Here is a 220,416-nt window from a genome sequence, read left to right as displayed (position 1 = left end):
GTCGAGGTAAGAAGATAATCTGATTCATTCTCATTATTCCAGAGTCGAATTCCAACTTCTTCAAAAAGCGAAACCAACTTCAAAAAGAAGAAAAATTAGTCCGTTCAGAATCTAATTTGTAGAGTCGTTTGCTACCGGTTTGGGGAACTGGCAGTGAGAATGACGACCAAATTATCTTTGTTTGTCGAACCGTTACTACGTGATGATGACGTTTATGTTTTCCAAAATGAATCGGGAGAAACGAACTCGTAGAATCGCCACTAGTAGAAACGGGATTGTCGAACCGCTATTATACTAATTGTAAAAGTGGATCTTTCAAGTGAATTTGTAGAACTGTTCACTTGTAGGACTGATCCGTGTAGAACCGGTCCGCTCCCGGAAACGATCATGTATTTGCTATGTATGTAGATATATAGATGTGTGCCGTCCGGTAATCCCTCACGGACAAAAACCTCCAACTTGGGTGTCAATTCGTACCTTCAACTTTTTTCTTCATGGAAATTTAACGTTATTTGTAAATTGGGGATACGAATTTTTTAAATCGAAGGTTTTTTCCGTGAGGAATGGCATGCCAGAATCGTAGATAATCATGTCAATGGCATGGGTTGTGAGATTAAGTATCATACACGATTTATTGATGCATGAAACGCCAATGGGATAATACATTCCGGTGTTGTAAACTTATATACTTATGATTATCCATTTCCATTAGTTTCTTTCCATCCCATGTCTAATACAACGTTTGTCATTTCTCACGATATCCACTACCACTTACGTCCAACCAAATGATGTTCAAATCGGTCTTTCCCTTAGGTCAATTTCAATTATGCTAATACAAGAACAACGACAACAATAATGTAACTGATATATTTTCCTTTAAAAAAACAATGGAAATGTGTGGCAATTTCAAATTCTACTTCAACGTAATCCTGAAGTGACAACTGATAATATATATATATATATTACATCGAAATAACTTATACGTAAGAATAAATCTATGCTGTTATAACACAGTCTCCTCTATGCTCTGTACCACGAGAGAACGACTTCGAGCTACGGGTAAGCTGTGAAAAATCGGGGTTACCTGACATGCTACGCCCTGCTTGGCATTAATAAGGGAGCATTCCGTGGGTGGAGATCTGATCAATGCGAACACGGAGCCTAGGTATAATCAATACGATCGACACGGGCGTTTTGCCTTTATTTGCGGTGAGGAAATAGGAGAAAGATCATTCTCTCACAATGTCTACCATGGTAGCGCTGGTGACGTAATGTCAGGCTCATGGCTTCCGTTTGTTATTGTTTGTATCGCGTGATCACGATATTTCCCGTCTTAAATTAAAGAATCCTGACATTAGCAATGCCAGCGCCTCTAGTGTAGAAAGATCTTGCTGCAAATTTTCGGCCGTTTCTTATACATCACGATCGTTCTCCTTATACCTAGGCTCCGTGAATGCGAGGGAAATACTCGTCCATCACGATGTTGTTTTCTCGTGGGGTAGAGTACCTAGCGGTATCGAGCAATAACAATTTCTCAATGTTTCACTTATGTTGTCTACTTATAATTTCTACGACATTGACAGTTAACTTAATGCTATTAATTATTGATTAACTGTGTATAGTCTAATTCTGAGCCCGATTATCTCGATTGTACGCTATCGCTTTTGGACTTTTATACCTTGACTAATTAATTAGGGGAAGAGGTCTGTATATGTATATATATACACACATATATATACACACACATACACATATATATATATATCGTACAAATTTGAGATTTTATCCAATGATATATATATATAGACATATACATATACATATATACTATTGGATATTATATATATTAATATAGGTGAACAGTTAATTACCGAACACTTTCACATCTAAGATATAGTATACTAGTCTACTGATGGTTATAGTAAGTATTTGCAAGCGGGCTGTTACCAAGTCATAGACGAGGGATGATACATTTATACGGATTGAAAACTTTCAACGTACTCTCAGACAGCTTCGCTAATTGGCACGTATTAACGGCCTCGAAACTGGCGAGAAGCTGGACGAATGTTGATTTGAAGTTAGATGTGGGTGAATTGATTGAGTGCGTAGCTGAATCCAAACGAAAATCTGCGTACCGTCAACGATTTGACGTGCATCCTGCGTCTAGATTCGATGCGTGCGGCAAACGAGGTAAGGCGTGCGATTTACCTCCATCAGTTTTGTCACGAAGGGTATGTAAATTGTTACATCGTTACAATGTGCTCAGCTCCACCCCTGGCTGGCCCATTTTGACGCGCAAGCTCCCAACGTCGTCTTCTATTCGAACGAGAAGCTTGAATTTCTGAAAGGTACAATAAAGAACGTAGAATTGTCAGTAACGCTGACTGATTCATATCATAAAATTGAAACATTCATGGAAATCTGACAGTACAATCTAGTGAAATACAATGTAATACACCAATTACAACGAGCGAGCACAAGAGTTGCACGATGTCCATTTTATTTTACAGAAGGCGGTGAAAGCTTATTCTGCGTTAAAGCTAATCTGAGACGTTGAAAGTTTTCAAGTTACATTCTCAAGCTAAAAAGTGGATCCCCTATTTCCTTTAAAGTGCCCATCTTTTTTTCTTTCACAAGCAGTCAATTTTCCTCTAAATCCCCCCTATTTTTGCCAGTCGGTTACTTTTTATTCATAAACTAAAATAGAATGTAGAAATCTATTTGATACTTGTCAGAATCATGTTTGTACTTCCAATTTAACATACGAAAAAAAATACATTAAATCTCAAAAATCTCTTATGTTTCAGTAAACCATAATTTTTACGGATTAATTGAGTGTCGTTATCCACGGAATACGTGCGCTCATTCTAAATTATTTTGTTCTTTTGAAATATCGAAAATTTCAATTGTCCCCCGGCACGCGTCAATATTATCGGAAAATTTTTATGCTCACAGGGGATTTAATTAATCGAAAAAATTTCAAAACGACCACAATAACGAACACTCTAGACACTGCGTATCTAATTTTCATTCATTTGGTTTGTACTATAAAAATGATGAAACCCTAATACGCCCCTATTTCCACAAAGCTTTTCTCTATTTGCCCTAAAATTGCCTGGCTTGAACGCTGGGACGCCTGCATTCATAGTCATCTAAAAATCTGAGGAATGTCCAATTCGCCTCGTTTCAATGCGCCTCAGGCCACTTTGCATACAAACATATCGCACACGATTATTTGCCTCAGCTACTATTCTACAAAGGTGTTATTTGACACAGCGTTCTTGTACCGGGACGTCCTAGTAGACGCCGTTGCACGTAAGTATATTTTCATTGCCAATATTCCGCAGTACGATGTCCTAATGGAAGAACGCTATTTCAAACAACGCCCGTATTATAAAAGAAGTCTGTGTCGAATAATACTGGTACACAATAAGTCCGTGTTGAATGAATTCCGTGTAAAATAATTTCCGAGGCGAATAATGTCGTGTACAATATGTTTGTGTGGAAAGTCGACTAACAATAAGTCAAATCGGGATGAAACAAAAAGACATCGTTGCTATAAAATCCGTAATATTTCAAAAAAAGTGAATATCCAAAGTCAGAAGGGTGATCGTTCGAAAGTGATGCGTGAATTAGAAGTGCGGAAAACCTGAGGATAGTATAGGTAGTGTAGGACGGTTAAATCGCATTCGAGTAACTTACCGTGTTGTAATCTCCAGGTGTCGTCACCCACGCGTAAATCATGTACCCGGGTATACACAGCATTGATGACAAGGCCGTTATCCAGCCGAGGACGTGAGACCACCATGGATATTCGTATTCCAGATACTTTACCGGTGTCCATTGCACGAGATTGAAGATGAATACACCCTAGTGATGAAACGAGAGAAAAGTTGCGTATACACATCCAAATTGTATCTAAACAAATTCGTTGCAGCGTTGACCTGTCGAAAAGTCTTTCCCAAGTTGGTTATATTACTCACGATGCAGATCATTGGCGTTGTGACAGTCCAGCATAGTTTCCACCAGGCAAGTGGGTAGTAGCCGATCATGTCACGCAATCCATCGTAAAAGCGGTTTACACCAAATGCCCAGCTGATTGAGATGCACTCGAAGAATATCAGAAAAAGCAGACAAAAACCGGATACGGCATAAGAGTCGAGGATTTGGAAAACGTACATGCCACCTTGCGAGATGCATGACAAACCAACCAAATATGACAACCCGCATACAACAGCAATGAAGATTTCCTTGCGTCGCCTCAACAGCTGTGGCCACTCATCAACCTGCAATATTTTAACGGTGCAGCAGTTCATAAGCCCTAAAATTTTTGTTCCTGGACATAAAGACAATTGATTAACGTGAGTCGTGTAAACATGTTCGAATTACCATCGCCGTTATGAAACCTTCCATCGTACAAAACTGCGAGTCGAGGCCAATGAGAAGAAGCATGAAGAAGAAGAGGCAAGACCACAGTGGGGCTCCTGGCAGCTGAAGAACTGCCGAGGGATATGCCAAAAAGGCGAGTCCGGGTCCGGATGCTGCAACTTCGGCAACTGGTTTCTGCTGTTCGTGTGCCATGAATCCAACCACAGAGAAGATTACGAAGCCGGCAAACATGCTCGTTGAAGAATTCACCGAGCAGACTATCAAAGCATCCTTATACACATCGTTCGTAAACTTATTGTAGCTGCCCAAGGCAACCAGGGTACCCAGGCCGAGACCGTAAGAGAAGAATATTTGTGTTACAGCGTCGATCCATACCTGCGGAGAGAGATATAGTATTCGTGAAGGATTAATTGAACAATCGATAGCAGTCGTGAGTAATCAACTGCATGTTTTCTTTCATTTACTTCGGATTCCCGGAGCTTGGAAAGATTTGGGCTGATGTAGAATCGGATTCCTTCCATGGCACCGGGCAGAGTGATCCCACGAATTAGAAGAATAGTTAAAAGAACATAAGGGAACAAGGAGGTGAAGTATACAACTTTTCCAGTCCACTTTACACCCTTCCAAATGCAAAAGTAACAGAGAATCCAAACCAATAGAAGAGTTCCCGCCAATTCCCAGCGTATGCTTCCCATGTGTTCTACTCCGTCACTGATCTGAAGTGCCCGTCGCCTGAAAAGAACAGTTTATGTAATTGATCTCGGTGATTTTTCGCCTGCAATGACTTTTGTTTTGTGTTACGCAAAAAATCCTCTACTAACTCCCAAAATTCTTTCACGGGGTCGGTGAGATCTGTCGCGCTGACGTTGAACTGGTTCAGAGAGCAGACCTTGATAACACCTTTGCTGGTATGTTGATTCCAGCAAAGAATCCCACTTCTATCGTAAGGGTTAACGCAGTTTTTCGTGTTCCAGTAATTGTTGCAGGTTCGCCATGGAACATCTAGAACAGATCATTTGCAGATCATCGTTAAATTTGCAAACCTTATTTACCTATATCTGTACCTATGTGTAATGCCCTGGGAGGTATTGAAAGGAGTTTGATGTTATATTCAAAGTAGTATAAGATGCTAACCGCTTCTCATTGACATGAAGAAGTAGAAGATGGCCCATGCCAGAATGACAATGTAGTAGACGTTCATCCAGCAGGACATTACCGCCGCAGCGTAGCCGATTCCCTTGAAGAGGGGAGCGATTTTAAAGACCCCAAGACCACCTATGGTCAGCATCTGCCCAAGGGCCAGCTCCATAAAGAACATCGGGATACCAGCAAGAATCAGCGTCAAAAAGTACGGTATGAGGAAAGCACCACCCCCATTTTTGTAACACAAATACGGAAATCTCCACACATTACCGAGTCCAATGGCAAGTCCGACCTTGAGGGGAAAAAAGATTTTACAGCCCGCTGGTGGCCTTCAGGGCGGTAGATTGGAAAAGCAAAAATGGATACCACGCTCAGGATGAAGTCCAGTTTCGTACTCCAGGTACCTCTCTCGGGGAGTGCTTTGTCTTTCGACTTTGATTGACAAGCCACGTTCAGTGATGCTCTGGCATCCTCGGCGCTCACCGAGTCTGCAGCCAACTCTGGATCTCTCAAGGCATCAGTCATTTTGACAACGCCGTTGAACGGCGTTTTCAATTTCCACGTTCTTGGTCGCTACACGTCCCCGTTTTCCGTCTTCTTGCGTTGCTTGAATTTTGCGACCGTCAGCCAGCCTCTTTGTTCTCCCAGGGCACCTGCAACGACTAGATGACCCCTACCCAGGAAGCGGCTGCCAGCGCATAACACGTCAATACCTCTGCAAAGTACAAAGGACGCGCTCTCGAAGTGTTATAATTTTTTGAGATCTTTTCAAATTAAGGAATATCGAGAAAGTCGATGATATGAAAAATGTGTTCGTATGTCGAAGGATATATATATAAAATGATCGAATTGCCACTAATCATGCGTACCTAATACTTGATCGTAAAATCGCTAACTCTATAGATATCGCGAGGTGACTTTCATACACGTTATGGAACTCACAATTTTATCACGGTGGGTGCTTTCCTCTCAAACACGGAGTACACGATTCTGAACTGAAAGGACATGTCATTTTGTAATCGGAAATCTTTAGAGAACGATTAGTGTGAAAACAATAGGTTGCGCTTTAGTGACGAATCATTTACTGCCACCGTTCCCTTAACATCCCTGCTACAGGGTGGACTTGCGAGAGAAGCAAAAGCATGGAAGAACTGAGACAGTGGAAAAAATGGATTCAAAGTTTCTGATAAAGCTAATCGGAAGTCCACAATTAAATTATTCCATCATTCATCACTGTAGTTTGTCCATCAATCAATCCTAACAGCAAATGTTACTCATCGTTGATTACCCTGCGACAGTGTCAGGATTTCATTGTAATCTGAAGACCTTGGCAACCAACACAAAATGGACTCATGTCCACAAGATGTCGAAAATATTGACCAATGTAACGAAATCGGATAACTTTTACGCCTAAGAGAACTCGAAATAATCATTTTCCAGCACAGTGTAGTTCAAATACACTGCCTTTGTCTTTTTCTTTGGCATCCTTCTGACGTGCTTGGAATGTGGTCTTACAAAGGTTGCATACATCGGAGAATAAAAAGAAGTCGAAGATTCGGAGGACAAAGCAAAAAAGAAAAAATGATCCATGACGAGAATATCACGACTTTGCCAAGTTGTGCGAATCCGGGGCAGTGATCGTTCCTGGGGTGCCAGCAAACCTAACACTGTGAGCGTTAATTGTACGTGTCCGGTCTGGGGGAGAACCGCGTGTAATAAATATCACGATATTTTCCCCTCTCCCGATTACAATATCGCTAAAAACTTGTTCCCACTTCTCATTCATCAGTTTCACCATCCTCAGCTCCTACCACGACAACAAAAACTAGTTATATCCGAATTGGTAACAAACTGTAACACAGAGGAAAACGAGATGTAGAATACGGTACAAAACTGACACTATTATCCAACATGATCGATCAAAGTATCGGCAATGTGATGATGTTATACCTATACCTGTGTGCCTTGAAAACTCCCAAGCTCCACTGTTACATTAAGTGGACGTCACACACTCACTTGATCTTGGTACGATAGGTATATCGCTTTGCGACTTCAATGAGATTTGATTTTTAGGTTTTATTTTCAAAATTGGGCATGACTCGACACTGTAGAAGCGGTGTGCGGTATAAATGGTAAATGGAAAAAGGCAAGAACCAAGTCGACCCTCGATGTGCTGTGGAGCGGAAAGGCCGAAGTGTGACACGCACGTTGACGTGCGCTTTTCGAAAAGCGTGTAACTGACCCCCGAAGATGCAACTTAAATCCAACAAGCTGTTCGCCAGCTCACAGAAGACTGACATCTACTTCGGGTGCCTTCAAATATTCCGATGACGTTCGTTATAGCGTGGTAACCAGCAACGAGCCCCCACTCCATCATTTTCGAACCCTTTCGTTCCTTTGCAGCGCCGCGTAATCGCATGACTGCGATTGTAGGCTGCAGAGGGAGAGACAGGAGAAGTGGCGAAATATATGATGGCCGCGAATGATTCTGGTTGGACTCCCCTCAAGATCACATCAGTATATCATCATCAACTTGACATCACTGCGAAGCCCGATACCTCCTAATTCCCAATAGCAAGCGATATCAGCGTATCACAGAGAGCTATCATGCCATCAGCATCACTGCAGACTCCATCAACAGCCATAACCGGACGTCGTACCTACTTTTTCGTACCTCTTATGCACTATCTGGACCAGCTATTTTTACCGGTAGACACATTTCCGCAGAGCGTGCGCGGGGAAATCTATGCCACCATCGTTGTGCCTAACTGTTACGCGGCTTCCGCCAGCGGAAGGAATTGCTTCGTATTGGTATAATGTATCGATGTGTACTGAGACCTCACCCTCCTCACCCCCCTACCCCCCTTCCTTCGCCATCCTCGAATGTACATAACATGCTTGTCAAGCAGATGTTGATTTTAATGTTTATATGGATAGACATTATGCAGTTTGTACGTACAGGTACCCCTTATGATACCGTCTAATTTCTCATCCCTTCACGAACATTCCATTCCAGCAAGGTTTGGGAAAAAGCTCGTTATCATGTAATAATCTGGATCGCATCCTTGCGGAAGTTTGAAAAAAAAATTTCTGATTGATAGAGGAAATAATATGTTCCGATAGTTATTGAATCGGGATTTTCTCCACAGTTTTGATATGACCGAGATCCAAACGTACGCACGAGCAAATATAAATGTAAACATGTAGAAGAAGAAGACGGAGTAGGTCTGCCGTTCAACCTATTAAGAATTGTTTCGAATTAAGAGTATAATGAGCTTGTTTATATTTTCTCATCAAATTTGCGAACATCTGTCAGAATCCGGCCACGGACGCGGCACGTAATTAGAATAGGTGAGCAAAACTAGGAAGCTGGTATTTCCGGAGGGTCCCACGTGACATCGATCTATCCCCAGCATCCGCTCTGTCGTGAGTCTCGGGCAGGGGCTGGACTAGCGGACCTGACCACACAGCGTGTACACCGATACGCGTTGAGGTACATCTATTTGTTTATGATTACACGCACAAGTCGTTACTGCTTCACGATGCACTGCGAGAGCTCTATTTTGAGCAAATTTTATTCACAATCCATCCAAGAAAAAAACAAAAATGTCGAGTATAATAGTTTATAGAAGCTGGTAGGTACCTTATAGTTACAAACGTAAACTAACTGTTCTTGGCAATATTCGATTAAAAATAATAGACAGCAATCCATTTTACGATGCGGCTGAATTCTCCGCAAAATGTTCAAATTCCAAAAAGAATTATTTTCTCTTCCATTCGATTGGCAATCTCAATTACCAATTGATTTTCCTTCACTCGGACAGCTTCTAGTGCTTCTGTCGCGGGCGTATATTATTCCATCCAGTCTCGCTGGCGTTAGCGATGTTGAATGCGTCTTTTCTTTTTAATTGTTTCTTTCATTATTCAACGATTCAAGTACAATACTATCATCTCACTAGCATAGTTCAAACTACTTTGTTATATATATATATAATGAATCCATGGAGGCGAATTCGATTCTGTACAACCATACGTATGTACAATGTACATACATAGGACGTGCAAATATGTACATATAGATGTATGCGTATGGCTGTGCTTGGCACTCACTTTGTGAGCTGATGCGACGTTCCGCGGCGAAGGGACAGAGAGGTGGCCCAAATGACAAGAGGATGTTGCTGGAATAGGCGCGGGAACCATGCGTGAACACCGCCTTGCCCCGGTCAGCCAGCTGACGCTTAAGTCTGACAATGAATCGGTAAGAAATTATCTTCTAGTTTTATAGAACTCGGGATATAATTACCGGTATTTCCTGCGAATCTACAATTAGTAAATTAATTATATTTACCAATATCATGTCATTAATACGGTATAACAATCGAGGTATAGGTACAGTAAAACGATAGAACGAATACAAAAAGTATTAGCTATTTTTTCAATACCGCGCAGTACAACCATAAGTAAAAAAGAGCTAATAACTTTTGGTGCTGTATGGAAACAATTAGATCCATTCAAATAGTTGTATGCGGACTATGACGGAGCATAGCCCTGATTAAAGACGAAGACTAATCGCACCGGCTTCAAAGGCCGTTACGGAGCGCGCAGTCCGCCTCCTTTACGTTTATGCATAATTCTAATTGTAAGTAGAATCAGGCCAGCCGTGGCTGCTATTAGTCATTCATCTGTTGAATACGACTTGCTGACTAAAGTGGGTGATGTGCAATTCCGACGATTAGAGTACAGGTATCTGTCGTCCCTCGCTACCAGACATGCATTTCTGTAATACAAGTTGCCTGTGCAGCAGGCGCTGTGTAATTCTGATTGGTCACCCGCGTACACCTGCGTATTGCGAACTGCCTGTTGAGCAGACAGGTTGTAACTGTCTCGCTCTACCCAATTGTCCCGACGTTTTTACGTCACAATCAGCAGTCGTGGAGTCTTGTAATTGTCGCGTGGTTAACCATTGCGTATTGGAACCAAGGCTTAGTTTCGAGATCTCCGAACGAACAAGTCTGCTGATAGCTAAGCCACTAATTTTTACAGAATACAAACCAACTACCGGATAATACGTAGATAGAATCTCTGTGTCTTTATTGCGTACAAATAGGGAGGTATGTTTGGTCGTCGCGGTTATGTAGGTGACAGCTCGCGTTGAAGGTTAAGAAACGCCCATCTTGGTTAATACATCTCCAGTTCCCATCGTGGTGGTTGAGTAGATTTTCTAGAATGAGGGGTGGAGGAATGTTCGATACCCACGACTTTGCCAAACGTATAAGGCGATTCATTGATGGCAATCACTCATATCGCAAGCTCCTCATATTGTTGGTCATTTGCGGAGCGCTGCTGCTCTACCTTGGACCTTCCGTTGCTCAGTGGTTGTTTGCCAGTAGCCAAAGACCGATCGAAGGTGATTCTTTGGAGTGGAAACAAATAATTGTTCAATCAGCTGTCAATGTCCGAAAATGACTCTTGGTTTTTATTATTCCATAGCATTTGAAGATCAATGCATCAACGAAAGACTCGCTAGTGCATTTTTTGATGCCGCTGAATACAATGCTATCATCTCACCTTCTTCCGACGATCATTCTTATTTGCCTTACGTTGGAAATGGAGTTTTCGGTATTCCCGTGACTCCTGAAGCTTGGCTCTATATAAAAAATGGAAGAACGCTATCTCTGAGGGTTCCTTGGCAGCCGATATTAACACATCCAAATTCCGACAACACTCCTTCTCGGGAAGCCACTGTTACGCATTTAACCACCGGGATAGTTCATAGATATCAATGTTTTCGTGAAGGGTATCACGTTGAATTTCAGTATTATGCTCACAGAAGCCTCGATAGGATTTTTGTTCAAGAAATCAAGATAGCCAATCCCCTCGCAGTTTCTCAAGAAGTTCCGCTCAAGCCTCAAACATCAATGCATTGGAGGGACTCAGGCACCGAGGCAGTACAGTAGGTACTTTGCAAGTTTTTCCTCCAAGCTTACTTTATTTCGATCAGGCTGGAAAATTGTATGGCTTTCTGTAAATTTCTTCAAAGTTTCCAATGTAAGATATGCTCCTGCGGGACGCATATTTGCTTCATTAAATTTGAAATTTTATTTAACAGAGTTCAAGTTGAAGGACTCCCCAACTACGAGTACACTTCAACCTCAGGATTCGTTTCTTTGCCAGGTTCTGACAAGATTGTGGCCGTCGCTGTGGTGTATCGTTCACCGCCAAAAACATTCCATGTTACAGCGCGAAGTTTTATGAAGCTGCAATTTCTTACTAGCGTCCATTACAGTGAACCTGTATCATCAGATTCATATATCGCAAGGAAACAATTGTTGCAAGTGTCACAAAAAAAGGCATTGGAGGTATGACTTATTGTTTTAGTAACAAAATTTTTAAGAGAAAGCTACATTAGATTGTTCATTTTCTAATTATTTTAATTTCAATGAATGAACCTTAGCGCATTGTTGCAGGATATGAAAAGAGCTCTTGTGCAACAACAACAAGGATTAAAGGAGGAACATACGTTAGTTTGGCAGAGTTACTGGCATACAGGCATCAGAATCAGCAATTCGAAAGCTAAAGGTGCGATAAACGGGCACAAAATCAACTCCACAATGTACTACGTATTGTCTCAAGTTCCCGCGGGTATACCAGATGTCGAAAAAGATGTCGCGAACAACGAGGGTTGCTACCGAGGTCATCACACTCTGTAGGGCCTACATCCCTCACTGGCTTACTGTTCAATCCTAATCATTAACCATTGTAATGTGAATATACGCATTTTAGAGACGCTCCACGACTCTGGCAAGACACATCAACAATTGAGGGTGTTAATGACATTGTTGGAGCATGGCTGGTTACCTTGGAAAAGCAGGGATGTCACCATCTGATGGTTGGTGGACCGGCAGCTGTTCAACAAGCGATTGTTCTCAGTTTAGGATCCTTGAGGTTCAGCAACCAGCACTTGGAGTTTAATATAGATCCACAGTACTTGCATCGCGACTACTTCTTCAGGTCAATTAAGTTTGAAATATGTTATTATCTAATCAAAGCATCATCTAAAGCGGTTGGCTTGCCATCGTCGAATGCTATATGTAGTATCCTTTTGATGAATTTGCTGGTAAATAAAAAAAACCAACAACGTTCAACTTTCTCTTTCAGGCGCATAAGTTATGGCAACGTAACTCACTTAAACATCTCAGTAATGGTGGGCGAAGATAATCGCGCGGTTCTGGGTGTTGCACTTGATCGCAGCGATACTGTTTATTATGGATGCGATGCTGGCTGCTTAGACTCTCCAGTACCACTGAGTCAATCCTGGACTAACTTCCCAGTGAAGCTAACGAAACCGTTGACAGCAATATTGTACATAACGTCCGATCAACAGCACATGCAAGACTTGCGTAAAGCTCTGCACGTCCACGAGGTTGATGAGGGTAAGGAACATTATACTATAATTGCTTTTATGCATTTCATTATTCATACCTCCTACGATGTTTTTGGTAATTCTTTGTCTCGTATCAGCACCGGCGCACGATCATCACGTGATGGCGTTGCACAAGCACGGCCATCGTTTGGGGGGTCTGCCAACTTTATTTTGGATCAGTATTTGCTTCCTGATTGTCGTGTTCCACTTATTTTTATGCAAACTTATCCTCAGCGAGTACTGCGACCATCAGGACCGTCAAAGAACACGTTACGGCAAACCCTGATAGTTCTTCGAGTCATAGTTATACTCTGTATAAAATACGTGTATATACCATATGTATTTTTTTACTACCTTCGAATAAACTGTGCTTAAGCTTCATACAGTTTTGAATATTTTGGAGTCTATTTCTCTTCCACCCATATCGATAGTTCCATGGCTGAAGGGGTAATGAAGCAAACGTGGAACAGTTAATTTTATTGACAACATTTATTATAGAATATATTAAACACGTAATAAATTCAACGTTGAATGAGTACGAAAATTTTCATTCCTAGACAATCGACATAGTCAATTTCAAGTGTATGTATGTAATACGTACATGGAGGCCCATTTCAAAAGTTGGTTTTTCTTTTTTTTCTCCTGAATGATAAGCTCTATCGCGCTCGTCATCGGGCCCGTTGGATATGTATCCGCAAATGTCAGTATATTCCCTGGCTATTCACAGGGTTGCTTCCCGATCAAACTGTCAAAATATTGTCAGCAAGCCACAATACGATGTACATGCTTAATGAGCCCGGCAGAGATTGTCACTTGGGAGAAAACACAGGAAAACTTTTAACCTGAACCTTATATTTTCAATCTTAGACCATATGTATACCCCTGACTGGACAGCGCATTGCCACCTTGATCAGCACTCGAGTAGAGCGACAAGAATTTTATTGGTCGCACACTAATCTGGCAAAGTTGGAACCCTTAAGGGTTCCTTATTCTACTTTACTCCAAGGCCTCGTGCCACCTGTCTTTGTATGACCACACGACTTCAATCTTCACAATGTTAACAGATAGGTAGTGCGCTGGCCAGTAGTATATGGTCTAAGTTATCGATTTGCAAGAATGAGATGTAAGGTTTCAATAAAATTATTGTTAATTAAGAATGTTCACATCGCGGTTCAGGATTCGGTGTCTCAGTTTAGTGTAGCTGGCAATGGCAGAATTTTGTATGAATCCCGTTATTTCAACTGTTTCATGAAAAATTTGCATTTCAATACTAGTGGTGTATAACATTATGTATAATTTACATCTATAAGTATGCACCCGAGAACCTGACTTTGGAAAAAATATTGACATTTTAAAATCAGCTAGTGATTGAGATCTTTTTGTTCATGACGCCTTAACGTTTCATAGATTTGCATACTTTACACACTAAATTATCAGTGTGTGTATGCGTATTTACGTCTACTATCATTTTTAGCAATAATACTATCACATATTGTTACTCCTACGTCAATTGTTATTTCAATATTATACGTACTGATCTCTATACTAGCTAGATATCAGTGATTATATGATTACGATTGTTGCAACAAAAGTCTTCTGTCAAGTGATCGTCAAAATTGATAGATAATGTTTGCGTGAGACTTCAATTGTGTTTTATCAGTTCTTTGTCACATATCGAAAAATAGAAAAATGACATGCGCTTAAGATTGATTATGAGACGAATTATTCAGAATTCTAATCGGGTTCATAATGTCCACAATTACTGCGATATTCAAAATTGAAAAACACTCCACTGATAAATGTGGATGAGATCTTTTGGATTACGCAAAAAAAAGTATCCACCATAAATATTGTTTTTATCACTTTTTATCGACAATAATACTGTTCAGATGTATATACCTATCGCGGTAAAAATACATTGTTTCAATATTACGTACGATTAAATCTATCACTTTTGAATGTGTAGAAGATAGAGAGACGTAGGACGAACTCAGCCTTCGCGCGTGGTGTTAAAATCTCGAAATATAGCAACTACCTAGAACTCCGATAAGTAGCGCATCGGATGAACTTTCCCGAAGTAGATGTAATGTGTATACATTATAGCCATGGCGTGTCCTTTACACCGCAATCACAATTCGCAAAGATTGGAAAACAACTACACCTAATCGAAGTTGGTAGTTGTCAAATTCAGAACTGCGAAGCATCAAATTTCGCCCGCAGCCGTTATCATGTATCTAGAAAGAGAGTTCGCCCTCCTTCTCTTCAACCCTTTATAATTGTAGAATTGCCCCGGTGATAGTTTACGATACCGATATACGACGAATTTCTAGTGAAATCGGAACCATTCGTACATAATCGTTCATGTGCGCCTAGTTTCTCATAAAGTTATGCGTATATACATTTGTGTACGAAATATACGTGGTGTTCCGATTTCGGTAACAATTTGTAGTATAAGCGGCAATTAATTTTCACCAAGGGTGCTGTACATATGTGGACAGTGATTCTGGCGCGACTAATTCGTCGGCCGAGTCGATAACGTTGGCAATGAAGAATCCGCCCGCAGCGGCACGGCCAGCTTGTCGCGAAACGGCTCAATCTTCGTAAATATAACAGCAGAACCCAACAACACAAAATTTAAATGGGTTTGCGGTTGGCCGATGATGGTGTTGCGAGCTGACTCCATTTCCCAACGTAATCGACTGTACAGATAAATTAGCTGTGCCAGAATGACTGTCTACGTGTGTACAATGTCGTGTGCTATTCGTTGGTTTCTTTCCATTAGTCATTCAGAAAATTGTACCGTAAGGCGCACTATCCTATAGAACTTTGGAATTCTAATCTCAATTTTAATATCTAGTTACATCGTCTGCTAATTAAAATGCAGGCAATTTATTTTCACGAATAATCCCACCAGCACTGAGCGTCTCACCGCGGTTATCCCTCAAGACTCTGGGATGTCACGATATTCATATGGAACAGTAACATCCATTGGATATTTTCCAGGCATTTATACATTTACAATTAGCTGGGATTTTAGGATACGCGTGGGACATTATAGGCGGTATATTGCGCTATACATACACTAAATTTTGTGTATGCATATACATACACAAGTTGTACATTAATATTTATCATTTTTCTATATTTAATTACATCCCTAGGTGATCGTATCTTTGGCTTTGTTTATCTAATTTGTTCACACTGCATTAATGGAAAGGAAGTAAAGAATTATTCTCAAAACTCTCCATGTACCACCATTTTAACCGGTTCACATCGATGCGGTGTAAACATGGCCAATATATGGTATATTTACATTTAGTGTATCTATCATTTATACTTAACGTATATTCTTAGTATGCAATACTGTTTGTCTGTTCGGTTTGGGCTACATCACAGAAAGTGACATCGCACCAAAAATAATTCAGGAGCAAAACATGAACGGCCAGAATGATGGTAGCCGATCAACAGGGGCGACGAGATCAGTTTTTTATATCCATATTTCGAATAAATAATTTTTCGCACTCGTATCGTAATGTACTATATCCGTGACATTTCGCAATTCTAACGTCCACCCCGTACATAAACAGAATAGGAAAACTGTAAAAATGTAGAGCAGTTCTGCCATTCAGAGGCGGGATTCGACAACTCAGTGGAACGGAATTAGCATACTAGTTATAGATCTGCATACAAACGGCATTTTTATAAACATGGCGCAAACTATGCCATGATTTTAGTGTATGCGCATCAAAAACCTGCTATAATTCATTTTCAAAACAAAATTCGTCAAGTATCATATACGTATATATAGTGCACCTATTAAAGATATTTATCTTTTCAATGAATGTTTTTCACTCTGAATTGTCTCTGTACAAACGGGCCATCGTGTATATACAATGTTTAAATTATTCAGGCTACTATACTATAGTATACATATCATTATAAGGATAGATATTATATTTCTTCGGCGATAGCGATCTGCGGTTCAAAAATGGCTAAAACTAAAATTATGGCTAAACGTATAACTATTAATCCCAGTTTGAAACACATCGTTGCCACTATACATGAAAGGTATGTAAGATAATGTAAGTTTGCTATAATTGTCTCGAGTTGACACTTCGTATTTACTTCCACATATACCTATACCTATATATTATAACATTCTTACGGCTGTTTCCAAGACGTCAAATTAAGTATATAGTTACGTATTAATAACTAATATATATGTATATATATATATATATATATGTATATATATATACATGTGTGTATGTATAATTACTTATAAATATACTATATATAAGTCAACAGTGATTAGTTCGACTCGAAGTTTCTTTTTACGTTTATCTAATAATAGATCTCTGTTGCCGAACTTTATAGCTGCATGCTATAATCAACTCTTACCTAACAATTCTTATCGTGCCGCAAGTTCAATTTTTTCAGCTACTTTACTTTTTATCTAGTGCGCAAACCTCTGAATAACGAATTTTTTTGCCATCAGTCGAACGCTACAGGTGTTGACTAAGGATATGTAAACACTGCTAACCCTGCGGGGAAACTCCGCGATGTAACTATGGGTTCATAAGTACCGCACCGATTCTGATTTATTTTACATCTATGAATATTAACCGTTTCGATAAATATTGCCATTTTTTCCTCGTCAAAAGTTGGCAACTATAGCGGATCCGATTTCGCACACTAACGGTAGTATTAGCAGTAGAGTATTAGTATTGGTATTCCCTGTACACGGAAAAAGATTGAATTGCATTGAAATAAATTTATTTTGATTCTTGATGGGAAACGAATCTGAACTAACCCGCGAAAATATTTGGATTATTTCGTCCCGCGTTGAACTAATTTCAAAACGAAAGAAGCCAATGGAAAACGATAAGAGCGTTAATGTTCGAGACGTAGTAAACTTTATTCAAGGTAAATTCGAATTTGTATAACAGTGTCGAATAAAAATGGACGGAAGAAAATGGTGTATTACAGATTTGGTCGAGTTGAAATTGCGTTACGATTCAAACAACCAAAAGGGAATGCAACCGAATTCTTAGATACACATGCAAAGTAATAGAACGATTAATTGGGAGTGATTCTCGCATCGTGCAGTACATTTCCTCGAGAAATTGGGATTTGTTGTCATCATAATTAATCTGTTTGAATGCAATTCAATATTTTTTATCCTTTACTGGATTAGTAGACGTAGTATTGTATAAATACTGATAGGGGTTGTAATACGTGTAATACGTATTAGTGGTAACAGTAGCCGTGACAGCAGTAGTTTAAATAGTAGTAGTGTTGTACGAGATATCTATTGATCAAGGAATGTGGATCGGTGTATTGGAAAACTGATTTATACGTAAGATTTGAGACTACCACATAAACCTAAATTGATGTGGATCTAAGACTACGCATGTATGTGTGTATGTACATTTATATTACAAATCAACTGTACAAAATTTCGACAAGTATCGAACGCGCATAACTTTATACCCTAACTATTTATAGTACATACCTATAACTACAACGTGACTAGTCTGATTTCATGAAAATATTTCGTATATTATCGCGGTTCAGTATTGGCTAACGTCATTTAGCGAATAAGATGAAATACTTTTCCTCATTACATCTATTAGCTAAACGTCTAGTAACAGTAACAAATAGAACGTCCAAATATAAATGATGAGCTTGAACATTCGAATCACCTAATTGAAAGGGGACTCGCACATTCTAGGCCATATTTACACATTTTCTGAAATCTGCTCATACATATAATACTGGTATGTACTATTATATACATATAATTTTGTAATATTAGTTCAGTCTTAATCCTAAGTATCTACTCTAGTTCGTCTCACCGTTAAAAAAATTACCGCAGATTTAGGGTCAAAATGAGATATTTTTTATAGTGACAGCCGTACTCTTACTGCTACGACGTATAACCAGTTCTTACTAACTATACATCACAGCATTTGGATACGGTTTCTACCAGGAGAAAGAAAAATCACTAATTCGGTATATCCAAGTTGTTGAAATATACAAAAGTACTTGACGCAAGAGTAGCTCATCCACTGCAGAGTTTCCCACTCGTGGTGCCGTAAAAGAGAGCATGAATCTCGAGAAAAGGATGCGAGCCTCAAGCGGCCCGGAAAATTGTGAAGTCTATCTCTAGAACAGTATATGGAATCATACAAACGGGGGCAGTGATTCTGAATTTTTAGGCCATGTCGGTTAATTCGGCGATGCGGATTCAGTCTGCAGTGTCACTGTCGACCGGCCGCTACTGGCTGAATTTGCAATTACCAATGTAAGCGACTTATGTCAAAAAGATTAGCCGTACCGGAACACTGTCTCTGTCTGTACAGTATCGACGATAGTGTCTGATTTTATGCATCGAAGTACGCCTGCTCTGCCGATAATTCAGATCTATCGAGTAATGATCACTTTAAGATGACTCCGGAACGCAATCACTGAATACTACGGCGATTACTGGAAAACACCCTGTATTATATTGATGCATGGTATAAAGGTAAATTTATATTATCCATGGTATAAAGGTACCATGGATATACGGAATATGGTTAAATTGGCGGTGGTTAAACAGAGAATTATTCTGTCAGAGAATCTATCTTCGTTTAATCAGCTAAATGGTAGGGAGAAATTCATCAGTACGGGCGGTCAGATGCGCACTCGCACTAGGTAATACATCTAAACCCTTACAGTTATCAAGCCCTCACCCTTTACGCTGTTCTCCTTTCCACCGTATCCTCAGAGGGCGTCGTTGAACTTCGAAACTGTGTTACTTATTGTGAAACTATTGTACGGTTGTGACGTGTTCATTGTTATCGCATCTTTTGTATATTTCATTCTCGGTTGCATGCCGGATTCAGATTCATTGCTCCAGATAAGTAAGCTACTCTTTCGTCACGACTTCTCTGCCGAGAGTTTTCCCACCACTGCATTTTAGTGTATTACCGTAAAATTCGGTATATAACTTATACAAGTTGACCCACAGGCTATTCACTCCCGAATATACTAAAAATAAGAATGGTTTTTTTAATAAAAACTATCGGCTGAACAGGGCAAACGAGGCTTGTCGCCTTTGCGACGGGAAGCATACAAGTTGCGGAATAATCCCTCTGATGCCCGAGGATTATTCAGCGATTCGTTTCGAACCTTACCTTAGCGCAGTGGAGCTGTTCTATTTTTATAAAGCGTTCGCACATACAGAGCCTACTGCAGTATAAAAATGAATTTAATGGTCGAAAAAACTTAAGATTCGGCCAGATTGAACGACGGTATCGAAAAGAGAGTTTGTACGATTATATACATTATCGAACCTTGCGTTCAATCGTCTGACTCACAGCTCTGATCAGAGGAATGTGCAGAAAGCAGGGCCAGCGACTTAAGGAATCTTAGGGTGTAGAGTTCTTTCAGAAGATTGTAGGGGAGGGGGGACTTGACAAACACCGAGTTTTTGTCTTGACTATAAGAGGGTGAAATGAAAAGGTATGTTTAAAATTTTTCAGATTACGTGTATCAAGAAAAAAATGTAATCCTTTTGCGATGAAAATGTACGCACAAGAAACTTTTCGCAGGGACCTCAATCTTCCGAGGAAGGTCCGTTGAATGTTCACATTTTACTCAGTACATGCACTACCAGAATCTGAAAACCTGCGGAAACATTTTTTTTACTTGATTTTTTGTCAGTCATTACAAAAGTTTGATTTACGTTAAAATTTTACCGCTCTCCTGTTGAAATTTTATGCTGTAAGAGCGAAATTAGAATGACAAGTATATTATCAGTCAGCATAGGGTTATTCAACAATTGATGTAAATCTAGCTTCAAAATTCTGAATTTGAAACAAGCCTTTCACGATGTGAAATTTCCACACCCTTCACGCAAAAGTCGCTAGCGCTGGTGGAAAGTATAGAGCTTATAGAAATGGAGAGAACAAGCCTATCTCCGTACAATGGACGAGCATTCAGACATGTGAGAGAAAGAGAGAGAGAGAGAGAGAGCGAGAGAGAGAGAGAGAGAGAGAGAGAGAGAGAGAGAGAGAGAGAGAGAGAGAGAGAGAGAGAGAGAGAGAGAGAGAGAGAGAGAGAGAGGGGAACATGGATTGTCTATCGCTCTGGAGGTAAGCATGCGCAGTCGAGACAATCTACCACCGCAGTCCGTGAGGACTGATCGTAATTTAGGCTAGTTTAAAAAGATATGGTTCGAAATGGATCATTACTTAAATAGTAAAACTAAATCGTAATGATCAATAAGTGTATTGTTTGTAAAAGGCACGAGATCAAAGGACAACAACTATCGTTTCACAGATAAGTCAAATAAAATAATTTTCTGCACAAGCACGTCATGGCAACTGATTATAAATAAATAGAATATGTACTTCTCCTTCGCACTTAGGATTCCGAAAGTTCCGGTTCTTAGAGGTAGTATATTTGCCAATGTGTAGAACGTGTAGTCCGCAATACGATAGAAGTATCTTTCTAAAAAATCTTGAACAACTCATCCATAACAAAGTTTAAGAAATTGTCTACAACAGAGTATTTCTGAATTTACGAAATCATGATAATGATATTAACTTGCAAAAGCCTCATCGTGATCAAATGATGAATTTCACTACACATTATTGCATTAACATACGTTTTTATCACATCGGCCGCATTGTGGTAGTTGCAGATAAAAAATTGTGAAACAAACATATTAAACTTCTTATTTTTGCCAACCAGTAGCCACGTCGCTATATGTACACGCGATGTATGTATAATTAAACGTCACATCATCGATCGTTATAAAGATTATTTTTCATCTTCTACCTTATTATGCAAAGGATTAATATTTTTTAATACGATTACTGTATAAAGATTTACTACGATTGTCGTTTTTTCTATTTGTATAGAATTACATTCTAGCCGAAAAAATGAAGAGTTATTAATACTATGTGAAAAAAATTAAGCTATGTCACCTTGAATTTTGTGTCAGAATTTTTGTTAAAAATTCCAAAATTACTTTGTATTCTCCAGTCAACGTTTCTGTGTTCGAATGACGTTCATAAATTGTTAATCTTAATTCCGCCGTAATGCGCGTGCGCTACCTCCAAGGAAACAGATGATTTTGCTGTCACGGTCACTTTCACGGATGAGCAGCAACGCGAAGCATGTCCTCTCCATTTCTATAAGCTTTATGTTGTTAAGAATTCGACTGGAGACGATTCCTGCAACGTCCATGTAGGATATCCCTATGCGGTTGAATTGTCGATCTCGTCCAATTTCTTGACTTCGTACTCCAGATTAGATTGCATAGAAACCATCGCGGAGATGCTCGGCACGTTTGTCGATTTTTCATTTTCCACGGAATCGTTTGACTTGCATAGAGAAAAAAAACAAACAAATTATTCAGCCACCTGTACTCGCAGCGTTTCGACAGTCACGGATTTTTGAGGCGCAACGACCTTTACAGACTACACATATTGTTATCGTACTATGTAATATGAATTGCTTGAATTTTAAGTATCTGGCAATGGACGATGAAGGCTAATTGTATGTAATGGTTACCTGCACAGAGCCAGATGCGGATTCATCGCGACATCTGTTCGACCTGTTGTGGGTGGGTGGCGTAGGAGTATCCGTTAGCTCGGACAACTCAGCCACGGTTGATAATATGTTGTCATCTTGTTCATACACCTCCTCATTCATCTGCAACATCGCCAGATCATCTTCGCTTGATGAGCGATGTTCCCGACTCTGATGAAGGTGTATTAGAGCTACCTAGCTGACGGACGATTCTTCTACCGACGGGCTTGCCAAGGCTTGCGATTCGCCGTTCTCGTGTTTCAACTCACCGCGAGCCTGTCTGGTCGGGCTACTTCTAGAACCGGATGTTACACTTTGCATCGTTTGACTTCTCGCTCCAGAAAATCTCATGCTGTAGGCAGGCCTGTTCGCTCCTTGAGCCTGAGCAGCCTGTAAAATAATTAGAAATATTTGCTTGACTTCAAGCGACATCCAGGCATGTGAGACAAGTACATGCACTACGAAGAAGTCTGGATAACTGACTTACGTTCGTCTGTCCAGGTCTGACATTCTTGTATGGCTGGAACAGGACTATATACACCTTTGGCGTGAACAGACAGCCCAGAGCAACGGTTGCTGAGATGTTGATGCACATGCACATACTAGCGATCTGGATCTGTTGGATAAAGTTTGATTTGTCTTTTCACAGCGGGATAATTTTATACCTGAACGCGTTTGATCCGCCTACAACGTAAAATACTACTTTTCATCGAGTACAAGTGAGATATGTTTACCTTACAAGTCTTACCTTGTAATCGTTGTTGGTGCCGAAGTAAATCGGAATGAAGGCAAGCCATACTATACATGTGGAGTACATGGTGAATCCAATGTATTTGGCCTCGTTGAAGTTTTCAGGTATCTTGCGTGTTTTGAACGCGTACAACGTACACATGAGGATCAGTATCATGTTGTACACGAGAGACATCATGAGGGAGAAGGTTGAAACGCGGCAAGTTAGAACAGCGGTCAACGGGTACGGATAGATTTCCTTGGTGTCTGGAGGCTCGATGATTAACCATACTATCGCTCCGATTAGCTGGACTGCCGTAATCCCTAGGGATATACAGAGGGAGATTCATAATGTAGGTTTTCACAGAATATAATTCATTGCGACTCAACCGCATTAGGTGTCGCATCGTAATAATGCCGCCGGGATAGCGCATAGACTGCGGTTCACTGCAAAGTGGACGGTTACGGATACATTTGTATATCGCTTGGACCGAGGGGTTAATCACTCGTGTAATCTGGTGTATATTTTTTTCGGAAAACTTGTGAAATCTCCTGAAATCTTTTGAAATATTTTGAAATCACTGTAAAAATGTTTTGAAATCTTTGAAAAAATTCTGTGAAATCCCATGAAGTCTTCTTTAATCTTTTGAAATCTCTGAATTCTTTTGAAGTATTCTGAAAACATCTGAAATCTTCTGAAATCTTTGTAATTTTCAAATCAGGTGTACATGAAATCGGTCAGTGATTAACCGCTCAGCCTGGACTAGCTATAGGACCCGTTTCCGATTTCGGATAAATTACGTCGATACTGGTGGTCTGAGCTACTTGTTTCCCGGTGACTAACCACAGTTCAGGTTCGAGGATCCGGATTTTTTTTTAACATTGATAAGATGATGATAGAATGAAGAAGAAAAAATACAAAAACGAACGTGTTACAATATTTAGTAATTATGGTAAAATCTGAAATGGAGCTAGGCAAACTTATTGTTATTCCAGGTCCACATTTCCATAAGTCATTGCGTCAATCGTCATAACTTTGAAAGCCGAGTGCTTGCTTCGGAACTCACCAATAGCAATGGCAACTTGGCTTTTCGGCGATGTGTACGATGGTCGTTTAATGCTTTTAATCCCCTGATTAAAAATCCGGGAAATCCGATTGGTTTTGGTGAGTATGGCGCTGTAGCAAATACTCAGACACAGGCCTAGTCCTATCCGAAGGTAGGTGCAATTCCAAGTGGTCGGTCTGCTCAGTATGATGAAACTCATTCCGTAACAAGAGAGAATACCAACGAGAAGAACGTAGCAGAGCTCTCGCCCGGAGGCCATGATCACCGGGGTGCGATTGAATCTGTCGTTGAAAGGATTTCGCTCTTTAGATTTAGATGAAAGTAGTGCAGAACACTATAATCACAATGCCGTGGTCGTTGCTGTATTGGATAGTTTCAATGAAACCGACCTGATGAAGACAGCTGTAGTGAAGAGGGTGCTGAGAATCCCCACCGCAGCAAATGCTAGAGGAACGACTGCCCAGGGGCTCGTCCAAGGTATAACTTCAGCCGCTAACTTTATGCACCGGGTTTTCGTCTTGTCAGGAGCGTATCCCGGATCACAGCTGCGGCAAGTGTCGTTAAACACGTAGGCGTCTTCCCGACAAGCAACGCAACTCCAGCAACAAGCTTCCTGAAATAATTTTACTCACTGATTCGGACGACTGTAATAACCGTGGTGGATAAACAACTCGTGCGGACGAGTAGAGTCGCCCGAAGCGACGTGCACTTTTACTTTGGTATTTTTTGATCTACTTAAAAGAACCTCACGGTAAGAACTGCGTAGGTAAACGTGATTCACTTGAGTTCATAAAATCGAGCACCTTGGCAGGGAAACGTGTGATTATATCCGAAAAATTTTCAATAATTTGCACCTCATTTTATTTGGAAAAGTCACAAGTACACGGAACAGGGTCAGACCGCGGAGGAATGAGATGTGAAAAAAATGTAGAAGATTCGGTTGAAATTCCGCGTTGGGCTTTTCTTATATTCCCATCTGGAAATTCCCCACGTGACGTGAAATGCCTACGCAAGAGCCCTTTAAAGTATGTCTGCATTACACATACGTAATATTTTGCTTACATAGGTAGGTATATACCTATGTATAAATACATAATGTACATTCGTTGGTATAGATTTTTGCGGCACCTCTATGCGAGAGAACATCAATTTCCTCCGTGTCAATGAAGATATATAGATGTACTCTCGATATTACTTCGATTCGCGGTGATAACTTTGTATCTCCACTCTCACATGTTGCATACGATAGCATTCAGTGGCATTCTATTCCTAGATCTTTACTAGTTACTCAAGATCTTTTTCCTTGCGACAAACCATGTTTATCTTACGTTTACCATGTTAAACTAACTGGGGAACATTTCTCTAGGTAGTAGCTATATAGCTCTTTCATCCTTCCGTATACCATTGCGATAATTGAAACGTTTTTATAGTACAATATAATGGAAAGAGATTGACGTGCGATCTAGAAAATGACGCAATCACCTGAAAATTTCTGACGTGACCAAGAGGACAGTTTTCGCTACACGTACTCCGTGGGATGTTTTCTTCGCCGGGACCCGTCGCCCATCGTGTCATGTTGACATCAAGCTCGAGGCTAGAATAATGCATGGCTACCTTAAAGAAGTTCACCAGTTTCATCTATTACATTGGAAATAATTGAAAATTAAATGGGATGTTTGTACAGTACATTATCATCTTACCCTTAAATTCTGAAGAATTTACCTACTTGGTTCGTGAGAAACCAAGTTCCCTGATATATGGGCTCTTGCAGGAGGCACAGGTTTATAAAGTCAATAGCAATAGTAAAAATCATTGGAATGTTCTCCTACTTTCGTCTCACACGCTTGCTATTAATGTGTCACCTATGGAACTATCCAGGGAATCGAAACTTACATTTCTTTCCAAGTGCCAATTGGAGTGTAATCGAATCGTCCTTCTTCGCTATGTTGGTACTGATAAATATTGTAGAAGCCAAAAGCATCTCCGTCAGAATTGAACTTTATCTCAGTTCCTTGGCGCCCTGAAAGTGAAAAATCTATCGAAACTAGATTCAGACAAGTAATTGTAATAACTTTGGAAAGTGGTCCAACACTTAGCCATTATACCGATAAAGGTGGTATACCTTGGTGTTACAAGTTGCCTTAAGACGAACAATAAGTGTGCTGAATTGATGTAACGTTGCAATAATAGAATAGCAGAACCATGCTAAAAGGTGACCCCAAACTCGAGAATCTGAGTGAGTGCTTGATCAAAATTGAAGATGGTCCTTAATCATTCCCTGACAATTGGTGGGAATTGCACCAATTTTAGTTGAAGGAAAACGGAAAAAGTGGAGATGTTTTCATAAAAATATGTATAATCATGTATGTACAATTATTCGTATAATTTTTTCATCGCAGACCTGTGTTATCATCGGTGTGGATTCAAATACTTTCCTACCAATAGCTAGGTGTACCTTTACCCAATCGACGCAAAGAGCAGTCGACGCCACCTCGATTTTCGTCAAGTTTTTTAGTATTGGGGCATGCAATGATTCTCTGCCGCATTCGGAAAGAGCTTGGAAATATATTTTTTCCAAAGCTACTATAGAATCGCTATTTATAAGCATGTGTGTTTGTGTGTAAGGTGACTTATACGACGTCACCTATTCGTCCAATTGATGTTGACGCAGGTTTGTGGATATCGATATGAGTTTCCAGCTGCCACTCTCACGTTAATCTATCGTCGATTGCATGTATCCTACCCCCGTAATGCCTAGGCATATTTCCTGAATATCATGCATGAACTGCGTTGAATATTGCGGTAAGGCTACCCATATCGATTATGGTAACTGCAGCTACTTGCCACTCATGATTTGGATGTTGAGAGAGTGCCAAATTGCTAGTGAATCCTTAGGCGAGGTCTTGCTAAACATGGACAATGACTTTGTTGTTTATTGAAAGTATCTATCTTAAAAGTCAGTTAGTTCAAAGCGTCGAATCTGAGTAGTTTCGTTACGGCGCGTATAATACAATTTAGGTATATTCGCGTTCTTCAGTAACGTCATATGAATCGGGAAAGTGGCGTGAGAGCGAGTAATATTTTTTGCACCGTTCATAAATTGAACAACCCAAGATTTTTACTTTTGCGAGATTCGAAATTACGTTCGCGTAATGATACGCTTGACAAATGAAATATAAACTCTTTGATATGCAACGCATTTAGACAAAGAAATGAGACAGTATTATATCTTTCTGGGGAAAATTTGGAACAATAACCAGAAGAAAGAAAATAGAAAAGAAATATATAACATTACAAAAGGTAGGAGGAAGAAAATATTCCTAAATGAGCGAATTGAGCTTGTCTGCTGTAGGTGACAAGGGTTTACAATATTGAAAAAAACTACCCTTTTCTTACAATGAAAAGTATAAATAACTGCAAAACAGATGCCCGATGTAACCGACACAACGACAGGCTGGGCCGTATATTCTTTTGCTACACCGTGGAGGGACGTGTTTACTTCTTACTTATTTTTCGGCGCTCTTCCGTTACAAGATCAGACGTTTGTTACTGTTGCATCAGAAATTCACGAGATAGCTCACGAAAAATTGGCCGAACACCATACTCATGAAAATAAACTTGACCAAATATATCGCAGCTCAGATAAACTTATTTAAGTTCGGGAAGCTCAACCGTTTGTGCTACGATTTTTGGACTGTTTTGGAGCCTGTGTTGGTTTTCTTCTATTTACTGTTTCCATGCACAAGCACCACCGCCCACATTCGTCCTAGTCACTGATCTCTGTACTATAATAGATATCAGTGGTCCTGGTCCTCATACGCTACCGTTGTGGATTGTGAAGATCTGGAGGCGTGAATTCCTGCCAAAATTGTATAATTATACTCACCGACGAAAGTCACGTTGTGGATATAGTGCAGAAGGTGTTGTCCTTGCGGAGCCGGCCTAAGGACGTCGCAGAGATAGTGAGCCGTACCGCGACCGCGGACGCACTCGTCCTCGATGATGTTATGAACTGCGTAGGCCATGGCGTAGACAGCGTCAACTGGAAGCATAAAATGAATGTATGAAAATTTATATTGCCGATCTAACTGATAATGGTTATACTCTTGTAGTCGTCATTGAGGAGGAAACTGCAGTTCAAGGAGTTACGTAATTGAAGTAAATTATCTTGGTATGATTTGCATATAATCAATTAAAACCGAATGCAAAACACCCGGTTTCATAAATATCGTTATTGACCCAAATATCATATTTTTTTAAACAATCGCTAGTTCCAAAGTTCTAGTGAGCGTGGAACTTAGTTTGCTGTAGTCATAAAAGTGATTTGTGACCGTTGTCGGATGTATGGCGTCTTTGGTCGAATAACGAGAAAAGTTTCAAATCTTTTCGTTCGACTGATTGATTGACGAACTGCTCTCGATACGAAGAGTTGGTCACCTCCGTGGTCAGTACAACATTGGTGGATTTGGACATAACGGATTCCGCAACCAAGGATCTCGGGAATCTTGATTGCTCTGCAGGAGAATGAGAAATACAACTTTCGGGAAAAGTTATTGGAAGGAGAGGTTCCGAGAATAAGGAATCGTTCCGCAGTACCAATACGGAGAACTAACCATCCAGATTCCCGTCAGCGTTGATATAACTAACCGATGATCAGCCAAATTTTGCCCACCCTGCACGAATTAGGTACTCGTCAAAAGGCTGACTAATCGAGGTTTGTCTACCAGTGGATTCATGGGACAATAGATGCGACTAAGCAATCATTATTCACGCTCATGACCATTATTATATTGAATTAGGAATAAAAAATTAAAAATGTATTTTTAATACCTGAAATATTTATATTATATTTTAACAGGGCATTACATTTTTGCTATAACCTGATGTTGATCATTTTTTTAGGGTGCTAGGTTCGATAAGGCACTACACGTGTACTTGAATAGTTGGAGTAGTAGGTAAATGGGACTGTTGTTTTGAACCAAGAACAATTTTTTCCAACAGATCTTTGCAAGGTTAGATTTTCGAAGTCTGTGGGGCGTGCGTAAAGTGCGCCATTTCTGAAGAGTTCAGTAAAATGACACTGGTGCATGCGTTCAATTGAAATCATAAATTTTAAACGTCATGGCTTTCTTGGCGCACGCGCCAACTAAATGTTGCGCACTGACTACGCACCGCCAGAGATATCATTGTGTTGTGCTTCACCTGAAGTTTGCGCGTTAAGGGTATGTTTCGTGTAGCCGAACCCATGCCTCTGAACCTACGACTGCCTGTGATCTACTTCTTTCGAATTATTATGTTACATTCGTCCGCTTCTCAAATCAAACTTTCCTTTACGGTTGTTGAAAAAATATCGTGTGTCTCACGTGCTATATCTGACTTCACACGTCAGGCTGCGGGCTCGTTAGAAATCACCCATGTTCCGCACTTGTAACGCAATATAAGTTCCAAGCTCTACGAAGTTGCGATAATGGATATTGTAGATCGTTTTCAGACGCGAACCACATGTTGAAACAAAGCCAAAGCTACGAGTTGAAACACCATTCGTAGATCGGGCGAATCGAGGCAATTCTCTTAGCAGTAAAAAAGCAATTTACGAAACCTTCTGCGGAATTTCCGCAACTCGAACCTTGTCATATGCGTCAAATATTCAGTAGAGCCACGTTCGCTTCTGGCACGCTGGCACTGCGTCTATTATAACTACGTGTATAAAGAAAATTCGAATCGTCCGAAACACACTTTGGGTATATTAAGTGTATCAAGTGATTCATTTTTATTTGCTAAAGGTTCACGATCTCTCGACATTTATAATTGAGGGTAACGACCTGTTGTGAGCTCATCACCAAAATGACTTCAAACAATTCGCGACGCCTCCTCTGTGATTTCGTTTTGTCGGCTTCTCTCGCTGCCTCCTTGTCAGCTGAGATTTTAAATTACGTAAACCAGGATTTATTCGATGCCAGGTGGGTTGGTGGATGGGGTTCGGTCCGTCGTAATTACAGAGGGGGACGACTGCGTTTTATGATTATAATAACTAAAGTAATAACGGCAGTAGGATTTTTCTAAAACAGGTGCCGCGTTTTCTCTTTTCGTGGAATTCACCCCGTAGTAAAAGCTCTCGGCGTAATAATAATAAAACCTCGACTTCTTTGCACGAAATTGGGTTGGTAGTGATGGGGGGGGGGGGGATATCACCCGGAAGGGAACTCACGGCTAAAAGAATGACAAAAAGACAGACCGTAAAGGGAGGAGAAAGAGAGAAAAAGTGACAGGAAGCATTGAAAAACCAGGAGTGAAACGGTAAGCCGAAAAAGCTTCATGTAAATATTATGTCTGGTACTTCTTACAATTAACTGAAATCAGAGTGACTTGAGGTGCGCAGCTAGCTTCATACTCCGTTTAATGCCTATTTTGTCTTATTTCTTTTCTCTTGTGTGTATAAATGTAATTGCGTCGAGATAGTTCTATTATTGGGGAATCTTGTTTATTAGTGGGTCTGTATAAATAAATAAATTGATAAGGCGATTTTTCGAGTCTAGTGATGTTCGTTCGACTCATTGTCATATAAATTTTCCGAAACAGAAAAAAACAGAGTCGGGATAATCACTTGCACAGTCGGCAAGGTCGGTATTAGTCTGATTCAATTGAAAAACATTTTATCCAGGTGAATGATTTCTTTCTTATCAAGATTAAATGGTACATTGGATAAAACTGTTCCCTGCATATCCGATTGTTTTTACTCGATGGAATGTGAAGGAGTACCTACACTTTATTATAGCATCTTACAAAAAAAAATTTAACGGTTCAGCCGTAACTGTGAGTCTCATGCATTCTCTGTAGTTATGGTGATCGACTTGAATTAAGATTAGATTAGAATGGACCATGACTTTTACCCCTGTGCAATACAACCAATGGAAGAAAATTAATAACTAAAGAAAGAAAATAGAAAATAGAAAAAAAGATTATCTCTTAAAATTGATTACTGTGCCCTCAATTGGACTGATTCCATACCTATACTCTTAGAGTTGTTAAATCAGCCAGCGAACGCTGCTGGGTTATAATAAATATACCTAAGTATCTGAGTAAAGTACAATGAAAAAAATTATTATAATTTATAGACAAAGACGTGAAAAGAGAACAATATTTTCCTGACCGTTCAGGTGATTATCGAGAGCATTACCGTTCCTTAATTCATTTGCTGTATTGTTCGATAAATTTGTTCTGCTCCCTAAATATTTTATTCCCATTATTCAACTCCACAGCCTATTTATTCTCATTATTTTTTCGCCTCCAGTTAGTCTTGGGGGAAATCGAATCGGGGTACACCACGGTCGTATACACAGGTCCGGAAACTCTCGTGGTGTGGGTGGGTCTCTTATTGAAGCTCAAGTTTCAAAAATTCGCCGCTAAAGTTACAGCGCTGCAATCTCGTAGTAGTCGAACGTAAATAAACCCTGGTAACCTAAGAGCACGCTCATCTGATTGCTGGTCATTATAATTTATCGTCTTGAACATCACAACGGTCAAAGATGCCGTGGAGTTTCTTTGTGCAAAATTGCACAGTAAATCGACCTGCCTTTGTTGAAATATGTTTCGCAATTTTGTTTGTTTTGCACGTTTCGATAGTAAAATGTGAAACTGATTTCAGAGACAAGTACTGAATCTTGATCGATAACATGTGTTTTGAATTTCAAGGTTATATTTAATTTATACTTATTTTAATCTATCCAAGTAACATATTCACTTACTGAAATTATTAATGGACAAAGTTGGGGCACTGGTATACATTGAACGAATCTAAAAGAAGTAGGTTAGGTGCCACCTTCTACGAGATTGCAGCGCCTCGGCCGTAATGGTAGGTTTCCGAAATACACCCCGCCTCAATAAGAGACCCGCCCCCACCACGGGAGTTTCCGGACCTGTGTATACGACTAATGCGACCGAGGGGTACACATGCGATGATTAATTTTGAAACGGAAGCGATGTCTAGGGTACTGATCTAGGTTGGTGTATTGCAGTACAAGCCAATAGTGCATCTACTTACCGGCTGTTACCGGGGCGTACGGCGATATCAATCTGAATTAGTGGCTACCCTGAAAACCACTTCAGTTTCAGAATCAACCTCCGTATGTGTACATCAACCTTTCAGTCAAATGAATTTTCCATAGAGCGCATACGAATACGATTAATTAATCCCCCGAGGACAGGAATTCTCTCGCGCGATATGGTCGCGTGCGAATACGGAAAGGAGAGCACAATCGAGCTATCAAGTGTCGTATTGTACGAATGGAGGTGTAGGTTCCAATTATTTATTCCAATCAAGTGAGAGCTAATTCAGTGAAGAGAAAATTCTCTGTACTGCTTTCACAAAAATGTTTGCCTAGAAAATTGTCCAGTACATAGGAAGCGATTCGTAAGTTAATTGTAAGAACGTCGCGGGAAATGACGCATCACTTTATGGACCAAAACTCGCAATTGCCGCCACCCGCGTTACAGTCGAGGAATCATTCTTGACTTTCATGACGGAGGTTTCACCGTATCACGTTTTATTTCGCACGACCTCGCATATGCCTACAAGGTAACATATGTATGTAGGAATCTTCCCGGCGGTGTATGACATTTTTATAACAATAACAAACTCTGTTAAAGCAAGAGTAACAAGAGGTTCGCTTCCATCTCAGCTGGGGAATGTAAACCGTGTATAATATTGTCGCGTGACTTTGCCGAATCCCAGCAGGATTCACCTTGGGAGCCTCGAGCATCGAAAAATTCATTTTAAATCCGGTCTGCAGGAGCGTTCCCAAATATTACATTATCAACCGATACAAGATTGATCGAATTCCCCTTGCTGTCTGAGATGATTGGCTCTACGATTTTCGCGAGCGACGTTGTTATCGGACCCGGCACGATACCTGAAGGGGAAGTGAGAAAAATAATTCTTAAACATTTCTTTCGACGAATTCAAAACAAGGGAGAATTGCTTCTGTACACAGATGTTGAGATAATTGTTATAGCGATGCTTCCGACTTACCGACGAAAGGTACGAGCCCTTCTTGCTCGTAGTCGATCAGCTCCTCGTCGCCTGTGCACCTCTTAGATCCGGGGGGAATCGTGGGTCCGAAGCTACACTTGTGATGCTGGGACCAGAATTCTCGGTACCAAACATTACGGCAGTTGATCACTCTCCCCGGTAAGACTGGATGTGGTAGGTTTCTCTCCGATTGCTTGGAACAATCATCCTCGCCTATTCGCGGCCTCAGGCTTCTGTAGTATCTGTCAAAACCTGTGACAAGAGACGTCAAGTAATACACTTATACTGATTCCCATCCACCCCCCAGCGATCGTTAGGCAGGGCGTATACTGGTTGGTTTGTATGGAACCGATAATGAATAGCCAGTGAATTAAGTTTTCAACCAGACCGATGCTACGTCAGGTTCGAGAACATCTTGTTTTGGTTTACCCGACGTTTTCAACTTTCAAAATTCTTGTATTCAGCGATCTTGAGCAACTGCAGTGCACGAAATATGGGTCTATGCGGAGAGGTTTTCTCCAAAGAAGCCGCTTGAACTAGCTTAATTTTGATTCGCCGACGTCCATGCTTGCAGTCCGGTTGACAAGTACACTGAGAAAAATTTCATTTGTCATAGTAACTAGAAAAATTCAGTGAAACAGGTATCGTTAAAAGAACTGTTGAAATTACGAAAAACTAGGTACATGTAACCATTTTGCGCTATTGTCGATCCTTTTTTGATAATTGCAACGAAAAATCAGTTTGTTCGGTTTACTTTACTTTTTCAGTTAAATAAGGCTTTAACTTTAATTTATTGTTGCACGAACATAAAATTTTCGTATCAGTTATAAGAAAATATAGTAAGAACGATCGTAATGAAAAAGAACAGTAACGGATACTAGACTTTGTGGTAAAGGCTAAAAAACTAATTTTCATTTCGTACCTAGAACTATATTTTTCGATTGTGGTGAAAAATGAAAATAGTTATGGACTGAGCGTAACCGGAACTAAAAATTTCTCTCAGTGTGACAGTTAACCATAACCTCTTGCCTATCAAAAAGGGTCGGCTCACGCTGCAGTCACGATCATCCACATACGCATTCCCTCACAAAATCCATGATATCTCCAATGAAGATCTATGTGGGTATCTAGTAGAACTCTAAATATAATAGATTTCTAATATTTATAAGATCTCATAAGATTGAAGTGCAGATGAATAATAGATAGACAGGACGACCATTGGAGGTTCAAATTCCTTCTTCACAAAATCCACAAGACCTCTAATGGAGATCTGTGTGGATATCTAGTAGAGTTCTACTAGATGTATAACAAGTGGATATTTGAATCTCTTATGAAGCTCTAATGTACTTCATTTCGGTTGAAACGGACGTCTTACAGAGGCATTGTATATCCATTATGGATGTCCGTGGTACGTCCATAACAGGTAAATGTTCGGTGCGGGTATTACGTATATTCCGTTGACACTGCTTGACGAAATAAGTTGGATGAATAACCAGCGTGCAGACGAACAATTTTTTACCGGGTATTGGTCCATGAAAATGATCTACCACATAAAACTCTGACGAATTATATCGACACCAACAGCTAAATTCCACGGATATCAACGTTGAAATTATCCCGAGCGTGATGGTCAATGTAGCGCAAAGATGTAGGAACCAGTTTGTCCCTTGGAGCTTAATATTAACAACGTTACAGCGGGCTCTGAGAGAGTGCTCTAGAAGCGTACGAAGTAAGCTGTAATTTGTGTCATATTATCAGTAAGGAGAATTTATTTTAAAACATTCGAGTGAAGAGGCGCTTTGGGTCCTGATCCCTCTCCCTGGATTCCGAGCTAAGGCAAATGAAATCGGACTAGCGGCTGGCAATTCATTGCGTAAAAGCCAAAGCACGGTTTTCCGCTCCTCTTCTGCCAGCTAAAAGGGGCATGTGGTGTGTACGGGGGTCACGTCAGGTGGCCACCTTGCTTAAGTGGTAAGCTCCCTCATTCCCTCGCATCTCTGCATCGCGAAGTAGCCAACGTCGTTTTTTCCAACTACAGTCATCCCCTGACGTAGGTAAAAAAAGACCCCCGAACCTGTTGTTGTATAAAATATTTGGCAAGCCAGGGTCTAACAAGGAAGGTATCCCAGTTCGATCTCTCCGATTTTATTTCTTTTGTGATATGATTTCAAATATGGTCTAACAAGGAGGGTATCCCGGGTCCATCTCCCCGATTTCATTTCTTTTGGTTTAATGGCAGATAAAAAAAAAAAAAAAATAAAAAAAAAATAAACAAACAATATACGTATCGCTTAGTTTTTAGTCTGCTATAACATAATGCAAAAGAAATCAAATTGGAGAGTTCGACTTGGGATACCTTGTGAGAATTACTCCAAGTGACTGAGCTTTTTATTTATACAATGCACGGATAAATCCAGTTGACGGATCGCGTCAAGTTTGCCGAAATACCGCCTCCGTGCATCTTATAACCTACCACCATGGCTCCATTTTCAACAATGAGCGAGATATTATTAGGCTATTTCTCACGGCGAAGATAAAATCTGGCGCCAACTCCCACGTCCTGCACGGTTGCGTCCGAAGGCCGGATGAAATTTATTATCTCTGTATAGAGTTGCAACGGGGCTCGTAAATTTCTAACTTTTCATGCAAAAAACACCTCGAACACTTCACATCCGCGTAAACGCGTCGAGTGCAAACGAACAACTGATGCGTGTTCGTTGAATATCAAGGAATGTTCGGGTTCGTTGAGCTTCTTTTACGGTTTTACTTTTCCCCGAGGGCTGAAAGGAGCCTAGGTTTGTAGGTCGCCATCTCTCCGCGTAGTTGAATAAATCACTCGCCCTCCCTCCCTGCTATCGGCTCCGCTATTGTCGTTCCTAGATTTATGAACTTTCCAGCGTGAAAGGAAAATTGAGCTTTCACTGACACCTTATGAAATTAGCTCACCGTCCACCAGCTACTTCTCGATCTCGCACCTTCACCCTTCGGTTTACCTGCCCTAATTCCCTTCTGTTTACCCAATCAACATTTCTATTTCACGCTCGCCAAGATGTTTTCTTTTGTAATTTTTCTTTTCACGAATCACGAATGCTGAAACTTAACTTCTGCTCATTTTGTTTCATTACTTCAATAAAGGTTATATTTAAGAGTCGTGCCGTCGTATATAGTTTCATTTGATTTCTCGATAGGCGTATGTATCAGATCCGATCAACGTATTCCCGTTATGGGACCGATAATTGAGTACAACGATACTGTTGAGCGTATACATTTTTTCTTCACCATCTTAGTCGTACTTCGAGAAACTGTACAATAAACGAATACATTTGATGTTATATGAAACCCCGAAGGCTCTCTGCGTTAATTCTGCACCCCAAGTCCTCCACGTTGTTCGGTTACGCCAATCTGTCTAGAACTCGAGGTTCGTATTTCCGTATGTGTACATCGGATTTGAGTTGGATTTACCGCGCGTGAATCTAGAACCACCGGCTTAGAATAACCGCAAATAACGCTTCCGTTCTCGGCATGAGTATCCATAATACCTACACGGCGTATCCATAATACCCGTAAAGGGCAGGCACCTACCCGGCTTTTGTGGACCGCACATCGACTCCCATCTCCGCATGAGTTCATCCTTTTTCTACCATCCCCTGATCCCGATAGTGTGTGAGGAGGATATTATCCTCTCTGTATCCGTGAGGACTTGTGCATCCAGAGGCACACGTGCGGGTTTTCGCAGACTCGCCTCGCTCCGATAAATTATACTCAGATGCTTTATATATTATACACTTATGTATATATGTATGTGGAAGGACGGCGGAGTGAAGTGAATTTTTTCAAAACATTTCCCTAATCACCGCGTGCGAGAGTAAAATTTTTCTCCCCAATTTTCCAGTTCACTTTAGCCTATAGAGCCTAGCGATAGCAGATATAAACAAAGTTTCTTCGGGTCGATGTTTTTGTAACGAACCAGTTATGCATGCACGTATCACAGTTGTAATGTCGATGAAAATAGCAACCATAATAAATAATAACAAGAGATTCGAGTTAATTGTAAAATGGATAGAATCGGTAGAGTTTAAGGTGTTATGGGACTTTTTTTCAACCAAAAGTGAGTCTTGGTGAGAATATTGAACAGTTAGCGATGAGATAAAATTTGAAAGGGAATGAATCGTAACCAAGTTGATAGGATAGTTCGTTTTGAATAATAATAATGCCAAAAAGTTGTTAGTAAATTGTTTAAACAAAAATTTGTATAATAAATCTCTAGTGAAATGTTTTGTATTTCATTAAAATGGATTCAAACTGAAAGCAGATCCCAATCAGTTTGAATTATGTTTTTTGCAACTAAAGCACGGAGTTGTGGCTAATAGATGCTGGGAAACAATTGCAATTGAAAACAATAATGGCTATAATATTTTAATAATACCGAAAGATCCCAAATGCAGCTTGATAAAACGATCGGAATATAAACATACGATACCTATGCGACAAGTTGTACCCAAGGCAGGTATTCTGGGAGCATATTATAGCAGTAAATCTATCGCGAATCAGTTGGCATCGTATCAATGCAAATGGGCTTTTGTGCGTTATCGACGAGTTTCCAATGAAGTGCACCGCAGCCACCAGGCGACGATCTTTTTTTTATCGTTTATGCACGATTCAACCATTTCTACGTTCGCCCCCTTCTGAATATTAATTTTTATCAACCGCATGATTATACACTTGGACGAAATTCTGGATTTGCTTCAAACAAAATGAAATAATTTGAATATGAACCTATTGAATAATTTACTTGATGTGAGCGAGAATATTTCAATTCATTCGATCGAAATCTGTTTCAGCCCAATAAATTTTCATTTCGAGTAATCAAATTTTCTAATGGGTTCGCATCGACAGAGATTTTATTTCTGGGTGTCGACCATAATTGAGTTCCTGAAGTTAATTATCTTAGAGACGCTCTTATAAGCAAACACATACTTGATGTAACTATTGTCGTGATGAATGCAGCGCAGCATTATTAGGGTCATGTAGTACTCCTATTTTTACCGACCGAGAAATCTCACCCTTTTCCTTCTTATATTGAATAAACAAACTAACGAAAAGGGTTTCAATTTCGACGGTGCATCGCTCTTTCTTCGGGGAGTTCGGGAAAGTTACTCATATCTCGAAAATCGTCAAAAAAAAAGTGTCGTTCATTGACATGTGTTATTATTACCACATTTCCCGCATTTCTGCAGGGACCAAAAAGTGTATAGCTGAGATACTTTCCGCCATTTCGAAAATAATGAGGAGCAAAATGAAAATAATGAGGAGCAAAATGAGCCATCGTGAGGGTGTTCTCCTATTATAATATTCAGGTCGTCAGACGAGAACTAGGAATTACAATAATTTCGTAAATAAAAGATGCTCTCACGGGCGCACGGCCGAGCGTTTGAACGGTTTGCTCGGTTGGTAATGGTAGGAGTACTACATGACCTTAAGATATCGGTTCTAGCATACAGCATCGTTTATTGAATACCTTCCAGGGAGTTTCGGCGGGGTAGAATAGTGATGGCTCCTTCAGCTGCGAATTCTTGATCCCTGACGGGGTAAACCTTGGCTCCCCAGGAGTCACTGCCGATCCAGAGGAAGTGACCAGTGCGGTTGGCCCTGACCGTTGCTTGGAGAAGTTTCCTGGAATAAGTAGACCATTTGGCGTGAATGCATTGATTGTGAAAGAAAAACATGACGTTGTTTCCTTTGTTGTTCGCGAATCGGTGTCCGCGGAAATTCTATGCTTCTTCCAAAGAACTAATGGACTGTATACACGTGCAGTTGGAACGTTGTAATAGCAAACGGAACGCTCAAATCTGACGCATCACGACCCAATTCCGACGATCCTGACTTTCGGAATGCTTCTTGACTTGCTTTGAATAAAATCAACGTCAACGTCTGACGCTGTATTGGAAATGGAGTGACGGTATTTCGTGGGTATGGAGGGTTACGAAAATTCACCGGGGCGTGACTAATAGCAAGAGTTCAAAAGGCCCGAAAGTGTATTTCCGAACTCAAAATTGACTCCGGCGTTGCTACTTTCCTCTCACGTTTGCTCTCAAGGTATATAACTCAAAACACGAAGAATATATACTAAATTACCCATAACGCTGTTGAAATCACTCAATTACGAAATTTCTTATAACAGTATAACATATCCATGGTATTTCCTTTCACCGATCGAGAATAAGTGAAAACACGATGTCAAGTTGTAACAGCCAATGTTTGCAGAGCATCGATCATTTTACCTCGTCTTTTGATCGCATCGAGTTTGAAAAGAGATTGAAAAAAGTTGAGCATCTTTCTACAAGCGCGAAGGAACGCTATCAGTTTCTCGCTGCCTGTGCTGACTTCGCAGTAAAATTTTCGGATGCGAGGGAGGCGGAAGAATTGATCCAAAGCTAGCGGGGCGAAGAAAAATTCTGGCCAAGTCTCATATTTTTCTCCTTTTTTTTCTCTTCTCTTATCCCATCCCGCGGACTCTTGCGAATAACAGCATCAAATGAAGAGCTTCGATTTCATTTGCATAACGTCCCGGATTACGGTCAGTCCGCGTATCATCATCGGAGAAAAAACTGGTAAGAGAATTTCACATAGCGTGTAATATCTGCTCCAATGAAAACATGTCAGAATACATTCCGATAGACGTCTCTTCGTTTCTGTCACGGGTTCCAGCCATCGATTATCAGTTCAATTTTATAGGGTTCAGGCTGAATTCACTAAATTATAGTTTCAAAACTGAGGTCAAAGTTTGTGTGTCAACTCCGATATCGGACGTCAAATTCCAATTTAATTTTACATCAAAAGAATTACGAGTCAGAACGTCGAGGTTCAAGCTCATCGTTTTTCACTCTATTGTGATAACTTTCACGAGACCGAAGCACTTTACCTTGACTATCGGTGGTAATATTGTTGTTGGAGTACCTAAAGAAAAGTCCAATTACTTTATTTCGAAAGCTATATGTTCCACTAGGTTGAAAAAAATACAATGAAACACTTGTAAAATCTGCAATTTCATACCGCGTATCACGTTGTAATTATGGTATGCCCGTACCGACTGTACTGCTAACGAAATCCCCCTATCGATAAGAAGAGCGTGGTAATTTCAAGTTTCGCAAGGCCATGTCAGTTATCGATCGATACGAATCGAGAATGTGGGAGGAGGGATGCGGCTCTGGTGTAGGTAGGTACTTTACCTCTGTGTACCCTGAGAATCCTGTCGAGGCTGTACGTTGTCTGAAATTACCTGGATATAGACGCGTGGTTCCGCGTTAAACGACGGCTTTGGCAAGAAGGGCAGACACCCTTCCTTCATCGCCTCGATCCTTGCCCCATTCCTTCCGAACGATTCGGTATTATTTCGCTTGCAACCAAGTCTTCATCGAACAAAATTAGGTGATGGTGGTAAGCTGAGTTTGTCTAATAAACGAGATTGGTTAAGCTTATTGATACCGGAAGAATGGTGGCGGTCAATTTTTCTCTTCGGTCACGGAATCGATAGATTGCTTGACGATCTCTAGTTTTCGAGGCAACAACAACAGTAGGTCTCCGACCAAAAAACTGCACAGGTTTTTTATACTGTTTATTGCAGATTTTCACTCACTGAAACCGGGAAAAATACTCAAAAAGTTCCATCACGTCAGGTGTTTTCCTGAACTCGTGGTTGTAGTTTCGTTTAAAGTGAAGCTCCCGTTTCATTCGGAATCTGGTGTGCTATTCTTGATTCTAAAAATCCTATGGAAAACTGATGTCTTACTTTCTTTTAATATGTATTAGAGTGAGACTCAAGAAAGCTGAAGCGTCTTCGGAGGTGTATCAAAGAGAAGAAGAAAGGGTTCCATTTGTGAAAAGAATGAACACGGAATATTAAGTAAATTTCACGAAGAAATTGATTGTTCAATTCTAAAAGAAATATTTTTTAGTTCATTGTAATAAAATGGTGGTTTTTTCATTATTGTTACGCGTTTGTTATACAAACATCTTGTATTTTGCAAGAATACTGTATGTGATGGAGGGAAATGGAAGTCATTTTTGGATTCGGCACGATATTTACCAAAAATATCTCATGCAGTTGAAATAAAATATCTTTTTGCAGACCCGTGCGATCGGTACTACACGACTCTTCTCTGACAAGAAGACTTTACATGTATTCGATTCACCTTTTACGATATTTCAATTACTGAACGCTTATTTGCGAAGGGCAAAGCTTGTGTAGAATTAACGTCCACTAAATTGCAGTTACTGTAAATTAGTTGTCATTGCAGTTATTGGTGACGTTGTGGTTGAAATACCACTAATTTTTCTGTCCTCCTTCTCTCTTCCTTACCATGCAAACATCCTTCGAACGGACGTACGTCGTACATTCTGAGCGGCAATCATAACGAGCGAGAATAACAAGAAAGAATCTCTTTAATGTGAAATGGGTTATCGTGTTTCGATAGCGGGTTGATAATGGAAAATTGGCTTGGTTTGCACAAGAAAGACAAAAAGTGCAATAAGGCAGACAAGGCTAAGTCTTCTGTAATATAAAAGAAGATATCTAATATCACTTTCGCGCTAAATTGCGTAATAGGTTTCGCCCGAGATATTTCAACGAATATTGTAGGTACATACTCACATTTATATTATAGTTGCTGTAGGTACTTGACACGTTATATAACATGGGGAAACGGGAGACGTACCCGTACATATGTACATACTCGCGTCTGATCTACTGTCGTCTACAATTTATTAACGGTATGTTTCGTCGGGCAAAAAAAAATATCTACCACGCGGCCACGATGCAGTTCGGCCCTGAGAATTTCCCTGATTAATTAACTGCCAGCTAATGACCAGCCTTGGTCATACAGCTCCGACCATCTGGAGCGCCATGGGCGTCCGACCATAGTTCACCCCTCGTACAATGCGCGGCCGCCGGCTAAGCTAAGACGTTTATTGTTCCCCTTGACGCTTGACATCCGCAAGGTTTTGCCATAGGAAAATGAATCATTGCGATGCAATGATCCGACGTTTCAATCTTTGATGTCTGGCAGACGTGCCGTACTCTTTGACCTTTTGAGTTACAGATTATTGTGCTAACTCAACTTTTATAAAGATCACGAATCTGAAATCAGATTTCAAAAATTCAAGGTGGCAGATTCGATATGGCGGACAAAGATTTCGTATTTAATCAAATCCGATCAAAAAACTATATGCAGGGGTTTTCGAGGTCGCTGATTAGATCTGCTGTATTGAATTTTTAAATCCGACTTCAGATTTGTAATCTGCGACCAAAAAAAACTTGTGACTCATGTGAAACATGTATACATGTGGAAAGGTAACTTTCTTGGAAATGAATTATTCCTTCAATTTTCACTACTTGTTTCAATCAATTTGTTTCTAACGATAATAATTTACATCATAACGCAGCAGTTACTTTCGAGTATTGAAAACCCATCAGTATACTATGAGAAATAGCAACAACCGCAAAGAAATACGTAGAAAAGTTCTTTAAATACGCAGGAAATGGATATAAAATAGGTGGTAAGAATATTTACCACTATGACTCAAAGGATTAAATCCACCGTGTATAAGGATGGGACGGTTCGGAGTATATCAGCCACCGCTCACCCGCGAACGGTGAGCTGAAGGATGTGAGAGAAGTTTCGATCTCCGACGAATAAATTAAAGCGCCTAGACAAGGAATTGTCGCTTTGTATGATGCTTAAACGAATGCAAAGGGAAAGACAAGTCAATCCATAAACAAGAATTTAATATTAGCAGTGCAAAAGCAACTATTACGCTGTTGCCGAGTGTCGACTGCATGGTGGTGAAATAGGTCAAGAGGATAGTCAGTCGCAAGATTGAAGTGATGCCGTAAGAAAGCGTGGGTAATGTGACTCTCTGTCAACCGGAGCGAGTCAACTATCATCCAAGCTCATCTTTCGGCCTCTTATCCTCTTAAATCTTCCGTACCCGGTTTATCAGTGTTTCGCACTTGGGTCTGTAGAGGGTCCAGGTATGCGTGATATATGGAACGTGAAACGAAAATATACTGCTTAACCCTTTCAGTCACGCAATTCGGTTTTTTTTTTTTGGCACGGTAGTGCAATTACATATTTCCTTGGTATTTTTCGATGCTGAATGCGAAACAGATGTCAAAAATCTATTAAACCTAAAAACAAATCCTAAGATGGGGTGAAAACGAGGTCAAATATCAACATTGATTTAGACTGTGTTCTTGAATGAAATTTATATGAGTATTTATTTTGACACGGTACGATCTTAGGCCGGGAATATGTGCAACCCCCAATTACTATCTTTATGCACCCCTAAGAAGGGTGCCCCTATGCATTGAATTTTGTAAATCTAATGGCCATTTTGAGATCTCTGTCAACCAATGAATTCCAAGTGTTTTCAGTACACGTTTATCATCAAATTCCTCTGTTAACGCATTACATTCGCGAAAAGTCCCTTCTTTGCCATACGCTTGTTTATAACAATTTTCAACAATTATGGATTCACAGTAAATCATAATCATTCCAATGCTTAAGTATTGTTTTTACCTGTAAATGAGGAAAAAAATCAGGATTTCGCGTGGAATATAAAAAAAAATGAGAAAAATAAGAAAAAGATAATGGGTGCCACTATCGCGGCTTCTGTGACTGAAAGGGTTAAATTCGTAATATTCCGGCACTAGCTAATTGTAAACTTAACGCTACTGCCTGTGGGGAATATCGGTGAGCGTAGGTATTCTACATGCTCCTTGTCGAGGCAATAAAATTAACCGGTTCGCTCCGCGTTTGCGAAGCCCGTTCGTGACAAGTCGAACGGGGGAGGTCCTTTGCATTATTAAGCAACACGGAAAGGGAAGGGAACTGAAATCAAGTTTCGCTGCACGCAGGCTAAATATCATTTTACCCAATTTACTGGAGCCTCTCATCCCTTGTAACTACTTGTTTATCTTCCATTTAGTTACTCTACTTTTAGTTCAAGGCTTACACGGGATATTTTCCTATTCTAAACTTGAACGTGAGTTGGCTCATTAATGCATGCTGCTGAATTGACTGGAAATAAATTTTTCATCAGAAAATGAAAAATTCAGAAACGGCCAACGATGTAACTGAAATTCCTTTGTTCTTTTTTTCGACACGAAGCCGTTTAAACGTAGTTACGGCATTATTAAAAATTCCACAGGTACAGCGGTTTTAATTCAAGAGCTATTCTGCTATAAGGCTGACCTGCCTCCGAGTATAAAACAGCAGACAGTAGACACATCAAAGAAGCCATTATAAGGTGCGTTCGCGCACGTTGTATTTTTGCTAACTTCTGCCAGACCCGTGGTGGTAAAAATTCGCGCTTTCAGCGAATCCTCTTTAACAACGACAAACGTATATGAAACATTGCATGGAAAGAGCAGAGAAATCCAGCCAAGCATAGCTTACCTCGCTGATGGGATTCATTACATGCAGTTCGAGCAACTTACTTTCCAGTGTGATCCGTATGTATCAGTGATGTAATGAATATAAATTTTTAAGTATTCGCGAATGCGAATGCGAATATACATTTTCAAATCTAGCGCCATTTCTCTATGGCTAAAAGTTGACAATTGATTGACTGACAGGTAGACGTTAGCGCCGTTTGCACCTTATTCCGGAAATTGCCGGGCTGATCAGAACGAAGCCGATTGTTTTATTTCATTTCTTAACAACAAATTGATAACAAAAATTAATTAATTTCGAGGTTAGAGTATGATTTCAACGTCAAGAGAAAGTTGATTATTAAAAGTTTATTATCGAACTAATGTTTTTTATATTAAGCGAAATATGAAATATTTGTGATAATCACATTCGCAAAATATACGCACAATTCTCGCAAATGCGGATACGAATGCGAATGTAAAAAAATATTCGAATATTCGCGAATGCGAATGCGAATTTTTGTTATAAATTACTAATAGGTATAGAAAAATGAAGCCTTTGTCCGCATACAAGAAAACAGAGCTGACTCATTGTCAATCCATTTCCATTCGACGTGTGGCGGTGACAAGAAATAGACAGAATTACACATTCGGAGCGTAGAAATTTAAGTCGTTAGCTGGAAATGAAGCAGAAAGCTCGGATGATCCAATGTTCTACGAAGATTTGCGCGGCGTAAGGCCAACCACCGCTCAATACTCGACTGTAAGAGTAGAACTCGTTCTTTCGATATTAAGGTTTAAGTGGTGCGCCTAATGGATGTGGAATCCAATTTCATTCACAGACACCGAATGAAGAATGTAGGTACGCAAACGGAATGAGAACGTATCTACGTAACGGAAGCAGCAGCAGTAGCGGCAATTTTATCCCGCTGTGACGCATGAATTTTTATTCCTCCTTCTTTTGCCTTATCCATTAACGTACCCACCCGTTTTTTTCCTTTCCTCTTTTCTCGGGGAAACTTGATTTATCGACTACTGCTGAATTCGTTTAGCACAATTCAGTAATACACCTAGGCTGCTAATGAATTTGACCGTCAACGTGATTGGAATGGACCGACGAGGCCGCTTGGATTGAGAAAACGCAGAGCTCGCTAGTTCTTCACGCACGAGAGCCCGTGAACCCGGACCGAGTTTGTAGGTACCATTTATTAGGTGGGATAGGTTGATGATGTAGCCTCAGCTGTTCGAGTAAAAACGGCTCTTGCTTGTAGGGCATCTCCATCTATCGTAATGGAGGGTCCGTAAAGCGCGAACACTTCCTAAAAGCTTGACTGTGGTTTTTACGGGCGGAAAATCTGGCGTCTGGTTGCCTGCAGGATGAAGTTTCGCCGTTACCTTCTAAGCTTAAGTTTTCACCAGTCTATACACTTCTGCCGTTAAGAAGTAACTCGGAACTGCCAGCGTGCATTTTGTATACAGGAGACTGCATAATCAAGTAATAATTATTAGGTACCTTGGAGAATTTCCCCTCTCTGCAGTCTTTCTTTCTCTTCTCTCCCCCCCTGCATTCGTTCATTAAGGGAGGGGGGATGCAGCTTGGAGGGGCAAGATCATACCTATTTTTAGGAGTTTTTTTTTTTATGAAAACACATAGACCATATTGAGTTTGAGGACTTGCCGTCATTTTGTTACTAATTTCAATGAAAAATTCTAAACGTTCTTGAAACTGTAAATAATAAAGCCCTAAAACTGAAATTGCTCTATGTGTTTTCATTTAAAAAAAAAAAAAACTCGTGAAAACAGGTATGATCTTAGTCCCTCCAAGCTGTATCCCCCCCTTAATTTACGAATAAGGGATTATAGTCTTTATACTAAATTTCATCTTACCGCGTGTTGTCTTCGTCGACGAAGAGCACAACACCGCGAGCGTTGTGCTTCCCCACCAGACGCTCGATAATCCGGTCAAAATCTTCGGGTTTGGAATTTCTCAAGATTTTTTCGCTCACTGCTATGCAGATGTTGTACTCTACCGAGAGTGATATGAAGCTGGCGATACCCTGAAAAAAGTTGGAATGTATTTTGTGTTTAATAATTTAAAATTCAGCCTTCTTTTTAATGTATTCATACTTTGCGCCGGCGAAAAAATGGCTAAATGAAAAATGTATACCGACGATTCTGTCCCTTTTAGTTTTACCAGGTCAGAAGGGACAGAATCGACCGCACTCAGGTGTACAACGAACTCAGAAATATTTAATGTTGCATGATGCTAAAATTTCAAAATGTATGGTTAAACTTATGGTTCGCTCTCGCATTAGTAGATATACAAGGCGGGTTCTGAGGTCATCTGCTTTACCGTCCGAATACGGCCTCGAGAATCCTTACTTCATTGGGCCGTACTCGCTCGGTAAAGCAGATTGAAACGGAACCGCCCCCTGATATGTCTACTCGCGTTCAAGCAAACCTTTTTTTATGGTTTGTTGTTATTCTGTGATTACGTATTATGATACGAGTTCGGAGTTGCGAATAGCTCGATTTTCTGTTTCATTATCTAACAAGGATAGTGAACCTTGCAAAAAAAAAGAACGTACAGTTTGTGTTGCTTCTTATTACTAGGTGAGAGGAAATGTTTACTCTAGAAATCCTTTTCAATTCGGCATTCCCTCGGTGGGTGCGTAAAAGTAGTTATTGCCGTTTGTTAACTTCAACACACGTCCTCCTGTATTCTTCGTATCAAAGGATATCACGGGATAACCGAACGTCCCATAGGCACATGCGAGTAGGAAAATAAAGATATACTGGATTACAGAAAACCGCTCCTATTTATTCACCTTAGATATCTCCCGGGATAAAACCGTCACAGTGGAACTCCATTTTACCCGGGGGACCACCGACGATCCCGTCGGAACCTGGTCCCAATTTACATGCAACGAAAATTGAATCTCTCTCTTAACTTACTCCACCAGCTCGTGCCTCTCAGCTCTCGGCTCACGACTTTCCAGGCTCTGGTCTTGTGGAAATCAAACAACTTCTTCGTATCCGCAATTTCTAACGTCACTCATTTTCGCATTTCCCTGGGCATAATCGAATACTTCGATTTATCAGTGCGCATTGCAATATGATTTTTATACATTTTCGGAATAGTGAATCTTCCATACGTTCTCGGGAAGATTTAACCTCGTGAAACTCGTACAAAGCAACATTCATCGCATGAGTCAGTAAGGGCAAAATCTCGATACAAGTTCAAGAATATAGAACGGATTACCTACTTTGTCAGAACGCAAGTAAATACCGCATCAACGTTGCTCCGGTGGACGAGCTGAGAATACGAGATGTTTTGAAGGTTTGTCGAATCAGGCCTCTTCGCACGAATCGTATTTTTCCGCTGCATTTCTTTTGTCAAAGTTGCTAACGGTAGTAGTAGAGGGTGTACAGTAGGTATAGCGTTGATAATTTGACTGTGATCTCGGGCTCATCAAATCGAGAAAGTGCAGAATCGCTCAGTCTTCCTTTATAGCTAACTAGCAGCCCGTTGCGGCTTCTCCCGCATCTAAATTTAATGTGATCAAATAAAAATTCTACTCAGATAAAAAAAATTTGTTAACAGTTCAGAATATTTCGATCAAGACTGATAATATCTGACCTTATTTAGAATCGAACCTAATCTAACTTCTATCTATGAGAGTTTATTCTGCGTTCGCATAATTGTGTGATTCCGTTCTGACTTGGCTTACAAATATTGTTACTTTTTCCAAACTATCAATTTTGTGGTAACAAAATATAACCTAAAACCTGGTCAGACGTTGTAAATATTCACTGAAAAAAATAATATCAAAATCGGAAATACGCTCATCTGTTGCAACGACTCGCGCGCCAACTATTGTAGATAGGTTGTACTGATTCAACAGAAAAAAAAATTCCAAGAACCTTATGAGTCGGCTGCAACATCAGACTAAAGAATTATCAAAATCGAAGGGAGTGAGGTACATGAGTTGCAAATTTAACGTGGAACGCCCCATATATAGATAAGTCGAGGGAATTGATTCCAAATTCCGTCGCCTACCTTACTGTAGTGCCAGGGGGCAACGGTGGGAAAATTTTCGAGGTGGCAATATATAGGCTCATATTCGGGTGTTTTTGTCTAGGTTATTGATCGCTGTTTTCTCTAAACAGTAACGATTCAGAGCTATAACCCTTGATGAGTACTTGGATCTTATCCTAGTCTGACGGAGTAGTTACAGTAACCAACAGGTACGGATAATTTCAAGGAAGTAGGGTTTTCGCAATCAAAAACGGAAATACCGACTTTGTCATACGGAGGCTTGGGATTGAGCACGCCACGCTAATTTGAACAAATCAGGTAGTGAAAACTGTATCTGTATACGCATTCGTTGTTCTTTTCAAGGACGTATCTGCAATGTGCCAACAGATCTATGCGTTAGAATTAATTAGGGTTATCGTACGAAAGGAGGTGCAACTATCGAACAACAAAATGAATGAAGAGACGAGATAACTCTGATTCCTATTCGGTTTCTTGGACCGTAAACAATCGTCCAGTCATCCTTGTCCGAACCGTTTATCTTCCTAGTGGAAACTCTTAATCAGCATTTTACGACGATATAAACTTGTTGAGATTTACGATCGTTCACGCATCTAATCGCATCAAGCAGCTTCTCCGGCCTTCCTAATTACCAAATCTAAGTGCGTAAATTAACTCTGGCTGTCTGCAGGGTCAATTGGGCAGCCAGCCTGAGAAGGATGACCAACACTCGCCTGTAATTATACCTACGTGGGTGAAGACGGTAGAACCTTGACGGGCCTCGGGAGCGGCCTTTTGAATAGGTTGAAGAAGGTAGAGGGCACCGGAAAAGTGCAGTTTTATAAATTATCCGCAAGGTTCATTGAAAACCTTCGGATCCGTCGCGAAGATTTGCCCAGGACGGTCCGTTATTATCCTGCATGTATCTTCAGTCAACGTAGTAGTTAAACTCGGCCGCTATCCCAAAGTCTCCGGGGACTGCGAGGGATTCTGATTTCATTAAAGTTTCGCAATATCTTGGGGATTTGTTTCGATCGTCAGCTAGTCCTTGGGGGCTGCTTGGTCATAGTTAGAGTCACTGCAGCTACGGTGGTTATACGTAATGTATGCATATCACATATGCATACTTATTATTGGGATCGTCATTTTGCAATATGTTATCTGGTGGAGAAAAATCAAACTAATGTAACCCGGCATGACAGCTGACCGTCGACCGTATTTTTTTGCACGTGGTTGGTAGAACAGGTACATTATTGATTATGTTTAATTAATTTATGTGACATGAGTAATTTGAAATCCCAATAATTACGATTTGCCTTCATCAGAATTAAAAACTTAGGTTATGTGGTGGTAAATGGCACCGACAACCAGGCTCTGACGTATGGTCTTATATATATATATATACATATATATATACATAGGTCTGGGCATATGTGGGTAAAAGACATGCCGTTACAGGGGCTAGTTAATACGAGACTTTGCCGCATAAGCGTTAGTATCCGGCAAGCCTAGTATTACGCGTGCGTAATGTTATCACGCTATATCCCACATTTCGGCTTTTGACATAACCTCCTTCAGTTGAAAATTGCTTCTTTTTACTGTCATACCGAACATTATATAATACAAATCAAGACCAGTGGTTGTGTCCTTGTCGCACCCGGCTTTCCCGATGTCGGCGCTTGCGGACAAAAATGACATCAACCGGCCACGCAAATGGTTATAGACTCTAGGGGAAGTGCCAAGACTTGTATATGTATAAGACCGTACACTGACGTCATGAGAACATTTTCCAATACCAATGCCACTTGCTTACGTGCATACGTATGGACCAAGTTATGAGAAAATAGGGATCGACTCGCTCCAAAATGCCGTCAAGACAAACAGCTCTATCCCTTTATCGGTACATACGTCTAGGGTGTCAGACTCTAAGCGGCCAAGTTTTCCCGACTGTTACTGTACGGATGAAGGAGATACAACGCGTGCGACAAGTTACAAGTTCAAGTCACGTCCGCAGGTATCTGGGAAGTTACCGAATTATTCGGTCTTTTTACGATTCACTCGCTGGCTAAAGAAATGCACCGGCTGCTGGAGGGATACCTAAATATTTGACTGTTGGGCCGACAGTTGACCGATATCCCAAATTAGGTATAACTTGAGGATACACGCGTTGCGTCTACATCCTGGGAATTTATTCAATCGTGGATACGTACTAGCTTAGCAATCGAATCGTATGCATAGCTTATGCTGGCTACCGGGCTGTACCCACGACGACAGACGGAGGGGCGGATTTCTACGGAGAGTGAGCTACGCTTCATTGTATGCATAATGGAATTTTTCTACCACAACCGAGTGACGAGCGCTTGAAATAATACTTCCACTTCCGTATATGTGGGGCCAACACGAATACATATATGCATTATCTCTTCGTCGTGTCGGGCTCCGAAAGCGAAATTTTTCATATTTTTAAAACCCGCGCGCATTTGACAATGGTGGAAAGTGTCGATCCATTTTACGTCACTGTTGGGAATGTAGTAGATGCACATAAACATCTATCCGACACATGGATACTTACTACATAGGGAAGAACAGGGATTGATGGAGTGATGTCGGATTCAAGTCTATTTTCACGTACTCGTTTTACGTTTCAGAACTGAATAGTCTTCGCATGTCATCACGAAGCAATCGTAATCTTTACGCGTTGGTGAATAGGGTAGAAAACGCGTTTATTTTTGCCGTATCTTCGCAAGCACGATTATGCTCTATTAACCCTTTGAGTCACGCAATTTAATTTTTGAAATGCAAAAAAATGTAGGATTTTGCATGGAATTTAAAAAAAATTACAAGAAAAGGGTGCTATTACACCGGCTCTGTGACTGAAAGGATCGATGATTTGTAACGACACTGACTACCGGGTGTCGCGGAATAATCCCAGAACGTCAGGGTTGATCACCGACAAGGTCAAACAGCAGCTTGCGTTGATGCTGGGCTATCTGGCGATGTGGCCGAGGCGAACGCTAATTACGGCCACTCTTGCCAACGAAGCATATCCCTGAGTTTTTCGCCTCTTACGCCTCAAGACTACTTTCTCAGACAGAGTTCACTTTATGAATTCGGTGTAGCTGCTTTGTTACGGCATTGGGATGTGAAAAGCATGCTACGATCTGTAGATTCTCTTTGGTAAAGTTACAAATTCCAGGATCCTGGAGTGCCTGCTTTGTTACGATATAAACAGTGAAAGCAAGTTAGCGAGTGCTCGAGTGTCCAGCCGTGGCATAAAGAGGTGCAGGTGGAAAGAATTGTAAGTATCCTTCAGTAAGAAGTAGATATCTGTGCAAAGTTTCAAAATCTTATATGCAATACGCGGCAATCACTGGCATAGCATAGCTATCTACAAAATACATTTCGTTTTGAATCTTCTTCCGGAAGGAATAATATCTCGTATTGCCACATGCAGAAGTTGGTCATACAAGTTTTCCTCTGTAAACCAAGATCAGAGGAAATAGCGGAGCTCCTATGCGACGACGGATCAATGAATCGAATCTCCTTCTCTTTGGACTAGACTTCCTCACAAAAAATAGCTCCGTGTCGGGATTAGTTGTAGATCACGGTTCAAGGTCTTTCAACTCGGATTCAATTCTATCTGCATCCACGTTATAATAAAAATTAATCTGTATACGGTTTTAAATCGGAACCAATCGAATTTGAACGTTGATCGATTGAATGCTGAGAAAAAACTACTATTGGATTCATATACGCGATGAAGATAAAATACTGATCTCGATGGTAATGCTACGGTGAGCGAACGCCGTGTTAGACTTGGCGTGGAATACACTTTGTGCAGTTTTTCGGTTTCGGTATACGTAGACTGTGTAAATCATTAACCTCGAGGTACACCAACACAAACCTTTCGTTATTTTTTGTCCACTTTCTTATTGAAGAACAATAGCGGCATATAACGATACCGCTTGAAACGTTTCTATAAAGAAATCGTAATAACTAGCAGACGGAGATGGGAAAAGCTTCAATGCTTGTAACGATTCTCAGCAATCGACATCAATTTCCATTGGTTTTTCTCTCGGATTGTCATATATACTGATCCTCGAACGGTACGTCATTATTTCGCGGGTGAAGACATCTAAGATTTCCCTATCTACCCTCATCGTTGGTGAAAGCCTGACAGACGACGGCATAATTCGCCAGTTTGTGTCGAGGGATTCCCATTTTTATATTATTCGTCATTGAATCGAATCTGCAATCGATGGAACAGAAGAGGAAAATAACTGCATGGTACCTTATTCCCAAAATTCTTGTACGATCTGCGAATTCATGGTTTTAAACTGACATGTGAAACAGCTCAGCAAATGTAACAAGTACCGACCTACGCGGAAGGTGAAAATGTATTCTTGACTGTAGCTTCAAGGTGAAAAAATTACTGCTATAAAAATGTAGTGGACGGTAGATTGCCGTAAGGAATTCGGCAATGCTCGAAGCAGAATTCATGCGTCTTTGGATGGCGCTGTTTATAGTCTGGAGAGTAAAATGAGCCAATGAAATTGTATGAGATACAAATGTAAACGTTCTTGGTGTTGGAGTGGGAAATGGCATGATCATTGCATGGTCGTATCGAGACGTGGGTTCAGGATTGAGACACGTTAAAGGTAAGTGCGGTGCATATCTTACCTTTTCCCCGTAATCACCCTCAACGGCGACGGTGGATACGTATTTCCAGCCCAGTCGACGCACGACTTCGACCATCGCTTGAGCCTGGAAATTGTCGGGCGGGACGACTCGACTAAAGTATTCGAATCGGCTCTTATCGGAAAGTTCGGTACTCGTAGAGGCGTAGCTCAGCTGAGGGATCTAGAAACAATTACGGATGATAAACAAGTGAAACAGAGTGCAGCGCGTCATGAGCGGTCGACAACCAATTGGGGCGGGGCTGGATTTGCGAATTTGAAAAGTTTCGAGAGCGCTAAATTTCGAATTTGTTCCTGGCGAAACTTACAGTAGAGAAATCAATTTTTGACGAAATATCAAAGTATCGAATGATCCGAAACCCAATGCTCAAAGTTCCGTAAGTGCGCAGTTCTGAAAGGGGAAAATTCCAAAAGGTATAAATGCCGAAAGGGCATAATTTCGAAAAGCGAAAGTTCCGAAAGTGCGAAAATGAGAAAATATTTACATCCGAAACATCGAAATTCCGAATGATCGAAGAATTTCAGTTCTGCTAATTTTTGGGTCGGTGAAATTTCCCCGCTTTGATCTTTCTTTGTTTTGGATTTTCGATATTTTAACGTTCGGAATTCTGGTTATTGTGATTTCCGGTTTTCGAATTTCTTACATCCACTCGTCGAGTGAACTACGCTGCGTGAGTATATTTAAATTTTCGGAATTTTACCCTATCGAAGCTTTATTTTTCGGAACTTTGCTCTATCGGATCTTTACTTTTCGGAACCTTGCTCTATCATAACTTGAATTTTTGGAATCTTACATTTTGGGACTTTGAGCCGGCGGGTTTCTGAGCATATGAAATTTTGTTGTTTCAATAAAAGTTTGATTTCCTTACATCAAGTTTCACCATCAAATAATTTGAATTTAGGCGGAATTTCGGAATTTCAACCCTGGCCCAACCGCTGCGAGAGCCGGTTTTTCAAAGAGCTTAAAGAAAGCAGCTTTTGATCATTAGTCATTGCACGCTCGGGTTGATCAGATAATGGTTAATTGTAGTTTTGGGGTAGCAATGATTAGCGTTGGTTTCGCACGGTCGGTTCCGAACCTATCCATATTTTGTTAACATGATTAAGCTACAATCTCAAAAGAGGCTTGTGCGTTTGTGAATGTCGACACACATCTGTGACCGAGGATTCAATGCGTTACCTATAACTTATCAGTGACCGATCGACCGCGCCTCGCGCTACCATTTGTGCGAGATCTCCCCGGTATCCTAATTCTTAGTGAAAAAAAAAAAAAACGAAAAACTTGCGAGATCAGCATCCTGATAGATTTATTCTTGGCTCAACCCCGTTTGATGCGTACGTGATAAGCAATCGACTTTGTGTATAATTGGGCCGAACCGTAGAGCCTCAAGTGATGGCCTCAAGGTTCTCTTAGCTCTTTCATCCAGACATTTTCCATGCATGCGGTTCACGAGAAATTTTGCATACACGGACATTTGAGGCCGCTGATTACAATTCTGAACTCGAAATTTGAAAATTCACAATGGCGCAGCCAATATGGCAAATAAACAACAATTGCTAGGAAAAAAATGTTCAAAAAATTCCGTAAAATTCTGAGCGTCCCAGCGTGAATTGAAGTGTTAATAGGCATATGATGTTGGTATCGAAAGTGATGAACGATTTTCTTTTATATCGATTTAGTTCCAGCGCTTCACCAATCTTATTGTAAGCACTCAGTAGCCTTGTGAATCACCTTATTTCCAGCTTTCTCGACATCACTTATACGAGGTTGTAGAAATAGCGCGCGTTTCTTGCATTGTACATTTAACGGAATTCAAGCATTGCACTATTCCGACGGAAATCCTCTGTATTCACATTTACTCGAGACCGTTGGAGATGCTCTTAGAAGCTCGAGTTCAGCTCTAATTGCGATTAAATATTAATAATTCTTTTTCATACACTCGGTGAACTGTTGCACTAGAGTCTCGACTTGAAAAGCACATTATGAGAATCTTAATGCAAATGATCTCTTGTCTCGGAATGTTGGAAGATGACCATTCCGCAGCTTGAAACATTTCGCGTACGTAATGCCGTCCTACTTCCGATTCAATAAATTTTTCATTTTTAAGCTAGCAGTGGGACAGAGCAGCTGCTCCATATTAACAAAAAACCTGTCAGTTCACCCGAAAAATCTTTGCATTATTCAGTATTTACGGGTAGGTATGTATTCATACATGATAAATAAATCTCTCAAAGGAAAATCGAAGTATTTACGGTTTCGGCAGCGGCAGCGGCTGCAACAAATCCAATTCATCCAAACTTGTTTTCCCGACAAGATCCTCACCGCTTGTAATATTTTCCTCTCCATCCCGACAACCGAGCTATGACAATAAAAAGCGCCACTCGGCCGTGGCGTCTCCGAGCTTTGTTTGACGCAGCCTTTCCTGAATGGGATGATATCATCAACGTCCAACCTCTGCTTCACCATTTTCTTGAAACCTGGTCATCGCTGCTCCTAACAATAAGTATGGGCACTACGCGTTCTCCGCCAGCGTTGCCAAGTCAGAGACTTTCGCACTAGATTTAACAACTTTCAACACTCTTCCGGTGATATTTTTTCTCATTTGTGACCAGTACCTAATCAGGTGACTATATGAACCCGTTGCATTAATTTTTAGTCACGTTATTCAAATTTTTTATTTTTTTATTTTTGTTTATTACTGGTTTTTTCGAGCGCATTCAGCATTCGGTCGTTCTAGGGATTCTAGGGATTATCGACCTATTCTTCAAATCTTCAGTCTACATTTTAAATTGCAAAAACATGTGCCGACGCTGAAATAATGGGAAAAACGTGCTCCAAAACATAATCAAACTCAGTATGTGCAATTGTCATTGCTCAATAAAATAACACATAATGTAAATATGTAATAAAAATATAAAAATCAAGCATGCTGAATGCCTAAAATATATTCTTATGAACTTTGTTTTTGTAGAAAATATGGTACGACTCATCGTCATCAATACTCTATATACATTTATTGCGATGAATATAAAATATATGTAAATTCAGAAGTGTGAACGTGCAAATATTAAAAACATTTGTAATACCGTTTTAATAAATAAAAAGGCACTATAAAAAAATCTGGTGACCTTTCGTCCCAAAGCATGAATCTTTCAACTCGAGCTAGTGAAACGCCTAGATTTTGAGTTGGCAACGCTGAGACTCTCCGCTTTCAGGGTGACCAAGGGTGGACCGTGGTTCAGGAGACGAGACTTTGCCCTTCTTTCGGAATAAAAACCTCCGTTGATTTGTCTCACAACTAATTCCAGCGCCTCGAAGCCCTCATCCGGCATCAAATTTGCATCTTTTGGATCCAGCCGCTATCCTCCGCGTTGCAAAGTTGAATCCCACATCACCCTAAGCCCCTCGGAGCAACTGATTCGTGAAAGGCTGCACGGGCGGACGCGTTTTCATTCAGCCGAGGGATGATTCGGGACAAATATGCGAGCTAATACGCCTTTCAGTCGAGGCCAAGTGCTGCCGGGACACGTGAGGAAAGTTATGGGTATAACTTTTTTCACCAGAAAGAGGGGAAATTTTTGTCACCCGACGGCAGCGACGTCGTAATCAGATCTAAATAAAAATTTGCTCCCAGCGTTGTCACTCGATTTATTCTGCAAGAGCGGAATAACCCTGATCACTGTCTTAGCGTCGAGGAAAAATTACAAGTTGTAGCAATAACCGTTCAGCCGAGTCGAGGGAATTTTCTTTTTTTATTTTGTTTTTTTGTTTTTATTATTCATTAGTACTTGCGACAGTTTGGCGACAGTAATCGATTTCCAAACTTTTACGCACCGCTCCACTTTTCAAGAACTTGCCTAACTCCGCCTAGTAGTTCAGGAGGTCGGGGAGTTGGATGCTGAGAATTGACAAACTCGAGGGTGTTTTGAAAGTTTGAAGTCAGGTAGGTACGTAAAAAGCAAACAAAGGTTGGCCAAGTTTTAAATACCCCATCAACCAGATGAAACGTGTTGAGCAAATGTCGGCGCATATTTTACAAAATTCGCCCCTATCGAGGAAGCGGATAACACTGGAACGTCCCAGAACTTATCTTAAAAACAAATTACTCACCTTGAACAGCCGGAGAATGTTGGCTACCATGATGGAAACTACGCTGAAAGAGGCTCCGATGACTCCGGTTACTGGCTTGTGCGGAACGTATACCGGTGGTTTTCCGCTCTCGCACTTGTACTCGGACATATCCTGAAACAAAAGAAGCCAGATAGTCGCTAGGTGACAGTCCTCAGTCTTTTGATGCCCATATAGAGGGCGATAAAAGCAATTTTTCAAGGATTTTCCATCAAGAGTCGTTACAATTTATTAATGTATATTCATAAAGTTTGTACAAAAATTTGAGACTGATCGGTTCAGCAGTTTCCGAGAAATCTTGCTCGCCGACTTTGAAAGCATAGTTTTGAGAAAAATGCGTTGAAAGTTTGAAAAGCACTTTATACGCTTCGGGGGGCGACTTTGCAAACGTGCCCGTAACTTCGAGAATATTTGTCGGGTCGACATGAGATTTGCAGTGTATATACTTCAATGTATGTACATTACGAAAATGAAATTTAAGAAAAGAATCGATTTTTGAAAAATTCTAACTAGGTATAACCTCTTAAGAAGATTCAGGTACAAATCTCTTGGGTCACATAGTCACTGTTAGAAATATAACGTTTGGATTTAACCCGTTCGCTTTAAACTGAAAATATTTTCTTGAAATGTCTTTATTTGAGCGAAGAAACATTTTTTGTAAGGTTTTAAGATGTTTGGCATTTGCTTCAGAAATTAAGTTTTTTTTTTTAAACTGCGATTTTCTTGTAATGCGAGACTAATTGTATAAAATAAATAGAAAATTTTACCCCTACTTCATATACTTGAAAATTATTTTATATGCAGTATATCTCGAGAAAATCGTAAGAAATACGAAAATCAAGATTGTACGCTATAGTGTACAAAAAATCGAATGGTTTAACCCCATTGATGAATGTTATTTGTTCTCTATTTTGTTCATTTTACTTTACCTATTTTACGTCCAAATTATTATTTTAATACTTATATAGCACTATCTTTCGTTTAAATTTACCTTGACTTGTTATAAGACCTAGTTTTACGATTATTCACATTTTATTAAAATATAATGACGTTATAATTTAATAATATACTTCCTTGTTTTATGACACCAGAATTAAAATGTGTAAAAAAAATAAAAAATTAGCAGAGCCTCACATCCTCGATACCTGGGTATCGTATACGTTTTCAATTTACGTAATTTTAACTCAGAGTAAGTTAATTACGACAGGCGTATAATGAAATAAAGGATAATACTGCATTGTTGTCACAGTTCCTTTAGGTGTCAAACGAACGTTAGTCGAAGTTAATTTGTTCTGGGCGTGATTTGACCTTTGGATAAAGCCATGAAAAAACGGAGACTAGACTGGAATGTATCATTTTTCGAGGCCTGTACTAGACGAAAGTTGAACAATTTTTCGAAACTAAACAAAACTGAGTCGCGATTGAAATTGTTGCGGCAACCACAATACGGGAATGAAAATGTATATTACGGATGTGAAGAGTTGGAAATGCGAGAAATGGTGCTGAGGTAACTTGATTCGGATTTTAAAAATCAGTGAAGGTATGACAGTCTACTCAAAAACAGCAGCATAGAATTATTTGATGCGAGGCGGAGACTCGGTTTGTACATTGTATACTTGAGAGTATTAATTGAGAGTATTCACGATATTGAACAAAGTGTTTCGCGATGCTGCTCGTAATTGGAATGTAGACGGCAGCCATGCGAGGCCTCCAGAGTTTCGTCTAAATATGACGCGATAGCAAACATCGCCGACTACTACTCCGTGGGGCTGGTTAATGTATCTAACTCGATATTGACATTCACCAAAATGCACTACTGCAGCGTAATACCGAGAAGCCGACGTGATACAGGGCGCCCCATGCCTAGAATTAATGAACTCACGACAGTCACGACGCCTACCTTCCAAACGACATGGTTTTCGTCGATGTATTCACGAGGTGTCCACGCGGTGAGTAAAGAGCTTTTGACGGGCGCGTGTCTTACTAGGAGGATATCCCAGGTCGATCTCTCCGATTTCATTTCTTTTGTAATATTTTATAGCAGCCTAAAAACTAAGTGACGCGTATTTTTTTGTTATCTGCCATTAAACACTTTAGGGGGGTGAAACCACCCTCCGAAGTAAGAAATGTCAAGGGACGATTCGACAATTTTTTATTTTTTTTTTTCTTAATTGATAAAATTGCATTTTTCATTTCTCGTTATGAGAAATCGTTTCCAGTTGGATTGGTCAAGAAATATTACGTTCTTGTGGGTCAAACTGCCATTTCGCCGTTCACAAGCATTATTTTGGCGGGTGGTTTTACCCCCTTAAAGTATTTAGTGGCAGATGAAAAAAAAAAAAAAAAAAATACGTGTCGCTTAGGTTTTACTCTACTATAATAAAGTAGAAAAGAAATCAAATCGGAAAGATAGACTTGGGATACCTTCTTTGTTAGCGAATAAACCGGATGTTAAGGGTCGTCCCTCCACGACAAATTTTTCATGGATCTTACACTGGAGTATAAGGGTTATCCTCGATAGGGCAAATTAGTTTTTCATCGTCGTTGTAACAAGATTTGATCGATTAAGTGATTAGCGATTCAACAATATGCATGGAAAAATGAGAAATTTACCGTTCAATCTAAATGATCTTTTAATCGTCTCTCCTCATCTACATAGTTGTAGAGAAAAATGTAGAAACTTCTTCTAACCGCATAGTATAAATTCTGCAATTTTCACCTTGAGGAAATTCTGTGAAAAGGTTGAAACGAATTCCAACTAAATGAAGCAGGCACTAAAAAGAATAAGCGAGTTGTTAGGTAATACTCGAGGTATTTTGGTGTGTTGATAGGTAATTGAGATTCATTATTTTCCGTCTCGTGTCTCAAGTTTTCACTTATACACGTGTAGAGCAATAGTAGACGCAAAATATTATGTCAATTGGTTGGCAGTCTGATTTTCCCAGGAAAACACAGCTTCGCTTACGGTAACGCGTATCTTCAAGTTTTTCGGAATTAGTCATTTTTGCGACAGTGCAAAAAAGCGCGTAAAATATTCTAGTCCTTTAAAGTGGTCAAATTCATACTCCGTGCACGCGCATTCGTTTTTGGAACGCAAGACTGTGAAACAAGAAACTGTAAGCCTTACTTTTGTCAGCCAAATAGCATCGTGTACCCGATAAAATTAAAGTTTTTTACGTCTTACGCATTTGCAATATTCGGCTCCGGCTGACATATGTTGCAAACTCTAGACTGTCGACGCGAAAATACCTACTTTGCATCCCAGATACGTAATCTACTACTTCTTTTAAATTATAATTGAAAGTGACAGGGTAAGGGTGAGGGTAAGGGTAAGGGCCTTTATTTACTAATTTTCCGAGGGTGAAGAAGGTTGCGCCGTTCTACCGCGTCCACAGAAGCAGAAGGTACTCGCACCCTGGAATCCCTTAGACCTATAATGGTCGAGGGATTTCGACTCAAACCTATCGTCGTGATCCCACTTGACACGCTCCCTCCGGTGTTTATGTGCAAGTGGAAGTTGCCCCAGTCAAGAGTCAAAAGCCAATACCCGGGGTTTGTGTGCTATGTAATACATGTAAGTAGGCAGATAGGCCTATAATGTGGGTGCATGTTGTGAGATCCTTTGGCGAAGAAGCTAATTGTAAGCTGAGCCCGTTGATACAGTTCCACCGGCACGAGGCAGACGAGTCTTGATCGCTGCTTAATTTCTCTCAACGTAATTTACATTCGCGATGTTAACGTTAGTTAGCATTGGATGAGCTGCTCGTTTTACACCGTCTGCTTGAATTCCGACGCGTTTTCAGAACGACCGATACATAGACTGTGAGAACCCCGGATGAAATCTGACTCCGTTCCTGTAGCTTCGAAAATAGCCCACCTCGTTTGGTGCTAAATCCGGCGACGCTGAACGTGATGTTTATGAAAAAGAATTAATAAGAGATCCCGCGTAGTAATTGACGGTGGCTTGGTCACCCGCTTGTGTGAAATCGGACCCCGAGTGGAATCAAATTTGACACTGGATTTCCGACGATGTAGGCGTGTACGAGTTACATGTTATACACAGTCAGGGTGCTTTGTAGAAAAATTTATTAACGTATTATTAACGTGTGCGGGGAGAGAAGTGTTGTATCGAATTTCGGTCACCTTTTTAAATCTGTATGCGTAGAATGTGTGAACACATACTTCGTGAGAAATTACGGTCGAACTATGCGAGTTCTAAGGCATGATCCTACGTTCAGAGAAAAAACATTACCCCAACCGCGGAATCATATATTGGAGGTATTGCGATGTTTGTACCTTTAAATGTCAAGTAAATTTCCACCGCTCGTTGGTCACTTCAACCTTCTAATATCGCGGAAAATAGCCTTCCGAAAGCTGAAATCACACAAGCCGTATGTATGCTTTTATTTCGTTTAAGAAATTAAGTGGCCATCCCAAGTTTTGCAATCACAGTTTGGAGACCTTGCCCCAATGTGGCTATGTATTTGCCACTTTCATTTCGGTTCACGTGTTTTACATTACACTACACGTTAACACATACAGAAATTAAACAGTTACGAAGCGATAGATTTTCAAGCTCGTGGAGTAAGCCTGTCATTAAGAATAGAAGAGGATTGATTAATTAGCTCAGAAAATTTCGAGGCCGGGTTGCAGGTAATTGAATTTTCCGAACTTGACTTAGGGCCGGGGTTACGCTGGGGTTTTCAAAATGAAATGATTAATTTCCTGTGTTTATTCGCTCTGCGGAACACAACGGGATTGTGTCTCTAAATTCAAACAACCGATCTGAAACAAACAAATCGTGCCAATTGAAGGCTTATGGGGAGCCATTCCTTTCGCTTGGTTTCCGCATCAGTCAGCGAAAGCGACAGGTGAATAGGCACGTATTTCATCAAAGTCGCCGAATGAATGACAAGACCTCAAGTCCCCCGTCATTCCGTTTCTAGCTCAGCTACATTCTGCCGATGGCAAACCGAAAATTATGAAACGTGCCAGCATCGATACGCGAAATAAAGGTTTGAATCAGTGATCGAGAGGTACGAACATAACCTTCGCATTCTGTCGGATAATCAATTGATGTAAGAGAATTCATAATTCTAGAAAAAAATGCCGATGATCTAGAACAGATTCCCCCGTCAAAAACCGTTTTCGAATCCTTACAGTCTGCGCCTTTTTACTTTTCATCATAAAAACTATTTCTCATGGTATGGATGACATAATATTTGCACGTGTAACATTACCTTCCATGCAGCTTAACGCCATCCTTAGACCTCGACAGCTCTTTTTTCTTTGACAAGTAACGCGTCTGTGAGAGTAAAAATTTCTGAAGCGTGGAAATCAATTGAATTTCTATAAACTGTGGGAAGCTACAAGCAGGTGCGATGGAAAGTTTCTCCGAGGGTGAAATTCGTAGCTGCCCGACAGCTGAAGGAGAGGTATGGTACAATTAGTTGAAATCCGCAGGCAAGTTAAATATGTACCACGCAAATGCGGTGTGGTAAACCGTCAAGTAGGTATAGCTGGTCAAACATCGACTGGAAAACAAAAACTAATTAACAGGTAAATAAAAAAGTTGAAGCAAAGTTGTTGCGCAAAAAATTCATATAACGTCGTGAACTTTTCATCAATCAGAACGAATTACCAAATGGATTCGTTCCGTCGAAATTTCTTCCAGCCATTGGGATATATTGAAAAATAGATTTACTCTACTTTTACTTGGCACAGCTACTCGATCGTGGCGAACCTCTTCGTCGTTAGAGCGTCGGGCCAACCGTCGATGGGTTGATAATAACTGTAATCTAATACAGCAAGCTGAGGTATAGAACGGAGGGAAAACTCGTGGATCTCGCGTGTGAAAATTTCGCTCTCCATATTTGCGAATTTTCCGTGAATAGTACAGCCATTGCTCTGAAAATTGCCTCGAGCAGTAATTATGGCTCCGGAAGAGTGTTAATTGTCCACAGTAAATTGCTTGCGCGACGCACAGCGAGTCAAGTTGCACCCAGAAGCGCATTGGTAAATAAACATTGTAAACGGCAAATTCCAATCGAGTACCGTACACGAAAAGTCAACTAATCTGAATAATATATGGTATTGGCTTTGTTTTCGATTGTTCACGTTCTTACCTGATTGGAAAAATACAAGGGCTAGCAAAATAAAAGAAAAAATAAATATAGCCTAGAAGTTCTGCCGCGAGAAGCAGCCCCGTGTTGACCGTTGCAATTTCAAAACGAACAGAATGAGTTGCCACAGTGAAACGCGATCATAAGGAAGAATTAACCTTTTGAGTCATAGTCATACATGTCTTACATAAATTATACATTTTGGCGTTCCTGACTCTGAATCTGAAAACGGATTTATAAAATTTAAGTTGGCGGATCCAATCACCACCTAATCCCTGAAAATCCCTGCATAGAGTTTTTTTGACCGTATTCGATGATAATTTGAAATTTTCGTCCGCCATATTGGATTTCTGAAATCTGATCTCATGTTTGTAATCAGTGACCCCAAAACCAAAAGAATAGTGTCTTGTTATAAAAGTCGGCTCAGTACAATAATGTGTAATTCAAAGGGTTAAATCATGAATTTCACCACCCGTAGCTTTAATTTGATAAAGTTGTCTAGTCATTACGACAGCTGACCAGAAGTTATTTTCGCGCTAATTTTAATTGGCTCGCCGCAAGCCACCAGAATCAATCAGACTGCCTTAGATTCACGTCAGACAATTCTTCCAGTTCTGATCAAATAAAGCCCGGCAATGATTTGGTGGAGTTGAGGCCACAGTCGTTTGACCGAAAATGAAACATTATACCGGAACGATTGTACGTACGAAGTTAGCCAGGTCGGAGGAATACTATCTAATTAACGGTGTTAAAATCGTGAAAATCTTTACGATGATGGGACAAGCTTGGAGAGTCTCTGTTATTAACGCTTATTGCATTACCAGCAACTTCGTAATTATCGTCAGTCGGTATTTCTAAGATAAGATGGTAAATGCAATCAGGGCACAGATAGGTCTTGTACTTCCACCATCATCCGATAGTTATTTCAGCGATGGTTGATACCTTTATTGATATTTCACTGATAAACTATAATTTAAACCTTAACACAGTTACTGTAAGAGAACACGGTTTTCCATATAGACTTGGTCATTAGTAAATTTTGTTAAGACTAAAACTGGCGGTTCAGTGACGGCGAGAATTGCGACATGGAAATTCCCTACTGGACAAAATATTCGAAGTCCAGCCGATTGAGGATCAGTCCGAATCTCATGTTTTCACGCTCTGGTGATTCGGATTCTATGCCCGTTTCTTTGCGGCTCTTTTGCTGGGTCGAGGGTTTGAAGGTATCCTAACGTTTTAGGGTCCGGGAACTGGTCCTGAGGGTAACATTAGGGCAATGGTGAATTGAATATCATTACTCGGACGGAAGATTTGTCAACTTCAAAACCTCTACGGAATTTCAAAGGATTTGCATTATAATCACCGTGGGGTAGCCGCAATTATCATGTTCAAAATGTATAAAATTGTTTCACAATTTACGTAACTGAGTTAGGAAAAGGGTAGCCAACACTCGTACGTATACGTCGCAGCGAGCGGAAGTGAAAACATGATCCTATATAGTTGGTGGAAAGAGCTAGAAGCCTCGTTTCTGGTAAGCTCATTGTTTTGCCGACTCACTCTCACCCTTTCAAGGGCCATAGATTGATGCCGCACGCTTTCGTCGAGAGTAGGCACTTGTAATCGCCGGGACCTTCTTCAACCGCCAGCAGAGTACCTAACATACGTCCGCCGTTGCAGCCACTTTTCAGATTTAATTCTGAAATATCTGCTTACAGTGTGAATACGCGCGGCGGAATCTCAGGCCAAAGCTGCAGGCGATACGTGATGCGCAGGGCGCAGGTCATTCAGGGATTAGGGAGGGGGGAGCCGAGAAAGCTCGGTGCATCTGGCCCGGCGTTTTGCCTGTATTTGTGTATCCATTTTCTGGGTAGCAGGTGTGGAGGAGGATTTTCAAGTGGGTAGAAGATGCCGGGTCAATAGGAAGGAGTACAGGGCGGGAAGAATGACCGCCTCACGTCCGTCGTAACGGTTCGCAGGCTAAATAAACAGCCGTAGGAGGGTGTTTGTTTGGTAATAAAATTCGTGTTCTACGAGGGTTCGGTCTGCAGCGGTATATCAGTACACGAGCGAAACAAGAGGCGTGCAAGAGAGCTAGATGATCAATGCTGTATGTCCGAACTAGAGTGTTTACCCCTTTGATTCACGCTGGGACTTTCAGCGTTCCAACTTTTTTTTTTATCGATTTTTGCTTGTCAAACTACTTTTTTGGTAACAGCTGCTGAGTTTTTGGTTTCACACGTCCATGAAATATTTCCAAACCTAAAAAAACATAAAATTAATTTATTTATTTATTTATTGTGAAGATATCCCGGGTAAATAAATGATTGAAATTCGGATTTTTCCACGAAAAAAAAAAACACTATCTGCTAAGCTACCATAAAAATCCGAATTCCAATTTTAACACAAACTTGATACATACCAAAAAGTTTTATAGAATATTTTCAAAACTATTCGTCTTATTGTTTTTTGTCCGCCATATTGGATCCACCATTATGAATTTTCGGATTTCAAGTTTTAGATCCGTAATCAGCTACCCCTTAAGCCCATATATGAAAAATTTCAAGTGAATCGCGTGTAAAAAAAAAGTATACAATTATGCATGAAAAGGTTAAAAGTAATCGGAGGTTAGGTTAGGTTAGGTTAGGTTAGGTTGGGTTAGGACTCGCCTTTTGCAACTGGAGACACTACTTCCCTTTCTCTTCAAGCGCAGCAGGCATGAAAACATACCGATGAGTATTGGTTGGAGTCAAGAGATTCGGCAACTGTAGAACTTCTACATACATACGTCTTACCTTTCGGAAATATATAGATGAGGTTCTATGCTCGAGGGTCGACCCGTATGCTACATGTGCCACGAGAAATGTCTGTAAAGCGTTGAATTCATGGCTACCGTTGCAAGATATACAGGGAGAATATTTTACTCTTCATCCTTAGCTAGATCCCGGCTAAAAGTGACGTTGAGTTATGGCGAGGCTCACTTTGCCGCGATGTAACCTGGCAGCCAATGTTATTTTAAAAAATGATGATGAGAAAGTCTAGCTATCGAGCCTAACTCAGTGTTGTTCAACGTTGAACCGCCGCGATCGTGGTACATTCAGATCGAGTAAAAACAATTAATGGGGTACGAAGTTCGGGCGATTGTGAGTTCATGGTCTTAAGGTTTGGTGGTGACAACTACGCATCATCCGCTTGGGATTTCTGTTTTTCATTCAGAATAATCCTCTTCAGAGGGATAAAGGAGCATAACGTCTTCCTTCAATGCTCACTTAAACACATCCCCGACTGTATGTTGTAGGGACGAGCAAAACAAAAGATAAGATCAATATTAATTTATTGCTTCAAAGGTATTTCCGCAAGGCTCCCTGTCAGCTACAAGCTCGTCTCATTTTTCTTCTTGTTTCGAGCATGTATCCCCGAGCTTTATTTTCTTGAAAATACGAGGAAATCAATCCTGCGCCTCGTCCCCCGAGAACGTGAAGAAGTTTCTGCCTAAAAGCCAATATTAAGCGAGGCATAAACATCCTATAATATTAGCTCAAAGGCCCATTACTCGTCAAGGGTTGTGCTAAATTGAGAAATCTTCATTAGCGAATCCTCAGGAATGGGACGAAAAACACGGTCTTTCACTCAAAGTTCTTCCACCCCGCGGGAATGAATTCTGTTCGTAGAATTAAGGACATGGCGTGCAGGCGGATTTGCTCCTACGAGCAAAGATGGTTAGAAAAAGCTGCCAAGGTTCGGAAGAGAAAATAAACTCGTCAACTAACCTGGTTCATGTAGGATCGGACAAACTCCATGCTCTGGTCGAGGGCATACGTGTCGCTGCTGCAGGAGTCGAGAATCAACCCGCCCAGGGTGGTATTGGGCAGAATGCTCGAGTCGGTGTTCAGCTCGTCCAAGGCGTAGAGCATCGCCTCGAGCCGTTGAACACCTTTCTCTTCCTTGACTGCTCCGCAGGGAGATTGGCCCATGGTTCCCGGCACCTGAAGTCGAATAAAGTCAACCTTGACTAGTGGCTCGGAAGGTATACTCCAAGACTTTGACGGGGAATATTCACTTCCCCGAATATGTATCCCGTTGTAAAAGGGAATGTACGAAAAAGGGCGAATACATCGGCCGCGTGGTGGAATCTCGGATCTGTTCGCTTAAAAAGTTTCCCAACCACCAGCGAAATCGCTAGAGTGAAAAGGCGGATAACAAACACGTCCATAAAATCTGACGGGGTAAAGCTTGCTCAAGTTTTCTAAAGGTAAAAAAAAGGGCTGCGTAAGAATTTCATCTGCAGAAATTAACGACCGCGTAAGACGCGGCCTATTCGCCCCCTAAATCTGCGTTCGCCCATCGATTATTTCATGAGCTTGTGCGTGAAAAACATATCCGCTCAACTCGCCAACTTTCTCTATACATACATGTACACTAGGGCGGTCCTTGAAAAGGTCATTTTTTAATTTCAACCGGTCACCCATGGCACCAAATCAGTTCCAAGTAATTCAAAAATATTGCGTTAATTTTTTCAAATTTCTATCTCAACTCTAACCCGTGTCCTTAAGAGGGTGGCTTTTCCCATTTGACCCTTTCAGGATCACGTTAAATTTACCGAACGATTTTGATGAAATTTTAGTATACGGGTATTTCTTGGGTCGCTGATTACGAATCCGAATTCGAAATCACAAAATTCAAAGTGGTGGGTCCAATATGGCAACATCAAGTGACTTTTGGGATTTTGGTCCACCATATTGGATCCGCTATTTTTAGATCATCCTAATGTACACCTATGCGTTTCGATAGCTATTTGATTTTACAGACAAGCAATATCCTATTAGAGCAGCGTTTGACACGAACAAAGCCCGTCGCTGCTCTGTCTGCAGCTTATCTCGTGAAAGTTGAGCTTTTACGGAGTTCCTAACGAGAGGAAAGGTATACGAGCCGTGAGATTCTCTTTGAGATAAGCCTCCGACTGGATCAGATTTGAATCGAGTTAATACCGACCCTTTCAGCGCAAGCACATGGCTATCAGCCCTGCGGGACGTGATCCACTTTCGTTTCTGAACTTGAACTGCAATGCGATCTGAATTCGATAAATAGCAAGAATCGCCTCACCTGTTCGTGCATAGGAAATATCCCCCCCAGGATTATGTCTCCGGTGATGCGAATCAACTTCGAGCTCTCGTCGTCCTCGTCGTTGTTTTTCGGCTCGTCGTAACACTCGATAAGAACGAGGAACCAGCACATCCATAGCAGCACTCGGTAGAGGCTCGTCATATTGATGAAACGCTTGGACTTTGAATCAGCCGACGTTCCAGACCAACGACGAGGCACCGCGCCACCACTGAAACACCGAACAAACATCCCGTTGTTTTTATCGGATAAGAAAGTAAACATTATTTTTCACTGGCAAACGACAGCGGTAGATATTTAACACCGAGGGAGAGAATAGTCATACATTAACTCGTTGTACAATTGCCCGAGTTTGGGGCGGAGAAATTAAGTTTAGAGTTTTATATCCCAAGCTTGCCAACTGGTTAAAGCTTTCTCACTCCTCGCATTTCTCAGGATATTTTTATATCTTTGGGGATAGACGTAGTATATTACCAAAGAGATTTTCGAAGGGATAAATGTCTGCGCTGGAAAAGGTACAATGGCCTAGCGGGACGTAATTCAATGTTTAGATCTGAAGTCGAGGACCAATTAAGGAGACTTTTCTTTTTTCGGCTGGGAATGGTTATGGAGTTTTCTGGGGTTAAATTTCTTGCCAATCGGCAACGTAAGTCGTACGTCGATGTATCTCGGACGCACGAATACATATCAATATTTTATTTCTGTCAGTATTATAATATCGGATTTTTCAAGTTACAGAATAGATTTATTCAATTTACCTTCCGACCTGTTTTACGTCTGTGAAGCTTTTCGTCACGTTGATTGGAAATAAATTGGTAAACCTGCGTCAAAGAATTCATCTATCTTGCCTCCCTGATGCCTTTCAATGACGCAATTTAAATTCCCACAAAAATCAAAAGGGATCGAAGGGTAATTTTGTTGTTTTCTTTTTCTGATGTTTGAAAATGACTCTTATGCCATTGAGGTTCATTGAACAAGTTCATACGGTTTAATAGATTTTTCGCAAGGTACCACAGCGACAGGAGGCAACAGACGGTACAAAAAGAGTTTCTGCCGCCCTAACGAAAACGTCCACAGATATATGTACAAGACTGGGCCGGTTTTTTGACTCTTGTTAAGCTTGTTTGAGTAGAGCTTGTTAAATTAGTTACACAGTCGACGGTCGAAATTGCACTGCGCAGAAAAGTGCGCCAATCTCAAGGATATTAGGCGAAAGCTGCTTACAAGTGGTATTGAAAGATAAATTTAACAATAAAGCGCACAATACGATGTGACCTCATCGCGAGACATCGTATAACATCGGGGACTCTTTGAATGATACGTTACAAAAAAGGGACATTATTCTGATACAAAAAGTTTCCTTCCCGAGAATTCAGTCGTGACTTTTAGGGTCGAGAATCGCGTCGTAACCAACCTTCCACGTCCGCGAAGGTTTAGTAATTTGTTCTTGAGGGCAGTATTGCCACTCTGGTAATTAAGAATGTAGCAGCTCTATGAAAAAATAAAAATGTACTAGATAGGTGGTAGAATGTACTGAGTGGAATTCAACTATTGTGAGGTTATGTCTTTTGCCGCCAGGTAGTGCTTTCATTGTTTTCGCACTTGTTAGTGAGGCAACACACGGAAAGGTCTCTTTCAGCGTACCAATGCGCATGCGTAGCCTGCAAAAAAGTGTACGAAATTTTCGAAGTTTTAAATTTTAACGCAAAAACTGTACAAAAAAACCAGTTTTACGGAATTCGTCTTCGCATAAATACATTTTCAAAACTTAAATCTGTTCCATACTGGATATTCTTGATCATGGAGTAGTATTTTTGATCGTTGTTCGGGTAAAATTCGCAATCCACATTAACAAATGTTAATTCACTAGAATATCTCTAACACCCGTATTCATAGTCATTCCTTGAGGAACAAGGATTCCTTGTTCATGAAACGTGAAATGAGAACAAGGAATCCTTGTTCCTCAAGGAAGGACTACGAATACGGGTGTAAATGTACTAAAAAATTATAAAGTATGCCGGCCTACTAAAAATGGTGGAAAAGTACAATTGTACTAGAAACGGCAACACCGCTTGAGGGTCGAATGGTCGCTGATTTTTCTCTCTCGGTAAGATCACGATCGATTGCCGCTGATATCTATGGCTAAGTCGGTAATAATTCGTGATGACTAATAATGCACATCGAAATAAGGTTAGCCTTGAAACTAAAGTTCGTAGTTGAATCTTTTGCAGAAGATGAAGGTGATAATATATCCAACACAACTGACATGGTGTAATTCACCGAAAATTCGAAAGGTTGAAACAAAAGCTGGGCTGCAAGATCTTCAACAGTCTTTACACCCGTAATACTCACTGCCAACGTGGGTACATTCAAAAAACATTTTGTTTTCTTCATATTCAATTGAACGAAATATATTATCGCTTACAAGAATTTGTTATTTGAAGATAACAATTGTTTCCGTGGCGAACTTTACACACGCTACAAAGTTTCAAAACCATTAAACATTTGAATGCTCGCGTCACTTGTTAAATAACTTATTTCTGCCACGTAAGTTCACCAGCGGGAACATTTCAACTCGAAATTGTACGTGAAGGTGAAAGTCAATGTCCATAATCCATGAATAAATTTAATGAATCAAAGGTAAGCTCGATCAGAAAGAAGAAGCAGTTTGAAATTGACTTGCCGTTAGCCAACATCGAGATTTGCTGACCCTTGAACTGATTTTCCAGAAGTTTCTCTTTTACGACGTATTCTAGGTGTACCTATCGAACTCGAAGTTAACTTCTGACTCCCTGGTGGGCGGAATGACTTCACATACGTGTGTTGACACAGGATTGAGCCTTCACCATAGACGCTTATCCCTACGATTTATGGCGAATTTATAGTTTTCCACATGAGTTCTAGAAACTGCAATTAACGTCACCTCCGTATTTCGCGCTTCACGATCCGAGAATTAATGATTACCAGTACGGTTATGAAACACCTTCCCCTTCTCCTCCGACAAGCTCGTGATTTCATATTTTTTCAATTCTTTCCACATGCTTTCTTTACACTACCTGAGAAAAAATCAATCCAAATCTTGTCTTTATCTAATCTTATCCAACTGTACGTAAAATTATTTATAGACCGAAATAATAGATCTAGTTCAATTGTATGCATTCAAATCAAATCAAATTTATTTGCATCTCTGAGTTATAATTTACACGCGATCAAAATTTTGATCTAATCAGATCTATTCATTTATTTCTGGGTACATCGGCGCTACACCCGCCGCGTATGGAGCAGACGGTAAACAGACCTTGTTATGACCTAAAGCAAGACCTAGAGGTGCGAAGTTAACTGCTTTGCGAACTAATTATCTGCTCTAGAACCACCTGCGCGGAATGAGCGCTGAGAAATTGTACTGCTTTGACTTTGACCTGACCTATTGTGACGCCAGAATTTTTTTAAACCTTCGTTATCCTTCTCCTATGATCTTCTACATCTGCAATGTACACTAGGATGATCCATAAAAAGGTCATAATTGAATTTCGACCGTCCAGTCCCACAAATCAGCTTCAAATAATTCAAAAATAATTCCTTAGTTTTTCAGATTTTTACCTTAAATCTAACCCCTCCCGCCAGCAGGATTTATTTCCCCATTTAAAATGGACGCGTTTCGAACACATTCTCAGCATATATTTTATTGTAAGAGTAATATGGCTCACAGAAATCTGTAACCGGGAGGTTTTGGTGAGCATTAGTGCTAATATCTGCGGAAAAAATTTACATCATCATACCGGGCAATCAAGACGAATTATTTTTGAACTATTTGGAGCCGATTTGGGGGTTATGACAGTCGAAATTCAAAAATGACCTTGTCATGGACCACCCTAATGTACAAAGATAATATATCGCACACATTTTGCTACTACAATGAATTTGGATAGTTGAAGCTTGCGACTAAAGAACGATTCCCTCAAGACCAAGGCAGTCTGTTTAAGGTGCAATGGCACTTGGCAAACGCAGAAACAATGGATAAGCATATAATAACAATTCTATTATCACTCCGCAAAATTAGCCACAGGTATATGCGTGTGATCCGTTTTACACAAAAGCGTTATACCGCATAGATCAACTGCTTCGGAGCTGATTCCAGCTTTCTGATCGGTCGTAAATATTAATCTTGATTCACTCAAGTTCAAGATAACCGGCAAATCGATTTTACCATTCTACTTGAGAACTTCATTATGTTTGGTTGTATCGATCTGGTGTATCACCGCTGATGATGAGTCGAGGTGCCAGTCTGGAGGATTCTCGCTTTTTTCTCCCCCCTTCTTTGCGCGGTCCATTAGTTTTAACGTTGAAAAAATTGCTTTGTTTCATTTTCTCGAGATACGGTTCAGTCACACCTATGAAAAAACTTATTGAAGCTTTGCCTTGATATTATCGATACTTACACTCTGCAGTACCTCTGAATGTTGGAAGTGTGGATATTATTTTTTCTCGTTCAACTAAAAGTGAACGCATTCAACCGTGGTGGCAGAATATTTACCCCAGCTGCGTTAATTTCCTGCCTTTGGAGTGGAATAAATTGAAGCAATGTTTACCGGTGATAATAAAATTTCGAATCTCTGTATGCTCGAAGAAAATTTACAGCTGCAAACAAAAACTTTTCCATTCACGTCTCTGTCAATCAGATTGAATACATTATTTCAGCATTATATGAAATTACGTGGCGGTCTGTGGATGATGCAGAGGTTTGCTGTGACGGTTGTTATTTCCAATTTGAATCATCCGGATGCTCATTTCTATTCAGTGTAATGCATGAGAGAGAAAGTTGTCTTCCGCAAAGATCTTTAGCTTCAAGGTACCTCGCTAATCACCGTTCAAGAAAACTGTTCATTTTTATGAACGAAAGATGTAAGAATTTGTAATTGAAAACAACTACGGTTCGAGGAATCTCTTACAACAAGAAAACTTTAAAATCAGTCCATTCTCCGTTAAGGCATTTGAACAATGCAGGTACGTCGATTACTGTACGGTACGTGCCATCGTCTCTGCGAGGAGAGGATAGGTCTTTGAAACATTTTCCTGTGCCATTGAAAGACTCCCTTGAATAACGTTACGCGATGTTGGATACTTGAACTCCATACCGTCGAGGGTGTCAAATTTATTCCGTAGACAAATATACAGAATTACAGATACGGTGTATTTTTTTCCCCACAAAAAAGGTATCCCAAGTCGATCTCTTCGACTTAATTTCTTTTTTAATGTGTCATAGTAGACGAAAAACTAAGTGACACGTATTTTTTTCTTATCAGCCACTAAAGACTTTAAGGAGTTGAAGCCACCCTCCAAAGTAAGGCACCTCAAGGGGCGATTTAGCGGCTTTTTTTTTCAATGATAAAATAACATTTTTTATTTCTTGTTATGAGAAAACTTTTCCAGTAAGATTGGTTAAAAAATATCATGTTCTTGTGAGTGAAACTGCCAAATCGCCCCTCGACATGCCTTACTTTGGAGGGTGGTTTTACCCTCTTAAGGTGGTGATGGTAGATAAAAAAAAATACGTGTCACTTAGTTTTTCGCCTACTATGACATATTAGAAAAGAAATCAAATTGGCGAGATCGACCTGGGATACCTTTCTTGTCAGTTGCAATCGCAGGACAAGGCCGATACTGAAAGCTGGAGTGCGACCACGCAAAAACGAGATCTGAAAAGTTTCGTCTCGCTTTCTTCTTACCGCGGTGTTCTGTCCCAGTCGTAGAATGTTCGCAGCAAATTGCGCTAGCCGCCGCTATAGGCAGCTTACAGTGTGTATTATAGGCACGTGTGCCGCCGCGTTGAACGTATTAATCGATACAGCTCGAAGCTATCTCGCTTCGAATAATATTTGGTTAAATGTCGGACGTCCCTTGACGCAAGAGGATGCTTGTCACTTCATTCCACGAGTAAATTGATTCGAGTGTGTATTTTCATTTCTCAGACCACTCGACAGAGCGATACTTCTCGCTTCGCACGTTCGTATAACCAGTTCCTATCCTGCCACCGTGAAACTGCCCCATTTTGTAGTCCATGCTGCTGGAGCATGCAGGACAAAGGTCATACCGTCCCTGCGAGTCCGAAGTTTAATCTTTGTTAAGCTCGTCGGTGGCTAATGCTGGTTTGAAATGGGTGTGTGGAAAAGTTTGTTTATCCAAAGTTTGACTAACAATAAGTAGATGTCAGCCAGTTACCAGCCGGGTTTTCACTGCCCTGTCTGCACCTTTTGAATCTCGTTAATACTCACACGATGTGTGTGACAACCCCAGTTGTCATGAACCTCCAGGAATCATCTTCTCCTCGTTAGTTATCAAGAAATCGGAACTATGCTTTGGGTATTAAGGGGAAGGAGGGTGGGGGGTACAGCATGGAGGGTGTAAAATCATACCTATTTTTACGATTTTTTTTATTTTGAAGAACGTGAAAGCACTTGGAGCAATTGTAGTTTGTGGGATTTATTACTTATAGTTTCAAGACCATGTTAGAATTTTTTCATTGAAATTGAAAACAAAATGGCGGCATGGCGCATGTAAGCAGCGGACGAGAGGTAGGTGCATATATAACAAACTTGGTTACCTCTGCAACGGTGAAGCAGCTACCGCTTTTAACTATAAACGAGAGATATATGAGAAATAAAGTACGTCATCCGATGCGTAAACGATGGCTGCTCGTGCGTTTCACGCTGCTTTCCTCGACTGCAACCTTGCAAGGAAGGATTGATAAAGCATCAGCGCGAACGGACAGGTGGACTATTAGGTCGCAAGGACGAGCACCTGACGTTATAAATAACAACCCTGACGAGCTGCGGGTCAGAGACTCGTATTTCTGATCGTAAGCGAGGATCGAAATACCACGAAAGCGCGATGCTCGACAAAATCGGAAGGCACATTTCGCGAACGAGTCTACGGCCCGAAATTCTTGGTAGAGCTTAAACAGACGCTACACGGTATACGTATACGTATATACGGACCGGTGAACAGCACACCTTGGGCGAATCCGCTAATTGGTTTTCGCTGTAGTACTAGAACGCTGCGTCCTCCACCGTTTGCCGTGGCACTCGACGAAGCGACGACCTTACAGGTCAACGTAGTGGTGGGCCCGTCGATAACTCAGTCAACACTTATTAGCAGACAGGTGATAGTAGGTAGGTAGGTGCAAGTCTACGCCAACCCCGTACGTAGGGCCTGGGTAAATATGTATTCAAAATTCAGAGAGGCGTAAAAAATGGGCCCGCTTAAGGGATGAATAACGTTAGACCGACTTCGACAACGCCATGTTTTTCGTCTATGGCATAAAAATACATTTCAAGCGTTATTGAAATTTGTTGAAATTCCATTTGATTGTACAGGGGGCCCATTTTGACCGCTTCTTCCCTACATATGATATAGAGTTGAAAAACTAAAGCATGGAAACAAAAACAACGGAAAATAAAAACTGCATTTACTGGCTTCAAACATCATACTCTATTCAGAGAACCAAATAAGGAATGAAAATGATTTAAATAAAAAATATACATTTACAAATCAATCCGGGCCCTATAGCCCGGGCTCTACGATAGAGCAGATTCATCCATATAAATTCATCGATGGTCCATATGAGTCATTTAGTGTACAATAGATGAATTTGCTCTATCCTGCAGTTACGCAATAAACACGCACGTCGTGATAGAACACAAACGGATCCGCAAAATATTTCCCTCTGCTATTCATCGCCGGCGTAACTAACGGCAAGCGTCTAACTAGATTACAACAAAGGGCGATTCCTGCAAACGAGGGTACGAATACTCTCCCTATCTCCCTCACACACACACACTCTCTTTTTCTCTCTCCCTCTTTCGGTGGTTAACGTTGAAGCGGTGCAACGATTACCAGCAGGATGTCCGTGGGAAACAAACTGGTGAACGAGGGCCGTACCAAAGACGCGTTAAGATAATTCTACGAAATATTGAGTATATCGTCCCTAATCATCTTCTTCAGTTTTTCGTCACATAACTTTTGTCTCATTTCTCCTACGAACTTATTAACGAATCCGGGATGCGACCTCAACAGAAACAGATTTAAGTACACGAAGTATCTCCTAGCTATCATTTCTCACGGTGAAAGATTGTTCCAACTGAAATGATATTTTTTTTTCGTGATGGAGAAAAAAAGATGTTTTCACGATGCAAGACTATTATTTATTTAACACAGTGAGGTTTACGTGTATTTTTTTGACGGGGTTCCGTACGTAAAGGTGATTGTTTTAGCGACAATACAAAAAAAAAGAGCCACGGAGTACGTAAAAGTGCACTTTTACATCCTGATATTGATTGCTCTTTTTCGTACTCCGCTATAAAAAAGAAACTAGCATACCACACTTTTGTTACATAAAGCCGGTATCGCGTGCAACATGAAGGCAAAGTCTTTTTCACCTCGCGTACTTGCAATATCCGACGTAATAAGACCTACTCTGCCTCCTTGGTACACAATCTAATATTTTTTTCAGTCCACAAAGCGTGTGGAGTCAGTTTTAGAAAAATAAATTTCATTACAAGAACCAATAAGTTAAGATATCTTCAATGGGAACAGAGTTGGATGAATTTACCAGTTCCCATTTGTACATTACGGTAGTCCTTATATGAGGTTGAAAGAAACTTCATGGTGGAACCTGTCAAATCAGTTCCAAATGGTAAAATTAAAAAATCCTCCAATTTTTTCAGATTTTTATTTCATTTTATAACCTTAAAACAAAATAAAGTACAAGATATAGCAAATGAGAATATTTTTGCATAATTCGTAACTTCCCGCTGAAATAGGGAGAGTGGGAATGAAATGAGAATCTGGAAAAGTAGCGAATTTTTTTTGTTCTCCATCTGGAAGCGATTTGACAGGCTTCGTCATGAAATTTTTTTCTAACTCTATACAAGGACCATACTAGTGTACACACTTTAGTTCACAGATTACCATCGATTTTCACGAATTTGATGTAGTCTTTTTCGAATCAGCAACGGCACGGAGACGGAAGAAAGACGACAGTAGTGTGCCTGAGCAATACGCATCATCGTAAAAACGTTTTTTACCCCACAGTGCAGTGATAAAGCAGCCCCATTGCAACGACGCTCTATCTCACGTGGTGAAGGTTGAATAAAGAAAAACAGCAAAAAGAAGGAATGGAGTATATAAATTCAGACAAGTTAGCGCCGTAGTTCCCAGGACACTTCGAGGAGGAGATAGTTTGTCCTTTTTTCCGCACTAAACCATCACGGGACGTGGAGTCTCTTTCGACTGCATGCCATACTTTATCGATGTCACGGCTTGACCCGGAGAGTCAGGTCCGAACCTCAAGGAAACTTGCACAAATATTTGAAAAACTTCGGATTCGAATCCAGCCTCAAAGTCATAATAAATGTACGTGCTGTAACATGTATATTTCCGAGAAAACATGCCTTCGCATGGTGTCCAGTAAAAAATCCGTAACAAATTCAAGGACATTTTCAGGTTATTCAAGGACATCAGAAATAGAATATTGACAGGACACAATAAAAATTCAAGGATAGTTTCTAGGACTTTTGATGGACAAGCAAGATTCAAGGACATTTCCAGGACGACGGGACACCATGCTACAGCGACGCTGCAATAACTAAAGGACCTACCAGAGTCACGCTGTGGATTTGACCTTTGACCTTCGCGCTTGTCAATGGAAGAATGGTTCTGATTGGCTAAACGATAGAGATAATTTGAAAACTTTAGTTTTGTTGTAGACCGCCTGAGGGTTTGTAACAGGAAGTGAATACTCTTCTAGTCCCCTGAACTAGATGCAGCTGAAAATTGGAATTTCATTCAGCAGCTACCACGATTGATGTGAAAAATTACTTTTAGCTGCGATCCATTTTTTTCCAGGGTAAAAACCGATTCACTCAATTCTGTCACGGCATGGCAGCGTGTATCTCGATATTTTTCCGAGTGCTTTTCCACCTTCTATTCGAAGGATTAATTACTTGCTTGATTGACATACAATTCCAATTCATGTACAGACTTTCAGTGTAAAAGTGACGTAACACTGTTTCAATTTTGTTTACCACGTTTGAGCAATTTATGCTCACTCCCCGGCGATCTATTTTCTTTTTTTGTCCGCAAGTTATTGATTTAATCCAGTACAGCTGGTCATTGAGATATAGGAAATTGTTTTTCCGCATATTTCCCGGTTGTTTTGGTTAGGTAAAATGGATACTAAAATAGAATATTGTTTATCACAGTAGTACTATAAATTTCAGACTACTGGTCTATCTTAAGGTTACTAATTAATGTACGCCACTACTAAATAATACCAAACTAGCCAATTGATTTGACAACGCGGTGTTCCAGATCTGTTTTCAGCGAGCCTTAGCCAATCATCGTGTTTCTCAATATCGAAACGTTTTCATTGCACTCTTGGGGCTTTCGGGTACTGGATTCCATTTCGCGGCTACAGATTCGAGTCATATCAGGATCGACCAGACCGTTGGCAATCTTCGTAAAGTGACGTGAAGGAGACGGTTTTATTCGTTTCTAACATTGACTGGCTAGATTGCATCAGCTAAACACATTTCGCACTTATTGTAGAAGCACTATCGTATCGGCAGTTTGGCAGCATGTCTTGACATTTTTTGCAATTCAGCGTATATTACAGCCTCATAGGAGAAAAAAATTTCAAAACCCACTTGAAAACAAATTCTTCTTAACCCTTAAGAGATTTTCGTGAGGAGGAATAATTAGTTGGATTTTGGCTGGAGGTATGAATTATACGGGGTCCTTTGCACAAGTTTCTGGTGGATCGATAAACCGATTCTCTTCGTACTTGTACTAAGATAAAGAAGAATACGATTAGAATCAGACGATCTGCTCACGGGCAAACTTGCAGCAAAGATAATACAATGACGATAAGACTGGAAATGTTGGTATCGATAAACGTCCGTAAAGCTGACTATGGCATAACTTTTCACAGTTCTGTGAACACGTGAACATCCAAGAAATTCTTATAGCCACGAAGCTCATCCTTCCAGAATCATTTTCTTTCCCCATATTTTCTGTTGCTAGCTGATGTGGAAATCGAAATGGACCAATGATTAAGGGTTGATAAAAAGAGCTAACCAAAGGCATACCGTTTATTCAATTGTACTACTATCTTGTACAACATCCAGCATCATCTCAATATATCCATTCACGTACCTTATTGTATCACAACGAAACCGTTAGTCAATGGAAACACCTATATTCTTCGAGAATAAGCAGAGTATACTTTGTTTTAAAATTTTTTGAACTTCTAGTGAAATCAAATGCAGCCCTCGAGGGATCGTGGATTCAATTTTAAACGCTGACAAACGTTAAATGTATTTTACAGTGAACGATTAATGCAAGCGAAAATTTTTACAAACAAAAGTGAAACAACATGTCCAGCGAACGGATAGGCATAATGAATGATTGGCAAAAAGTGTGTGTTTGTACTTTGGTAGAAAACCAGTTGCAGTTGTAGAAGGATCAATATTGAAACACATTTGTTCGGTGCCTTTATACCCGGGTGTGTAAACTAAACTTATTTGCTACCGAATTTCACATTCAGCTCCAGCTTGACCGAACTCCAGAGCGAAATCGATAGACAACCCTTGGCTAGCCTAACGATGTGTAAAAAGGGTTCTCTTTGGTCAACGATATAGAAAGCGGGAAAGACAATCTGTACAGAATATCCACATTCCGCCTACAGCTGGTTCCTGATTGGTTCATGCGCGATGGGTCGTAAGAGTTACAGAATAAGGGCCTCAGCGTGAATTGCGATTTAAACGCACCGGAATGGACGGAACAGGGTGAAACGGTTACAGCGTTACGAAGACTTTTCACTAGGTCACACTACGTTATCATAGACGGGAGACGTTTCATGCTAGAACGGTGAGCTTTGGGACCAGTCAGTTTCTCTTTCCTCTCCTCTTCTCTCCTTTTGGCTCTCCTCACCTCGCCCTTCTCTTGAGTCTGCACTAATGAATCGATTATTGAACATCAATCTATTGCGAACGTGTCGCCAAATTGACGAGATGGATTCAGCCCCCCAAACCCGCCACCCTCAATTTCAACCTTCTGCAAAAAGTGAATCATCCCCAAGGAGCAATTAATCCCTTCTCCGATCCTGCTGTACAGCAGAAAGCAGCTGTCTCCGGAAGATGATGGTTGCCGCAAGACAAGCGAGATGAAAAGTTTTCTCATTAAATTGACGTCTTCCGAAGCTGGCCGACAAGGAAATTGTATTACCTAAAGCATGAAATATTTCTGATTATGACAGAATCTTGATTTTATTGCCAACGGACGGACGCAGTTTCGTTCCCCAAATGTTTAAATTTATGTTGTAAATGGTCGCACATGCATATGATCGTTTTTCGATAGACAGACCAGCTGAACTTCTGTTTAGAAATTTTGACATTTTTTGGTTATAGGTACTCAACAAATTTGAGTACACATTTTTTTTAGTAGAATCTCTGGAAGAAATCTCAACTGTGCTGCCACGCCTTGTTGAAAAGCATGGCCTCTTTAGCATCGCGCAAGAAAGCAAAGATGAAAGAGGCTTGGCATTAGACAAACCGACGGAAAAGAAGCGGGGATCTCGCGAAAAAAATTCCCCTGCTCATGGAATCCAGGGAGACGTAATAAACAGCTAATGGTATTTTTCTGTACAAGAACCCCTAGTGACGATTCGCGCAGAACGAGTGTAACTGCCGCATGAGCCATAGGGCGAGTGCAGCTCCGTCACACGAGTTACACCCATTTCAACATTTGACAGGCATGTAATTTTTTGTCACACTCGTATAATGGAGGGGCTTCTCTGGTGTGCTATCGAAAAATATCCTCGCACGGTGTTAACGAAGGGCTATATTTTCGCCTGCCTGTATGGCTTAAGGATGGAGCGCTAAAGAGGTTTTTCGTTGCGAGTGTTACGAAAAATATATTTTATACAACGCGAGCATAATTCACGAGTTTTTCCATGCGTGTTTTCCGTACACAAAGTACCCGTTTCTATGACGGTCGAGTGAGTCTGCGAATGCGTATGCGCGAAATACCGAAAAGACCACTTTTAAGTCCTAGGAGTTAAAAAGGGTCTTTTCTGCACCACGCGCATGCGCTGTTGCGAACAAATCTGATATTACGTTACACTAACCTCAGTTTCGTGCTTGGTGAAAGAACGTGTAACACATTTTTGTTATGCAATGAATTGTGTGCAAAAAGGAGGTAACGGTTTTTTCGCCTCGCGTATTTGCAATACCTGTCTTCGGCTCACCTACAACTCATATTGCAAGCTTAAATTCGGCCCGAAAAGACCGAGTTATACAATATACCGTTAGTACTCTCTGAAAGTGCTGATATATTTTTTCATACGTTTCGTTCATCCATTTTAAAATGGGCTATATTCAGCAGAGTGGGACAAACAGAGATCCCGATTCCCGGGATGATGGGAATTGGGTGGAATTATGAAATCCATCAATTTTGAGGGTAATAAAGCAAATGGCTCATAACGGTTAACCCGGGATGACGTCGTAGTGGAATGTGATGGCATCGCTATATTATAGAGTTATGATCCCTTTCGAAAATGAACGGTTATTTAATTTCCCATGTCTCTGTTTTCAGAGAAAAAAGGAAGTTATTGTGATCACTCAGAAAATAAAAAGTTGAGTTTTCACTAGATTTTGAAGTTTCGAGATCTAGAAAATCACTTTCGACCATTTTCGGATAGACGTCTATGTGTACGTATGTACGTATGTATGAGAAATTGTAATACATTGAGCACGGATGAATGGATTCGAATGAAAATTGGTACTGATGTAAGATGTTTTGGGTCGTCGATCATGAATCTGAGGTTAGATTTGCAAAATCCAAAATGGCAAATCCAATATGGTGGAATTTTTTTTTATATATACGGTTTTTAGTAGAAATCAGCATTCGGAGGTTTTTTGGGTCACCAATAACGAACCCAAGATTAGAATTCCAAAATTTGTAATGGCGGGAAAATATAAATAATGGTCATATTTTCATATAATATCTTCGATTAATTTCATATAATCGTTAAACACGATTCTGAATTTGCAGTTTGAAATTCGAATTGGATATTAATATTTACTTTTTCTGTGAAATTGGAACCTGCAGTGTGAAAACGGGCAGGTCGAGGGCTGGCTCACGGCCAAGCTAAAGCCGCTTGTTTTATTTCTATGCGGCTATAATTTGCGATTTCAGGGCCTCATGATTGTCGTTGATCAAGTGAAGTTAGGACTCTGTAGAAGATTGGGAAAAATTGATCAGAACAATGTCTGGAATGAAATCAGCTGCATCTCTTCGCTGACGACATGCCTGCAGGAATTGGGTACACTTGAGTGGATTAACGCCAAAGCTAATTTAATTTATATCGTCGAAAGTTTTGACCGCAAGATAATTCAACGTCGACCTTCGGTAAGCATTTGATCGCAATGATGACGCTACTACGACAAACTCCAAGCCTTGAGGAGACCGACGAACCTTACGATTGGATTACGGTGCTGTGCGGGAATGTGAAAATACGAGTGTATAGAGTGACCACCGAATTTTAGTCGTACCTATTTTTGGAATTTAAGGTATAACGTAGATTTATTGAGGCAGCATGGAAATATGTTCCCAGTCACCTTATAATCGTTAAACTTTTTCATTGCGTAATGTTGTAAGATTCTTCGAGCAGAAGTAACATGTTGACATTCCGTCGATGTATTACGTATCGAGGGCTAAGAGTTGCAGATATCGTGTACCTCTGAGCAAATGTGAAGGCAAGGACACCTGAATATTGCGAAAATCTTACTTATAAAAGACTCCAGGAACGAGATTGTATCGGCAACTTTGGTGGCACGAGGTTAGTTCGGTTGGATATCATCAACTCCGAGTAACCAATCAAAGTTTCATCCATTCGTCCTTGTCAGGGTGGTACATCAGTGAGGATGCCCCACTTTGGTCTTTATCCAGAGCTTCACAGATGCGACAGGAACAGGGGACGGCTGGTCTAATGGAATTTTTTCATCGATTTTGGGAGGTTAGGCAATGTGCGACTCACTTCAAGGTCCCCCTGGAGAAACGGGTCTGCGAAATTAGTCAGGTGGGGGGATCTTGACAACCCAGGTGAAAAAACTGCCCAGATTTATAGCTTCGATCATGCGCAATTTAGAACTGGATTTTCGCTTCTAGTTTTTCGGAATCTTCAAACTCTGCGATCGATTTCGCGTCCACTATTCAGGGCCGGCTTCAGACAGTAGGCAAGTGTGGCGATCGCCTCAGGGCGCAATATCTTCGGGGCGGCCCCTGGCCTATCGTTATGTTTTCGATTCACTAAACTGCCAACCAGTTGATTTGTACAGTCGATGAAAGAACAAAGGTGAAGGTTGATAAAAAAACTATCGGGTTCCCTGGAAAATTGTTTGAAGCCCTGCAATCCCAATCAAATAGAAATTGATTACGAGACGTCTATGGATGACATAGAATTCTCAAAGTTATTAAAAGTAGACGGAACAAGTGACGTAGGTTCAGCAGAACCAGTTGAAAATAAACAAAAAACTAGGTTAAATCAAAGCCTTGAAGAGTTTGCTGCTGCCAGTAATATTGAACTGAATTATGTAGAAGAAGAAGGCGATGTTAATGAGAGTGATCAACAACAAAATGTGGATCTCAAGTTAATTGATGACGACTCTGCCGTTTGGCCTAATATTATTACGCACGACATTCGTCAGCGCATCATTGAGAAAGGTCCAGTTCAAGTCAGAGATTTCGTATTTCCGAAAAAATGAGTTTTTGTAGGGGTTTCACGGTGTCAAATTACAAGCGGCCTCTACCAAACGATGAGCAACTCAATCGCAATTGGCTGGTTTAGTCTAAAAAAGATCACTCGATAATTTCTTTTTGTTGTAAATTATTTAACAATTCGGATAGTAGTCTAGTTTTTGGATTGGAAAAATTTATCAAGGGTTCTTTTTCAGCACAATACTAGCAGGAAACATTTGATAAAGCATCAAGAATGGGTGGAACTCGGTCAACAGTTGGATAAAAACGTTACAATTGATACGACACTGGATTAAGGCTTTGGACCAACCATATCTATTTACTAATTACTTCGGCTTCCTATATGATTTTCAAAAAATGAAAGAAATTGGTAGAGAAACAGCGTTGAAGTATTGTAAAGACTTACGAATCATACTGAGTTACCAAGGCGACTGCGACATCGATGGTATCAACATGAGTGACGAGCCTAGTTTGTCTTGCTACAAAATTTAGACTTAGGATCGATCGTTTCACCATTCGACGTGCTAAATTACATACACAAAAATGGTATGGCTACCGGTTATTCAAATGTTTTCATAGCTTTGTGCATATTTCTTACTTTACCAGTCACAATAGCATCGGCAGGAAGATCTTTTTCCAAATTAAAATTAATAAAAAACTACCTGCGGTCATCGATGGGTAATAATTGTCTCTCTGGACTTTCAGTAATGTCGAGAAGACGACGAAATAATGGACTCACTGTCATAAAACGATTTGATCAATAATTTTGCTTCATCAAAGTGTCGATAGTGGAAGACGTAAGCATTAGGGGTTAAGAGAAAGAAAAATCCTCTTTTATTTCACCATATTTGATGTTTTATGTTAAGTTATCAAACCCAATACATGTCGTATTGATTAAAGGATGTAAATTATTATCATTTTCCACATCCTTTGAAAATCTCAACTGTTTGGCTTTCGTGTTAAGATCTTAGAGACTGATTGTGACCAGTAGGGGCGGCTACAGCGGACTTTGCCTAGGACAGCGAAACGTCTGAAGTCGGCACTGTCTTTCAACGATTGATTCCGTGTCGTGGGGTTATGGAAGTGAATTCACGGTGCACAATACAGTGCAGTCTCGCAATCATGTGCTACGAAATCAGATTTTCTCACATCGTGAGCATGATGAAAAAGACCAGTATTCACTATCCTGTGTCCTCGAAGTTGTTTGCAGTCTAACCAACCTTATAAATACCGATGTCGGAGTAGTGTTTTGCGCTGACCTACCCACTTGAACCCCTGCGGCGCGATGATGTCTGTATTCACTCAGCGAAAGTGACACGTAAATTTGTCTTCCGTGTCTCATACTTCTGACACATCTTTAATTCACAATTTTGCATCGACTGAGCGCGGGGTGGTTCCCTTCACAGCGGCGGTATTTTCGTGGAACATGAAAAAGCCTAATATTCAAATGAACCGTAACTTGTCAAGTTGAGAAGGATGCTCTTATCACGCTGAGTTTTCTCAGTAACGTCTTGCGTTACAGGTGAATTATCAAAATAAACTTTTCTCTCCTTTTTATTACTATGTGTAATTATAATAGACTTGATGCTCTTGAATCGAAATATAATAATAAATAATATGTACCACGTATACTTTTCATTTATTTTTTTTTTTTTAATAAAACGCCACCTTTGCTTAGAAATTATAATCAAACATGATAGCAACAATATATATAAAAAAAATAGTTATCAAGTTAGAAAGTCGAAACATTGAAATCGTTATAACATCTATTTGCTAGTATAGTTCGTTATTCTTTAGTTTTCTTTCGTTTCACATCATGGATTAGAGTTTCACGGCGATTCACATCTCCTTTTAATTTCTTCCTTCTAATTTCTCCTTTAAATTCTCTTCCTATGAATTCGAACTGGTTTTGTATGTACGGATACTGTTTAAATAAATTAAAGTAGTGTAAACGTAAAAATAAAACACAACAAATTATGAAATTCGAAAAAAAACCAAACAAATTATTTATCTATATCTATCTATACTAATACTATAAAGAGGAAAGATTTGATTTTTTGTTTGTTTGTTTGTTTGTTTGTTTGAAATGAATAGGCTCCGAAACTACTGGACCGATTAAAAAAATTCTTTCACCGTTGGCAAGCTACACTATTCCCGAGTGACATAGGCTATATTTCATTTTCAAAAAAATTAGGGATGCTTACTAAAACTTGAATAATATAACCCAAGTTGTAAAAAAATAAACAAAAAACTTCCTTCAATCGCGTGCGCCGCGAAAACTATTAATGATAGAACAAAATGATGTATTGCAATTTTTCAGGACACATCACTATTTGTAAAAATTGTCGCGACAGCATGTCTCTATCTTTTATAGTTACGTCACAATAAGCGTCCTTTTATTAAAAACTAGCAGCCCATCCCGGCTTCGCACGGGCATATAATAATATTATGTAATAATATAAATGTTATTTTTTTAGAAACTCACTGTAAACATTGTGTATTTTCTTTTATTATATTATTATATGCCCGTGCGAAGCCGGGATGGGCTGCTAGTGTAATATATACGTGATAGCAAAAAATGAAAAGCAGATATAGATTCGGCACGTTAAAAGATTCATATCTATAATATTTTATTTTTTGAAAGCGGATCTCGTTGTAGATCTGTGTTCTTTATACTTCCTTTGATCCCTAATCCAATCGACTGTCGATGTTGATCCGACAGGAAACGACAAATACATACCTACATGAGACCTAATGGCCAGCTTGCGACCGGTCGTCCGTGTTACATAAGTAAAAGAAAAGAATTCATCAAAGCTTAACCAACCATTGAGATAGGTGAAATAAGAGTTTCTGCCACAGGCCGAGTCTGACCGGATTTTGGTATGTGCACGACGATTCTTCGGTGTATACATATACAAGTATGCCAGTGGAGTGTGCGGGAAACCGAAGTCACGTATTTGGATGGAAGCACATGGGGGTTTCGGATCGCAGCAGAATATCTTCTGGGTGTTAAGTCGGACGTGACTGGAACAATATTTACGAGAAAGTACAACAGCTGTATTTATGGGCTTGTTTGCCACCGAAGAAATCCGCTCGAAACTCGACTGATTGTGCCTTTGCGTTGGTATTGTCGCTTCGCAGTGATGTTAAGCGGATGGTCGATGACTTCCATTCTATAAAAGTACAGAATGAGAGAGGTTCTGTACTCGCTGAAATTTTTCCGTCAAGTTTTCGCAATTGCGTTTTGACGATGTGACGGCCTATCAATGCATGCAGCTATTTTCAACGCCTCATGCATGTGCGGGAATCGTTTTATCGATCAGCTGGGCTGATTTTGCGAGCTTAACTTGCCTCGTAGTTCGCGACGAGTGACGACTCATTGACAACTAATTACCTCGAATGCCCTATTTCGTCAATGGCGAGAGGCTAACGTGCGGATATTTTACAGCACGGATTCCAACAAACTGCCAAAGCAATCGAGTGTTCAAAACGAGGAGCTGCACATCACAGCCTCGGCCCTCCATTGACAGTTCAATGTTTCACCGATTTGGTTTATGCAAATGCGAAATGTTAGAAATTTGAAGCTTCGGGCCACCGGCGAACGTTGAATCTATATGTCGTCAGCCTGTGATCAAGATTGATGAGTATCCATTTTCCGAGAAAAACGGTATTGATTATTCAGATGAAACCGAGTCTCATGAGTGTAAAAAGTTGAAAAGGATCTTTCCAGGTGTTGGAGGTCGACGAGAAATGAATTTTCGATGCCTACAACGCAGGCAGGTAATCCTTCACTTATACGTGACAGGCGCGGCTTCGCATGAATCGGAATATGGTACTTTCCTAGGTACGGCTTATAGATTCATGCCGGATAGAGCTAAAGTTCCGAAGTAAGGTCATCGTAATGCCGTTATAAAACCTGTTGACAGTATCGTTACTAATTGAACTTTACGAATAGCATCCCTTATCTACTACATACTTCGAGCCCAAGACATTCGACCTTGTTCAACGTAAATAATCACCTGGCTGTCTTAAAAACCTGTCAACTTGTACAGTATCAAGCTACAACTTTAAATGTAAAATGTAGTTTCATGTAACATATATGTTTACGCTAGTTAACTTTGTTGAGTAAGGAACCCTCCTTCAACAGCACAAAATTGGACAACGAAGAACTATCAAAGCCATGCAAGGTTCTTTGCTGCGTTATAGTAACTGTTTTATCATGTGAAACAATTTGTATCGGCTGAGAACTTTGGGATTGAATCAATTTTATCAAATCTACATCACATGAGCCACTAACATCTCTACTTAAGGGTATGGGGTCGGGGAAAAGATGGAAAAGATCAGGAAAGTTTGAATGAAAGTTTTTCGATCGGCGCATGAACGCAGCCGCTGCAGGGATCGGGGGTGGTAGGTATGATTTCGAAGATGTATAATTAAACTCCACGAAGAGCTTGGGGTTATGGGAAATTGTAGGAAATATCGCAAATATTGATATAAGGGTCTTAAAGCGTGCCACCTGCTGAACTGTTCCTTATATTTCAGCAATGATAATATATGCGAATAGTCAGTACAGGTATACGAACTCGTGGCGAATTAATACCGAATCAATGGGATATCACGCTTAATGCTCAAAACTCGGGTGGTGCAATCATTCAAGGCATAAATGGTAATCAATCGAATTATGAAATCCAACGTGTAACTGAAGCACCCAAAGCACTGTCGATAATAATAACCGACCAGTTGGGTGGCCAACGCCGACGCGAAATTTGTATTCAGGCAGTTGCGACGAATGACATCGGAGTTATAAACGACCACAATTTTCAATTCACTTTGTCCGAGAGTCTAATTGAAAGTGCAAATAGAATCACCTTTCTACGAAGCCCATTGCAACCAACAGGACCACTTTTACGTGTGTGGTTCTCGAGTCACGAGAATGTTCGCTTGCTTAAATTATGACATTGCAACGCCGTGTTACAATTACATGGGTCTGCTACCGTAATACTTCACTTCTATTGTGTTGCCGGGTATCCTTTGTTTTGTGTCGCAAAAGAATTCAAATCCTCAGTTGCAGTCCATAGAATTACGCGAATATAAGCCAGCCGAAAATTTCTCTCATGAGCCACGACTGCTTTTCAACAGCTTATGAGGATGCGAGCTATTGTATTGTACAAGATCTATGTGACACAGTCACGAAACAGAATTTGAACTTTCATTAATGCATCACTCTAGATATTGCTTCACAAACAGACTGTAATCCGATCATTTTCTTTCCCGTGCGCCACTTTAAGGCTGTTGTTTTATCTTGTTTTTTTTTTTCATCCACACTTCTCTTTCTTTCAAATCGTTTTATTTGCGATAATAATCCTCGTGAGATGCAAGTCAATAAGTCAAAGAGATTTGATTCAGGTCCCTTTTTTCCTGTCAACATGAGTTTCTTGTAATTGACGACGAGTGGAAACTTTTCAACCGGAGAGTAGATTACTTTTTTAATAATGCCAAAACGGAAAAGTTGCTGCAGAGCTCCTCAGCGGAAAACAATTGGACTTTGCGAGAACTCGGCATGGGGGGTGAGGACTTGTGTCGGAGTGCGGCGCGGGAGGGTAGAAAACGAAACGAACATCATGCACGAACGAGAGTATGTATCTTAAAATGCGGGGATGGCGAGACTACGTAGCGAAACTGAAATACATATAGTACACAATCTAAAAGGTTCAACGAATGAACTTGTTAATAAAAATCGACCGTGCAACGGGGAACGTACAGAAGTTTGGTGGGCCCGAGGGGCCGAGAACTAGCTGATGGCGTTCTTCAGGAGGGGCGAGCCTTTTAAATTTAGGAACCAGAAAGCATCGTTATCACGACGCGCTGGAGGAGGGATGTCCGCGTGTTGGCGATATCGCGGTACCGGTACCGCGGTTTGACTGGCGCGACCCGCGAGCCCTCCGACCTTTTATACCTCGTCAGGCGCTTGCGCTTCCTGGGTCTCTTCGCTTCCTTGCCTCATCGCCATTGCGCCTTCACCCGCCGCTTGAGTGCCAGACAGTCGCCACCCAGATTCTCCCATAGCTCATTCAGCATAGCATTTTTGAGCGAAGTGGACGAACGCTTAGCAATCAATGCCCTCGCTAGGTTCATTCAAGTTTTTGCAGCCTCGACCGTAGTGAATTACAAGCCTTCTTCCAACTTCGAATTAACCTTTCATCGACAAAGAACCTGAAGGGCGGTATGTCTCCTTATCGTGAGAAGGCGTCTCATAGTCTCCCACTGAGTACACAGTGCGGAAACCGTGGCGGCTCGTGCGGCAAAAGACAATGACGTCACAAGAATCGGACGTCCACGGCCGTTTCAACGCGCGTGACGTCAATATGTAACGTACCCTCATTGCCACATTCTGACTTATCGGTCTGAGCGAGGGAACTTTCCTTGACTATGTAACAACACCGTTCGCATTACGGTTCTTTTTACAAATAAACAATAGTGTTTAAATCGATCGTTATTGCGGATTTTGCACTTTAGATACGTACTACAGCATTTTTTCATTCGTTGCTTCAATCAAACTTTAGACGACGTACCCTCGTACCACAAAAACCGTAATGTTTCAGTTAGCATGTCAACACAAAAACATCAGACAATAAAGGGTTACAAGAGGATTGGTTTCTTGTGAGACTTCTGTTCGGAGTGACAACCCCAATCTTTTTGCTACTTTCACTGTTAATTAAGGGCGCATCCACGCTGTGCATTATTTGCCTATCTTTCCCTAATTTTTAGTTTCGCATAAGTTCAATTTCTGGTTTCGACGCATATATATGTAATACTACTGTTTCAAATTATCAGTTAATTTTTCGTCAAGTTCAGAAGTATTGACACTATTCGCAGTTTTAATGCCCCTAATTCTTTCGTGAGTAATCGATGAACGACGAAAACGAGCAGTAATACTATCGGAACACGACTTTCAACGAATAGTTACCACAGGATACTGAAACTTGTACCATTTTTACGAAATCCACCCTCAATCTTTGTATATTATCAAAATCAGCTTCAAGTATTACCAGCTAGGCAACTTATGAAAATACCACCTCATATATTAGTTTTATACACAAATATTCGTGTGCCGTGCCAACTGGCTTAAATTGGGTTTAAATTCGTACCCCCAGCGCATAAATAATGATAAATTCCCATTGGAAGAAAATTGGAGGGACGAAGTGACACCCAAGTTGAAGGTTTTTTCCGTGAGGGATATACCTTATTAAAATAGATTAATTCGATCACACAAATCGATGCATTGATTTTATGCACGTATGACACATAATGCATCTGAGTCGAACAACGCTGTCATATGTTTAAAAATATCCAGAAAGATTCATTGAAATATACTGTCTCGAACTGCGTGTTCCAAATAATTATGTCCCTCTTTTCTTTCTTAGACTTCGAAGAAATATAGTAACTCAACATTACCGACTGAAACTCCACCGTCATTGCTTTTACCAGCCAACACTTGCAAATCGCCAGAGTTACAAACTACGTACGTTTCACCCATTTCGACGTTTTTCCACAGGTGGTGCTACCGCCTGTGCTCTGTATTAGAATCCGCCGCACTAGTACGTGCTCAGCTAATCACGACGTAGAGCGAGAAAAATACTAAATTTGACTCTAGTGCACGGAATCTGGTTACTTTGAGAATTTCGTTCCGTACACTATTTTACCTTATGTCTCACGTGGCGAATTTCGAACAAAATGACTGAATACAATGATCGCAAACTTGCACTATTCCACTTCATTCCTCAAATAATTTACATGTTTTCACATAGAAAATCTCTATTTTGTAATAACCTTACGTATGAAATTGTCATGAAATATTGTAGATCAACAATTTTTTATCTTTTTTACGCTGCCGAGTTTGTGAGCAGTTGTGAGTAGCTCTGCTTCTGTCCTAGGGAGTTCTTAGCGCTGCCAACCAATATCGGAATGCACCTTCAGTGTCGATTGTTGTTAGAAAGTCGATGTAAAGCAAAGTGCCTAGTCGGTTACCCCTACTTCAATTTTCGTGAAGATTACTCGACGGGTAAATGGGACTAGGGTCATAAGAAGCCGTGTTAGGGATCCGGTAGCTTCTTTATCGGCGGGAGTCGTACACATACAACACGCAGTCCCGTAAGCACACAAAATGGCATTAGAGTGACCGTCTTTAAAAATCTACAGTCAAGGACCGTGATAATACTGATAACAGGCTTACACTAGGCGTGCCAGCGAAATGTGCCACCATCGCTAGGTTTTGCTGGGTTCACAGGAAGGTTAGAAGCTTGACAGTGCTTGAGAGGGGCTTGCAATCGTCGTGCTTATGTATTCGTGTTTTGTTTACATTGATCTGTACGTGAAAACTAATGGTGGATGAAAAGTTTCGAGCGTAAAACCTGGATCAGAGGAAGGAAATAATGAGTTTGGTGACGAGTCTCGATATGTGTCGCGCTTGTATGCGAGCCGATGTAGCCTTGATGCCCATGTATGACGGGCAGTTGGGGAGTAAAAATTTGCCCGTCAAACTAGCTGAGTTAGCCTCGATTCAGGTTAGGATTTGTTTCGTCAAACTGCTCCTTCTTCTTTTCAATCACTACTGCTAACTTATCATCGATTCTGTTTCTCATACCTCCCAGTCTCTTTTTCTCTCCATATACCACTTCATAATGATATGGTTGTTTTTAGGTAGACAAATCTGATGGACTTCCTGCCAAACTATGTGCCAAGTGTGCATACCGAACGGATGCTTTTTACGATTTCAAAATGCAAGTTCAAGCTACGGATAAAAAACTACGCAATATCTTTCAAGTGGAAGATTATTCTGCGAACAAGGTATCGCTCAAGTTGACTATTCATGGCTTAATATAAATATTAGGTGCCATTCACCTTGGCGATAAACAATCTCTAAAAGTCAAGTACAGTAGAGCGTTGATTATCCAAACGTCAATTATCTAAAAGATTATTTAGTTCCTGATTTTTCGAATAACAGGCTGAGCTTCCGTTGTAAAACAGAGCAAAATTGTGGACTTTTTTCCAAAGAAGTAAACCAAATATGTATATACACCTGTCACTTATAAAATATCAATATTAGTACAGACACTTGTTTTTCAATACATATATTTTATACACTATATACTGTTAACCAAAAGTACTATGTTTTGAATAAGAAGATAGTTTATCTGTTTCAAATACATACGTATGTATGTACATTGAACGAATCAACATTTTTTTTCACACTGTTCGGTTAACGGAATTTTCAATTATGCGAATGGTTCTCGGCCCCAATTAGTTCGGATAATTGACACTCTACTGCAAAATGATAATGAAACACAATATCTTCCTCCTTTGATTTCACCTTGCAAAATTGAACATTTAAATATTAACCTTCTGTAACATGAGATTAGTAAGTAAACAATCTGCTAGTTCATTGAAGTGTATTTTATTCCAAAAAACTAGTTGATCAAAATCTTAGAATTATCCAATAGTCATATACAACATGAACTGCAGTAATTTTGGTTGAATTCATAGATAGATGAACCAGTAATGCGTGACAATGGCTCGTATGTTGACATTGAATCTCAATACCGGCAGCTTTGTTTTTTGTGCCTTCAAGAATATTTTCTTCGTTCAGGTTCAGGCACCTTGGACAGACGAAGTCGAATTCATCAAGGTTGAACAAGTCGATATCACACGAAATACGGCAGATGAAGCGGAATTCATTGATGTTGGTTATGTGCAGGAATTGAGAGGGCACAATGAATTAACAGAGAATGAAAAACTTTTGGTAAAGGTTGAACCACATGGGATCTTTCAACCAGAGGTACAAACAGATGGATTAATCGAAGAAGCAGCTGATTGTGAGGAGGGAATGAGGAACGATATAGAAAGTGCTTCTAAATCGGAGATTTCTGAATATGCTTTAGTTCATATGTCCGATGAGGGGGTAATTCCATCACCCTCTGCGTCCCTGAGTTACATGCTGTTTAATCCTGACGACGCCGGAGAAAACACAAGCTCGTCTGATTCTTGGGGGTTTGAAAACAAGATCAATGGCGACAAGAATTCAACAATCTATCGAACAACATCAACGCCAATGACGTTTTACACTGGAGAAATTATTGAGGGAGAAGATTCGGAGACTGATGACAGGTGCAAATCTGGCGAGGCAACTACGCATGTTGTAGTAGGAAGTGACGGTGAAGATTCCGACTACTTTATCGATCCGAAAGACCATGTTTTGGGTAGTTTGAATGATACAATAGTTAAAATCAAAGAAATTAGGAATGCAGAGAATGGGATGAATTATCAGTGTAGTCTATGCATGCAAAATTATGACGAATTGACCGGTGCCTTAGCCCATATTGTGGATAATCACGTACCAGCGGGCGGCCCATATTTTTGTACAGTTTGTGAAAAGGACTGTGACAATCTGAGGGAACTTCGGTCTCACATCAAGTTGCACACAGGCGCGTTGCCTTATGTTTGTTTCATATGTCATAAAGCGTATGCATTGAGAAGATATCTGAAGAGGCACATGATTAGTCATGCAGAGTTTTATCGACATCGTTGCCCAAAGTGCGGACAAAGGTTTAAAATGAAGAATGAACTGGAAACTCATATCACAAGTCATATTCACGGATCTCCTTATGCCTGCAGTCAATGCTCCAGAGTTTTTAATCACAAAGGCAATTACAAACGGCATTTGATCAGTCACCTTGATCCTCAAGGTCTTCATTTACCCAAATTTCCTTGCAAGATCTGTAACAAGAGATTCTTGAATAATCGCACACTGGAAGTACATATGCGGGTCCACACAGGCGAGAAACCATTCAGATGTGAGATTTGCATGAAAACGTTCTCTCAGCAAGGGAACCTGCTCAACCATATTAGAATTCACTCCAACCCCAGAAGTTACACGTGCGAAGTGTGCGGAAAACAATTTAATCAGAGATCTACGCTAAAAGATCACAGTCTTCTTCATACGGGTGAAAAGCCATACGTTTGTACCGTGTGCGGAGTTGCATTCACATTCAGTGCAGCACTAAGGAGACACATGTGGATTCATACTGGCGGTAAACCATACGGTTGTGAAATTTGCAATGCCCGTTTTGTCGGAAAATATGACTTGAGGAGACACATGGCTATTCACAGCGATCGACCAAGGACGAGAAGAAGACGTAACCAAACTAAAGTGGAAATTCCGGATTCTCATGAACCTAGAGAAGACATTAGCGCGAGTGATGAAGCTGTGGCGAATACCGAAACTATACTAATTGAGCAAGTCCTGCTGAATCAAGATGTGACTCATGTGGTCACTCAAGAAGAATCAGAGAAAGAAAATGTGGATGCTTTGTTTACACTGATCCAATATGGAGAATAGAACAATGGAATTTTAGACTCATTCCATTCACGGTCTTAGTCAGTTTCCGAAACATATTCTGTTCAATCATTGCAGGTTCTTTTGCGCACATTCAGCAATTTGTAGATTAATCAACGAATCCCATCAATTTTGTAAGATTTTTACAAACTGCGCATCGTGTCTGTTCAAACGATTGGCTGGTAAAATCTTCGAATAGACTTCAAAGGTTATGAGGTGATACAGTTTAACTGTATCGCGCGGCAGTAATAGTTTGAGTAAAAGCTTAGAAACACCTATCCCTGATTCAATGTACTAGCACAGTTTCGATTCTGATGTTATCAAATTAGGATAAAATATCTAACGATGCACTTTTTTCTAATAAATTCGGCTATTATTGTACATACATGTCATGACAAATAAAATTAAAATAAATAATTTAAAATAAGAAACCAAAAAATATCTTACCGTTGGTAACTTGCCTAGCTTTTGGTGGAGTTCGAGGATCAGAACAGAAACCCGCAGAGATGAATAAGCTGCTGGCGCATTCCGCAAGATGGTGCCACCTATCCCCGTTCATTTACCGTTGAACTGCACTTCCTTCAAGTCGCACATATTTTGTCTTAATTTTTGTTTTCTTCAACAATAGGTGTCTAGAATTCGTACTCTGATGTTCTTTCAAGTCGTAACTTCGTAAGTCAAACTTTACAAATGTGACGCAATTCCAAAAACCATGCAGTTTCGAATTGTTCGTCCGTAACAATAATCTGACAACCAAAGGTGCGTTACAATTTACGGCTTTCGAGTATGACAGGGTTGAACGAAGCGCGTTTCTGTGACTAATTAGTCGATAACTGGCAGTTGATCGAAGATGAAGATGGCGATCATCAATCATCGAGGGATGGCGAAGATAACGCATCGTGAGGAAAGTAAAAGAGAGCACACCGCGGAGTGAGGATTTCGGGCGATTTGTGAATTGGACGTCTCCGTGCGCGAAAAGGTTGCAGGCCAATGGTTGTCGCGTGTGCGTCGGTCGCGCATGCGTGTCGAGGTCGGTGGGGGCACCCGCCATGTCGTGCCCACGCACGCAGCCCGCACGCGAAAGGCCGTAGGAGGCAGGAGGGAGCCGCCGTTTCGTTTCTCCTGGGTAAGTTCGTTTACTTGAATCAGTCTGCACTGGCATGGCCACGAGGTAGCTCATCGTAGCTGCAACCACCTCCACCACCGGCACTTTCTCACACGCACACATACACATAACCCTACATTCCCATCCCATACCTGGCTCGCAACCCGCGGAGGGCTCATGATACAGCCGATAACAACGTAGCCAAGGTAGCCGGACAGCGCGTCTCAATTTCGAGGTTATGTACGCTGAAGCGCGCGCGGTTCTAAAGCGGCGCCACTGCGACTCGACACGTTATTCGCCGGTTCCCGCGTGTGCTTTGTTTATTCACCTTGTGACAACTGTGTTATACTCTTGTGACATCTTCGATTTATTTATTGCTAAGCTATTTCAAATTGAGCGCGTCATAATTTACCATATTTTTACGATCGTTCGCTCCTGTCGGCCAGTATTTTGAACAACGTAGTTTTCCACCCTTTCGAACGTTACATCCTTTCACTTGGTTTAATATTTAATTCTATACCATTTATACCTACGTCGTAGATTTCAATTCAATTGCTTCGATTCTTCTACTTATAGTTGGATGTCGAACGTCGTCGATCAGGTAACCGACAGTTTTGCGTCACGCGTAGGAAGCGATCAGTAACGTTCGAAATTTGAATTAAATTTCACCGCGGCTCGGAGCGCGGGAATCGTTTGTACGGATTCTCCGTACGTCTAGGCGTTTTATTCACGTTCGCGGTATCTACTTTCTCGAAAACTTTTCTCGGGCTGAGACAATAAGCGGGGAATCCTATTTTTTAGATGGACAACTCTGCTTACGTGCCGAATCATCTCACACCACCTTCTCTGGTCGTTTTTTCACAAGGCGGGGGCCTCCCAGAGGCTCCGAGAATGCAAAGACCCTTCAACCCACAAGTTAGTGGTTTTTTCCGTAAAGCTTACCTTGCCTAACTTAGCCTAGTGCTTAGCTTAGTCTCACAGATATACTAAAAAGAATACCAAACAATCCAACTACTCACTGGTCCTGCTATCATTATTTACTTAAATCCTGCACGATGTTTCTTACGCTAATTTCTGTGTATGATTTTATCCAAACTAAGCCCATTTTCTGGTGTTAATTCGTTTTGGCTGAGTTTCTGGTCGTGTGTTTGTATCGTTTTATACAACGTAGTCGAGATTTTTCTCTTTACAATAAGTGAAAAACGAAACTATCGACAAAGCTTACACATTTGCACGGTTCTTTCCGTACTTGTTGCGACGGTCCAGCAAGACGTATTGAATATAAACGAAAGTCTTTCATTTCAATCGGATGACAACATATTTGTTCGGATTTTTTGTTAAACGCCATTGCTGATGACAAAATAGCTGGTTTTCACATCGAGAGGGCTAGGTTCACGTAGTTAATAACTAACCAAATCGGTGAAATTATTTGATAACACCGCATAGTTTTCCAAGCTGCAAAAACGCATGTGAAAAAGAGTGCCATGACTATTACGTTAGTGTTGCCTTTGGTGAAACTTAAATACGTTTATTGCTCGACGTATTGAAAAGTCATATAACAAAATTGAAAATCAAGAGTAGAATAAAATCTAATAGATAGAGACAAAGTCAAAGTCAGAGCAGAGAAGGCAAGAAATGTTCGTTGATAATATCTTACGGCTCAAATCGTCGAAGGAAAATATCAATACATAAACTATTGTACCACAGAGGAACCAGTAGAAAAGAACATTTTGCACTTGATCAAAATTTTTTTCTCTCGTATGTACATTTGATTCTTTCAAAATCATTTAAAACCGTGCAGTAGGGTTGATCAACTATTATGATATAGAGGTTACACGCAAATGGAAAAAAGTGTTGTGAAACTCAGTGCTTGCAGAAATGCTGCAGAGTGTCGGTACATAGTCAGTGACGAAGTCTAGTGGGTTTGAAAAAAGAGATGGAAAAATTAACTTCACTCTTGTGTGATGATGAGTTTCGTTTTGGTCATAGGAATGTTTTTTCATTCAAGTTTTCATCAATTCTCCACCAGTTGTTAAGTAACAGTTCATCAATCTGTAGGCACCACGTGGAGATTGAAAGACAAAAATGTTTGATCCTGTGCATTCACGGATTCCCGCAATATTTCAAAACCTTATAATTATTATTTAAATACGATCTTTGTCAAGTGCCTGACAGACGGCTCGAGGGCACCAGTACGGTTAAACCAGATTTTGCTACGAACACGAGACACAATCAGTGAAGTAGATCAAGGTTCGCAAGATTCAAGATGGTAATAACATGGATTGTTTTTCGGATGACCAAGTTTTCTAAACAAGAATAAACCAAACGTGACCGAAGTTTTATGCCGTTGAAGAAATAAATTCTCCAGCTCGATTGGTGGCCTCGAGTCAAACGAAATTCGAAACGATAAATTTCTTCGTTCGAATACGCGGTAGCATAAATAAAATGAAATACCATTGAAAGAAAAACGCAAGCCAATCAAATAACCTAGAGTAACGACGCGCGGACAGATAAGCAAACGAAACAAAGGAATGGTATCGTTTCGAAAATTCAAACACATAGTGTAATAATCGACGATTTCGGAAAGAAAATAATATACTGAGAGAGGTTGTGGGTGGCAATGAACAGTGGGGTTCGTTTTTCGAATCTAAGGTTTCAGATTCCAAAGATCTTCAAGTGCCGTTCAGCACCGCGGCGTCCTTGGGTTACGGTCTGCATCACATGCTTCATTTCCCGGCGCAGTTTCTCCACCCTTTGGACCCAAGGTCACCTTTCGGGGCCTTCCGGCCCCTCGGCCCGTCGGCATTCGCGCCCCCCAGCAAATGTCTGAAAGTTGAAACTGGGAACACGACCGTGTCATCGGGATTGGCGTCGATAGGCTCGCTCTCCAGTATGTCGAACATGTTCTCACCGACGCTGCCGTCGAGCGGCGTCGCCGGCGGTGCCGGCGGAGTCTCGACGGCCGGGGTCGGCGAAGTCGCCCCCCAAAGTCCAGCCGGGTCTGCGAGCCGATCACCGCCGGGAAGCGGAATCGGAGTCGGGCAGGGTCAAAACCGGGGCGCGACGCCCGACGACGAGGACAGGGACGCCAACGCGACACCCGGCTCCGAGAACACCGAGAGGTCGACCCCGGAGGAAGGCAGACCCTACAGACGTGAGTGCAGCACACCTTTATCTTCTTTCTCCGTACGTAGTTCGCGATGTGGAAGGGTGAATGGTGCCGGATATCGGTGAGGGCTTATTTGGGAATTACCTCTGATTGTGTAAGGTCGCGATGTGGAGGAACTACCGGGGAATGCGCAGAGAGCGTGGGCTTGACGCGGTCGCGCTTGCAGGAAATGGGCTTTGAACGGATTTCTCCCAAGCAAAAAGATCCCGCAAATTCATTATGGCAATTGGCTAGCGATCGAATTGGCTGGATTTGCAGTATGTGGTAGTACATATCCACCCAATCAAAAGTTGCCACGGTCACAAATCGGAAAAATCAGTAGTTTCCGAGATACAGGCTTCGGGATAGAGGTGTACAGATTGTTTGATATCTATGGATTTCCTGATTTTCATGAGTTATAAAAGCCTCAAGGGGACTTGAAATCAAACAAGTCACTCCGAGAAACTGCACGGTTGATTCTCAAAGATTGGCAGGAAGCTGTGATTGATTCCATCGATGCATTGATTCCATCCATGAACTCGCTGGTTTACCGGAAGTATCTGCAACGGCACAGTTCTCACGAAGAACGAGACCCTGCGACTCTTGCAATAATCGACTTGTCCTGTGTTTCTGCGGAGTCTGTGCGAATCGGCTGTGCAGTTTTTGAGTGATATATTTGATTTCAAGTCTCTCTTGAAGCTTTATAATTCGTAAAAATCGCTTAACTCATAGATATCAAAAAATCCGTACATCCCCTTTCGAAGCCTATATCTCGGAAACCACCTATTTGTGGGACCTGTGTCCGTGAGAACTTTTTATCGGAAGGATAGTACTTGAACATACTGAAAATCCAGCCAATTCGACTAGAAGTCAATGTCCATAAGGATTTTGCGGGATCCTTTGCAATCCAAATTTTTTTCTGTTATTTCAGGGTTCGCACGCACAAGGAAAACCTGTAACACGGGTAAAATTCAGTGAATTTCTTACAGCAAAAGTAAAATTGGAATTTTTAGTCTGTTGAAGAAATAAACTCATCCTTATGCGTACAAAGTACTATCGATCTTAAGAAAAAAAAAAATTGCACCCGAAATTTTGTTGCGTCGCTCAACTTCATACATTCTGTGAACATATTACCTAATACCAAACCTTCTTCCATTTTTTTCTGACGCAAAATCCCAGACTATTGTTTGTAAATTGATAGGCAGACAGTAAGACAATTACTAGATAATATTAAAAGTATTAGTAATAACGTGTAAAAAAAATTGTCATCAATCAGGGTCATATTTCTTGAAAGATTATTGGAAAAATCCTATTTTCAGGTTGAAATACTTGGAAAAGTCAGTGAATTTTAGATTCGAAAAAGCGTACGAACCCTGTATTAGTTTCTTGTCATATAATATAAACGAATCTCGGTACTTGTATCGGTTATATTTGATTTTTTTCACTCGATGAGAATTCAAAATTGAAGGGAAGACTTTGATTGGCCGAACCGAAAAAGACCTACCAGAAATGCTCGACAAAAAATGTCTTTTTTTTCCAAATCGCAATAAAAATTTGAAGGAAAATTTCTAACTTGAAGAATCGTCACAAATGAGCCCTTGAATATTGTTGTGTAATTGTTCGTTAGCAAATGGATAAACATCCGCAGGTTAAATTATGTCTGAAATTCAGGAACACTTTCAGAGTAGGCAATTTATTGTAAGGCGTTGATTTAAAATCCGTAAAAAATTTATCTGCGGTACGGATCGGTACGGATTGACGAAAGAAAAGGAGACTAGGACTTTGGTCGGAAGGAAAGATGAAAAATGAAAGGTCGGTTGAGCAGCCTGCACAATTACATTTTTCCTGTTACTCAGTCAATAAGGATAGTGTCACGGGTGGTAACTCAGATGTTTGCTTGACTTTCAAACAATGTAACCACGTCGTGTGATAATAAACAATCAAACTAGACAGCGAGAGACGTAGATATGTATATATATATATATATATATATATATATATATATACAATATATACAATATCATGTACACGATATATATATATATGCTCAGAGTGTTGTGTGCTTTTAAATCTATCCAGTCGTTTATTTGGCCGTCCCGACGACCCGCAGCTGTGTCAGTAAGTAGGGAAGTGATAGCGAATGGGATAAAACGGCCTGTTTATTTTTCGGCTCATCTTAATTACCGAAAGATCAAGCCCCATTTATCTCGGACGCGCGCGTTCCAGAATTTCCCTTTTTAATTCAACACAAAAAAGGAAGCAAAATAAATTCACACATTTGTGAAAAGAAAGCAAGAAACATTTTTAGCATTAACTAGCTGCTGTGTTGGCCATTCGAAACCGTTTATTAACGTTCCTTACTAAAAAATTTGTCTGCTGTACTTTTTGTCTTTCGCTAGACTGATTTTCGTTTAATTGTCCCCGGGAAGAAAAAACAATTCGTTCAGATCTGCATGAGCTGACGAAAAATAGGATAAAAGCGAGTAACATACAGGGAATGAAATAGAACATAGGGGGATAAGCAGTGTAAAAATGGCTTTTGCGAACATCGTAGATATTTTATGAATAAGCAGGTATTATTAAAATATTAATATCCTGAAACTGTCCGAATTGGTTTTCGAAAAAAATAAAGAAAACTAAAAAATATGATATCATTTTCACCCTAGATCTGACTTCATTGATTTTTCTAAAAATTCAATATGTTACTAAGGGAGTCAACAGCTTTTACAAATGCAATGGATTGATTTTATGCTCGATAAATTCGTGATACAAAAATTATTGTTTCTCAAATTTTTGTTTATCGCTAAGGTACTCTTCTAGCAAAATTATGAAACTATTATTTTCACATTCCTTATAGATTCCACAACATGTCGTCTTTTTTAATACTATCTGCTTATTCATAAAATATCATAAAGATGTTCGTAAAAGGCATTTCACCCTCCTTATCCCCGATGTCCCTTTTGAAAGAAATATTCACGTACGAATACCGTTGCACTGTAATAAATAGTCCCGAATGTTTCATCACGCTATTTTCGTCCACGTCAAATTTTTGACGTGCTTGGGGCATTCGATACATGCAGGTATATCGTAGTTTGTAATTATGTGCTGTTTGTCAAACACGCGTGTATGTACGTTCGTTTGAAATCCGGCATGGTAGCAATATTTAAATGCATTCGATACCTCGACAAACCGGATACAGGGACACTCGAATACGACATAGAGTAGTGGAAGTGTTTGCGATATTTGTGAGGAAATTGGTAACTCGAATAACCTCGTTCCAAAATATTCAAAAGAGCTCTGAAACGTTCCCTGTCATACTACAGCTGCCGCAGCAAATATTTCAATTCTAGTTTTCTTTGTTGCGATATTTGTGTCGTATCCGTTATACGATACGGATGGATGTACCATTGTACGTGCAATGCGCGGCGTATTTCGTATTTACGTTCTATTCATTTGTCCATTAAAAGAAAAGGATTTCTATCATTTTTATTTGTACGGAAAAAGTCGGTGGGGTGGGGGGATGAAGGAAAATTTAACGCTCGGAAAAATGGTGCTTCGGGGACGCAGACAACAGGGTGGCTAAACGGTTTCTCACGCCGCTGTCGTAAAATAGAGAAATCATCGTAAAAGTGGTTGTTACTCGCTGCCCTCCTTTCCCAGCTCTGCCCGGAGGTTTGGATGGGGCGAAGAGGAGGACGAGGATGGGGGAAAAGGAGGGGGAGGATGACGATGATGGGGAGGATGGATGGGGGGGAAAAAAAGAGGAAGAGAATCAAAGGGAACGGGTGAGAGAGAAAGAGGTGTCTGTAGGGGTGGAAAATTTGATTACTAAATAATTTGTACGACGTGCTAGTAAATCCAGGCCGCAGTTGGCGTGCTCTAAGAATATCAATGAGGACTAAGCGATTTTCCGCTCGCTCGGCTTCGGCCCGGTCGCCGAGGGCTGCGCGGACGGCCGTCATACGTGCTTATTGTAAACCCCGTTGTATTTACGTCGATTTTATAACGAATACTACCTTTTCTTTTTTTTTCACACCCGCATGCCGTGCACTCTACGGATAGATCATCTATGTCATATTTTTTGGTCATATTATTCGGAGAAATCACGCCTCCTAATGTCGCATCCTCGTGTGGATCATTCAGGAGTCTTGCAAAACGATGCCTCCTGGAATCGCGGTGAAAAAACCTACGTGGTTGCGAATGGGTGATGAATTCGAGCATAATTGCAGAGGATTCGTGAGAAATTAACCTTTAGCCGGTATCTTGGAGTCGTTAGTGATCTACGAATTTTTAAACTTTAGCTAGCACCTTGGGATCCATTAAAATTGTTGTTGTGGCCTTTTTTATATATTGTAAAATACACTTGAGTGAATACCCGAAAAAAAAGCAATTTTCGGTCGGGGTATTTAACGACCCCGAGGTGCCAGCATCGTTATACCAGGTAAAGGTGCCAGCTGAAAGTTAAAATTGGATAATATAAGATATATAGAGAAGCGAGTGTACCTACCGCTAGTCATAGATCGAAGTGCGGATCGTTTAAACTAACTTGGGACGTCAATACGTCCGTCGTCACAATTTGTCCGGTACAATTTATTTAGAGAGTGGCAGACGTCGGACACGCGTGAATGTCGATCACCCTGTGGTTGGGTGCATCGCACACCGGCTGTATCAGCTGAAAACATACCTACATACGTATACCTCCATGGTATCTCGGCAGGACGCAGGTACAGTCGGCGTATAATGTTTGATGTTTTAACGAGTATTTTTCAACAATTCTGTTCCACTGTCATACGTCAGTGCTGCCGGCGGTTCTGCCGTTTCGCATCAAACGGTCATCGTACCCATATACGTATGTACATAACTTCAGATCCTTTTCCGGAAGATCGCGTTGCGATGGGTATAATGACGGGCGAATAGACGTCACACGATTGCGAATATATAGAAACCATGGAGGGTAGTGGTAACGAGAAGCATCTTATAATACGGATTTTCGACTAGAAAAGTGTTCACCAAAAAGCGATAAATAGTGCATGGAGACTACTCAAGGCGCAGGAACTCAAATGGGCAAATTGACAAAAGTTGTTACAGTAATCGTACACATTAGGCTTATTTTTAGTACCTACTACTAGCGTTGCTAGTGTTCGTTTTGCACCGGAGTGTCATTGGTTGCAGGAATGCCCAAGATCGACTAATCGATGACCTTGCAATGTGATTCGTAGAAAGTTTTCACTGCCACCTTATATTTCCTCCACTGTTTTCGGTGCATACGGAACACCAGTGCCATCTTATTTCAGGCAGCTATTCGTATAGGTACATGGAATTCCTGCTCCTTACGTAGTCTCCGTGAAATAGTGGTTCAATAAGTCACCAGAATGGCGTTAATAAGCAACAAGGCTTCAGTATGATTGGCGCTTTGTGGAACTTTTGCTACAGCAACCTCATCTCAATTGTACTCTATTTTATGGACACGTTCTGTACACGGAGACAGTCCTCCTTACCTCTATCCTCTATAACATACGGAAATAAAAATATTGTAGATGTTAAATCTCCTGTGGTGAACATGTGGATAGCACTTTTTTGGAGTTCAATCTACAGCAATTGTGGCAAGATTTACAAATCCGATTACGAGAGTTACAGCACGCTTAGGTAGGTCTACCACAATCGATGCAGATTTGACTGCAAAAAAGTGCTGTCCATATATTCACCACAGGAGATGTAAAGCTACATAAAATTTTTTTCGGTGTAGGAACCCAATTATAACTCCGCCGTCTCTCTTCGCGTATCCCTGCAAAGGCTGGATACTCATCCGGCATACTTATACTAATGACCGACCGAGATTCGGTTTCGGTTTCAGTTTCGGCCAGTTTCGGCCAAAAAATCTAGTTTCGGTCTTAGTTTCGGTTTCGGCCAAAGTATAGCCGAAACTCGAGTGTTCGTGAATTTTCGTGCGTCGTTCGGTAAACTTCGCAGCTAACTCGTGCTTGCTCGCCACTGTCCATTTAATCGTGAGTTGAGGTTATGTTTTGCGAATGAGTGATTTGGTAAGTATTTATTTTGTTTTTATTAGTACTTCGTTTTATTTTCATTAAATTATCTAAACTTCTTGTTATTGAACATTATTTTGTTGAGTTTTATTTCTAAACGACAAATGAAAGTGGTTATATTGGATTTCGTTTTACTTGGATTCGCAGGTTTATTTAATATATGTAACTGTTGGTGAATTACGTGCTATATCCTTATCTTAACAATGTTTCCCAAACAAACGATTAAGTAAATGCTATGATTAATTTATTATATTGTGTGATCTTTATTTACTTAATAATTTTGGTTGGCTATGACGGAATAGGAGAATATAGCTCGCAAGAATTATCTAGTCAATCATCTCGACTCATTCTTTTCCTTTTACCGCTCTTTTTTTTTTTATATGAAAATATCGTACGATTTAATCGGACTTGGGAGAACCAATAATAGTAAAAAAAAAAACAATTTTCCCATATTCATCAAATGGGAAAAGTTCAATGCCGTTGAGCTACCTCTAAATATTTTTTGACAGCGCTTCCCTTGCGCGAGGATTTGTTTTTAGATGCGAGCTAAAGACTTTTCGGGTGATGAGCAAAAAAAAAAAAAATATCGCCCTAAAATGACACACCCTAATATATATAACACTTTTTCTTATGTGTTAATAAATGTTAAAAAAACAATAAATTTCAGTAAATAATCGTAATTTTAAATGTTTTAATATGTTTCGGTTTCGGTTTCGGTTTCGGGTGAAAAATCAGTTTCGGTCGGACATGAACTTATACATCCTCCGAGTGTGAACCGAATTGAACCGCATCAAAACGCCTGCGCAGTATAGTCATACTATGGCAAGCAATACAACTCCACCCGTGTACGACAACCTGCCACACGGTATACAGTAACCGAAAGACTGGGAACATTTTTATCGCAACTTGGTAAAGGTCGAGAAAAGCCGGGACCAACTCGGGCTGCAAAGGCGGAGTCTCCGTGCTGAGCAATCTCGCGGTTACGTACCTACCTCTCCGTCGAGACTTGAGAGGCGCCGCGACGCCCGAATACAACAGACTAGAAATAGATCCACCGAAGCTCCGCCTCCGACTAGACGCGTCTTCTCCTCTGAGGAACTTGGAGGAACCTCGGAGGAGGGCGTGGTGCTGTTTCCACCTCGAAGGGAGGAGTCCTTCTCGGCAATCCTCTGAACTCGTCGAACTCTCGGATATTTAGCCGAAAAAAAAGACGCGATTGCACCGCTCCTAGATTCTGTCATTACAGTTGCCAGCTATTTCTGCAATTCAAGCTGCACGAGCTATGCGGAAACTTATTTTTCTTGCCACGATCGACTGGCATACCGTTTAGCCGTGCATCGTTCAACCATATTACATTTATCGATTCATTTGGGGTTGCGTTGACGTTAGATTCAAAAGTTTCACTCACTTTTACCAATTGACGAAGAACACTGTAGGTATGTATGCACTTTTAACCCTACCACAGGTAGACGCGTATGGCAATAGGTATGTGAACGCGTTACCGCCATGTGAGACGACGCTGCGAGAGATTCTGATTCGTGACAGAAATCACTAAATGGTCGTTCGGATGACGGGCTTCGAGGGATGTAGAGGCTGCGGTGTTGTCCAGCTCGCATATTAATATCCGCCGAATCAAACGTCAGGCAAGCATTGTCCCTCGCCTGTCACTGTATCGTGCAGTCCCAGCAACGCTTCAAACCCGTTCATCAAAGTCCTTCCTTACAAAGTTGCAGTTTTTCCGAATCTTCATCTATTCGTTCTCTCCTTTGGAACGTTGATTCGTGAGTTCAACAGCCGCTGCATGGCGTGTCTTCTCTAACGCAGGGACGTGCTCTAAGCTCTCCCTGATTTCCTGCTACTAATGAAGAGGTTTCCACCATGGTCTGATCGTTTCGCAAGGGTTGCTCTTTGGTCGGTTTAACTCGTGAAAGGACCCCGCAGAATCCTTATGGCAATTGGGCTTCCGGTCGAATCGGATGGATCTTCAGTATGTGTAGTACATATCCTCCCGATCAAAAGTTCTCATGGACACAAGTCCCAATAATCAGTAGTTTCCGAGATTAGAGGCTTCGGAAGGGGGGTGGATGGATTTTTTTATATCTATGGATTACGCGATTTTTACGAATTACAAAACTTCAAGGGGGGCTAAAATCAAATATATCACTCAAAAACTGCGCAGCCAATTCGCAGAGACTCTGCAGACGCGTGAAAAACAAGACAAATCGATTATTGCAAGAGCCGGAGGGTCTCATTCTTCGCCCGAAATCTGACGTTGCACATACTTCCGGTATACCAGCGAGTTCATGGATGGAATCAATGCATCGATGGAATCAATCACAGCCTTCTGCCTATCTTTGAGGATCCACCGTGCAATTTTTTGGAGTGACTCGTTTGATTTCAAGTCCCCGTGAAGCTTTATAATTCATGAAAATCAGGAAATCCATAGATATCAAACAATCTGTACACCTCTATTCCGAAGCCTGTATCTCGGAAACTACTGATTTTTCCGATTTGTGACCGTGGCAACTTTTGATCGGGAGGATATGCACTGTAACATACTGAAAATCCAGCCAATTCGACCGGGAGCCTATTTCCATAAGCATTCCATCTGGTCCTTCGTAAAATCTGTCGCCGTTGTCACATTCCGATGGCATGAAATGATCTATAAATTTCGACAATACCGATCACACGTTGCGCGAAACTGAAATGTTCGGGGATGATGAGGGATCGCAGATGGTCAGCGAGTTTGTTATATAAAATTGTCACTCGCCGATCGTAGAGCATGGATACCGTAGCCCTGTGGTTAGGTGGCTAATATTTCTGACCGCAAAACGGCAAAGTTTGAATTGAACTGTCAACATCAGAGAGGTCCAAACCGGGATTCTCGACGGCCAAGCAGCGTTTCGCGGTCGCGAATTTGTAGGTACTTCAGCTGGCTACATCAGTTCTGTATATGTATACGCTGTGGTTCGTGGTTTATTGGCGCGAAAGGAAACACGCGCTCGTCGCCCATGACACGCGTGTACGGCAAGTAGGCACCTTCAACGCACGCGGCAATTTTGTCAGACTCTTCCTGCTGTTTTCTTTCTTCCAATTTTGACGTTGAAAAAACCTTGCCAATGTCAAGTCCTGAACGTATACGGATTCGCGCCCGTGGTGACCGATTCTCCGAACTTCCTCGTCCTCGGCTCCTCGACATCTCATTTCACCCTTGACCCGTTATTACGCCAAATGCATTTCTCGCCCGGGTCGTAAGCGTCGGCAGAAAGATTGTAAATCAACTCGGAGCTTAAGCTTTATCATTACCATGAGTTACGCGATATTGTCCCGCAGGACTAAAGGACATCTTTGACACTCAACGTGAAGTAAGTCTCTGACGTTGAAGCTAAGGAGACGTCGTTCATCTCAACCATCCCTCTTGCCCACCACACGTACCGCCGTTTATACGTTGATAATAAAAAAAACTGTCCATGCAGTGCTTGAGTTCAAACATTGAGATACATCTTTCTTCTATACCAATTCTCATCCTTCGTGAGAATTGGTTTCCATGAACTGCGCAAATACGATACTCCGGTATTAGGTCAAACTACGCAAGACGTAGAATATACATAACGTTGGGGGCGTGTTCGCTTTAACGACGTAGATATTTGACAATATTCCGTGAGTCGTTCCGTGGCTCCCGTTCGTTTGCCCACGTTTCTTGCCCATGGAAATGTATGTACATACGTATACCGGGATATATAGCGCGCATATTCGTACGTCCATTCGGTGTGTAATATGTTATATACATGTATACCAAGGTATAAACATACAGAGCGATTTGCCGTAAAAACATCGCTGAGCCTATGGCCCTGCGAAGGTATTATTAGAGGCTCAAAATAAGATTGCTCGGTTGACTCCCCTCGGACCCTACGCGGTTTTATCAGACACTCGCGCTTACGACTCTGCAGTGCCACGTTGAATGAGACTACGAGAGACGAGTAGATAGGTGGATAGGTGGATGGAGTGTAAGAGGGCGAGGAAAGACCCTCATCCTGTGCAGAGTTATGCCGGACAAACCACGACATCTTTGAAAAAGATTCCTCTGCTTCAAGTATCATCCGAGGTTCACTGCAGATGCCTTTAGTGGAAGAATTTCGCCGTTTAATGCACCATCGAAAAACCATTCTACACGTGTCATTACACCGATCAAGACGAATTTTGACTCTGGGTTCTCGATGTCTAATTTTGATTTCTTTTACGTAATTGATAGATGAAAAATATTTTTATCAGATAAAGTTTGTTTTTGTAGAAACCAGAACGATATTTCGGATTTAAGGAAAACTGACTCATTTTCTCAAACGTTTATTGTAAATAGAAACAAAACAAACTTCAGTTTTGCATTCAAATGACTTTTATTCGAAAATAGTAATTAATAATAAACGACAAATGTAAAATAATAGATAAAGAAAGTTTAAAAATGAATATTTTTCGTACTTCTTCTATTTTCGTAAGGGCATTCTTGTATCAAACCCCAAACGTAATCTCCCATCACGCTCTCATTGCACTGTCCCTGATAGCGTTAATAACTGTAAAGTCCGTCACATCTTGGTGAAAACGTGTTCCTTTTCCTTACGAATAGGCATCCATATTAGCTATGAATCAAAAACCTTCAAGACTTATTCATCAACGTAAGAAAGACAAAAATAAACTTTATAACTAATAAAGAAAAGTTTTGTTTATTACTCGATGTAGGGAATCAAAATTCATTCATGTCAATCGAAACTCGGAAAAAAACACCATTTTTTTGTTCAATTGTGTTATCAAGGAATGAAATATTTTTTCCGGATTTTTAATTCCATCGGTCGAATCAGTTATTGCGTCAACGATCAATTTTGTCGCAGCAATAATTTTATTTTCGTCATTACTCGGGGTGAAATATTCCGCACCGTTGGTTAAACTACGCACCTATAATCGAGACGTGAAATGACGGACGAGCGTCGCTTTCTCCCTTCGCGTTAGGTACCCACTCCGAACGAAAAGCTAAAAACAAAATACACTCGAGTAAATTCCGTTGGCCCTATGACACGACGTCGTAACAGGCGCCCATAGAGATATTTACAACACCGCAACGTCGACTGACTACGATTCCCCTGTTCGAGGAGTGAGAAATGGCTCTGACGACAATTAACTGAAATCACAGCCAGCCGAAGGTGTTTGTCACTGTCTAACCTTTTATCTCTTTCTATCAGCCTCGGCTTCGGCTTCGCGCTTCGTGGAATACTCCGCGATTTGCGTTGTAGTCGCAACTCGACTACCGTCCCTTCTCTTCGAGATACTTTGCCAGAAGTTCAAATACGCCAAGCTTCGGTTTAATTCTAATCGGTTTAAATCAGCGCCGAATGACGCGATCCTCGTCCTCCAGGGCGATCGTGTGATGCCAGTGGCATTTTGAAATCAAAGCGAAAGAGTTCATCGGTTCTCTCAACCTTGTCGGCACGTCCCTCGGCAGCACTCCACCTTCCCGGCTATTCCCCCCTACCGAGTTAACCCGATTAAGTAATTAGAGGATTTTTAATCTTGTCGCCCTGACCGTTTTCGCGCCGGTCACGATTCCGTTTCAGGGGTTGGGGGGGAGAAAAAAGCATACACTTGTATTACGCTGTGTGAAATTCAATTGCTGATTAAAGAGTTTAGTGCTTTAGGTGCGAGGCCGGCTATGTTAAAGGCGGCAAAAAGAAAGAAAAAAGTTTCGCCTCCCTACCGCCGTCACCGAGCCTGCAGCCGCCTGTCTGGATCAATTAGTTGGGCGAACGTTTCTATCTCAAAATTCCTCGTGCTTCTCGCACCTTTTGACTGCCAACACCGTCGTCTCATCGTCCATTTTCTTTTCTCTTCCGCCTCTACACCTATCCTTTTCTAATTCTAAGCGCGCTTTTCAGGAATTTATCGTCACTTATCACGGCTCATCGCTTTCCGACAATAATCTCCCCGCGTTTCACCGTCGGATTCATTCGTTGCTCGCTTACAAAAAACTGCTACCGCTGCTAAATTAAAAGGTTAAATAGTTTCCTCGTGTCACGAGATTTTGTTGACTTTCCATACGGTTTTCCCCCATATATTGTGTGTCTCGTATCCTCTGGTCTCGATTAGTCTAGGGTTTCGAATGTAACTTGATAGCCTCGATCAGGCTCGCGTAATCTAGCCAAGCGACAAATTAAATTCAGATTTGTCACGAGCGAACAAGTTGCGTTGAGTGACTCGTGCGAATGGAAGATTTTCACAATAAGCCAGTTGACGTTGTCCGCACACCGGTGCCGCAGAGATCAACCTGTAATTGGGCTTGACAAAACTGAATATGGACTTTGCACGTAGGTAAAGTTATATCCATGAAAGAGATATATTACTGCTCAAGTATCTCGATTTGTGTAACCCAACCCACTCTCTCTGGTGAGTTCCATCTGGTTTCCCGCTTCTTAAGCGGTAACCCAACAGTCCCAGTGGCGTAAACCACTTCCAAAAGGGCTCAAAGAGCATCGGGTAACATTCGTACGATGGGAGGCTGCTCCTGTAGACTAAGCGATGCTACGCGGATGACGATGACGATGACGATGACGAGGGTTGTAAGCGCGGCGGTGATTCGAATTGTTGTGACGGCAATTAACTCCTTCCACGGACAATTTTGTACCCACCTTCGTTATACAAACGGGATCCCCTCCCTCTCGGTCTAACTGTAGTTTTCGTCACCGGGTGTTTTTGTTTCATCGTATTTGACAATTATTCGATAATTTATCAATGCGGTCCCGCACAATGGACCGGCTCGAGCCGGGACCTGCGGAGAGAGAGCAAGAAGCTGCAGGATGGCTGCAATATCAAAGTCGTTTTGCCTTGAATCCGCGCGCCTGGTAAACGTTGTTTTAAATCTCAAGATCAGATCTCGCCGTTCCTAAACGCCCTTTGCTATCTTTGGATTCAATCACATCGGCGTACTATGTAACCTCCCTTGGGGGGGGGGGTTCCCAAATCATACCTATTTTTAGGACGTTTTTTTTAAAAAACACTATCACACTTGGAGCAATTTGAATTTGAGGGCTATATTATTTGTAATTTTAAGAGTATGTTAGAATTTATTCATTGAATTCAATAACAAAATGGCGGCATAGCGTATATAAGTATCGAACGACTCCCATCTTGAGGGCTTCTGCGGTGGCTCCTGATATCAGTGTCCAACTTGTACCAGATAGAAACCTTTTTTCGAGTTCAAAATACCTTTTCGGGTTCGAGCACGTAGTTCATATGTTGAAAACATTTTTTTTCAAATATGTACGATTTCGACCAAAAAATTTTGGGATTGCAATTCAAAAATCTAGCCACGGGTTCGAATCGATAGACAAGTTTTACAGATTGTGTCAAAATTTCAAGTCAATCGGATAAAAATTGACCGAGAAATCTGCGCCACCGGATTGAAAACGGGGTCGTTTGCTATTTATACGTGCCATGAAAAATCTAAAATGTGCTTGAAACAATAGGTAATAAAGCCCTCAAACTCAAATTGCTCCAAGTGTTTTTACTTTCTTTAAGAAAAAACTCCTGAAAATAGGTACGATCTTAGACCATTCAAGCTGTAGGCCCCACCCCCCTTAGCTCATTATCGCGAAACTGTTGACAAGGATTCCTGTTTATTGATCATCATCGGTATCGCCAATGTTTATTAATCGGACAAGGATTAATAGTTTTCTGTGCCACAATATCAGAATTCCCCGAACGCCCAGTGTCGGAGCTTCGCATAATACTGGATCTGTTTGCGGTGTGAAAGTGTGGTTATTTCGTAGCACGGGGAGTCGTCGGTGTTTGGCGGGGTAGCATAGCTTCCAGGAGTTGAAACTGATTCAGCGAATAACCAAGCGATTGTACGAACAAAACTATCTCATTGTGTGTTAATTCCTTCGACTGGTCGTCGGCTGTTGGGCCTTCTAGAACCTTGCACGATGGGACTCACTATCTGTCTCGCGAAGACTCTCGGGGGAAGAAGAAGCCTCTCATGCTATACTCTCGTTTGAAAGTCTGCACACAGCGCACCTCCTCTTATGGGAAGTTAGTCTTATACCCCCCCCCCCCACACACACACACACACATGCACACGTGCGCGCACTTTTATTCCGCCCGCAGCGGCGGCATCATAATATATTACTTACCCGAGTTACATTGTGTTCCACACTCCACAAAGACGCGAATCTGTCTTGAAATGTAAATTCAAGATCACTCGATTGTACCTGTCCTGCAATAGGCGCTCTGAAATTGTAGATGGGGTATTCTTTATTCGCTCGTTCACCGCGATTAAACGTCCTGGAGCAATTCTAGACAAAATGCATGTCAAGTAGAACACGTGTAAGTTTCTGCGAATATACCTGGATTCAGCAAACTCCCGTTAATACGCCGAGCCGTAGTTGCGACGTATGGTTTACGAGGAATCGCGATGATAATGATGGGTTATGAAAATTGTTCGAAATTACAAAAAAATTTGAGACGCAATTTTCAGCAGCTTAGCGCTAGAAAAAGTATCCCGAGTTTCCCCCGTGCCAATTCCCTGGCAGGCGAGGCGAGGTGGAAGAGGGCACATATTGGATCATATCGTATCTTCTCACACCCCATGAATTATGCATCTCAGATCCCGAATACCCTCTTTACTCCCCCTTACCGCGATTTGCTCTCGCCGACAACGAGCATCGGAACGAACACCGTGCTATATAGACACTGAGTAATACTCTGGCCAGTCTCGTTCAAAATCTCTTCGTAATTAAAGGTGCCATATATTTTACTTTAAGCAAGGTTGTCGGCTGTGCAGGGTTCCTATCAAGACCTGATCGTTTATCACGTCGCTAAGGATTATAAAATACACGTTTAAATTACTTTGGCTATAACCGAAGAGCGACTTTTGAACGTATAAGCGTAAACCGAACGTCTCAGTTGATATACATATAAATAAAAGAAAACATGAATAGGATTGAATAATCTTTGCATTGTTAGCGACTGGGATTATTTTTTAAATTTCAACCGCCGTTTCATCGTCAACGATGATTTTGTACTCGTGCTGCGTGCCGTGAGAAAATAAAAACAATCCGAAAATCCGATAGGGTCCGAAACGTTTGCTGCAGCGTAAGTGAGAAAAGTAAATATACGCGAGTACTTTTTCATCCCATACCTACCCAACGCTTCGGGGGACCAGGCTTCAAGCCGACGAGATAAATCTTGGATTACCCGAGCAGGGTTCGCTCCTTCTTAGCAACACGCGCTTAGCACCGTCTTACAATACCTACTATAATACTACGACACTTTCGAACTTCCCTCTGTCCGCTCTCGAATACCGACTGTGCAAACTCACCCGGATAGTCTTGTGCAGCTTGTCGCCGAAAGCTGCTCATCGGTAGAAACCCCCACCCCCCAACACAGGCGGACTAAAACTGTCAGAGATTCTTAATTTCTAAAGTCGGTGGGTCAATTGGTCCCGCAGGTGAGAATGACGAGAATAACGGCGTAGAATTTGAAAAAAGGAATAAACGTCGTCGCGAGACGGTTGGCAGGTAGGGGGATCCGACGTAGCGGAGCGGAACCATGGAAGGGCCCTCTTAAATTAATTACAGGGAAAATATCCTGGTATCAAGGATCCCTCCTCGCAGCGAAGGTCCTTGAGGAGGCGGCTACACCGGGCTCAGCGAAGTGTTTAACAGGCGGGATTCCTCGTTAGGTAAAAATTCGCTGAGAAAAATTCCTTCGCGTATCCAGCTGAGGGTGAGATTTAAGCAGTCTGGATCCTCGAATTCGTGGTCCACGGGTAGCAGCTAGGAGGCGTAATCTCGGCCTGTCTCGTTCCGGCATCATTCCTTCTCCGCAATATACCCCGGACCACTTCCAGTCACCCTAAATCTCCCCGACGACCTGGAATAAAAATCTGTTTCTTTATAAATGATTTCCCCGAGCGTCAAGCGGATACGGTGTTCCAACTTTGGTCCGGTTCGACAAACCGACAGGAACGATACTCGTGGCTTATCGTAGATACACCGAAGGAACCAACGTCCCTACACGTCACCTAGCACCAACGAGCCGGGCTTTGAACGTAATGCCCATTGTAATCCCATAAGTAGCATAAGTCCCAATGACTCGATGGAATAATTCTGATAGCTTTTACCTTTCTCGGTTTACTCACTCTTCTCGCGTATTATAACCTAGAGCTGTAAGTCCTACTACGTAGGTAGATATGGTAATAGCTAAGGTACCTTTCGTTTCGCAAGGAATGTTAATATCCTCACCGTGGTATCTACCAGGGAAACTCATTTGACTAGGGTGTATGAACAATCTATCCGACAATCCTCCTTCGATTTTCGTTGCTGCGTCTGTGTGAGATGAACATGATTTCAGGACACGCGGTTTACCCTGAACACTGATTAAATGTAGAGTACAGATGGTATCGCTTACTTAATTGCATCGAATTTACGCCAAGGCACGCGACTCTGATGTTCTCACGATGGAACAATGAAGACATTCATTCTTGAATCCACATCGAATCTGGAACGTTGTAGTCTCAGATATTTCGCCCCGTTCCCGCGACCAATGGTCAAGGAATGTACATTTTATGCAAAGAGGGAAACAGAAATTGCCTCATTTCTACTCTGGAATTGGCTTTGAGAACTCTTGAAACATTCGAATTAACTGGATCTAATATAATCGAGCAAACTTTCACCCATGCGCCCGAAATCGGTTGCAGCTTTCCAACGCGTTTTGTCATCGAACTTGTCATTCTGTGTATAGTTCACATCGAAATACCAGTCAGCAGATTGGGTTGCAGTCAAACTGCGCGCGTCGTAGTGGGAAGCCTTGTAAAATCTTTGCAAATTCAGGATGCCCGGGCCGCTAAACCACACGTGACGTTCAAGGGCACCCCGACCAATAATGCACGAACAATACCTGGAGGCGATATTTGGTGTAGATGGCTACTCTGTATGAAATATCAACCACCGTGAAACATGAACGGCCTGAGAAACTTCAACTTCTTCGTACCATCATGTTGTATCCGATATTGCTAATAGCGTCGTTTCTTCTTTTTTTTTCTTCATTGTCATTGTTTCCTTCGTATGCCATGACGATTCTGTTTTTGATAGCTGTTTCTTCATTATTCATATCCCGTGTTATATTTGTTTTTAACATTTCTGTAGCGACACTAGAGCTTCTATCAATTAAGGATGTATTGGCGGCTATGCATTCTGAATCAAGAGTGAGTCTCGTCGACGATATTGAATAGTTCACGATAAGATAAATATCTGAAATACATAGCCACTACATTAAGCGACGGTCACTACCAAGTTGGTGGAGATTTTACTTTGGTGTCTGCAGATTTTTTTTTTCACCCCGCCCAGGATTCTTCTGTTTTACAAAGCGTAACATGCAAATGATACATAAAATACAGGTAACGCGTAGACTGACTTTTATAGATTGAAAAATTAAAGTCTGTCTTCTGGCGAAATTTAACTTACGTTTCTACTTCAAATATTTGAGTGGCAGTAATGCAGCTGGTCAAATTTCACCGCAATCTTCTACACGAATTCTTCCGTACGATTATTATACCTCGTACACACAAGAAAGTTTGACCCGTAAATTCTCATGTAGGTGTAGGATGGCAGAATCTCACGCTGAGTATCGATGCGGCTAACTCGATGCAATCCAACCCACTCGCCCGAAGATCTCCCTCCCTCCCTCCCTCCCTCGCCATCTCTTCAAGCCTTTCTTTACTTCCCTCCTGCCGCACTTCAAGTATGCCCACAAGATTCTCTCACGAGGGACACAAGTGGCCTGCCCGCCGCGCCGTGTCCTTATACCTCGGATTACTTACGAACGTTATAAGGTGTAAACAAAACCGCGGAGCGATATTGGGAATTTAATTTCGTACCGGCATCGTACAAATCCCAAAGTTTTTGTCAAAATACCGCGAAGAATATCATCGCAGACCGAAAGCCAAAGGGGAAAAGATCATGCGGAAGGGCAGGGGAAGGGGAAAGGGGGGGGGGGGGGGAGCTAAGAGGCTCGCCAGTAGCAGCGGAACTTCCATCATGAATTATTCAGAGTGTCGCGATCTGGTCGGCTTGGTTGACTGTGGATCGTTTCCATGGACGGATGGTCTGACGGTTTTCTCTTTCCACTCAATCGATGGAGTTGGATTTTTATATTATTTCTATTTTTTGTTACCCTTCTATACCCGCTGTTCTTATTCGCTCGCCTCGACGGAGAACTGAACTTCAGATTAAGATCACAGCGGCAACTGTCAAGCAACGCGGACGCTGCCTTTTAGGGGTGCCTACCGGTTCTTTTTTCCTTTATTTTCTTCTTCAAATTCTTATCTCGTTCATTCATGCATTGATGCGACGTATTGCGAGAATGCGATTAAATTCTTTGACGCTTGGTGAATCGGACGGGGGTTAGGAGAGAAAAGGCGAATGTTCTCAACGAGAAATTTGTCAGAATGAAAGAATATTTGCAGTTTTCTGCAGTGCCATTTTTTTTTTTTTCGCAACTATCGGGCAGTTTGGCCGATATCCCGATTGAATAATCTCGATGAAGAGCGAAAGCGCGTAACGCATGTAAGAAATATGCCGGAAAATATTTTGGCGAGAATTTTAAAATTCCACTTTGACGACGGTGGCGTATTTGCAGCTCCCTTATAAGTCGGCAATGAAACGCCTTCCCATCTTCCTCAGCACCTTTTGAGGTTCTTTTCTTCTCCCCAAAGACCTAATTGTATCGGACGTCTTAATCAGCGTGTAAGCTTAAGCTAGTAAACGAAAGCGCCTTATGCTCTGCATTTCAAAGGGCACAATTTAAAAGTATGTTAAACCTCCGTGCCTCTGGCATCCTCCGACATCCTCCGCTGCATCCACCTACCGTAATATCCGCATCCTGGAACTAGGATCTATACGAAGTTATACGTATATTTATTCGTTTCATCTCTACACGCCGCGTTTTTGAATTGGAATATTGTAGCAGCGTGGCCATTTTGTTTTTTCGTAAAGCGATATTGAAGACAAGTCGATTCCCATATTGGAATAAACCGGTGCATAAGGCACGTGCGCTTATTCGATGAAAAGTAATATTCAACAAGCGATTACAGGCCAGGAAAATCAAGGGCCACGGTAAGGGCGAACTTCTGTAGTTACCCAGCGAATATGAGTCGTGATATGTGAGCGAGATTAGAATCTAACCCGGCAGGGTGGTACGTTGGAACGCGTGTGGGGTGAGTAGCTCAGTCTCGGCCCATTAAACCGTCGATTATTCCTGGATAAAGGTTTATCTTTGTACCTACTGCTGTTCAAAATTAAAGGGTGGGGGGTACGGCTTGGACGATCTAAAATCGTACGTATTTTTACGAGTTTTTTCTTTTAAAGAAAATGAAAACACTTGGAGCAATTTGAGTTTGAGGGCTTTATTATCTATAGTTTCAAGCACATTTTAGATTTTTCTCATCGAAAGTAATAATAAAATGGCGGCATGGCGCGTATAAGTAACGAACGACCACGTTTTCGATCCGGTGGCGCAGATTCCACGATCAATTTTTATCCGCGATCGACTTGAAATTTTGTCACAATCTTTGAAACTTGTTGATAGTTTCGAGCTAGTGGCCATATTTGTAAAAAAATTTATTTCAACATTCGAGCCACGAGCTCGAACTTGAAAAGATGTTTTTAATTCAACAAATTTTATCTATCTATTATATACAAGTTGGACAGTGATGTCGGGAGATGCGCCACCGCAGAAGCCCTCGACTTCGGAGCCGTTCGTTACTTATGTGCGCCATGCCGCCATTTTGTTGTTAATTTAAATGAAAAAATTCTAAAAAGTTCTTGAAACTATAAATAACGAAGCCCTCAGACTCAAGTTGCTCCAAGTGTTTTCATTTTCTTCAAAAAAAGGTCCCAAAAATAAGTATGATTTTACACCACCCGAGCTATACCCCCCCCCCCTTAAATGAAAGAGTTTTTGAATTTCGAGTCTGAAAACGCGTCCCGTACTCGGTACGCCTACCAGTGAACACAACGCGCAACAATATCTAAGAAAACAGGACAGCTACCCGTACCTGGCCCTGTTTATATATTTGTTTTTCTTTCATTTCGGTTTGTGGACGTCGCTGCTCGTCCGATCAGTCGAGTTATTCGGCCGCTCCGGCGTGCATCGGCGTCTTCTGGCTTCCGTTGCTCAACTGACGAATGCAAAGCTAGAAAGAAAAGAATACCGTTTCCGAGCTTGGCGATCGTGGTGTGTGATCGAGTGAGGTATCAGAAATGAAGCTCGTTCCCGTTATTAGTGTTACCTACTGCTTGTTTGAAAATTAGTCAAGAATGATGTTGTGTCATGGGGTGATGTGTTTTTAGTGGGGCCCGTGTTCGGGGGTCGCTGCGGTGCGGAGGCCCTTGGATTAGGTTTTGGATTATCACTCGGCCCAACCTACAGGTTCGCTCTTCCTCCGGGACTTGCTGCCAAGACCACTAGATGCCTTGTTTTCGATCAAGGTAGGCTTTAACACGGCATATTACAACACCCAGCATAACGTGTTCCAATTACTTGTTCCCACATTTCTATTGTCAATCACCCCAAACCCGAATCTCAGTCGGTTTTAAAACTTGTCAAAATAAAAAGCCCAACGATCGTTGATTGTTCTATCCACCCTGCATCCCATTTCGCGACATTCCGGTACAATGCCAACAAAAGAGGATCACCGTCGTCTTCGGAAGCTCAAATCAGCTATAATTTCATTTTGCTGTTTTTTTTTTTTTTCTTCTCATCATTCCTTCCTCATCCTTCTGCATGCGTGCTGCGCTATTGTACAGTATGTTGAATAACGTCTAGTAGAAGAGAGGACCAGAGTCCCGGGTTAGCGGCTCGGTCTGCGTCAATGGCTGATGAAATAATTGAGGCAAAAGTGACAGAGCGTATACACGTAGGGTGGAACTTCCCAGGACGACGTGTACGTGTCCTGGTTGCGACGAGTATCCCGGGGAGCGCGACCCTCCCGGTTACACAGCTTACCAATTAATTCCTATATCACTTGGCGAGGCCCGGTTTGACGGTAAGCGAAACCGACGTCTCGGACAGCCAGTCGCGTTCTTAGCTGAAGTGCTTTCAGGAGGTGGAGGAGAAAGGCGGGAGCGAAATCGTCGAAACGCTCGCAGCAAAGGATTCTACGGCGATGTCTCGTATACGCCACGACTTAACGTCATCGCCTTATAAGAGGCGAAGGGGGAACGAAATCGTAGGGTTGTAAGTTGTAACGCGCCGCGTGGAAACTTTTTAACGGTTAAATTAGCGTTTTAGGTTCCAATAAAAATCAGTCTCTCTCTGCCGTTACCTCGAAACCTCGAAGCCCTGAAACCGCGGTATGGCTCAATTTAACGAGGATTTTATCACTCGTCCATAAATATATTTTCACAACGCTGCAGGACTGCACTGCACTGCACTGCACTGCACTGCACTGCAGTTACTACTCTATTCCCCCATTTGTTGTCTCTTTGCGTTGTATATACCGCGTCCACACCACGAGTCCCGATGCGTGCCTCTTTCCGCCCCGACTACGTGCAGCTTATTATTGTTGCCGCTCTACCTTTTTCAGCTGCAAATTATCTGAACATTAATACGCCGGCAATAAGCCACCTTGAGTGCTTCTCATCATTTCAATATAACTCGATCTTTTCAACTATACCACGCTGCTGTAAATCCTCTACTCGGGGCTTGTTTTACTTTCTTATTTATGCTCGAGAGGAATCTTCGGCTAACAATAAGCTTGGGGATTTTTATTCGTGCCGTTTAACCACGGGACGGGTTCATAATTTACTATCTTAGAGTGCCGGGTGCAGGTTATAAGGCACACGTGAATTCGTCTCTCAAATTTTCAAACTAATCGCCGCGGAGATAACACTTGTTGTGATCAGCGTTACCAACCATTCAAAAACTTTTCCCCCAAAGCTATTTGAAAACCTCTTAAATTTCTACTAAAATCCTCCAACATGGAATGTAATAACATTTTCAATCAATTAATACAATTGAATTTTTGCTTATTCGATGCACAGTATAATTAATGGTGATAAGCAATATAAGCGAATAACTTCAATTATTTTCTACAATTTATTAAATTAACTTACCTGGATAAGTTGTTTCTGTTTTTACGAATATAAAAGTTCTATTAACAAAATGTTTTAAAAAATAGACTGATTTGTTCTTATTTATTGAAATAAATAGACTCGTATAGGTGAAATTAAAAAAAAAAAAAATACTGAAAAGAAAAATTGTAATCATCTCCCTAAGAATTATCCTAGAAAAAAGTTTTTTCGCCTAATTTTGGGAGAAAAACCACCAAGTTGACGACATTGCTTGTGACTGTTGTTTTGAAACCGGTCTTTTTGCAGTCTTTGATTCGTATTACGTAGCCTCCGTTTGATTGGTTTTTCTTTAACATTTCACTGGATTAATCGGACTTTAATAATATTTCAATGATATAGACGGGTGGGTAAGGCTGGAAGCTTGGGGGAAAAACGGAAGAGGAAAAAAGACGAGCTCTTCGATATTTTAATAAAGAATATTGTTAAGCTGTGCTCACTTACTTAGCCACACTCAATGATCACGATAAATTTTATTAGCAGTTCACCAAAGGAGAATCCCTTCTTCTTGTCCTTTTTCTTCTTCTTCTTCTTCTTCTTCTTCTTCTTCTTCATCATTCCAAACTCCGTATGTCCCGTCGCCGTCTTCGCCTCAGTTGCCCGATCTGAGAATTGCTTAGCTGTTAAATATCAAGGAAATCCGCCACTCTCATCCCCTGATCCTCCGTGTTTTTAATTACTATTTTAATTAGCCAAGCGGCGCACTCACAAGCAGTAATATTGTTCCCTCGTTCCCGGTTAACGAAGATGCACCCAAGTAGTATTCGTTCGGAATCAATGATCAAGAAAATTATTCGAAACACGATTCATGCGCAGCAGAGAGACTTGTATTAATCAAACTATCGTAACCAGCGTTGCTCTTCTCCGTCGTTTCATAGACACACAACGTTCACCTCAAAGGAATCTTACAGTCATAATCCGTTTAAACTCGTAATCAGAAGCATAATCACCAGTGGCAATTTAGGATGATAAAAACCGGGCGCTTCGACCCTCGGATATTTCAGGAGAGAATTGCGATGCCTTGGGAATCGCTAAGGTTTCCTTACCTAGGGGCGGGAGGGAGGGAGGGATGCTCGGGTGGTCGCCTCTGGCTTTCTCTTATTACCACTTCATTTACAATTAACATTTATAGCTCGGCAGAGCACCTTGGAAAAACTAATTAAATATTCGCCCCATCCCCCGTATATAAGACGGAGCATCGCGCGACACCGTTCCTCCATCTGTTAAATGATTTTCAATTAATTTTGTCATATCTTCACGCAAGGAGCACGATATACGCTGGATTATTGGATGAAATCGCGGTACCTGAAGCTATTTTTCCTGTCATTTTATTTGGCGTGAAATAACGCCTCGTGTGTCATTCGCTCTTGAGTGTAAAATGAAATTTTACTGTACCGGTTTCTCCACAGTGCAGGTGACCGTTAGGCTGTTAGTCAGCGGTTTTCTCCGTAGCCATTATCGAGCATTCCAGGTGCAAATCACCGCGGTTTTTAGGACTTGGATTTTACTCACCAGTCAATAAAACTGACGCCGATTCGAACCTAAAATTGTGCTATAAAATAACGTGGCTGAGGTTATCGCCGTTTCTTAAGAAAGAAAAAAAGAAAATAGATAGTCGTGGGAGGGGAAGGTGTGAGGGGGAGGGGGGAGACATTAGGCACACCGGTTATGCTATAAAAATGACATCGCGTTACTATGGCGGTCAATTTTTATTTCGTCATTTCTTCTCTCCGGTGGTAATTACGACTAGTTACTCTCTTTTCATTTTCCAAAAATATTTTCCTTGCTTCTGCTCTTCTCCTTGTCTTCTCCGGAGGGGGGTAAAAAAGTTGTTTGATGCTTGAAGTGCATTACACTTGGATGATCGTCGTAAACGCGGCGGATAAAAATCAGGAAAGTTCCCGGCTGTTTTCCGCGAGAACCAGCAGCAAGAGGCACTTGGCCCCGGTGGTGCAACGGGGGCGAGATTCAGAGGCAGAAAGAACGGAATTTAATTAAGTAAAATTACTGTCAAGCGACGGGAAAGAACTGGCTGCCGGTGGCCGGGGCATGCGACACTGTCTCTTTTCGTGGTGGGAGTCGTATCTCTCTCGCCCCCTCGGGATGCAGGCGCCGATGAAAATCGAGAAGGGATGAACGCGAGGAGAAGAGCAAGAGTAAGAAGAAGTAAGAAGCCGGTATAACAACGCGAATTCCGCACGGCGTTGCAGCGAAAAAGTCGGCGATACCGTTTACCATGTAACGCCGTCTAACCTCGCCGGCCTTAATGATCTTGGCTCCCTGATAACGCTAAGTAATAGAACCTAAGCGGATCCGCGACTTACCCTCGCGACGACGTTTGTTTTTCATTCTTCTTTTAGTTCTTTCAATCTATTCATTTACTCCACTGATCTCCGTACCAACTGGATGGCTGACTTCCATGCTTCCGGCACACGACGGATCGGCGTTGCCAACCTATCGGACGAATGTTTGTTTAAACGGCGGTGCCAAAACGATTCTTTAGATTTCTTATTTAGATGACACCACGGTAATTCTTCAGATGTCCTAATGGTGCACCAGTGTACATATCCATTTAGTACAGAGATGTAGAGATCCGTGACTTACTTTCTCTACTCGAAGATGACGAGAGAGTGTTTTTATAACACGTGTATGAGAATTGGGGCTTTGCGTATCAGTTTAGCGGGACGAAAGTAGCCAATTTCATCTCAATATTGTAAAGATATATTCGCGCGTGCGCAGTCCGCAGTTGCCTCACTTTCATCCCTAGGGAGAAGAAAATGACCAATCGCGTCCTCAAAAACTGCCTCGCAAAGCCCCGCCACTTTTCATTCGCTTGTTATAAAAACTATCGCGTGTGTGACTCGGGCCAAAAGTTGGCGATTGCGACGAGTGTGAAGTTTGCTTCGCTTCGCTCAGGCGCAAACTTCACACTCGTCGAAATCACCAACCTTCGTCTCTTGTCACACGAAATATTGTTACAGAGGGTGAAATCACAATTTTTTCCGTGTTTTCAGAAAATACAAGGAACTAGGCGTTACGGAATAAGTAGAACAGGTTCGTAAGCTTATATTAAGTGAACAAACAGGCAACAAAATTAAAAGATGAGGAAAAATGTTTTGATGGCAATGCGTGTTTACAGTATAAAGTCTGCAACAGGACTGTTTTTACAAGAATGTTGGTTGACGCAGTAACCTTATTCATTTTATGACATGTGAAAACTGTTATACGTATTTTATCTATCACGACTACTAGATCAAAAAAGCAGACATAACGGGTGATTTCATCCTTTGTAACAGTATTGTAAGTATATTGTATTCCTACGTTTTTCATTTTTCCCATCGATTATTGAGATTATGCAGGTATTTGAACCCTGCTCAGACCCCTGGTGTCGAAGACCAGATCCATGCAATCGTGTGAAACCGTCGTTTCAGTAACACCTGCGCGACATGACCGCGGATAAACGATGCGTTCAGATCAGAAACATGGCCGTTGACAAAACTCACGCTCGAGAAACTTGCAGAATGATGCTAACTTTGTTTTTCACACACGTAAAGAAAAAAAAAAAAAAAAAAAAAAATGAAACGTCAAGTAGTTGCAACGTATCGCGGTCGTTGGGTTCGTAAATTTAGCTTTGATTCGCTGTGACCAATATCGAGTTTGGCTACGGACGCATCGGTAATTCGTATTGGAACAATAATAACCGGGCGGTTTATTCGTTATATATATATTGCCTAAAATTGGAGAACAAAGACACGTGGTCGATTGTTAAAAAGCAAAAATTAAAAAAAAAAAAAAAAACACAATACCGAAACAACGCAGTTATTGCTATTTTCGTTGATGCGGTGACGAGATGATGAATATTTTGGCTATCTCGCTGTCGCTACTTTCAACCATGCACTCGCGGGGAGCAAAAAAAATTAGACACAGAGAGCGAAAAGGGATAGGCGGGCGGCTGAAAAGGTGGTTAGGCACGGTGCAAAAGTGTCATCGTGTTAAAGCGGCGTGTTTCGAAGTTTGCGTGAGCCGTTCGCCCGCCACAATCCACATAAGCCCCACGCCACGTACGATAAGCATACCGATAACAAGCTTTTCCCTCCCGTTTCGCGACTCTGCTCGCCATGCAGCCCGTTTCGCTCTCTGCACCCCTTCCCTACCTCCCACCCCCCTTCTGCAGTATAGCCGGTTTAAATTTTCACTGATTTTCTTTAAAATCCCACCGCAATATAACACGAAAGATACAGATAACGTTGACAGATCGGCCCGAAGGGAAACACGCCTCTGTTTCGGAGATTTTTCGAATTGATAAGGTCTGCCTTTTAACACACGGGCAAACGCCATGACGCCTTTATGGGGATTCCCCAGTGATTTAGTTTTCTAAATCCGGCATGCTTCGCCCTATTAAGTGCTAGATCTTTTTATTTGCTTACATTATCCTCCTGCATGCTCATCTCGCTCTTCGCAGCTCGTGCAGCTTACGTGTGAACGATGCGCGGTAGAATCTCGATTATCGGGATTAATTGGGACCGAGCCTAGTTTGGATAGTCAAAAATACGGAAAACCGAAGAGCCATTTTTATCGTAAGGTATAATAATGTGTACAAGACAAATTTAAATCGACAAACGGTCCGTGTTGAACATCTAAATACATACAATTGAACTTCTTTCAAACACCGCACGATTATTTTATTACTCTGGTTTTGTATGGTCGTCTATTGTCAATTAACGAACGGTTGATCCAAATTTTTTAGCGAATAACAACGTATGTTTCGTACCAAAAATGTATTTTTGAGCCGACATTGGGATAAATCAAGTCATGCTTCGGATAACCGAGAGTTCGGATAATCGAGGTTTACTCATCGATATGAAGTTTCCTTCATCGTCAAATATCACTTGGTTTTAACACGCGTGATAACCAAAATTACGGCTTAACTCGAATTTCTCGCTTCTCCACATGAATCCTTAGTCGTTGGTTTGCTTGTTGTTTTCTTTCTCTTTAAGCTCGTAAATAGGTTTCGTTCATAGTTGCGAACCGGAGAGTGGTGGAGGCCTAGCGTATAGGTAGTCGAATAAAGGGGGTCAATATATCTTGGTGAATTTTTTTTATTAAACGAACATTGTCGTCGTAAGGTAACGTTTCAGTTATTTGTTGGCTGCGCGTGGTAAACCCTGAGATATTATGTAGTTATATAAATGTAGTGACAAAGGTACGGCCGCGGTGGCGGAGTTGTGTGCCTTTTTCCGCTTGTGGCTCTAGCGTGCAGGCAATATAAGAGATCATATGTCATGCAAGGGCGTCGCCCGGCCAAACCGCCGAACGTTTACGCACACGAGGAAAGACACGTTCTCCTGCCCTGCACCCACTGCCTGCGGGAGCCTCCCGCCAACTTTTTCGTCCACATTGAATCCCTCCCCCGCCCCCCCCCCCCCCTTCCTACCTCGCGATATATATGACACGCGAAACAAATATACGCGCGAAATAAAATAAATACCTTATACTCTGCTGGCTTCCCACCCGGCTAAGTGTCTAAACCTCTATTAATCACGTGAGAAAACAATGGAATTGCGCCCCCCCCCCCCCGGCCTCATTCACCAGCCATTATTTTCTCCTCAATCGTAAGATCGATACTTTTACACCCTTTTGCGTTTTTGAGATGATCGCAATCGAAAATAATGAATGATATTGGAACGATAAACTGTAGTAAATGAGACACAGGTGAAAATAATAATTTTTTTTTATTTAGTTATAAAGTTGGTTTTTGTCTTTTTTACCTTGATAAAACAGTCTTGAAGTTTTCAGTCGATAGCTAATATAGATGCCTATTCGGTAGAAAAATGAAAACTATTTTACCAAGATGTAAGTAATAGACGAAAGATAAGTAATTTTTCCTCAAATCCGAAATATCGTTCTGGTTTCTACAAAAACAAACTTTAGCTGGTAAAAATATTTTTTCATCTATCAGTTGCGTAGAAGAAATCAAAATTCGTGTTGACCGGTGTAAGAGGAATATCGTTTAATTTTTATTTTTCCAAAAACATTTTTTTCGCAAAACAAACAAGCGCGTAGCGAATAGCGAATTGATCTTGCTGCGAGTAATGTGGGGAGGGAGATGTTGCGCTGGATTATAACAAAACGCATGGTCAGAGTTAGCGGTTGTAGGATCTTTTGTCCGTGTGCACAATAAGCCGGGAATTGGTGGGCAAGGGATGAGGTTGATACAGGGATTTATCACGGGCGCATTCCAACCTGATAATTCTCTGAACAAACCTCGTAACAGCGTTGATTGTTGTTCCCCGTCGTCGTTTTACCGAGTACTTCAGTTTTAGTCGGTGCCGCTTTCGGCTGTAGCGTCGTGGTATAACCGTACCTACGGTGGTCTTGATGTGCGTTCAACATCGTCGCCTCGAATCGCCCTTTTACCCTTTCAGCTTCCGTCTCTTATTACAGACGCCATGAGACAGAAGTTACATGTTAATTGCCACCTCGCCGTTGCGCGTATGAAGAATTACACTAAACTAAACTCCAAAGCCGGAAGAGATGAGTATCGAGAGTTTTTTCTTTCTTTCTTTCCGTCTCTCACTCTCTCTCTCTCTCTCTCTCTCTCTCTCTCTCTCTCTGTCCCTCTCTCTTTCTTTGTTAAACTTTTGAGTAAAATCGTGATCATCTCTTTTCCTGCAGTATACGCGGGAGATAAATGAAAGAAGTTACAAAGAGTCGTCGTAATGGGAACAAGGAGGAAAGCATTCGCAAAGGTTTGCTAATCGGATAAAGGCGAAGGAACGACCTGCCATGAAAATTGGCGGGAGGGGCACCGTTAGGTAAACAGTCGGAGAATCCTTTGCCGGGGTGAGACAAGTTCGTTGGGTGTATCTGATATTAACACCGAGGGTTAAAAATTGGATGTATGAGAATCTCTATATTCCGACTAGATGCCTAGGAAATTCCGAGTCCGAAACGAATGCTGCACGTCGGACTCGCGACCGGTTCATCGCATGACAGCCATGTTTACCTCATGTTTTGTAATCCCTGCATCCTGCATTTTACGAACACCCCTTCGGGCCCGAATATTGGCCACGTGAAACCGATATGAATCCTTTCACCGACGCTGTTTACTTGAACGACATCTCGTCTAGCAATTAATCGCAAATTGACATGCCAACACGGAATTGATTTTAATCCCGGATATGTGTAGCATCGTGGCTGTACTACACCTACGATATAGAACCTGCAGGCACTTAAAAGTGACAGGTGCGTAAATACTTCTATTCCTTCCTCGCTACCGCGTCGGCGGAAAATTTTGCGGACATTAATACAGTTGTCAGAGTTTCTGACATCGGCCTAAGTGTGGAAAAATGAAAAATTGTGAAACGCGTAAGTGAGATTTTTTTTTAAATCTAATTTTGTAGAAATTGTGAACTGATGAAAGAATGAACTCGATTTTCGTTAAAAAAAAAAATAAGCAGTAAATTGTTTATTAAAAAAGAAGTTTACATTAAATAGCAAAAACGGCTACGAACTTCCGTAGAGAACGTAACTGTGAGGCTATTGTAAAAATTTCAAACAGGTTCATGCAACGGTGTTCAAGTAATCTGTCCTCCCAGTTTGAAAAAAGTGGTTTCGGGAAAAATGCGTTTAAAGTTTTACGAGCACGCGACGCGGGCTCCGAGGCGTTAAGAAAAAATCGAAAATTGAACCTTTTAAAAAAATATTTTCTCCACAGGACCAACTGGATGTTGTTTTTATAGCCGTAAAATATTGTTCAAGCCAAACACCGAAAGAAAAAAAAATGGAATTTTCCAAAATCCTAGAGCGATGTTATCCCTCAAACCAACACGTCTCACCGCTCCCTGTCACAGGGGAAGAAACGGAATTTCTATGTTGTCGAGAAATATCGAAGAATAGATCGATGATTTATTCGGATATAAATACAAATCGCAATAGCCCGACTCACCGGGAGGGGGGGTCGTTCTGCAAAGATGCAATATCGGCAGTGTTATGACAGCCGCGTATTTTAGTAAGGAGAGCCGCGTTCGTGTTCCGTTCGCTATCGTTATACGCGGAAATGTGTGCGTTCGGGTCTATGCAATGTTATGATACAGGCGAGGAAACAGGGAATGTCCCCGCAACCACGACAACCACGACGGCCACACTGTTGCATGGAACTATCATCAATCATCAGCATTTTAATATCAGGCAGCTAACAATGCCACCAGCCAATTCCTCCCCCTGTGATGCTCCTCGCCTGTTTCATTTTTATGGCGAATTCTTCTAATTCATTCCATGTTCTTTCATTATATTCTCGATGTCACCGCCGTCCGCCTCGCCGAGGGGTGCTGCAAGGTTGAAATACTTCTCTCGCAGACACGAAGCAGCCTTCTCGACAAAGTCGAGGGTGATATTCAAAATCTCTTAAAGTCTTTGGGAGCAATTTATGTTCGATTTTACAAATTGGTTTTTTTTCTCTACTCTGCGGAAATAATTTCCACCTCTTTTGCACATCGTCGTTTCGATCGTCTCGTGCATATACTAGGGTGGTTCTTAAAAAGGTCATTTTTGAATTTCGACTGTCCGACCACCCAAATCGGCTGCAAATAATTCAAATATAATTCCCAGTTTTTGCAGATTTTTATCTCAACTCTAACCCCTCCCACCAACAGGGTGGATTTACCCGTTTAAAACACACCTGTTTCGGACACATTCTCAGTATACATTTTATTGCAAGAGTTATAATGTTGCAAAAAATCTGTAAGTGGGAGGTTTTAGCGAGCATTAGTGCTATTATCAGAGAAAAAATTCACATCATCATAGCGGCAATCGAGACGAATTGCACTTCCTCTAAATAGAAAAAAAAAGTCACATGCTGTAAATTTTTCCTCAGATAGTAGCACTAATGCCCGCTAAAACTTCACAGTTACAGATATTTTTGAACATCATCGCTCTTACAGTAAAATATGTACTGAGAATCTGTCCAAAACACGTATATTTTAAATGGGGAAATCTATCCTGTTGGTGGGTGGGGTTAGAATTGAGGTAAATGTCTGAAAAAATTAGGGAACTATTTTTGTACTATTTGGCACTGATTTGGGGGGTAGTAAAGTCGAAATTAAAAAATATCCTTTTTAAGGGACACCCTGGCGTATACGTTTGTTATTCGAGAGCTTTTCGACCGTTGCGCAACAGTCGTTGAATCGAATACCTATTAGAGGATTATATCTCGTTGAAAAATTTATACCTAGTGGTCTGTACCGCATAAATTCGAGTAGGACGCAAAGCTATCGTGTTCATAATTAGTGCGTGAGTGTGCCAAAATGTACGAATATTACCTATCAGTGAACACTGGCCATAGATTATACATGTTACACTCTCTGTTTGTTATGATCCTTTGTCGCATGAATAGGGGTAATGCAATTTTCGAAAATTGCAACTAAACACCTACAGATCTCGACGGCAATCGCGTGAAACCATCCAGGGGCTTGTTTTGACACCGTGATACGAGGGGTTTCAGAATCGGAGAGATGGATTCAAGGGGTGAATCAAGAGACAAACAAATGGGGTGGCCGCGTGTTTCCATCCCTTGGCGAATTTAAATTCACGCGTCCTTTTTCCGGGGGATAGTTGCTCGTGTCTTTGGCGCGTTACGAACGAATCCGCAAATCGTAGACCCCCACCCCTCCCGCCTTCTCGTTCTCCTTCAACCTCCTTAGACATTTTTGATTTTCCTTCGGTTAAATGCCCGCATCCCGTCTGGCAATGGGATCGAAACATACAACGTCTCCCGCAGTGCAGGCTGGATTCGAGTCACGGTTATATTTTTTCTAAATTGTAGTATAGTTGGATTGTTGCCCGCGGAGATCGGCGCCTTCCGAAAATAGAAAGAATGGGGTAAAGAGTGTGAACAACGAAGAAATAAAAATCCTCGGTTTATTGCAGGCTAGGCCCTGCGGCGAGGCGCCACACCGTGGTAGAGATCCATTAGTAACGAGTATATAGTCTCTCCATTCTACTGAGTGTCAAACGACCATCTCCCATACGCAACGAACGATCCAACTGGTACGGAAAACTCCTCGGTCTAGCCGAGCTGCAGGCCGGTGATTTACGCTTTGCGGTATACTTGGCGCCGTTGAACCGATCAACAAGCCTATTTTACTCGAGGCAATACCGAGACGAGATTCGTTTGTTTGACAACCTGTTGGGAGTATTTTAAGCAACTTGGTGGGTCCGATTCTATGCATCCTGATCATTGTTCGCACCGCGTCGTTCCGTCTGCTCCAGGTTCGTTGGACAGAGTCTTCGTCTAGCTGGAGGAGGACCACACATGCCTTTAACCCCGTCTCCGGCCCACGTCGTGTTCTAAAAGTAAAGTCAAATTAAGACGGTGAGCAAATGTGATGACAGTTGGCTCGCGATAGGTATGCTGCAGTGCTGCTTCTCCTGACTTTCGGAAGCTTTTTATAACAGCTGAAACACTTCTTTATCATCCCCAGCCTGTCGATTTTTCATGGACGCGAATATTTTTTACAACTCTCCACGGAACAACTCCGGTACTGTGACTGTGCAAGTCGGTACACGAGCTGGATGAAGTTAGTAACGTTACGAACGAAACATACTCATACATATTTTGAAAAGACAACTTTTTGAAGGTCATTCGGAAATTGTAGAATAATGACATTGTCCCCGTGACGTTTCGTTACGTTAACGTTAATAACTTCAGCCTCGTAAGTCAGTTGAATCTTGTTCTCGGGGCCTAGAATCGTTGCATCTGTAACGAAAGCGTCATCCGATCGGGTCTTCTTTACTCGCCTTTCCCTGCGGAACGCAGAATCATGAAACTTTTTCACCGGTATATTTTTCGCAAGCTCTATACGGAAAAAAATATTGTAGATATTTTTATATCTCCTGTAGTGAATATATGGACAGCAATTTTTTGGAACTGAGGTATTATTGGACGGATATTCCCAACTAAAAGTGGGTCTTTGTAAGAATATTGACACACTTTGCGATGAGATAAAAATCTGAAAGAAATCAAGCATAACCAAGTTGATGAGATAATTTGTTTTGAATGATGATAATGCCAACAAGTGGTTATTAAATTATTTGATGAAATTTTTTAATTTCGTTTAACATGAATTCATTGACTTTCTGAATAGCTATGAATTTTTTTGGAATTTTCAGTGACTGAATAATTCCGTTTTCCAAAATTTTCCAACGCTCTATTTATGAAACTATTCGTTCCATGCCTTCAAAACTTCCTCGGTGTAATGTTTAACCATTTACGAAAACTTATCCAAAAATTGAGGACTGTTGATCCATTTTAAAAAAATTTTAAAAGTTCTCGAAAATGGGTATTTCAAAATCACCGATAATTCCAAAAAATTTCAGTCCAAGAGAAGTGCTGTACATATATTCACCACACAGATGTAAAATCTACATTAAATTTTTTGCCGTGTATATTGTAGCTAAATCAATACGTAGAGAGCATAAAGGGATAAAATCGAGTTGCTTGATGCGGAAAATCGCACCGCCAAATATCATGTAATATTACAGCGGAGAGTTGAACGATGAAAATAATATTTCAGTTCACACCGGTGCTTCTGGTCTCTGTATTGTACTAACATTTGGTCAAGTACACAGTTTTGATACTCACTTCGGGCTGTTGCAGTTTTGATGTTTGTACGTAGGTACATGCAGGGATTAACCGACAGAGATTTCGTTTCATTCGACGTTAAATCAATTTCAAAAACATTTGTTATTAATTGTACTAGATACTCCGCACGTCGAATAGACGTACTCATCCAACGTACACAGATTTAATTTGATTTGTGCCTCGTTACCGAGCACATGCTTTTTGCGAAATAGTCGCATATCCACCAAATATATTATAATACACTCGTCGATGTTGTCAAAAGAGAAAAAGAGAGAGAGAGAGAGCGAGAGGGGGGGGGGGGGGGGGGGAGAAAACCGGAGTGGATAGCAATATTTGAATGAAATTTGAATAGTAACTGATACCGGAAACGTTGCACCTGCAAGAATGGGTTAATACGTATAAAGTGAGCTGTGAAATTCATTAGCCAACTTGTCAATGGTAATTGGGTTACCGATGCAAAGCTCAGACGAAGTCTTTCCACGGATGGTGAATTCTTTTTGTTAATCAACTAATAATATTCAGACATACCGCGCCGATGCTGCCGGTACCCAAGCTGAGGGGTGAAAAATATACACGGCTCGTATTACCATACGCAAACAGTTGGAGGAGCCGTCAGCAGCAGCAGCAGCGATGTTGGGGCATCTAGCGCGGTTGGCGTTAAGAAAAATGAATAAAATTATAAAAAGGAGGGAATTTTAAACGCGGGTGGGTGAGCAGCGGTGGGATTATATCGGAACTCCACTGTCAGTTTGTCGCTTGAAAGACGCGTATAAGGTATGCCTGACTTCGTCCCACGTCTCATCTCTCTTCCAGATGCACGAACAAATTCGTTGCTCCCCGATGATTCTGCATAATTCATATACACGTCGCACGCCGTATATCTACATGCTTTCGGAGGAGTGAAACGTCCTCCTCTCAAATTATCGCACAACAAAAATACCAAAGAATATTCATAATCTGAAAACTGAGAATCTCTTGAGACGTCGTCGCTGATTCAACGGAGGCTTGCCATCCTTATCCTTGGGGGTGGTCTCGCATCTCAATGACTTTTTTTTATAATTTTTTTCTTTCCATTCATAGTAAAATTTATTTTATAATTTAAAATTTTGTACACCTAAAAGAAGAAGTCATAAAGTAATGAGGAAAATATTTTTTTGTACGTTTCTGATGGTAAATCTCGCTGGTGTGGCTGCCTAAAGTTATCCCTATTTAAATCTGGCTGACACGATATCTCAACTTTTATGCATCTATCGCCTGAAGCACTATCAAACTTATTTATCAATATCTAATCCATTGTTTCAAGAATTTAAGTTGAACAAACGAGGTCGAAAATTTCTAAAGTCTGTCATTTCGTTTCTTTTTTTTTTTTTTTTTTTTTTTACCGGACTTACATAGTTCTACTGGAGGCTATAGCGACAAGTGTACTTTTTGATAATCTGTGACGTTATTCATTCGCGTATGCGGGCTTCGTTCAAAGTCCCTTTCGCAAGAGGAAAAAAAAACCGTCAGCTACCGAGTCGTGAAATGTTCGCGAAGTGCAGAGTAGTGTTTTCCTGTTTGAGAAAAGGCAATCAATGCACCTGCTGATGTTCAACCATCAAAATTTATCCGTATGTCGACCAGTGCATGGATGGTTGGTCGGGTTGGCCGTTCATGGTTCGTTAGTTGTAATTGATCGAGAAACGAACGGCGTACGGTACGAGCTACCCTAAAAGGGTCGTTAAATCCATCCGTAGCAGTAAAAAGTTGATGACACATGTGACACATGTTGAAAATAACCATTTTTGTGGGCAGAAAATGTACTTTTGATTATTCCGTTCCTTCGAGACACTAAAATTCATATATTGTTAAATCCTTTTTTCTTTTTTTTTTTTGTACCACTTTACGATTGGTCTGCATTAATCAGGAACTTAAAAGGCAGACCGAGTATCAGCAGGAATTTTACAACTTGGTCGTGATCGAGTGAGCGACAGTCGTCGACGACTACGCTCGTGACGCAGGCATGGAGGGTTGTGAAACGGGGTGACCGATGCGGGGTATAAGTCAGAATGCGGACAGGCTGGTGGTTCGGGGTATGAGAAGTTTAAATGACGCGTCCGTATGGTGCCTATCCCCCGTTATTCGGCATACCTCCTCCTGCAATCATGCCGATACACCAACCGCATGATTTCGTTGAATTCTTTCGCCGTTCCTGTGATTACAATAGTACAAAGAATAAACGCATAATTGCAATTAATCTTGGCAAGAAAGCGCGAGATTACGCCGGGAACATCCATATACTCATGATGTAGGGAAATAAGGTGTGTCAGAACTGAAGAACGATTTTCGCTCGGTCTACGCATGTCCAAGATGACGTCACAGAAATCACGTGAATAGGTTACCTGAGGTTACACTTATTTATTTCCGTATATTCCGTTTGCCGAAAATGCCAGTTTGTGCGTTCAACAGTTGGAAAAACCATAATGTAAACTCTAAACGACAAAATATCAAGCCTATTATATGACATCACCTTGGATGTGTTTTCTGATTAGTTCAACTAAGGCGTATGCGCATTGTTTCACCTTATTTCCTTACATCATCCATATACCAAACCTTGCGGAATTCCTGCCTGACTTACCGTGAAGGATTGAAGGGTTTGTCGAAGGTACGTTTAGTGCCGAACACGGTGGTGAACCAAGGTTATAATCACGGGGCGGAAGGTTGTCGGTTTACCGACGCGTGGTCAATTATTTACGGAAACTATCCACCCTTGTACAGCTCGAACCTGGAAAAGAAAAATGAACCATTGCTGAAAGGGTTGAACCACAATTATTAGCACTGAAAGAAGCAAAGCCCATTCGATCCCGTGTAGAACATGGAATATTGGCATCAGATGTGCAAGCCATTGGAGTTATATTAATCCCAGTTATACCAATTATATCCGGTTAACTCGATGCCGTAAGGTTTGGCAATGGTACGGGGGAGTTTGAAAAGGGGCTCCCCTGGTTTAAGACCACCTTTCGAATTGCACGTGCTGTTACCAAAACTTTACCGACTAATTCCGCGAGGAGAGAGATTCCAACATTGGTATTATTTCGTTACCTGGAGATAAAGTTATCGGCTTTTCAGATTTTAAACGACATTCTTCCTCGAATAAATTCTTACTTATTGTACAGAGTAGATGGATAGTTGTCCGGATACAAGAAAGTTTGACGAGACGTGAGGAGAGAAAACAGGGTTGTGAGCAGAAAGACAAATGACAGCTTCTCCGTAGCAAATGTCCTGCCTATGGCGAAACGACGCCCGTCCGCGGGAAGTTGAACTTGTGTCGATTTGCCGCATCTGTGCGTTGACGAAGTTACTATGTTACGTCGCTACTTAAATCACTCCAGAACGTGCGGTCTGGGAGGGTTCCTAGTATCGCTGGGCTAGGTAGACAACCCCGTGACGCCCTTCAACCTACCTCGCAACTCTTTATTGAACCCAAAAAGTTGTCAGCTTACTCACGTCCACGTCATCCTTTATTAAAATAGAAGAGGAAGTACTCCCGGAAATCATGCTAGTGGGTATAAGAGTAACAGTGTCACATATGATAACCATGAATTGCTCAGAGTTCACAATTTCATCCAGATAAAATGCAGCGCGCGATTTACATCGAGTATATGATAACGATCGATAATAATTTCGTCAAACCCTTACACACCATGAAGCTGCAGGTGTTCGTATATTAGGGTAGCCGCATGGTGTCCAGTGGTCCTGGAAGTCCGTGACATCCTGGAAAGGTTCTTGAATGTTGCTTGTTCTTAAAAAGTACAGTGTCCTTTGCCCTCTGCATTCGGGTATTTTTATTTTTCCTAAATGTTATTGAGTAACCTGGAAATGTCTTTCAATTTGTTACGTATTTTTTACTGGACACAATGGCAGGGTAAATAAATTCCATAACACATGACATTCCGATTACTACTGTGCGTGTACGTCTTATATTTAAACAAGCTTGCATTTTTTGGCAGTGTCTTAGCCTGACGGAACGTGAAATCGCTTCAAAAACTCATCTGTAAACAATTTGTCATAATTTTGGGAACTGATCTCATTACTTCCATGAACACTAGTATCGTAACTTGACCGCTTATGAATGACCGTGCAAAAAATGATCCCTTCGCAGTACCTCAAGCAAAAGTTGAGTTCTGGCTTCTCAGTTGTTGGTGATCCTTCTATTACTGCACCAAAGTTCCCAGCTGCTCGCTATTTAATATTGGTTCGATTATCGTTCAACCGAATCCAACTCCTACATGCAGAAAAAAAAAATGTATTTGCTGATCATCCGTGTTTCGAGTTACCGAATTTCTGACTTATGCTTTGTTGGGATTGATACGGATTGATTACATGAATGGAAAGACGTTTCAGATTTGTGGGAGGTAGAGGAGTCTTTCAATAAATTAGAACTGGCCATTTAGCCAATGGACTCGTGTTTCACTGTGACACCGAACCGCGAAACAAGTTAACGTAACCATGTTAACCAATTATTGATCACCCTTCGAGGAGCCATTCTCCTGATTGTCCCCCTCTCCCTGTTCCTCATTCGCTCCCCGTCGGACTGGTTGTTTCTAAAGGTGTTGCACGCGAGCTTGCATATGTATAAGCCCCAGCTTACACGTGTCGAGATTAATCTAACCCCAAGTTCTGAACGAAAGACGGAGAAGGGATTATTCAGTTTTGTCAAAGAGTATAAGGTGCCAGTTTTTCGGGGGAATATTGGTCGGCGTAACATCGTCTTACCCGACGTCGGTTGGAAGTGGTAAGCGATAAATTTTCTCCCCAGCGATGAGAGGGCGCAGGGTGAAGAGAGACGGAAGCGAAACGGAAGAGAGCCGTGAGTCTGAGGCTTGGGTGGTTGGGCTCGAGTCTCGAGCTAGGCGAAGCTTAAAAATACGCAATCTGGGCACGCCGTCAGGCTGAAGAATTGAAATACATGTCCCCTCGTCTTCTTTGATATCGTTTACCCATAATCATTTAATTTTCCCCATAGCTCTGATCCTCAGCGTCGGTTTTGGCCTCGAGCGACGTCTTCTTACGGAAGTTCTTTAAAACTTCAGGCAACACTCGAAGCTTTTCGTCAAGCGCATTATCCACTCTTACCAAATTTTTATCCTCCCCTTTACTGCAGGATTTTTTTTCTCCGTCATTCTCAACTGAGAAATGTAGGTATGTTGTATTTTACGCCTTCATGAAAGAATATAATACACGACTTCCTGAGATATGGGACTATAAAAAAGTAATACTCGAGTTTATTTCATTCGGTGCAGGATAGAATTTGTAGGATGTGCCTACGTCCCGGACTCGAAGTAGACCTCGCGTGGCGCGCCCTTATCCTTGCAGGATTGCGCGGGACGCAGGCAAGGAACTCTGTTTATCCTAGTAAAACTGGTAATACAATTTTAGCCTTATACGCTGCAAAGCACGACGTGGGGTCGGATTTCTCGCTCAATACTCGACCGGCTCGAACCTTTATGCTGATGAGATCTTTGGTCTAAATGAGGAAAGCGCGTTGACCCCCCCCCCCCCCCCCCCCCCCGATTCTCCAAAAGGTGAATAAGAAAAAAGAAGCCAAGTTATTGTGACGAAGCTTAGCGGTGATCTACGGGATGGTGACGGCAATCGTTGGGTACAATAATATCTCCGAGACACTTTCGATGCAAACTAGGCGACGTATTTCAAGAGCCCCGGTCTGGATCGGATCGTATCGGTTATTGAATCGTTAAGCCAGCTGCGAATAAAAAGATATGCATAAGCGACGGCTAACCTGCTATTTCCTCTGTCTCCCTATACCTACTTCTTTCGGTCCGCAGGGGTAAGTTCGGGTGGGTAAACCGGCTGACGTGGTATATGTATACCTATATCGGTGAAAAGATGGCGCGGAAAAGGACGCGGGGGGTGAGAGGCAGGAGGGTAGAGAGATTGCAAATAATATTTCGAGACGCTAAAATGTGTCAAGCTTCTGATCCTGTCTGACATTTGAATATCCTGCAGGGTGGTTGAGGCGTTGAGGGGAAAAGGATGAATCGTGAAGGTGCCGGTGGTGGAACGATGGAAAAGTTACCACTACCCTCGCAACCGGTGTACAATATTTATAAAGCTTTGGGAAACTGAGCCGTCAATATTTCTCGTGCATGAGACACCATCGTGTGATATGTCATCGTTTTGGATAAACAACACCCCTGAACTTCAACCCTGGAAGTAAGATGAAACGCGTTCACTAAATTATCAAACTGTAACCCGGACGCTTTCTCTATCTGCATAACTGATGAGGAATCTCCAAATATCTATCACGAGCGTATTTGACTTCTTCTCAAACTTTACAAAAAAAGGCACCCCGCAGAATTCTTATGGCAATTGGCTCCCGGTCAAATCGGCTGCATTTTCAGTATGTTATGGTACATGTTCTCCCCATCAAAACTTCTCACGGACACAAGTCCGTGTAGTTCAGTTCAAACACAAATCAGTAGTTTCCGAGATACAGACATCGGAAGAAAGGTGTACAAATTTTTTCATATCTATGGATTTCGTGATTTTCATGAATTATAAAGCTTCAAAGGGAGTTGAAATCAAAGAAATCACACCAAAAACTACACGGTTGATTCCGAAAGATAGTCAGGAAGCTGTGATTGATTCCGTCGATGCATTGATTCCATCCATGAACTCGCTGGTTTACCGCAAGGAAATGCAACGTGAGATTTCTCACGAAGAACGAGACCCTCCGACTCTTGCAATAATCGACTTGTCCTGTTTTTCACGCGTCTGCGGAGTCTCTGCGAGTCGGCTGTGTAGTTTTTGAGTGATAAATATGATTTCAAGTCCCCCTTGAAGCTTTGTAATTCGCAAAAATCGCGTAATCCGTAGATATCAAAAAATCCACCCACCCCCCTTTCGAAGCCTATAATCTCGGAAACTATCGCTTTTTGGGACTTGTGCCAATGAGAACTTTTGATCGGGAGCATATGTACTACAACATACTGAAGATCCATGCAACTAATTTGACTGCGAGCCAATTTCCATAAGTATTCTGCGGGGTCCTTTCCAGACACCGCTTTATTTTACCATGGGTAACCTTTTTTTGCGTACCTATCTAACAATCGGTTAGGTAGGAGCAATAATTGCTAGGCGGTAAACAACCCGGGGTGTATGATGTAACATGTCGGTGGATTTGCGGTATGAGAATATTTCAAACGGTCTGCCGCACGGGTAGCCGCCTTCTGGACAGCTCTGCAAGTTGGTTATAAGAAAGTGGTAGTCGATAGCGATACAAGTTTACAGCACTGGTTTGACTTGTCGATTAAATGCGAGGTTTACACCTATCGGATGACGCCTCGCTCCGGACCTTTATGCCTGAACTCGGCGATTACAAAAAATCAAAAGCAAACACACTGCACAGAAATATGACTACCTCAGTTCTGTCCGCGTGGTCATCCTCGGGCGACCGAAACTGCAAAATTTTAAACCTCACAACTCGGGCGGAAAAACCGCGACTGCAAGTGTTACGAAGAAGAAGTTAGTAACGTTACAGTAACGATGCATGTTTAGGAGAAAAATCGCGTTACTTCGCACATTCAGGATTATCTAAAATTTGGTAAACCGTGATAAACAAAGCATACTCATACATTTCGATTAGTTAACTGCTCGAGTCATTCGGAAATTGCACAATATTGAATTTTTCCCCCGATGTTTCGTTACGTTAACGTTACTCTGAGAATCTGGAGAACACGGTTCGCAAACTTATTAATTCCCCTTACATTGATGTGTGAATTTATCACACTTACGAAGAATTCTTATAGTATAGAATTGTATTCGCCATTCCTTCTTATTGAATTCTTATCTTTTCCCTCCGAGTCGCGTCCTGTAGGAGACACTCTACGAACAATTCGTCCGCATCGGACGTACGCGACGTGAACGAGAGAAGAACAGTTTAAAATCCATTTAACGAAAGCTAACGGACACTCCTGCATATACAAATAAGCTGCTACTCTGCCATTTAATACTTCTGCCCCGTTACGAAGCTCCGATAAATGATGTTGGCAATTATGCGGCACACCCGGTACCTTGTCATACGTTTCAAGGGGAATAGTAGACATTACCTCGCAACTTTGTAGTTCCTTCAAGATGGCGAGCATGTCATGCTGTCTGGTGAGATGTGGGCCGTGAAAAGATCGTAAAACGTGCAACGCCACTTTAGTTGCTCCCGCATGCGACACAGGCTACGCGTACGACCCGGCGCCCTCCAACTTGCGCTTTTTTGCATCCACTCCGCACTTTGAAACCCGCTGCAGCAACAAATGTCAATTTCAAAAAAGGGTTAAAATAATACCAGTGTTTATAGGTGTAGTAGCCCGAGTCGAAATTCAGCGCCTACTTCAAATCCTACGTAGGGTTCAAAAATAGTAAAGTACTTTCTATTTTAATGCAATATTAGATCACACTATGACGCTAAAAATGTTCGAAATTTCACGATTTACCAAATTTAGTATCAAAGTAGGGTCTGTTTGGAATCTCCTTTAATCGTCCAAAGGTAGTACAGTTCAATGTGTCAATAAATTTTTGAATTCTGTATTGATATTAACTTGAAGCTCTTCTCGCTAAAAGGGTTTTTTTATTGGTAAGAATGTTCAATAAATACACTTGATATGCAATACTTTATTTTCAAATGTTACCGAAACTTGTGAAAATTATGTCGAAATAGCCTTTGGATTATTCATTGTGAAAACTTGAATGTCGCTGTGATAATATATCTGTAGAGGAGGAATTACCGGTCCAATGAAGGAGCTGTAAATTAAATCGCGTCAAAAAAGGTTCAATCCTTTAGTAGTAGCGTCAAAGTAGGGTTTGGTATTTTTATTTTTAGGAGTTGGAGGTTCAACGTCGGATTTTTAGGTTCAGTTTCCCTCAAAGTAGGTTTGTGTGAACTTTGTTAGGGTCAAATATCGGCGTTAAATTTCAACTCGGGAGATTATTCGTCTGAAAGACATTGTATTATAGATGTCAAGATCCGAATGCTAAAAGCGTCTATACATCTGTGAGGCAACGATTTTCCAAGTTTGCAGAACGAGATTAACGCAGGTAACCGCGACAGCCAGGGAAAACATAACTCGGTTTTTTGTCATCCATCTTTCATCCTTCCGTCCACCCGAGACTTGTCACCAGGCCTCTGGGTGTCGTATAATTTATCCCGTTATGCTAATCGCAGCGATTTGTCTAAATTAAAAGGCGCTCCGGTTGATCCATGGTCAAGTCCCTCTGGTCACCCTACTAGTCGCTGACTTGCGGAGTCTACGGGGATGCCTCCCGGATTCCGTGCGTGTGTATGCCTGTGTAGAAAGGGCGTGTTATCGCGCTAAATCCCCACAGATGATGCGACTTTATTGTACGTGTTCGCATCGTTGGACCGATGACGAGTAAAGCCACGTGTTTTCTCTACCCTGACCGCATGGTCAGCAAATCCTTCTTTTCGTGGTTGTTGTTGCTGCTGCTGCATACAAAAGAGAATTTAGACGTTCTCTATATCCTCCGAATCGTAAATCCCGAATTCTTTGTCATATCCGAAATCCCGTTTCTTTTATATTTGACTTCTGTTATAGGTATTCATAGCTGGCGTGAAATTAGAAAATTTTTCGAACCAAACGCAAGTCCGGAGTTAATGATTTCATTAGATGAAGTTTGCTCCCCGCCGACGCTCGGAACTCATCATTGGCTTTTAATTCGTCTCGCGAGAAGGTTTTGTATGTCGGTATTAATATGAAACCGCGTTGCAAATGAAAGGAACCACAATTTTCTACCAAAGCATGGGAAATTTCGTTGATTTTGAAATTGGCTTTGATTAATTTCGCGGTTTCATCATTCGGCAGTTCAATCATAAGCCCGTACCCGTGTCATGTGTTCCTTCCGTTCAGATTTCCGTCAAACTATCGCCTCTCACCGGTGATGATTTTTTGGAAAATCCAATATCGTTTTATCGCGAAATTATTGAAAATTAACCGGCGCTAGGCGTACGCCGAATCGAGCCGCGGCAGTAGGGTGGTGATGTGATTGGGTATTAACACGCCCTTGTGCTCCAACCTACATCGGTTAGCCATGCCACGGGCTCGAGTCTCATCCCAAAACCTCTCAACCAACATCGTTAAGCTGTATAAATCTGACCATCTTACCGCGGCATAAGTCCGCAGATTAGCAGGACTATACCTTCTGTCCTTTATCATCCACTTTTCAACGTACCGATGTGAAAGTAAAATAAAGTACCTATCTTTGCCCGTCTCCCTCCCTCTCTCTATCTCTCTCTCTGTCTCTCTCTCTCTCTCTTTCTCGCAATCGCCCTCCAACTCCACTTCTCTCTTTCTTCATTCACTTTTTTCCCTCTGCACCGGTGTCGGCAAGGCAATCATGCCACTCGGAGTTGAAAGAGGCCAAGTAACCGAATGTTAATTTTTTTAAGAACCGCTTGTTATTCAAGATTTACGTGAGGATTTGAATTTTTTTTTTTTACACTCGATGTACTTTTTTCGTAAATATTTTACCCAGTCGTATAAGAGACGCGAAAGGCATTGCCATGCGGCGACGGCTGTAAAAGTACCGAAGAGAAATCTGCAGTTTTGGTATAATAGCTATTTTGTATTCGCGAGGAACCTTACCGCTGCAGAATGGGTGTGGTTGGGCTGTGGGGATAGGCATACGGAGGGTATGGGGTGGTATGGCGACGAGAAGCGAGGTGAGGTGAGGATGTACCAGGGGGCGAGGGAATACAGGTTTCCTGGGGGCAGTTGATGAGCTATTGATGATAGGATCGCGTCAACACCAGCTGAGCCAATTACACGGCTAAATCTCTGCTCTCTCCTCGTTTCTCGCCGGCGTTCCTCTTCTCTCCGGTACACGTTGAAGGTCTAATGCCCAGGCAATGACAGTCGACGTTCAATATCATCTTCCTCTTGACCCCGGTCACAGTCAATTACCTTTTACGTATTTCATTCTATTCTCAACGCGACGTGTTTCGTCAGCTTCGCTGCATAATCGGCCGATTCCAAGTTGATAATTTTGTGTCTTACAATTAGGTATTATTGCCCGCTTCTTTCTGACGAATATGTATTTTTCTGTTTCAGGTAAGTGTTCCCTCACTTTCCGTACTACTGCCGTTGGCAATCCTCTCCAGGTAAAGTAATGTTTTCATCTATAAATGTATTACAATACCGATGCCGGTGAAGATATGTTGCGCGTCAAAGTATTGCGAGAAACAATTCGCAAGATAGGACACGACTCGTGAAGAGGGTTCGAGGTGACAGGCACCTATTTCTGGCCGCAGTATGGGTACGGCCGTGAATAACAAACCAGGAGGAAGTAACAAACGTTTGTGTACATTGAAATGGCCTGGGAGGGTCGTATCTCACGCGTGGAGAGTGAAAGAGTGAGAAGGCTCTTGAACATCCCAAATCTTGCGTGAAAATTACCCTATTGTGTCTGGCAGAGCCCTACGGTTTCTCATTCCTCTTTTCGCGCCACCTCTGGATCCATCCTCCCCAGCGTCTACCCTCGTATTTCATCCCTCGGTTACATAATCGGCTTTTTGTTTTGCGTTTTTATCCAAGGGATCTTCTCGGGAAACGATGATAAAAGGTTACGCGGCGATGGAAGTAGAGCTTCAAATCGTCGGCACGCTCGATTTCTACTGCGGCCTGCTAAGCTTTACCAAAACTTGAGCTTACCACTGACCACTTTTCTGCCGCTCTTCTAAAACCGCATCCTTGTCTTCGGGATAAGCGTTCATTGTCCGTGACAAATTTCGGCCAGGAAATTGGGGTGGAATAAATTCTTGACAAATGAAATATGATTACATGGATACACGGGTCGATAAAAAAAAAAAAAAAAAAATGTTCCAGCAGGTCCACTGAAATTTTGTAGTAGATTTAACCATTTTTCAGCGTACGACTGAGTAAAAAAAAGAAAAAATTACAAATTAATTAAAATTAAATACAATTAAAATTAAAAAATTAAATTAAACGTTAATATGACAATGCATACGTTCAAATTAGAAAAATTTGTGTCATATTCATTAACAGAAATGTAGCGAATAACACAAATATAAAGTGGACCTGCCGGGACATTGGATTTAGTTAAATTTTTCCAACAGTGTAATGGTGAACACATCCGCGGATTCGTGTATTTATCAATTTACAATGTACCCAGTAGTGTAAAAGTGGAAAGTGTCGGATGAACATTATCGGAGGTTATCAGAGAGAGAGCTGACGCGGGGAGAGCTGGGTCAGCCATATGGTACCAGTATGTCCAAGCACTCTCTCACGGGGACAGTAGAGTCCTCGACGACTCGAAACTGTCTCGCTCACTCTGCGCCCATTGCTATCGGTATAATCGATAAATTATTACAATGTGTATCCTGGTATCGACGATGTCTGGCGCATCCCTACTCGTCGCCCACTTAATACATACTTTGTTAAATATCAACCAACACGGATGTGTTTCGCTGTAACGCGTTTTTAAACCAACGTCAATTCGGTAGATCATGTGCCAGACATTTTATCCATAAGAATTTTTCGTTGTTATCATCACGTTCGGAGTGAGAATTTGTCAACATTATCGAATACATGCGGTTGCAAGTATACCCATTCAGAGAAACATCTTTTGATTTATTAAAGAAGTAGTGTAAATAAGACCTTAGTTTTAATTGGTAAGGTCAACGAGTTTATGTTTTACCTGTGGAATTTTCACTTTAGTCACACGAAAATCGTCAGACTGTGCGGCGATTAAGTGAGCAGGTGTTTCACGATGGGAAAGAAGATGGCTCTAACGAGCTTCACTTCCAGCCTGTAACGTGATACGAAATGATTCAAACAACTCTCTGATCAACCAGATGTCGACTATTGCTTGCAGTTTTTAACATCTTATAGTTACTGTGCATAAATTTTGGTGTTTCGCGTTACATTTTACAAGCTTTTGTCACATTCGACCCGATGAGCGGATAAGGGAAAATCCTTTTAGCGAGACATCCCCCTTCTTCTTCCGTCGAGACCGACCGTTTTCGGACGAAACTGTTGGTACGATCTCGTCCCTAAAATGTGGCAATCCTCGGTCCACGACCGTGATAACCCCACAGGATCAGGAAAGGATCACATCCGATCATAGCCGATCTCGTGTCTCGCTTTGCCTGACAGCAGGACTGAAACATTTGTCTCACTTGCCAGAAGTTTCTTTGTTGTGCAGCTATATGCCCTGACTTCCAAGTTGGAACAACTTTTTTGAGCTTTCCGTAAAGAAAGCGAGACAACCGCCCTCGCTTCGAGGATGATGAAAGAATGAGAGGTGAACTAGGCGTACAGGAATGAGAGATGTCGGTATGGTGGGAAAAAATTTGGCTACTAGGACACGTTCGACATTGGTAAACTTACTACCCCGAGTTTTTCCACGGCTTTGACGTGTCACATTAATTTACAATTTGTGCGGATAACTCGAACGAGATATCTATCGACCATATGGTCTTGCGGCGATCAGTACCGCGCACTTATCTACGAAGCTAAGCAAATCTACTGGTACACAAGCCAGTATGTTGGTTCTAGCCGAATAATGGTTATATTGTAAAACAGCTGACATTAAAACACTATCTCGAATTAATTATCAAGGTGTTAACTACTATCGTGCGCCTTCCACGGGCGAATACCCTCAACGTTCCTAATGATAAAAAAAAAACCGTCAATAAAATGAGTTCAAATGCTGACTCGCAGGTCTAACAAGAACTATTTCAGGCAGACCACTTCTAATTTTATCCATCCATAGATTCTTCACGAAATCTCTCAATTTATACTCACGATTCTGTAACCGAGAAGGGGTCGCTCGTTCTACCAATAAATCAGGCGTTGTAAAATACACAGTCCAACGCTATTTCCCAATAAATTACAGCCGCGATCGAAAAATTGGTCAGCGGGCGTCTTTTCAAAACTGACAAAAGAGTTGCGCCTCGGTCACTTCCTGGGTTTTCAAAGGGTGTTCTAAACTCTTGAACGATAAAACTGCCCACACGTTTCGGAGAGGACAACGACGGAGCCTCCTCGACCGGTTGAAAAGAGTGAGTGCCAGAAGTTTTTACGTCAGTGCATACATCTTGGTTACCTTCAACAGTCTCGGTTTGATTTATATATTTGAATATTTTGTCTAGCAGAAAATTACCTGCAAATATTCAATCTTTGTTCTTTGTCAGAACGAAGGGTTGTCAAATTAGTACCGGTTACGCTGGTAATGGGATTTTAACAACAACAAAAAAATAAAAACAAAATGTCAAGAACAACGTAGCCTCTAGAGTATAGCGCTACGGTGGCGAACTAATACTGACATTTAGTGGTCACACTGGTCAGAAATGACCTGGGAGCAAGAGTAGGACGACGCTGACAGTAAATGTCATGTTGACGTTTACACTCGTCAACAGAGAACAATGCAGCACATAAATAACTCAACCACTGTTCAGAAACTTTTTCATGACAAATTTCATCCCAAGAAGCTTTTTACACTCCAGCAGCTCTCTTACGTTGGCAATAAATTATCTAAGGTGCGTGGTAATTGCATTGGCGGGTAAACGTGATTATAAAGCAACTCGGACGGCCGATATTGGAAAAATTTACTTAGTATTCGAAACACCGCCGCGCAACTTAAGACCGGGTTCCGTTTCATCGTCGTCGTCGTCATAATTCTGTGGCAACCGGGTATCGAATTTGCGATTTAACGGTTTGCTTCTTTCTCACTTTCAGCAGGCTTTGGCCCAGATTTCAAAGCTGAGAGATATATAATATAGGTATATACGTACGGCGAGCCATCCCGTGTCTCACATCCGTGCGTTACCGTAGTTCTCGACAATAAGCCTCCTTAATTCCTCCACTCGACTGTGATTTGTGTTCCACTCACTCCCCATGGCCGAACAGCTACCTACCCCTCTCTACCAACCGAGCAATTAACAAGTCCCCCTCCATAGCTAATCCAGCTAATCCCTTGACTGATGCCACGATCCCGCCTCAACCCACCTCAGCCAACCTCGCTTTACCTTGTCCATGACCCCATCTGATGGTCCACCGTAACAGGGTGCAACTTGACGGCTACCAGCATCATCGTACTCTCGGTGATAGTCCTTATCGAACGTTATTTCTGCTTCTTGCCACCACCATTGGCCTAACGAAGCTTTATTCTTTCCAGCTACGCGGTGAAAATCTCCCCCGTTGTTCATATTATACGACTTTCCGAGCGTTTCGTCTGCGGTATTATTGAACAGAATCAGAGTGCGGCGAACGAAATTAGGAGAGCGGTTAGTCGGGTCTGCTGAACGACTCTGCCGGCAGGTTACGCCCGGGATTAACCGCACTGCTGCGGAAAAAATCAGTTACCGTGGTCGTGCGGCCCCAGGCTTTAGGGATCTAAAGAGCGTAGGCGCCAACTGGCTCCTATAAGCGACAAAATTGATGGGTATCGTTTGAAACGGTTGTTCGGCTGGCTGCTAAGCATTTCAAAGGTGAATCGATGCTTACCGTGTTGAATCTAATCCACCATCTGTTTAAAGATACGTGATACAGTAAAGAAGATTGCGTTTCCGTAACTCGACCCGGCCCATTGCCAATGGATCCGGATCGATGATGCGTGTCAACATTGAACTCCTTGAACATACAACCCGTGATGGTGGATCGTAAAACGTAGGGATCTTTGTTGAAGCTAACCAACTTTCGGCACAAGATGAAACCCAGAATTTCTTGCATAGGAGACTTCAACGACAGGTGAAACGCGACCGTCTTTAGGTTGCGAAATACTTTATACTGCTGGGAAATATCAACTTGATATACCTCGAGTGTAGCGCTTGGTTGTAAAATTTCCAATTAATTTTCCGCATCGTTACGACGCCTCCGCCACCTGTCCGTTAAAATGTGTGCATATGTGTATGGTGTATGCTTTTGTGACGTGTATGTATGTATGTATAACACATTATCCCGCGTGTGACTCTAGCGTAATGCTAAAAGCCTAAGCCGTACATCACACTGGATTCGCGATCCAAAAAATATACAACGCTGACAGGTGGAGCAGTTCAGTTGTTGGTATGGTGATTGCGCAGAGCGGCTTACAGTATTAAATTTAACGGTGTCAAAAACTATATTGTTTCTCGTTGGTGGAAGACAGTGCATTGCAACAAGCCCTGCAGAGGCCTGGCGGAAAAGTCATTGACAAAATAACATGTTCTGACTATAACTGCATCTAGGCATGGTCGTTCGGAAATCCTGATGGTAATGCAAAAAACACTCTTTTGTCAATACGGACCGTGAAATCCCGTTGGACAAATCTCGGTCCCCTTTGTATAATAAGCTAGCTGCCCGAGATGTGACTGTACGTGCTGGCTAACTATAAATCAACTACATTGATTCTCCCTAAATTTGTTTTCTTTCTCTTTGTGTCTGTTTTGTTTTCTATACCTCGTTTGTACCGGGGCTACGAAATACATCGTCATGATTCATGATATCACTTTGATCTTTTCCGATTATCCAATGACTTGCTTTCTCTCCTACCAGGCGGCTCCAAAGTTCAAGTATTACAGACGTTTAACGTTTGGGGCTTGCAAAATGGATCATTTCTGCGACGAAATAAAACACGAAGACTTCCTGGGTACTTGGCGGGAAATGTGGCAGTGATTTCAGGCGTCTTGGTGACAGGTCTAACGGTTTACTAAGCGGCGCAGCAATACAGGCTGAGGCCTCGTTGCTGGACTCGGCTGACACGTGCAGGGAGGTTGACGTGAGAGTTTCCAACGCCCCTATCAACACCCGCCCCATCTTCGTCTCCCCCTTCATCTCATCTCACTCTGCATATCATTTCTACCCTAGCGACCCACATCCGATATCTTCTATCGCCCAAGACCTCTCTTACGACAAAATTGGCCTACGATTTTTTATAACGGAAATCCAGTAACCAGCTGCTGTCTTTTCTTGGTGACTTGGATTCTTTTCCAGTTTTTTCTCATCCTTCTTTGACTACCGGCCGCAGCTGTAACAACAAACGATTCTTTGCAATCCTCGCGATCGTCGGTTGTCTTGGAAAAACAGTGAACACGTGACACTACAAAAATTACTCCAATACTCAGGTTACAGATTTGCACTGCTCCATTCTCTGAATACTTAGAGTTAACTCGCAAGTTATTGCCAACTTGATAAAAGTGAGGCCACGATCAGTTCCACGTTGTTTCGAATAGTGAAACTCTCCCTATTATATCAGTAACTTCAGACCAATGGTTAAATTTCTCTGGTACGTTTGGAGAATCGGTACAAACTTGTGTTCTTCCAAAGGGCCAACTTCAGTATGAATGAGTAGTCGATTGTGCCGGCTAGGAATTTAGCGGAGGAACGAGGTAAATGGTGAAATAGATATCCTTTCATACGGGAAAACCAAAGAGTCCCACACCGTGATAGGCGAAACTTTGAAATAGCCACCGGTAATTGTCAATCTAATCAATTAAGGATCAAGCTCTTAATTTCTGGTAAACGTACGGCTTAGTAAATAATTAAGATTGCGAGAAAGTCTGCAGAAAGTGTCTCGGCAAGACAGCTTTTTCATATTAACGCCTCTACTCCAGCAAAAGTCGACGGATAAGGCGGGCGGTCCTGTCTACGCTCACGGGGTCGAGTATACTGGAGTGAGAGTGACTTGGAGCTATTAAGACGTTCGCGCCGAGATAAAAGGAAGCGGGCTACGCACCGCGCGGCAACTATAAGAGAGGCGAGGCCAGGCGAGGAGGTTAGCCGAGGACGACGGTACGGGTGGAGTGGAGAGGAGAGGAGAGGAGAGGAGAGGAGAGGAGAGGAGAGGAGAGGAGAGGAGAGGAGAGGAGAAGAGAGGGAGATCCTGCAGGGGCCGCGAGAGCTCGGGCAGCGAAACAAATAAAAGAGGGTCGAACAGCAACAGCAACAGCGGTAGAACCAGAAGCAGAACCAGAAGCAGCAGCGGTAGCTGCGGAGAGAAAGAGAGAAAGCGAGAGATTGCGGGGCGGGGGGATACACAGAGGAGAGAGAAAGGGAGACGAGAGTACTGAGAGAAAGGACGGAGTGCTGAGCGGCTACCATTAAAATGAAAAATGACAAGTAGCTGGGCGAAGAAAAGGCAGCCGTGGTTAAATACGTGGTGTAGGTAACTTTGGAAAGCACTGCTACTATCTCTTGCCTCTCCGTACCAAAGCAAACTGTGCAGGAGCAGCGAGTTCCACCCCTCAGAATTATTGGTGATTTTTTAAATCTGTTAAACAGGCGTTCAGACCACAGTTGGCTGGGGAAGTTTCAACCCCTGCGCTATTCGTCTCCCTCCTCTTCCATCCCATCCCAAAACCCTCAAGATCCATGACCCTTCGTCACTAGAAACCATCTCGCTTACACCCGGTTAACACCTTGTTATTTATTTTTCAAACTCTCTTCCAGTTATCCCTTCTTTTTCCCCGACCACCAGTACTATTTTCCCTCCGAGTATTTGACCATAAACCACCTTCAATCCCCTTTTCCGGCAAGACTTTTCACGTAACTTTAATCAGCCTCGCAACGATTTAGTTAAACGTATTCGTGACAGTTTCACAATACTCGATTTATCCTCGAGTAACCAAGATATAGTAAAGAGTTTCCCTTCTTCGTACCTCGTGAAGCCAACACGCGTTCATTTTTTGTTTTCTATTCTACTATTGACGTCGTAAAGATTAGCTGTTCTGCCCCTAAGTGGTCTCAAGTCCAACATCCCTCGTGCTTACTTGCGGACGCCCAGCTATAAAATGAAACTTTACCTAGCTGTATTTCTGCAGCACCACGTTTCCTCACACACACAAACACACACGCCCCACACTTAAGTCTTTTCTTCTAAACCTCGTCAGTTGAAGCCTTCGTCCTGCTTCATTGCGTCCGACGACTGCTAGAAAAGGTAGAAAGACTTATCGGCCGGAGTGAATTTTCGCAATATCGTCGCTGTTGGCATCGCGAGACGAGAGACTAATAACGTATGTGTTTATAGTAAAACGATGAGTGAAGGAAAAAGTATGAAACGTTATGCCTTGTGGTAGTAATACTTTGAAACTTCACAGCCTTGCATGTTACATGTGCGTGTGCGTGTTAGTATACTGTATCGTTCGGTGACAAGGCGCAGGTTTTTACGGATCGAGTGGAAAGAAGACCTTACATTGACTTGTAACTGTCACCGACATTGCGCGGCGAACAACTGGCCATCTCATTCCTTTCTTGCATGTGTATACCTCGAACGCGATTCATCCTGAACTTACTCCGCATCCCGTCCACTCACTGGGATTGCTTTCAATTACTTTCATTGGTGCAAAAAAATCTACGGAATCTTTCCGACGCCGGTGAAGCAGTTTTAATCAAGCATTGGTTCAATGAAGAATCCACCTTCGGGACTTCTTTTTCATCAGAACCGCAACTTGCTCGATCAACACTAATATTATATGTATTGCCGATAGGTCGAACCCGGTATGCGAGTTATAGACCAAGTTGTTGACCGCCGTTTAGGTTCAGGTGCGAAGAATTTAGGGCAAGCATGACATCGGCCTATGCGGGGAAGGCTCCGAAGACAATAGACGTGGGTCCACTGCAGGGGGTATATTGACCACGGATAAACTCGCAACTATTGTCACTAGCTGACCTGTTAATTAACGCTCATAGTTGAGGAACGAAACTGGTAGTGGGATTGGACATCACGCCCATATGCCCACGATCGGAAGCTGAGCGTGAAGTAAGACTCACTTGTAACCGTACCGAATGGTTGGTAGTTCTCTCTCTCTCTCTCTCTCTCTCTCTCTCTCTCTCTCTCTCTCTCTCAGGTGGAGAGTTCTTCGAGTATCTCGCGGTCTGTGTCGGAGCACTTGAGAGGCAGGGAATGAAAGAGTCGGGGGAAAGGCCCGAGCAACCCCACGGGTCGGTCCGGGCAGTATATCAACAATGATAGTTATACACGGTGCGTTATAATCGTAAATTAGCCAGAGCAACATAATATATTCGTGAGCCGGTGGTTGGTTCTCGCGCGAAGCTGTTTTATGCCGTTATTATATATATATGGGACGGGAAGAAGTCATAGGATGCATTTCGAAATCCTTTCCAGCCTCTGGTTTCGCGAATTATAATTGTCTAACGATAATAATATTCACTTACATCTTGACATCAGTCAGCGGTTAGTCTTTCGCTAAATCTTTCAATCAACTAGTTATAGTTTCTGTCAATCTTGCGCTGTACTGCATTCTTTGTTTTTTTTTTTTTTTTTTTGCTTTTTTTCCGTCATTACATTTTGTGTAAAAATTATTGAATTCTTGTTGGAAATTTAACGAGATATTAGCAAACATGTAAGCTTAATGGTATCAGTTTTTATTCTTTGCTAGAAGACGGTGTGTATTTTAGGAGATGAGCAGCCAGCCCTGGTGTGTTCGTTGTGGGGATCTGCGTGTGCTACAGCATCTTCGGTAAATCATTTGAGGCTTCGTGAGTAAATATCGTAGCTTGTTTCATGTACAGCCAGTGGCTATACGTTGCCTCTTCTTGGCTTGTCCTTCTTTTTGAATTTAATTAATGAAATACTTTACTCTGCTGAAATTTTTTTTTCATCGCAGAACAGCTGCGCCCACTGCATACAGTTTTGCTGCAGCAATATACCGCATCGAGTATCAGCAATATTGTCCACGTTTTCTTCTGCCTGCCTGGTTGTCGTCGTGTGTGTGGGTGTGTCGGTGTGCGTGCTCGCGCTTATTTTTTATAGGTGTCAAAATATTGCGATTAATGATTCTCATTCAGTGCTTAATGGTTTGTTGTTCAAAATCTTACACGTTCGACATTCCGCGTACCTTGTACCGATCTAATTCGGAAGACGCGCAACCATGATTGATTGGTGAAGTAATTCGTACGGCTAATGACTCACTCTTCGTTATTAAGAACTTGGAAACTGGTACAGCTATGCACCGAAATGTATTCCTCTGTCCCCTTTTGAGTCGCAACATTGACCGCTAGCAGTGCATTTCTATTTGACCCAATAAAACTAAAGTGGAACGGAGACTCGAGCGATTCAATATTTTTGATAGTGGCAAAACATGATAAAATCAAACTGCTGAATTCTGTTAACTTGTCCACGTATTACTCCACCTACCCATCCCGATTACTTGCCAAAGCCTAGAATATCCCGAGCTGTGATCCTGACCCACCAATTACATACCCATGCTCGAATGGTAGAACATGACCTCGCTCCACCCAACATAAGCTAGGCCAGCCTCTCCTTCTGATCAAACCCACGATATCCTAGCACAGCCATGAATACTTCAAGCATGGTGTCCAGTGGTCCCGAAATTCCTGGAAATATTCTATTTTTAAGTTTTGCTGCGAATGATATATATACATTTGTGTTCACTGAGTAGCTGCTCTTAAAAAGTCGATTCCCGCATCGAATCGCGGTTTTCGATTTTCCCTACCAACAGGCTGTAGTAGAAATAACATATATCTCATACGTCGCGCCGATTAATTCTAATTGGCCTTCTGAAGAGGGATGGCATGAAAACCTACTTGCTTCCAATTGATAATTTTGCCAACCGACGATTGCACGATGGTTAGACCGAGTGGGGTGTGTTTTTCCATTTTCCTTTCTAGTAAACCGCTTTCTGATGTTTATTTATCGAGACGAAGACTTGTCGGCCAGCTCTGCGGGGATCAGATTGATTGCATAGTTCTTTGGAATGTGGTCGACAAATTGGCCCTTGGCGCGCCGGACGAATTATTAATTGTCCCGGTGACTTTTTCTTCGGGATCAACTTTCAGCCTCCTCACGGCTTCCGACGGCCCCTGGATACAGGTAGTTCAATTTATTTATTAGTACCGCGATCCCCGGCGAATACCTGCACGTTCGACTCGGGCAACACTGCAGCGCTCCGAACAAGACGATCTCGATCATCGTGAGGATCGATGTTGGCATTTCTCAAGTACCTATACATATACGTACGTGTAATACTTGCCTCTGGTCGTGCAAAAAATGTTTTTTCATATTACGTACTCTCGAGTATCTTTTCAAAAACATTTTCCGAGACTTACTCCAATTCCACCGCGCAGGCATCGCTTAAGGGGTAATAACACCTTCTGTATACGAGATCAAGTGTCATTTTCTACAATTCATCTAAAAAAAATGTATTATTCTTTTTTAATTCGGTTTTTCATACGTGTTAATATAAGTCTTGAAGTACCAGAAAAAATTTTTGTCAATTATTTCAACACAAAATGGCGGTGGAGAGGCTGATGAAAGGAAACTTCTGTTTTCTCACGGGTGACCACCTGCAGATCGCAATCATCAATCTAGAAAAAAAAGACGAAAAAGATTTCAAAAGAAGATGCCGAAATTTAGGAAAGTACGTACGATTTATCAGAAATATAAACTTTAAGAATAACGGCGTCAATTTCGAGAAAAAATTGAAAAAACGTGTAAACACTTTCCCTTAAATTTCCTAAAATAATAATAAAACCAAAATTCTTGTCCTTCAAATCTTATATTAACATGTATGAAAAACAAAATTGAAAAATATTGATTCATTTTCCTTAGAGAAATTGGAGAAAATGACCCTTGATTTCGTAGGTATACGCAAGGTGTTGTTAGCCCCTTTAAGGTCGTCCGGTGGACTGGAATTTATGACGTCATCATCGAGGTAATGATTGGGAACAAACACAAGCATAGACGGATCCGAGGCTTTTGGTTCGAACAAGCGATAGGAGGAATGGCTAGGCACGGTGTGGAAACTGCAGGTGAGGTGAGGTTGTAACAGACCGCAGTACCAGCCACACATTTCGCCCGTTTCGCGCATTATTTCGTGATTGTCGCCGGACCCCCAAGGGAGAGGGAAGAATGTGTTAATTTTGTGGCGATGTGTCAATGTCCTCCCTAACCTGTGACCCTCTGGCCCCCCACCCTGAGTAACCGCAGCTCCCTGGGTTGACCGCACCGTGTTCGATAATCGATTCGGACGAAATTCTACCCCATACACGTGTCTCATAAAAACACTTGAAAATTTCATCCATCTGACGCCCCTTTCCGTGCGATTCCCTTTCGGATCAGATTGATTCGTGACATCTTTGCCAATTCTCGTTTCTGCGAATGCTTATGCCAATCAGGGAAGTGGTGATTAGGTAATTAGTTAATTGATCACACCTCGGTAGAATCGCATAACGGTCACACTGGGTGAAATTCACTCCAGTTCCAAAAAAATTATATCCTACTTCAACAATGAGTTCTAAGAATCTAAGAAAAAAAACAAATACTATTTCGGTATTGCTTAAGGATCGCGGAAAAAGCTCTCTCAGTTTTCCCAACTACAATTACCACGAATAAGGGACTCTACGAAAGATGTTTGTCGTGAAATTCACCCATAGTGACCAATTAGGGTTAAATTATTAATTGTGAAACTAACATGTTGGGTATTTTCCACTAATTTCCACCTGTTGGTTCGCCGCGCAGAATGCATGGCGAGTGACAGGCTAGGTTTGCACGTATACCTATCCCTTTGCCGGGGAACAAAATCGTTTGACAAATATCGTTGACGTTATTGTTTTTCGACATTTTCGATATTCACGCGCATTTACCAGAACAATTGATCGATTGATTGAATTATAACACGATTCAGTAATCTCGTGACAAAAGTCCGGCGAGTTTACCCAGAGTATAATAAAACAGTAATAGTGGACTATGCAACGTTAAAAAATTCTCGAATAGTTATTCAAACGAAAGCAAATTTATATTTACCAGACAAAACCACGATTACAAGGTAAATGTTACAAAGGGTGAAATCACCTGTTTTACCCCGTTTTTCTGATCTAGTAGTCGTCATGGATAAAAGACACAAGAACTTTCGTATGTCACACAATGAATAAGTATAAAAAAAAAAGAATAGTTTCTAAAAACAGTCTTGTTTTTCACTTACACCAAGAGGAATATCACGTAGCGCTAAAAAAGCAGTTTCCCATCTTTAATTTCTGTCTGTTTTGGTTAATTCTTTATCGCTCAACGAACCCGATTTCGTTACAGTGGTGCCAGAAGTGGGATACCGCGATAACTGATTATGAGAGGAAAGGTGATTGTGGAAAAAAATTCAAGTTTTTTAATGAAAAATAAAGTTTCGTGTCGCTTATTTGCGTAGTTAAAAAAAAAACATCAGTAAATGCTTTTCAATGTAAAATCTGTCGTGATGTGCCAATTTTATTTCTAAATTTTAATTGACTTTAAAGTGAGGAATCGTGATTACATAATGTAAACCCAGTGAAAAAGAAGTATTTAGTTTGTTGCGTAGTGTTACTGATCTCGACGTAACTTGAACCGTGCGTGATCGTTCACTAAGTTCAAACAATTAGTCGTATTGATATCCTACTCTTGGTTTGTTGATGGATCAGAAAATCGCTGGTAATGGCTCGACATGACATGCGACGTTGGAAATCTTGACTCCCTCATCCCAAATTAATAATTTCTAATAACAGGATAAGTCTGAAGTGACTTTGTAGAGCCGTCTTTGAATCTTGCCGATCCAGGGACTGCTTTTAATAACCGACAATTAGTCCCGGAGTGGCTCTGCCCTTCTGATCCGTGTCTTTGTCCTTGCCTACGCCTTCGCTCTTCTTGAGTCGCGATTCGGTTCCCCGGTGGCTCGTAAACCTTGCAAGGTATACCACGTGTCTAGCAAGCTCAATGTGTTACAAAAATTCTTTGCAGTAGGCATTCCAAGAGTTGGTTTTTGGTACAAGTGTATAGTTTTACGATGTGCCAAAGTACATATCTCGGGGCAAAGACTTTTTCTCCGATATTTCTTTATTTCGTTTACATATTCTTTCACGGAGTCTAGATTTTACGATCTTGCAGGAAAAAAAAAAATATCATCCAGGGCTAGGTGAATTTCTTACCCTGGCTTCGCAACGTCAAACGTTCCTGCGAAAGAATAAGAGAATAGGAATAAAAAGCGTACGTCCTTTATCTTTCTTTCTTTCTTTTTTTTTTACTTCCTCTCTCTTATACCGACTCGTCACACGTCCACGTGTGTGGGGGATTTTCTCGAACGATATTGAATCCCAATTTTATGATCCAAGGCTCCTCACTGTAGCTTGACGTCGTTTGACGTGTGGTGTAAACTTTTATATGACAACTTTCGTGGAAATCAGACATGGAAAATTCTTTCTAATGCCACGCCATATCTGCCCCCCTTTCTCTCCTCCCTCTCTATACCAGCTTCGACTTTCCGTTGTGGAGGGTAGAAGCGACGCGAGACTCGATCTTTGGAGGGTGGCAAAAGCCAACACAGTTTTTTCAGAGCGCGTGAAAAGCGATCGTAAAATACGAAGCAAATGACGACAACTTTTGTTACCGAATTTGCTTTTCGACGAAGGCTGTTTCAATAAAATTTGGTCTAAACGCTTCTCGCTTAATACGCAAAATAATTTCGAATCAAATTAAAAAAAGTTTGAATCTCTGAAATAATACGCGCAGCGATACGTGTATTAATCAACCAAGGTTACTCTACCAGTTATTGACACGTTTAGACCCAATTATTGACCCTTTTATTTTCCGAAATTATAAATTGACGGCGAAAAATGTGAACTTCTCGATTACTAAAACTAATTGCTAGAGGTTAGACATTACAAATTTATTGTTTTGGCAATCTTAGAACTAAAGATCAAACAGATACATCCGAAAATGTTCAATAATTGGGACAGGGTCGATAACTGGTACACTTATCTTAGGGACCCCTTAATTGAGAAGCCACATACAAATTGATACCCTCGCACCCGATTCTCGATATTATAAACGTGTACTTTAACCACTTGAATTCTGTTCCGTGACTTAAGAAGATGGCAATTGGCAAGGCAAGCAAACGTGTTTAAATTCGATTACTTTGCGAGCACGTCTTTTTTTCTTCCTGCAGTAATAACAGTTCTCATCATCCGATATTATCAACACTTGTAACTATCAATTGACGATCCTGAGAAACACCCTCAGGTCCGTACGCATCAATTGTTTGCTTTTTATTTCTCCTATTCCGTTATATCGAAATTTATAACTAGTACACACAGGTATTATACCGGCAGAATTCACCCACATTCGGACCGACCAGACTGCAGGAATTAGCCTTGTATGGGGGTGCGGGGCAGGTGTAGAGGAGAGACCGGAAGTCTTTAGACAAGCGACGCCCTTTCATCTGGATGAACCAACAAATTCATACGTTGACTTTTGACTGCATAATCCCGCTTTGGTACGGCGCCTATTGTGCAGCCCGGATCGGTGGGAGGAAGTCTTTCGAAACGAGTCCTTTCACCCAGCAAGGGGTGTGCCTCCTTATACTACCTGTAGATATATAGAGGAGCAGAGGAGAAACTAGCTTTGTGAACGCCGCGCTGCACTGTTGAAATTAACTTTTTATCTCTTTTCCTTAACTGCGCCCACATCCCTTCCTAACTCCTTACCCCTTCTTAGTGGTACAATTTTTACCCACGGGGGTAATATGGCCGTAAGTAAGAGATATATAGATCTAATATAGGTTCTTGCGTACTTTGCTGTATTGGACTTTAACTGTGGCCCATCTCTTACCTTTGCCCAACTCACTCGGAATCAACCTAACTTGCTGACTCTGTCTCTGCACTTTGGTTCTCATATTTTTTTTTTTCATATACACGCGCACTGTTGCGTACCGTTCTCATTTTATTCATATAAATTTGTGCTTCCCGGGTTGTTTTTCGGTTATAACGCCAAACTTATATACGTACAAGCTTCCTATACAATATATAACACGTGCGGACCGGGGGTATCAGCAATTTCAACGATATACCATACTCGCTTTGTATAGCACGAGGCGATTTTTACATAAATATAAATATGTACCATAAAGTTGAGGATACGTGGCGCGGAAAAGAAATGGGGCGGGGGTTTTAAGGGGCTGTCACGACGCTGGAATTTTCACTCATTCTCTTTAAACGCATCGTCGAAGCTTGGCAATACAGTGTACCTTTTGTGCGGTGGCCAGTTTTCGTTAACTCGTTGCATGACGCAAAATGATCCGAACTGTCGCGAGTTGTAACTGCGACTTAAGTCAAGTTTTGGGATCACGGTGTAGTACTACAACGGGGGTTCAGACCGGGACAAGAAGACGTGTGTGGTGTGAAAGCTTGCATGACTGGGGCTGGACTGTGAAGTTAAATGCGGTACAATGATTCCGAACAAAACCACCTCAGATATCTATTATTATTGTTATTATTACCATATATTACCGAGCCCCCCCTTCCTCTATTCCGCCAATCCTGCAATAAGGTGTGTAACGCGTTACCATAAAGCATCCTGTTAAGCTGTAGGGGTGCCAACCTTTCGAACAAACGGGTCGAACGAGCCGCGAAAAGATCCGTCTAAAAACGCCGTGCGGGTTTCTAACGATTCTTTAAGAATTCGCAATGTACCAGGTTTGGTGTTTTTTTGTTATTTTTTCTAAACAAATGTAAGCGGCAATCGGTTGATCGGAAATGAGCCGGCAGTTGGAGGTTAGGTCCGAGATCGTGCAATTGTCAAGCTGTCGGTATAAAATGTTGACTAGATTTGAAGTGGGGTTCGGGGATGTACGTATATGTATAGAAACGCTCCGTCCCTTCTGACATCTGTATTAGCCCGCTAATAGAGGGGTTGACATTTTGTATCGTTCCGACTTTCGTACGTGACGAACACCCGGTGTAGTTGGCCCAAAGGTGCAGCGGCAGGAGCAGGATACGCACACATCTATAGATTTCCCGAATGACTTTGTACGAGTCCACTAATCCGTAGGTAACGCATAATGCCGAACGTTTGTTGGCCAGAAGCGAGAGTCAGTCAGTGGTCCTTGGTACAGATTATGAGGGGATGTTGTAGCGACGGGTCTGAATCCAGACGCGAAACAAATCACTCGCGCAAAACACCTTTATTCAAGTACTTATTAAGGTAAGTGTACCAGTTATCGACACGTTTAGATCCAATTAGCGACCATTTTATATTTTACAAAATTATAAACAATGGGTAAAAATTGTGAATTTCTCGATGACAAATCCAATTACTAGAGGGTTAGACACTAGAATTTATTCTATGGTAATTTTACCGTACCAACCAAGGATTGAACAGATACCACCAAAAAAGGTCAATAATTGGGACAGGGTCAGTAACTGGTACACTTACCTTACTGGTCGGTTGTGCAACTATTGTTGCTAAATCTGTACCTGGCCAATCAGGGCACAGCCGCGGACATATTGCAACAACATTCTCATAGTCCATCTGACCAGTCGACTAGTTTTCTCAAAAGTTCCACCAAAGTAGTTCTCCGTCCATCTGGGGAGTTTGAAAGCGGTGTTACTCCGTCGACTCGTAGCCGTCGCTAACAACATCCCCTACCACCGAGTTACCCCGGGGTGTAGGCCACTATTAGTTGAGTTTTGGTGGTTCTAGTTCGTCCGTCAGTCAGTCAGTGGCTACGACCGGTCGGTACTGCGTGCAGTCTTCTTGAGTTTCGTCACTGATACTGTCGTATACGCGTGTAAAAAAGCAGTCTTGTGTGTGGGTGGCTTACGTTGCAGTTTTTGGAACAACCAAAGCGCGTGTGCGCGTGTGTAAAAGTGTGAAAGTGTGGGTTTGTGAGACACAGGTCAAAATGTATCACAACGTCAATATATCGTTACTCTGGAATTTGTACTGTGAGCATAAAAGCATATGTACCTACACGTATCCCTGGATTACCTGTACTGTACTCTGTTTTTTTTTTTTTTTTTTTAACGACCAATCACCCCGCGGAACAGTACCTATAATGGAAGGAAATTGTTCCAAAAGTTGAAACGGATATTTATTCCAGTTTTTCGTCCCATTCCAATTATCCTATGGCATATCCTTTAGCGTTTGATAAATGTAGACACCGATCGTCGACACGTACCCTGGGTCGTTATATAACTTATATAATTGAGGCTAGTTTCTGAGATAATTGATTCTAAAGGACTTGTTGCGTGCTGTAAATAACGGCGCCCGGTGATTATAATCCGAATCTTTGAAAGGGATAGGGTTGAAAATCTACCGCATCACTTTTCGAGTCATACCGACTACGGCTGCCCATATATTATAACTCTTCAGATAACATTTGACTATAGGATCTTCTTCGGAATTAAACGCTTATACATATATATATATATATATATATAGATGTCAGACTCGAGTGTTGTAAACTGTATATGGCGGTCATAAAAGCGGATCCTTTGATGCTGTCGTAAATACCTTCATTTTTATAAATTAGTTTTGTCCTTACTTCTCATACCTACAAAACGCGTATAAGGCTACGGCCCGAAGCTGTACGTGAGTTTTCTGCAACCACATTTCAGTGCTAAAATTTGTACAGAAGACCGTTAAGAGGCAGGCGTTTAGTTCTTCGAATAGAAAATACTGCCCTGGTAAAAAACGAAATATCTCTCCGAAGGGTTCCGAAGTGTCTTTCTTGTGCTGCAAAGTATCCATAAAAAATTGTATAGCGTGCTGTGATTTTATTCAAATCGATTATGAGCGCAGTTAGTCAGGCCCCTTGTCCACTTCTTGGCAACCGTTATCACGATAATAACAATTTCAGAGGCAGGGAAGATCTTCAGGTGAGAAGGTGATAACGTTACGTTACCACCACGTTTCCATGCCAGTAAGAGATTTCATCTTGTCACCTGCGACGGCGACATCGTTTCATTATCCCGAGTTTCGAATGGCCGCTCCTCTAGGAAGTCTTGGTAAAGATTATGATAAAAAAAACTTGAATGAACTGGCTTGGACGCAGCGGAACGTTAAGTGGCGTGATCTCGAGCATGCAGGAGAAGCTCCAGAATGTTTAAACCTCCACACCTCCTACGATCCTTTGCACTCCGAAGCCATTTGATGTCTGGCACATCAGCATCCATGCGTTAAGGCAGAATTTAATAATTAATTTGTGCGCTGCTCACAGCGGTTAGTTAGCAAGGTTTGATTGGTCTTGACAACCCGAGCATCGAAGCGTTTCGCTGCTACTGTTGTTGTTGTTGCTGCTGCTGCTGCTGCTGCTGCTGCCAATGTTGGGCAGCTTCGCTTCTACGCACATAGCGAACCCATGCATTCCATCGGTTGGGCAGACGGTAATATTACAGTCATAACTGGACTCTGGGTATGGGATGATCGGTCGGTTTGTTGTCCGCGAGTGTCTGCCGGAACGTAGATTTCTATCACGGTTCAGCGATATCAAAGAACTGTTGGACCGAGCTCAGTGGTAAAGGAGCACTCGCGACCCGGTTGTTGCTCATGGGCACGGTAGTCACCTACAATTTTCACCGTTGTTAATTGGAGGTAAAAAATATTCTTGAGATGGACACATTTTCACTGACCAATTACCGCCCTTTGGAACCTCTGTAAGCAACGTTACGTTTCACCGTCGACAGTCGTGTCGCTGCACATTCCGCATTCCATTGCGCCTTTATATCCGGTTGGGTAATTGCGACAATCGTTACAGGGCTGCACATTTATTTATCATCGTCATTGTTATTGTTCGTCATAGGGACAATAACGCACGGTAGCCGTGTATACCTACATATAGGTGTATTTATTATCGAGATAGCGAAATACCCTCTGCAACTGTCGTTTTTTCTTAAACTCGCTTCCAATTACGAGGGGTTAGTTTAGTGGGCAGACCATTCTCGAATGGCAGTGCGTGTTCCTTGATAATGCAATAACGTATCCTGCAAAGTCCACTTCATAAAGCACCTCTATCCTTCTCCCTCCTCTCCTTTCAACCGGACACTTTCTCACTTGCGCTCCTTGTTTTTCAAACCTCGGTCCTTCCCCCTTATCTTTATCTTCGTTATCCGCTGCACTCGGCTGTGCTACCACACTCGGCTGTATGCTTTGCAGTTCAGCAAACGAACACCTTTACCTGCAATTTTCATAAACCAATCACCGTAACCTCCAACTTCAGTTTAATAAAGTCCCGTCCGCACTCGTTCTACAAATGGTGAAAACAAGAATCATATTTCACTCACAATCGGTAATCTTCCTACATTGGGAGTAGAGGGAAATAAATACCTGTACGAACGACGCCCGATCATTAGAAGTTGTCACTCACAGGCTACTACAGGCTTGAAGGAAAACTCGGTGAGAATCGTTACCAGTATAATCTCCGCGTGTCGAATACATACTCTGATATTTATGCAGCTGATCATCGCTGCGTTCGTTTAAACAGTTTATCGGGTATCCACCCACCTGACGTTGAACGTGTTTATCGCCAGAGGACGATACGTAGAGCCGAGTTGGTGTTAATCGGATTCAATCGGCGCCACTCGGCGTTCTTTGACGTGTCGCTAATGGTAATTTGGGCCTAATATGATTAAAAATACACGGAAACGTTACGCGTGGAGAAAAAGCAGCAGATCTTCAAAGTTGGAAGCCCCGTTTTTTTTCGTCATTCGATTTACCGTGCCCGGCGACGATGTCCAAAAATTTGAAAACAAGCACATTTTCACACCGATAGTATTCAGACTTTATTGTAACCCAAGCGATCAAGTTTCGACTCGTCATTCCTATAGCTGCACTTCCCGCGCTGCCGGATAGTGTGGATAAACCTTTAACCGTGCGTTTAATCCGTACGTTTCAATTAATTCAGCTACCCTTGTCTGGCCGAGGAAAACGTATGTAGAAGGCGAGATCCGCGCGTGGACGATACTCAAGACTCCTCCTCGTTCACCGGGGCAGTACCTACGCGGCGCCCTGACTAAGTTATCACTTTGTTGGTTCGGACGTGTTTATGAATATTGGCGAGTAGCCGAACACACGAACATGCGCGTATATATTACTGGAGGCACCGCGAGTGGAGAAACGGCGTTGCAGGTAGGAGGTGCGGAACCTCGTAGGTATATGTGTGAACGTGTTGGCCTGCGTCGAGAGTCGAATATCGCGCGTGGAGGAGGCCCAACTTGAAGAACACAACCACGTATAGGAGGAGGTTTGGTAGCTGGCTAGCTGTCGAACGGTTCTTGACCGCTATTAATTTCAATTCGGCATTCTCTTTGTGATTTTCTTTCTTTCTCACAGCATAAAACTGCCACGGAGTAGGTACTGCAATAACATACGACGCTGAAGTCGGTGAAACGTTTGTGCAACGAAACATTAGGGAAAAATTCATTATTTCTTAATTTTAGAATGCCTTTCAAGGAGTTGGCTTTTCAAAACAATAGTATTTCTAAGGGTGCGAAGTAACAATTTTTCCCAAACATGCGTCGTTAAGGTAACGTTGCTTACTTCGCCCTCGTAATGACATATAACGCTATGCGCTCGTCGTCGTAGAATATTTCTAGAAAATTTATCGCATAACGGGCCTTATCGTTGAGATAACTGCGATGAAAATAACGAGTGAGTAATATTTATAATCATCCAGGGCGTCAAAGATCCCCGTTTGAACCCGAAATGGGCTTCGACCTTGTCTCCGTCTACCGTCGTTGCTGAAATAATGTGCAACAACAGGAGTCGAAGAGACGCCTGTGGTGCAAGTAGTCTCCCGCGAGGCTGACTACTCCTCCTCCTCGTCCTCCTCATCCTCATCCCGCTGTGGTATACGAAGCGTTGCGATGATATATACGGGATTTGTCTTGGCGGCAAAGAGACATGCATCATCTAGCAAATATTAACCCTGATACAGCCCATTCGTTCGCTTAATTACAAACAGCAGTGATTTAAGAGCGACACTCGACGGGGGGATTTACCGACACTCTCGTGCACTTTTAGCCGTGCTTTGCTTATGGAACTTATTGTCGCTATTGGAAAATCTCCACGTGACGTCAGAGCCTGGTTGTTGGCGCCATTTTATCGCCATGTAAGCTAAGTTTTTAATTTTAATGAAGGCAAATCGTAACACGGAGGGTTTCAAATAAATCATGTCACATAAATTAATTAAACATAATCAATATATATCTGTTCTATCATTCACACGCGAAAAAACACTGTCAACGGTCAGCTGTCAGCCTGGTTGCACTTGTTTACAAAATGAAAAACATTTATCGGCGAGAAAAAACCTTCGATCAAGGTCAGAAAAATATATTGATAAAGCTCGTGTAAAAGTTTGATACCGATCGGTTCAGCCGTTGCCGAGAAATCTTGCTCACCGACTTTGAACACATAGCTTTGAGAAAAACGCGTTCAAAGTTTCACAAGCACTTTCAAACGCTCCGGGGATCGTCTTTGCAAATGTGCGCGTAACTTTGAGAATATTTGTCGGATCGACATGAAATTTTCTGCGTATATACTCGAATGTATTTACGATACGAAAAGGAAATTAAAGAAAAATCGATTTTTTACAAATTCTGACCAGGTATAACCCCTGAAAGGAGTGCGATACGTACCTACCCTGAGAAATCTTCAAATATACGCCGACGAGTATGAAACAAATTGTCGTATAACGTACAGTGAGTTTTCCGGCTGGTGCCGGGTGCCGAGAGAGGGAGGATCCGGAGAGTAACAGAGAAAGGAATGTCTATATGAGCCTTCGGGAACCACCCCAAGCACGCCAACTGAGGGCTACCCGGGTCGACGCGGTGACGCGTGTTCTGCACATCGGCCAAAGGAAAGATCAGCAAAGTGAGGCTGATCTCTCTCTCTCGCTTTCCCTTCCGTTCCCATCCCTCGGGGTCTGAAAAATAAAACTGCATCGAGGCGGCTTTCAATAAAACTGCACGACCAACAACCCGGGGCTACTACGCCGGAAAGAAAAACCATGTCGAGATTTATGCGCTTGTAAAGAGATTTTCACCCGAATAGTTGTCAAGTATTCCGAATCTCGACTCTCTGCGATGATTTTAGTTTTTTTTCTTCCGCCAGGAAGAAATTTCCGACGAAGAATATCAAGGCGAAAAGTACCCCGAAGGCGTACCGGTTGAGGACCCAGGTGACACGAGGTTCTTTTTTAATAACAAGAAAGTAGTCATCTCCTTGTTCGCCGGAGCTCAAGAATGACGCTGTAAAACTAAATTTACCTTTACCGTACGTTGCGCCGTCGACTACACAGCGACTCAACGAGGAAATTCTACGGCACACGTCTGCTTTGCGGAATTGAGTATAAGTAAGGCGTAGTCGCTGCAGTCTAGCTAGCTACGCGTTCACTGCCGAGCGGAGAGATTTCAACCAGCTAGCGGAGCAAAGAGATACTCTGGTATGCATGAAAGGAGGGATCCTTACAGCCTCCTTACTTACCCGCACCCTCAGACTTCGCTCTTGCTAACCGCCTGCGAGCCGCCTTCCTTCCTACGCTCCCATATTCTTAACTGCCAAACTTACTGCCCGCCAAGCCAACCAGCCCTGCACCCTAAGATAGCCCCCACATAACAATCTCTTCGCCAACCCTACCGATGACTTTCCTATATGTAATATCCCGGGCTGCGGTATCATTTGCAAATTACACCCGCGTAGAAAATTTGCGATCGTCAAAATTCGCGTTACTGTAGGTATGGCGTCTTTATCGTATCCAGTCGAATCTGTCGTATATTATCGTCTTATACCCAAAGCCATGTCTGAGGGGTTATACCTACCCAGTCAGGATTTTTCAGAAATCGACTTTTCCTCTCGTTTTCGTAATGTATATACAGTCAAGTGCATACGCAGAAAATATCATGTCGATTCGACAAATATTCGCTAAAATACGTGCGCATTTGCAAAGACGCCTCGGAGCGTATGAGAGTGATTGTGAAAGATTAAACGCGTTTTTCTCAAAACTATGTTTTCAAAGTCAGTGAAGCAAGATTTCTCGGAAACGGCTAAACTGATCGGTATTAAATTTTTACACAAGCTTGATCGCTGTATTTTTCAGTCCTTGCTCCAAAGTATCTCCTCGCCGGTAAATATTTTACATTTTGTAAACAAATTGAGGCGAAAATTTGTATGAAAAATCGATTTTCTTTTTGACAAGCCGCCGTTTTGGTAACAATTAATATTTTGCTTATTTCTTTGATTAAAGACCAGATAATATCTTATGTTAACTAATTCTTTTTTGTTTTCTCATTTCGGATGATCCAGTCCAGAGACATCTTGCTCACCGCAAGACGGCTTTTTTTAAAGGTGCTCCCGGAGATCGGCTATTGCAGCTTTAAAAATGTTTACGTTTACAAATAACAAATGTCAGAATAAAGTCTAAAAATAGTCGAAAAATCACTTTTCTTCGGCCTTCTGACCAATTGTAAGTATAAACCCTTAAATTACGTGTCGATAAATGTTCCTCAACATCTCCGCACGTGCGATTACCGTTTCATACCAATTTGCCCGAGCTGTTTAATTGTTAAGAACGAGGTTGCGGATTGTTTTTGGGGTTCAAGTTATTAATAAAATGGTCAGCGGTTTGCGAGGGGTACGCCGGGATTAGCAGAATTACTGATGGACCATAAAGGGCTTCCCTGTTATGGGGGGGGGGGGGGGGGGGGGGGGGGGAACGGAGGGGATGAAATGTACGGTGTACATGTATATATACATATATATACGTGCAACAGTCGTGATTCTGCGCTTTCGCGATCAATTATTTCACTCCGACGCCTTCCGTTTACGTGCTGCACCATACGCTGCCAGCAGGTATATATTTAAGTGGGGAAGGATTTGCATTTGACTGATCGGAAATACGTGCGTGGAAAGCTCCGAGTGTAAATCGCAATTGTTGTGTATTCCGGCAAGAGATCTGCGGGAAAATCGTCCGCTTTGGTACCGAAAGAACCGGAACAAGTATAATTGCCGCGTGACACCTTGAACGGCATCAGGTATCAATCAATCGCGGCGGAAAGATCCAGCCGGATCTGCAAAGTAGGTATAAGAGCCTAAAGTCCGGGTGAAAGCCCGCCGTAAAATCCACTCCCCCAAAACCCAGGAGACAACAGTTGTGGCTAAATGCCTGTCGCTTACCCGTTCGACCCCAGAAATTTGGCACAACTCTTTCGTTACTCAGCCTGCGAGTAGTTATTTAATTAAAACCGGATTACGGTATGTGTAAGTGTCTGCAGGGTCTGTCGCCCAGCCGAACTTAACGTTCGTGTGATGTTACATCCATTCTACTAATTACCGCGTTTTCCGATTAGATTTGCGTAAATATTGGATTGGCTGCATGCTGTACCTACCTTTGCAATTCCCGTTAATTCATCAATTTTCAGTAATTCCTCGCTGTTGTAATTATACCTATTAAAGCTTGCCAATTGTATCCCTTACCGAATGAAATCGACATATTTATAGCCATTAAAGTTTTTTTTTTTTTTGCTCTTAAGGTGCCAGTCGAAAAATATGACAAATGCTGATAAAAAAATTATCATAAAAGTTGGCAGAAGTATGAAAATATTTAGAGGTCGCTAGCAATAAATTATTGTAATATTTTTTATATATTTTATGTGTACACCTTGCGGAATTGTATATATATTAGTTGATTTATTTTTCTGTAACGTGGTCCAATTATCTTTCACCAATCAACAACAAACTTCGCCTAACAATTCCGCAGTTGGCTGTTCCCGTTTTTTATCCGAAAGATTAATAGTCTCGGAGAAATTTGGACAACAGTTTTTGCTACCGAAAAAAGAGTATCACATCACGTTAATGTCCCCACTTCGTTTTCAGTACTGATTTTTATAAACAGCGATTAATTGGACCACGATACGAGAAAAATAAACTATGTATAATAAGTCCGTAAGGTGTACACATAAAAATAAATAAAAAAATTATTGCAATAATTGGTAGCGACCTCTTTTTTTCAGTATTTGTCACAAATCTTTCGAGTGGCACCTAACAAAAAAAGAAAAGTTAAAAAATGAATCACCCTAGACTATGCATGATACACCGCGAGAGCATTATTTTGTTTATTTACAAATGGCGACGGGACATAATCATGTAAACTCAGCTCCACAATTCGTTGGAATAATTTATGTAATATCAGACATCTCGGATTATCGACAAGTTTTTGAAAGAACAAACATTCATCGGGTAATACACGATTGATGCCGAAGGTGATTGAGAAGAAGATTGAGAACAGATTACGGCATTCTATGAAACGGGCAGGTAACTAGGTTAACCTCGTAACCATAGCCAACCCTTGAGCTTACCAAACACTATTTGCACAGTCATTAATTATCACAATGACCTTGTTATTTGGTTCTAAAATTTAAACTCTCGTGCTAACGTATTTACTTAGATCATTTAACGAATTCTGTAAGCCGATTAGTGAGAAATCGACGGAGCTCCTGTAGACACGATGATGGGAATCGAGATTCAATTAAATGGCATAAACGGAAGTTGTCATGCCTGCATCGGGAGAGAAACTATTTAGATTTTAACATGCCGATAAAGCTAATGGATAAAAGGATGCGTATCACTCGAAGCTGGCCGCAGATCGTGAATCCAGCAACGACGTTCGTTGCAGTCGGCAGAGGGTTCGTAATTGAGAACGATAAGACAAATATAAAATGGATCCTATATAAGCTATTGCCACCCGTTGGGGGACAAGGATTTCCAGTTAGGGTACTTCGCGTACACTTTAATATTCAGATATGACCGACTTTTAGCTCTCATTTCTCCTTGGCTCGGTCTCTTTTAATTAAAGATACTGCAGCCAAGGAGCTGGTTAGCGTATATCTAGATCCAGCGTAGCTTGCTCGCCGCTGTTAGTCTTGGTGCCTGGCATAAATGATAGGACAGTTATGAAATTCAGTTGCGTGCCGAGGCAACGTGCAAAAGATAGCGGTATCCTCACTTTAGCCCGATGTATTGTTGTCGCCCTGCAATAAAAAGATAAAAGTTTCCAAAGAAAATACCTGAAGAACGCGGCGCGAGCCCTCCTTCCTTATTACGTCGCTTAATCACGTGATCTTTCTCCTACAATGGTAGCTTTAAACGTAAACAGCTGTTTCACGCTGACATCTCTCTCCTCTTGACAAACCCTCCAGGGCCGAGTCTCTTCTCAAATTCCACTTATTTCCAAATCGAAACACCTGGTCTAACCAGCTTGTCAATATAGTGAATGTTCTGATTTGAACATGCGAAAAATAATCGTACGTGAGCTTGGGAATCTGGCTGGAACTGATCGAACTATTATTTACATTTCGTAACCTCAAAAGTCCATTCGACTTTGTCACTTCGAGACTACGGTTACCGTTTCAATGATATTATTCGATTTCTTTCCAATGTATCCTCTACTAGCAATTGACGAAAACGACCAGGCGTGAGATAGACGACAGTCTAGACTGGAGGTTGAAAATTAAACGTCTAGATCCGCAAGGCGAAGGGGTCGAGAGCTCGTGTGCATCCCTGTTTCTTTCAATAAAGGAACGAAAGAGAATATTGAATACAGTGGCGCGCACATAAATTTGCAACCGTACTTAATTGAAGGGGAAAGAGGTCTCGGGCACAAAGAAATGTTAGCCGGATAGCCGCGCAGATAGGATATGTTAAACGGTTCAAGAATGCCGCTCTTTGCAAATAAACGAAATGAAACGCAAACGGAACCGAGCTAGAATCTACCTACGGCCAACCGAGCTGAAGGATATATCTATTGAACGTCGAAACGTCTTTTACACGGCGTAGAACTTGTAATACTACTGTCCGTTGATTCTTCAATGACAATTCGTTCGAATGGAAAAAATCTGCATCCAACGGAAACGACAATGGTGCGCGTAACTCGCGATGCTTGCGGCATCAAAGGCATCGGGCAGGATGTGTAAAAGTCTGATAAACAAATATATGCTGATGTATTGTCAAAACAGCTGATGCATATGCTCTCCGATTTTGGAAATGAGAAAGTGAAAATAAACGCTACGTGCTTTGCTCTGCAAGAGTTGAAATATATCTGTATAAGTGAAACATGGATGCGATATGTATCGTGAAGTGGGAGGCTTTTTTTCAATTTTTTTTTTTTTTTTATTTTTCTTTCGAGTGGGCTTGTGTAAGAAGGCACGAGACTTGCTCTCGCCAACCGAAACAGGGGCGCGGGGGAGGGGGATACCAAATGTTCTTTGTCTTCTAATACGCGAGCAAACGTCAACGGATGCCGCTCGCGGCTATCTGAGTTCTTGTAAAAATAGACGGGCGGGGATCTACGGAGTAATATGTGAATGTTTTCCGGATATGCGGTTATTTTGTTTGGAAGGTCGGTTGGACACCGTACCCAACATCTCAGTCCCACCACTCCTTCCCACTCCAGACAGCGATGCCTTAATACATGCTTGCTACCTCACTCTGCACTATACCACGCTACGCTAGTTAGGAGGTTGAGAGACTGACTGGTGGTAGGCGGCGGTAGGCGGTAGGCAAGTAGGCAGTAGGCAGTGCCGGACGGTGCAAATAAATAAACAGTTGTGTGAAACGACCCAGCTGGGTACACCCGGCTTATACGATGTGTACACCATACACCACCCACTTAGTAGACTGGTCCAGTTTCCTCCATTTCTCTCTCTTTCGCTCCAAATTAAAGTAACAACTCTTCAACAACTCGATCTCCTCTCTTGTCAAAGTGTCAACATTTTCCCTTACCCTTTAAGGGGGCGTTTACGGCCAAACCATCGATGTTTTACATTTTTGTACACTTTCAACCCTCCTCTGAATAGGCTCGTATCGATTTAGGACCTAAAAAACATTAAACGCGTTTTGCATCGCTTTTGATTTTTCAAACTTGCTCGCAAGGTTTCTCCTATAGTTTCTGACCAATTCACCTGAAATTTTCACATGTTATTTTTTTTTTTTAAGTATTCGTCGTACATTGTCATAGCATTTTGTCCGATTTCTCACCTGGGAGTGAGATACTCCAAATTTTGTGTTGAAAGACGGCTCATTTTTTGTCATGATTCTTAAAAATGATTTATTTTCATATAAAATAAAGCTCTTGAAAAATTCCTATGACAATTTATGGGCATTTGCAAGTAGATTGTGCCATGGAAATCCGTATTCTATGCCTCAAATATTAAACTGGAAACCATGCGCACAATGAAGTATCACCTTTTTACACCCTATTAAAATTGCACCCTGTGCATCACCCTGATGCATTTAATTTCCTGCATGAGAAAAAAATTAACTGAAATTCCTGTAAATGCCCCCTTGAGCACGTTTCCACAAGTGGTTTAATACACGTGAAGTGCGTAACCTATTATCTCCTATTTCGAGAATGCCTCTTACACCACACGCTATATATGTTTTGTTACAATGGAAACTATCGCTTTGAGAAATGAAGGCGCAAAAGACTATTGCAAAAGCACAGTTCTACGTACTCTGTTCAGCCAAAAATGTGTTTCTTCTTTAATTCCAGGTAAAAAGAAATTCCCTTCCGACCCCTCATGTTGTCCAGTATGCGGTGTGACTGTTCGTCCCCAGGAACTTGAGCAACATTTTGCTCAGGAACTCGACCGATTGTACAAGGTATCATCGACGACACCTCGGCCAAGATCATCGCGATCTTCGGGACCCCCGGGACATCCTCAGGACCACCCTCACGCGCCGCTTCTCCACGCACCATCGGCGGCTGACGGAACGCTCCAAGGACGATGGGAAACTTACAAACGAATCAAAGCCAATAGACAAGTGAGCAGCGATCCTGATATTGAATAAATCAATCCTCGATCGAGTTCAAAGAACTCAATTCCAAGGGAATATCCGAAAGAATACGCACGGTCACAATATTCTTTGCTTTTGGTATTTCTTTTAGGCGAGAATTCGTGTCAAAAATCGAAAAAGAAAAGCTGATGAACCGTCGTGCCCTGTGTGTAGTGAAAGATTGTCTGGAAGTCCCGAGGAGTTGAATCAGCATGTTGAACGTTGCTTGAACAAACACAATGGCAACCCTGCGGGACAAAATCCTGGAATCGACGACGAAGAGGTTGACGTCGAGGGAGATCCTGAAACATTTGAGGAATACGAGTGGGCGGGACAACGGCGAGTTCGCGCAACCTCAATGCTAGTTGGCGGATTCTCGGGTGAGTCGGCTCGTTCATCAATCTTTATTTAAATCGTTTACAATTTTGCGATTCCACATGTTTTCGTAGGGTGTCTAGAGTTACTGGAACGAGATGTCGTTACCGTCAGGTGAAATCGTTAACTCGTTAATGTAATTGTACAGCTACACCTTGAATTTGTCATCGACTGCGCTAGTGCGTCATGTGGTTTCTGAATGGAGGGGTGGATATGGGGTATACGGTGGTGTGTTGTGCGACTCGCCAGCTCACCACTAAACCACAGTTGCGTGCAGTAGGCCACTTTGTATACGTTGATCGCCGACTATCCATTAGAGGCATTCGCCACGCTGCTGATAATTTTCTATTAAGCTTCCAACTCGATATTCTATAACGTGTCTCACTAACTGCCGACGAATATTTGTGATCGGAAGCTTCAGTTCTTACCATGCAGCGTAGGTCTTCACATCTGTGCCTGTATAATGAATCGTGTGATAGGATTCCATGCCTTGTAATAGTGTCGGGAATTTCAGTCTATTGAAGACTATCGTCTAAATTTATTATCATCACTGATCTCTGTACTAACTGGATGGCTGACTAGCGTCCTCGGCCTGAGTCGGTTAGGAGCAGACGAAATCGACACCAACGTTTCAATAGCCTCCATGGAACTAACGAATCATGTGGTTCACTGCATAGGTGATTGGTTAAAGTGACAGAATTATGTGAGTAAACCTCTTGTTGATAGGCTATCACCTACGTGATCCATTAGTTTAACTTCGTGTATTGGAGCGCTAGTGTTGGTTTTTGGGACTTCCAATCGGCACAAGCTGCCTTGTGCTGGAAGCATATGAGTCAGCCATCCAGTTAGCGTAGAGACCGGTGACTATTATACCTGAAGCTTGAGAATCGAATGACGATCGTCGCCTGGTCTCTCTTGTTGTTTCATGTTCAGCTGCAGGCCTGGCAACATCGTCAAGTAATCGAAGTATCGCCGGCGCGCTTGGCGGTCAGCAGGAAGACGAGGATATAGACTTAGTAGTGGACGGTGACGATGCTGCACAATTTGGTCCGGCACAATACTCGGAGGCGGATGTCGTCGCGCCTCGTGCCGAAGGCACTCCGAGGGAACAAAAAGAGCGCGACGCACTCCGAGAGGCGGTAATATCGCCGCATGCACCACACACACCCCACACTCCTCCGGAACAGCCTCATGGTGCTCAGGTTGAGGTGAAGCCGGAACCGGGATCCATCCTTCCCTCAGGGCAACATAATCGCGAGAGCGACGAAATCGACGCGGCGTCAAACGCCGTTTGCAGGGATTCCGACGCCCCGGTTGTCGAAGCGTTGCGCGGAAGGATCCGAGATCTCGAAGCTGAAATGCGAGTCCAACCGTTCAAGTGTCTCATATGCATGGTGAGTTTCGCGATCCTGGCTCTTGCCGATACTACCCCTCAACATTCCTTGGGCCTATAACAATTCTCAGCTTATATAACCTGGAGTTTATACTTATCCTGTTTCCAGGAACAATACAAGAAACCGGTAACCTCCGTTTGCTGCTGGCACGTACACTGTGAACAATGTTGGCTTCACACTCTGGTAAGTCGCTAAATATTTGCGATTTTATACATTTGAACACAACTGACGGACATCGTCGTATAGCTTGACTGATGGAACTGGGTTATCTCAGGTCAATCCCTAAGCTTAAGTGTAATGAATAATTGTGTCGAACAGTTGGTAACTTGGTCACATTTTCTGTCCCAAAAAGACCTAATTTCTTGATCAGACTTTCTTAGTTCTCCCTCGAATGAAGATTTGGACGACTTACTCATCATTTTGTAATTATTGGCCATGGCAACTACCGAAGGCAATGGGCTTGAGAATGAGGTGCTGCAGGGGAATACACAATCGCTGACGGTAGGATTTCCATATTTATGATTTCAGGGGGCGAAAAAATTATGCCCGCAGTGCAACATGATCACATCGCCGGCAGACTTGAGACGCATTTACATGTGAGGCTGCCAACCATCCACGTCGCGTAACTTTTCCAACCATTCACGGTTTTCAAAAGTTCACTTGCAGACCTTGACCAATCATTTGTTGATACGGTCTGACCAACGGTCCAAACGGACGCGGCCATCCAAATCTAAATCTCTATTAACCCAGTGCACACTTGTATATTTGTATATTACCTTAAATTAAAGATTCATAATAATAAGAAGAAAATTTGAAAAATAACACGTCATGCATTTATAGTAATATAGTAGGTGAATTAATATCTGGACTGTATCTTCCAAGTATACATATATTACATAATTAATTAATTGAAAATCGCCATCATGAATACAGGTTTAAAACATCGATACCACAAACTGCAAACGCCTCTGTATGCATATTTACAAAGTCTACTCAAACATCAACCCACAAGGTGTGTATCGAACGGACGTATGCCTACTCTTAAGCACACACAATAATTGTACCATGGTGAAAATGCGTAATCAGTTTATGCACTAATGATTTGATCTATTTATTTTTATATTTATTTATCATGTTGGCAAATATTGTTTCTAGGTTCTCGTGATTCGTAAGAGTCATTATCGATGGAAGAGTTCAAAGAGATCAGGGACACTTGCAAGCAATGCACTTGGATGTTTTATGGTACTTCTTGCAAGCGTCTGACCCTATAGATAATTCATTTAGTACTTCAGTCCAGAGGTGCTGAAATAGTTTTGACAACTCTCATCCGAACGTAATTCGAACACGATATTCTGTTGATTCATTGCAAAGTATAGAAAGTGACCCCCGAATTTCCTAATCTACCGCTTAGTAAATATCATCCTTTACCAGACAGTTTCTAATCTTTTCTTCTATGGATGTTTAAAATTAAAAAAAAAAAAAAAAAAAGATCACTACCGCGAGTATTACGAATCATATCATCGAATGCCTGGTGCGTCTTTGATCGATCAATACTTGAGGCTTTTCGAATCTCTCTTCGCGAGGCGGTCGACGGATACGGGTAGCTGCAACTTAAGGGGGTGCCCTGGTCGATTTCGACGTTGACGTGCCTATATATCTCCGAATATCCAAGTCCACGTATCGAAAACGTGGAAAGCGGCTCCACAGTGCGATTCTCTATACAATTTTGAACTAAAACACCCCAATGCATTTCCATTTAACGCAGAAATGTATTAGTGTTTTTGTTCAGAATTTTGTATATAATCGCACTGTGAAGCCTTTTTCCCCTTTTGCGATACGTGGACTTACACGTTCCGAGATATATACGTCAACGTCGAAATCGACCAGGGTACACCCTTAAATACCGCGTGAACGGAGATGGAATGCCAAATAATTTTCTATGTGATAGGTTTGTACACGAACGAACGTATTCAGATAAAGTTGAGCAAATCGATATACGAATAACGTGGAAGAACTAAGAAAACTGAAGTATAAGTGTAAATTAAAGCGAATATAAACACGAAATAAAAAGTTTCTTGCAGAAAACGTGAACAACAATTCTGTACTCAATAAAACGATCATGGAATATGTAGATGAGATGTTATATTGTATAAAATTTATTTTCCGTTCCTCACCGATGACACCCTACAGGCTGCAAGCACCCTACGTTGTATAAGGTATGGTTCTATTTACCTCCCTCGATAATAAGAAGTAGAAAAAGAAAGGTGAAATACAGAAAGCCGAATAAAAAATGTGTGTTTGTATGCGGGAGTGTGCTCTACGTCTGCGTATATGTGGAAAAACCGACAAAATGGCGGAGTTATGCGAGACATTTGTAACAAGCCTGCTGGGCGGCTGGAAACGCGAGCCGCGGGGGAGAGGGAAAGGTTTTCTCTGTCGAAGAGTGACCGTGATAAAACGAAAGCTTTTTGCCGACCCGGTGTGTGTAGGTGTGCGGACGCCTCTCTGCTTGTCTGCGACGAGGAACGTAACTCTTAGTACTATGTATGTAGGTATGTAGGTAGGTAGTTAGGTACCTGACACCCGGCTGTAGGTTGCGACGTTCTTGAAAGAGAGAATATGCGCGAAGAGAGGAGGCAGGAAGATGCAAGAGGACAGAACGCGAATAAAATCAAGTGGGTGGTACGCGGAAGTATAGGATCGCCACGCCTCTAACCCGGTCGTTGTTAGTTCGTCCCTCCTTTTCCTAGGTAGAAAGGTAGGTTTTTCTTGTATCCGTGTAAGCGTCGCAGGGACGAAACTGGTTAACGAATTTTCCGAAAAGGTAAGTGAGAGACCATCCAAGTAGTCGTGTTGATTATACGTTCATTTCTCTGCTTGACCGGTATTATTCACACTTTTTTATGATATCTCTCGTGAAGAAATAGAATTCCAGACAGAACCGAGGCATTCGCTCCGGGTGGATGAGTACGTCTGTTCGCCTAACTGCCGAAGAAGAGAAAAGGGGAAAAATAAAAAAAACATCCAGCTACGTGCCGCGAGAGAAATAATTTTTGAATCGCTCTCTGTAGGTGGAGGATCCGAGGATCAGGTGGTTCCTCTGCCAAAATTTTCCGTCTCTCTGTTCCGCGGCTTGCCCCCCCCCCCCCCCCCCCCCCCCGCCCCCACCTCTCGCCGCCTCTAATTGTTAGGGTGGGGGCGGGCTAGGAAGAGAGCAAGAAAAGTGGGGGCCGGTCTATACTTGGTCTGGGCCAACCGCCGCGAACGCGAGGCCGAACGTCGTGGCTTATACGCCTGCGAACGTGTCGAAAAAATTGACAAGCACCGCCCCCCAGCCGTAGCCAACCACGCAGTCGCCTCCTAGGAGGTGTAATACGAACCTACCACCTACCCACCTACCCACCTTTCCACCTAAACCCCGCGGTAACCTGCTACGACGTCGTCGCGACGCCCGCGCCGTCCTATAAAACGTTAACGTATACACACGCCCCCTCAGCCTTCCGGAGCGTCAGGTGTTGGCTTTAGTCAATACAACGTCGTGTTTAACCGTCCGACTACGACGCACGCCTAAATGGAACCCCACGCCTCCTCAGGTAACTTCGGGGGGCGTCGTAACACTCCAGGGCGGACGTTTCGCTTCGATATTGTTGTACACCTACCGAGGAAAAATTTATCCTTTGCTGTAGCTGTGAGCTAACTAGCGACGCGAACAACGAGCATGAACTTTAATTACCTGCGACCAAACCATTTTATATGTTCACCGCGGGGAAACAGCTTTTCGAAAATTATTTCTTTTTTCCAACGGCGTCGTTCGCTCCGGTCACAGGGTTGTTGACCCAAGATTAAAGGCTTGCGCGATTCTAAACCGATTTTTACCGACAAACTGTAACGGAGTTTCATTGTTGTACAGGAGTAGATTGGTTGGAGCATTTCATTCCGTCACTGAAAATAGTTTCCTTTTTATAACTCTTGGATCGTATACAGTTTTGTATACCTCGAATAATGACCAAAAAGAATACACAAATAAGGAACAAGAAAACAGCAGGACTTTCCTATCGTTTTTTGAACTTTTTACCACATGAAAATCGCCGTTTGAACGTGAAGATAGGTGAATAAATTATTCTTGGTATAAAGTACCTATGAAGTAAGAACCACAGTGTAAGTCTAACATCTGAATGAATTACCATTTATAAATTGAAAGCGCTTTAACTTAATGTACGAAATGCTGATCTTTCAAAATTTCTGAAAATCATCAGTGATGTAGAGATGAAACAAACTGTACCTACGCATTATTCCGCGCCACCTAAGCGAAATTTGCTTAATTGGTCCACATTATATCCAAAAATTACCTCCCCGAGAAGGTAAAATGCAGCTTCGTGAATACTGGTGAAATTGGATTACACCAAGTTAGGTACAAACATAATCCTATTATCTTTAGACCGTTTATGAATCCGCCATTTGTATCGACTAGATTAATTCGTACCGTTTCGGTCAGCGTTAGAATTCAGAGTTTACCCAGGTTTAGTTGTTGAATTCAAAATTAGGTGGCAGTCCAGAAAGCCGCTATGTACATTTTAAATACGACGAAGCCTCGATTACACATCGTGAACTGCGATAACCACTGTAAAATAACCACGATAGTGTACATCTGGAGTTGAGTAACCTTTACACTGACGAGGGTAGACGGATATAAAGAAAAAGTAGATTAATAAATATATTAGTTTATTTCTATATTATTGTATAATATAATTCATATGTATGTAATGTATTTTCATATATCTGTATGTGGTAAATTGATATCATATAGTTATTACGCATTTTATTGCAAATACGACTTGATTCGCATAATATGGTATGATAGACGAACAGGTTACTCTACAGTAGAATAAAATCAAATTAAGGCACGATCCGTGGCTTGATGATGAATGGTGAACGATCAGGCGAGTTAACTATGCTAACAGAATGATTCGGTCATATTTCTCTTTGTAAATAATTTCGACTTGGTCGCCTTGTAGAACACTTTAAAAATTAGGTCAATGGTCATGTGCTCGGTGGTTGAACGATAGAATATCACTACTTTTGCATTATTACTGAGGATGAAATTCTGAAAGACGCTGTGAAAAAACATATAAAACACTTGCGACATGCTCCACGAAATAAATTTGAAAAATATTGGAGCAGTTTCGTTTGACTCAAGCACCGAGACACTGTGATCATAGGCCTGAGTATAGACATACGTAGGGAGTTGCTGTTGTATTTACAAATTGACTTGATTTCATGATATACTTAAGATGCATTACCGGCGTAGGGTTTAACTTTACACCTCAACCTTGTAGGGTGAACCAGGTATATGATCGTCGCCCCACTTAACGAGGACGATGTAGTCACCACGTTCACGGACAAGGTAACTTACGTTGTAATTGTGTCTTCCGGTATGCTTGACGTAAACCTCTTCGCAGGGTCCTTTGGGACCGTGAATCCCGACGAACAAGATGTTGTTGCCTGTGAGGGTGAAGATGAAAATTAGTCAGCACGATCGATTCAGCGACAATCATATCTACGCGAGTTTTCTTCATCTTCCCGCTGACATGGGCTAAAGATTTCTTACCGGCATCACCGGCGTGAACGGTGAATTGATTCTGCTTGCCGAGGTAGGCCTTCTTCAGACCCATACCCTTGCTGGTCACCTTCGAAGCATCGGACTTGAAGAGCGGAAGAACTGGTCCAACGTTCTTTGACTTGGAGATTTTTTGTACGGTCTCAACCACGACTGAGCTAGTTTCTTGCGCCCCCCTTTCAGCCAGGTCGGCACCTATAAGGGCATTGATGGATAATTAATTCGAAGGGACTGGACTTATACGCCTTGGATTTCGGCACCCTACCCTTGTTTTCGGTAAGAAACACAAGGAGTGGTGCCAGTGTACCGAAATCTACTTGACCACCGGTAGAAAAGCCACCGACCGGTTGTCTAGCCAGTAATGCTCGCATGGTAACGTGTGCTTTGCCCTCGAACGATAAGTTGGGAATTGACCAAAAGTATACCTACCAGTGCATGGAACCTTGTACGGCGATCCGACGATGTGGTAACCATTGTACTTGATGCTGATGTAGTAGTCACCCGGTACCAGCGGAGTGTATCTAACCTTGTAACCTTCTTCAACCTCTGTGCAGTCCATCGCGACTCTGCTAGGCCCATCAACCGATACTGCAAGTGCCCCGGCACCAGCGTTACAAGTATCAATGATAAAGTCCGTCTTCTGACCAGTCTTTATTTCCGTCAAGCCATTTCCGTACGCGTGAAGTGCCGCAGGGTCTGCGTCTACCTTGCCGACCTTGATACGGAACGGGCTACCGGGTATGTGAACACCGTTGAACTTGAGGTGAATGTTGTGTATTCCATTCTCCCGTGCCATGAATCTCACTGAGTAAGTTTCCGAATCGATCGACTGGATGAAACAGTCGTCTTCGATTCCGCTCGGGGAAACGATCTAAAAAGAGAAAATAAATGGATAATGAGGGAAAAACATTTGAGGAACATTCCAAAGTGCTCTTCGAATTACAAAGATCTTTATTGAAGTATTATTCTGGGCCTTCCCATATTTTCCTACTCCAGTTAAGGTTGGTATGTTTCGTCCGATAAGACGCATTCATTGATCTTCATTGTACAACTGTTCGTACCGAAATTCGGGAAACTCTTGCAAACCAGTATAAAAACAGTTTTATTTCTGTTGATATATACCCCACGCTAACTGTATTCTGCTAGATGTGTAGGTGCTCTAAGCTTTTGCCTACGCGCTGTGACGTAGCTTCAGGGATTTCACAACTACAAGCTATTCCTGGCTTCGCGTTTACGCAAGTAAATTTCTGTACGTGAATTTATTAAGAATTAGTTAGAAAAAACGAAACCGATTACGCCTGTGGTTGTTTTTTTATTAGTGAGGGTACTGCAGAGAAAAACTGTCTGTATGTTGACAGAAAACTATTCGATCTTTGTATTGGAATTACAAACAGCCGAATGACAACTCATCTTTCATAATTCATTGAGTATTTAGCTTACCTTGGCGTCCAATTCACCCTTAGCATCATTTTTGCGAACTAGGAAGGTCGCTGGTTTGTCAGGCTGCACTCCACTGTCGGGAAACTGTGCCACCTCTAGTTTATGAGCGTCGCCGACCGCTGGGGAGATGTATACTTTGTGGGGCGAGTCAGGGATGTGTTGATCGTTGAACTTGATTCCAACCCGATATTCGCCTACAAACGAAGATCCATTAAGTCATTGTCTTACTTAGCAGCTCGTCTTCATTTGTCAATTTGAAAATGATCGAGATTCGACCGTTTTGGAAAGTACAAAGCTGTTTTCGTACGACTGACCATCATTCTTATCTAAGGGGATCGTGTCATTTCCCGAGAGCACGATTTGCTTAGACGCCTTGAAGGTACCCATCCTCGGACTAAAGGTAGCGTAAGATGTCTGTGAAGAAACTCAATCCGCACGGGTTATTCGTGCGGCGAAGGGCGCGGCAGAGTGGGGTTACAAAGATTCAGAGAAATGTGAATAAAAAAAATTTTAAAAACCGAAAATAAAAAAAAATCAGGGAAGAAAAAGAAAAACCGAAAAACAGCCGAGATCAACGAGTGATGATGTAAACGCAGCTGTTCAACCGAAGCTCGATCGCACACCACTACTTCCTCTCACTCCTCTAACACAAAATCTGACCACGGATTCGAGATCGGTCCCCCTACCGTACCCCCCCACGCTCCTATATGTACCCCACTTCTCACAGACTCAACCCAAATATAACTGCTGCCCTATCGAAGAGTCATCCGCTTCCACGACGACCAGAGGCACCTCTACTCTGCGAAAATATGAATCTCCTCAACAAATATAGCCCCTGGTATTTCTGGAACACACTAGAGCATCTGTGTTGGATCATTCCTATACGACGTCGATCGACGTGTGCGCATGTACCCGCACGCACACGTCACATATTCACCCATTAGGCGATTCCGTAGATCGGCCATCCTTTATCAAAACCTGATTACACAATTGCCTTCACCGCGCTCTAACAGTTAGGTAACGTGTGTACGTGCAAACGTTTCGGAAATCCACTCACCAGGTTCCGACGCTGTGTAGCTAACGTAGCAGCTTCCGTCTTTTCGGTCTTTGAAATCGATCTGCGCTTTGCTAGGACCCTCAACCGACACGGCCAAGGTACCTGCTCCCGCCTCCCGTGTCCAGATGTTGAATTCGCATGGTTGACCCTGCTCACCTCTCTCAAGACCCGGACCACCGGCATGGACCCGATGGGCACCACCATCCCTGAGCGGGCCAACGGTGAATTGGAAAGGTGAGCCCGGAATATGCATCTCCTTGTACTTGACAGAAACAGTGTGAACGCCGAGTTCCTTCGGAACGAAAGCAACAGCGTAAAGACCGTCCTCGACTTCCTTTATCTCCGCATCCTCCGTTACTCCGCCCGGCGATGTGACAGTTGCAGCAAGATCGAAGGAGGTGATGCCGGGCATCTTGAAAGTCAGCTTGCACTGGCTTCCAACCTCGGTGATGGGCACCGCTTCTCTCTGCCGCTGAATCTTCTCACGTTGACGGTTGCTTCCTTCCCCTGATACCTTGACCGTGAACGGAGACCCTTCCACGTGGTGATCGGCAAACTTCAGGTTCATTATGTAGTATCCTGGTTCCGTAGGTTTATAGGAAATGTTCAATGTGCCGTCGTCGTTATCCTTGCATTGAATTTCCGCCTTGCTAGGCCCTTCCATAGACAGCGAGAGGCCTCCGAAACCCGCGTTCCTTGTGTCGATCGAGAAGGTGTTGTCGACGTGAGTTTGACCTTCCTTCAATGCGTTTCCGCTTATCTTAACCTTCTTCGCATCTCCGACTTCTCGGTCTTTTACGTCAATTTTGAACGGCGAATTGGGGATGTGTTTCCCCATTCTCTTAACCGCTACGGTATGAGCACCGGACTCTCGCGGCGTGAAGGAAACGCACATGTTTCCACTTGGCAACTTCTTCAGGAACGCTGGCTCCTCCAACCCACTTGGTGCTGTGATAGAAGCGTTCAAGGCGCGGATATCCTCATCGGAAACTTTGCCGGGCAGTGTCACCTCGCTCGAAGAACCGACGGATATCTGGTTCCTCTTTCGACCTTCCCCTGCAATTCAGAAGTTTCACTTATTGTTATGAAGCGCTGGCAGAATACTTTCACGCAAATCATTTCATCAGCAATCTTATCCCGGTTACCAGCAATGTCATGATATTCGACTCAACAGGAAAGCAACTCACGGGCTACATCAATCTTGAAGAATTTTTCAAAATTTATTCCTGTCTTAATTTGCTTTGGTTTTCTCTGTACAAGTTATTCTGTTCACTCGCTTTACCTGTGATCTTTGCAACGTAGGGACTGCCTTTGATGTGCTTGTCCGCAAATTTGACCGAAATCTTATATTCTCCAGGAGCAGTTGGCAGATATGAGACTGACACGGTTCCATCCTTGTTATCGTGACAGGAGATCTCAGCTTTGCTAGGTCCTTCGACTGCCAGAGAAAGTCCTCCAGCACCAGCACCCTTTGTAGAAATGGTGAAGTTTCCTGGTTCACCGCACACGCCGTGGCTGAGACCCGCGCCGTAAGCGGTCACGTATCCGCTTGACAAAGAGTCGACGTGGAATTTAAAGGGAGAGCCTGAAAGATAAACGTCAACATTGCGTGATAAATCCTGTCAGTTGATCCTTTCCTCAGGAGATGTGCAACTTGGCAGATTCGCTTACCTTGGACATGTTCGCCGTTAAACTTGATGTACACTTCGTGCAGGCCTTCCTCCCGAGGCGCGTACTTGACGGAAACGGTTCCGTCTCTGTTATCCTCGACTTCGGGCTTATCCACGTTTCCACTCGGCATTTTGACTTCGGCTGAAAATATAACAGGGGTTTTACATACCGTCAGGTGTGGATACTCAAGTTCTTGGGAAATTTGTTGCAGAGTTTTAAGTTTAGAGTTAGGTAGGTATTTGTTTATCACGGTGAACATGCGGTAAATCATTTAGCCAACTGCAGGGTATAACTCGATTCACGCTCTCTGCGTCGGTTTCTACTATGATTACGGAGGCTGAGAAGTGTAAGCACAACGGACGTGACTTGAACGTAGCAACATGTATTTCCGTATACAGTGAGTTAAATTTGTATGTGTAGATATCGTTGTGATAAATTGTGCATTCCTCTTAGAATCATTGAGAGTGGTGATAAATAAATAGCAGGACTGAAAAATCCTGGGCCAATTAATCAGCCGAATGAACCTTTTTTCGTTTCGACGTGAAATATACTCTGAAATATCAGAGGAAGAAAGTCCAGTCCGGGCCCCTGCGCTTCTTCTGATTCGTCTTTGATTGATATTTGAGCGTAACAAATCGGCTTCTCCGCCCGATCAAACTCGCTATAAGTCACAGTTTTCAGCCAAGCGCAGTAATAAGTCGACAACTCTTGCCATGTAGTGACCACTTCTTCGGGTTGTTCCCAAAACATTTCCAAACTTTTGACAAACTTTCGTTATCGTTTCGTCCACACCACTTGCACCAACAAAACCGATATATGGAGTTCTAAAAGAACGGATCATCAAACCGTTATTAGCAACAAACTGAGACTGGGAAAAATCAATCCACTTTTACATTCTGTCCAACCTGAACTGATTACGCTTACGTCACATTCGTTTTCGAATTTAGATCAAGGTGTCGAAATCCCGAAACAACATCTATGAACGGAACGTGACAGGAAGTTCGATTCAAGAAAGTTTTTTTCCAGTCTCAATTCGTCGTGCTTACTTTAAATTTTTACACCTCGCGGGAAATAGTGTAAGCAAGCTTTTCTGAATTCTTTGCGGTTACGTTAACTTCGATATAATTTATGAACCGGGACTGAGGTATTGTTTACTGCCGTCAGAGACCTAACTTTAGCTAATCTTGAGTTTTAATTACCGAAACAGTGCTCTAGAATAGTGCAAAAACTATTTCATCGGGCTAATATCAAGCATGAATTGATGGTGCAATATAATATACGTGAATAAAAATATTGACGTATAGAATCATGAACCGTCGTCAATCTGTCGTTAGTACCCCGTAAATCAGTTGAGATTAATTAAAAATGGATAGAGCTTACGCAAAAGTGAAAAACGTTTCAAAATCGCGGTGAAATGATACTCGAAAGCGATTCTATAAGCCCGCACTGCATTTAACAATCATATTAGAAACGCACGTCCAATGGAAACCGTGTTTATTAATACTTGACACAAGTAAACAATACCGTAAAGAAGAACTGCGATTTTGTTCGAAAAAATAATGTTTCCAGTGATAAATTCAATCCGAGCGAAAATCCACCGTATCCGATTATTTTCTGAATGATAAATAGGTAATTATTCGAACGAATTTGTGAAAGTAAATTTAACGAAGAAAACAAAAAACAAAGAAACAAGCAAACAAAAGAAACACGAGCCGGTCACAAACTGTGCGGTGTTGTAAAAGACTGACTCCGTCTTCTCCAGCGGCAACTCTCAGAGGCGCATCTCCGACACGACTGAGGTAAAGACAGACGTGGAGCCCGGTGACTATCGAAATGGCGAGCCTGACTCCCCGAGAGGCCAACTCTGAGGCTTCTCCAGAGACCAATGGGGTTTGATATATTAAACGTGGACCGTCTGATGTACGTTAATTTACGCTGAAAAATCAAACTGCTGTGACGCAAATTGCTGCGGAAATGGTAGGGTGAATTCCCGGGGTCCCCGCGTACCTGGTCGTAGCTCGGCTTGGAATTCAACGACACGCTCTGGCGTAGACGAGACCCGTACGTAAAAATATGTTTTTGGCACAAATGTCGTCAAGAGAGTATCTAATTTTGTATTTTTCACAGTGAAAAGCACCGATCCTTTATCAATAACAGAATGCAGAATCCATGACTCATTATTAGTTATTATTATACCTGCTTTGTTCGTTTCGATCTGCATGCTGCGTCAATTTTAGCACGGTTACCCCTTTACCCGTCGATTAAGAAAGCCTCAACATTGGAAAAGTATTTTTGGACAGAGATTAAGAGGATTGGAAAAATTTCAAAGGAACTTTTCTTCAAACTTTATGACCAACAGGCTTTATGACATCAAAAAAATCTAATACAACCCCAACGTGATTAAAATAGAAGGCACGATCCGTTCGGCATTTAATAAAAAGAAAAAATTTCACATCTTCAGCCGGACAGTTGAGAAAACTTATGTCACAAAAAATCCCACGTCTATGCATATATATATATTTATTAGATATTTATGTACAAAATTTAGAATTGCATAAATAGTAAGTTTATTACTAAATTACGTCACGAGACATTTGGAAATAGACCGATTCCAATATTTCTTGACTAAATTTCCTTAAGATTCGTCTTCAAACTTTGTTTAGCCTCCCTTGAAATATCTGGGCTGATATTCTTAAGATAGCAAAATTTGGCAGACGCTCTTGGTGGGTCGGTCACTTGATCGTCGAGGGCCTGCAACGTTCCAACCCCAACCGGAAGTTACAGAGTTACACTCAAGATCAGCAACACGGATTCAACGATTGCCTCTATTCCGTGAGTGAAGCTCAGGTCAGAAAAAAAATGACAAGACATCGTGTTCACTCGTGTAGCAGCGACAGCTACCGAATCTAACGCTAGTTGCAATTTCCGACTTCAGATTAATATCATCATGAAATCACGGCGTGATCCTTTCGCAACTCTCAAGTATTCTGAATTAAGCTGAACCGCATTAAATGGAATTGGGTTGCTGTATGAAATCTTGTACACCCCCTGCAGACCCTGGCGAGATGGAGTAATTCCTCGAATGATGTTCACCTTTCGTGAAACTGATGATAGAAGTCACTCCCAATCGAAACAGCTTTTCATTTGGGTATTACCGTGGATTATTTCCGGGATATTTATACGATGACGTTGAAGCTGCGAGGAAAAGGTGGATGACAGACCAAGAGATGAGGAGTTTGATCTTTTCCTCTGACAGTCTCTTCGTCCCCAATGAGCGTGCGAGCTTGGCTGAGGTAGCAAACGCATCCGGCAGTACTTAATCACCCAATATTAATACCACCACCAGTGGGTAGGTCATATTTTTGGCAAGGACGATTTCACACCAGCCCAGACCTGTCCTGTCCATCAGCTTACAGTTTCAAACATGCATAGACCATTAACCAGTTCATGGATCCGGCGGTACATCGTCTTTTCTTTTCACTTCAGTCTCTCTTATACATCCAACGAATGATCCTTACGACGCCACATTTCGTCTCAAAATACCTTCATCCGAGACTCGAGTCCATCGTCGAGCTTGGGTTCTGATAGTTCCTCAGCTTTCCGATCCTTAGAATTCTAGGTATTCATATTGACTCATAACTTTCATTTGTTGATCCCACGCACGGAACGGGCCACCCGTGTATTATCTATCACCATATTCTTGGCGATTGTCCACGTTTCAAATTGGTCTGAAGAATCAATTCGATCGGAAGAGTGTTTACAAATCAGAGACTTCAATATAGATTTAATTGGTGATATTTAGTGAGCAAAGATCGCAGATCATCTAACGCTGTCCGGATGTACATCACTATATTATACTCGCCGAAACACCCGCGATAGACTCAAGTTATTTTCAATTCGTGTTTATATATAATCACTCGTTCCGCACAGATGTGTAAATAGAAATTTTAATGGCGATTCCGAACTCGCCGAATAATCGTTTGCCCTAGTACCAGCTTGTGTACAGCTCATGCATCCGTGGACGCGTAGTACATGTATAAAGGTTAAAAATAAACAACAAAATTCCTTTTCGCAAACCGAGCAAGTCGAACTCCAAACTCTTGAAATAAATTTCGCCACAACGGAAGGAGCTATTATCACGCACTTCGTTTCATGCAATATTCACATTACTTGACCATCAGAACACGTTCAATTTATTATTTATTTTTGTACCCATGACTTCGAGCCGCGTCATACTATCCCTTCGGCAAGGAGTAATGCCGAGAGCCACAAAGAGAAAAACACATGGAGATGCAGTCGCTGCCAAAATATTTTTACGCATTTCCAATAGGACGTAAAAACATCGCTCGAAGAATGAATAAAAATAACACGGAAGTGCATCATATAAACCCCCCCACCCAGTTTTTTGTCACATGTGTGACGGGTATACTTACAGGTTACTACGCCGCCGGTTGAAGGAAGAGGTATGTGATTGAGTTCAACGTCACGGAATTTATGCTTTGACGAATCCTTTTGGGTACTGCTGCGTTTTGTCGTTACAGAAGAACTCTCTTGTAAGCTACTCGTGCTTCTTTGCTCAACAACGTGCTGCTGCGAGCGTTTTCTCCTGTGACTTTTCTGGCTGCTGCTATGCTCCTGGTATTGCTCCGATGCCTAGAACAAGGTGAAACACTCCATCAGTCTCGATACTCCGTCGTTGTTACACTTGAGGTCAGTACAACAATACAACAGTCGGAACATTTAATGAAAGTTTTAAAGTCGTCTCTTATTTCATTTACTTCTCATTTACTTTGACCGCGTCTTTAATCACCCAATCCAACTTTATCTTAGAGAATATGTTTATAAGCTTTACTTGACGATCACTCTGCCAGTTAAAAAATACTCTTTCGCGCCACTGAGAGCAGTTCCATTATACATGTTCCGTGTTAACCCAATAAACAATCTGCGAGTATAACGCAGGTGGTATTTGATGCTTATTATGTTAAGTCTTAAATAACGTCGGCTGATGTAATCAGACAAAATCGGATGCCGAGATCAATTGCGTTTATCGTTCGGCAGCTGGTGATTGAAAAAAAATATTCAACAAGTTTCTCATAAAAAAAAAGAAATCAAACGGATATTGAAAATCAGTAATATTGCATTGAGGAAGAACAAACAACTCTCTGCAGGAATGATTATTTCCGCCAGCTGACGATGCGCGTACAATGTAACAACTTTAATGTTTCATCCAAAGGGTAAAGGTAAAGGACTTTGCGCAGACTCGATTCTAGTTTTCTCGTCGAAACCGCATATACATGTATATATAAATATAATTTATGTATATAATGATGTTGATCAGATTGAAATTGTTGGTATTCAAGTCTCCTAGTTGCTATTTTCGATGTTTTAACATTTGCTTCAACGATCTAGGAACGGAACGACAGTTGGCCAGCAGCTGTTGCATCATATCTCATCCACCTTCGCAACCAATTCAAAATTGTGGATAGCTAACGAATAACTTTCAAGCTTGTTACTCGCTCCAATCTTTACCTGCCATTTGAGAATTCATTTGTTTAACAAACATCTCCTTTCCTTCCTAAAAATATCGCCCAACTTTTCCGAAAATCTTTCTTTGGCGAAACATGTTATCCTCGGGTAAAAAAATATAAAACGCAAAAATATACCACCATTGGATGCACGATGTTTGGGAAAAATAGAAGTATCATCCGGCCGTCAATCATCCGTGCGGGGTAAATTTCATGCATAAAACACAGTATGACGAGAACGTGAAAGAATGCATTAAGGTAGGTGTGAAATATCAAGGAGTGCCAAAAAATGAGGAGAAAAGTTAAAAATCAGTACAAGCTCGCCGTGATGTCGCAATACCAACGGCAACCAGCACCTCAAGGTGGCCCGCGATGTTTAATTTAACGCCGGGCATTAATTCAGCCGGGTTTCACTCTCAGTCATCGTCTCCCTTCCTTCCACCCCCGCCATAACCGGCGTGGGCTTATAAATTTGGGAAAGCCTGCGAGACGCACTCAAAATAGGCCAGAAGAGACCCCAGTTTCTCGTTTCATATTGCTTATAACTTTGAAATTGTATATTTTCTCCTCCACTTCTTGGTTCTATGAATGGTCTCTATTCTACTCAAAGTAACGGCTATGGCAATCAGAAATGGCCAACATCTTAACTTTTTTCTCAAACAATGTTTCAACCCTCAATTGCTCATGATCACTAGCATCAGGACTGGTTGAATCAATGATCAAACACACAGTTTCGCAAACGAGTAAATATAGTGGAAAGAAATTTTTTTTGACTAACTATGGTTATTTATGGAAGGAGTATTAAATTGGACGGAAACCAAGACATGGACTACTTCCCTGTTACGGTATACTGGATGTCAACTATCCATAACAATGTTGCTTATTCTAGTTTCATAATGGATGACCAACTCTACGAGAAATAAAATCAGAGGAAAATTGCATAAATTCGAACGACGAGCAAAAACGAGGTAAAACTAAAAGTCTCGAATTTCCAAATAATTCCGATTTGCAGTTTCACAGGAAAAAATAACCATAGTAAATAAATTTCTGAATAAGCGCTAGTATAGCAATCACACGGTGTTATTTGATAATGACAAGTGTAAATGTTTTCGAAAGCATCAATCTCATAAACAATGATTTGGATTCTACGGAATCGATCATTAGACAGCAAAGGTTAGGTGAAATCGGTAAGTGAATTTGGATCCCAGCTTCGACTGGCTCACCACAACGACGCCTGAACGCAACCATCGTATTGTTCAAAAATGGAACGAAACGGTATTGGAAGACGGGGGGATAAAATTTGCCCGATGAAGATGATATGACGATAGCGAAAATTGTAATACTAATGATCATATTCTTGAAGAACGTTATTCAGCAATTGTCGAACCGTAACGTATAATTGTTGAAAAATATTTCCTCGATTAATGAGGTAGACAGCAGGTGACAAGCATCGATTTTCACGTCAACTCGAGAGATGATAGGCATTGGTTTAGCGGAGTGGCGGATTGGGGGTGTGGAGGGGGGAGGGGGGGGGGGGGGAAGTTATGACTCTTATAAGATTGTTACTTGGCATATGATCCTCGGTTCGAATCGCGACAACCACCGTCAGCCTTGATTAGACGAACCTACGTTGACAGGGATGCAGGCCACGAACAAGATGGAGATTCCGAATCAACTGATGCGATCGGGTAGAGCCTTCGAAGAGAACTGTGTTGCTGAACAGTCTGCGACAATATCCTGTACGTACGTGTTAGGCTCTATAGTTAGATCAGTTTTACTCCCACCAGTAAACTCTGAAAACCACACCACTGCTACGGGGAACACAGGCATCCATGTTTTATACCCACTCTAAACGTCGGGGGTCTTAAGCCATAGTCGTTTGTCAAAAATCGAAATTATATCTACGGAAAATGCAGCGACAGATCAAGACTACGCAGTTGAATTCCAGCGGCGATGATGGATTCGACGAGAATTTTCGACGTTATTCTTAGGATCTAGTTACGTGCTGTTGCGATGGAAATGATCGAACAATGCAAGCTTTTGCGTTATAAGCATTATGCTCGTTTAAATCGTGGGTGAACTGCGAATCACCCTTTTCGGCTATATGCCGGAGTTGTTTGTTTGTACAACCGAATATTTTCCATCTTATCGTTATTTCGTTTCTCAGCTCTAAATGTGTTCGAACCAGAAAGTAAACTTGACCGCATAGCCGGGAAGTTTATTTATTACTCGTGGAAAAGTTCAACAGTGTATTGGTAACCCTTCTAGGATATCCCGAAAATAAGTTGATCAATTATTTTATATGTATACGCACGAAATATCTTCGATCTCTTAAATTATAAACTTGCCGTCGCGCGATACGCGGTTGGAGATTGAGAAACTTACCACGAAAGTGTAAAATCCTTCCGGAACTGGTTGACCGCCGAATTTGATGCTCAGAGTGTATTCACCAGCATCGGCAACTTTGTAGTAGACGTTGACAGTCCCGTCACCATTGTCCTCAATATCAATATCGACAGCCTCACTGCAAAAGACGAAAATTCGAACGTTAAAAATGGCCTCAAGGTTGACTGTCATTAAAATTTAACCCACACCTCAGGAGCCTAAATTTTGATTGAAGACCTGACCGACCAGCATTTTACGCATCGTCGACTCGAAAGTAAAACATCTTAACAAACTTAAACTTTGTCCAATGACTAAAATACCATCCCAAGCAATGCTATATAAACTGGAGGACTGACAAGGAAGGTATCCCAAGTCGATCTCTCCGATTTCATTTCTTTTGTAATATGTTATAGCAGGCTAAAAACTAAGCGACACATATTTTTTTTTTATCTACCACTAAACACTTTAAGGGGATGGAACCACCTTTCAAACTAAGGCATCTCAAGCGGCGATTTGGCAGTTTCACCCACAAGAACATAATATTTTTGAACCAATTAAAATGGAAAAATTTTCTCATAACGAGAATTGAAAAATGTAATTTAATCAATTAAAGAAAAAAAAAAACCTACTATAGATGCCTTACTTTGGAGAGTGGTCTCGCCCCCTTAAAGTGTTTAATGGCAATTAAAAAAAATACTTGTCGCTTAGTTTTTAGCCTGCTATAACATATTGCAAAAGAAATTAAATCGGAAAGATCGACCTTGGATAACTTCCGTGTGAGAGCAGAATACGAATGAAACTTATTCGCATACAAAACTCGAGGATTTCATCCTCGTCGAATACCTTGGAGCTAGACAACCGATTCTTGTTACGCATCCTTGCTAACAGCGCTCCATTTAATTTCGAAGATCGTGCCAAGAAGCACAGCTTTGTTCCTTTGTAGTTGAATCTAATTTACATAGTGAAACAACAGGCTGTCTGGTAAAAGTGCAATTATAATCTGCGTTTGAACAGTCTCATCAATTTTGGAACGAAGCATTTGGCATTCTCACAAAAGAGCAGAATCCAAATCAGCAAGATGACACATACTGTTCGTTCACAGGTGTGTGAATTCCGATTTACTATTGATGATGGACATTTTATACGTGCGATAGCCAATTGTGATTAGTTACAATACGTTGACAGAGGTTTAATGTCACTAGTAACACAAAGATCAACAATTCACGATCCAAGCTGACAAATTGATTTACAAGTGTTCTAGCTCACGGTGTTACTCTCGGCAATCTTGTACATATGTCCTTTCACCGCTCACGAAGCTCCGTTCCTAACAAGCTCTATAATTGTCGTTTCGTCTTTCATATTCCACTTTTCATGTATAGACAATTGCTTTCCACGAATCAAGCAAGCTCCATTCTAATTGCATCTAACTATTATGAAGCAGCTAATCAGTTGTCTTGCCAAAATGCAGATTCATAAATCACACCTGACGTCGAACTGTTAAATTTCGTAACACGTGGGGATGTATCCTGTAAGGAAACGGATACTGAATAGGTACAGTAGAAATAATAACACCAAAAATAATTTAATGAAGTTCGGAGCAAAATTTCCATTTGGATTTCAATTTGGAGAAAAAATTGTGAAGCAATTACAGTAGAGGGATTAGTGGTCTTCGTAAAATGTTATCATGCCTCGATTTCTTGGTATACCTACGCATGATTTACGTTTGGTATATTGGTTTAGATTTCTTTCCGTGATTTATGTGAACATTGGAAAAAAGATGCTGAATTATTAGTAGATCTCTTGGCGTTTGAAATATTATTTTCTACCTTTCAAACAGTTTTGTCAGTGGCAACTCGCACGATACATATTCTTAAATGGTGATCAAAAATAAATATTATGCGCGTGCTAATATATTTTTAAACATCTATGACTCCCCAAAGTGACAAATTCCCATCTTGATATCCTCAGGTGAAATTTTCAACGATTATTTTTACTCTCATCGATGTTTTTGTCTCGCACAACAATTCCAATGCTTTTATTAACATTTCGATTCGAGTATTTTTCCTGTCTGATGGAAGCTTTCCTAGGACCTATTCGGAATACTGTATATCCACACCGCAAATTCCGGTGTAAGTAAAAAACAAAGTCTCTGGATCTATCCGTACTATTACAACATTCTTAGTGCTATTCGTTCATGTTGATGCAGTTGCTTAAAAAGAAAAATGTAATTGAAACTGGCATTTGGCCAAATTCCGTCTACAATTTAAACAAAAAATAATCCTCAATTCATTTCCTGTTGACTGCCTTTTTTTTAACTTCAACTCTTAACTTTAATGCTGGTATTAAATATTCTCCTCCAGTTTGGGAAACCGTTGTGAATAAACGTAGACCACTAATGAGTGGAAAAGCCACGGCTCATTCAAACGTAACAAGGTGAGCACTATTCTATAAGAGACTGTCTGTATGAGATGAACAAAATTTCCATTCTCTTCGTGATTATTTGTAGTCACATAGATAGCAAAAATATTGATTACTGTCAAAATTATATCAATAAAATAAGTATTTGCGTTACAATAACCCGCATATTCTAAGATCTTGCAATTTACGTTATGTTGGGCTAATGGTCGATATGTACCTAGAAGTAATGAATTACATAGACCATTTAGTTTTCAAAAAATTCAATATAATTTAAATTTATGTTGACACCGTGCCAAAAAGTGAACCTGTCTAAGGCATAAATCCATCAAGAAGTCATCGAGTGTTATGTCATCGCTGGAATGTGTAGGTATTTTTTCGAATGAAAATTATTTTTAACAAACAAGTGTGGTATTATGACTTCAGAATTCTCTCGGAATCTTCGGGATGATAAGTTCAGGTGTCAATGACTCATTCGGAAAAAGCAATCTCGGCTGCGAAGCATGGCGACTATTCGAGAAATATTGATATTAATTAACTGATATAACACTGGCAGTCTGTTTTGTCTAACTAAGGCTGATGACATTTTTTTCTCGGAATCGTGAGACATTCGGTAGTTCCTAAAAATAGATTATTTCATCGGACGAAAGTTTTAACGAATTAGGGGATTAAAAATACACGCGATATTAGGGTCACCCGGGAAGTTTATAAATACACAGATTTTTATGTACCGCACATCGCGTATCAAAGCTTATAATAATTCGTGACTCTGAGTCCCAGACGTGGCTAATATCCGTAAATTGGGATCACTGTCGAGCAGGAATTCGCGATAAACTGGCCACTGGGCTTGACGTGAACGTGAAATACACCAGCACGTGTTTTACTTCTGAAGTGTGACAATATTTTCTAATAAGCGGAAAACATACTAGATAAGTACTTCTCCCATTCGTCAATGCCATAATTGAATACACAATGTTGGGAGGATGAAAAATTTTAAATATCCAAAAAGAATTCCGAACTCGATAGTCTGCAAGTTCAATCTCTCACTGCATTTAGCCGTCACATAGTTGCCTACATCATGTAACTTGATTCTGTATACCACACGGTGACACTCGTCCGTGCCAAAATTGTCAACCATTTAACATAACTCTACCTTACACCGAAGTAGTTGCGCAATTTTATGTTGGCACCTACTACTTGTTACGTTTGCAATTAATTATAATTGATAGAGGCATGCTTAAGCCCACCTCTCACGAAACCATGCAGTACCCATTACGCGGATGAATAGGGTGAGCACATTTTTCTACAGTACGAACCATACGTCATGCAAGAGACCAGCTGATTGACCCCAAGATGAAAAGATCGATGTGATTTATCACAACTAAATCTACCTTCCAGATGTTGAACGAATTCGGCAAGTGACTGCTCCACGACCAGCATTCTCGGTGTCGACGGTGATGCAATACTCTTCTCCCTGAGCCAATGTACGTTGAATTCCTTCTTTGATCTTACACTGGTTTGCGGAACCGGTTGACTGACTTTGAACGGTTACCGGTGAGCCCGGCACCTCCTTACCGCCGTACTTAACGTTCACCTTGTAGGCGCCACAGTCGTCGGGAAGATAGGAAGCCCTGTACTTGCCATTACCGATATCCTGAATCTCGACCTTTCGTGGTCTTTGATCGGGCCCCTGAAGAAGTAATGTACTCGTCAACATCACAAGAGGATACCTGTAAATAGTACCTAATGATTCATCGCGTGGGAGAAGCTTACCAATACTTGAATTTCCAGGTCACCGTAGCCAGCGTTCAGGGTGTCGACGAAAAACTCGGTGGGGAATGATGCCAACAACTTCGGCGCTACTCCGGGTCCGGATAGAACGACCTTGCTCGGTTCAACCAATGGATTGACCTTCACTTTGAAGGGGCTCCCGGCGATATCTTGCCCGCCATAAGTGACTCCAACTTGAACATTGCTGCCAACCGGTGGAGGCTGGTAAGTAACCTCATAGACTCCCTCTCCAACGTCTTTGATTTCCGGTTTCTGTATCGTTCCCTTGTCCGTTTTCAACTTCACGTCCAGCGGTGCGATGCCAGCCTTGGAAGTATCGACCATGAATTTAGCCGGAATGCCTTCACGAACCTTCTCAGGGTCCAAACCAGGGCCGAAGGCAGTGACTTCCTTGGGGTCTAATGTCTTTTCAACCTGAACCTTGAACGGAGAGCCCGGAATGTGCTGATCTGCAAACTTTATTGCGATATCGTAGTCGCCTGGTTCCGTTGGCACGTACTCAACGCTGCATGACCCGTTATAATTGTCCTTGCATGTCATCCTGGCCTCGCTTGTTCCTTCAATTGCGAGCCCAAGTCCTCCAGTTCCCGCCCCTTTAGTTTCTACAGTGAACTGGTTGGGTTTGGCAACGAAACCCTTTTCCAGGCCGGGACCGTAGGCTCTGCATTTACTGGGATCGCACCCGCGCTTCACGTTCACTGAAAACGGCGAGCCGGGAATCGGCATGTTGTCGTAGAGGATATCAATCGTGTGCTGACCTTCTTCGAACGGCGTATAACTAACTCGCAGGGTTCCATCCGCTTGCGGCGTTATCACTTTCTCAGTCTTTCCACCGCTGGGATTTGTGATGGTGCACGAGACCTTACCATCGTCACCCTTGGTCTTTGCTATCGCTCGTGTATCAACAATGAAGTCGGTGGCGCTGTCGACGTAGAGACCTTAAAAAAGACAAATTTCTTCGATTGAAAATAGCCGAAGGTTGCAATTTAGATTCACATAGATGCTCAAATGAATTAATCAATCAACGAAAATACTTAAGTATCAGTGAAGCACACTATTGTTGTGGTAGTACCACCATTCTCGTTCCGCTGGCGCCATCGAATCAAACTACATTATTCATGAATAATCACACAGTCTATTGTTTCATTTGAAACGCCATACCTGTCCTTACTCAATGTGAAGGCCATTGCACTCTATTAACGTCTAACCGCAACTTGGTTTATGCCAACGTTACAGAGAAAGTCATTAAATTGTAAGTGCCATGACAATGAGGCAGCGATGATAACATTTGTTGGTGTACTTTTTAACTTACACACTTAATCACAGTTCTCCGATCGCGCACAACATACGGGATTTGTGATTCGAACATATATGTGGGAGTGCCAAAACGCAAATGAGCGTAGTAATTAGCTGCTGAATTTGCAGATTCTATATACATATATGTACATGTCTATGTGGATGCAAGTTCTTAGTGCAAAAAATTGAACGTGTTAGTAGACAGCATCAATAAAAATCCTAAAATAATTGGTTCCATCATCCCTCTGATCAAAATACTTTCAAATACACTGAAACAGTCATGAATGATTAATCAATTGAAAACAGAAAAGTGAAACAAAAGTAAAAAAAAAATACATAGTAGGTACGTTGAAAAATGATAGTAATACAAAGATCATCTGTACAATCCAAACAGCAGATGAGTCATGCGTCATATTAAAAGAGCAAGCTAGTGATCACGCGACTCCTAACCGTGAGGTTGAATGCCGTTGCCAGACACCTTGATCTTGGAAAGGTCAGCTTCTTGTACGACTAACGCCTGGAATGGTGAGCCCGGTATATGCTGGTCATTGAAAGTGATGTTGATACCGTAGTCTCCAAGCTCTGTGGGAAGGTAGGCTACGGAACAAGTGCCATCGCCATTGTCGCGACAATTGATGGCAGCTTCGCAGGGCCCTTCGACTGTAACGCCTAGGCCACCTTGCCCAGCACCCCTAGTATCAATCACAAACTCTGCGGGTTTGTTAACCACGCCATGCGACAGCCCTGGGCCTTTCGCTCTGACCTTAGATGGATCGCTCCCGTGAACGCACGTCAGGCGACATGGTTGAGGAGATATTGGCTCCCCGCCGAAACTAATACCAAGCAGATATTCCCCAAGCTCAGTTGGCGTGAAGTTTACTAAGAAACCCTCGTGAGTTGGTATGATGTGAGCCTTTACACGGTTTCCTGATGGCGTTGTGATCGCTACTTGAACATCGGCCTTCCCAGCGTCTTGGGTTATTACACGAAACTGTTGAAGACTGTTCACCGGTGCGGCTACGGGTGGTTGGCATATGCAACATCATTTAGATTGGTTTTCTTCGACAACATATCAGAGTAAACTATAGGTACTGTGATTACACTTGTACGCCATGTAGCACGGTGTCTACTTGGTATTCTGCGCTAATTGGTGACTCGTATAATCCTCGAGATATATCTCACCGTTGCGAAATCGTGATTTATAAGCATCCCTCGTTTGGCCTCGGAGTATCTCCCGAAATAAATCTCGATTTCCTCACAAATTCCTAGTTCACTTACGCCAAATTTTACCAATTTTCGCGGACTCATTTTTTCTGTCGACTATAGTCAGTGCTAAAAGTATTACGACCACGTTCGGAGTTGAAATACACTAGTCCACTCTAAAATGTACTGATAATCCTAGTGACCAAGATGCCCGGATCCTTTGAATTTGCAGAAGCGGAAACTATCTAATTTAATCAGTATACGTTCTTTGGCTTTGAAAAGTATTCAAGTTGTTATTTTCATGAGGTTATGCTCTTAGAGTCATCTACTCTTCGCTGAATAGAAAAGATTGAAATTACTGCGGTATACTCACTGGGCTCTAATCCGTCGACCTTGATCTTGGAAACATCTACATGAGGTTGTACGTTGACCTTGATCGGTGATTTTGGAACTTTCAAGCCTCCGTAGTTAAGATTGACTGTATAGTTTCCGGGTTGCGGGGCGACGTAATCAACGGTGTAAGTGCCATCCTCGTTGTCAGTCAAAGTGATTGGCAAGTCACGACCTTCAGGAGTCGCCATTGTGACGTCAAGCTCACCTGGACCAGCTTCTCTGCAGTCTACGTTGAAGTGTGTCGGGGTATTCGACTTTATGCCTTTATCAAGACCTGGGCCAAAGGCTTGGACCATCGCTGGATTCAGCGGAGCAGCAACGCTGACTCTATAAGGTGACTTCTTGGTCCCAACTCCACCGTAATTGACCTGAAGAGGTGGAAGCTCGTTGATATTCGAAAAATGTAAGTTCCGGAAATTTGACATTTCCTAAGATCATCAGGTTAAGACGTATATTTTGTCAAACCCACCTGAATATTGTGCTGTGAACCTGAGGTGGGTGTGTAATGAGCCTGGATTGTTCCGTCCCGCTTGTCGTCTAAACGAACCGGAACTTGTCGTCCGAGAGCATCCTGAATTGCTACTTCTAGCGGTGCTTTTCCAGCCTTTTTGCAATCCACCGTGAAGTGGGTCGGCTTATCGCGGTCTACGCCATCAGGGTGGACTCCCGGACCGTGCACCTCGACCTAAATCATCGTTAACAGGTGCAGATTGTAAGTTGTTTGAGTCCATGGTAAACGTCACTAAAGTGATCTCATAACATTTTCTTCATCACAGATTGAATCGCGTCTCACCTTGTCCGGATCATAGTCGACCTTCGGGAGGATTTCTGCCATGTACGGAGACTTTGGAATATCCTCGTCGTCGCAATTGATGTGTACAGAGTATTGCCCGGGTGCGGTAGGATAATAGGTGACGTCTGCCGTTCCGTCTCCGTTGTCGTGACAGTCTATCTTCGCTTTCGATGGACCCTCGATAGAAAATCCAAGACTCCCAGTCTCGCCGTTAGTATCGACTGTAAATTTCGCTGGGTATCCAACGACTCCTCCGTGTAGTCCTGGTCCGAACACTCTGATGGCGGATTCCTTGTAAGGACCAACGTTCACCTCAAATGGAGACTTGTTGATCTCCTTGCCACCGAAAGTGACCATCACCACATGTCGACCTTCCTTTACTGGACTGTAATTGCAATGATAGGTCGTGGCGTCTATCTTCATGAGCCTGAAATTCAAGTCATTTCCTTGTCACAGAGCCCGATAACTTTGGCAACTTTAGACACTTCTGGCTTATGGGTTTCTTACTTTACTGGCAAGTTGGCACCACCTGGCCCGATCACCCGTGCTTCTGGGACTCCTTCTCCAGCATCCTTAGTGACAATTTTGAAGTCCGCATCGTCTTTGACGCGAACACCTTTCGGTTGAAGCCCTCTGCCGTAAGCGCGGCATTTGTTTGCATCGGAAACAGGCGACACACGTACGCCAAGTGGACTCCCCGGTATTGGTTTGCCAGCAAAGAAGATGTTCACCGAATGAAGTCCAACTACCGGTGAGACGTACTCACAGCGCCAAACATCGGGAGACGTTTGACGGAGTTTTACTGGCACAGAAGTCTTTGAACCCTGCAGAAGGTCGATTAGTTTCATTGAAGAAAGAGTTACACGAATTCGCTACTTCGTTTGGTAGATCAAATCGAAATTGCTCGCACCTGAGGATCCAGAATAATCACTTCTGGCACCCCACGCCCAGCTTCTTTGGTGAAGATGTCGAAGAAGGTCGGTCGATTGATTGCCACGCCGTCGGGCTGCAGTCCAGGACCGCTAGCTGTAACCTTAGTGGAATCCCCGGCGTGACCTTCAACGCTGACGGTGTAAGGACTCTTGGGAATAGCTCTTCCGGCGAATTGAATCTTCACCTTATGAGGACCCTCCACCTTAGGAGTGTAGGATACAGCGTAGGTGAGATTTCTGTCCTTGTTGAACCTGACGTCAGCCTGTAAAGGTATAGGTATAAGCTATTAATTTTAAAGCGGTAACCGCGGTAACTATTTTAATTGTTGATTCCATTCAATGGTGTGTCTCTCACAATCATGACTTGATTTCTTATATTTTCTCGAAGTTGTGTGTAATTACAACAGTTACACTGAAGTTTGATTGTATCACCTTAGGTATGGACAATCCTTTAAATTTATAAGTAATTTCAATAAATCTATTCACCGGAATCTTAGCTCCCTTGGGGTCTTCGACGATTACTTCAACGTTTCCTTTACCGGCAGAGAATGTTTCCACGGTAAAATTTGCTGGGGCACCAACAACGGGTCCAGTCGGTTCGATACCAGGACCATAAGCACGGACTCTGGATTTATGGGAAAATCAATTGTAGTAACATACATGACAGCACGCAGAATGGTGAGCATTGGCATTCAGATACTTATGCGTCAATCGGCCAGTATTGTATTATAACCAAGTGTTACACAAGCGTTAATGCCAAAATGAATATCTAGCTTCCTTAAATAGCAGCCTATAATTATTTGCACAAAGTTATTGGATTTAAACAATTCTTTTTACCGAAATACAACTGGTAATCAATGTATAGGTATACACGTATATCATGGCAATCACGACACACGACACACAGCTGAAATATGATTGCTAAAATCAAGTATATTCCAATTAGATGTCAAAAAGTTAGAAAGTAGTTTCCAAACAATCAGTAAATGTAAATTTGCCAAGTAAAATAGATTACAAAGCCTTAGTTCTTGTAAAATGTACTTGAAGCTCGCGACTTACCGCGGGGGCGGGATGCTGGGACCGAAAAATGAAATTTATGAATCAATTAATTAATGAATTTGGACGAGGAACAAGATGTTTTTTGTTCCCTTCTTACACGTAGTTATTCCTGTATGAGCGCAATTTCGCCTATTCCTTACCAAGAGATTCATCCACGCAGTTATAATTGATCAACTGTTAATTATAATATAAATAATCACTCTTTCCTTTTTTGATCAATTATATTCTGCAGATGGTCTCTTTGCTCAACGTCTCCTGGCAAGGAACTATTGTTTGTGAGTTATATTTCCCAGCATACCTGTTTGGGTTGGTTTTCGCCCGCAGAGGTGCGCCAGGCTTCAGCTTCGCGTTGGGATATTGCGATAAGTAGGTCATCATTGACATCTCGTCGATGTTGGGATCCACCATCTCCTCCGGTTTGATTAGCTACAATAAAATATACGGTCACAAGTCAGTGATCGTTTCAACCCTCTACCAACTATGCCAAATAATCTCAATCAGCACAACGCACCTGAGGTATATTGAGCCAGTCGTCTGCCAGACCCATCGCTTCCGATGCATTTTGAACCGCGTCTTTGGGGTTCCAGTCTTGCCAGTCCGGGCAAAGTCCGGGTGCAACCGCATCCACGAGTGCTCCAACCGCCCTACCGTCGTTCCAGTCCGACGTGAAATTACCGATCGGTAAGTCTGGGACCTTCGCTTGGATCCAGTGCATAAGCCGTTGCTTTGGTGTGGTTCCTTTATCCGGACTCTCGCCATCGTCGCCATCCCACATTGGCATGGAGATTGAGTAGTGCAGAATCAGGGTCCATATCAGTCCCAATATGAGCTTCAACTTGCAGTCCACAATGTCCGAGGAATCTGCACAGTACGAAAATTATTTTACCCTTCTGTTTGAAATTTATTTGCTAATTTATATTCGGATCCGAGAATATCCGACTTTCTGGAGCTAGGTATATGATGAATGATGGATTTACGTTCAAATTATTCCAAGATTCTAGTACCATGATCCGCTAGTTTTATGCTACCACTTTTTTTTAACGGCGGAACTGGTTTCAAGTAACCATTAAGAGAACTTGGTCCGGCGATGATCGTGAGAGGACCGATTCCTTGCTCAACGACTTCATGTCTAAACACGATTTTAAGCGATTTGGATTCAGCTCTGGTGGCGGTTATAAAAAGCTTGTGTAAATTGCATAACACTTTTTCTCCATATAACGCGTGATGATAAAACTCGGACATTTTTTCATTATTATTGGTTTTTATGTCCTTGTCTTCAACGTTCCGGTCGCGAATGTAGAGATAATTAAGGAAATGACGTCCACGAAGACTTTAAGTGGGAATTAATGTCTTTCACCGAAGTATCTCAAGCTTATCCTGCGTATCCAATACGTCAGATCACTTAATTTCGTCACTGCGCTACTGGTTAAAGTATTCAAGTAAAATAGATTATCTTATGTGATTATATTAATCTGCACCACTCCTGCAAATAATGGCACTTAATTTCAATCTTAATACAATTACTGAATGAAAACGCGATGCACGGATTACTCTTACTCTACGATAATCACTCAGGCCGTTTACAATCTAGGATTAAATCTACATATAACGCAGGTGGTACTTTTCTAAACTGTCAAAACTCAATCGCTAAATTTCATGCGTCATTCAACCGAGCAATCATTCATTGAACCAAAGAAAAATGAATAATCAGACTTAATTGATGCACAAAATGAAGTGAAGTTCGCGCAGCACGATGCAAATTTTGAAAAAAATATTATATCAGCTATATTTTAACGGCTGACTGTAAGTCGGTCTGTCGATCTGGACAGAGAGTTAAAAAATTAATATTTTCTTACATCAGGTGAAACAATGCGTACATTGTGTTTCTTGTTCTTCTTCTTCTCCTGCTTCAGATTATTTCTACTTTTTCTCGTAGATAGGGAATAATAATCAGTGATGTATTATACGCAGAAAGAGAATGTTACAACAGATCTAATTTACACTGCGTACCATCGACGTTGATCACTTAGCATTCCTATGGTAATTATTCTCAACGACTTAATGTTTTCCCGGAATCTTTTCACCTGAGTCATTTAGGTATACACATGATACGTACATTTTAACGTGTATATTTTATATGACGATTTTTTCAACGTTACAGCTCTCAATTTCTATGCAACACCTCCTCGTTCTGCCAACGGCATAAATTTATTCCACTATAGAACCATCAGTGACTATACCATATTACGATTTGTCGCCGGTTTTGAAGTTGCGTCATTTCTCGAACAATGAAACTAATTCTTGCCGGCGAATTGTTATCACAGTACATATTAAACTGTGACGTCAGGATTGTTCCATCCAACAATTCAATCCTACCCGGGTTGAAGAATGTTCGTATAATTCATAATATGAAACTGTCTGGCCGTGTAACTAAAAAAAGGCGTGGACTGCGGATTATTTTTCAATTGCATGCAGAAATTTGAATCATTTGATATATGCATGCAACTTGTACCCAACGCAGCACCTGAACCTCTGATTGAAATTGTTAAACTCGTAGTCAGAAATTTGAAACTAAATGCTTTCTGTTGTATCAGCAAATTCTGCATTGCTAGGTTATGTCAAGTATACCTATCACTATGTACGATAATCTTTTTTAATTACATACCTTTCCTTTGTAAAAGGCAAATATTTTACAAATGATGCAAAGTTTTCATTATACGACTCTACCTAATTTATTTATAATTTATTTTTATACCAAAATCTATTAAAATCGTATGCGTGGCAGTTTGTCGGTCAACAAAATTTCAAAGTAGCTGGCAAGTTTTCAAATGTGATTCACTACTTGTGAATTGGTTGCCAGCCAGTGTCGTATCGTTGCACACTTTTTAACAAACAATTCTAGGTCGCTCTCGAGAAATCTTGTAAAAAGTTTTCAATTTTAATCTCAATCAACAGATTTGACTTAGGGAATTTTGATTTTTCCGCTATATCATGAAAACACCATGAAGGCAGCTCACAAAAGTACACCGGCATTAGAGATTCTCTGAATCCCAGGGCGGTTGAATCAAGCGACAACCAAATAATGTATTAGTGAGCGAACATTATCTCAGGCATAACCGAAACTTAGAATTTTTCAAATATCCACGAGCGTCCTCGAGGCTAACACCTCTCCCTCCTAGGTGATAAACTGCTAACTGTGTACAGCGGCAAGCGTTCGTACGTCGTTATCTCCTAGCCGAGCCGGGCCAGTTTCTTCACCTATTGGTATAGGTATATAATGGCTATAACGGCCTGCTTGCTACGGCACCTTGATGGAACTTTTATATAATATATCTCCTTCTCCACACTCGGAAAATTTGACAGAACTGAAATTTGAAGAAATAATTCCATTCGGAAGAAGAATTCAGGGGTGACATCACTCTAGGATTTTGGAAAATTCGATTTTTTCTTGGTTTAAACAATATGTTAGGGTCATAAAAACCAATATCCAGTTGGTCTTATAATGAACATTTTTTTTTAAAAGGTTCAATTGATGATTTTGTCATAGCGCCTCAGGCCCACGCTGAATGCTCGTAAAACTTTCAACGTATTGTTCTCGCAACCATATTTTTCAAACTGGGAGGACAGATTACTTGAACACCGTTGCATGGATCGATTTGAAATTTTGACAATAGCTTCACAATTTCATTCTCTACGGAAGTAAGTAGTCGTTTTTTATTTAACGTAAATTTTTTTTTATTGACAATTTACTTCTTATATTTTGACCAAAACACGATTCACTTTTTCAAAAGTGCACTGTTTCTAAAAAATTAGATTAAAAAAACCTGCGTAGTTCTGTAGACAATAGTACATAGATTATAAAAATTTTGGTTCTGTTATTCCAGGTCTTATACCTTACAAGTAATCCGTCCTCACGTCCTTAATCTCGACGCGGCGCTTGCCTAACTCTGTGAGAAGACAAACATGTATATACGCAGGAACATATATGTAACATTGCCGCCTTGCCATTATGGATCCTTGACGGGATCATAATTGCTCCATGCTTGAGACCGGGTAACAATGAAGTCTTGGCATTCATACTCGGTCGGCTTCGAAGAGTCGTGGATTCGTCTCAAGACTCGGTAAGCATTGCCTGTGGTCGATTCATTCTACCAGCTATTTTAAGCAATTACTACACGGTGACGTTATACAACAAGATATAGGTGATGTAGATATCGCTTGTGAGTATGCACAGGGTTTACAGTGTTGAACTGCAGCCGCACTCAGCCTCAGATCGACGTCAATACTGTGATCAGATCGATTTAAGAGAGTTGGCAGATCGGAGAAGTTTAGTTTATGCCATACGAAAATGAAAATCCTATGAACGATGTACTGTTCAGTAGTGCAATCACAGCTTTGCAAGAATCGCTACACTTTTTTCTTCTGAAATACCAGAAAGATTATTCTTATTCATTGGACTGAAAAACCATCGTCTAACCCGATTCGCTGTTGATTGTTATTCCAAGTTGCTATATATGTATGTATACAGTCGGTATACTCAAGAGTGAAGAGGGTCAAGTATATCACGTAGACAAAGAATAATAACCTTTTGAATCTAGGCTTATCAAGATTCTTGCTCGGAACCTATATCGTTTAAATCCTCGACCGACTTCAGATAGATTGAGAAAACATCCAACCAATGTGGGCTTATAAAAAATATGCACATTTGTAGTCTTCAAAAAATTGTATCACAATTAGCATGGGAGCGAAAAAAATCTGTGCGATCGTCTTTAAGGTCATGTGGTACTAATACCCATACCGACCGAAAAAACTCACCCATTTTCTTCCTATATTAAATGAACAAACGAACGGAAAGGGTTCAAATTATTTAATATATGAAGAAAAAGGGTGAGTTTGCTCGGTCCGTAAAGGTGGGAGTACCACACGACCTTAAGCCTTTCAAACCCTCCAATCGAATCAGAGTGTGCGTATTTTGGAACACGTATGGGTACCAGGACGACATGACAAACGGAAGATCGTCCGATGTACAGTTATAACTACAGCGTAGTCCACCGCGTGACGTGAAAGACAAAAAAAAAACATGTATATGCACACGTATACATAGGTGTGTATAGCTGCAGTTGAACAAACGAAAGACTTGTTTCACATGTGCCTCTTTGTCTTCTCGCCCAACATTAACTTGCTTCGAAAAGCTGTTCAAGAGCATGATTCTATGATTTTTCAAAAACTCTTTTTTATCATATTCGATCATGACCTCAGTATCGATCCTGAAAACTCGACAATCTCATTCCATTATGTTCTCGGAATTCATGTATACACATATATCTACGTTGGCGATGTTGTTTTGTTTATTTGACCGGGGTCTATAAAGAACAGGTAGTCTGGCCCGTCTGGTCTGGCAGAATCCCTGAGTGGAATGCCGATCGAGCAGAGTTCAGTGGTGAGGTGGGGACGAAGGATCGGGCGTCGCGGACCCGGTATACATACACCTATGTTATACGCTTTCGTACCATGACGTCATCCGTTTCTCAGAGTCAGAGATTACTTCACTACTAAACTTGCATACCGGCTCCAGAGGACGTCATTTCCTAAGTAACTTATGGCTTACACTTCTGATTAACAGAGGCTGCATTTGTCCTGTGATTCGAACAATTTTCCAAGTAGAATACTGAACGCGCGGCGATGACGAATCTTGTATTAATCGCTCTGGTCTGATCATGATGGGCGTTGTTTATTTCACGTTCTGCGAATCCGTCAATTATTTTTTATTCAACAGGATATGACTCAAAAGTAATTTGCAGACAGCAACAAACGGTGGTCGTCATGCCCTGTTAGTACAATGTTATAGTATCTAAAGTGAGAACAAACTTGTGTTATACGTATATGTATTGAGTTGGTACAGGTTTCTTCGTTTTTACATTGCCATTGCATTTGGCATTAATACCTCATCAAATTTCAAATATCGCAATTGAAGGACCAAACGTTTACACGTATGGTTGGTAGGTCGCTTCAGGCCAGCCAAGAGAAAGTAGGCGTTACTTGTGCAGACCAGGTGAAGGCCAAACAAACGTCATCTTCTTTAAGCGCGTACGAGTGCTCACAGTGTCGCTCCCCGTAAATGCTTCTAAATTTCTATGTGGGGCTACTAATTGCAAGCGGCTGCGCGTATCATCCGTTATCAACCACCAGTCAAGTTTTCAGATAAAGCAACTAACCTGCCAATGAGCAATTAAGCCATTTCCAAGAGTTCGAAATGCCGTCAAACAACAATTAAAATCTCCACAATATTTTTCACACAAGTTACATAATGCAATATAATAAACGTCACTCCGTTTGCCAATCTAAAGTTAAGCAGTTACGGAGAATTAAACGGCCGTAAATTTTATAAGGGGTGCTCATTCCAATTATTTTGTGCTCAGTCGATACACCTCGGATAATACGAAAGTCGCGCGATTAAGAACCAACAAGTGGTTGTTGCCGGCCGGCTGATATCACGTGGTTAGAGCGCGCGCGCAAAGGCCGGTACCCCACGTGACCTTCCTTTTTCGAAACAACGACCTCATCCCAAAGCTTCGATCCATGCATCGATTTGTAATGTTTGCCAGTAAAAGATTTTCACGATGCACGGGGGAAATTTGAAAAGTGTGATGAAATTCGATCCTTTAATACTTTTGTTGTCGAGGGATTGTACAGTGTTGAAAGACCATTGAATCGAAAAGACAATGACCAACGACGTGCCTCAAAGTGGTGAAGTGTCCGGGTGCCAATTCTTGTACATTATCTCCAAGGTACACCTACTTCGTTATTACGCGATAGAGTAAGAGCACAGTGTGCAAAAGCTGTATTGCGTATCTTATCAAACGCCGCAGGGTGGAGTTTCAGTGCCAATGTCAGCGTAATCGGAGTAGGTGGCATGCGCATAACTTCACTTACCAATGTTAACGATGCGTATTCCCTGATCGCTGAGGAACTGGAGGGCAACCGATACATTTTCAAGCTTCTGGGAACGAAAGTTAGGTCGTTTGTTGTGCTTCGGTAGTTTCTTCTGGGACAACACCTCGATCAGTGTAACCAGTCTCAGCCCGTCCGACAAATCGGTCTCGAGATCCCCAATCGTTTTACTGGCACATTTGAGATGCTCGTTCGCCCATCTGGTGAATGTGTTCTGTTGGATTCTCTTCCACTTAGCGTCCTCAGCTAACTCCCGCTCTGTCGCGATCATCTCGTCTTCCTCCTCGGCGGAGTTCCCGCTCTCGACTGACTTATCATTGTTATTCATTTTATGAACCACCTCTCCTTAGGCCTGGAGTATCGCAGTGCTTATAGAGGTGGTAAGGAAATATGGTAGTGGCAATACGCCGGTTGTGCGTGCGGTGAAATGTGAATGTGGTGGTAAGGTTTTCGCTGATGGTAGTGACGAGGGTAGATGCCGCTAGCGATCAGCGTAGCTTCGTGTGCTTTGGATTCCAACTGTCCGTTTATAAGCGGGAGGAAATCACGTCAGCCTGATCCTAATTGCCGATGGTACAGAAGTGATCAGCTGGCTACTAAAACGGGCACTTCAATTCCAGCTACGATAATACAATGTAGCGAAAACTATACCCTGCAATCGGGTATCTTGGGATGATCCTCAAAATGCGACCTCACCTTCTTTTTCTCAATCTCCCCACCAATCTCGAAGACAATGCGCTATTGCGTATTTGCCCTCTCCCGGTCTTTCAGCTTTTCCGTCTCAGTTCGTCTCCGTACCTGCAGGAAAAGATCATACTTATTTCAAACTGTAAACAATTTTGCTTAAATAAAAAATTGTCCTTGTTCTTGCTAGCGCCGTACGGTCTATTGCATCACATATCTAAATACGGAGACCGCAATCTATGCGGTCACCGGTCAGCTTGCGGTAAGGACGGCAAGTTAAGGAAGTTCTGATAAATTTACTGAAGAGTTATTCTATAAATTGCGAATACATGTTACTTTGGAATCGTTGTTACGTAGCAATTATAAAATATTTAGCATATATAAAGGCTTCGATGAATGACAACACCGTGGACCGACCACGTTTATATAAAAAAAAAACCTGTTCTGTAGCCCAACTCTATAGATTTTGGTAGAACTGTATCATTTCTGTGCACCGATAGATGCCCACATTGTGATATGCATACCGCGTTAATCTGCAGGCTTAAGATTCTTGACGATCTGCAATGCACTGAATTTTTTTGTGGTTCACGTGGCGCAAGGTGTCCGACGTCTTCGTAGAATAGAGTCTTATTGTCTAACAATGAATAGCGTTATCCTGATACCCGCGTTCTTCAGGCAACTGGAATAAGGTGGCGTGTCACTTTTCTTTACATGAATATCATACAGCAATTGTTGCGCAAGGGAAACCGCAACGAGGAACCCGAGCTCAGAAACAAACTTGGAAAATAATTTCGCAATCCTCTTGAGTAACAAAAATCTACTCTAAGTCACAATTTTAGAAAACATAGGCAAAAAGTATCCCTACTTTGAATTAAAATAACTCGTAAGCTAATGCTCTATTTAATCAGTTAACGCGAATATGACAGTCTATTAGCTTGATCCGACTATGTATAGACCGTTCGCACCCACGACGCCTAAAAATATGCAACCAAACTATCATACCATCCGTTTTTGTTTCGTTAAACCTTGAAAAACCTCCAGATCACACCTGATGATGCGCAACCGAACTATGGTACAATCTGGTTTTGTTTTGTTGGTCCTTTCAGATCTGCGTCGTGCTCAAAAAGATGCCAGTTTAACGGACCTCCTGTTCTATTATAAAACGACGTCCAGCATGAAAAATTTTAATTTTCTATCAGACTTGATTAACTGAAAAAGATAGCATCTGCAATATATAACGGGAAGAATTTACGATATTCTGCTTTTCGTTTTCCGTTTTTTGTATATCGACCGGGAGAACAAAGATAAATAGCTGAGTCGGTTTTTTATTTTTTTTTAAACGTAAAATTGTCTCGAAATAGACCCCTGCTCACTACAGCCCACGTACAACTATCTATACGAATGTAGACAAGGTTTTTCGAGATACCAAAGAAGATTCATTCTGTCATCATGAAAATGAATTTTTCATTCTGTCGTATAATACTGCGCAAGAGCGTCTAGGTCAAAATAGAATTTCGCATCACCAGTACAGGTCTCAAATTTCGATATCAGCGGCTGTAGCGAAATTTCGCGAATCCTCAGCCATGATACAGTTTAAAGCGTTGCAAAAAGCGTGCAAATGTCTAATGTTATTTAACAGAAATTCGCGACTGTCATGATTCGCTTTCATTCAGAAAAATGTATCACAAAAACCCTAGCAGCAGTGATTCTTGGAATTGAATTGATAATTTCAGTACACATATGTCCATGTGTGTTTACTATACGCAATACAACGAAACAGCGGCGAGTCGAGTTGAACAGGTGAACCAAAGATTACGGGCACTTGCAAAACAAACGAATAACGTCTGGCAGCTATAAACGGTCACTCACTGCATAGTCACGTACAGTCGGTGAACTTATCAATCGTGTATGTATGGGAACACTCGGGATGATTTTACTTAAGATTGAAACACTTCTTCTGCAAAATATTACGGTAAAGAAAATATGCCGAGCTTAAAATCGAAAGGAAAATACTCAAACTGGCGTAGAGCCCATCATCATCATCATCGTGATCGTCAACAATCCGCGGTTATTTCACACTCATTCTGATGAAGAAGTTTTTTGCAAAACATGGTCGAATCTATACGAGTATCTTCTGGTCCCAATCGGGGTTAAACTTATACCTGTAAGCCAGAGTGTTTCGCAAGATTCGTTCTAAGATTTTCACCTCACCTCAACTGGTACGACTGGAAGCTGATGCTGCTGTTCTGATGAGCACTTTAAATCCAATTTCTTGAGTACCCGTCGATCGCTGTGGCTAGATAAAGACTGAAAATGTGTAAAGCTCGGCAAAGCTCGACCTGAAGGAAGTGGTCTGCTGATACGTGGGCTGGTCTCCTACGGTACGGTCAAGTTTTTGGTGAGTTCTTGAGCGGATCACTCTCTGGCGTTAACTGTCGGTATTACCAGCGCGAAAGCAGATCCAACTGAAGTTTGCCAAGAATAGAACGCCGCTCCTCGTTCTTACCCTTCAGGGACTGCGGGGATGGCTATATATACATCTATATACATACCTATACACGACGAACGCGGTATGCCACATACAAATGGTCGGTCAGATTTTTCAACGAAAGTGTGAGTGTGAATACGTATGACTATGGGGACAAGCGAGTCAACCAGGCGCCAGCCGTGACGTACCTTCGTGGAAGGAGCCGATGCAAATCAGGGTAATTCCTTTTTGCCCGCCGCAGCGACTTCCTTGGCGCGTTTACGATTACAATTGCGTTTCATGAATTTCTCCTACCGTTCAAGCAAGTGCAAATGAAAAGTTGCCAGGGAATGATTTTAGGCACCTGCATGAAAATTTGCGGATACTTTTTCCGCGGATTCATTCTAGCGTTTCTATTATTACATGCAACTACTCTTTGCACGTTTATACTCTCGAAGCTATATTTGAAAGCTTTGTACTATTTAGTGCTTAGAGCCTGAAAAATAGTTCAAAGTCAGGCCAACTCGAAACAATGACCAAGTCTGTGACTCGCTTCTCACCAGATTCCGTGACGTCGCGATAACGCGATTCATCGCCTAATTTTAATTCTATGTTCGAGTTAAATTTGTGCCTCAGGAGGATCCAATGATTTATTTCGGTTCTTAGCGTAAACACATTGACCTAAAGCCAAAATCAGTCGTACATTCATACCCAATTCATTAACTCTCTACGATTCATTTTTTATAATAAATATTACTATTATTATTATTATAAATGAATAATGTATATTTTTTTATAAATATCTCAAAAGCGCTCTTCACCTACTAAAAAAATATGGCTTCATATGAATACTGTAATGCTGAATAGAACATGGTCACTTTTTAAAGTTTGTATCAGGAGTCCATGACCAGTATACCATTATATGCTCAACGACTGTAAGTATCCTACCACAATATCCTGTTCGCACTTATCGCGTCATGCTGTGTTACCTCTTTTGGTAATAGTCTACATTTGCACAATTTATATCAGCTTTATACTTGTATTATACGTATACATATACAGCAACTGTTGAATGTTATCTGCCTACCACGTTAAAGCTGACGCAACACGAATATGTGCTCTATAAGCTCATTGTCAAAGGTCCGAAGAAAGCCTAACTGCGCGAATTTAAGTGAGACAACTCATTCGTTACTCATTTGGGCGAGGATATAATCTTCTAACAAATCTCGCCAATAATATCCTTCACGCACAGCGGGTATATAATTCCTTATCATGTTTCTTTCAAAAGAAAGTAATCTGTCGAAAGTGTTGGATGGTTTTTTATTCCACTAGACATGCAGAGCATTTACTTATCATCTTCTTATGGTGGGGGCGACGGATGACGTGATTGTCCGTCGATCCCCAGGGCATTACTTAGCTTCGAAAGTCGGTTGGAAATTACAAGCCCTATATGGGTATGAATGAAATGACTGCAAGCTAGTAGCGAGTCCGAGATCAGTCGCGCACACGTATACAGTACATGTTTCAACCTTCTCCCAACTTGGCATTCGAATATAATTATTGAACCTTGCTCGCTAGACGATGTTTATAAACGATTTCTACTCTAAGTTTGGTTTACCTCTCCTGAAACGGTTCCAGCTTATTGGTTGGACTACAAAGTCACCCAAGTCCAAAGGTTTCAAATTAAGGCCTTGACGGAAATACTGAGCTCCAAACTTATTGGACATCTGCAGCTGTGTTGAGTAGTTAGCTAAAGCTTGGAAATTGATCGGAACTTGAAATGCATTCATTAAAGAATTCAATCATTTTCAAGCAAACTTTATTTCAATAAAAATGCATTTACAGTATAAATCATTGCTTCTATATCAGCATCCAATGGAAAATTCTGAATAGATTAACGACTACTATCAGTATTCACACTCCTCTACTAATTATAAAACTTTTCCACTCTCTTCTTTGATTCTTACACCACTTACAACTTCGTAAACACCGACATATATCATTCATGGTATAATTTTATTACAGGTATGTACAGCTACGGCATTGTACATCACGTGAAATGTTACTATAATTGAGCAAAGGTACAAGTTACACAGTCTTGAACAAGGAAATTTATCGATAAACGTCGATGGTGGACGGCTATGCCTATTGTCTTATCGCCGCGACGGCTTTTTTAGCAGCCTCATCCAGATCGGAAGCTGAAAGAATCGGTAACCCAGATTCCGCAAGTATTTTTCTGGCTTCCATAACATTCGTACCTAGTTGCATAATAAAATAGTTCGTTTGCATCAAAAATCGCTGTGCCTTTCTAAAATAGTCCGAAAATGAGGTGATAAACAATATTACCTTCCAATCTGACTACAAGTGGAATTTTCAAGCCAAGATTACGAGCCGCTCCCACAATTCCATTGGCTATCGTTGCGCAGTTTACTATACCGCCGAAAACGTTGACAAGAATAGCTTCCACCTTGGCATCTGAATTTAATATCGAAAGTATTACAACATTCTCGAAGTGTTTCCATTAGGCAAATGATAATCTCACAGTCGAGAATCAACGTAGAATTTATTTACCTTCAGTGAGAATTCGGAAAGCTTGATATACTTGATCTTCCTTAACGCTACCTCCAACGTCCAAGAAATTAGCTGGCGTTCCCCCGTTTAACTTAATTATATCCATAGTTGCCATGGCTAGCCCAGCTCCGTTAACTATACGTCAATCACATGTTGCGATATTATAAATGCATCGGAATACATTGTGAGCAAGAAACATTGTTCTGGTAACGATCAAAATTTTTGTAGGAATATGCGGGGAAGAACTAGATTACCAAGGCATCCAATATTTCCGTCCATTCCGATGTAATTCAAGCTGAACTTCGACGCCTCTACTTCTCTCGGATCATCTTCGCCAGCGTCGTCCAAAGAGAATATGTCTTGCTGCCTGTACTGAGCGTTGTCGTCAAACGATATTTTAGCATCAACAGCGATGATTTGCTTATCCTTGGTTTCTACCAAAGGATTTATCTCGATCTGCAGCGCATCTATGTCAACAAACAACTTCCACAAATTCCTCAATTCAGCAACAGTTTTATCCAGCAACAACTTATCTCCAAAACCTAAGAAATTTGCTACTTCTTTGGCAATGCTCTCTGTAATTCCCTCGTAAATGTCAAGTGGTATGGTCTTTATTAAATCCGGTGTTTTTTCAGCAACCGCTTCAATGTCCATTCCACCTGCTGGAGAGGCTATCAATACCGGACCGTTATGCTGCCTATCCATTAAAATACAAACGTATGTCTCCTTCACGATGTCAACCGATTCGGCAACCATCACTTTATTCACCACAATCCCATCCTTGGGCGTCTGTTTTGTTATTAAACGATGCCCCAACATGTTCTTTACAATTTCCAGAAGCTTCTCGTGTCTACAAAGTTTTCATACGAATTTTTACGACTATAATTTAAAGCCGGGTTTCTTGCTTCAAATTCATCCTCGAAATAAATTTCAATTTGGAAGCAAAGAAACTAACCCTTAGCAATATTCAATTCTCAAACATAATCTATGAAGGTTAAAGAACCTAAATATAAGATGACTATTTTGTATTACAAATTGTACACGAGCAAAGAGTCACATTAAATTACAACAAAAATCAATTGGTATTTAAATAGATAGCTAATTTCTCTGTAGATGAAATTATGAATATTGTGAGGTCTTGATAAAATGGTTTATACGTTTATAAATCATAAATCGAGATTTTGGAATATCAAGAAACATAAATTCCAACAATGTAACCAAGAATGCTATTTTACTATTCTTGCCGAATGTAATCTGTGGGAAGGTTTTTCCGCAAGAATATCGATTATTTTCTATTCTAGCAGAATTGCTCTTACTCTTTAGTGATGTGTACACCACCCTTGAATCCATTATCAAAGTGACCTTTACCCCTCCCTCCTGCCAGAATTTGAGCCTTTACCACGTATTCAGCCGCATCTGTAACGTAAAAAAATGTACTGAACGTTTGCACGTATGATCCGATCAGTTGCAAATATGAGACATTCTGAAGCTCGCAAGTTATACTAACATGACTTAATATTTAAATAGGTATACTTACTGAATTTGTTTAAGACTTCTGGGGCATATTTCAAGTCGTCGACTATAGCGAAATTTTGTACAGACACACCGCTGTCTCTTAGTAGTAATTTACTCTGATATTCAAGAAGGTTCAAATTCCTCACAGGGATAAGAAACACCCGTGATACATTTTTGAACGAATTAACCAAGAGCGAGGCTCTTTGAACAAGGAATCGCGACATGTTTAACGCTTCAGCACTTTGGCTTCTCTCAACGACCGATACTCTGCAGACAGTACTCAGATACTTTTAACACGGTTTAAGGTTAGGTTGAGAAACTGGTCGGTACAATCGGATCCAAAATTACTACTGTCTTTAGCTTGCCAGTCGTGCATACGGAAGACAAATAAGTAAAATAATATTATGATTAAAGTACGTTAATCACTCGATACCCAATGGGCGCTCTGTGCTCTGATCGATAAGATTAATTAGGTTATGAGACTGGATAGGGCTGTACAATGAAGTGACCAAACGCTGCGTCGATCAAATAAAATATTTATTTCATCTGTATGAACATGACATTTGGGTGTTATTAGTATTAATAATTGCACACGTGTTGAAACTTTCGAAATATTAACAGTTTGTATGTCTCATCCGAACTCAATAAGCATTCAGGTTATTAACTACAGATGGGACTGGACACTATATACAGTATCGCAGTGATTCACTGAAGATAATTATCGTCCATTATTACATAAACTACAATGTACACAAAATATCAATAAAGAGCAATGTACACGTTATGGTTGTGAAAAACGATGGGATCAAACACAAACTGCATAATCGGCTGTATGGTGACGGAATGGGAAAATATGGACCATCCGATAAGTTGTCTGTGGGAACCGTAGACATCATGTCGTGTACTCGTAGTGTATAAAGCGAGGGTTACACATTTAGCATCTGTTTCATCACACGTCATATGCATCTCCGGTACTGAACGCGCATGCGCAATTACTTGAATCCCTCTTCCATTTTGCCGACTAAGCTAGAGAGCAAGAGAGGCAACAATAATGGGCATGTTTACATCGCATCGATTCAATACGCATCAAATCAAGAATCAATCAATCAAAAAAAAGTAATCTATTTCTTCAGCATCTCCGATTATTATTTTTAAATCAATCAGTACTTTGAATGTAGTTTAAGCGCAGGTCTAAAACGGTCATTAGTTGGATATTTTGTGAAGTCGATTCAAATTAGTGAAAGGATATTGGGTTTACATTGGATATTAATATTTCAAATTGACAAATATTATACAAAATGTAATATTGCGATAGTTTTTGTGGTTCATTCGACTTATCTGGTATTGAACCCGAACTTGGTAATAGTTTTCACGTAAGATTTCCTTCAGTGATTATAACGTTGCAGAATCAAAACCTAGTAAAATCAAAACTGCAGCTGATTTTTCACCTATACAATTTGTATAATAATGAATTTACAGACACAAAGTGCTTGCAACAATCTCTTATCTCTTTTGCGCTGCCGAGTTCGTGGGTAGCTCTGCCTCTGTCCTAGGGAGTTTTGAGCGCTGGCTCAAATTCCAGAACGCTCCCTTAAATACATTCTGAAACATTCGATAACCCTAAAAATTTTACAACCCATAGTGCACAACCAAGCAAGGACGCTCGGCCGTGCACCCAGTTAATCGTAAGAGCATCTTTGATTTACAAAATTATTGTAATTCCTAGTTCTCGTCTAGCGACCTCAACATTGCATGAAAACAGTCTTACAATGGCTCATTTTACTCTTCATCCTTTCCGAAATTGCGCAAAGTATCTCAGCTATGCACTTTTTGATCCCTCAAATGCGGAAAATGTGAAAAAAATAACATGTGTCAAAAACCGAACATTTTTTTTACGATTTTCGGAATTCGGGAAATACACCGGTTAAATTTGAACCCTTTCCGGTCATTTGTTCATTCAACAAAGGAAGAAAAAAGGTGAGTTCGCTCGATCGGTGAAGGTAGGAGTACTATATGACCTTAAAAGTTCCATGCCCCAGTTGCAGTCACAAAAAATATAGTC

The 220,416-nt window shown here is 41.6% G+C and overlaps 7 protein-coding genes across 31 annotated transcripts; 3 read left to right on the top strand and 4 right to left on the bottom strand.

The window, feature by feature from the left end:
• Nucleotides 1-851: 851 nt before the first annotated feature.
• On the bottom strand, nt 852-7,836 carry LOC124183620 (sodium- and chloride-dependent GABA transporter 1). 5 transcript variants are annotated; one of them, XM_046572322.1, is made up of 10 exons: nt 7,483-7,836; nt 6,475-6,527; nt 5,899-6,247; nt 5,524-5,824; nt 5,211-5,391; nt 4,854-5,121; nt 4,390-4,764; nt 3,984-4,286; nt 3,703-3,870; nt 852-2,341 (listed from the first exon to the last, which is right to left on the bottom strand). In XM_046572322.1, exons 3-10 carry the CDS (start codon nt 6,055-6,057, stop codon nt 2,252-2,254), a joined length of 1,845 nt encoding a protein of 614 aa, XP_046428278.1. In that variant the 5' UTR covers nt 6,058-6,247; nt 6,475-6,527; nt 7,483-7,836; the 3' UTR covers nt 852-2,251. The 5 variants fall into 5 exon arrangements, with proteins under 5 accessions (XP_046428278.1, XP_046428277.1, XP_046428276.1 ...); XM_046572321.1 differs by having other exon boundaries at nt 7,489-7,836; XM_046572320.1 differs by lacking the exon at nt 6,475-6,527.
• Nucleotides 7,837-10,437: 2,601 nt separating this feature from the next.
• LOC124183621 (uncharacterized protein KIAA2013 homolog) lies at nt 10,438-13,336 on the top strand. Its single transcript, XM_046572324.1, has 7 exons — nt 10,438-10,939; nt 11,023-11,485; nt 11,642-11,891; nt 12,000-12,238; nt 12,316-12,543; nt 12,691-12,965; nt 13,054-13,336. The coding sequence occupies exons 1-7, from the start codon at nt 10,759-10,761 to the stop codon at nt 13,239-13,241; spliced, it is 1,824 nt and encodes a 607-aa protein (XP_046428280.1). The 5' UTR covers nt 10,438-10,758; the 3' UTR covers nt 13,242-13,336.
• A 7,690-nt stretch (nt 13,337-21,026) lies between these two features.
• On the bottom strand, nt 21,027-96,938 carry LOC124183617 (metabotropic glutamate receptor 7-like). 2 transcript variants are annotated; one of them, XM_046572307.1, is made up of 17 exons: nt 96,550-96,938; nt 68,880-69,108; nt 67,547-67,762; nt 57,640-57,771; nt 53,512-53,691; nt 46,683-46,852; nt 38,883-39,037; nt 33,365-33,616; nt 28,223-28,378; nt 26,230-26,356; nt 25,819-25,930; nt 24,726-24,949; nt 24,337-24,617; nt 23,289-23,593; nt 23,028-23,156; nt 22,523-22,930; nt 21,027-22,332 (listed from the first exon to the last, which is right to left on the bottom strand). In XM_046572307.1, exons 2-16 carry the CDS (start codon nt 69,039-69,041, stop codon nt 22,736-22,738), a joined length of 2,796 nt encoding a protein of 931 aa, XP_046428263.1. In that variant the 5' UTR covers nt 69,042-69,108; nt 96,550-96,938; the 3' UTR covers nt 21,027-22,332; nt 22,523-22,735. The 2 variants fall into 2 exon arrangements, with proteins under 2 accessions (XP_046428263.1, XP_046428261.1); XM_046572305.1 differs by lacking the exon at nt 96,550-96,938 and adding an exon at nt 90,472-90,593.
• Nucleotides 92,885-96,529, top strand: LOC124183619 (zinc finger protein 3 homolog). Its single transcript, XM_046572318.1, has 3 exons — nt 92,885-93,274; nt 93,411-93,557; nt 94,357-96,529. The coding sequence occupies exons 1-3, from the start codon at nt 93,143-93,145 to the stop codon at nt 96,103-96,105; spliced, it is 2,028 nt and encodes a 675-aa protein (XP_046428274.1). The 5' UTR covers nt 92,885-93,142; the 3' UTR covers nt 96,106-96,529.
• An 83-nt stretch (nt 96,939-97,021) lies between the features above and the next one.
• Nucleotides 97,022-178,720, top strand: LOC124183618 (E3 ubiquitin-protein ligase Rnf220-like). 10 transcript variants are annotated; one of them, XR_006871015.1, is made up of 10 exons: nt 97,022-97,228; nt 98,009-98,122; nt 99,836-100,361; nt 120,793-120,930; nt 174,537-174,808; nt 174,933-175,200; nt 176,129-176,589; nt 176,698-176,772; nt 177,118-177,601; nt 177,745-178,720. XR_006871015.1 is itself a non-coding variant. In XM_046572310.1 (9 exons), exons 1-9 carry the CDS (start codon nt 97,121-97,123, stop codon nt 177,187-177,189), a joined length of 2,010 nt encoding a protein of 669 aa, XP_046428266.1. In that variant the 5' UTR covers nt 97,022-97,120; the 3' UTR covers nt 177,190-178,720. The 10 variants fall into 10 exon arrangements, 9 of the variants coding, with proteins under 9 accessions (XP_046428266.1, XP_046428265.1, XP_046428267.1 ...); XM_046572310.1 differs by having other exon boundaries at nt 99,860-100,361; nt 177,118-178,720; XM_046572309.1 differs by having other exon boundaries at nt 176,135-176,589; nt 177,118-178,720.
• A 2,574-nt stretch (nt 178,721-181,294) lies between these two features.
• Nucleotides 181,295-214,244, bottom strand: LOC124183743 (filamin-A). Of its 11 annotated transcripts, none has more exons than XM_046572664.1 (24): nt 214,013-214,244; nt 211,814-211,915; nt 211,100-211,713; nt 204,678-205,027; nt 204,465-204,592; nt 204,167-204,181; nt 203,594-203,732; nt 203,086-203,370; nt 202,683-202,999; nt 202,176-202,602; nt 201,852-202,067; nt 201,363-201,750; nt 200,237-200,803; nt 198,473-199,428; nt 198,091-198,389; nt 194,285-194,423; nt 190,808-191,027; nt 186,375-186,515; nt 185,986-186,288; nt 184,704-185,759; nt 183,647-183,840; nt 182,636-183,077; nt 182,198-182,401; nt 181,295-182,091 (listed from the first exon to the last, which is right to left on the bottom strand). In XM_046572664.1, the coding sequence occupies exons 3-24, from the start codon at nt 211,443-211,445 to the stop codon at nt 181,907-181,909; spliced, it is 7,317 nt and encodes a 2,438-aa protein (XP_046428620.1). In that variant the 5' UTR covers nt 211,446-211,713; nt 211,814-211,915; nt 214,013-214,244; the 3' UTR covers nt 181,295-181,906. The 11 variants fall into 11 exon arrangements, with proteins under 11 accessions (XP_046428620.1, XP_046428622.1, XP_046428623.1 ...); XM_046572666.1 differs by having other exon boundaries at nt 211,100-211,677; XM_046572667.1 differs by lacking the exon at nt 204,167-204,181 and having other exon boundaries at nt 211,100-211,915.
• Nucleotides 214,245-216,070: 1,826 nt separating this feature from the next.
• LOC124182361 (succinate--CoA ligase [GDP-forming] subunit beta, mitochondrial) lies at nt 216,071-219,294 on the bottom strand. Its single transcript, XM_046569509.1, has 6 exons — nt 218,377-219,294; nt 218,156-218,255; nt 217,094-217,689; nt 216,840-216,974; nt 216,615-216,743; nt 216,071-216,526 (listed from the first exon to the last, which is right to left on the bottom strand). The coding sequence occupies exons 1-6, from the start codon at nt 218,576-218,578 to the stop codon at nt 216,414-216,416; spliced, it is 1,275 nt and encodes a 424-aa protein (XP_046425465.1). The 5' UTR covers nt 218,579-219,294; the 3' UTR covers nt 216,071-216,413.
• Nucleotides 219,295-220,416: the final 1,122 nt, after the last annotated feature.

Source organism: Neodiprion fabricii, chromosome 5 (assembly GCF_021155785.1).
Source record: "Neodiprion fabricii isolate iyNeoFabr1 chromosome 5, iyNeoFabr1.1, whole genome shotgun sequence".
NCBI classification, from domain to species: Eukaryota; Metazoa; Arthropoda; class Insecta; order Hymenoptera; family Diprionidae; genus Neodiprion; species Neodiprion fabricii.
Note: the sequence above shows the minus strand (reverse complement) of the source record. Positions and strands in the feature narration are given on the sequence as shown.

Excerpts from the sequence above, each read along its gene's own strand:
- LOC124183621 (XM_046572324.1), top strand. The coding sequence starts at position 10,759 with ATGAGGGGTGGAGGAATGTTCGATACCCACGACTTTGCCAAACGTATA. Across the intron at positions 11,486-11,641 it reads TCAGGCACCGAGGCAGTACA|AGTTCAAGTTGAAGGACTCC; the intron begins GTAGGTACTTTG and ends TTTATTTAACAG. Across the intron at positions 11,892-11,999 it reads CACAAAAAAAGGCATTGGAG|GATATGAAAAGAGCTCTTGT; the intron begins GTATGACTTATT and ends GCATTGTTGCAG.
- LOC124182361 (XM_046569509.1), bottom strand. The coding sequence starts at position 218,578 with ATGTCGCGATTCCTTGTTCAAAGAGCCTCGCTCTTGGTTAATTCGTTC. Across the intron at positions 218,256-218,376 it reads AGAAGTCTTAAACAAATTCA|ATGCGGCTGAATACGTGGTA; the intron begins GTAAGTATACCT and ends TTTACGTTACAG. Across the intron at positions 216,744-216,839 it reads TTTCCGAATTCTCACTGAAG|ATGCCAAGGTGGAAGCTATT; the intron begins GTAAATAAATTC and ends TATTAAATTCAG.
- LOC124183617 (XM_046572307.1), bottom strand. The coding sequence starts at position 69,041 with ATGACGAGCCTCTACCGAGTGCTGCTATGGATGTGCTGGTTCCTCGTT. Across the intron at positions 67,763-68,879 it reads TATTTCCTATGCACGAACAG|GTGCCGGGAACCATGGGCCA; the intron begins GTGAGGCGATTC and ends ATTCGACTTCAG. Across the intron at positions 23,157-23,288 it reads GCACCAACAACGATTACAAG|ATCCAGATCGCTAGTATGTG; the intron begins GTAAGACTTGTA and ends TTTATCCAACAG.
- LOC124183620 (XM_046572322.1), bottom strand. The coding sequence starts at position 6,057 with ATGACTGATGCCTTGAGAGATCCAGAGTTGGCTGCAGACTCGGTGAGC. Across the intron at positions 5,825-5,898 it reads TGGACTTCATCCTGAGCGTG|GTCGGACTTGCCATTGGACT; the intron begins GTATCCATTTTT and ends TTTCCCCTCAAG. Across the intron at positions 2,342-3,702 it reads CACCTGGAGATTACAACACG|AAATTCAAGCTTCTCGTTCG; the intron begins GTAAGTTACTCG and ends TGTACCTTTCAG.
- LOC124183619 (XM_046572318.1), top strand. The coding sequence starts at position 93,143 with ATGAGTTTGGTGACGAGTCTCGATATGTGTCGCGCTTGTATGCGAGCC. Across the intron at positions 93,275-93,410 it reads CTGAGTTAGCCTCGATTCAG|GTAGACAAATCTGATGGACT; the intron begins GTTAGGATTTGT and ends GGTTGTTTTTAG. Across the intron at positions 93,558-94,356 it reads AAGATTATTCTGCGAACAAG|GTTCAGGCACCTTGGACAGA; the intron begins GTATCGCTCAAG and ends TTCTTCGTTCAG.
- LOC124183743 (XM_046572664.1), bottom strand. The coding sequence starts at position 211,445 with ATGAATAACAATGATAAGTCAGTCGAGAGCGGGAACTCCGCCGAGGAG. Across the intron at positions 202,603-202,682 it reads GGTGCCAACTTGCCAGTAAA|GCTCATGAAGATAGACGCCA; the intron begins GTAAGAAACCCA and ends CTTGAATTTCAG. Across the intron at positions 183,078-183,646 it reads AGGGTGAATTGGACGCCAAG|ATCGTTTCCCCGAGCGGAAT; the intron begins GTAAGCTAAATA and ends TTCTCTTTTTAG.
- LOC124183618 (XM_046572308.1), top strand. The coding sequence starts at position 97,121 with ATGCGTGTCGAGGTCGGTGGGGGCACCCGCCATGTCGTGCCCACGCAC. Across the intron at positions 174,809-174,932 it reads GAATCAAAGCCAATAGACAA|GCGAGAATTCGTGTCAAAAA; the intron begins GTGAGCAGCGAT and ends TATTTCTTTTAG. Across the intron at positions 176,773-177,117 it reads AATGTTGGCTTCACACTCTG|GGGGCGAAAAAATTATGCCC; the intron begins GTAAGTCGCTAA and ends TTATGATTTCAG.